The following is a 286322-nucleotide window of genomic DNA, read 5'->3' as shown; positions in this document are numbered from 1 at the left end:
AACTTTACATTGTTATTTCAAAGTAATTTGGGCCAGGCTAATTCATATAATAAGAAAAATATATTTCAGAAGACATCATGATTTTCCTAGCCCTGGTCGATGGCATCTCTTTGTGAAAAGGCAGAAAAATAAACTGTAGCTGAGAAGGAAACATTATAACTAATAATGTTTTTTTTGTCTTTCAGCCTTTTTTTGAATTCCAAACATCAGAGGCGGGTCAATAAGCTTTTGTTCAGCCTGCATTCTCTTGCAGTTCACATCTTCAACGCTAGTTGGAACTAGCCACTTAAATGGTGCCATTCCATGGTGTGTACCATACTTCAGTATTCAGTTTTAAATAAATTCATGTAAAAACAAAAAAAATTGAGTGTCCAATCAGCCTACCATGCATGTTTTTAGAATGTGGGAGGAAACCGGAGTACCCGGAGGAAACCCACGCAGACCCGGGGAGAATATGCAAACTACACGTGGACCGATCTGGACTTGAGCCCAGGACCCCAGAGCTGTGAGGCCGACGCGCTAACCACTCGCCCCACCGGGCCACCCTGATTCCGATCTTCCGATTAAAAAATGAAAGTGAAAGAATTTCACGTTGGCCCTTGCAGCCTTCTAGATTTCTGGAAAAGACCCTCAAAGACACCCCTTATTTACAGTCTTGTATGGTTTTGGAATTTGATGAGAAGATGTTATATCCTAATAGAATTGGACATCATGAAACACAGGAAAGTCATTGCCTTAAATTACAATAAGAGTAAATTGATTGAGTTATGTTACCTCTTTAGTGGAAGACAACCTCAAAGTCTACTGCGTTAAATCCAGTGTATCGCAGTGCTTCTTCATGCCACTAGATGCTGCTGGTAGAAAATACAAAAATAAATACAAAAAAAAAGCAAAAATAATACGTAAGGTGATCTGGACCTTTAGTCCATCTGAGCACCGCTAATGACCAATCGGAGTCATCCATTGAGAAGACATGATGATCTGCATGTGAAAAGTCAAGCATCTTGACTTCTCATTAGCTGCAAGGCATATTGTAGCACATTTGTCAGCTCTCAGTCCGACTGCATTTACAAGCAGATTGCATAGTGATTAGAATGGACAACTGGAAGAATGGTGACATTCTGTCAAATATAATAATTCAATGCTCAAGGCTGTAACCATATAAATTAGATTTGTGTGTACAAGCAAAAGAAAACATGTATAAACAGACACTTTTACAGTAGCTGGATGTTCATCAAGCCACGCAAATTTTAATTCATTCACTTTATTTAATGTGTTCATTGCCTTCCCTGTCACCAAACGTTTCTTTCTCCACCTCCCTGCTATATATTCTCATCCTCTTCTTTCTGCTCCACTATCCACAGCATATCCTTTTTATAAAAAAAAAGGTGAGAAGCCAACCAAAAGGGGCCAGGAATGCTGCTGCTTTCGCTTTGGAGACTGTGGATTTATGACAGCAGAAATGTGAAATAACTCCTTACACTGGCTATGAGTGCACTTAGATGCCTATAATTCCTCTTTAGCTGTCCCGGGGGAAAGGTGAAGACTTTTTAATAACTCCCTCCATTCACCTCCACTCTCATTAGGAGGTCTGGATGAATGAAAGAGGATTGATCTCAGCAGATATATAGAAAAGTGAGGGGGCTGCATTTTTTTTAAAACATCATTCCCTTGAACGAAATGTCCAAGGTTTTTTCCTCCACAACTTGACACATTAAAAAAACGTCAACGGCATCATTAGTTCGAAGAAGACAGAGCATTCCTGTGGGTTAAGAGGAGTTAATCACCTGCCAATCCAACCTCATCAAGTTGCCTCCCTGGATCAAGCACCTTATTATACAATTTTAACCATCCTTCTGTAAATATGGCAGACTCAGAGATGGAGGTCAGAGGTTACATTTAGAGAGAGAGGGGGAGAGAGCAGGAGGGAGAGAGCGAGAGAGAGCGAGAGCGAGAGAGAGAGAGATAGAAAGAGAGAGAGCAGAAGAGAGAGAGAGAGAGCGAGAGAGAGAGAGAGAGAGGGAAAGAGAGAGAGGGAAAGAGAGAGAGAGGGAAAGAGAGAGGGAAAGAGAGAGAGAAAGAGGGAAAGAGAGAGAGAAAGAGGGAAAGAGAGAGAGAGACAGAGGGGGTGAGAGAGAAGAGTGAGAGAAAGAGAGAGAGTGAGAGAGAAAGAAGAGAAAGAGAGAGAGAGAAACAGAGAGGTTAAGAGAGAAGTGAGAGAAACAGAGCTGGGGGTGAGAGAGAAGTTAGAGATAAATAGAGAGAGCGAGCGAGAGAGGGAGAGGGAGAGGGAGAGGGAGAGAGAGAGAGAGAGAGAGAGAGAGAGAGAGAGAGAGAGAGAGAGAGAGAGAGAGAGAGAGAGAGAAAGAGAGAGAGAGAAAGAGAGAGAGAAACAGAGAGGGTAAGAGAAGTGAGAGAAACAGAGCTGGGGGTGAGAGAGAAGTTAGAGATAAATAGAGAGAGAGAGACAGACAGAGATGGGGTGAGAAAGAGTGAGAGAAAGAGAGAGTGAGAGAGAAAGAGTGAGAGAAAGAGTGAGAGAAAGAGTGAGCGAAAGAGTGAGAGAAAGAGTGAGAGAAAGAGAGAGTGAGAAAGAGAGAGTGAGAAAGAGAGAGTGAGAAAGAGAGAAAGAGAGAGAGTGAGAAAGAGAGAAAGAGAGAGAGAGAGTGAGAAAGAGAGAAAGAGAGATCATTGCAGTCAATAAAGTTCCAAATGTGTTTAAAGCAATTAGTATGTCTGGGGAAGAGCACAGTGCATGCTGGATATTAACCTCAACAACCTTCTTTATCTGTTCTATAATTAAATTATCCTCACATGTTTCTCCTCCGACACAAAGACACACAGACCCACACACTCCGATATAAAGTGTGTATGCACTAAGTCCAGTCCTCAATATATAAACACATTTTCCATAGAAAAATATCCACAAAAACTTTGCAATTAAATCACATAATGTGTGATGTCACAATGTGACAATGAAGGTTGTCATGCCAGAATTCCGAAAATCTTGAGCATGTGCAAGGATAATTGTGTTTTGCTTTCATTTAGAGGCCTTTTGTGGAGCATGAATGTCTCCACTTGAGGTTTTCATTGTAATCATTTAAATTTACTACTATAATAAATGAATTAGCACCCTAATTAGAAAATAGACTGCATGTGCTTGCTCAGTCGGTTCAAATATTCATGTAAAAAACAACAACCAATCCAGATACCTGCAATGGTGCTGGCTGCAATGGTGCAAGTCTATAGCGCAGTCAATGCAATAAAAAAAGATAATTATAATAGTAATAACAAAAATAATTTATAATGACCCCCCCATTTTTTTTTACGTGGGCACACCATTGGCTGGTTGGTTGTATTTGGTAAATGCTTGAATTTGCATGACTAGGATACACTAAATTATTACATGCAAAAACAAATAAATGATAAAAAAAATCATCCATTTTAGCTTGTTCATTGAATATGTTTTCCTCTTCAGTCACATGCAATAGCGTTACAATCTCATATCAAATTTGACTCTCCAGCTTCCCCTGGGCCTTTTATTCTCAGTCTCCATGTTGTATATTTAATATGAATTGTTATGTCCAAGTGGCATAACTAATAAGCACTTCAAGGCAATTTAATGCAGTTTAATAGATGTCAAACTAAATGCTCCATGCAAAGCTGTGGAGAAATCTTGACACTACAGAGGCTAATTATTGCTTCTGAAAATGGATAAGCAGCCTCGGATTTTATGCATAAGAGCCTCTTCAGCCCCAGAGTATTTTGGGTCAAAATGGTCAGTGAGTGCATTAGCAGTTGACTCTATTTTGGCGTAATGTTGCTGAAAAGGTTGAAAAAATAAGATCCATGAATGTTTTATTTTGAAGCTGTGCAAAGCTGCAGAGCCACAAAAGTACGTGTTTATATATCTTTTAAAGAAAATTGGCCTTTTATTTCTGCTACCCAATAAAAATCTTGTCAACATTTTTAGCACAAAACAAACCAGCAAAAAAAGTTATGGTCATCTGATGAGCTATTTTTCAACCCACAAGTCCGAAACTGTCAAATTAGGTTGGGTCGTGACTTTAATTAAAACACTAGGAAGCATTTAAGCCCTTTTAATTATTCATACATACCTTTGGGACACTTAACCATGCATCACTACCCAGGAAACACAGTAACACTATATTATGTTATAACCCACAATGACATCCAAGAAATACTGCTGTCTAAGGAGTACCCATTTGCCCCACACTAATTTTTAATGAAAAAGACCACCGAGTAAAGCCAGAGGGAAACTAACTCTAACCAGACTATTTCAACATATTCAAAAGTTGTTATTGAACATTTTGAGAAAGGTTATTCCCTTTTGAGTTTTTTTTAATTTTTTTTAGATTAGTCATCTAAATTAGTGCACATTTTTCCAAATTCAATCTAGCACGATTCGGTCATTGAGTAAGATTTTGAAGATGAACTCATCTCATTTTCTGAACCGCTTTATCCCCACTAGGGCCGCGGGGGGTGCTGGAGCCTATCTCAGCTGACTTTGGGCCAGAGGCGGGGGACACCCTGAATTGGTGGCCAGCCAATCGCAGGGCACAAGAAGTCAAACAACCATTCACGCTCACACTCACAATTTAGAGTGTACGCAGGCCCGGGGAGAACATGCAGACTCCACACAGGTGCACATGACCTGGATTTGAACCAGGTCCCCCACTGTGAGGCCGACGCGCTAACCACTCATCCGCCGGGCCGCCCTTGTAGATGAACTAAAATCATCAAAAATATATTTTTTACATGAATATCTAGAGGTAGATTTTTAACTGAGCACATTCAAGTGAACAAAAACAAACAAACAAACAAACATAAAAACAATGAGCTTACAAACATGTGTAATTGGTGTACATTTTTCTGCCTGTGGACTTACCTTTAATTAACACTTCAATTTCATTAATATATGTAAAAATGAATAAACAGTGTGAGGAAAAACTCAAAATATTGATTTAGCAACAAAAAAAGCAGATGTCTTAGATTGTGCAATATTTTAGAATTTACCTTGCCAGGATGTGACTTTTTACATTTTTATATTACTTATTTATGTTTTTTTACTGGGAAAACGCACTTTGTGGAGTAGCACCACCAATTTCATTAATACGCAGCTGTGTATGATGACAATAAAGGCTTATGATTTGATTTGCACAAAAAGTTCCACCCAACAGCATGGATATTGTTAAAGCAAGAATTGCCTCTATAATTAGAGAATTGTATCTGTATTTTAATAATGTAGTATTATTTTTATTGTAATAATGTATTTTAATTGTGCCACTGTAGTAATATTGTGCCTTTCAATTGAATGCAAAAAAAAGAATCTGTGGTAAAGACAGTTCTGCAACACTAAAGAAGCAGCACAAGAAATGTGCTGTTGAACTTCGAAAAGTGCTGCATCCATTTATTTTCACTTACCGTGTATTCCCGCTATTTCAGTGGTCATGGATCACAGCAGACCAGTGATAACAAACAGAAGAAAAAATAATTTCAAGTAGAAAATGCATGGCCATAGCCCTGGGGAGGAGAAGGACAGCAGTGTTATGGAGGTTGCATTCGTGTGAAATAAACTATTTCGCTCAGAGACAAAATGAGGTCGGGGAATTGGACAGAGCACCGACGCTTCACAGAGATGAAAACACCCTGGACGATGTAAAGACAAACTAGTAAAAACTCCTGAAGTATGACACTGGAAAAAATTGAACAAAAAAACGGTGACCTTTTAGGGAATCCATCAAAGAGATTTCTTGGTGAAGCAGAGGTCGAACACCAGTTTAAACTCCAGTGAAGTAACTTCTCCACTTTGTCTGATGGGAATTGTGCGAAGTCAAACACAGCTGTTCTTCCTTAAGCCCCTGTGTTAGATCAGCAGAGGTCGCAACATTCAAAGTCCACCTCATGCACCCTCCATCATTGGCGCGCACGCAACAACACACACACGCGCATGTTCAAACGGCAGACCAAAGTGGGAGACAGTCATTGTGGAGATGGATAGGGCTGGTAAGTAGGGATGTCATGGCACTTTGATGGAATGAGGCGGAGGAGAATTCATCCTTTGCTTCCTCCAGCTCGTGCCCTCCTGCTGACAGCATCTGGAAATAAGGCTCTCTGTGTCTGAATGTACACAACAACGTGTTTATGGGAGAGGAGCGAAGGGCACATCACTCGCTCACTTCTACCACCGTTGTGTGTGTGCGTGCCTGTGTAGTTGTCTAACTTGCCTTTGTGCCCTCCTCCCTCCCAGTGTTGTACATCTCCTCTGTTCTTGGAATTGGATGAGAGCCCCCCAATCTGGAAGAGGGAAATAGCGATAAGCGGGAGAGAAAGAAATCGGATAGCGGAGGACACATCCTCCCTGTTCAGCTTTATGTTCATTTCAGGTCTGAAATAATATCCCATTCAGTCGAAGGCAAGTAAAATAGTGTTAGAACCCACATGGGAAAGTAACGGGGATTTCTTTAGAATGGAACAGACGATTGCTGTTCATGCCTTTCTTCTTTAATGAGGGCAACCTAATTTAAATGTTAATAGTGTCAGAAAACAGAGAAAAAAGAAGAAAACAGACAATATTCTAACTAGCCTGGTAAACATGGTTTGTAATTTGTGAACATGGTGGATATTGATTTTCCCTAAATTGGACCAAAACAAGTAATATCCTTGTGAACGATTTTTTTTATTGATTGGTTTCCTCCCAGTTTTATGTATGCATACTTTACATCAATTATTGAACGCTCTGAATGTGAACAGTTGTGTATGAGTTCAACTTCTGATTGACAGGTAATTAGTTCCAGAGTGCACCCACTGGATTAGTGGATGATGATCATTATTTCTAAAGAATGCAGTGGAATTAAAAAAAGGAACCCTTTACACACCCTATTCATATACATTGACAGTTCATGATATGTTATTTCAAAACCTTCTCAAACAATGTGACCTATAACATCTAAATATCAATTTTAATTGTGGCTCCAAAATAATTACAGCCTTTGCCTCCTTGTATCTGAAAGGGAAAACTAAGAAGATCTCTGAGATAATTTTTGCATCCTTCCAAGAAAGCATGCTGTTCAATAATCTTTATGTTTAGGTCCACTCTTTAAAGACGATTAAAGAGGCGAAACACTTGCAATTGCCACCATAATTACCCTCTAGTTTTTGGCTTTAACTGTGTATGTATAGGTCAGTGAGCTTACCAAAAAAAAGCTATCTTCCAATAATCATTGCTAAAGATATTCAAATAGAAGAAGCAACAGTTGTATATTTCTTTAAATGATTATTAGTGACTTTCCACAAAACCTTTTTCACTTCTCAAATATAAATGTGTTTTTCTGCGATTTTATACACGACTCGAATTGCTGATCCACACAAAGGGAATTTATGAGTGCTTAAACTCTTTCATACCACGGTATATTACATTTAAAGATGTGTCAACCCCTATTGAATAAAAGGGATCTTTTAGTGTAGCTTGCTTTAGATGACTCCACCAAAATGGCTGTCATCCCTTATACGTCTTTATCATTATTGAGCAAGGCTACCAGCTAGTCATCAAATTGTGCCGAGTAATAAAACCAAGCAGGAATCAAGTCTGGAAAAGATGAACATTTTCTTTGCAATTAATGCATTCAAAAGCCATATATTGACGTGTGTGTTCAAGTAAGTTTTCATCCTGAGCTGACTTTCCCTCTTGATTAAAAATGAATGCAGCCTTGTGCTCTGTGTCACTTGTGCTGCTGCTCGCTCTTATTCACTGCCGGCCCCCACCCCACTAAAGCTTCTCTATTTCCTCCAGGTCACCTCTATATATCACCCCTCAACACGCACACAACCGAAGAGTCAGCGTGTACGTGTGATGTATGCAGTACGTGCTCTGATCTACTCTTCTTTCCCTGCTCTTATCAGCCTTCCCATGACCCATCTACCGTTCCTTTGCCATTCTTTAAAAAAAATCATTTCATCAAAGGCTTGCTCACAGGTAAAACTCACGACGATCTCATTAAGTGTTCCTAAGCGCACACGACTTGAAAGAACAGTTTTTAAACAGACACAAACACACACTCACTCACACATTGGTAAGAGTGGCTGAGGACAAGAAAATCAAAGAGTCGATCCCGGCAGAAGTCTCATGTATAATTCTTAAAACCAAGGCAAGGTTTTTATAGCAATCTAATGATTTGAAGCTGTAGTGAAAGGGCTCAGCAAAAAGCCTGCTGCTACTTTGTGTAAATGTACTGAATGTGAGTGTGGGTCTGTCTCCCCTTTGTCTCTGTCCTGTTAGTAGCTGTATTAACCTGGGGTGTCCCTACTCTCCTGATCAGTGTAACCCCATTAACTCCTATTAAGTCTCATTACCACACTCGTGAGGATTGTTCCTGCTTGCTTTATCTAATTTCTGAAACACCACACTGTGTTTTTCTTCTCATTCAGGATAAACAGCCTTGCTTCTAAAAGGGAACATCTCTGATTTTGTAGGTTCACAATTCAGATGGCGATAGTTAGTTGGGGTAAGATCCAGCATCCCCTGAAACCCTTGTTAGGATAAACTGTTCAGATAATGAATGAATGTTTGCAATTCAACTAAAGGGTACACAAAATAGAGTGAATATGTATATAAGCAGTGGTGGACCGTCAGGGCCTGCAAGGCCATCTCTGCTGGCCTAAAAAATATCTGAATCACAGACTGGTGTTAATTATGTTTTGTTTTATCTGGAGCGAGCTGCACAAGCAAATATATTGTTGTGTTGATTTAATAGCGGTTTTGTCAACCCGAAGGAAGAGAAGAAATGGATTTGTTGCAGATTTACTGTCAAGGCTAAATCGAATAAAAACATATGCCAGAAATACGACAGGACAGGCTTGACTTTCAGCATTAGCTTCGATGGTGATAGAAAAGAAGGAGGAAAGAAAGGAGGATGGATATTGTGTAGTTAAAAATATTTTTTGGTGAGTAAAATATGGCTATATTCCTAAATAATATTTCAATTGTATGAGGTTATTATTGATGCTTTTTTATGTGTCTCAAGTGTAGCTGCAGTATAGGTTTTATAGCCATAAAACAGTTTATGAGGGTTGGATTGATTCCGATAGCTGAAGGCGTCACTAGGAAATTCACGGACCGCCACTGTATATAAGTAGATTTGCTTTAGTTAGGCACACACTAAAGGATTTACACTTTTTATAAAAACACCCTCTGCAAAATGGAGCATCTTCAAAAAGAACACTTGCCCGAAGACAAGTATTTTGAGATGAAAAAAAATGCATTAATAGTTAACCTGATTGTTTTACATCATTAAGATTGTCACTAACAGTTGTTCATATAACTATTAACAATATAGAAACCAACAGACCATCAAACATACATAATCTATTGAAATAAATACCTACAGAAACTCCCTAAACAAATCAGATTTTAAAATGTTATATTAATTGTATTTTGTGCTCCACTTCACAAGGTGATTTGTCTCATCTTTAGTGTACCAATTTACTAATCTAATCTAATCTAACTATGTGACTGGTGGTTTCCCTACAGGTGATTGACAGTATAATTGTGGCAAATAACTCCCTGGAAAGAAGAATTGGAAGCTTCCATTGAAAAGGGGAAGGAGAGAAAAGAGTCCTCTGCAGGAAGAGTGAAAATGTGCAATAAGGTGACAATTTGACACACAGTCTACTCTAATTACAAAAGGTAGCCAAAGAGAGAGAGAGAGAAAAAAACAGCAGCATGTGGGCACACAAATCAATTACTCTATGTCTTGACAAACGCAGTGATCATTTTTATTTCGGCATCTTGTCTTAGAGTGGAAAATTAGGATAATAGGGCACATAATTGGATTTGATGTGATTGATAATTTAAATTAGTTGGAGTTCTCAAAATTAGTTGTTGGCGCAGCACGGTCTTGTAATAGGATGCAATATTTTATACACAATTCCCTTGATAAAGGATAAGGAAAGACTTTAGTTATTAGAGATTTTTATAATTTATATACTATTTATTATCTATACTGACTACCAAAGGATTAATCCGAATCAGATTTACTGTAAACATTATAGATCAACACAACAGAATTAAAAAAAAACATCTTATTTCATTGAATATTTGTATGAGCCCAATGCTTACAATGAGAAAAAGGTAATGCCAGGAAAAACTGTTTCGGGTTATAACTGTCAATTTAAAATTGCACACAACGAAAATTCACACAAAAACACTAAGAATGCAAATAAGAATAAAAACAACAACAACTATCAATGAAACAAATGAAGAAACTGCATGATTCTACATATAATTAATATATAATATGACATAAACTATGAAATAACATCATATAATTAGAATATAAGTACTCATGAAGATATAATATCCTGGTCTCTTTCAAATTGCTTCTCTAACAAAATCAAATTTCAGTTAGATTAGGACGCGTGTCAAAGTGGAATCTTCTCTCATTGCTCCACTTTCACAATTGAATCATGTGTGTGTGTGTGTGTGTGTATGTGTGTGTGTGTGCATGTGTCCGCATGTGTGTGTGTATAGAGGTGTGTTATAAGCATAGATTGGATCTGACCCATTAACTTTATTGCCCACTCATTGAGCTCCAGTGCATTTGGGGTCAGTCCTGAGATTTCACTGTAAAGCCCTTAAACGCATCACGCTGATATACTGCAAAGGATGAGCACAAGCACTTGCACGAGTGAAGGGGAGGGGGGAGGTACATAAATGGGTGAGGTGGGTAATTTGAACAGTAGCGAGCCTCCTTTCTATCAACTGCCGGGAAAGCACAGATTGCAAAACTGTTCCCAAACCTCGTCCAAAGCCAACAAAGTCGACAATATCATCTGCTGCCAAGGCACCAGCTGGACTAGATTTTCTTCTGTAATCCATTTAAAGCACTGAACAAGAAAAGGGCTTTTTTCTCTACCTCCCTGCGTCGACATTTTTAGAACAAACAAATTGAGGGTATAAATACAGGCTCTGTTTTACAAGTTTGATTTGGGTGAAAGTAGATTCTACACATGAAATCCAAATGCAATCTAAATGGCTGGAGGGATGTTCACATACCCACAAGCAACCACCAGATACAGAACGTCAGTCACAGTGCTCTCAAACTGAGATATTATATCTTTGTTTCTCCCTGGTTGGTCACACCTAAGACCCACTTATGCACTGCGATACAAGCAATCTGTTTGCCACATTCTTGATAACACATCCAGAAAATCTGGGGATTAAGAAATAACTCATCTGGAGTTTTGGGGCAACACAACTGAAAATTGATTATTCGTCAATCATTCACATCTGAGAAAACTTTCTAACTCTGGATTTGCTGTTACTTTTACAATTCCCTTTCAGCGAATACAGTTTTCCTGTTTGCATTCCTGAAATTACAGACTTCCTTGTTCTTTTTCACATCAAATCAAACTCTGCTGCAGATTATTTTATTGTAGTGTTTTATTATTTAAACCCTCTGCCCATGCTCTTAGTTGAATAATTGCTACGGTCTGCCATGTATTTGATAGAACATTTATCTGGGAAGTATGTGCCTTGTTAGGCTTCTCATCCTGGGGAACTTTTCATCATTGCACTAACTGCAGCTAGGTATAGCTATTATGCATGCAGTTTTGTCACATACAGTTGCCCTGAAGTGCAAAACAACGGCAAATAAGAAAAAATAAATACAACTGTGAATCATTAAACACAAGTGCTAAAAAGTAAAAACCAAATCAAACAACAGAACACCAGAAAACGACAACTGCAAATCATAAAACTCTGCAAATCATAAAACTCTGCAAATCAGAAACCACAATGACCAATTAAAAAAATCAAATGCAAATGACTAAATATAATCACAAATTAGAAAGTAGTAATATGAAATTAGCTACAAATTAAAATGACCAGATTGTTTCTCTTTTATCTGTAAACTGATTTTCCAATTTCATTAAATTCCTCTAAAATAGTAATTTGCTATACTTTGGAAAAGGTGTTTTTTTTGTGTGTTCCTATTCTTTCACTTCAGAATCTCTAAGTATTATTTTCAATTAAACGTTTGTTAATTTGTATTGGTCAATAAAAAATGTTGGTTTTCATTTCAAAACACTGACCTTTCACATCATTTTCTTTTTCATGTTTACTTTCACGGGCAACTAAATGAGCAGAACTCTCACGCCAGGAGTTTGCTGTCATTTGTGCAAAAAGCTGTGTATAACTTTTTTACCCATATGTTCGTTTAATCAGTCTGTATCAGGTCCAAAATGCAGCGAAAGTCAGGACCTAAAATGTTACTTGATTTGTCCTTGTGTTTAGCTATCTACAGTTATTGTTTCTTTAATTGTTATTTGTCATTGTCTTTTTAATTAATTTTTCCCTTTTTTCGGAATTGTCATTGTGTTTTCCTGATTTGCTGATTTGTTTCGTACTTCAAGGCCACCGTAGTCATAGCATGTTTTCTTTCTCCTATGGATAATCACATTCCGAACCAAATGTCAGATTAAACAGAATTCAATCATTTTGATGACAGTACAATGGTGTGAATCCTACATCATGAGTCTAAGGGAGCTTTTGTTAGCATAGACTTATACCTATGAACAATTTATCGACCCCCACAGCCATTAAAGTCATTCAAAATGATCCCAGCTTCTCACTTTGGTTTTGAATGTCGAAAGACACCCACGCTGTTGTAGGCATTTTGCATTGTTTGGTGGTGAGTTTAATAGGCCTCGAATACAGCAGAGGTTTGAAATTTTGGCCTCTATTGATTATTGAGGTTGACTTTTGGAAACAGAACAATTGTTAGGACACAGTATGAGGAAATAAAACAACTGAGGTGCTTGATTGATATAGAACTTCTACAACAACATTGAAACTTGTTCTTTCTTGGTTCTTCTACTCACTTCACAAGACAATTTTGGAATTAGGGTTACAGTTAGTTTTTTCTTCACTAATATTAGGTATAATGATTTCTTTGTATGGCAGTTTCATTGATAAAATAATGTAGATTTCTTATCCATCAATTAAAAGTACATTATAACCACTAAATCATTGACCATGGATTAAAAATCCTTAGAATCTGACCATTTAAGGCACATGTGTCAAAGTGGCGGCCCGGGGGCCAAATTTGGCCCGCCGCATCGTTTTGTGTGCCCCGGGAAAGTAAATCATGAGTGCCGACTTTCTGTTTTAGGATCAAATTAAAATGAAGAGTATAGATGTATATTAAATTTCCTGATTTTCCCCCTTTCAAATCAATAATTGTAATTTTTTTAATCAATTTGTGTTTTTAGTTCAAAAATCATTTTGTAAAATCTAAAAATATATAAAAAAAAGCTAAAATAAGTATTGTTTTAGATCTATAAAAACTGAATATTCAGGGCTTTTAATCCATTTATTAAAAAAATCTAAATATTATATCTAAAATGGTCCGGCCCACATGAAATCGAGTTGACGTTAACGGGGCCTGCGAACCAACCCGAGTCTGACACCCTTGATTTAAGGCATGATGGGAAGAAAAAGACTACATTTCGAATATTACTTATACATCATAAAATCGTTTCATATATACATATATTATACATCCGTTTTTATAAGAGAAAATAATATCACATTGCTCAAAATCCATTTATCAAATATGATATGTTTTGGCTTTATACAGTTTTTCCTTTTACCCTAAAAAAGAAACTAAGAACAAGTCAATGCTCAAATATATTTAGTACAGACTTCTAGAATAATATTTTTAACAACCTTTCCTTCAAACAGTAATTAGTCTGCTGATTTGCTTTATGTCCACACTAAATTGTTCAGTTACAAACTTTAAAAAAAATCTAACAAAATAAAAAACATTTATTTAATTGATTTCAAATTTGATATTTTAAAACCTGTAAAATCTTTAGCCATGTGTTTCCTGATTAAACTAGACTACTAAACTCAATTTTAAAAGCATATTTTCTCTGGTCTCATGTTGCATGTTGTCAATTCACACTTTCCTCTGGCTGCTTCATTTATTTACGGAATTCACACTTGTCTTTGTCCAGGAAATTGGATGTATAAATAAAACTGCTCTGCCTAATTTTCAATATTGCTGTTCAGGTCGCAGGCTAATTACAGTGCAAGAAAGCACATCCACGATAAATTTAATCCCCTCATAACCAACGCTGTATTTGAGTCACATACACACTAATGTGGGCCTTAGTAAAGCAGTGGAGCGGAGGGAGTAATTACAGTGTAGGACAGGTCATGAGGTCAGCATTTCACCTTAACTGCTGAACACTGGATCATTTTAAACCGTTTGGGAAATAAAATGCTATCAACCCCTTTGCGACTAAGAACAGAATTTATTAGCGGGCAAACATAAAAGTACAGATTAACCAACTAATTAGTGGGCTTGCCTGCAAAGTGTTAATTTGTCATGAGCGACCAATTGTAAGGACTTGCTTGCCCTCTTTTTACAGCATACATATGTTATTGCCTTTGCTTACATTTGTTTAGGTCGTGGTGCTCTTTGGAGATTGTGAAAGAAAAGGAAAATATTATGTCCATACTGTGTTCTGTTTTTTATGTTCGTGGTTAACCACTTTCGGAGTATCCGATATGAGGCAATTAGAAAAAGAACACTGTGATGAAAACAGTTGATAAAAACTCGAAAAAAACAAATGTGGGGAAGTGAAATCTTTTTTTTTCCGCTTGTAATTTCTTGAGTTTCTCAGAAAAGAATTGAAAGCAGACACTCACACACACACAGAACATACGGACATAGTTGTTATGGGTTCAGGACAAAAATGCACCTCCCACCTTTTGGCCCCGAATATCCCAGTTGGGAAAGACTTCACCGTTAGCCCATCCTGTAATGGGAGGGGGCAAAGGCAAATACAAAACCCCCACCAACCAAAATCTGTGAGTCAACAGACCAACGTGGTAGTAGACAACATACAAAGACGCTACTAATAGAGAGGATTTGACTTTTCTCATCCAGAAAAGAAGTACTTTTTGGGATAATTTAGTTTTTTGTTTACCTTGAATCGGAGCTGAATCTCAGGCCAATGGCAAAAGAAGTGAATTTAGTGAACATTTCTCTGCATCCTGTGGGAGGCGGACCAAAGGTCGCTTCGGAGCTGGAACCGTTGTGCATTTTTGGGACGGGCGACATGGGACGCTCATTGGGCCAGCGTCTGCTGCAGACGGGCTACAAGGTCATGTACGGGAGCCGCAGACCTCTCAGTTGTGGCCCTCTGCCTCCTGGAGCTCAGGTAACACATGGCTATGTGGCTGCTGTGAACAGTGAGAAGCAAGTTGTTTAGAAAATGCTATATGCTCTGTCTACCTGGGTTTAAAAAAAGGAAAAAAAACAACCTTATCAACTGATATAAAGGGCACTGATAACAGTGTTTTCATGTCTGTTTCTTCTAGACTTTTTTGTTTCCATAAATCTTCCACCAAAGCAATTTTGTTTACTACCTAAATAAACTAAATATTACTCTTAGTAATTTGGTATTTTATTTATTAAATGGATTTATAAGCAACTTATATCAATGAGAGGGCGGAATAATATTAGCTGACATTTTAACATAGATTTTAGAAGCTCTAGAAACAGTCACATGGCATTTATGCATTGACATATTTTTTTTCTATTGCTACAATCCCTCCCACAAAATATAGAACAACGAAAAATAATGCTAGTCATAATTAAAATATCACCCAATTCATTCAAAAAAAATATTTTGAATGAATGAGTCCACTTTTTGGCTGCCAAGCAGTATGATGCAACACATGTGACTTGTGGAATATTCCAGTAACAAAAATTAACAAATAAATAGTATGAATCAGGGGTAACATGAGTATGTTAAAATAAAACTTACTGAAATGGGTTAAGCGGAAAGGATTTTTACACAAATAAAAAATTGCCATTATATTACAGAAAAATAATTCTCAATCTTTATTAGCTTTCGTTTCCACAAAAAGCTTTTAAATATTGTATCAGACTTTAGAGCGCCCAAGTGAAACACTAATGATTGAATGTGTTACCACATTAAATATGTACCAATGTGTTGTGTCTTGTGTGTGCAATGTAGGTGATGAGTTACGTGGATGCAGCACAGTTGGCGAATGTGGTCTTTGTGTGCATACACAGAGAACATTATGACCTCATAGAGACCCTCATGTCACAACTGACGGGAAAGGTATTGGTCTTCACTAATATATACAATGGGATTTTAAATGTACACCACCATCAGGGCCGGTTTTCGCTATGGGCAATTTGCGCAATCTATTTAGGGGTGCACAAAAGAACCAAAAAAAAGTTTCTTTCAATTCTAGGAACAGTAATCTAGACTATTATGCCTCATTTCCCTGTCAATTTAGTGTCAAAATAGTTTGCATTTGAAACAAGCTTACAGCAATTACAAAAAATATTTTTTTTTACTGTCTGCAAACCCTTTTAGTGTGAATTTACTTGGTACAGTGTTACCTTGAGATACGAGCTTAATTCGTTCCGGGACTGAGCTCGTATGTCGATATTCTCGTAACCTCGAACGAACGTTTCCCATTGAAATGAACTAAAAACAAATTAATTCGTTCCAACCCTCTAAAAAAACACCAAAAACAGGATATTGGATTGGAAAAAATGTTTTATTTGTTCTAATTCGCCATGTATTAACAAAGTAACACATTACTAGTGGTTTAATATTACTAAAATGTGTTTAATAGTACTAAAATTTATACGGATTTCGAAGGGGGGAGAGGGAGAGAGACGGACAGAGAGAGGGGGGAGAGGGGGGGCTTTTTGCATGGCACAGCCCTCATAACGTAACATAAACAAATTCAAATGAACTTGGATTACAATGCAGAAACACTCAAATATAAATTTAATCGAAACTAACACTAAACTTAATTCTAATTTTGTTTGGCATTTTGATACCTTTCTTCTCCCGGATTGGCTCTTTTTGCCCCGCCTCAACACTGACTTTCACATGCAACCTAGATGTTTGCTTTTGTATTCCCTTCAAAATATTCCCAAAATGATGCACACAAATGTCCTCACAATAGGATAATGCACGACCGCTTGCCAACGAGAAGTAGCATAAATAACTCGCAATATCGCCTCGCAATGACTAACGGGGGAAAAAACACTGAAAAAATGCAACGCTCCGCCCAGTGCTCGCAGAAACATTACAAAGAGGGAGTTGCGACCAGAGACATTACACGAGGGAGTTGCGGGAGAGAGACAGTGCCCATGATGTTCTTATGAGCAGCATCTTGCGTCCGCTGTCTGCTCGTATATCGAAATTTGTCTCGTATCTCGAGATAATTATTTGCTCGAAATTTTACTCGTATCTCGAATTGCTCGTATGTCGGGGTGCTCGTATATCGAGGTACCACTGTACTTTGAATGTCTTTTTTTCAAAATAAAAGAATACATGGAAAACATCGTTGTACATCACAGTTCCTAGAATTCGTATGACTCACTTTACTAGTCTATTTTAAAAGCTATCCATCAATTGCCCTCATTCATTTCCTGAACGGCTTGTTGTCATAACAACTCACCACCGGGTCACCTCCATCAATTGTCTCTCTCTCATCTTATTTTCTGAACCGCTTTATCCTCACTAGGGTTGTGGGGGAAGGGGTGGGGGTGCTGGAGCTTATCTCAGCTAAGTTCGGTCCAAAGGCGGGGGACACCCTCAATTGCTGGCCAGCCAATCGCAGGGCACAAGGAGGCAAACAAGCATTCATGCTCACACTCATACTTAGGGGCAATTTAGAGTGAGTTTCAATTTAATTAAATCTTTGAGGAAAACTTGGAAAAACTGGCATCTATTTGATTCTCATTCACACCACTTTTTGTCCTGAGGTGCTGGTGGATGTCAGCAACAACCCTGAGAAGAATATGTACCCGGAGGCCAATGCTGCATATTTGCAGAGGTAGGAGCAACTCATGCATGCGTCTTTAATTTGGCCCAATTTTGACTAAGCAACCACATTTGCTTTCCAGACTACTTCCTGATTCTCATGTGGTAAAAGCCTTTAACACCTTGTCTGCCTGGGGTCTTCAGAATGGACCCGCTGACGCTTGCAGACAGGTACAAACTTCAAAAAGTGTAATACATATATATATTTTTAAAGAGTATCACTGGTTGTTAAAAATAAAATTTCTACCATGAACTGACAAATTGTAATTTTTAATTTTTTGGAATACTTTTGTCAATGTGATTTATTCAGCAATCTGATTGCCATAGCAGAGCTTCAAGTCTTTGGCATGGGCCTTATAAGTTCCCACAGTAGGGTGCTGACCAACAAGTTAAAAATAATGGAAGGATTCTCAGTCCAAATTATAATATTAACTCATTTTGAGGTTCGGATCAAACCAATTCCGAGCGATAGAGCCAAATTTGACGAGCCGTCCTTGTGTCTTTGCTGCGAGAGCCACGTCTGATGTATCCTTGAATCAATTAACTCAAAGTCACTCTTGGATCTAAGTGCCCCAGCACACGTTTTGCTTCATTGCTCTGTACTCCAAAACTGTGCCATATGTGGCTATTTTTCTTTTTTCATTCGGATCCGTATGAACACTCCCACAGGACTGCAAAGCACATATGGGCCTGTGTGTGTGGGTGTTTTTTGGTGTGTTTGGAGCATCGTTGGGCCATTGTTGAGCATTGTAAGCTTTCTTTGACAAAAAGTGATACTTTTTCTTAAGTATGTAGCCATTATTTCATTCATCGCACCTAATGGGCACAATCCTTTACTACAAATTAAACGCTATAAACAGCCAAAAATATTTGTTAAACAGTAAGTCTCAAATTAGTCTCAGCCTGCAGAAGGTCCCCAACTTCTGGACTTCCTGTGTGTGGCTCCAGTGTTTTACCTAGGTCTACAATGTCTTGTGTGTCTTGAAATTTTCCAAATACGGGATGAAATAAAGTTCTAATCTAATCTAATACAAAATGTTTTATCACATAACTAATGATGTCATAAATCTTTAGATTGTCAATAGATTCTACACTATGCGATCTAGACTGGAAAAACCAAATAACTCGTGATGATATGAGAAAATATTTATGATAGTAAAGAAAAAGTTTTACATTTCCTGAATAGTTTTGTATCTCTATTGTGAAGGTAATTATTGGACATCCAAAATTATGAATAGGATTAAATGGAATTACTACATTTTGATTCTGCAACTTCCACCCAGACATATATAGTAAACAATCTTCTTTCTTAATCTTGCAGGTCTATGTTTGTGGAAAGAGTGCAGAGGCAAAACAGGCAGTAGCAGATGTGGCCACCAAGATGGGCCTCACAGTTTTGGACAGAGGGTCTCTATCAGCAGCCCAAGAGCTGGAAGACTTCCCCCTACAGCTGTTCCCCGAGTGGAGGCTGCCTCTGCAAATAGCCGCCAGCCTGACAGCCTTCTTCTTCTTCTACGTGCTCATCAGAGACGTCATTTATGCTTATGTGGATGAGAGCAAAGACATCTCCTTCAGAATCATGGTGTCACTGGCCAACAAGGTGCATAGTTTTATTTTTCATTTTAGATTAGAACTTTATTTCATCCTGAATTCGGGAAATTTCCTTGGTTGCAGTAGCAAGACAGACAGAAGACATTGTAGACCTAGGTAAAAAAAACTGGAGCCATTATTTTTATTAATTAACCTCTAAAAGCATCGCGGCGGCTGTGTGTTTAGTATGTCAGCCTCACAGTTCTGAGGTTGAGGGTTCGATCCTAAGTCGGTCCTCACTGTGTGGAGTTTGCATGTTATCCCCGGCCTTGCATGTTTTTTTTCTCCTGCTACTCCAGTTTCCTGCCACATTCCAAAAACATGCAGGGTAGGCTGGTTGAACACTATAAATTGGCCCTTGGTATGACTGTGAGCGTGAATATTTTTTTCGTTTCCTTGTGCCCTGCGACTGGCTGGCCACCGATTCAGGGTGTCCCCCGCCTGGTGCCGGTAGTTAGTTGGGATAGGCTCCAGCACCCACCACGATCCTTGTGAGGGTAAGGGGTTCAGAAAATGAATGAATGAATGAACAACAAGTAAGCTTCATGTGTAAAACAGCAAATGACACGTAGTTGTGTTCAGGTGTTTCCTATTGTGTCACTCATCATGTTGGCCTTGTGTTACCTGCCTGGTGTAATTGCTGCCTTCCTTCAACTATACAGAGGGACCAAGTACAGGTAAGAGTTCGTAATATGATGGAAGTCCTTTCATAATTTTGTAATACACTTTTAGTTATGGACCATACAGATGCATTTAAACTATAGCATATCATATGGCTCTTTCAGGCGCTTTCCTGATTGGCTAGACCGCTGGATGCTCTGCAGAAAGCAGCTGGGGCTGCTCGCTCTGGCCTTTGCCTTTTTACATGTGCTATACACACTCATCATCCCAATTAGGTGCGTTATGCCAACTGTCCTTTAGAGTTAACACTAACCCTCACATTATTTGTGTAATTTGGTAAATATAGAATGAAAAAAAACAGTATTTAATTTGTACATCTTCTGCAAAATAGTGTTATCCACACTGAAACTACTAAAATACTGAAACCTTCCATACTAGATCATTAGGCTCTACAAGGCATTGACATTCATTGACATTTAGAGCACATGCTGTTTTGCTAGGTTTCTTCAGCCTTTTGGGTAGTAATGTACGATATATAATTTGATTTAAATTAACAGACTAATCTTGTCTAAATTTGGTCCGTGGGAACTACTATTTCTTTTGTTTGGATAAGTCTGTAATATGTCAGTCGTTGAGTCCCAGTCAAACTCTAACACGAAGAAATTACAATAGAAAAAAAAAAAAAAAAGATTTGACTAATTTCCAATTCACTTATCTTCACAAGGGTCGTGGGGATGCTGGAGCCTATCTCAGCCAACTCTGGCCATTAGGCGAGCCTACTGCTTTAGAACACCTTGAATTGGTTGCCCCCTAATCGAAGGGCACAGCAAGACAAACAACAATTCAAAACAAATTACAATTTACTGCATTTTTTTGAAATGTTGGAGAAAACTGGAGTACCCCACCGATACCGAAGAAAACAATCACAGGCCTAGGGAGAACATGCAAACGCCACGTGTATGGCCTGGACCCGAGATTTGAACCTTGCTCTTAAAACTGTCGCACATCGATTCATTTAATTAAACATTTACTGGTAGTTTAATTGTTACTTCAATTTTCCACTTTGATTTTTAAGCTAAACTGTGGAGAATGTGAATCATTTGTTCTTTTTTAAATCTTACAGGTATTATGTGAGATTCAGGATTTCAGACTACACTATAAAACAGGTAAGATATGTTTTTAAAGCCTCGTTGTGTCTTGTGAGAAGCAGAGGGCGATAGTTTGCATTATTGAAAGCCTTTTCTTATGGTTAGGTCAAGGAGAACCAAACTGCAAAGTTTGATACAACTTTAGCCTGGGGATCAGACGCTTACCTCTCTATCGGTATTCTGGGATTTGGCCTTTACGTATTACTGGGAATAACTTCTTTGCCTTCAGTGAGCAACGCTCTCAGCTGGAGAGAATTCAGCTTTGTACAGGTAATCACTTAATGTCTGTGTGTACGCTACATTTGAATATGAGTTAACTTTAAATACAAAGGTCCAGTGTGCAGGGTGAACTGTGTACTGATGGTGCGCAACCATTGAGCAAAATCCAAGTACTCTGTTTACTTTCAACATTGGCAGAGTTAACTGTATGAATGTTTTTTTTTTTTACTCCAAGCTGTTACTTCCCCTAACAGACTTGTCATTATGCGACTGTCTGTGACGGCATGTGTGGTTTTTTGTTTGTGTGTAACAACGTAATAAAATATTGTGTCAGCGAGTACAACGTTAGTTTACTTGGAAGCTTCTCTCATGAAGCAAACACGTCCCATAGGCGAGCTTGTGTCACTTTATTAGACAAACATTGACCTACAAATGAATCCTTTAAAGGGCACCACCAACAATGCTGCATCATTCAAATTCAAATTTAGGGAGGGGAAATTTGTCACCTTTTTCCTTGATTTCCTTACTTATTACTTGCTGGGAATAGGTTAAAGTGTGATTTCAAATTAAATAAATACAAAAAAAACCCAATGCTAAATAAATACAAATGAATAAAAAGAAAAACTATTGACATTGCACTGCAGTTTGCAAGATGTGGAAAATTTTAGAACCTGCTGGTGCTACTAAGATATACTTTCATACTATATTCTTTCATAATATCTTACATGTTTTTATCATGTCTATTATCTTAAAATTTGCCTTATTGTTATTATTATACAACATCCATTATTTTATCGCACTTTTGCCTTTGAGAATGTACTTTTTTCTTACTGGACTTGATGTTTGACACAACTGGGATGTATATGTGGGGGTGGGCTTTACGTAAACATTCCAATGCAACTCGTCTGCTTTATACGATACCTTTGGGAATGGCAATAAAAGTCCCAAAGTCTAGAAAAATATTTGTTTAAATGTCTATATATTATTAGCATTCCTTTGGATTCTCCTCCTTTATTCTGTGTTGTTTTGCCTTTTCCTACTTGGATCAATGCGAAATATAATCCGCCTCCCTAACTAAGTCATTCATAATGTAACTGGGTCATGTAACGCTCATCTTCACATTCCACAACCCTTCACTTTACTCCGGTATGAATTAAAGCCATAGTTTAAATGTTAATGTTATTCCCTAAATGTAGTAATTGAAAAAGCAATAGCTTCTCCTTGGAAACTGGCTTGAATCTACGAGCACATTTTTGCGTTTAGTTCGCCATGCGAGTGTGTCTGCCAATACAAAATCAGAGGTTGAAAGGCCAGTGCTTTACACTGAACCAATGAATGTTTTCCTGTTTGTAATGATTAACTTTCCTCTTTTTCAGTCCAAGCTGGGCTACTTGACGTTGTTGCTCTGCACCATTCACACTTTGCTGTACGGCTGGAATAAGTTTTTGCGGCCCTCCTCGTACAAGTGGTACACACCACCGGGCTTTGTGCTCAGCCTGGTGGTTCCCTCCGTGGTTCTAGTGCTAAAGCTCCTGCTCCTCTTGCCATGCTTGGACCAGAGAGTCACCCGCATTCGACGAGGCTGGGAGAGGGCCAAGTGCCAGGAGGAGAAAACGCTCCTAACATAAAATAAGGAATGGACTTTGCAATTTATTTCATAATGGGGTAGTGCTCCTCCAGTTCTCTGAAATTGATTTTATTTCTTCTTACAGCGTAGTGTTTCATTCTTTAACTGGATGTTTATAAAAGAAATTAGAATTTCATTTTATAGTGCTATTTTTTTAGGTGTCTCTTTCTTCTTAGTCTGGTTTTATTTTTGACTTCCCCTTGATGTTTATTTGTTGTATCTTTTTAAATGCCATTTTAATAATTCATCTCAGTTACCACTGTGATTCTGTATTCACCGAGATTAACATAATTCACCAAAGCAATTTTCAAATATGACACATCCCTGTTTTTGATTCATTACCTATGGGGCTGAATGAGAGCGGTGAAGGATAGGTACGCGTGGTGAACCTTCCTCATTAGGTACCATTTATGCCTGTATCTGATAAATGCCATTTGTCAAGAAAGTGCAGAGAAGACATTAAACTGAATTATATATAAGTTTCTAAAATGACATTGCCCCCAAGATGTTTTTCAGCTTTAAAGAGAATAGAACGAAAGACAGCCTAAGCAACAAAAAGAGGTGAAACTAATTTAATTCAATATAGCTGATGAACTGAGTTGGAAAAGTACCTGTAGTTCTTTTTAGTAGAGAAAACCCACAGGGTTTAGCTTCCAACTATCCAATTTATTATTGATCGATATTTTCTGTGAAAGATGTCCACTACACTACACACAATGGTGTGTGGTAAGCATTTATTTAGTGTTTCAGGAGCTCATCAAATTATGCTGTTATACTTGTTTGCACTGCAAGTCAATGCATTTAAACTTTGAAGATTTTACTTGCTTGTTTATGAGGTGTTCCCATATGAATGGAACTGCTGTAAAATGCACAGACAGGCAGAAATATATACTACATACAAAAATTCATGTATTATATTACTGTGACTCACAGATATCGCACATGTGAACTCGAATAAACTGCCTGAAATGTTGTGTGCGCGTCAGCTTGGTCTCAAGAGTTTATCTCAAGTCTTTCTATAGAAAACATTGGCTCAGACTTCCTTGCTCCTTCTTCTCACTCATTTTTAATCTTTAACATTTCATCCTATCATGGCAAGAAGAGCATTTCAAGTGCCTTAATAGAAGACGACTCAAGGAAATGTTGTATTTCTTGTGAGAGTGGATGATGCCCTTTTCTCAAGAAGCAAAGAAAGGAAGAGGAGTGTTTGAGATCAAACTTTAAAACCTATTCACAGCAGGTGCATGCATTTAGCTCTTACAAGCATGAATGCATTAATAGCATATGTTAGACACTCATACATGCGTACATCTGAGAAGATAGAAACTGAATAGTTTTACAAGTGGAAAATATCAACCAACTAGAAAACTAGAGCAAAAATTAAAATATTGATGCCCTCACAAAGCATAAAATATTCAAACTTAATGTTGAACATTATGCTATTGGGGGAGATTAGTAAATAACACTGAAGAAAGTTGCTTGATAAAGAACCATCCATTTTTCAGTAAGGCAGGCTTTTACAAATTCAGGATAAACAAGAAATTGATTTTTTAACAATTTTGGAGTCCCCTTGTAGGATAACAATTAACATTTACGGTTTTACAATTTGACAAGTAGAATAGTTGTTAATGAAAAAAATCATACCATTTTTTGTTTAAAAACAGTTTTAAGCCAAATGTTAAAAGAAAAGTTTGCCGTTATATTAAGCGTGAGCCACTTAAGGCACAACATACTGCCGGCAGCAGCTTTCTCCTTGAATTGTACAATCTGATAAATACAGTGGGGTAAATAAGTATTTAGTCAACCACCAATTGTGCAGGTTATCCGACTTGAAAAGATCGGAGAGGTCTGTAATTGTCAACATGGGTAAACCTCAACCATGAGAGACAGAATGCAGGGGAAAAAAACAGAAAATCACATTGTTTGATTTTTAAAGAATTTATTTGAAAATCATGGTGGAAAATAAGTATTTGGTCAATACCAAAAGTTCATCTCAATACTTTGTTATGTACCCTTTGGCAACAACAGAGGCCGAACATTTTCTGTACTCTTCACAAGCTTTTCACACACTGTTGCTGGTATTTTGGCCCATTCCTCCATGCAGATCTCCTCTAGAGCAGTGATGTTTTGGGGCTGTCGTTGGGCAACACGGACTTTCAACTCCCTCCACAGATTTTCTATGGGGTTGAGATCTGGAGACTGGCTAGGCCACTCCAGGACCTTGAAATGCTTCTCACGATGCCACTCCTTTGTTGCCCTGGCTGTGTTTGGGATCAACATGCTGAAAGACCCAGCCACGTCTCATCTTCAATGTCCTTGCTGATGCAAGGAGATTTTCACTCAAAATCTCTCGATACATGGCCCCATTCATTCTTTCCGTTACACCAGGGGTCCCCAAACTATTCCAGAAAGGGCCGCAGTGGGTGCAGGTTTACGTTCCAACCTGGAAGAGGAAAACTCTCCACCAATCAGGTATCGTAGAAGTGCAATCAGTGGATTGCAGTCAGGTGCTTCTTTTGTCAGCAGACACCTGATTGGTTAAACGGTTTGTGTTGGATGGGTTGGAACAAAAACCTGCACCCACACCAGCCCTTGAGGACTGGTTTGGAGACCTTTGGGTTACACAGATCAGTCATCCTGGTCCTGTGATTTTTGCTCACCGTTCTTGTTATCATTTTGACGCCACGGGGTGAGATCTTGCATGGAGCCCCAGATCGAGGGAGATTATCAGTGATCTTGTATGTCTTCCATTTTCTAATAATTGCTCCCACAGTTGACTTCTTAACACTAAGCGTTTTACCTGTTGCAGACTCAGTCTTCCCAGCCTGGTGCAGGTCTACAATTTTGTCTCTAGTGTCCTTCGACAGCTCTTTGGTCTTGGCCATAGTGGAGTTTGGAGTGTAAGAGACTGAGGTTGTGGAGAGGTGTCCTTTATACCGATAAAGAGTTAAAACAGATGCTACTAATACAGGCAAAGAGTGGAGACCTCGTTAGAAGAAATTAGACCTCTTTGACAGCCAGAAATCTTGTTTGTTTGTAGGTGACCAAATACTTATTTTCCAGTCTAATATGGAAATAAATTCTTTAAAAATCAAACAATGTGATTTTCTGTTTTTTTCCCCCATGTTCTGTCTCTCATGGTTGAGGTTTATCCATGTTGACGATTACAGGCCCCTCTAACCTTTTCAATTAGGAGAACTTGCACAACTGGTGGTTGACTAAATACTTATTTGCCCCACTATACACTTGAGCCTTGTGTTATTTGAAAACATGTTATTTAATTGTTGAAGACAAGATCGAGGATATTAAAAAAATAGCCTAAAGGTTGTTTTGGTCTATGTCGTTTATTAAACTTTTGTACATTTCACACGAGTCCTTGGTGAATTCCTAATTACAGTACATGATGTGTCTCTTTATCAACAATGCAGCAGTTTATTTACATTTCCTAGCAGGCCATAGATAATCGTGTTATGGGTATCAAAGTTGTCTAGGTGTGTGAAATTTCAACACGAGTGGAAATTATAATATGTAAGCCAGCTTGTTTCACAGTTTCTCTCAGGATTATTAGATTTATCGCTTCCCTGGGCAATATTTGAATCTCGTTTACATCTCAGTGCACACACGCACACATCCACATAAGCGGCACATACGCGCAAAGATGGGATGTTAAAGAGCCTGAAATCAACATCAGTTCTTTGGTAAAGGGAGGATAATGTCGGGGAGAATGCATGAAACATCACAGATTGTGTGAGCAGATAATGTTATTAGATACTAGATAACTAAGTTTTTGTTCTTTTTTAAAAATGAATGTTCTGCCCTTGGGAATATTAAGATCTGATCATGACAGCTGCTGCATTCCTTTCACTTCCCACTTCTGCCTGTATGCTATCTGATTAACCTCCATTCCTTGCCACTCTACACCTGTCCACCAGCTGTCACTGCTTAGCACCCTTCTGTCATTCATCTTCCATACGAAGCATCCTCGTAAGGGTTACGGAGTCTATCCCAGCTAACTTTGGGCGAAAGGCAGACTACACCTCAGACTGGTCGCCAGTCCGCTGTAGGACACACCATACGACCATATCTATTCAGAGGTACTAAGGTAGCATCATTACATGTTGAAACATGTTCATTGGTAAAATGGATGAAGGAATACGATACGATTGTGTGTGGATTCTATCAGTGCATAACCACATAGATATAGTATACATCTAACTGGAATATGTACATTTTGTTTAGAATGTAGTGGATCCTTGGGAACAATTATAGTGAATCATAAACCAACTGTGTGTGAAAGAAAATACAATGAATAAAAATACAAAAAATGGTCTAGTGGAACAGCTTGTCCCTCGGTGCAAGATAAGTTGTGCCTTTGGGGAAAATACACACACTCTCCACTGCAAGCAAAACCTTTCAATCGAGCTTAGCTTCAATTGCTGACTGCCGACATAGAAAGACGGTTGTAATCCCCACGTTGCTAAGCAGAGATCTACTCTGACTTTGAATTCTGTAAAAATGCAAAAAGTACAAATCCTGAGTGCGCTGTTAAACATTCCTTTTAAGGCTATTGAAAAAAATATTTGAAGGTTTTGAAGGAATATTTCGGTGACAAAGACAAAAGAGGACAATGTGAGATAATGTTCACGACTAAATGCTGCTTTCAGGCCTCACCTCTAACGTCTTACAAAGAGCATTTTTTTCTCTAGTTACTAGCTCTCTATGTGTTGGTAAAAACATTCCTAAAACATATTCCTTGCGGAATACTCAAGGGGCGTTTGTTCCTGGATTTATGATTCTCCAAGTAGTAGTACGCTTTAATGTCTTAAACAGATTAAAAATGTTGGGTCTCGAGAGTCACAGTCCAACCATCAAATGACAATTAAATGAGCAACTATTTTTTTTTCCTTTTTCCAACTTGTGGTTGTCGTGAATTTTCAATTTAATGGAGAGTGTCTGGAAAAGGTCCATGAGATGATGAGTTGAAAATAGCTCTTGATGTGCTTCTTGGGTTAAATAATTCAAATTTATTAGGAAAAGCTTTGTGTCAAATATGCAGCTGTTCTACATAAAATGGAAGACATGCAACGAGTGAAAAACTCTGGTTACAAGTGAATATTTTGGCCCACCCAAATTACATTGTACAGATTTGCTCAAAAACATATGCCACCTATACACCTACATGTTTATCATTTGTTGTGTCAATCACTGAAGGCTCCCTTTTTATCAGCGCCTGGAAATCTGTGTCCGTCCAGAGAAAACTATTTCTGAAGGCGATAAAGTCTGGCATTTCTTAATTTGAAGGTCATTCTTATCCCCCTAGCATTCACAGGTCACAATGTTTACCTCACAGAGCCAAACCTGGAATGTTAAATATATTTATGCACAAACCCGAGCAAGCTTTTGGACACCAACTTTCCTTCATTCATAGTCACATACTATGAAACAAATAATTGTACTCATGTGGTTTAGAACATAAGAACAAAATTTTCAGGTAATTCATGTGTCGTTTTTGTCAAAATGATGCAAAACCATAGAAGAATTTACTGCTATCCATTTGTCTGGCCAACTATATTCAGAGGGTATGAACCGATTTGTATACAATTTGCTGGGAATGTGCATCTTGGGCAGAGGGAAAACAACTTCAATATTTTTTAAGTGTTTCCTCTCGAAAAGGCCTTAAAATTAGAAAAATATTTTATAAAACTGACAATTATTTCTTCCTTCTCAGCAACCAGCTTTCATCAAATTGTTCAAATTGGTCTCCATTTATTGAAACTAGCATTTGGTGCAGCTGAGGCGTTGTAACTGAGCAGGGAGGAGGTAGGCTAGTTTAGATAATAACTACTCACAAAACCAAAACAGGCCCGTAGCACAGCTGGAGGACAGAGTGTGAAACATTATAATGCAAAAGCCACATTCACAACAAACGTGGGAAACGGCTCTTAAGGGAAAATGTGAAGAGACAAAAATCAGACCAGTTGGAACGAAAGTATATACTACAAGAGTAAATTCTCGAAACATACATATACACTGCCTCACATTTCAAATCTGTTGTTACATGGCCCTTAGCCTAGTGCTTTTTCTTGCCAATAAATTGAATTGAATTGAATTGAAAATCCTGAATCCCACAAGCACGCATTCATGGGAGGCCCTAACCCTAAACCCGTGACCGGCCGTTTGGTCGCCCAGACCCAAACAACGGGCGACCAAATGTCCGGCGACCAAAAGTCCGGCGACAAAACAAGGTAAAACAACACGGTCTACGCATCAATAAAAGCCAACAATGGCCCTGAGCAGTTTCACTGAGCGGACGTGTGAGTGTAAAAGAGTTTGTATGTCAGTCAAGGTCTTAACAAGTTCTCCAACAAAACACAATAAAAGTACGGGAAATTTGGAGCTTTTCTTTAGCCTAATAATTAATAGGGCATTAAGTATGACTAAATAATAATTCGCAGTTTGTATTTAGGGAATTTGAGCAACAATTTTAAATGGTAATTATCAATACCTTCCGGGCGACCAAACGTCCGGCGACCAAACGGCCGAGTACCCCCTAAACCGGTCCTCAGGAGCCACCGTGGATCCTCGTTTTTGTTCCAACCGATCCAACATAAACAATTTAAAGAATGAGGTTTCTGATTAAACGATACTATGCTGACGATACTTGCAAGATGCCAAATTGGAGGAAAAGTGTCTCTTACTTGGTTGGAATGAAAAGGCCCTTTGTGAAATAGTTTGGAAGACTATACTCTATGTTAAGAGTTGTGAAAGCTTGTTTGCACATAAAGTACTTGGGACCCTAAGAAGTAAATGTGGTACAATAGATGAACAGATTGTTTTTGATTATTGATTGCTAGAGTCTTTACTGTACTAAACAGAAAACACTTAGATTATACTAAACTACTAATGGATTGATTCATATTACCACTACGCACCATAAAGTTTTTACCCCCTGTTTGCGAAACCTACTAGCTTCGAGCACCAATTTAAACTGTGTGAAGTGTGTTTAATCAAACCAGCTGAGGGTGAGCGTTACACTGTGGTGAACGCTTTATTCTAATTTTGTGTGTGCAGTGCCCTTGAGAGGGAGGATGATTTGGGCAATGAGAACGAAGCAGCTTTGGGAATTCTCCACTTGGAGGAAGGAGTGGATGAAAATGATTGCCTCTCTTCATCAAAACAATGGGTGTCGTCAAGGGATATAATTCTATTTTTGACATATTTGGTTGAAAGAGGAACGGGCACTTACAATCTTGCAGAACTCACAAAAATAAATAATAATAACCTCCTCGACTGCCTGCCCCTTTGCCTGAAGTCATCTGGTTTAAAGGCAAAAATACAATCCAACTTGTATAAATGTGGTTGAATAATGTGATTTACTCACCTTGTAGACACCACAATAGCAGTAGAATGAATGAATGAGCAAATCTAATAAACAGTACTCATGAAGAAAGTGGATTTAGGTAAAATGAGTTTATACCTCAGATGAACCCATTGATGGTTACAGGTTTGTGGCCGTAGACTTTTCAGTCGCATTACTTGGGGACCTCTCCCAGCCTTGACGGATGCGTGTAAGAGTTCGATCCACACACGGCAACAAGATGAGCATTTTGAGAACAAGCACAACTGAGGGCACCACTAGACAGAGCATGTAGCCTGGAGGTGTGTACCACTTGTATGTAGATAGCCGCAGGAATTTATTCCAGCCGTAAATGTAACCATGGGCTGTGCAGATTAACAAGGTCAGGTGGCCCAGTTTAGACTGCAAAAATAGAAAGCAGAGGCATTTAATAGAAGTAACAAGGAGAAGATAATTTTGAAAGAAATGTACCTCTGTAAATCCGACCCAATTCACTATTGAATTCAATCCTTTTGACAATTATAAAATAGTAATGGTGAACAGGTTATAGATGTAGACTTTTACGGCCTTCGTAAGAATTGGATTCTCGCTAAAAGCCCAACTCTAAATAAATTAACTAGTTTTATTCAGGATGGGGAAATCCATGCATGCTTTTCTGCAAATAACCTACCGTATTACATCGTGCAAATGTGGCTCATCAGACGTGTTTTTGTCGATTGTTAAAATGACTCTCCTGCTGACTATACATGAATAGAAACTGTCACATTAAGTTTTATGTTGAAAGCATTCTCTTCAAGTAGTTTTGTCCCTGGAGCTGTTACCGAATAATTGTTTTCGGGGCCCAAGTGTTTTCTGTTGTTTGGATATTGTTAATCACTTAGTAGAAAGTATCTTGAACACAATACTCCTCACGGCAAACACACATAATTGTAGTACAGTTGCAATCTCAGATGATAATAAATGATTTTATTTTTAATCACAACTGAGAGCTGCAAAGCCTTTGCGTCGTGAATATTAAAATATGAAGCATTCCCTCCTTGACGACCGTGATCACAACGATAATCTACGCAAATCCACTTCAGTTGTGGCGTCTCTTTCTCTCCTTCTCAAAGGATCAATTATCTTGACCTCCATCACTGAATATCTTTTCTTCAGTCCATCTGCGCATGCGACCTTTTCACACACACACACGCACGCACGCACGCACACTCATGACCTGTATTAGCAAATTTGATCACGTGGGATTATACCTGCTCTCATAATTCAGTTTAATGAATAACTTAACATTTAAAATGCTGAGCTAAAAGCAACCACTCATCCATTGTGTGTGCCCATGTTGGAGAGTTACTTAACCAGTCACGTGGGAATAAGGAGCCCGTGACGACTTTGCTTTTGCAGCACTTTAATAACTCAGATAAAACTTGGAAATAATTACCGATACACTTTATCACAACGGCCCTAAAAAAGAGATTTTGCTGATAGGAGCCGTAGGATAACGACAATGGCATTTTCTGGGGGGAAAACGCTTCCTACTTGTATTTTAAATAGAGATTGTATTGTCTCTTCTCATCAAAGAGGCAAGACAATATCTGACATCTCTGTCTCTTTTTCTGACGCTTGTCACAATTCCAGATTAGATGATTCATTAATTAACAATCATTAAACTGTGACAACACGAACGCCTACTAAACTCTGGACATATTTTACATTTCAGAAATGTTGTCACTTCATGTAAATATATAATCATTGGCCAAGTCAATTGAAAACCCAACTTTTTTCTACATTTTATAAGTAAAAAAGTATTCTTTTTGTTAGATCAGGGGCTAAAATACGTTTAGATTTTTTCCCCACACAGCAGCCCATGGTGAAAAATAATAATAAAAACAGTGTCAACTCTGCATCCCTTTTTTTTACCATAATAGATAAACATGTGTGCTCTGACCTGAATGAAGCTGAACTCTCTCCAGCTGAGCGAGCCTCCCACAGAGGGCAGTGATGTCAGTCCGAGTAGTACATAAAGAAAGAAGCCCAGAATGCCCAGGACATAGAAGGAGTCTGTTCCCCATGCTTCTGTATAATCAAAGTCAAAGGGGGTGGTTTTGTTGTTCTTCATCTGTGGGGAGTGAGAGATGAACGAGGAGAGCTTTAACATTCTTCATGAAAATGCACATATCAGCTTGTACAGTACTGTCAAAACCACTATACTGTACCTCGTCCACCACCCGGGAGATGAGTGCATGTCTGACCGAGTAGCGAATAGGAATAATGAATGTATAGATGGCATGGAGGAAAGCAAATCCCAAAGCAACAAGTCCCATTTGCTTCCTACAAAGCATCCAGCGGTCCAGCCAGTTAGGGAAGCGCCTGGACAAATCAAGTGGCAAGAAGTAATTTCAGGTAATAGACTTTAACGGGCAAGTTGTTATTCCCAAACGATTTGATACAGTACTTATACTTGGTTCCTCTGTAGAGCTGAAAGAAGGCAGCTATCACACCAGGCAGGTAACACAGCGATAACATGACAAGCGACACAATGGGAAACACCTGAAAGATCCGAATCCAAACACAGTGCACAATTCAGCCAATGTCCCAAAATATACATCAAAGATTTTGTAGTTTTACAAAATAAGTTTTGCTCCAACTCAATAACTAACTGGGTCAATAGAAATTCCAGTCCAGTTAAGTCCATCCAATCAGTCGTTCATTTTCAATAACATGGTAGAGGAAAGTAAGAGCCATCTGATTCTGGGTGTAAGTTTGGACTAAAGTATGGCAAAGAAACATTCATATTCATACTATGTGGGAAGCTACAGCCAATAAAGGCAAGCAAACCGCAAAGATTGTACTATCTGTCCATCTTGAAAGACAGGGACTAAAGACGTTCCCTTCCTGTTTGTTCCCCTTTTCTCCACAAAAATTGCATTCTGTGTATGTTTTTTTCAATTTATAAAACAAGATTGCACATGATAGAGGTGTTGTCCATCCCTTTAACATACCTAAGTGAGAATGTTCCGATGCATCTAGGTCATTGTATTCTCAGGAAATTGAATTGATCACACCTAGATAATGTCGTGTTCTCTCGCGTGTAAAAAGTAGAAAAAATGCTTCTCTCACCTTAGTCCAGATAAATTGAATGGGACATTCACTCTTTTTGACATACAACATATTGTTTTGCATCCCATAAAGTAACCATTCATGGTCAGTGTGCCGAATTTAACTTTGGGTTTAGATTAGGGATGGGTGGTATAAAATTTGACCAATCAGACAATATCCTTTCATTCATTTTCTGAACCGCTTTTTCCTCACAACGGTCGTGGAGGGTGCTGGAGGCTATCCCAGCTTATTTCAGGCACACTGAATCTCTGAATCGGTGGCCAGCCAATCGCAGGGCACATGGAGACGGACAACCATTCAAGCTCACACTCAGTCCTAGTGTTAGGAGTAGCCTGCTATTGTTTTTCCCTTCGCCTTATCCCGACTCTCGTTTGTCCCTCATGCCTTGCCGTTGTGTTCACGCAGCTGCCCGTGATTCAAAATTAGTCCCTGATGTGTTTATTTAAACCCCACTGTGTATAATGTCATTGTCGGATCGTCTGCCTAAATTCGCTTACCATGCATCCACGCTACCTTGCTCCTCGATTTCACGTGTTTTCCCTAGTCTGGTTTGCTTTCATGTTTCGTTTCGCAAGTCCTTGTTATTTTGTAAGGTCCCTCCTAAGTTATTAAAGTTTTGGTTATGAGCACCATTTGCCTCGTCCTCACCTGCTTCCCCGCGACTGGGTCCTAATCCCTCCTACCTCGCCTCGACGTCTCCCGTGGACGTAACACCTAGGAGCAATTTAGAGTGTTCAACCAACCTACTCTGCATGTTTTAGGATGTAGGAGGAAACCAGACTACTCCAGAGAACATCCAAACTCCACACATTGGGGATTGAACCCTCGACACCAGGCCCATATATTGATAGTGCGCCTAAATATATTGGAGCATGACTTTTGCTCTACATCTTTCAACTGGCGTTCAAATATTGGCAGTCCAGCTGTAATCAATGTAAGGATATGAGAGTATGTGACCCCAGAAACAAAATAATAAATACACAGACACAAACACACAAAAGAAAAGAAAATGAAATGAATGGTTTGCAAGGTCCTAAATATTTCTGCAATGAAGTGTAAAAATGTCCTTACCTTGTTGGCCAACGAGACCATAATCCTATAAGAGATGTCTTTCTCCTCTTCTACATAAGCGTAGATGACATCCCTGATGAAAAGATAGAAAAAGAAGAAGGCGGTGAGGCCCACGGCAATGCGGAGAGGTAGCCTCCATTCGGGGAACAGCTGAAGGGGGAAGTCTTCCAATTCTTGGGCTGCAGATAGAGCTCCCCTGTCCAAAACTGTGAGGCCCATCTTGGTGGCCACCTCTGCTACTGCCTGTTTTGCCCTTTTACTGTCACCACACAGGCATACCTGGAAAAAGATTTCATAGATAAAATGAATTAGTCATTTTGATATATTAAAAAGAACACTTATCCCACTTCAAGAGCTCTTTGGATTCATGAATAGAAACAATGAATCTTTTCAAAACATCAATCGTTTTCTAGTACTGAACTGACAAGTCACATTAGCCAGCAACGTTAAGTTTTCTATAGTTTAGAGAAAGGGCTATGTTGAATGTATCAGGCAAATTAGTTTTGATGATGATTTTGAACTCAATGATCTAATATTCACACACAATATGTGCATTTAGAAAACATAGCCTTTGATGTTGGAATAAAGGGAATTCTTGTAGATCAGGGGTGTCAAACCAATTCCACACAGGGCCAAGAGGGTCCTGGATTACATTCCAACTAATGCAGAGGAGCCAATACATTTTCTGATTACCCTGGCAGCAGATATTATTGTTGAAAATGTGTTGTCTGCATTGGTTGGAAGAAAAACTTTTTGGAATTGGTTTGACACAATTGTTGTAGATGATCAACATTAGGATACTGCTTAAAGACTGTATATGAACGATTGAAATTAAGTGGAACAAAAATGAGTAAATTGATGTACTACATAATAAAAAGTAATGATATAAAATATTTTCAAAACTAAAAAAATATTCACCTTGTTTGCTGTTTTTCATGACTATCTATATTTCCATGAAACATTTTCAAGAATATCTTTAGGACGGTGTGTTATCGCCTATTGCCAACTTCCTCTTTCCATTTAAATCAAAACATGCATGCAAAAATGGAAAAAAGGGAAAAAAAGATCACTCATCTCTGGGTGCATTCAAAGATGGCTCATTCAGATAATATCGTCTTTCATTGAAAACAACCTCTGCAATGCTAGTGGAGATAGAAATATTTTCATGTTCCACTTTCTTTGCCGTTGTTGTGATAATTAATGGATTTCACTTGCTGAAATTCTACACATGACAATAATACCCTCTAGCCAAATTGTTGGCCTACAGAAATAGCATTTATACGGTGCATCTTCCACCTGATGAAAATCTTCCTGGTGTCAACAAATAGTGTACAGCAGGTGTTCCGCTTAATAGATAATCCACATATTTACGATACCATGCTGTATATTATTATCATACTTGCTGATCTGTGATACGGTAATTAGGATGTTGTTTTAAAGAAATTTTTGAAATGTGTGTGTGTGAGTGCATGTAAGAGAAGGAGAGGCCAGCTTGACTGGCAAGTCAACTGAGCAGTTTTCCCTCCAGGTGTGTAAGTGCCACTGAGCAGCCAGCCATGTCGGCTTACATTACTGCACCATAACAGCAGGGGATAGCCGACAGACTAAGTCTCCATCTGAATGTAAATGTGACACAACCACAAAAAAACAAAAAAAGTGTGCCTGACCAATCTTAGTACTGTTACCAATCTTTATGTATATGTATTGCACTTTGGTCCCAAGTGCATAATAATTAACAATGTACTCTTAAAATGCTCATTTGTCTGTTAAAAGTGTAGAATAGAATGTTTGAAATGTTTCGTAGAGAAAATCGTGGCCATGACTTGATACCTAGCAATAGAGGCCGAGTCGATTCAATTACAGGGAGTTGATATCTGAAGTGATTACTAACCACTGTGCTGTGGCACATAAATGTGCCATGAGCAATCATCAGGTGTGTTGTGGGAAATTATTATGATTATTTATGACATCAGGGGCTGTCAGTCTGTTAGTCTTTAAATTGTGGTGTTACGTTTTAAACTGCTGCTCATGTACTCAAGTCTTTTCTCCAAGTTACAAACTTGGATTTCAGATCCATATGAACACAGTGTCCAAGTTCTTTTTGTTTTTTCCCTCTTCATCCACATTTTTTTTCTTTTCAACGCAAGCAATCAGGTTGCGAAAGCTGATAGCGACCTGGTCTGTCATCCTCTGTATGTGTCATTGTCATTGTTTCTTGGGAAGGTTGTAATGGAATAATGAATCCCCCATTGTGGGATTAATAACAGTGACATTAGTAACAGTGAATTTAAATGGTTGGCTCGGTGAGTCTGTGAGCATGACTAGCATGTCAGGCAGTCTCTTTCTGTGTTGATGTTTTTCAAATCAGCTGCTGGACGTGAGCAAGCTGGCTTACTTGAAAGGCTGCACTACATCATTATGGACCTGTAGTTGGCCAACTCCTTTTGTCCCAATCAAAGTGTCTCCTCTCATTCCCTTTGAAAACAAATCAGCTATGTCGGTGTGGAGTGGGCAGGATGTGACAATGGCTCATGTATATACAACACAAGTTGTTGTTATCCTACTTCGAGACAAAATCCTGAATTGCTCTTTCTCTGCTTCACACATGTTTGCTGTGTTCACTGCCAAAATGTGTTAAACAATGAAATGAAAAATGTGATGATAAATTCAGAACTAGTGTTAAGCCTGCGGCTTTGTCTGTGTGTGTGTGTGTCCGTCTGTGTATATATCATTGTCACCTGCCTACTTAAGCCAGCAGGAACTCTACTACGTTGCTGGATCATCTATCACAGTTAACTGCCAGTTCTTTCTGGCATTCTTTACCCCTGAATTTGCTTATCCGATCATGGATCTCTTGCTTATTCCCAGGATTGTCATTTGCATGTCATCGTAATAAATCATTTGCCATCAAAGGCTGTCTTGATAGTGTTTTGGGGTCCTTTACCGGCACCTGTAACAACTGGAAATTTAATTTAGTCATTTTTGTCTTGAGTACTTGTTAAAATTGGCTCAAAGAGTTGATGAAAAATGAACCAACAATGTGAGATGCATTTAAAATAAGTATTATAACTCACCATTTTCTCAATAACATATGTGACAAGAAGAAACAGTGTGATGGTGTGTACAAAATGTATATTTTTCTCTATATGAGTATGATATTACTTTGCTAGAGTATTACCATACTTTTCATTGTACATGATAATTCCGAATAATAAAATGGTACCGAATACATTGTGGGAGAGTGATTAGCGTGTCAGCCTGACAGTTCTGAGATCGAGGGTTCAATGCCAGGTGTGGACCTTCATGTGTGGGGTTTGCATGTTCTCCCCGGACATGCGTGGGTTTTTCCCAGGTACTCCGGTTTCCTCTCACATGCCAAAATCATACAGTGTAGGCTGGTTGAACATTCTAAATTGTCCCAAGTTATGAGCGTTGAGTGTGATTGGGTGTGCGGCTCATTGACCCCTGCGAATCCGGGGTGTCCTACGCCTGGTGCCAGAAGTCAGCTGGGATAGGCTCCAGCACCACTCGTGACCCTTTTAGCAGTATAGAAAATGAAGGAAAAAATTGTCAATTCATCGAAGGTCTAGTAATGGTAAATTGGGAGATCATTATTCCAGGATTATTCATCTACTTCCATTGGTCCACGTGTAGTGGTTTAGGTATACCGCCGTATCCCTTTTTTTCAAATAAAATACAGCACTGCGGTGGTAGCAGCATGTGAGGGGATATTTGTGGATGTGTATTTTTGTGCATGTGCATTTGTTTTTTTGTGTTAGCAAGGATTTGAGGCAGATTCAGGTTCGGTCTCCAGAGGTTCCCTCTAAATTTGTGTTTCTCTTTGTAGCTGTCAAGTGGAAGCTACAATAAACACTGGTCTTTCGACTTTGTAACATCATAAAATGTGTTGGTTTGTGTGTTTTTACAAGTAGTGCCCTCATTTTTCTCTAGCATTGATATGAAAATATGAAAACATCAATAACAGGAACCAACAAAGACTGAATCAATAAAGACTTGCAACCATCTAGTGCTTTTTCCCTATTGGAGAACAGTATTCTATGTATATATTCATTTTTGCACTTCATGAAAACAGACTACACAGGAACATATTAGCTATTTATGAGTATGTTCTATGATATTTCTTTGTCTTGTGGCTAATGAAATGAATACAATTGACCTTGCAGTGCCTACCCTTTACAAAACCCTAGGTGTGTTCACATGTGGGCATCTCAGTTTAAAAAAAAGAAAAGTTTTTTTTCATTCAGCTCACATTTTTAATGCATTTTTTTTTCTTTACCCACTTACCTGTTTTCCTGTCAAAAGACCCTTCTGTAGAGCCCAGGCAGACAGCGTGTTAAGGCCTTTCACCACAGTTGCTCCAGGGACCAGGCTGGAGAACACAGCAAAGACTTTAGCTGACATTTTTCTACACCCGTCTCAAAAGAAAGGAAGGAAACGGAACTAGAAGATTATGAATGTCACAAATCAATGTCTCCACTTCGACTAAATCGACATTCACCGGGCTTTCTTTTCAAACGAGTTGGTAGTTGTATTTTTGTGGGCTTCAGTGGGCGCTTTTTGATGCCTAGCATTCTAAGTGGGCTTTCAAGACACTTCTACCCTAAATGTATATTTTTGTTTTCTCACAGAAAGAAAACAGATATTCAATACATTAGAAGAGATGATCTATAGAGATGGTTGGAATAAAACAAACGGATAGGCTTAACTGATCAAAGCGCTAATTTATATACAGTTGTGGTCAAAAGTTTACATACACTTGTGAAGAACATAATGTCATGGCTCTCTTGAGTTTCCAGTTATTTCTACAGCTCTGATTTTTCTCTGATAGAGTTGGAACAGATTCTTCTTTGTCAGATCCGTAAAAGAATATGAACGTTCCTACTGTAGTTAACTGTATGCACCAAAAACTCCTTATTTTACAGATCAATCATCAACTGAAAATACATTTCAAAAATAGTAATCCATGGTGACCGCCTGACCAGCCCTGGTAACATTTTCTGAATATCCTTAGGCAAGATACTAAACATTGCTCCTGATAGTGTCATCAGTAAGTGAATGACAAAACTATCAATGCTCTTTAAGTGCCATGTAAGTGGAAACATGCTATACATGTATAAGTCAATTTACCATTTAGACTTAAATGATTTAAGCCACAGGAGAGTCTGTTACCTCTGCAAGTAGGCAGCATTAGGTTCAGGATACATGCCTTTCTTTAGGTTATTACTCAGATCCACCAACACCTGAAAGAAGAATAAATCTTTCTATTTGTATAGTATACGTTACATAACCTTAAGACTGCTATTCTAAGACACAATACAGTTTCATTTATATTGTTTAATTAGCATCCTCCAAGGAGGTAGTGTTGGCAATACACACTTGTTTGATGTGAATGAAAACAAGGCTTAGAATAAATGTGATAAGCTCAGATTTCAATTATTATTCAGTGTGACTAACAACAATATTTGTTTAATAAATACTCCTTACATCTGAAAAGTGTTGGCTTGGCAAAACATTTTCACAAAGCTTTTGAAATGTATCTCATTTTAATTGTAGCTATTTCTGTCGCTGCTGAGTGTACAAAGGATCTAAATTTCTATTGTCAATGAGCAGCATATCCTTCATATTGTTCATGCAAAATCAAAATGTGTCGTATGGTCGTTAAGTCAGCATTAGCGCTTCGGCATCATCATTACAGAACACATCAATTCACCTTTCCTTTCAGATAGGGTGCCAGTGTCTCCATAAATGTATAATGCTCTCTGTGAACACAAATGAAGATGAGTCGAGCTGCCTTGGCTGCCGCCTCATGGCTCATCACCTGCGCACCACAAACATTCACAATGTTAAATCACAGCGTACGTGCACAATCATCCATTCTTGCTGATAGCGACTAAACCCCTCATACACGTCTCACCCGAGATCCTTCAGGCAAAGGGCCACAGCTGTGAGGTCTTCGGCTGCCGTATGCAACCCTGTAGCCGCTCTGCAGCAGGCGCAGGCCTAGGGAACGTCCCAAATCTCCTGTCCCAAAGATGCATAGCTGCTCCTGGCTGGTGGCCATTGCTGCTCCTTTTCGTCCAAGAGGATTCATAGACACGCTCTCTACCTCAGCTTCTTCCATTACACCGCTTGTCACGATCATGTGAAGCACTCTTTGGATTGTACGTGTTCCCTCCTACGTTGTTATATTCTAACACTCTGTAACATGGAGCTGCCTTATCCCCTTTGCCTTGAAGTGAACAGCAACATGTGACAAACACTCTGTAACATGTATCTGCCTTATCCCCTTTGTCTTGAAGTGAACAGCAACATGTGACAACCAAGTCGTGCATTATCCCTCTCTGATAAAGGCTCCATTTGAAGTTGTTTATTACACCCCCATCAACGTCTGCAGTCACGTGTATTGGAATGTGTAGACGACCATGTAACATACCTGTCAACTTGTACGTTTTATACATATTTTACACGTTTTTTTTACCATTTCAAATCATGTACGCCGTACACCGACTATTGTGCGGGGAAAATTTTTTTTTTAAATCGCCAATATTTATGAAAAACGATCTTAACAAGACCGTTTTGGCTAAAATCCAGATAGTCTCGTAGGCTGGTAGCCAACGACGCTACTGTCATCGATCGTTACTATTGTCACGGTATACCAGCAAAAAATATCCTCAATCGTATGTATTTTTTTAGCGGTGCGTACGGCAATATCGATAAAGGATGACATGCGCATGCGTAGATATACGGTTTGTAAGGGGGAATCATAATCATTTCTAAGGGCAGTAATCGGCAGAGGTTGACAGGTATGATGTATTATCTCATGAGGTGTGACTGAACACTCCACCCTACAATCTATACAGTTTTCACCAGAAATGATTTTATTTCTCCAGACTTTAACATCAAATGAGTTGTCATCCTAACGCTAACCTTTTGACTGATCCATTCAAAGGTGTATTTTCACTATCAATATTTCAGGCAATAAAAACATGCAAGAAGTCAGAGAGCAAAACATTTTGACAAGATTTAGATTCACTACTCACTCACTACTATAAATACATACATACTATTGAGTCAAATCTTCACATCATCATCACTGATCTAGTGGGAGCTGTCATTTTGTGCATTACTTCATCTGCAGTGAGCTGAATTAATGTCACAACTACTCTCTTGAATGTTAAAAATGTCAGTTAAACAGCAGACTATCTTGTTTAAAGTCTTTATATCATCATTTTTATACCATTTGAACAACTGAATCTTGTTGAAAGGGTGTCCGAAAGGAACTTTAAAGAAAAAGACCCATAGCTATTAAATATGTGTTGCCAGATGAAGAATTCATCATTCATATGACAAAGATTGAATTTAGTGATAGAAATGATAGTCAAGACGAGATGAAATTATCTTGCGACGAGTCAGAATACAAAATTAAATATGTGGAGGAGGTATTAGGGTATCCTAAAGAGTGAGTAACATCATTTTTGGTCAATAGCTCGCTACCTTTTACCCCTGCATTGAACCCCTATGACTAATAGTCCAATGTGTGTCATTCATTTATTACAGGCTAGTGAGCTGCATCTTTTCTGGTGGTATATATATTTTCCATAATAGAATGTGAGACTCTGCGGCTTGTTGTCCAGTACAGTTTATAAATGAACAAACATTGTTTTCTTGTAATCTGAAATTTACAGTGAACTCTGAAGTTGGTGGGGAGTTTACAGTTTCATCCAAATTTAAAGGTAAGCCCACCTACTTGTGTTGTCTGGATGTTAAAAAAAACTGAATATTGTTTTCATTTTCATGGCAAAAAACTATGTTATTTGTGTCTGTGTGTATGTATGTACTTTGTAGTTGTAAAGTAAGAGCATATTCACATTGTGACACCTGTTATCTACTGTTTACCCTCATATCTATTGCAGCAATAAACCTTTTGATTACTCCGCAAAAATGAAAAAAAGAGTTAGTCTTCAATTATAACTGATTAAAATGTGTACTATGAATCTCATTAAAATGAGCCCTCATTTGGCATTATATCTACTCAACCACAATTTAAATTAAGCATTTACATTATTATAGCTGTAAATGAAACATTTTTTTATATGTATTGGATTTTATCAGACTGTGGTGGGTGGATAGGTTGGTAACTGGTTAGCATGTTGCCTCATTGTTCTCTGATGTTGCTCAATCCTCATTGCTCTGTGGACTGTCCTTTCTTTGCCTGTGTAGGGTTTTTTAAATATAGGTTCAATCAGGTCTGTGATGACTGTACAGTCCAGGCTCTACCCCATCTTCTGCCAATAGACAGCTGGGATAGGCTTAATCAACCTCATGACCCACTTGGGAATAAACTGTAATTCAGCAGTCTCCAAACTTTTTCTGACTGCTGACCGATAAAACTATTTCTATTTTCTCGCAGACCGGTTAATGGGAAGGGCGACAACTTGAGACAAAATTGTGTGGGGGTGGGGTCGGTTCACGAACGAGGTCCACGACGGCAAAAAAAGTCCTAAATATATTAGCAATGATTTATTATTTACAAAAAAACTTTTCTGATTTCAAGTAGGAGGGTGATATTGAAAACCTTAATATTTCTTACGCCGACGGACCAGCCCCACGTGGCTCATGGTTGTGCAACACTGCTGTAATCAACTGTTTTTTTAAACATTGCACTTGTGTTTAATGTGAATATTGCTCAGACTAAAATCAATTTTCCTATCTGGCAAATAGGATTTTTTTTGCTTTCCAGGGCCGCCTTCTTCAATTCCCTAATGCTTCCACTCAAAACTGTGGCATGACTGAGATCTGGGACTGCAGATTCATTATCATTTCAAAACCCACTCTTCTAGGCAAGAAGCTGGGAAAGGAATTTTGCAAATTTAGTACTTGTGTCCCTACGGAGAATGCACTTACTAAGTTGCAACATGACACAAATGCAACAGTGTACAAATGAAGCGTAGCACATATGTAACTGTTTTGTGTGCACATGACCGTGCTTTCCTTGACCGTGTGTGCGGGCGCATGTACGCGTGTCCTAAATTGGGCCGCAAAATTGCAGCCCAATAATGGTGCATTTGCTCCAATTCACTGACAATGTCCTCCTTTCATTCAGACCACAAAGTGAATTTGCATAATAAGGTAAATTAATAGCAGGCGCATAGTACATTACCTGAGGGGCTTTTGTGATGAAGTCCATAACTAAAGCAATAATGTTAACCTGTGAGGGAGATCTCAGCAAAACGGATCATCGTTTAATGTTTAACCTTAAGGCTTTTGTTCGCTTGTAGCACTCTTCACATGGCACTGATAGGAGATCAATTCACTTGACTCATTTATGGATTTTCCTCTGGGCCACCTTCCTTTTCTCCACTTATTCGTCCAGAAAAATTTAATCTATTTATAAATGTTTTTCTGGCAACTATTGCTTTAAATTCACTGAGCAAACACAAATATAGTTGAAAAATGCAATATTTTCTTCTTAAGGATCATATGCAATTCGGAAATTTTTGCACCGTTTACCCTGTCTGACTAGATAGATAAAAAACAGACAGTCTGATAGATGGACGGTTGACAGACAGATAGAATCTCCCACAAGTGGAGAGAGTTTTGGGCCATGTTTCGGTAATTTCATGGGGACGAGCAATTCTGCGCGGTTTATGACGACCTCTGCGGACCAATCAGCAGACTTCTTTGAATTCCCTTTTACAGAGTGCTTGTTGGTGCAGCACATTCTCTACATACGTACAGTTTAAACTCGGATAAATGATAACTTATCCATAAACATGAGTTGGATAAACAGAAGAAACTAGATGGAGGCATGTTGAAATATTTACATTCACTGACAGGTTTTGAATTGTTATTTGGGATGTGGTACAACCTTGTGGAAAGAATTCCTGCTGGGAAAGACATATATGTCAAATGTAACAGTTGTCTTACACTCTAACTACATCTCACAGGCAGTGTCTTTCTGTGGGAAGACAACATCTCACACACAAGAGAGAGTAGGACTGAGCACTCTGGGGAAAAATGGAATACAGAGTTTGATGGAGCCAAAAATCCTGAGAGAAAAAAGCTGAGGTGAAGTGTTTGTTTGCATATGTCAGGTCAGCAGTGACATATCCTACAGGTCTAGGAAGAGACGTAAATGATTATTCTAGTTCTGTCCACAGCTGCTATATGGTTGAGTGGCAGAAAAGATTCTTAGCGTTTAATGTGTTTGAGTTGTGAGCAGCTTAAACCCATATCTCAAGGCCCACCACCAGAAGTAGCTTGACCCCTATCCACCTGATGAGTGTTGTTTGCACAATTGGATAGAAAGAAAAATACAAAATGTAGTAATTATGAAAAAGATAAATGAAGTCTCCTGACTAAAGTCACTCATGACAACAGAGTTTATCCCCATAACTTTTAAATAATTAAAATGGGCATGAACCTGGTTAAAAGGTTCCCCTGCTTGCTACATTTTAATTGCACACATTCTTTTTTAACTGAAGTTTGTTGCTAGGTTAACTTCATAATGCCAATTAAAAAGGCATTTGCTTTTTCTGTTTTCGATTTGCTTCAATAGACAATTTGCTCACTCAAAGAGACTCACACAGTTCCCTGTGGGATATTATAACAATATTCAGATCCATAATGGGACTATAAAGATTATTATGCTGCATTTGTAATATTTTGCAATGCATATTACTTCAGTGAATTAAAGGCCTAATATTGAGGACTGTTTATTTTCCTTTAGACTATTTCTAAACATTTGAATAATAACAACAATAATAATAATATATTGGTAGTCCATCACAGAAAAAAGGCATGTATTGTGACAGTGCGGCAAAAACTAATTTGGCTTTCTGCAAATGCTGTTACGTCATATGAGGTGAAGTAGCAACATCACAATCTATGCAAGATGCAAGACCACAAATGAAACACGAATCAGACTATGGGCGTAGTGGTACGAACCCGTTATTATTATCCTGACTTAGAATGGGAATCAATCGCGGAATGAGACTAAAACCTGGTTAGTGTGAATGCAGTTTATAAACCAAATGTTGGATTCATAAAAAATGTTATCAAATGATGAAGCAAATAGCTTTCAGTCAGTCAATACCTCAGTTCAACTCTGTTTCCAGGCTGATCAAACAGACCTGCTGGCATGTCATTATTTTTCACCAATATGTGGTGCTCATTAGGACATTGTATCTCACAGGGCCATTTTAATGAGATCAAAAACTAGTGACTCGTTATCTTATTTAGCCCGATGCCCTGTAAACTTCATAACGACGTTAACCTATGACCATAGATGTTCTAACCATATAATTTCCTTAATCTCTAAAAATTTGGGCGGCAATTCTCTTTTCCCTCATCCAGCAGAAAGAAATCTCACCTGTGATGAGTCTTGACTTTCTCGTTCCTGTCGCCTTGCACTTCTGTGTCAGCGCTTTCTCCCAGCGTCAGCTCTTTCACTCCGGCGGAGGTACGGCTGAGGAGATGGAGCGAAAAATCCTGTGGGCCCATTCAGCCTTGTAATAGGCTGAAGATTACCCTGCAGCCACAAGGGAAGATGAGCGGTGTGGACACTCGCCATTTGCAAAGCACAGCTGTTTGTCAAGGATATGATTATACAGAATGACATGGATGCATGTGAGATTTTAATCTTTAATCTGTCAGTGCAGCAGCCAAAATGCCTTTTGTACTCTTGTATTCATTCAGGGGTAAAAAAGAATGCCATGAGCTGGAAGTGGGACAAATGAGAGGTGAGCAAACAATCAAGGCCTCCTTCCAGAGGACACCTAAAATTAAACAATTCTCAACTGTTATTTTAAAATATACTGAGAAACAATTCAGAGAATTGGCCCAGTGAACAAGTGTTTAACGCAATGGCCTCACAGTCCTGATATCGGGGATTCAATCCCAGGTTCGGACTTTGTTGTGTGGAGTTTGCGTGTTCTCCCGAGGCTTCCGTAAATGTTCTCTAGGGGCTCTGGTTTCCTCCCCAAACCCAAAACTTGCAGGTTAGGCTGTTTGGACACTCTAAATTGCCTCTAGGTAAGAGTGTGAGCGTGAATTGTTGTCTGTTTACTTGTGCCCCCGATTGGCTGGGCACTGTAACTGGGTGTCTGTCCCCTGCCTTGGAAGTACAGGCGGAAAGCAATTATTGCGGTGCACTAAGTGGTTCGTTCAGAGACATAGGCTTGTTCACCAAATAATAAGCCGATGCTCCACAACACAGAAAAAGATGCCGTGGACTTATAAAAGTCAATTGTAGCTACAAATGATGAGTGACAAAAGTAAAGCTCTCGATAGGTTTACTCAAGGTAAATCTTTATTCAACTCCTCCATGCTTCCCACTTCTGGCAGTTAACATTGTGAGCTCAAGATATGAAAGTTAGCTCTTATGTTGAAGTGGAGAATGGGAGTGTCTGAACTCAAGACATGCTGTGATACGCAGCACGGGTGCTAGAACCAAAATGTATGTGTCTCTCATATGAAAGCCACTCACTTTTTTAAAGACCATTATTTCCCCTATCTTCTATTTTAAATGTCTAGTTTTCTTTCTAGTGACAAACGTCAAGTTACAGGTAACACGTGTTTTTAAATTATACAGCAATTATCCTCACTGGTCATATTCTCACCAGCACTTGTCGTCAAGCATAGCCCCTGTTTAAAAATAAATAAAATACTAAATGTAACGTGGATAGATAGATATATGCATTTTAGTCCTGTAGAGGATTAGGCAAACCAATAAATACACCACTGCACTGACAATTACTGTGCAGTTAGCAACATTTCATATAAAATGCCACTACATTGAACATGCATTATTGGCTCAGTAAATCCAATGTAAGTGTTCTTTTTTGTTGATGCATGGCTCGGAAATTGAACCAGCCAATTGATTGGTGTGAACATTTTTTTTCTTCTTCTTTGGCTATGTTTTATTCACTCCTTGTCCCCAATGACCCAATGTGTAAGTGATTAATAGACATTTTTAAATAATGCACGAGGCCATTTCCCCCATACAAGTTCCATTTCAAAAGGTGACACACCATTAAACATACAGTTGTGGGAATACATACAGATGTAATACATGTGAACGTTCATGTTTTATTACGATAAATTGGGCAGTGATAAGGCCCTCTTGCAGTTAAATTCTTTTCAACATATTGTGTGTGTGTTAATAGTGAACATCCCACATGTGACTCTTTAAAAATCTGCTACTGGATTATTCATAGAATGTTTGCAGGTATCCTTGTGGAATGATCAATCCTCCACTGTGTGCTGCCAGGAAAGGTCACAAATGAGACTTTTTCTCTGTTTTAACTGTGCTTACGTGACATCCTCCATTACTGCAGGATGATTCGACATGGCAGAGGAACATCTCGCAGGTGCAAATTCACTTTGACATTTTCAAAATGGGAGCGCGAGCATGTGTTGGGCGCACTGTTCCCTCTAAGCTGCGCGCGTGCGCAATTGCGCACTACTCTCGTCTTCTCTGCGCAGCAGCAATCATATGGCGCGCAGTAAAAAAAAAAAAAAATCGGATTTTTTTTTTTTTTTTTTTTTTTTTTTTTTTTTTTTTTTACCCCTTTCCACATTATGGCGCCGTTTAAGCGGCAGCCAGTGGCAGTAGCTCTGTCCACTTATGTTTTTCGTGTTTTACAGCATGTTTTACATGAAAAATTAGAGGGAACATTGACATGCACCTGCTTGTGGCAGGTGTGATACTGGTGTGCCCATAGCGAGCAATGATGATGTCGTGACCGGATGATTCGCCTAAAGACGTTTCGCCGACGGACGTTTGACAGACGGACAGGTCGCCGAATGGACGTTCCGCCGAACGTTCATTCGGCGACCTGCCCGTCTGTCAAACGTCCGTCGGCGAAACATCTTTAGGCAAATCATCCGAGTACCGATGATGTCGCTCACACTGGTACTCGGTGCGCTCAGGGAGGTTGACTTTCTGCTCAGACCAACGAAAAATTAGAGGGAACATTGGTTGGGCGTGATCACCTCCCACAGCACATCCCATTTAAATGTCGCAAAATATATGCAGGTGAGCACAAAATACTCACTTAGTTTCAAAACTCTCCCTGGATTTCTTGTGGAAATCCTTGGAGGATTAATGTCGCGAGTGTGTGTGTGTGTGTGTGTGTGTGTGTGTGTGTGCATGCGTGTGTAACGCGATATCCTTAAAAAAATACAGAAAAGGGCTAAATATTGCACACATATGGCAGTCTGTGAACAATAGATGCATACGTTGGGTCCTGTTATAGTGTAAGTATTGTTTGATTATGTATCGTAGGGTTAAGTACTAGATAAAGGTTGTTGCACCGAGTTGTGGAACGAGTGACAACATAGTCTGGGTACAATGTGTCTCAACAGGCCCCATTAGAGAAATGGCTTAAGCAAGTGCGTGTGTGTGTGTGTGTGTCTGTAGGTCGATATCAGAACTGTGTGCTTCTCCATGTATTTAGAGTTATTATATAGAATTATGCTATGCAATATAGAAACTAACCTTGTTGCGGGCACACAAGTGTATTGTGCACTTTAAATTATGCATCCTTTGCACTTTATGAATCTGATTGTAGTCAAGATGTTTGGCTGAGCATGTACGTTTATGACCGAGCATTTTGTCCGACAGTGTGGTAAGGTTAATTGCTATATGACCAAACTTAGAACAGTGACTTCTGACCTGCATGGCCTTGTGATTGCTTTTCAGAAGAGGAAATGCATAATTACTTTGAATACCCTTGCTGATGCCCTTCAACTGTCCTAGAGTGAGCAATCCTCTGCACCAGATGCTGAATTGAATTGAATGCCTTTATATTGTCATTATACAAGTACGAGATTTAAAGCTTCACCATAAAGTGCACAGATAAATACATAGTCATAAAAAGATTTATAAACAATAAAAATGAAGTGAGGTCAAAAAAAAAAGCACATGAGGCAGCTATGGTGTTTTAGTGCAAGTATCAAAGTGCAAGATAAAAGGTAAAAGTCTGAAGATTCCTAATTGATGTGCATCTGGCAGTGTTATGGGATTTTACGTATAGTGTAGTGACAGTACTTAATTGAGTCTAGATTAGGTCCTCAGTACAAAACTCGCACCCCATACCGGCATTGCTATCTTAAAAATAAACAATTTAGAGTCTTCAAATGTCACGACACACATGAAGGCTGCAAGTATAAATGCAACTTACAAACTTGCAAAGAGAAACTTGAGGACTGACTTGAAGCCAGAACCTGCAATTATTAATTAACTGTGCCCACTCTTGCTCCATCACAAGAACACGTTAAATGTAAAAATGAAAGGGCAATGTGTGATGTAAGGGTTGGCAAGTCAGTAGCTTAATGTTCCCTGAAGTGAAGTGAAAATGATGTTTTTGTGTGTATACATAGTGTGTGCGTGTACGTGTCGACGCACTTGACACATTGAATATAAATCCCTCTGGCATTGTCCTGGTCACGTATCCTGCCAGGTTGTTTCAGCGATTCTGAAGAAAGAGCTGGAGGAATGTCAGCGTGTAATTAGTCTATGACTTACTCTGCTTTGAAATGACATTGAATTGTACCTATTGTACCTACTAATTGTACCTTTTGGCACAAATTTCTCTTTTCAAACACATGATCCCTTGGGTCTGCTGCACTGAATAATGCTTCCTATTGCCACAGAATAGGACAATTCAAAACAAATAGCAATTCTCAACTCCCACTCACGCATCTGATAATTGATCCTCTCTTTGTGTGTTGTGTAATTCCTAAAACTACAAAAAGAGAAGCCAATTGCCTTGAGCGCAGAAGGTGCAGCCATCCATCTTCCTTCACTTACGTAAGGTTGGATTTCAGAAGCTACAGCTTCAACAGGGAGGACCAGACTTTCCTTAGCCTTAACCTCTTTGTCCACAAACCAACAGGCATTTCAATGCTGTGTTTTGAGTCATCCCCAGTTTTTATTTCCAGTAGTACATGCTCAGAATACCTCAGGAAGGAGGCACCCAAACAGCTTCCTAATCAGATGCCCAAGCCAACTCATTGGGCTTCTCTCAATCTCCTGATCATCAAACTTCTCACCATACCGCTACGACAAAGCCTAGTCACTTTGCAGAGGAATTTAAATTTTGTTCACTAGGAGCCGAGTTCTTGTTCTTTCAGTCACAACCCAAAGCTCCCGTACTTAGATGGGAGTAGGAACGTATATCGATCAGTAAATCGATAGCTGCACCGATCCGCCTGTTCATCTCATGCTCCAGTCTCCCCTAGCTTAATAAGACTGTGAGATAAATGAACTCTTCCACTTGAGGAAAGATCTCACCCCTGACCTGAAGAGCACACTTCACTCATTTTGGACTGAGGACCTTTGTCTCAGATATGGTGAATTTTATCCCAACCACTTCATACTTGGCTGCAAACCACTCCAGAGAAAGAAAAGAGGGGAAAAACAGGTTAGATGAATGGGATTGTAAAACCTGATACCAGATATACTGTATTTGCACAACAGCTGACTGGACCTTGCCTGGTACATGTTTTTGACTGACCCTTTTTTTCTGCAAAGTTACAGCTGTAAATTGCAACATGGCATCTATGTGCATAATGCATTAGAAACAAATTGGAAAAAAGAGATGTTTTCTAAACACATAAGTATGCTATAAAATATACAGAACACCATATATTATATGCTCAATTGTGTAGTCGGTGCTTTTTATTCATCCTTTTGGAACTCTGTTGTTGTCTTATTGTGCTATATTTTAATACCGTTGTCACATCTTGATGTCTGCTAGTAATTGTAATATGTATATAATAATAATAATAATAATAATAATAATAATAATAATAATAATAATAAAAATAATAATAGGCCCTGTCGTCATCATCAACAACAAAAAGCCTACTTGTCATCACACCCAGAAACTGCGTATGACGAAATTGGTGGTGCTTCTCCATAAGCTGCGTTTACTCGGCAAAAGACCTAAATAAGTGATAGTTACGGACTTGTAATTTGGCATTCTGCTGTTATGGATACAGGTATATGTATCATTCATTCATTTTCCTGAGCCGCTTATCCTCACAAGGGTCGTGCGGGGAGCTAGAGCCTATCCTAACTAACTACAGGCGTCAGGTGACACCGTGGCCAGCCAATCGGATGGCACAAGGAGACGGACAACCATTCACACTCCCACTCATACCTAGTGTTCAACCAGCATTTATGTATATATTAGAGTAGTCATTCTAAATATATATTCCTCTAGTTACATCCATTGTTGTGGTTGGAAGCACCGATCAATGTCAGTGCCAATGACGATTGTGTGAAAGCTGTCATAAACCATCAGTGTCTGAAAATAGACAATTCCCAAAGGGGGGAGAAAGGGGAACTGAGAGAAAGATGCTTGAGTATGCTCACATTTGAGATACAAAACCCTGCAATTCTGGGTCACTGGCAATGATAAATTATAAATCAGAGCTTACAGTAAACAGGCACGCATTCAAAAACTCTAACACACATTTTACACAATGCCTCAAAAATAATGTTAAAGACTTTTGCTATAATGTTGTAAGGTAGAAACATTTGCCAAAAAAAATTCAAGGAGAATTACTTAAAGCTAATTACTTTTTACAAATATGATAAACTTTTCATGGGACCATTAAAGTTCAATTGAGAGCTTTATGTAATTTTACTCTATTAAGCAGAAGCCAAGTTACATTTATTAATCTTCTCTTTAATGACAACAATGCCTTGAAGGGCTTCTCAGTGGACAAAAAAAATGATGGCATTCCTTGATTTCAATGCAAAATCTGAAAAGCTCATTGGGAGAAAAAAAGAAACCTACATGTAGGATTTTCTCTCAAGATGATGTGGTGACAGCAGATGCAGAGTTGGCAACATTTATCATGTAATAATGCTATAGAGTGGTATCTAAAAAACACACAACAGTCCCTAAAATTGGATTCACAGAAGGACCATAATGACGGGGATGCAGATGAGCTTCTCAGGGATGGTTTATGATGGTTTGTGCAAACATTCTTTGGTTATTGAAAGAGATTATTTCAGCAGCTCTATGGGTGGCGTGATCTCAGATGAGCTCGAATGTGAACATCCTGGATATGGAGGTACTCGGGCGGTATGGTTACATGTGGTCTGCGGTTGTGAGGCTGGTTGCATGTACTGCCAAATTCTCCGAAAGTGCTTTGAAGACGGCTTATAAGTAGAGAAATGATGATTTAATACATCAGCTCTGGTAGAAGTACCTGCTGTCAATTTGGCAATTTTCACGATGCCTCAAACTTGTGGCATCTGTGGCATTTTGCCATGTGATAAAACTGAAGATTTCAGATGAGCCTATTATTGTAGCCACACCTGTGCAATAAACATACTATATTATCAGTATCCTGATATGATACGCCTGTGAAGTTGTATGGATTATCTAAGCAAAGGAAAAAATCTAGCTATCACAGATCAAGACAGATTTGTGAAAACTATGAGAGAAATGGCTAATTGTGTATGTGGAAAATGATTTTGTATGTACATCCCACTGTGATTAGTTCCTCATACACTTGTAAATAAATGATGGTTAAGTGCAACATTTGTTGTTAAATACAATGACTAAAATGTATATTAGCATATGAGTTTGTCTTTTTTTCTGCATGAGGCCATTACAAACTCTTGAAAAAAGTAAATGGATATTTTGTCTGTTTATGAAAATGGACAAACTAAGCGATCCTTGTTGACAGCAATGCTTTAGTTTGAAAGGAAACCAGAAGTTTTATGTTGTGTCAGTGCTAAATATCCTTCCTAGCACGAGGGTATTGTGTCAACTTAAAAAAGACTGTCGGCCTGCAATAACATCGTACGTCGTAGCCCATTCTGCAGTTGGTGGAGTTTATCAGATTGATTAGTATGCTTGAGAATGCCTCCGAAATCTTGAACGCAGCCAATCTAGTCATAGCTGCAGGCGGTGGAATCTTGCCTTTAATACTGCTATGGTGTCACGAACGAGATGCAAAGCATTATTAAAGTTTTTTGTGAGATTATAAATTGAGTCAGCATTAGAAGTAATGGGAGTTTCCAAGTGTAAAAGCCTAGAGGGGGCCGAATGGTTGAAGCATTATTGTTCCCTGGTTTTGGACCGAAGGATAACAATGGCTTAAGACTTCAAACTTGACAAAGTAATAGTAAGACATACTAGTACTACAGCAGAGCACCATTACATCTGAGGTTGCAATACCAAGGATTAAAACTAAATCAAACCCTTAATAAGGGCTGGTTCATGTAGTTGTAGTAGCTGTGGAAGAACTGTCATGTATTGTATGAAGAGCCAAGATAAGTGCTTCCAACGGGGAGTTCATTTTAATATTAAAGTCACCAATGATTATTTTACTGTATAACCTGTCTAAGTGATGATTTATATAACATATTCTAAAAATTCATCTCAGATGTTTCAAAAAAAGGACCAGAGGGACATAGGTAGTAACAATATATTGTGTGATGATCCAGCCACCATAAGATCATCATTTATGCTAGGGCCAACAAGCCGACTGGTGAATTCATAAAGTTTGGAAGATGCGCCTCATTACGGGCTTAAAAATGCACTGGGTTTTAACTAAGTCTCTCACAGACCAATTATCATGAACCCTTATAAGCTCACTCCCCAGTAAAACTTCAAATGGAAGTGGTCGGATAAAATGACTCCAAGCTTCCATGAAGTGCCAACATCAATACTTTTTTTCATACTAACAATCTTATCGACTGTAAAAAAATAAGAATAATAACTTGCAAACCCTTGTGGCTCTCCAATCTACGTTTTGGGGGCGAACATAACAACCGCCATGATTCTCAGCCACCACTGTGACAACTGTCATGTTTACCGTCTGTGTTGACAAAACCCATATACAGTGCGTCCTTGGGTTACAACGTCGATATGTTCCTGAGGCGCGGTTTAACACGAATTTCCGAATTTAACCCGGAAGATAATAATGCAACATAAAATACGTACAGCCCTAGACAAAAAGCACCTTGCATTATTATATTACCATTCATTAATTCATTCATTTTCTGAACCGCTTTATCCACACAACGGTCGCAAGGGGTGCTGGAGCCGATCCCAGCTGGTTTCAGGCACGAGGCAGGGGACACACTGAACCGGTGGCTAGCCAATCGCAGGGCACGAGGAGACAGACAACCATTCACGCTCACACTCATACCTAGAGGTAAAATACCTAGTGTCCAATCAGCCTACCATGCATGTTTTTGGAATGCGAGAGGATACCGGAGTACGCGGCGAAAACCCACCCAGGAGAACATGCAAACTCCACATAGGTGGACCAACCTGGATTTGAACCCAGGACCCCAGAGCTGTGAGGCCGAGGCGCTAAACACTCAAGCTGCCGGACCACTCTTATTTTACCATATAATTCAATATAAATCATACAAATGTATATCAAATTGTAGTAATCGTGCTTGCAAAAGTCCCACATGCTGGCCCAAGCCTTTACCTTGATGGGGCATTCGTAATGACAAAACAACATAAGTAGAGATCGGTGTAACGCAGTTTTTTTTTCCCTCCGGTGCTTCCTCCCACATCCCAAATAACATATGGTCAAATGATTGACCATTCTAAATTGTCCATTGGTATTAGTGTTTGCATGAATGATTGTTCGTCAAATTGTGCTGGAAGCCAATTGGTGTCTCCCGAGTACTGCCCAAAATTGGCTGGGAGATGCTCCAGGACCCTCAGGAGTCAGGACCCTTGTGAAGGTACGCAGAAAAGAAAATGAATGAATGAATTTTGAAAGGACAGTTTCTTCGACTTTATCAAAGGATGCTCTCCAGTCAGTTTTTGACGACAGATGGAACAAGTCCATCTCAAACACCCTGACACGCCTCGGCTTTATATTCCTGGCCTGGTGACATATATCCTAACGGAGCCTGTTTTAATCCCTCCTCACTTACCTTGAGCTCACTTCACTTATTCTGGATTCTCCTCTCTCTCTCTGAGAGTCTCCAGCAGATTTTGTCAGCTGGGTCTGTGTGTTTGTGAATGTGCATGTGAGCATGAACAGGGTAAGTGAGAGAGAGACCGACAGGAGCTTGCCTAAATCCCAGGTAAGTGTAAAGCTTTTCTGTGGGAGAATTTCATTTCGTCAACTCTCATCCTGCACACAGAAAATAGGCGGAGGAGTTTCCTAGTTATGAATCCAATAACTGGGTCGTGTATGTTCATGTGCGTATGAGAAAGAGACAAGGAGGCTCACATGGCCTGTTTATGGGAGTGAAGGTTACGGTCCTCCAATAAATTCAAACTGAAGGTTAAAGAAAAAAAGGACAAGGAAAGGCGAGGACAGGTGTGTGCGTTTGTGGATACGTTATAAATGTGTGTCAAGAAGCAAACTTGCTCATGTGCCAATATGAGTCTGTTATGCATAGATATAGACGATAAATGTGACACAGTGCCACCTTGACTTTGCCTTTCACAGATGTGCACAAATACATGCACACACATGAACCACGCTCCCAGAAAGTGCACCTTAATAGTAGGATATAGCACATTGATCTTGAGAGCTGAGGTCAGACCTAAATCATTAAAGGTCACCATGGCGACCAAATTGAATTAAAGCCCTGCTTGATAGTCTAGGTGATGCACATTAAAAAACACACTCCAGCACATGCACATTAATCACACAGAGCGAAGCCATAAAATGCATTCATGTACGTTTCTTATCCAAATAGTAAGAACAGAACTACACATTGAATTAAAGCAAGAAGAGCACAGACTTCCAGAAAGCAGCATGTTAGGAAGCATTTCAGACTGATTAAATTAAAGTGTAGGCTGGTCTGGGTCACTGCACTGGTCTTCTGGCACTATTGTCTGCCGCCTTGACGGAGACACGCACCGTCGGGGTCCGCCTGTGCTTAATTAACTACAAATATGACTCTAGATATAAAAATAGGAGTGCATGTGCCGAGAAAAGAAGCTTGAAAACAGGAGCATTTTTTTTTCCCTCATCTGCATGGCAAATCAAAAGCAACACCAAATCGCTCAATATAGTATTTTTTAATGAGGCATAGAACTGTTAATGTAAGGTCTTCCAAATTAATTAAGGTGCAATGTTTATTTTGGAAGTAAAAGTATTTTTAAGGAGCAAAGGGAGAGTAGATGGAGTCCTTACTCTGACTGTCTACTTTCAAAATATCCTCAGTCAAGAAACAACTCTAAATCCAGACAATCCAAGGTCTCAATCAATGTGTGAATTGTTTGTTATTATGTTGTCAGTCGTGGACACGGTTGACCAAGGATAAACTCCAACTCAAACTTTACCCTGCCACATTGTTCACTAGTGTTTTCTTTCCACCAGACATGGCCATCAACAAAGGAAGTTGTCTCCAATTACTTAACACATGGAATAGGTCAGGATCCAATCTCCTCTTACATAGTCTAGTCCTATTTCTACAAGAAAACCAATGGATACAGGAAAGAAAAAACCTCTTCAAAGGAAGAAATCTCAAAGATAAAGAGGGCTTTCTGGGCCAACCTATGCAGCAGCCAGTTAGTTCAAGATTGAGACAAGGAGTAGACGTTTTTTCTATCTGGGTAGAAAAAAGAAAGAAAAAAGGGTGGAGTAGCTTGGGACAGGGACAAGAGCCATTATCAAGCTCGCCACACACAAGAGTAAGACAAGATGAGCCAAGTTTCGAGTGATGCCAATAGGTTCAAGGCTTTAGCCTTGTCATTGGCTGCAACAAATTTGCATCAAGGCAATAATAACTTGATTTATGATTACTATGTTCATTGTGCATTTACCTTTGATACCTTGGAAAAAAAGTGGAAAGCACATTTTAACCTGCGTTTCTCAACTACCAGGGAGAAAAACGTACTAACAGCTTCTGAACAAATAGTATGCAATTAATTTTTGTTCAGCAAATTGCTCTTAATGACAGCAATCACAATGGTGGTCCGCTCATAACACCACGGTCCCTTGACTCAACAGTTCCAATTACAAGCATATAAATGTGGGCCACTATAAGCACAAAGCATCACCAATAAGGGGGGGTGGTGAGAAAGACAAAGAGAAACAGATTAATTATATAGTAGTAGAGTGCATGGATCCTGATAAGGAAGCGGTGCACACTACAAAATGGTGATCCCTTGGCTGTCTAGACCAGTGGCAGCACAACCCAAGAGATGAGCCAGGACAAACCCTAGTAATCCAAGACCATAAGCTTTTTCATAACGCAAGGTTTTATCTTTAGTCTTAAACAAAGCCTCTGGACTATATCAGGTGGATGTTTCCAGACGAAGGTTTGACATATGACTTCCCATTCTACTTTGAAAATGTTTCATTTTTTATTTTATTTATTTTAGGTCAGGCATTAGACCAGGGGTGGGCAAACTACTCCACAAAGGGCCGCAGTGGGTGCAGGTTTTCATTCCAACCCATAACGAGAACACTTTCACCAATCTGGTGTGCTACAAGTGCAATCAGTGTTTTCAGTCAGGTGCTTCTTTTTTCTGCAGAAATCTTATCGTTTAAAGTGCCTTTGCTGGATCGGTTGCAACAAAAACCTGCACCCACAGCGGCCCTCGAGGACCGGTTTGCCTACCCCTGCACTTTCCTCGTTGACATTGTAAACACAAATTTAAGCAGTAGTCCACTCGATAACAAGTGAATGACAAACACGGCAGCCCATTATTTTCAAAGAATACCCCATGTGTCTTCAAACTAAGCTAATCATCAACTGCAACAGACAAAATAAGCGAGAATATATGTTAAGTTTGTCCTGACTCCTTGGACTATATACTACATTATCTCCTCTTGATCTCTCTCACCCTAGCGTCATACGTATGTGAGCTTCACTGATGTTTGGCTGTTCAGCACAACTTTAATTATGTCCATGACCCTTAAGGCATCACTTAATGTGAATCGTCTCTGAGCGCTGAGGGGGACATAGCCAGGCCAGATAAGGGTTTCCCCAATATGAGCTTTGACCACTGTGATAGCTTCCCCTCCTTTCATCTGCCCGCCTACTTTTCGTGTACGGGGGTGAGTAGGTGGACCCTTTGCCCTCTCTGAACCCACAGTTAATCGCAAACATCAATGCTTTGAAGTACAATAACTATATAGCAGCATACTCTTGAGTGTTCTTTGTTGTTTGACTCAAATTAGCTGAACAAAGTGTATTACCTTGTGTTCAATGGAATGTTCCAAAAGCATCATGAGCGAGAGTCATCTTTTATTCAGTAAGCACTGCCTGAATTCAACTAAATAGTCAGAGTCGCCTTATCAAACCCCCTGTCTGTCATCAAATGCAAGAAAAACATATTCATGTTATTTCTGCCACCCAGCCACAGCAGGGTTTTGATCTGGTTCATAGCATTTTTAATGAGGTTTTACAAAGGCAAACAAGCATGATTAATGCAGGTGGATGGCAACTACAAACAACCATGGGAGAAAGAAGAAGAAAATATGTGTACAGTAAAAACTGAACATACAAACAAGTTTTCAGTTTGAAATAGTAAATGTGTCCACAGGTGTGAATGTGATTGGAAATGCGGCTGTTAATCTATTCCTATCCTACGATTGGCAGGCGACCAATTCGCAATGTGGCTCACTTCACGCTGAAAATCAGTCAGTTAGAAGGAACAACCCGATTAAAATTAGATTTAGCTTGTATATTCTTCATTTTAATGTTACTCTTTACTCTTACATTTCCAAATGTATTTCAATATAAATCGCCATTGTTGTTTCGTTTGCAATGTTGTCTGGGGTGGTGACGTAAATGAAGCTGTACTCATTCAAACGTAGCCTCCCACTTTTTTCTCAATTATTTTGTTTCTGTGAAAGAATTACAAGCTTACTCGGCTCTCATTATTTCTTCTGTAATTGTTAAACAAATGGAAGAGTATCAATCTATGAAAGTATCAACACCTAGGCAGCCTGGTGTTCTCTAATTTTATTCTAGCGACTATTTGTAGTACCTGTTCTTATTGTTCTGCTTTGCCCTCAAAAGGTTGATGGGTAATTTGTTAGAGCACCATTCATGAGAGTAGTGTTGTTCAGTCATGACCTGCCTGTGTGCTTCTTTCAAATAAGAGAGCAGTTTGTTTCAGTTGTATGGGTCACAAGATCAGTAAGGGAAAGTAAATTTTTAAGTCTTCTTTCTTGATTCCACGCATCACTTACCACATCATTTTAAATAACCTTGCACGATGCATTGCTGGTTCACAGTGTTGGAGTACAGAAAAAAAAATTCTACCAAAAAATGGAAGAAAACATTTTATTCTCTAAGTGCAGTTTACTATACATGTTCTTTCTGTCTTTCTTATACATTTTTGGATAGTGCTACTAATTCTGCAGAGCGACTTAGTAGCGTCCAAAAATACAGTAATGGTTTTCATAACGTGTGTCAAGTGAAGTCGCTACAAAAAAACACAGGCTCCGAATAGACCTCAGTGAAGCGTGTGCTGATGGACTCAAATAGTTTTTTTGGCAGTTTTTTTACTCCGTGGTCTCTTAGATTAGCAACGAGTGAGTATTGTAATTAGAAATGCAACAGGGGTGCTTGGCTGTTTAGCTGCGCATGGGAGGCAAGAGGAGATCTACTGGTGGTAAGAGACTCATGTTGAGGATGGAATATGTGCTGTTTCCCTATAAGTGGAAGTAGCAGCGGGTCAACACAACCTCGTTCAACGGGTGTGTTGTCTCAAAGAACAAGTGAAGTGCATACCACCAAGCTTTTTCTTTTGCCAAAGCGACCTGTGGTTTCAGTGATGTTATTTCCCTGAAAAGGCATTTCTGCACAAAACCTGACCAACACATTTAATTAAGGTACTAAGTTAACATTCATTTTCCATACCACTTATCCTTACAAGGTGGTGGTGGAGCCTATACCAGCCAACTATTGGCACCAGGTGGGGGGGACACTCTGAATTGTATTTGTATGTATGCATGTATGCATGCATGTATGTACAATGACAATACACCGTTCAATTCAATTCAATTCAAAGGGCAATTTAGAGTGATCAACTAGACTACCATGCATGTCTGTGGGATGTGGAAGGAAATCAGAGATCCCGGAAAAAAACCTACACAAGCCCATAGATAACATTCAAACTCCATTTAGGAAGGTACGAACCTGGGATTGAAACCTCAATCTCAAAACTGTGAGGCCGCCACGTTAACCACTCCCCCAACGGGCTGCCTAAATTAACATTAAGGGTCAAAATTGGCGATGTATCCACAGAATATGTAAAGCAATGTTCATCCTTTTTCTGTAGCATTTATTAGGATACATACATTATTTACATAGTATACATACATAAATGCATTAAGATCCTAAGTGAGAAGTACATATTGCATAGATGAGTAAGGTATAGCAATGCATGCACCATAGTAACCGCAAGCATGTAAACACTGCAATTTTCGTATCCATGGTGAATTCAGGATGAAATTCACAGTATCTCAGCTGAGATGTTGCAGCAGTCAACGAGAAATATCAACAGCAGAGTTTGAGAATGTATTGTATACAGCAGGGGTCGGGAACCTTTTTGACGAAGAGAGCCACAAACAATTCATATTTTCCAATGTTATTCCTTGTGAGCCATACTACAAATTTAAAAGTCAAAATACATACATGTAAACGAGTGCCTTTTCAATTTTTTTGTAATTTCACCACTTTTAAAGTGGAAAAAAATGAAATTGTTTTTATAAAAGATTCTTATGCTGTTGCTAATCAATGAGGATGCATTCCAGAAGAGTCTACTGCCAAAAAAATGAAGATTAAAGCAGTTCTAGATGTAATATCTCAGTTCTGTCACCAGCGATTTTAATATTTTAGCTCACAGGTTAGCAACGAGCCAGATGCACCTATCAAAAGAGCCACATGTGGCTCCCGAGCCATAGGTTCCCTACCCCTGGTATACAGGAAGACATCGTTGGAAGGATGCCATTTTAAAGCCATGAAAATTTCATGAATTCTTCTTTAAAAGCCATGTTTTAAAGGTTTCATTTTCAAGGAACAAAATATGTACGTTTCTTCCATCACCCATTGTTTTATTGGACGGTGCAAAGGTTTCCATTTCTGTGTTACCCGTTAGTCCATGGGTCTCAAACCGATTTTGCAAAGGGCTGCAGTTCATCATCGTCTTTGTTTCAACCAATCCAGTTAAACCAATGAGGGGTCTTCAAAAAAAGTAGCACCTGGCTGCAATCAACAGATTACATTTGCAAAAGCTGTCCGCTTGTTCGGTTTGAATGAAAACCTGCACCCCCTGCGGCCCTTTGAGGACTGGTTTGAAACCGCTGCTTTAGTTGCATTGATGTAATGTTTACTTGTTCAATTTTACAGAAAAATAAACTCCAATCATCTATGATTTCATGTAAAGTAAATTATGACATGGCTGATAAAGCAGCCAAAATATAAATAGGAAAATTAACAAGCATGCATGTTGATGCCATCGTGAAACACCATTATTTTCCTTCAACTGCAGATACACTGATTACCTTTCATGTAGCATATGAATCATCAAGGAGGGTTGTAGGTATGTATGTTATGAATAGCTTTCAAAGAGCATTAAAAGGGCTTCTTAATGTTCCACACTTCAAGAATTGTATTGGGGTACAACAAGTATCAAAGAATTATTGTTACCTCGCATTGCTTTTTCTTTGTCTTTATGGGTTCTTTTATTTTATTCCAAAAGAAGATCCACTCTCAACACTTGACAAATTTTGTCACAAGAAGAAATACAAGAATATAAACTGATACACTCATACTAAAATTTAATAATGGGATCTGAAAATAACCAGAATACTGAATTATATATTGCTGTTTGAAATGTTTGCGATGAATAGCCAAAAAGAGGCTTCATTGCGGTTTAGAAGGACAAATGACAAGAGTGAATTGCCATTATCAGGTGAGAGATAATAAACAACCAATTGCGGAATTTCTACTCTGGAAGTTAATTATGAGACATAAACCATAATTATTGGGATACTTTGTTAATGACACATTAGACATTCTAAACTGACTTGCAACTGAAGTTAAAGTGTAATAATTGCTTTGCACTGGCTCCCTTAAATTTAACACTTGTATGATTAATACTTTTTTCAATGAACATGCATGAGGTGAATATCTGTTTTTGCATCTGAAAACTGAGAGTAGTTCCCCTATGATTGCATCAATATACCAAAGACCTACCCATTTCATCCAAAAGAAGTTGAAATGCAGTATGGGTCAAACTCCCGCACACTAAATAAATCTGTCAATATTAATGCATAGTGTACAAATATCCACTCACTGTTTATGCCTTTATGCCACCTCTGGTTGTAATGTCAGTGAACATATGCGACAGTTTCTCAAAAGTGAGATTTCTTACCTCTAGCATTGAAAACAAATGAATTGGATTTCTGTATTGCCGTACATGTTATGATCACGCCGAGACGCCGTGGCGCGATCGGGGAGATTCAGACAGAGTAGCGGGGAAGCAGGATAGAACAAGACGGGCTGTTCTCATGACAGTAGCTTAAATGACTCAAACGCTTTAAAAAATAACAAGGGCTTGTATATCCCAAAACGTAACAGAACCGGAGTATGGGGAATAATACCTTGTAGCGATGTATGCTGTGACACGTGGTGTGTCACGCAGGACGACCCGACAATGACTGACCGTTTACGTGGTGCTTAAATACCCACATCAGGAAGTAATCAAGGATTGTTTGCAGCTGCTCTGACCTGACGGCAAGCCAGGAGGGACAAATGAGCCACTCTTGACACTACACATGAAAGGCAAAACACACAACAGGACGTTTTACCATTAAAATCATTCAAGAGCTCAAGTACTCACTTGGAACACTATGTGGTCTTTGGCCATATCTCTTGATCTTGTATGCCACCTGGACATAAAACTAAAACTGAAAATAAAATCCCTCATCTTGTATACTTTTTGTTCTATTTTTTTCCACCTATGCTCATATCAGTCTTTTCCGGTAACCAAATATACCTTCGATAAATTGCGGCACAAGCAATTACATAGAATCCACTGGTAAATTTAACTTCCATTTACATTTAGATTACAGAATATTTCGCTTCTTTACTGCCGCTGTGTGAAACCAATATGTGCACGGCTACGGCCATCCGGTATGGAGACGCACACAACTGTGACATTTTTATATTGCCACCCATGCATTTGTGTGTGTGTCTGTGCAGAGACACACAGAGTGGACAGAGAGCTTGCTGTCTTCAAACAAAAAGCAATAAATCTCAATATTCATACATGGACAGAAGCACACGAGTAATTAATTCTCATTTTTCAGACCGCATTCATATAGCTGATGTTATTTTAGCATCTATAATTTGGCTCGTCCACTGTTGTGCTCATCATTGATAAAATAACTATTGTTGCTGAGGGATAGTTGAATCAATCAATTTAATATTTGAACTGTGACACTCATTAACCACAATCTATAGGATTTTTTTGAGCAAGCTACTCTAAAAAAAATTACCAAGATTGAATTCGGCTTAAAGAAAAGAAAAAAATGTATTTACTTAAAGTAAGTAGAGTAATCTTACAAGTGAATCCGTTATTTTTAAACTCAAAGGAAGACTCAGAAAGTAATGTGACTAGTTTTAAGATGTAATAACACTGCCATGTGCTCTTTAGCCAGCTTGAGTGGACTGATGTTAGGAGTAGGAATGAATGGGCAGTATAATTTAGAAGTTTCCAGTCAAGGTTATCCTCTATGTTTGCCACTCTGTACAAAGTCAAAAGGAATAAGGTCAGGCTTGCTGCAAACCCGAGCTGAACAAGAGCGTTGGGAAATGGATGGATAGACTGATATGAAAACGTGCGGCAAAAACTGCTTGAATTGTGGTGAAATGCATGAGATAAAACCAGAGGCCAAGTGGGATGGTGTCTAGTTATGAAAAAGATTCCACTTTGACTCTTTGGAGGGTATCAGTGACACACATGGATAGTCACCCACACACTATCCCAGCTTGTGGTTCCCAATAGTGAATATGACTCTTAAGCACTATGCCTACGATAGCAATATGCAGCCCAACTGTAATATTTCAGCAGCTTATAAGTAGAGACAAGAAAGGAAGAGAGCCAGAGGCAGCAACTGGGGAAAACAGATACCACCATGGTTTTTGCTTCCTCTCTTTTTCTTTTAGAGTCCCCCACCCACAGAGTCAGACCCCTCACACCCTGCCGCCCTCCTTTTTCTGCATCTATTCTACTGCATCATTTCCAGCAGTAATGAGTGCACCATAAGCAAGGAGAGAGCAATGAAGAGAGGTGGTACTTAAGGGAATTAGGGTGTTTAAAATATAAAGGTTTCCTCTTGTGGATAACCAGGGCAAATATAAACCCACCTTCGATTCATGTTTATTCAAACATGGCCAATTAGTGTTCATCTGTCACCAGTTTTATGGTCTCTGAAGAACATTATTAAAAACTGAAGCGAGCCTTTGCTTTCTTTTTTCATCATTTAGCAACCTTAGATGTATGTGCTAATTCTGTTTGCATTGTTTAGGGTGCACTCGGTCATACCAGTAGTTTTGCACAACACAATTCTTTGTCTCTCGGTAGCGGTTCCAACACCCGTGTGGTGTGGGCCAATGCCATGCTTATGTAAAGATTATAGCTTTAAAAAATATATATTCACTAAATTACTGCATGTAACTGTTTCTTGGTAATAAATGCATACCTGTCAACCTATGCCGATAACTGCCCTTATAAATGATTATTGATTCCCCTTACAAACCCCAAAAAAACCTTACAAACACCGTACGAGTCGTACGGTGTTTGTAAGGTTTTTGGGGGGTTTGTAAGGGGAATCAATAATCATTTATAAGGGCAGTTATCAGCAGAGGTTGACAGGTATGTAAATGTCCAATCCATTTGAAGGGGGAGGCCTCACAGAAGTGAACATTTTGATCATTTGCTACATTATTCCATATTGGTCAATGATATATAGAATAGATTCAATGCCTGCTCGTGATAAACTCGTTTCATTTAACAGCAGAAGGGTGATTGGATGCCACACGTTTGGATGTGAATCACCATCTTGAGACGGGCAGAATGGGAATCTGGCAGCCATCTTGGGTAGTGCGAACTAAATCTCGAAAGATATATTGCACAACATTTGCACATTATTGCTTCTGATTGTTGTTTTTTTCGCCAAAAAGAAAAGAAAAAACATTACACTATGTTCAGTATTGTTTTGCAGTTGTGTAGAGCTCTGCAATAGTTTATCTATGTTAATCAGCGAAAAACACATGAACACTGACTAACTAGTGTGTTGAAATGCAGTAGTACAACATTAAAAACTAAAGTACTTATTGGAAAGTGTGTGTCTGTATGTTTGGGGGGGGCGAGATGTATTTTTATAGTACTCATGTCTATATGGGATTGTGAAAGTCTAATGATGTTTCTTGTGAATGTAACCGTGCCAGATCTGCTGGGTGATATATTGCATTTGTTTTCTCATTTACATTTCCAGTGGACGCATACATGCAGTTGTACACCATTACTTCCTCTATAAACCTTCAAGTAAAGTAGGAAGTTGATTGCATTAATATTTGACTTCAGTCTAACAGCAGAGAAGCTGTATCCTAAAGACATCATTGTATAGAACACCCACCATGAATTGCTGGCATTATAATAATGTAAGAGGGAAGAAAAGGGCTTTTAATTTAATAGTTGCCATTGACTTGATTTTCAAAGAATTTTAATAATTAGAACTTATTATGGAGCATTCCAGCCACATAAAGCAAATGTCCTTTCTTGGAAAACTTTGAAGGCTAATAGTACACCATTGTTGCACTAATGCAATTAAATTAACTTCCTACAATGCCTGCATGTTTTGCTTTGTACTTATAGCACTCATCACACCAGTTTGACAGGAGTTTTAAACCGCTTTCTTAAAACTTTTCATCAAAACATTTCATCCTCTCTCAACAGTTCTATGTTTGGAGCAACTCAAATGGCCTGTCTGTAAGTGAGCCACACCCTTTAGTCTGGGGAGCATGGGCAGACAAATCAAATAATACTTTGTTTTATATGTGTCGTGAAATGGGGCTGTTGGAGAAAGTGTAGTATAGTTGAGTAATTTGCAATTCTTTTGAACCAAGGTTGAACCCAGAGCATAAAGAGAGTCTCAAACAGGTAGAATTGTGGATGTGGCAGGGTATTTGTGAGTGGAGAATCATCAAATTAAAGTTAGATTTCTTTGCTTGGTTAAAATACTTGCCACTAACAAAAGATGGAAACCGTCAATCATGAAGACATTTGATCAACTTTGCCCTCCCGTAATTGTCTTGTCAACCCCTTGGCGGTGTATCTAAATCCTGTGTCTTTGTCCACCGGTGTCGAAGTATTGTTCGTGTTTGAGTGTTGTTCGTGTTTGAGTATAGATTGTGTTTGAGTATTGTTTGTTTCTGTTTGAATATTGCTTGTTTCTGTTTGAGTATTGTTTGTTTGCGTTTGAGTATTGTTCGTGTTTGAGTATTTTTCGTGTCTGATATTGTCCGTGTTTGATATTGTTCGTGTTTGAGTATTGTTCGTGTTTGAGTATTTTTCGTGTTTGAGTATTTTTCGTGTTTGAGTATTTTTTGTGTTTGAGTATTGTTTGTCCGTGTTTATGTATTGTTTGGTTGTGTTTGAATATTGTTTGTGTTTGAGTATTTTTCGTGTTTGAGAATTTTTAGTGTTTGAGTAATGTTTGTTTGTGTTTGAGTATTGTTTGTTTGTGTTTGAGTCTTGTTTATGTTTGAGATACCTCATCTCATCTCATTTTCGGAACCTCTTTGGGCTCATTAGGGTCACGCAGGGTGCTGGAGCCAATCCCAGCTGTCTCCGGGCCAGAAGTGAATCGCTGGCCAGCCGATCGCAGGGCACGAGGAGACGGACAACCATGCATACTTACACCCATACCTAGGGGCAATTTAGAGTGTGCAATCAGCCTATCATGCATGTTTTTGGAATGTGGGAGGAAACCCACGCATCCCCGGCGAGAACATGCAAACTCCACACAGGTGGACCGACCTGGACTTGAACCCAGGACCCCAGAGCTGTGCGGCCGACGCACTAACAACTCACCCCACCGGGCCACCCTGTTTGAGATATTTCATGTTATATTGGTGTGCTGCTTTCCTTTTTTTGTTTTCCCTAGCAAGTTTGTTTTGTTATGTAGCTGTTTGTTATTTTTTTTATACATAACAGAAATGACCTGCTGGGCAGCTGACAATCCTTGTGTAGCTTTTCTTTTCTTTGATTTAGTATTAGCATTTCAGTCAACTATCCGAAAGGAAAGTCTCAGGTCTTAGCGCAGTAAGTGTCAGCTTTGTTTTATTTGAATTTGGGTATTTGGAGAAAATCGTAGCAGCTTGCTTCAAGAATGCTCACAAGACATTTTACTTGGTTAGCATAATGTCATGTCTGCCTATCCTAGATGACTATGGACAAGAGGTAGGGTGAAACCTAAATTGGTCACATAGAGACAATCATATGAAAAATGTTGTTTTGAAAATACAAATATAAAATATTCTAATCTCACCTCTCAAATTTAAACTAATACGTATTTAATCATCTTAGTTTTGAGTTAAGTTGTGTCCTCTAATGCAAGTTATTTCAATTAATAATAATCATTCCATTCACTCACATGATATGTTTCCATTTTAGCTGATTTTTATATTCATGTTGAGGACATGGATAATTTTGAGTGCACTGCGATTTGACAGACAGACTATTGATAGTGTCTGCCATCAGCAGAATAGCCATGAAGAAATTATAAAACGTATGGCATAATACATTTCCTTAACTTCATCTCCAAATGAATGAGACATGAAGAGTGTTTCCCTCTAAACTAGTCACAAAAAATGCAAAAAATAAAAAAAATCAAAGGAATTCAAAAGAGGCCTTAATGAGAGACATGAGAGACACATTAAACATTTATTGTTAACTTTTTTTCCTCAATAACACAAAGTAAAGCTTTGGTGTTATGGTTTCCATTGATCACGCTGTCTTGAAAAAAGTAAAAGTTTGGTTCTTTTATCAGTAGAATGAAAGAAACACTGTGACACGGTGCAAAACAAAAGCTTGAACCGGATTTTTTTTTTTACACAACTCGTCCTCATTTGACGTCCAGATTTGCTGGAGGATATCCCATCTTACATTATGCAAAAGATGAGGTACATTCTGGACGTTCCGCAGCTAATTACAGGGCAGTAAATGATTAAAAAATAATGAGATCAAGAGGACTTAAATCTGATTCCACTGAGATCCATGATGATCATTTTTCAGTATGACATGCTTTCTCGCATGCCCTCCCTCAATAAACATTAGATTGTCAATGTCTGTGTGTCAGAGAGCAGGATGACTCAGTCTAGATGTTTTCTTCATATTTCTTCGTATGATACTTGAGAAGGTGAGGAATCCCCGATGAGTACAAAGACAAAATTGAGAGCCATTGCACACTCACTGGCTGGCAACCTTGCTTTGAATCGCGTATGTGTGGCTGGCTGGGAGGCGATTTTCTGAAGCTATAATGTCAGTTTCAAAGAGCTGACACTTTTGAAAGCCGGCGAATTGGAAAGGGCTTGCCCTGACCTTGAGCACATGATAGAGATCTGGCACAGAAGTACAAGGACTAAAGGCCACTCAGTGTAATAATTTGAGTAAAAGAAACAGCCAAAAAAGTGTTCCCCACAAGTAAGCATCCATCTATTGTTCGATTTTCTTTCAAATATTCCTCATTTTGGTAACAGGTGAGTTTACTTTGGCTATTGAGGTACATCCCAAACTAGTTGCCAGCCAATCAATACGTAGAACAACAACCATTCAATATCAATGGTGTGAACTGAGATTTAAACTTGTAACTTATATATATATATATATATGGAGTTTGCATATTCTCCCTGGGCTTGTGTGGGTGTTCTCTGGGTAATACCGTTTCTTCCCACATCCCAAGAACATACATGGTAGGATGGTTGAGCAGTCTAAAATGCACCCATGTATGAGTGTGAGCGTGAATGGTTGTCCGTCTCTATGTTCCCTGCGCTCAGCAAGCCTTTATAATGGCCAAACGAGTTAAAGTAAAAAAGAAATGTGGTTCTTCTAAGATGGAATGGCTGTTGGAGCAAATAGAAGAACAAGTGGTGAAATTGGGTGAGAACTGTCGAAAACTTTGCCAAGTGTGCGTCTGTGTGTGTTTCAGTGTGTGTGTGTGGTATATGTCATCGTTTGTCTTCAATTTACATGATGGACTATAGATGGAAATGAGCCCTTGGCTGCAATCTTACATATTTACATATGTATGTTCATGAATATGTGCTGTCCCTTATGAAATAAATCAAATCAAAATCAAAAGAAAGTTCTCTGCAAAACATACAGCGAAGCTAAAGTTGTAAGCGAGTTTTCCGATGGAAAAATATTGCACATAAATGGACGCTTGACTATCTCGAGTGACACATTTAGCAGAAAAGTCATTTGAAGCAGAATGAGAAGTGAGAAGGACAGATGTGAAAAATGAGGTCAACTTGAAGTCAGATTTGTGCAGATTCTAGTGTCATTTATTTTGATATTTTATCCACAGATATGAATCATTACATTTTATTAGGACTAGATCATTTATGGCTAGTAGACATATACCTGTCAAGGTACTCAGTGTGCTCAGGGAGGTTGTCTTTCTGCCCAGACAAACGAAAAATTAGAGGGAACATTGCCCGCGACACTCATGAGGATAAGTGGTTGAGAAAATGAATATGTTTGGTATTGTCAACTTTACCAATTTGATTCACCTTTATGTGAAATTGTAGTCTACCTAGCATCTAAATAAAAAAAAACAGCTTTCAAAAGGTACCCTGTGATTGTGATGTAAGAATCAATTTATCTCTAATAGAGTGAAAATTACTGTCCAAATAAAAAAACACTGACTCATCATGCCATAAAGCTAACCAATAAACAAAACTAATTAAATTTTCAATTCACAAAGTCTAACAGACTATCTGACTGGCTGATCCTGTTTCTGCTGATTATTAAAATAAATAATGCCAGTGCCTTCCACCAATATATATGCATATATGTACTGCTGTACTGTATCTTTCTGGCCACAACATCATGCATAGTGGGCCCAGACCTAATGATATTCCAGATAACAGCTGTGTGAAAACATGGTCTTTAGAAGATAATACATTAAAATGAAGATGAGAAGTCCAAAATTAATAACATATTTCTTACTTTATTTTTTTCTGACTTTATGCCCATAGCAGTTTGGTTAATTACTACATAAGAGGTGTACAAAGAGAAAATAATCAACAGTTTTCAGAGCAGTGGTGTAGAGGGTCACTCGCCTGACTTCGGATTCCCGCTGGTGATGGTGTGATTGGGAGTGCGGATGGTCGTTTGTCACTTTGTGTGCCCTATGACTGACTGGAGACCAGTCTAGGGCATAGTCTGCCTTTTGCCTGAAGTCAGCTGGGTTAGGCTCCAGCAGCCCCCACAACCCTCTCGAGGATGCACGATATGGAAGATGAATGAATTAATGAGTTTCCATGAGCATGAACATAACATTCTGAGATCAGCAGCTGCTGTCTCCCTCCTGAGACCTCATAATGTTTTGGTTAAAAATATATACTTGAAAAGTCATATTGTTAAGTCACTAGAGACATGAAATCCCTCCATTTTCCTCCTCTGTTTTTGAGGGATGCAGGGGTTAAAAATGTTTTAGAATATAACTACTAGCTCTCTATATGCTGATATTCATTGTATGAAATTGTAATTTTTCCATCATTATTCAAAGCCATAACAATACTGTAACATAACTCTTAATTGATTCAAACTTTATATTGTTTATGATTTACATGACTTTTTTGTCCTCCCAAAATGTTTTTTTTTTGTAAATACTTATGATTGAGTGATTTGTTCTCGATGTGTCCAAGTGTCACATTTACACAATGAAGTGTATGAGCTGTGTAAGATAAAATGACTGTCTTGGGCGACCCTCTAAAACAGACATGGGCAATTAATTCCACAAAGGGCCACAGTGGGTGCAGGTTTTCGTTCCAACCCATAAGAGGAAACCTTTCCACCAATCTGGTATCTTAGAAGTGCAATCAGGAATGGCAGTCAGGTGCTTCTTGTTTCAGTAGAAATCTAATTAGTTAAACTGTCTCTGCTGGATCGGTTGGAACAAAAACCTGCACCCACAGTGGCCCTCCAGGACCGGAGTGCCCAGGTCTGCTCTAAAATGTGCTCCTTTTAACAAGACCAAAACTAAAGAATGATACAAAAAATTACATTAACTTTTTTTTTTACATTTTAGATGTGTGCCTTTATTAGCTTGGCAGCGCCTCCTTTAATTTCAGCACCCTGTTTGTGAACAGCTCCGTAAAAGCACTCTCACGTTCACTTTTAAGCCCCTCATCTTAAAAACCAGCTTTAATGAATTTATATTATATGACTCATTCAAATTGTAAACAACACACACACACTGACTCGCACAAACTCAAAGCTGTGTGTAAAGTAATATATATACAAACTGAGTAGCATTGCATCCACACATCATGTTGAAACGGGATAACTGAAGAAAAGGGGGAGAGAGAAATAGAGAGAGAGGGAGGGAGAGAGAGAGAGAGTTAGAGCGAGAGAGTTAGAGCGAGAGAGAGTATGTATATTTCTTCCGTGGGAAAGAATTTGATCCACATCAGCCTGTCTTGATCGGTTGAATCTTCGATGGATTTACGCCTCCACCGCCCCGCGCACCTCTGGATTTATTTCATAGCACGGGGACGTCTTAAATCTGGTGCCAATCAATAAAGAGCATCAAGAGGCAGAGCAGAGTGTCACACCTCCTTCTTCAACATTTTTCCGTGCGCGGAGTAGGAGCTGCACAAGTGAACCTACCCGAGAGGAAGAAGGGATGAGGGGCAAAGAGGTGGGGGGTGAGCTCAGAGCCCCCTCCAAAAAAGGCGCGCATTCATTCATCTCAGCCTGACCGAGGACAGCATGCCAAATGCGGCGCACTCCAGAGGCTTAGCTGGGTCCCAAGTATCGAACATGTGTGCCCGGAGTTCTTCTTCCTTACTCTCCATGTGCATGCTTGCGACTGAGTAAGTAGCTGAGTAGGGGGTGGAGGGGGGTTGTGAGGAGCCTAGTCCGTCCTCGTAGGTCTGCGGCCACTTTAAAACACTCTAGGAGGACACACGGAGGCAACACAGAGGTGGCCGTAATGGGCCCCGAGCCCCGAGAGTCCCGCGGGATGGCGTGCGGCGCCTGTTACTACCTGGTGATCAGCTCCACGCATCTCAGCAACGGACACTTTCGACGCGTTAAAGGGGTCTTCAGGGGGCCACTGTGCACCGCAGGAGCTTGCGAGTCACCGGTAGGTACCCACTCTCATCTTTTTAATCTTTATGTACTCAGTTCACTTGGAGCTTTTTGTAAATGCTTTCTCATAGCAAAGTAGTATTAAAGTCTCATTTCCACAGGCAATTCTACATTTAATGACATCGTTGATGAGCGAACCGTCCTCTTTTTATTAGTATTATTGTGCAGGGAATAATAACGAGAATGCCACAGTTGGGTATTCAGGAAGGAAGTCATTGTCTTATAAGATAATCCTTTCCTCCCAAGGCTATGGGAAATAAACAAATGGAATTGCATTAGATAGCTTTCGGGTCGAGATGAGGTGCTATGTTGTAAATTGCACTAATTAGAGTTTTGTTACTAACTAATAGAATGTGTGTTGCATTGTGTGTGTCCGGGAAAAACTCCATATCTTTACACATTTCCATTGGTCTTTTCAACCAACACACATGGTGTCAAACAAGCTGTGTGACTGGGTTCTTCAGTGTGTGTGCATTAAAGCGTGTTTTATAGCATACATTTTTCACTATTTGTTAGCGTGAAAAAAAAGACAGAGTTTTACCTAAAGGAACTTAAAGGAATTTTGTTGCAAAGTTGGCAGAAATGGGCAGCTGGTAAACATCCGTACGTGTTACTCTGTGTTGCTGGAGTCATCACTATTTTGTCATGTTTGGTCCTGGCTCACACTAACAAAGCGGACGTGGGGACTTTGGCAGAGATGCAGAAAAAAGTTGTTCAGAAGACCTGGGAACTTTTTTTTCCAAAGAAGCAGACCATTCTGGGTGAGGGGCATGCCATTGGTGTACTCTCACAACACTTTCCAAAATAGTTCTTTCTTCAGAAAAACACCAAAAATTAGACTATTCTTGTTGTGAATGTTGAACACTAATGATTTGGACCAAGATAATTTAGTGTGAAGAAATACAAAGCAAAACAGCATTACTAATAGAATACTTTTCGCACACAGGCATCGCAGAGTACCTTACATGGATGCTCAAGAATTATAGACCAATAAATGGTGGAAATTAAATGAATCTGTTTCAACACCAAACTCTGGCAATCATACAACCTTTAGGAAGTTTATTGGCAATGTTCAAAGTACCATTTGAACTCTGCTAAATGTGTTATCTGGACTTAACATTATGACCTTCGAATATGCCTTAATGTTGAGTGATCAAGGGAGCTAAAAAATAAAACAAGAAGATTTCCTGCTTACTTTTGGAAGCTGAGCCTCTTCCCATAAGGAGAAAAATGCTCTTGGTAATGCAAGAAGTCAAGCGGTTTAACTTGTTCTATCCTTCATCAATCCTGAAAGTCTTTATTTACCCAAACTAAAACATTTTTTTTTCAGATTTTAAAATGCTTTTATTTTGACATGTGGAAGCTACGATGTCTTCAATATTGCCAACATGGTCCTATTGTGACACTAAAAAGTGACTGTTTTTTAAAGAAGGCAACTGGTGAACATGCCACCACATTATTCTAACATTTCTATTAACTGCGAGATGGATGGAAGATTGGGATTTGGGCTGATAATGACTGCGGAGTTTAGTTAACATAATGTCAGCAAAGACTGACCAAATGTATCCCCATAGTATTTTGTTTTGCTTGTTATATATAATGTATTGGAATTTTGAGAAATTATTACTATTATTAAATTAAGAGGCATCAACTCACATCACCAAAATATTAGACACAGTTCCCAATATAACTAACTTGGTCTTGCATTCTGGCAGCCATTATTTCCCCTAAAATTTGCCATGCTTGACACATGGTTAATCCATCACATTATGAAACATCTTTTTTTACAAACCTACATGTGTCGAAATGTCAACTCTCAAATATCGAAATGTGACACGCTGTATTAACTCTATGTGTCATCTGTCTGCCTTCACCTCTGCAGTCGCTCTTTTGATGTCCCGACCGTCTGTTGTTACGTGCCCTCATCTCTTCCTCCGCTCGCTTCTGTTTTGCACCTCTAACCAATTACGCAACAGCCAATTATATCTTAATCATTTATGAAGGCATATCCATTTATTTTTCTTCATATCTTGGAACATAGAATCAATAAAGTATGTGCTGAAACTACGAAGTGTTGTGCCAGTTGCAGTATCTCTTTAGATATCTGACATACTATAGCAAACCAAGCAAGCAACACAGAGTTAGCAGATTCTAATATCTTTCTGATTGTTTTCATTTTAAACATGTCCAGTTAGCACAATTGCCCAGTGTAATAGTGACCACAATATGCCCATGTGGTTGGCTGGAGTCCAGTCATGAGTGTACCCGTCATCTCACTCAAATTAATTTACGATATGCTCTAGCTCCTCTGAGATAAGGGCTATAAAAAGAAAAAAAAATGGATCACGACATGAATGCAATTTAACTGGATGCATTGTAAGTTCTTATACATGGTAGTAGTATATTATATATAGAGGTCAGGCATACAGTTCAAAGAAGAGGGCTAACAATAATTGAATGTGATGCCGAATCAAAAGAAGAAAATATATATTCTGCATAATATAACAGCACTTAGGCTGATAATTATTATAATCAGAGAATTGCCCAAACACAAATTATTTTCAAACAAGCACGAATTTGCTTCAGCACACTAAAAAGGCTGTCACATGGCATCGACAGGCTTTCTGGTAACCTAAGGGCAAAAGAAAAATTAAATAAAAGAATTAAAAAAATCGTGTCCCCAAGCAACGATTGATACTGGCTCATGCTGCATAGCTATAAATTTTAAAGAAGATTGGCTCATGGGACTTCAAAGTTTGTGATCACGATCTTAAGGAAAAGAACATTAGCAACTACTTGTGTGCTGACTTGACAGGCATTCAGCATGTAACACTGTAATTGATAAACCCTGTGATGGAGTATGGTAGTAGTATCTATACTTTTTTTTTTTTCTTGAGCACGGGTTACAGATGCAATGACTTCGAGATTGTGATTTAACGACAGTGCTGGAATTAATATTGACGTGAATTCAGTGCTATTTCTGAATCATTCCAGCCCTCAAGAACTATTTTATGACTATAAAACCTTTACTGCAGCTACAGCTGCGACACATATAAAAGCATCAATAATAACATCGTACAATTGAAATACTATTTAGGAATGTAGCCATATTTTACTCACCAGAAATCCTTTTTTATCTGTACACAAAATCCATCCTCCTTTCTTTCCTCCTTCTTTTCTATCGCCATCGGAGCTAAAGCTGAAAGTCGAACCTGTCCTGTCCCATTTTTGGCATAAGTTTGTATTCGATTTAGTTCTGCCGACCTTTCTTAATGATGTCCAGCTTTTCTTGAAAAGTCCGTCTTGAAAATAGCTTTGACAGTAAATCTGCAAACAAATCCATTTGGAGTCAAATTCCAGTTGACAAAAGCGCTATTAAATCAACACAAGAATATATTTGCTTGTGCAGCTCGCGACAGATAGTTTGTTAACTCTGATTAATCCACTCTCACTAGCCAATCATAGTTTGTGAAAGCGATGACGTATCACTTCGCCAGTGAAAATGCATTGGTGTCGCCAACTCAAAATCAGTTTGGTAAAAGCAACAGTTTTATCGATGCTTGTTTCATTTAGCAGAGCCTACCGAACTGATTGTGAAGGCCTCAAGGCAGATTTCTGACCCTGGCAACAAATAATGGCTGAAATGTGATTGGTTAGATACTTAAATATGAAAACACGCACCTGGAAGCAGCGCAACCAGGGGAAAAGCAATGAAAGGAAGCTGACAGACAATTTGGAATTATTTAATAAGAATTCATGGACAAAACATAATTAAAATCCGTCTGTGATTCAGATATTTTCAGCAGAGAAGGCCTTGCAGGCCCTGACGGCCCACCACTGCTCTACTGTGTAGAATGCACATTGATTGAATGCTGCAAACATAGTCATTATCACAACACACTTTCCATTGTGGAAGAAAATGTGTTTACAAAGACTGGAAATGCAATGTGAAGTAGTGTTCCTGAATTGACTTTTTTTCTCTCCAAACTAAATAAGATATTCTTTTCCATCTTTTACTTTCATATATAGCTTTTTTGCCATCTGAATCATTTCCTGATTCTGCTGCATTGACGCGTTTGTAATGAATGTTCAAAAGACAACAGTAAAAGACAATATTTATGTATTTAATGTGGACTGTTCCACCTTTGAATTGTAATTGAAGAATGCTGTGCAATAACTTCCTGGCATGAGGATGCTTTACTTAATTTAGTAGGAAGAACAAACAGGATGGATGATTATCACAGAGTAATGAGGCATCAAGCATCTATTTAGTGTGAGGTATCACTTTAGTGTTATGAGGTGGAAGAGGTTTTCACGCAGTGCATTTGGAATTCTATCCAAGCTGTGGCTCGGAGGAGATAAGGACATGTCTCCACTGATGAAGACAAATCTATGTGTGCAAAGCTTTGAAAGTCAGATAAAAGCTGACTAAGAGGAGGTCAGAACAGACAATGAAGGTCAGACAAATATACATGCAGCCACATTTGCCCACATCCGTCTGGACACAACTCAATTTATATCCCTGTCAGAAGGATAAACAGTTCTGTGGTCAAGTTGTTCTGATATAATATCTTGTCTGTTTTCTGAAATATTGGAGCCTCCTTGGCAAGACATTTTCTAGACAAGATGAGACAGGATTGTTTTTCTTACTGGAGAGGACGCAAACAAATTGAGCTAAAATGTTTCTTGTTCAATCCAACAAAAGGTTAGAACATTTTCCTTTGTCCATATTAAATCTTCATTCGGATTTTACCAAGACATTTTGGATTCTTGTATGTTTCCTTTTTGTTCTGAAAGTTTTTTGTTTCATCATAACTGTTCACAGAGCATGCACGAAAACAAGGTCAATTTTAGGAGATACAATAATAGTACTTTTCAATGTTCACTTTAAGGAATATAATTTACATTAGAAATGTGTCAAAGCACCAATGAAATATTGCAAAAAAACATTTCTAGAAGGTTTAAATGATGATGACCTTGTTTCATTTTATTCAGAAAGATCCTTAATTGCTGTGTGTGCCATAGTGCGTGTTATGAATGAAAGCCGGTAGATACAACAGTTTATCATGTGCCTTTTACATCTCGTGAAAGAATAATTAAAAGGGCCACTAGACTCACTCAATGTTATAAATAATAAGTCTTATACTACAGCACCATTCAAAACTCTAGTAGCAGTTATGTTTGGACTATTCGCAGAGTGCACTGTTGTAATATACTTAAAAATATGTTGATGGTTGTTCATCCGTTGGCGACTAATGGGTTTCAAAGTAATGTTTTTGCATGTTTTGGGCATGTGGGAAGAAACCGGAGTAACCAGAGAAAACTCACGCAGCCACAGGAAGAACATGCAAACTCCACACAGAATTTTAAAAAATCCTAAAATCCATCGGAACCCACTCGGGTTTGAACCGCGTGCGGTCGTTTGGTCGCCGGTCTTTTGGTCGCCGTCTTTTGGTCGCCGGTCTTTTGGTCGCCCGGACCCAAACAACGGGCGACCAAAAGACCGGCGACAAAACAAGGTAAAACAACACGGTCTACGCATCAATAAAAGCCAACAATGGCCCTAGGCAGTTTCACTGAGCGGACGTGTGAGTGTATAAGAGTTTGTATGTACATGAGTTGTCCCCTTAGGAAGGGACGTCAGTCAGGGTCTTAACAAGTTCTCCAACAAAACACAATTAAAGTACGGGAAATTTGGAGCTTTTCTTTAGCCTAATAATTAACAGGGCATTAAGTATGACTAAATAATAATTCGAAGTTTGTATTTAGGGAATTTGAGCAACGATTTAAATGGTAATTATCAATAACCTTCCGGGCGACCAAAAGACCGGCGACCAAACGACCGAGTACCGGTTTGAACCCTCAATCTCAGAACTGTGTGACAGATGCACTAACCCAGGGGTCGGGAACCTTTTTGACGAAGAGAGCCATAAACAATTCATATTTTCTAATGTTATTCCTTGAGAGCCATACTCCGAATTTAAAAGTCAAAATACATGTAAATGGGTGTCTTTTATTTTAGTGATTTCACCACTTTTAAAGTGGAAAAAAAGAATACTTTTGACAACATTCTTATGCAGTTGCTAATCAATGAGAGTATGCATTCTAGCAGAGTCTAATGCCAAAAAAAGAAGACTAAAGCAGCACTGGACGTAGTATCTCAGTTCTGTCACCAGCGGGTTCCATATTTTAGCTCACAGGTTAGCGAAGAGCCAGATGCATCCATCGAAAGAGCCACATGTGGCTCCCGAGCCATAGGTTCCCTACCCCTGCACTAACCACTTGCCACTGTGCCTCCTACACACTACCTATTATGATTTTTTTTATCCTGCACTTGACAATGAGAAATATAATCTTAAACTAAAATACAACCTGAATCTATGCCAGCCAATCACAACGCACAAGTTAAAACATATACTACTGAAATAAACCATTTCTGACAAAGAAAAAATAATTTAAAAGAAAAAACATACCTATAATGGAATTCTCTAAACTATTTATACCCTAGTCTACAGGAGATATGACTTCATCAGTCGTTAGTGATTTTGATCTCATGTTTGAAGGTCTCTCTTGGACATCCCTTAACTGTAGTCCTCCTAAGCACTTTTGACCATAAAAGTTAGTAGTGAGTCAGTCTTTAAAAACTCGTTGGCACTTTTAATGCTTTTTATCGAGGACAGGAGGTGAGACCAAATAAATACAATAGGACAGAGGTAGTGTGAATGAATTCATGTGCATGTGCCTTTTAGAGTGCTCCCTCAATAGAATATTATATAGACTTGTGTGTGCATACTAAGCTGAATATCCGCTTTGATGTATATTTAACTGCCGTTGCAGAAAACAGATGAATCGGTGCCTGGTGTCAGAATGAGTGCCAATATTTCAGTTGTGTGTGTGCGGCTGTGAGTGTGCATGCATTTGTGTGCGTATGTGTGTGAACATGCATTTACACCCATGTGATTCCAAGCTGGAGCTTTACAGTGTTTATGGAAATGACATGGTGTTTAAACATGTTCCCCTAACAATTATGTTTTTTTTTTTTGTTGTTAAAAAAATTGCAGAATAAAAATAACTAAAGAAATAAATGAAAACGAACATGCTGTACAGCGTATAGGTTATTACTTTAAGGAGACACTGGCAATTAGATTTGGATGCTTTGCTAAATGCTCGAACCATAAATCTTTGTCATTGTATTGAAATGATATAAAGTTCAAGTCAAAGAGAATACTGGTAACCCTGGAGATATTAATCCTTTGAAATAAAAATATGAGGTAATTGCAAAAGAAATCCCCCATGAAGTGGTATTGATTTTTGAATGTTTGTCTATAAGCAGTAAGAACATATTATTTCGATTAAAACTTTGCAACGGGGGACTGTGAGGTAATTTGAGGTGCTTCAACTGCCTACTACTCTTATTAATTGCAAAACTGAACCAAATCAAACACATTCAGGTGTGCAAATAGATTCACAGCAAATAGGTACGATAACATTGAAACATTAGTAGAACTATGGAATGGGAACTGTGCATTGCGCAAGGGTACCCCAGTGGTAACCCACAAGCAGATTTGTATCCCTCTATCAACTAGTTAGCATTATTGGATTTTTCTCTGGAGAAAGCCTCAAACCCATGACCTTCTGCTCTAAGTGCTGACATATATAATTTCTCCCTCCCCCTGTATGTCTTATTCAGTGGGATATTACGTGTGTCGCATCACACAACTACATTTCCATTTCCATACATACAGTATCAACTTTAGAATGTTTGTTTCGTTTTTTCCTGCTGTACCATACACTAACTACATTCCTACCATTGTGAGACAAAGAACTCTTAACCATGGTCAGTTCAGACGTATACAGTCCAATGTATTATATACGGAAAACAAGCCTGAAGTCAGTTTATAACCAAAGGCTTTGTTTACTGCTGCTGATTTGTATTTAGCACAGTGGCTTTCAGGTAGATAACACTTCAGGGTTAAACCTAAAGAGTTTGCACAAGGTTGAAATGAAATAAAAGCAGGTATTAAGTTGTTTTCTTGAACACTGGAAAGTTCTTTATAGAATCAAGGTCACTAATGGTGGAGTCACTCACAATCACAATGAAACAGACACACACACTTTTACAAGCTAAAAGCTTTAAACATTGGGAGTTAGTATGGCTGAATACTTCAGTATGACTGACCCATTTCTGCTGACCATTGCAAAGTGTTCTTCCTAATCACCACTTATGTCCTCCATCACACTCAATGTGACCATGTGCGTATGCGAGCGTGTGTGAAGGGGAGAAAGGTATAGATAATTGGGACGGATGGGTGAGCTGGGACAAAGTGAAAGCGGAGGAGGGAGCCAATGGGAGGCTCTGCATTGATTTTAACACTCTCTCAAGCTCTTTATTGACATTTCATTTAGCTAATGAATTCATTAGCGTGGCATAGCATAATAACCTCCACTTGATAGCCAGGATGGTTCCCTCGAGGAAATACGTAATGTTTACTTATGGCGCTTCACCGTTTTCTTATCCAAACTCAATCTGAGTTTTCTTTGATTTGATTTTTTTTTGCTTAACTTTTATCTCGTGTGTTTAACTTCTCCATGGTTACAATTGAATTGAATTGATTGGATTGAATAGAGTGCTTTTATTGTCATTATACAAGTATAATGAGATTTAAAGGTTTCATCACAGAGCGCACAAATAACAACAGACAGACAAATAAATAAGTAGTCCAAGTGAGGTCAGCAGAGTGAAGCGGGCTTGTTCCCTCTGAAGTCCAGGTTCCACGGTTTTGGAGGCGTTCAGTACCTAGTTGCACCACTCGCTGAGTCTATGGACGCAACAACAAACAAGCAAAGACATGGAAAATCAATATATAGTAATGATAAATAAATAATCACAAAATAGTAATGATAAATAAATAATCACTAAATAGTCATGATAAATAAATAATCACCAAATAGTAATAGATAAATAAGTGGTCAACATAATAAATAAGTAATATAAGTAGTAGTAATAAGTCTTGATTAAGTCCTAGGTGCAGAACTTAAGTTGAGTATGGAGACAGCTCTTACAAACTTAAAAACCGCAACAACAACAACAAAAAAACGACATTGCAAGGAGAGTTTGTGTTTGTGTTGTTGTGCTGTGGGTGACCCTTGCTTATGTACAAATGTTATTTACTTAATTTACTCATGAATGACTCACTCACATTTATCAATTTGACCTTTCACTGCTGAGCACACACATGCATTGAACTTCAGGACTTGAAAGACCATTTCGAAAGACCATTCAAACCTTTTGATAAATTATTTCTCTTACCACAAAGAGGGCACAGTGCGCTATAAACACTGTTTTTCCCAACCTTTTTTGAGATGTGGCACACTTTTTGCATTGGAAAAATCTCAAGGCACACTACCAGCTAAAAATCTTCTCATTTAAAACTATGTCGTTTATATTAACGATATAAACTTGTCATCAAAGATTTATCACCAGGAATCAAATAATCATAATGTTTACCAATCATTGCAAGAATTTAAACAACAAGTTTGGTAAAACAAGTTTCTGTTCTAAGTTGCATCTTTAAATGTACGTTAAAATGCAGATGGCCTGTTTTTGCCTGATCATCATTTGGAATTGTTCCCTAAAATAATATGTGAGCCGTGTGCAAAAGAGAATATAGTTTATTGTCAGTCTGCGGGGCAAAAAGTTGGAGTTTATAAGAAAAGTAAAGTGAAAAAAAAAGATATAAAAGTTTTATGAGTACTCAAAAGGCACCTTCGCCCCAGGCCGTTAATTTTGGACCCCTTCTTGGTCATTGGACTTTTGCCCTGAAACCCTCCTGTGTTGCTATGAGAGAATATACTTTATTGTTTTATTGCTGTTATTTAGTTTTAATTGCAGAAGAAATTTATCATATGCTTTAAGTCTTGTGTGAATTAATGATGCTGGGAACACAGGGATCATCATAAGGCATTCCATCAACTTGAATGTGTTGAGCACAACACATCTAATCATTTCACAGTAGCAGTAGGCAATAGAATTTTTTCCAAATATATGAACATTTAATCAAAACTGAATTTGCCAGTACCTATATCCTTTTCATGGGCTGTTGTCAAGTGTTCATTATATCTGTAGCACAGTGGATGGCATAGAAGTGCACTTTATGTACTGTAACAGGGGTGTCAATCTCATCTTTGTCGCGATCTAAATCATAATTACGGTGTTCTTCGGGGGCCATTATGTCTGACAACCAATATAAATCTATAATGACTTCATCTTATTACACCAAAAACTAATTGATTGCCAGGGCTCCAGTCTCAATCTTTTCATTAGAAGCACAGTAGCACTTAACTTGAAATGTTAGGGTTGCAAGTAAAAAAGAAATTCAAGAACAATAATGATATCCCCCCAAAAATTAATTTGCTAAATTACTGGCACAACTAGATGGAAAACCTTTTTATTCAATTAATGAATGCATTTTTAATGCATCCTGACAACTTTAGAAGCTGGTTAAACTATTCTGTGTAACGGCTATTTAATTGATTTTAAAAGGATGATAAATAACTTTCAACATCTCAGCATTTTTTTTATTTTAAATTTCAAATGATATATATAGGTATATATATTTATTTTTCATTTAAGAGGGAAACATTAATAATGTTTTAATGACTTTAATTAAGAAATAGTCTAATTCTTGTAAGGTGACTTATATATAAATATGATCACTACTCACTTCAGCCCTCATAGAAATCTCATCTCATTGAAATTGTTGCACTCACAGGGATTTCCAAGCCAGTTCCACAACACTGAAAAAGATTGGAAACATGCACACCTGCACACAGAGCAGATGCCCTACCTCTCAGTTTATACATTAGGTTGGGACAGATGTTTGCTTGTGTGGTCATTAGTGATCGCAGCATCAGATAATTACCTGGAGTCGCACCAGCACATACAAACAAACTCTCTCTTTTGCAATTAACGTGTGTTTGATAATTAAAAGGTGCTTGGAAAGCCATCTGGAAGAGCAGCTCAGAATCAAAGTGATTGACGCACTCAATAACCAAATCAAACAGACACACACACACAAAATCTCAATGTCGTGTATGTGAAATAGAGACACAGTATGTTTTGTACTAATCAGAATGTCTTATGGAGAATTCAGGGGTCACCAACAGATTAAAAGCACCTTGCTTTTTGAATAATGTGAAGACACACACATCTATGAATAAACTAATTGGTTCAAATTAGAGCACCTTCAATTGAATTCCGTCGTAATATACCATTCAAGGTGGGCCAGTGAAGCGAGCGGTTAGCGTGTCAGCCTCACAGCTCTGAGGTCGTGGGTTCAAATCCAGGTCGCGTCCACCTGTGTGGAGTTTGCATGTTCTCTCCGGGCCGGAGTGGGTTTCCTCTGGGTACTCCGGTTTCCTCCCACATTCCAAAAACATGCATGGTAGGCTGATTGAGCACTCTTAATCAATGGTGTCAGACTCGGGTTGGTCCGTGGGCCGCGTTAACGTCAACTTGATTTCACGCGGGCTGGACCATTTTAGATATAATATTTAGATATTATTTTTATAAATGGATTAAAAGAACTAGATTAAAAGCCCTGAATATTATTTTTTTTATAGATCTAAAACAATGTTTATTTTAGCTTTTTTTAAATATATTTTTAGATTTTACAAAATGATTTTTGAACTAAAAACAGAATAAAAATGATTAAAAAAATTACAATTAATGAGGATGAAGCGGTTCAGAAAATAAGATGAGCTATACTATGCATACTCTATACTATTGATCGATGTGAATTGTTTATTTTTAACAAGCATAGAAAGCTCAATGCAGAATATAAACAGAGAATGAATGAGAACTTTTTTGTGCAAAGTAAAAGTTCAAAGAGTCAAAGTGATTAAACAAGGTATAACAACTCTCAATATTAAAGTGATTATTTCTATAAATCTCTTAAGGATCACTTAGACAACATTCGTAGGAAATCCCAATTTCCTATCTCTGTACGCTATTTTTAGAGCAGATCCATGAAGCAGGATGGCGACCATGTCCTTCTTCCAGACATTTCACATTTCTCTATTTCTCTTCTCATTTCTCCAGCAAATTCATTTTTCAGAAGTTCAACCTTTGCCTCTTAGGCGTGTGTGTGCGTATGTGTGTGTGTGTGGGTGTGTGCGTGCGTATGTGTGTGTGTGTGTGTACAGCAAGCCTAGATTTGGAGTTGGTGTGCGTTTTGTGTGATAGAAACGCAATAAATATTGGTGAGGCGTGCTATGGAAAGCAATTTGCTATTCAATAATTTTCATTTTTCCCTAAATGTATTCTTCCCAGATTCATGCCACAAAATGAATATAGTGTATAGGAATGGATTTGGGAATACATTAGCCTCTATGTGTACTTCCGAGAGACTGTGTTCAAGATGTTTGTATATATGAATTTAAATGTAGTCCGAGTGTGCATTTTCACAGCTGACATGCAGCCTATGCTAAGACCAGCCCCGACAAAATAATTATCTGGACTACGGATGATTCACAGAGAGGGGGAGACACTTTGAACCAGGACCCTCTTGTTGAGCACAATCAGACAAAAGACTCCCGGTCTAAAAGAGGCCAAGGGGCTCCCGGTGAATCAAGTAAATTGGGTTTCATCCTTAGTCTGTTCATTGAATCTGATTTTTTTTTCTCACTTGTGCTTGCACACATGTATAGACACACATGGAGTGCAGTTTAAGGAACATAACTGGCTAAAAAAGATGTATGGGCATTTTGCATTTGCAGATCAAAGAGGTTTCTTTGCCTATAAGTCTCACCTCCCTAAAAACTGATGACATAAGATCAAGACTTTCATGTGTATAGCGTTTCTTCGCTATGCACTGAATGGTTTTGCCATGGAGCTTTTGCGCCGCTGGATGTAGCACGACACTAATGTGGGATGCTGTAGTTCAAAAGCACATCGAAAAAGAAGCGGAATAATTTTTCAAAATATGGCATGCATATTCCAAATGCGGCTTATACCCTTAAAATAGTCAGTCCATGAAAAAAAATATCTGAAGGTGTGAGCTGCAGAATGAAAATGGACTACTTTCATTTGTCATGATGGTGCAAAAAGTAAATTCTTCAGGATTTTCTTTTCCCACAATTTGATATTAATTTGAAATACCAATCCAGAATCACTGGTCCCGATGTCGACATGATGTCGTAGAGCAGGGGTGGGCAACCTTTTCCACAAAGCTCCGCAGTGGGTGCGGGTTTTCATTCCAACCCTTAGAGAGGGCACCTTTTCACCAATCTGGTGTCCTACAAGTGCAATCGGAGGATTGCAGTCAGGTGCTTCTTGTTTTCTGCAGAAATCTCATTGGTTAAACTCTCTGTGCTGGATCGGTTGGAACAAAAACCTGCACCCATCGCGGTCCTTGAGGACCGGTTTTCCAACCTCTGCTGTAGAGGCATGTAAACAAAGATACACGGTTCATATCCAGTACATTTGGCAGCTCTGGCTGGAACCTATGGGCCCTCGGTCCTACCACCGAGAAGCTTTTTAACCACTCCAGCCTCAGAGATTTGAAAGCTCACATCAAAGTCAATAGACTTTGCTGCCTCATGGGTAGCCATGTTGGTGAAATTAAGTAAGTCTTGGAATTTGATGGCACACTCACTCAGAGTGTTCTAAATTGAAGTCAGCACTGCCATATTGCCCATAAACACAGTGTTGATGGTGCACTGCTTCCTCCTCCTTAGAGACTTGATGGCTGACCGGGATTTCTTTGAGTCATTCTTCATGGTAACATCAACCCTTATCATTGGAGCTCCTTCGGGCGTACTGTGTGGAACCTGTTTGTCATGATAGACCCTGCCAGGGTCACAGAGTTTAGGGAATTTAGGTCCTTTGATTATAATGCGACACACCCCTATAAGATAAGGTCTTAGAGAGGGGATGTAGAACAATATATACACTTTTAATTGTTGAAATCTGTGGAGGGTCCAAAAGTAAGCAACTTGCAATAATCACTTCCCCAATTTCTTTTAATTGAAAAAAATCACTAATGCTGTATACATTTTTTTTTCCTGTCCATCTACTATGAAACAGATAATGGTACATTTGAGAGTCTTTAAAGGCTGGAAGAGTTTTAATGTGCCACAAGGGAGTTTAGTTTTCTGTTGTGGTTGATAATATTGTTTTGTGTTGTTTAATTCAGAGAATGCAACTGGACAAGAATGGTTTAAAAAGACAGAGAAAGAAAAAAATGGGGGAAAAAAGAGGGAATTGTGATACAAAAAGTTCATGCTGTAAAATATCATTGTACTGGAGGTTAAGAAGGAGGTTGATAGGGTAAGGTAACTCTGCGAGTAATGTTAGTGTTGTATAATTAGTAACTCAGCAGTATTAGGATAAATCTCCAATAAATATTAAAGAGTCGACATCCGAGTTTTAGCTATGTGGTTGCTAATCCTGTTACCAACTGTTTTTAAGCGTTTTTTTGTTGATTGGCACTTTGTCATGCATGTACCCAGTCTAACAAACCTGTATATCATGACATGGCCTATAGTACACTCCTGATGTTGGGTGCATGAAAAGGAATGTTCCCTCATTTTGTCATATTCTCTAGCGGCTCTAATCACTCATTCTGATTGTCACAACCAGCCTTTTACATGAGCTACAATAGAGTCAACAATCCTCTGCAATTATCATGAGCCGTGGCAGGATTTTTTCTTTTGTCTTATTGCAAATTGAAGATGCCAGGCACTCTTCTTAGCTCTAAGCAGAGCTAGTGTTTGCTGTGCACAGGAGGAACAGCAGCTTCAGTGGTCCGCACGTCGCCCCCAGCAAGCAGCCACCAAGACTTGGCTTCCTTCTTCATATGGGCAGGGAGCCTGCTCTTTCTGTCTGTTTGCATATGTCACTCTGGCTCGATTGTGTTTAAATATGTTGCTGCAGTGCACCGGTGCATACTGAGAGGAGTACTCTTGGGATTAGTCATAACACTAAAATGGGAAGGCAGGTGGAGAGGAGACGAATTGAAAGGGAAACCCCACACTTGAGAATAAATGTGTTTGCGCGTGAGTGTCATCATTTCATGGGTATTCATTACTTCCTCCACTTTTCCTCTGCCATCAACCCACAGGCAAGCCATAACCACATACTGGAACTGGAACTGCTTCTCTTTGCTACTTATTTTACATCCCTGACATTTCTCCTCGCTCGCTCTTTTTCTGTGCTTATGTTAGTCAGTTATGCACATGTTTGTGAATGGGATTCATGGATGTGCAAAATCCCACTGTGATCGACAATAAGCAACACTGGCGTCCTGTTCTGAACCAACTTGTCTTATCCTACTTAGTTGTGACAAAAGGTTAATAAGTTGGTAGAGCTAAAAGGAACAACCAATCCCAGTGGCGAAAAGTCCCGAAAAAAGTCAAATTATTCTTTGTGTGTATGCAAAAAAAATGACAGCACGTCATTTATGTAAATGTAAGCCGTTGGCCGAAGAGCAGGCAAATTCCCATGCCTGATGAGTGGCTTAATGATTCATCAGCCTAGCTGAGGCAGGCATCAATAAAGGATGACTGAGTGAGACATGCAGGATTGCTTGCCCCTTGATTAAAGTGTTCCACAACCCAACAGCTCGCTTCTTCCAGCTTCTCACCCGTCGTCTGCGAAAATAAATACGAAAGGGCCATACACAGTCAGCCTTACTTATCCATTAAGTACTTCCCTCGCGAAATATTTCCATATAGCTTAATGTCCTCTCACATACCAGTACTTAATCAGTTCTTACCCACCTCCTGCTCTGTTTTTCTTTTTGTCTTAATCCAATCACTCTGAAAAGAAAAGAAGGATAAAGACGCAGATTGATACAAGGGCAAATATCACAGAGTAAAGAAGAAAGTCACAAGTGATTGCTTTCCCCAGCAAGAGAAACCTCTCTTAAAATGGGGGATGAATACTCCGACAGGAGGGGATTTTTTACAGCTGCTTGTGGGTGTCAAATCTTCAACTATTAGGAGACATAAACCTCTAAACCCAGAGCTACACGGCCATACATACTAATGCAGTCATACACAGTACTGGATAGAAGTTGGGGACTGTAGCGAGATGCAGCAAGAGAGAGAGGGAAAGAAAGAAGGAGGAAAGAGAGAGAGAGAGAGCTGATGAGCGATTCTTGGTGGGATTTTAGTCCTTGAGCCAGCACAAGGTCTTAACTGCTTCAATCTCTGAGCACAGGCTCTAACAAAGTTGGACTGTTGTGCATCGCAGAGCATGTGCAGTGGCTTTGTGAGCGTGTGTGTGTGTCCTATATGAGTGAAAGCACAAGGGAACATTTCTTTTCAGCATTCGCTTCTGTGGTATCATTATCCATCCGCACACACTTTGCAGAATTGCTAAAGGAAAGATTGCTCAGTCTCACGAAACCCACTCGCCACTTTCGTTAAAGCACAAATGGACCCCACGGAGAAAGTTACACACCCCCACACGAACATTAATATCCAGTGAATAGCAAAACTTAATCAATTATTGAGCATGCCATGTTATTGTCTGTCTTCTTATTAGCATTTAATATAAATAGGATTTGTCCATTCATATATGCAAGTGTGGTATTTTACACCTCAAGTACTGTTTCAAGGGGGAGTAAATAACCAAATATAAATGAACCAAGTGTGACACTATGATTAAAAGGCTTCGTAGAAGGGTGTTATAAAAGATGCATGATTCCTCGATACATGAACCTCAGCAACTGTCCTCGGTCACCCTTTTCAAATGAGCTCAGCCCCCTCGCTTCCTTTCCAAAAGTTCCTGAGTTGGCGCGATTTAGCTGAGTGTTAAGAATGTTGCATGTAATCTCTAAATCGCATTAATCTTGTTTTCCAAATCTCCTTTGCCTCCAACACTGATTACCTTCATCTTATTAACTTGTCTTCCTTTTTCATTTCTGTCATCATTCTCAGATGTCAGATTTAAGTCCCAGTTTGATCATGTTAGTAGACATGGAGGCAATTTTCTCTGTGGCTGCCTATCAGCAAAAGAGAGATAGTGTGCGTCAGAGAATACAGATTCACAAATGGAAACTTTTCAAAATATGACATTTGTGCAAATATCAAGAACAAGTCCTTTAATTTCTGTCATTTGCCAAAAAGCTCTTACTGTTTGAGGTGACATTTTACACTTGAGAAATGAAGGACACTGAACAGAAAATTACTGCCAAAACCCATACAAAGAAAAAATAAAGTCAACAAACGGCCACCTTGCAAAATATTGGATATTAAGATGGAGCTGGAACTAAAAAAAAATATTATATAGAAAGATATTGGGTGCTATTTTCGCAAATCAAGCAGCTATGTTCGCACCTAAAAAGCAGCACCTTTTGATTGACTGCAACTATTCTGTGCTTTGGCAGTCCAGATACCTGTTACAAATTGGGGCTGCTCTGATTTGACACCTTTTGTGGTTGTTTTTTTTCCAGGACATGTGAAAGGAGGAAAAAAAATGGATGACTATTTATAAGTCTTTTGTTAGTTTCAACTTGAAAAGTTTACCAGGATTTTGGTCACTGGTCCCAATTCCTAGATCCGCATCCGCAAAAGTGTGCAAAAATACCAAATCTGAGCTAGTTAGCTATCAAAAAGTTTCTACACTTTCAAGTAGAAATTGACTTCTGTGCCTCAGATGAGCTATGGAGGGAGCATCTGGGGAAAAAGGATAGCAGAAACAAACTCCATGCTGAGCATAATTACAGTATACGTATTCTGTCTGAGAGACCAAGAGACAAGCTCACGGCTGCATCCTTTACACTCGCTGTCTTTTGTCTTCCTATAATTGCTTTTATAGTGTTCGCTTTAATATGCTCAAAGAAGAGCAACAAAAAGCAAAAATTGCCTTTCAGAGAAACAAATACGAGTCCCTAAAGAGCGCAGTGAACAAGTGGAGGGAGAAAATGATTAATATACAGTAAAAATCGCAGACCACAGTTTGGGGTATTTTAGGAATTTGAATTCTTGCTTTGCAGAAATAAAAGTGGATACACACTCCCACTTATGAACCATGTCTTCTTTGCATTTCCCACACACAGATTTGGTACATAACACCTGATCAATGATAACCTACACTACATATTGAAGATACCTGTATAAGGGAGATAAAGGGGTTGTTCAGATAGATGGGGAATGGGGGAATAGATCCAAGAAACACAAGAAAGGCTCTTGGGATTTACATTTTGATGGACAGGGAATTAAATGTTTTTGCAAATGAGAGATCTTTTTGGTGAGGGCCATGGGACTTATCAATGATTTATGATTTAGCCTGCAGCCCAGCATTAAAAAAAGAAAAGGATCAATTATTTTCTCCTCGTTCACTCCTGATGAAAAGCACAATTTCGAGACTTTAGAAAGATTCGATATATATATATATATATATATATATATATATATATATATATATATATATATATATACATATATATATATATTTTTATGTGTCGCAGCTCTAGCTGCAGTAGAGGTTTTATGGCCATAAAATAGTTTTTGAGGGTTGGATTGATAGGTTGAAGGCGCTACGAGAAAATGAACCGACCGCCACTGATATATATATATATGGGGTCCTGGGTTCAAATCCAGGTCACGTCCACCGATGTGGAGTTTGCATGCTCTCCCCGGGCCTGCGTGGGTTTCCTTTGGGTACTCCGGTTTCATTTTCACACCGTAGAACTTTTTGAAATATAAATAAATCTTTGATTTAAGGTGAAATGCTTAAGTAATTCAGAAAAATGTATACTTGTCAAATTGAAGGATGTTAGAAAGCAAAGGCTTTTGGAAATGTATAATTAAGGTGTTTGGTAATAGAATACTTACTATTCATCTATGCTTTCGGTAGTTCAGAGGTTTAGTGTGATTTCAATTTTTATTGTAGCTTTGCCAAGCAAAAACAATGGAAAATCCTGCAACATGAAATTCCGTATTCTTGCCAGAGGACTCAGATGAAAAGTTTTGGAAGGCTCACTCGGCTACAAAGGGCACACTGTGCATTAGCAAATATAATATGCTCATAATTTATTTATACAATTTGTTTCATGCATGTATTCCATCTCTAAGGTCAGGAAGAAGCACAGTGTTTTTCTGTAAGTCTGGCAAGAAACAACAAAAGCAAAAAGGAAGAGAAGTGCAAACATAAGACTTGAGTGACATTACAACTTTGGTTAATATAGAGCCATTGAATCAGTTTTTAAAATGAGTCGAGATGTGCTCCTGAGCGACATTTGGATTATTTGTTTATCTATGACAGAAAAAAGAAACTGTCACCGTGAGGTTTTTTTTTTTTTGCTTGTGTACTGTACGGTTTTTGTACAAACAGCCCCAAGAAACGATCTGGCTGAATTTATGCAAGTGGAACATTTATCGCTTTCGCTGAGCTTCAAAATTTTATTTAGTTTCACTACATCTTTCACCTTGGCTGCTGAAACCTGTGAGACAAGGACATAAGCTAGAAATGTATTTTTTTCTATTATTCTTGCCGTGCCAAAATGTATTGTTCTGCACTTGAACAAGAACAGCAATTACCCACCAGCAAAAAAATGACATCCTGTTGCATTGCGTTAGAATTGATTCAATTGCACAGAAATAAGAATCCATAAACACGTCTTGTAAGCCTGTGCTTCTTTATTGTTCCCAACTATTACCATCTCCTATTTTTCATCAATATTTAAAAACATGAGGAAAAACCTCTTTCTGGCATCTAACCATTGCTAAAGTGTTAATATGTAACTGACAGGCATTTGTCTGAGTTCTTGTGAGAGTCTTGTGTATGATCCCTTACACCACATATGTCAAAATGGCGGCCCGGGGGCGAAATCTGGCCCGCCGCATCGTTTTGTGTGGCCCGGGAAAGTAAATCATGAGTGCCAACTTTCTGTTTTAGGATCAAATTAAAATGAAGAGTACAGATGTAAATTCAATTTCATGATTTTCCCCCTTTCAAATCAATAATTGTAATTTTTTAATCATTTTTTTCTGTGTTTTTAGTTGAAAAATCATTTTGTAAAATCTAAAAATATATAAAAAAAGGCTAAAATAAACATTGTCTTAGATCTATAAAAAACTGAATATTCAGGGCTTTTAATTCAGTTCTTTTAATCCATTTATTTAAAAAAATCTAAATATTATATCTAAAATGGTCCGGCCCACATGAAATTGAGTTGATGTTAACGCGGCCCGCGAACCAACCCGAGTCTGATACCCCTGCCTTACACACTGTGGGTGGTACAAAATCCACAACAATAGACATTGGGACACAGAAAACATTACGAAACCTCTATAAGCGATTCAAAGTTTTCCTAAATGCACACATAATGAGGAGTGGGATTTAAGTGCCATACCTACTTTTTCGTTGTAGCATAATGCATAGTTTCCAAGATTTTTTACAAAATAGTCTTGCTGTTGGCAGCACGATGGATGAGTTGTTAGGACAACTGCCTTACATTTCTGAGATAGACAGTTCAATCAGACCTTCCTTTGTGGAGTTTGCATGTCCTCCCCTTCCCACTTCCCAAGAACATAGGTTTAAGCTGATTGAACATTCTAAATTGTTCCTAGGTATAAATCTGAACATGAATGGTTGTTTGTCTCCCTGTGCCCTGCAATTGTCTGGCAACAAATACAAATTAAATTGAAATGTACCTAAAAAAAATTAAAAATTAAATAAGAAAGCCTATTTTACTAAAAAGGTCAACGCAGTTGAACTGTACTGTGGCATTTAACCAACTACTAGTACAAGTAGAACTACTCCCTGAGGCATTACTGAGTAATTTTAGACCCTCACAGTTTGAAATTTTTGCTCTTTGAGTCTAACTTGTTCACCACCCCTGGTCGATATACTATAAAGAGGAATCCTTCATTTGGTCATCCTTCGGGGTGTGCAATAACAATGTAGATTGTGCAATATTTTAGAATTTACCTTGCCAGGATGTGACTTTTTCTATTTTTATTTCTTATTTATGTTTTTCTTTTTACTGGGAAAACGCACTTTGTGGAGTAGCACCACCAATTTCGTTATACGCAGCTGTGTATGATGACAATAAAGGCATTTGATTGACATTTTCTGCCAAATCCAGTTTGTTAAGAGACAAGGTAGTTTAGAACAATATCCCATTGTCCTTGTGTACCAGTTTAGACTGTACAGAATGTCAACCTTTTGGAAACATGTAAAACAGTATCAGACCGAAGCACAGAGACTAGACAAAGACATTTTCAGTTGAGGGCATGCAGATACTCACACATCCGTCAAATAAATAACTAGGGGGTATTGGCCATGGGGGCATAATAAAGGCAGTCGAGGAAGATGCATTAGGGTTGTAAATATCAGCTCATTATCGCTCTGCTGTCTTGTTTGGCACACTGTGTGTGTGCGTGTGACTTTGTCGAATGAAGATCTTTAGGTCATTACAGTAGCAAATGTGTCATTAACTCTATAGGACACCCTCTCCTTAAAAAAAATCAAACCTCTAAATATACATAACAAGTGTCTGACAGAGGCAGATAGAAAATAGAAATAGATTAGGAGAGCAAAGAAATTTGCCAGAGTAAATGGAATTGTTTCTCATCATTGCTGAGTCCAGGCTTGGATGCTAATTATGGATTAAGATAATTAAATGTCTAATTGGACTTGATGAACACATAAATTTCATGCTCAATTGTTACGACAAGACAGACAAGCAATTAAGGAGTTGTCAGAATTAAACAAACGTCATCTAGTATTAATTTACCTTTTGACACAATTTGAAAGCCGCTTGTAAATACAGGGGCTTTTGATGTTATATTGTATTTAAAAAAGCATTTGGGAGAGGAAAAATATGACATCCAGATGAATGAGATCACTGTTACAGTTTAATGACTAATTCTTTCCTTGATTGCCTCCCACATAAACTCTGTTAAGTTAAGCATATCCAGTTAATTTCAAATTACAAAAAAACGCAGGCATTGTAAATTAAAAAGGTCTGAATAATTTCAGGTAAATATACAAGGGGTGATGTTTTATGTTTTTATTCCCCACACTATGCTGTAAATGTTTTTGGATTGAAATACTATTTTATCATTTTATAATTACCCGAATTCTAACACGTTCAGAATCTAATTCGTTTAAGGCCTAATTTTTAAATAGCTTTTTAAAAAGCAAATTTGGTTATTTAAACATGATTTCTTTGAGTTAAGGTTTTTCTTTTTAGTGTCAAATGTGCTTATATGTACAAATAGGTTGGTTTTGTGCTTCAACGGATGCCTGTCAATGGCATAAATCATATTATACATATTTTCCAAATCCTAATTCCAGTCACTTCCCATTAGGTTATAATCCTAAATTTTAGGGCGTTTTATTGTTTTTCACTTGTCCTAAAGGTCATCAGCCTTTCAATCATTTTGAACTACTTCTACCCTTTAATACCGGCTTTGATTTCAACAGACAAATGGCAACTTTCTTATTGGTTGCTATAGTTAAAAAGAATCGGAATTGTCTCTCCCTTGATCAATAATGAATTGACATCCTGCGTAGTGCTTGCATCGTGGTCCTGACATAATAAAAATCAATTTGACAAAGAGAAAAGTTCCAGACTAATAGTTGAAAATTTAATATATTTGCCAAAGATGTTTATCCTTGCAGCTCAGAAGAGGAAAATGTCCCTTCTATCAAACGTCAATTATTAATAATTGAATACAGTTCTTGATTTGGTAAAAAAAAAAACGGCATCATTCTGGAAAATGTAATGGTGCTGTAGTATAGTAATTTTTGCTGAGAAATTCAGATTCAAATTTTGCATGTGGAGGTTTAGCAAGCTTTTGAACCTCTGGCTAGGAGATGTTTTTGGCTAGTATACTAAACGCGTTAAGATATTTGAAATCACATGAATGTCAGTGGAGCATCACAAAAAATGAGAAGAATACAAGCTCAACTTCCAGATGCATTTGATGTTTGACTAAGCAAAAGCAGCACTTTAAACACAATACTAATAACATAATAACTGATAGGACTGTGTACTAATGTGCATGCCCTGTTTCTTAGGACTCTTGCGTATGATATTTTTTAATCAACCTTCGCTTTTGTTAATGTTTAATTTTCAATGTCATTAAATGTTTTGTTTACAAAGGTACTACTGTTATATTAGTTATTTTTTATTATTGTTATGTTTTTTTTCACCTGTGTGACCTGTTCCTGTGATTGCCCATTGAGTTCACCTGTTGTTTCCCCGCCCCTAGTGCATCTGTTTCTTGCCGCCTTTTGTGTGACCCAGGTGTTTCTGATTGTCTCGTCAACCCATGTCTGTCTATTTCAGGGGTGGCCAAGTCTGGTCCTCGAGAGCCCCTATCCAGACTTTTTTCCATGTCTCCTTCCAGCAACACACCTGAATCAAATCAGCGGGATTGGTGTGAAGCTTCTAGACAGCTTGCTGATGAGTTGATCATTTGATTCAGGTGTAGTAGAGGAGAAAGATATGGAAAACAGAGCTTCCACATCAGATTGGACATAATTTTTAAGTAAAACTGTGCTTTTTTACTTTCAGGTTTAACTGCAGTATGTTGACTTCAGCATGTTTCCTATTCTTTAGAAACAAAGTAAAAAATAGTCACAACTAAAGCAGTTTGAAAAAAAAATGCATACATGAATTTATTCCACCATTCTCGATCATTCTTTTGTCACTAGATTTTACTATATTAGAACAGAGAGAATCAGATAAATCCCATGTTGTCACGGATATATTATGCATGTAGAACTTTGTTTCGTATTTTTTTTCCTTTTTTTGTGCAAGTTTGCCCGAGGGCCTAACTTCAGCCCTGATCGCAATTCGTAAAAAGTAGAATTGTGAGAAATCATGGTTTCAGCTTTGCTAATGCTGCCAATGTGCTTTAATGAATCACTAGGGTCGCGGGGGGTGCTGGAGCCCAACCCAGCTGACTTTGGGCCAGATGCTGGGGACACCCTGAATCGGTGGCCAGCCAATCACAGGGCATGAGGAGCCGGACAACCATTCACTCTCACACTCATACCTAGGGGCAATTTAGAGTGTCCAATCAGCCTACCATGCATGTCTTTGGAATGTGGGAGGAAACCAGAGTGCCCAGAGAAAACCCACGCAAGCCCAAAGAGAACATTCAAACTCCACACAGGTGGAGCGACCTGGATTTGAACCCAGGACCCCAGAGCTGTGAGGCCGACGTGCTAACCACTCAAGCTGCCATGTACTTTAATTTCCTCTCAAATTAGTATTCAAGCTGCCACTCACCTTTGTACATGATCACACCCTGAGTCATTAGTTCACTAATAGAGGGTAGAAGAAGAAAACCTTTATTGCAGTCGGACATTTCTGTTTTGCATCTACCACTGGTATTTTTCGGCAAAGGAGAGCGCATACACAAAGGTAATGAAGATGTATGAAGGTGTTGAAAAGGAAGATGCATTCTACATTGCACACACTCAATCTGCTGCACAACCAGAGGTCTCTCGCGGGATCTTTTTCATGAATACATTGTATATCATTAGTTTGCAATGCGCACATAACCGAAAAAGCAGACGGGCCATGTGTAAAACACTTTAAGCGTGACTTTCTTGCTGCAACAGATTAAATTACATCCTTCCACTTTTGCTTGATAAATCCTCCTATTTGTAGCATGGCTGCAGCCAAAAGGAAACATGGCACTTCTCTACCTAAGTGGCGGCGAGCTTGGAAACACATTGAGATCATCCAAGCCCGTGGCCATGAGTTGTGCTTTTTTCCGTCTCCAAATCAGGCTGACAGATGTCTGAGACTGTGCAGGCAGTAGCGTGTGCTAAGTGACGTATTTGCATACATATATCGAGCTGTTGGTGCGTGACAGTAAAGGAGTAATCAGGTTTAGGAGTAGTACAGAAAGTTATGACTTTCAGTGTTCCTTTTTTCATGAACATGCGACCACAGATAATTACGCAATAATACTGGTTCTGCAAACCCAAACAGAGGACAAATACACACATTCAATCCTTTCAATCTCATCACAAAGGCAGCACTTGGAGAAAGGCTGTTCTGGGTGATTGGATCATTTCCCGGTCATGGCTTAAGGTCTGCAAGAAAGATCGATAAAGCACACACACAGACACACACACACACACACACACAAACACACGAACACAATCACACGCATACACACTAGTGTGCAGGATCAATGTAAAGTACTTACCTTTCTGTGGAGAATCCTGTCTGCCTGCTCAGCCACTCGGACTGCCAATGTTCTACAGAATAACTAAGGTAGAGCATGTAGATATTGTGGGGCAAATAGCCATTTTGGTAGAAATATTTGCTAATTTGTGAGAAATTGGACATCTTCTGCCCAACTGTGAGGTAGTAGATCCATTTGGATTTTCTCAACCATCACAAAAAGGATATAATGAAACATAAATCATTATAATGATAATTAAATGTGTGGTAATTCCATGAATCTAAATTATTTTACTTTTATCTTACATCGGGCAAATGTCAATTCATAGTAATTAGAAAATAAGTAAAGAACACAGCAGCCACATATGTGAGCAATACATTTTGGGCATTGTAGGCCACGATATTAATATTTGGTATATAAGTTTAGTCTTCATGGTCCAAAACATGATTTTAAAAGTATGTTAAATTAAATTGAATGCCTTTATTGTCGTTATACAAATACACTTTAAAGCTACAACAGATTTAAAGCTTCACTATAAAGGGCACAAGGTTTAACAAATATTTTCTTAATTTTTCTAATTTTTGTGTTTCCCACATATTTAATACAAAATTGGTATATATTCGATTTTTTTAAGGGTCTTGGGGGTACTATTGGGGTTTGGGTTCGAACGAATTAAAGATTTTACATGTAAAATGTGTCTCTACTTACGAAAAATCCAAGTTACAAAATTACTTCTGGAATCACTGTAAACCAACTTCATAGTTGTTAAGTTATGTTAACTCATTACCTGGCATTTTACTGATCGCTGTTTGCTACAGGAAGAATTTAATAACCTAGCATCTGTCTCTTTCTCATTCTCACTCTCTGGACAATCATAAATGTCCAATTTATTTTAACTGGGAGAATTGGAAATAAACGCTGATTCTTAAATGCTTTTGACGGCAATAGACTTTTTTTTCTACCTGCTGTTGCCTTATTGATTTTATCTTGTGTTTTTAATGTCAATCTGCCCAAAGGACTAAAGATGGAAATTTCCCTTTGCTACAATCTTACATATTTATGTATATATGTTCAGTAATATGTATTGTCTCTTTAGTAAATAAATCAAACTCAAAGTCAACTTAAATCCTTTTGACTGGGAGGCCTTGCAGCGATCGTTTGATGCCACCTTCTCTTAGTCAAAATGGATTAGACATTAGTAACATAAATGTCAGCCAAAGATAAATTAGTGCTCTAAAAAGGGTTAATCAATATAGCCTTACAAAGGGTTCGTTAACCCAGTAATTCCTCAACATTTTCCACAGCTCATTAGTCTGTTATGAAAGAGTTGGTTGAAAAATTATTACAGTTTTTTTTAACTTCAAAATATGCAATTCACTATGACAATCTATGCAGTGGCAGGCAGAACAGCGAACTTCTACTTCTTCCACAGCTAGATAATTAAACTGTTTATTTCAGGACACTTTTTGTGTGGTATTTTTATGTGAGACTTGTTGAATGTCAAATATTTTACCATGCTTCATAAACAGTGTTGCTCAAGGCTTTGTGAGTTGGCGCATTGTCATTGTGAAGCAGAGATCTATTGGTCGTCTGTTTTTATGGTGTCAACAAAGCAAATGCCGCAAGATGTTTTGGAATGCATACAAGTTGATCGACACGCACAGTGAAGACACAAACTCAAGTATGATTATATTTTGGGAATGAAGCAAATCTTTTACCGGAACTTTTCTAACATACCTCATCCAACAATACAGGACCGCTGTCAGGCGCTATGGCAGATTTTGCCATTCACATGAAATAGAACTAACACTAACACTTAAGGCAAAAGATTGATTTAGTCAGGAATAAAGATATTTGAATAAATTTGACTGGTGAACGCTTACCCATTAAAAACTTTTTGGGCGGATACAGAATAAAAATTAATAAGACGCAGAAGTCCATCGCTAGTCAAAAAAGAAGATTTGCTTCTGTGTCTCAATAAATTTTCCAACGAGTGTACATGCAGGTTGAACGAGACAAAAGAAAGTTAATTTTGTCTTTTTTTAAAATTAAAATCACCTTCATATGCACATCAGGGATCATTAGTCTCAATGGTCATAATATAGTAATGTGGTGTTATATAGACTTTCACTGTATGACCCGGCTTTGCTTCATAGAGAAGTTGTTAGATATAAGGAGAAAAGGGCAAATGGGGGCCATAAAAGGGGTGTAACGAGTATTGCAAGAGGATAAAGATGAAAAAAGAAGTATAGAAAGAAGTGACAAGCTCAAATTAAATTCCCATCATGTCAGTGTAGAACAGAATTCAATAGTGTTTATTGGCAGACCCTAGCCTTGGGGAAATTACATTCTGAAGCAGAGCATGGAATGAATACACACACACGAATACCATTCGGACACACAAACACACGTATTCTATACTCTGCACAATCCTGCATCTTTTCAGACGAAGGGAGGAAAAATTCAGTGGCAGATGTGAAAATGTAGACTAGTGATGGGTCCCGTGGGGTCCGCGTGCCATTTGAGGACCGTCTGTACTTGTTCTGCCTACACATCTGTTGTGGATTCTTTTCTTCACCTAAAAACATCAACCGGGACACGCATGCATATTCTCATAAAAAAGTCCAAATTCTACATTATGGATTATCTATACTGCTTTGTTGTTTTTTTCTGTTGTTATTTTCTCTGCAGATTTGACTTTGATTAAAGGAAAGTTGTACTTTCTCTTTCAGGAAGAAATAAAGTAATGACAGTGACAAGGAAAAAAGCGATATAATAGGTTTTCACATTTTTATATTATAATAATATGGTGATAATCTCCGGCTGTGGGAATTCTTATGGTCATGTTATTAAATTCTATATTCTATCCCAATTTACTACCGGCAAAATGAAGACTACAGTAATACATTGTGGATTAGTTGCCAGTCGATCACATGGGACATATACAGAGAATTATTCATATCCATTCACTAAGTCGGAACTCAATTCAAGTCAGGAAAGTGAATCTCAACACCGTCAGACTCACATGGCCTCCCAAAAAATCAGTGCTGTGTTGTAGGAAAACACAACAGTTACGCAATGTTCTTGACATTTGGACGTGTAAAGTTTGAAAAATTTTAATGGGACAAAAAACACAGAGCAAGAATAACCTTTGTGCAAAAGACAGTTGCTCACAGTATTCACGTAGGGAAATCAAGAATTTCTTAGACCTCTGATAATGAGGGAAAAAAAAGAAACAGCTTGCAAGTCAAGCCATTTTGTGACACAAAACAGGTCGATTTAATCACAGGAGCATGGGAAAATAGTTAATACGGATGTCACGTGGAAGGGCAGTCAATCTGGGGTACGTGTGTTTGATTGGATAAAAGAGTATCCTTTAGGATCTAGGTTTGTATAATTGTTTCCCTGGCCCTGGTGTTTTCTTGTTTGCATTTTTTACTATTACCCAGTTAGTTTCACCTGTGTCTGCTTCTTCCAGTTGTGCCTTTGGCCTTCTTCACATAGAGTGCCAAAATCGTATTTTTTTAGATTGAAACTTTTGTAATGTGAACATTCACAAAGCACAGAAATCCGAGACGGATTGCAATCACATACAAGATGTACTTTCATATATCTTGCATTTCATTTGTGGTGCTCAATTAGACAAGGTTCAATGAAATAATCACCTTAATTTGAATTATCAAAAGGAAAAAAAATCAGCTTCATTTTTGTCATGGCCTTTTGATACATCAGAATAAAGAAAATGATAAAAGGTTAATAGAAAGAGCAGCCATTTATTGTATGGTATTATTTATGATAGCTTGTTCAGATGCTCAATTTGGATTTTTCATAACATTTAGAAGTCAAACTTGTCACAAAAGCGCAATGAAAGTGACGCTATCAGATAATGGTGGACTGATAGTCAATGTTCCCTCTAAGCTGCGCGCGTGCGCAATTGCGCACTACTCTCATCTTCTCTGCGCACAGCAAATCATATGGAGCGCACAAAATAAAATCCCTTTTTTTTTTTTTTATATTTATTATTATTTATTTATTTTTAGCTGTGAGACCGACGCGCGAACCACTCATCCGCCAGGCCGCCCATTCATAGATATTAATCATTACATTTTATTATTACTAAATCATTTATGTATAGTAGACATGCACCTGCTTATGGCAGGTGTGATACTGGTGTGTGCCCATAGCGAGCAATGATGATGTTGCTCACACCGGTACTCAGTGTGCTCAGGGAGTTTGTCATTCTGCCCAGACAAACAAAAAATTAGAGGGAACATTGCTGATAGTATACCTTGGTTTTAATGGCTTCAAGTTTGCTTGTACTTGTATCCAAATGCATTTGCCCAACCTCAAGCCTAGTAACAGCAAAGTACTTTAGTGGAACGGCGTTTTATGGCTTTTTGCAGAGCACATGTCGGGGCTATTACCAGCAATGTCTGCTGGATGCAGATTTGCTGTAAATGGCTAACGTTCTGCTCGAAGCCTTTATGTTATAGTCGCTTTATTGTCTCCATTTCTTCTCGCCTATCGTCTTTGTTCTCCCTTGTTCTTTCTGACATTTTGTGTGTGTTCCTTAGGAGTGTGCGGAGCGAGCATTGGGATGCTCTGGGGAGGATCTGAAGTCTCTTTTTTACTGCGAGTTATGTGACAAGAAGTACCTACGCCACCAGGAGTTTGACAACCACATCAACTCCTACGACCACGCACACAAGCAGGTACATGACGGGATGCTGCAGTTTGTGGCTCAAAACTTGCAAATATAGACGGGAATTTCTTATGATCCCTCTGTTGTGGAACTGTTAGAGTCAAAACTGCTTTACATGACAACTTTAAGAAAGACACAATACACTCTTAAAAGCACACATCCCATTCAAATTTCAATCAGCAGACACTAATAAGAAAATGAGAGCAATGAAAAGTAATGAAGGCAATAAATATTTGATATGAACAGAAGGGATAATAGACTCGCAGAGAACCACGTGGCCTTGAGAGGGCATCTTATGAGTTCTGATGTGGAAGCGCGACAATTTCATTGATGAAGGGTGCGCAGTGATGTATATTGATGTGCATTTGAGTGATGACATTTTGCACTGGTGAAGAAGTGGTAGAGGGTCGAAATTGTGTCAATGCTCGGAAAACTTTTATTGCTTGGGATTAAAGTTGAACTTCAGTGTGTAATACAAATTTGCAAGTCTAATTGCTTCTAGTACAGAACGTGTCCACACACAAAGGTCTTCTGGGGGCATTCATGCTTTCCTCAAAGGCAACTATAGCAATACTTGTTAATAAGAAAAGGGGAAGTGTGGTTTATCATAGTGTGAGTAAGAAAAATATAGCCATGTGTATGGAAAATTTCCTTTAAACTGCATAGATTATTCCATAAACAATTACCCTCTAAGTCATTATCAATTAATTATGAATACTGTACTACCATGGTCAACGATGTTCACACTTGGTGATGCAATTCAATGGTTTTATTACTATTGAGAGATAACAGAATAAACAATGTGTAGTCAACCAGACTTGCACTCAAACTCTCCAGACACCATCATGCACTCATACTCCTAATTAGGCCTAAACGATGTCCCATCTGAAGCGCAACAACTGAATCCGGGTCCAGCTAGGATTGGCTCCAGCACCCCCCACGACCCGAATGAGGATAATGCGGTTCAGAAAATGAGATGAGATCACAAAATGAGATGAGATGTAGACTTTAAGTGTTGTCTGTCCAGACAGCCATAACATAACAAAAACATAACTAAATTATTCATCATTTTATTTTCCACTTGTAACTATGCACAAGTGCATATCTACCCGCAGACAAACCTGCACACACTCACACATGCACGCACACACACAGCGACAGCCAGACACACTCGGAAAAAAAACAACGACTCTTAGTCATGACTCAAGTAGGCCTGCATTATTCCTGTTTGGACAAGATGAGGCCAATGGAGCGTTAGGAAAGGCCCAGCAGCAGGTTTTCTCCTTTACTGAGCCTTCATTCCCATTTTTGCTACACAAGCTCTACTTTGGACTAACAAGCTGAAAGTTCTACTGTTAGCACACCCTCCATCAGCTTTTTGTTCCCATGCCAAGTCGTACAATCAACACACAGACACCGTAGCCCCGCACGGGCAATCGCTTCACCAAGCCAGCCTGCCTCCCGCTTCCAAACGCCCACACTGGGCCATGAAATGAACATTAAATAAGACTGTTCCAGCACTGTCATTGTTCTTTGAAAATGAATTGGGGCAACTGCAGGCCAATGTTAATGCTTTGTTTTAGCCAGCGGCAGGCAAAAGAAACAAGCTGTATGAGGCACTGAGCTGACAGTAGCCAGTGGCAGTGGAAGAACACACACACAGGCACGCACGGTGGCATGCGTGCTCACTGCCGAGCAAGCAGACAACAGATGAAATTCCATCTGAAGACAGCTTCCCTGCAGGAGTATTGGCTCGGGAGAATGGAAGCTGATTGCATTTGCGCTGTCTCCTCACCCTTACCATCGATTCAGGGTTAAACATGTCTGCGAAGAGCCCTTATCAGCGTTTACCACTGATGGCTTAAATTGCTCATTACGACAGAAATGCGCTCATTTAAATAAAGAGCAATTAAGCCATCCACATGGACATATCCTTCAAAAAGATGTGAAGCACTAAACAGCCTGAAGCTGTGCACATCTGAAGGAATATCACTTGGTGAGGATTGATTTGACAGCAACGCGGTCAAGACGGACACATTGGCAAAGCACAGGGTGCGCTACATTCGCTTTAAAGGCAAAAGTGCCCATTTTAAAGAGGAAATAGTGCACCTGAAATGTTGTGGCCAACACTAAATATAGTGAGAGTGTTGTCTCTCATTCAGAACATGCAAACTCCACACAGGTGGACCGACGTGGATTTGAACCCAGGTCCCCCGCTGTGAGGCCGACACGTTAACCACTCAGCTGTCGGGCCTCCCGTGAGAGGTTTTTTTTTTCAACAAAAAAAAGCAAGAACCTGATGTTGTCACTTAAACAGAATAGCACATTTTGGATATTCCTTCTGGCTTTCAGCACCATGGACAGCTACAAGCAGGCCTACTCTGAACCCATCCTTTGCCTATCTTCTTCCTTTTTCATTTCCATCCTCTACGGGTCGTTATGTTTGCTCCCTTGGTTTAATCTGCTTAGCATTACTCAGAGAACTGCCTTAAAAGAAATTCAAAGCTTGATAGGGGAAGTCAAATCAAACAAGCATACACCAGGATAGTAGCACAGCAGGTTAACTTGCCCACACAACGGACACCAGTATGATTCAATCAGCGATGTCATAGAAATATTTGATTGACAGTTTGAGAAAAATGAATTGCCCCCCACCAAGTTTTATTTTTTCGTAGACGGGCCAATGCTGTGACATTTTTGTAGCTTAGCACACAAATTTGAATGGAGTTCCGGATCAAGATAATTCTGCAGATTCAAAATCAACTAGTTCCTACTTCTGTTTGTCTAATATGAACATGTTCCATCATTTTTTATGAACCAATCAACAAAAATACTAAGCCCTGGGGTTTTTCCACTTTTGTGAGAGGCATTTATATTCTATTTTTGCAGTATGAGTCATGCACACTCTCACCCAGGGATTTCAAATACTATCATTTAGGCCAGACATGTCCAAAGTCCGGCCCCCGGGCCAATTGCGGCCCGTGGACAAATTTTTACCGGCCCGCGGCCTCTATCATGATTTTTTTTTTTTTTTTATTTTTATTTTTTTATTTTTTTTTATTTTTATTTTTTATCATGAAATCAATAATATGCGGCCCGCCAGCACTGTTGACCACAGTATAAAATACATGTGTACAAAAAGCTATTTTTCATATTTTTCATTTCACCAGAAGATGGCAGTAGCCCTGTGGCCGCACTCTGGCCGCCGTGACCCTTGACCTTGCGTGATCGTTTCAGCCCAGCCCATTTCTAACATGGCGTCTGTAAACAAAAAAAGGAAAGTTGACCGCGAGGGCCGCCGCTTCCAGGACAAGTGGAAATTTGAGTATTTTTTCACTGAAATACGAAACAACTGTGTCTGCCTAATTTGCCAAGAGACTGGCTGTTTTCAAGGAATTCAACATCAAGAGGCACTACCAGACGAAACATGCTAGCTACGACAAGCTAACTGGGAACAAACGCGGTGAAAAAGTGAAGCAACTGGAAGCTGTTTTAACGGCACAGCAAAGCTTTTTCACAAGAGTCCGTGAGTCAAATGAAAATGCCACAAAGGCAAGCTACGAAGTGGCAACGCTGATTGCAAAGCACTGCAAACCTTTCACTGAGGGTGAATTTATTAAAGACTGTGTAATGAAAATGGTTGAGAAAATTTGTCCCGCGAAGAAGCAAGAGTTTGCCAATATTTGCCTGGCTCGTAATACTGTGGTACGGAGAATTGAAGACGTTTCATTAGATATTAAGAGACAGTTAGAGGCAAAAGGAACTGAGTTTGACTTTTTCTCGTTAGCGTGCGATGAAAGCACGGATGCGTCCGACACCGCTCAGTTACTGATCTTTTTAAGAGGAGTGGACAATGACATGAACGTGAGTGAAGAGCTTCTGGACCTCCAGAGTCTGAAGGGCCAAACAAGAGGAACGGATTTATTTGTTTCTGTTTGTTCCACCGTAAAAAAACCATAACGGTCAAATTTCCATGGTTAGTTACTACTACTACATTCAAAGAATGTCAGGCTAAATAGTCGGCCCCCACACATTTTCACCTTACCAAATCTGGCCCTCTTTGCAAAAAGTTTGGACACCCCTGATTTAGGCATTCATTCCCTATTTAGTGGGCATAATTGGTGAGTTACAAGTGTGGTTTAAGGCCATTTATTTTTTTATGCATCATTCTTGTTAGAACACAGTATATTGCCCTGTTCAATGACGTTGTACAAAGTACCCAAATATGGCATCTGTCTTTCTTTTAGTTTTGTCTTCCATTTTGTAAATTCTTAAGCATACCTCAGTTGGCAAGAGGCAAAAAAATATACATTCTTCCTGGAGCAATAATGCATAGTTCCATTATTGAATGATACACTGATAACATTAATGTTTTAGTTTCTGTGATTTAAAAAATAACAACTTAATAATGTGAATTCAATGACTTAAACTTGTTAAGGTCCAAGATGAAACTGTGATATATTAAAGTACTAAGCATGAATTCCTTACATAAGGACAACAGCAATTTGACTTTTGTTCATCTAGTTTTCTAGTAGGGAATCTTGAAAATCTATTTTGAGGTATTTTGTTGAGAATGGGGTGGCACAAAGTGTCCATTGTCTTGCATTGGTTCAAGTGTGTGTATATTTATTAACTTATTTATCACCTATTTATTTATGTCTAAAATGTCTTTTCCTGTGTCTGTATTCTCACCCTCTTGCTACTGTGACAGTGAAATTTCCTGAATATGGGATAAATAAAGTTATCTAGTCTAATCTAATCTAATATCTCAGCAACACAAGATGTGGTGCCTTGGCATTAGTGTCTTCAGTGAGCTGATAGTGTGGCGTTTAGCATCAAATGATAATATAAAAAGACAAGCGCTTGTGTAAGGCTCAGCAGAGATTAACCTGACATCTGTCATCTCTTGCATTAGATCTAGGTGTGAAAGCGGGGGGGGTTTATACTTAAAATAGACCTGATGTTTGAGGGCTTAATCTGATGTGTTCATGCAAGTGCGTGTGATAAATTCTGCCTGATAGGTGGGAATGAGTAGCACAATATAAAAAAAAAAGAATCATAATCATATTGGAGGGTACTGTAAGATGCAGTGTAAATACAATGTGATGTGTAAACAACAAACTGTAAAGGTTAAAGCTACGAGTGGATTTCAGTGCACTGGGAAGCGTGTGACAAAGAGCCTAGAGAGAGATGGGATTGATGTTGATGCACAATGCCGCAGCTATTCCCAAATTCCCGAGTCCCTCCTTAGCCTTTTGCTGCAGACAAACAGACAAAGACGGGCACACTAACATGCACATGAACACACCTGCCAACTGTGGATAAAGGGAGGATTACAGTGTGTCAGAAAAAGACATCGCAAAAGAGCGGCAAGAATCCCTGAGAGAATTGACAAAACTACACTGACAAACATAAATACATGTACACAAAACAAAGCTAATTGTTATCTTTCACAGCACTGACACACATTGAAGGGGTGCGTCTCGAAAACAACATGGTTGCTTTAAATAGATTCAATCACAATGTTTATTTTAATGCATACATTTCACACATTTGTTGCATATAAACACAAATCTATTTGAAACTGCGAGACAGTTCTTTGGAGCTGATTATTGTGAAGGAGTACAAGGTTTAAACACACCTGAAATAAGTTTGCTGAAATGTCATTTTTCATTATATATAAATATTAATTTGTGCGAAGACTAGTCATGTTAATAATTTCTCACATTAATTGGAAAACAAATATAGAGAACACTTTCTAAATACTCTGATGACAACACAATGGTGAGATGCACCTAAATGACCAACTTATTTCACTTATTTGTAGAAATATGTACAAATAGATGGAGTTTTAAATGAACTGAAAATGTCTACTTGGTTTGGAACAAAAAAAACATTTTTGTTCTAAGTACTCAGGTCTATTCTTAAAAGATAGGAGGCAGGGGGCTGTGTCAGAGCCACTAGTCGGGAAAGGTAGCTAAATATCTTCTACTGGCCAACCATCAACAGTGCCCTGTGTAATGGGACATGGCAGTCCTCACCTCCCCATTGCTTCCTTTATTTTTTACTGACAAGCCTCATAGTATCAAAAGAATGTCTCGTCATAAACAGTGGCTGTGGGTGTCCATTTGTTGTGGTTAATCCATTTAGTTGTTTTTCAGTCAAAGATTTGGGTTTTTGGGGGGTTAAAATCAGGGTTAAAAATATCATTTGTTCTTTAAAAGTTCCAAATACTACAAACACTAGACTAATTATAAGATGACACAGTAAAAATGAACAAAGGACTGCGAAAAATCTGAGAGCTATGAGTCTGTAATTGAGTATTCACTAGTTTTGTTTTCTCTAACGCCAAACATTGATCGAAAGATGCTTTTGTCTAGCCTGAATGGAGTTAATGGGGCACATGCTATGAAGAGTAACATCTCCAAATAGTAAGTGCAGTTTAAAGATCAAATGAATAACTTGCTTGCTTCCTGCTAATCTTTATTTGCTGCAGAGGCTGAAGGAACTCAAGCAGAGGGAGTTTGCTCGCAACGTGGCCTCTAAGTCATGGAAGGACCAGCGCAAACAGGAGAAAGCTCTCAGGCGCTTGCACCAGCGAGCACACCTGCAGCAGGAGCACCAGCGGTGAGTGTGTTTAGATGTTTGTGGCCGTGTGTATGTGTAATATAAGATCAAGACTCCACAGAGGTTAGAGTGCGTCACATCCATTCAATGTTTCTTAGATTTGATGGATGCACCCAAACATCTGAGAGCACTCAGTTACCTCGATGAGCCGCATGTAAACTAAATATCACATGAAGATATAGTACTGGCTTTCTTACAAAGGGGTTTTCAGGTTCACCTCAAAAAGAAAAAATGATTATGCAAATAAAATCTGATCTACAACAAGTTGTTTTACTCTAATAAATATTTTCAGAGTTAAATTCAAGATATCACAAGGTAATATGTGCCTTGCATTTTATTTTTAGTAAATCAGACAGGTACGTGAAACCATCGCTCTCAATTTACAATAAAATATGGTTACAAAGTAATACATCTATTGGAGAAGTGCATACTGCTGTTGCTCAATATCAGTAGTTGCATTATTCTGTAATAATTTTAATAAGTTCTTATCTTTAATCGCATACATTGGGAATTATCAAATCATCTAGCTACAAAAAGACAATTTTGATTATATTTTACCAATTAGCAATTTTCCTCCCAATCATGAATTTCTCATTCTAATTCCATGATTGTCAGACACCTACTTTAAAAGTGAAAATAAGTGACTGATATCCTCTCAAAGAAATTGAATGTAAACAAATTGAATATGTTGTATATTAACTATCATTGCAGGGGTCAAGAAAGGACTTATGAGCTACGGAGTGCTGTCAGGCTGGTTAGCTCACAGCAAGAAAGAAGCAAAGAGCACAAAGACGAATTTGAACCCTTCAAACACACACACAGACACACAGCTAAACAACCCGGAAGATCATCATCAAGCCAACAGCGAGAAAATCCATGCTGGCCTCCCTCCCAAACACCACTGGCCACTCCAGCCGAGTCCCCGCTAATCACTCGTCCAGGGTCCGATAAAGGTCTTGCCGCAGTGAATCAGCAGCCTCATGTGAGGTCTCAGCTGCCTCTAGAGGGGCGGGGGCAAGCTGGAGGTAGGCGTGGGGTGTCCTTCTGTTTCTCGCGCAGGGGGCCACGACTGGAGCCATCGGCCTGTGTTTTCTCTGACCAGGAGGAGGAGGAGCGAGAGAGGCGAGAGAAAATGAGAGAACGGATTAAGGGTATTTTGGAAGACACAGAAATGGAAATTGATGGTGTCGTTAAAAGCGATCGTCCAGAGGACGCTAAAATTCGGGATAATGCGAGCGATAATCAGAACACTGATTTAACATGTTCGCCATCACAAGCGGTTAATGGATTGGAACAGACATCAGGAACAAGTGTTGGAGAACAAATTTCTGTTTTGAGTAAAGATGGCTCCACCTGTGTGCGATGGCCTGTCAGTTTGCTGAAGTTCACCAAGTGTGAGCCATGCCTCTCTTATAGTTGCAACCCAAATTGCTCAAGGCGATTTCAAACAACAGAGGAACATGCACAGGAAAAGCGATGTGATCTCATGGATGAATCAAATGCATGTGACCTAGCTATTCTTACACCTGACACTGATTACTGTTTACAAAGAGAAGCAAGCCTCCCACACGAGCTGGGAAAAGATGAGGAAAATCTCAAGGCAGAGGCACACCTGTTTGTTCAGAACAAAAACCTTCCATCATTGGATGGAAGATCAGAAGGGGTGTCACGTATGCCAAGTGTGGAGCATTGTGTGAGATTGCCCTTCTTTCCATTTGACCCCACTCATAGTGACAGCTCTGACAAAACCCCTCTAACTCCACTGGGGGACAGATTAGAAGGCGCAGGGGGGCTTAGCGAGAGGGCCATCTCAGCCTTACCCTGTAAATCAAAAGCTGTCACCAAACTTGGCGCAAGCAGGATATGCATCGACCCGCCCAGGTGTGAGAGCGAGAGTGAGACCGTGCCCAAACATGTTAGTGATCCTCATCCACGAGGAGGCATCTCGTGCAGAAAGTCTAGACACAGCACAAAGAAGCTTAGGCTTGGAAAGGGGAAGAGGGGTGAAAAGAGAAAGCCCTCAAGGCTCAAATCAGTAAGGTGTAAAGTGAGGAGTGTTGTCTCTGCAGTCTCGAATGTGAGTCCCAGGGGAGCAGAAACTGGAGGGACATGGGGGGAGGAAAGAAAAAAATGGGGAAGAGGAGGGATGAGGAGAGATGGAGATGATCCCCAGCCAGTTTACGTCTCGGTCAAGAAGAGGAGTACTCGTAGGAGCCACGGCTTGGCACCCCTGTTCCCGCAAGGCGGGGAGGCAGGGGAACGCAGTCGCACTTTCTCCCACTTTGCAAGACACATTCCTGACACAGAAGAGGAGATATTCCCCCAGAGAACTCACTGCTCCTTAAACTCTTTCTCACCAGGATATAACACAAAGCTGTTTTGGGAATCGGGTCACCATAGCAACCCCAAGAGTTTCATTGACTGCAGTTACCCTGACAACAGCTGTGGTGCCAGCCCGGCGAGAAAAAGAAAATTCCTCTACCGGGACCGGAGATTCATTCACAGTAACAGAGGTAGTTTGAGGCACTATGATGAGACAGACAAAGGGAGGGCAAGAGAGAGGCACATAGATTCCAGAGACAGAAGTTTGCTGTCAGAACAATGGGAGTGGGTTGGGGAGAATGTTAGGCACAATTCAGGATGGAGATGGAGAAACAAACCTTCAGGATGGGACTGTTGGAGTAGATCTAGCCCAAGTCCCAAGGGCAGGGAGATGACATGCAGAAGAACAAGCGATGAAGACGAGGATTGGGACAAGTGGACATTGGGAAGTGGTGACAGCTGGGAAGAAAGAAGGACACCTAGGTCCACCTTAGGCCCCAAAAATGCTATTGACAGCAGATGGAGCCCCAGCTATGCACTTTGTTCTTCAGGGGCAGGACAATGCAACTCCAAGAATATGCCTAGCCCTGATTGGTGGACGAATAAGCGCACGCACAGCTCGCCAAGGAAGTTTCATACATTCGAGTCCAGCAGAAGTTATAGCCCACTCTCTTGTAGCCGGTCCAGTAGGAGTAGTAGCGTTTCTGAGCTCAGTTGGGAGTGGAGCAAGAGCAGCACTTGCTCTGATACGATATGCAAGACGCCCTCATCCGCTACAAAAAAAACAAGTAACTTCACATCTCATTCACCCAACCTTACTTTTACTGCTGGAGAATCTTCCCCAGAGCTCAAGGCACATCATAGTGACAGCAACAGGTCTCAATCAGAAGGCACCAAGCCACAGTTGGACTGTGAAAATAGAACTTCTGCCTCTTTAACCAAAAACACAAGAGAACAATGCAAAACTGATAGGGTACCACAAAAATCAGCCCGGACATTGCTGCTCCCCCTCATAGGGAAGCTTCCAGCAATCCAGAAAAAGGCAAGAAGGAAAAAAGAGAAGTTGGAGAAGATTCCGGACAAGGATGGCGATGGAGAGGTGTGTCAGGAATTGGCAAGTAGACATATTTTGGGCTTGACACAGTCAAACCAAAGCAGTATGAATAATCTGTGTCCAAGAGAGATTAGGACTGATGACAAGGAGACAGGTGGAGAAGCTGCACAACCAATCAGCTTTAGTGCAGAGGAGATGGACAAGTATCGGCTTTTACAGGAACAGGCAAGAGAGCACATGCAAAAACTTCTGGAACAGAACGAAGAGAATAAAGATTTGAACGTGGAGACACACTTCACACCCACCACACAAACAGACTGTTGTGGGACTTCAGAGGAGAACTACACACCGTCCCCATCACTTGAACATCTGCAGAATCCTCACACAATGCAAGGAAGTCACAACCTCCAAGAAAGACTATTAAAGATGAACCCCCACGAGGACTTTTCTCAGCCTGTGGCATTAGGTGTCCCAAACCTCCCGCCCCTTGCACTAACACCCCCTTTGTCTAGCCTCCATCATTTCATTTTACGGCACTCGGCCTTCTCCCCATCTCACTCCTCTGCCTCACTTCCTGCTCCCGAAGTCCCATCAGCTCAGCTCGGCCATTCAGTCAGCCACCCCCACCCTGGCCTTCCTCATTACCTTCACCCTCTGACCGCCCTCTTTCCCTCCATCCTTCTGGCTCACCACAACATCCCTTTCCTGCATCCTCCTCTCCCACCTCCCCCAGTGTCCAGCTTCCACGTAAACCCTCTCACGCCTCTTTCCCCCCTAGGCCTGCAGGCTCCCAACAATCTGCGGCCTTTCATGGACAGAGCATGGCCAGTGAGGTTCCAACAGAAGGCCTTGTGACACTTGCAGAGGCGCTGCTGCCATGTTTATTAATTTTCCATGGCAATAGAGAGCATGCTATTGGAAATGGGGTTTTGTACTGGTCCTTGTATAGAATCAATTCAAGCTTCTCTCCACGTACAGGCAGTGAGCCCCACTATTGACCGTTTTTCAATAGAGAATGTGTTTCTCCATTAATCCCCTGCCATGTAGCTCCCGACAGAGCAACAACTGACTTTGATCATTTGGTTTTCTCCATCATTCGAGCTTATTATAAAGGGAAAGGTACACCTGCTATTCAAAGACAAGCTGTGCTTGGTCATTCATCCTCTTTGTATGTGGCAATCTACCTTTTGAAGTGTAGCCTTCATGCACTGAGAGAGGCACAAGAGAATAGCATAGCTTCCTTTGTCTTGGCTCCATTTCACGCATGGGGTAAAAGTATATGACTTTTAACAATCAAAAATTTGTTGGACTGAAATCTATTCAGACAATCTGTCACAAAAAAGCACTAGTCAAAGTTGTTCAAGAATTTAGTAGCATTTAGTCATGATATCAGGTAAAAAAAGAAAACATGCATATATATATATATATATGGGTCATTTTCACATAATTCAGCAAATAACGGTAAAGATATGGCCCTGGACTTTCCCTTTATGTGTTACAAAGTTATAAAAATTAATTACTACTGCTTTGTTTGCCACATATTATACTACATTTGGCACCAATTTTAAGAGAAATCTATTTGAGACACAAATACATTGAGAGCCAGTTTATGTTGAATTTGTCCACTCCGTTAGATGTCCAGAATCTAGTGTCACAGTTTATAGGAATGAAAAGTCGAGTTATGATTTATTTGTTTGTCTCTATTTAGAATGTGTTGTTTAGATTTGTTTCAATAGTATTTTCACTCAAGTTGTCTTTGAGAAAAATGCAAAAGAATTGCAACTGCAAACAGTTTTACTGATGTACCTTTCATATCAGTTAGTGTGTCTTTACCGTTATCACATGAGAAATACACCAAAAAATTCACAGTAAATACACCAGGTGGCTGGTGTGGGAGAAGTACCAGGATGTTGTCAGCCATATTGTCAACGCCAGCTAAGCAGAAGCCATGAGAATGAAACTAAAACCAAGGTAAGGACCATACCTGTGAAATGTCGTAACAATTCCATGTCTTTACCGATGTCCTAAAAACTTGGTGAACATAATTACTTTGCTTTTTAATGAACTGGGCATGGTGTATGCATGCAGAACACTATCATTTACTGAGTGCCAAGAAATACCATCTACCAATGTCAAAGGCTGAGGTGGAATGTTGTGTCTTTACCGTTAATAAATTTTGTCTTTACCGTTATAACGGGAAAGACGTATCATATAACGGGAAAGACTAAGTAGAAAAGGTGTATACAATAGATATGTAGAGATGAAATACATATTTTTAAATATACAACAGATATGTAGAGATGACGCTAACATGTTATGCTATGTTTATGTGTATACTAATTCCTGCTTTGATTTGTAAAATTTCCAGAACATGAATCCATTTAAGAAAAAAGGCGGTAAGCCACCTGCGAAAAAATCTAATGCTGCAGCGATGCGCAAATGCAGGGAGAAGATTAAAAATGACCCTGGAGCCTATCACAAATATTTAGAGAAAGAAAGGGAACGATATCAGAAAAGAAAGGCACAAGGAAAGATTCCAAATATTCACAAGCTTTCAGAGAGGGAGCAAAGGCAACTGAGAAGAAAATGGAAGCTCAACCAACGAAAGCAAAGGAGCAAGAAATTCCAACAACTGGAAGAGGATCTGCCAAGCACTCCCCCACCTAGCCCAGATGCTGATGAATTTGGTGAACCACAACCAGGACCATCGCAACCATCAACACAAAAGAAAGCTGGCAGGAGAAAGACGCAAGCCCGGGACCGCAAAGCATACAGAACAATTACCAAGAATAATGCTCAGATCAAGCAATATCAAACTGAAATACGGAAATTGAAAAGAAAGATCAGCAGAATGCAGAATGCTCAGCAGTTGAGTGTTAACGTGATCAGCGATTCTCCAGCATCGAAGGCATATTCCCTCCTTTCCAGCGGGAATAACAACAGGATAAGGAAGGAGCTAACATTCTGCTATGCTATCAAAGATGATCTCAAAGCAAAGGTACTAGCCAGCAAAAAGCGACAAAATGAAAGAAAGGCTATACACGCTGCAGTTGTTGGTCCCATTCTACAAAAGTACAAAATTGAATGTTATAAAAGAGTTGTTTGGAACAACAGTCTTACATGACGAAGAAAAGATGTCAGTGCTATTATTCATCAAGCAGCCATTTACTTTAATTTAATCTCACTCCCTATTTATATATGTAACAGCTTAATTCAATCACCTTGTCTCTTGTCAATACTGTACCAATTTGACGTGAATATAATAATATATAATGATTTGTGCTTTCTTTCAGCATGGAGCATCAGTATCTTGTGACAGAGAACATTTGTCACCTGTCCAGATCAGGCCCTTCGCTAATAAGGCAGCACTCTCTGATTATGACAGCCTGGAAGAATCTACTGAAATCTTTCCTATCGAAGATGAAGTCAGTACCACAAATCTGAAGTTAGGTGATTTTGTTCTTGTGAAGTATTGCGGGAAAAAGTCCGTTCAACATTTTGTGGGAAAGATCATTCAAAACTTTGATGAAGATGATGAAGCTCTGGTGCAATTTATGCGTCGCAAGTCCAGTGTTATGAAAAAACCTTTGTTTGTGTATCCTGAAATGGATGACTTGGATGACATACACATAGACAATATTGTTATGAGATTGCCACCTCCTACAACAACAGGAGGAACCTCACGCACTGGAAAGCAGCATGTTTTTGATGTAGACCTAGGGAACTACAACTGTTAAGATTGTGCACTCAAGTATCCTATCATTTGATCATTGCTAACTTTGATTATATTGGCAACTTCTTTATCATTTGTCAGTATTAGCTTAAGATGTTTAGGCTTTAAGACAATTTCATGTTGTTGACAGTAAATCTGTATTTACAATTTCTTCCGTAAGACCGTATATATGTGTTCGAGTTGTATTACAATAAAGTTTACAGATATTAATCAATGTGTATATTTTATTTTTGCAGGGCTTTAAGAAAAAAGAAAAAAAAAAACAAATTTTTTTTATTGAATTTGACTTCAAAGTTTCCCCGGCAGATATCCCAATATAAGGGCTGGGGTACACTGTTACCATCATTTTACTGAAATTGCAACTAAGAGTACTTTATATAATTGCCACTAGTTCTTAATGGCCTTTTCCACACTACTGATACCCACAACAAAACACATAAAGGTCTTAGTTTTTCCCTGACATAGACTGAAGTTTCACCATACTGTCTTTTCCGTTATGCTTGGTCTTTACCGTTTTTGGAATAACGGGAAAGACCAATCCATATTTTTTAAATTTTAATTAATTATGTTTTCATTAAAGTTCCAGCTAAGATATTTCCAGGCAGTGCTAGTGTTGCTAATTAGAGATAATCAGAATGCTTGAATTGCATTTTGTAAATTATTCATTTTCTGAAAGTGTCTTTACCGTTATTTGCTGAATTATGTGAAAATGACCCATATATATATATATATATATATATATATGCTTATACATATACATGCATATGAAAAGGTTGAAAGTGCTTTAAACTATATTTAAACATCAAAGTAATGAATGTGATATCAATTTCAAACTATAAGACAAAAAAAATATTTTACGAAACACATCGCGCTATAGCTGTACTGTATATGTGCAACTGAATTTCTCTAGTGACACCTGTAGATCTGTTTGTCTGCCATTTTTGTACTTTGTAAATATTTTAATGGTTTTGTGTTTGTGTCAGCAAACAGGATTAAAGTTCATCCATATGTCATGGTCTATTTCAGACACTGTGTATGGTTTTGGTGTTTGGGTTTGAATCATCTTCCCAGTATTTATGAATGTTGTTGCAGCACTATTCAGATCTGTGCAAAATTAAAACACATCTTTGGAAAAAAAATAGGCTTAGTACATGTTTTTTTTCTGTGATGATAATGACTGATATGGAGTGAAAGTAGAAGCGTTTGACAAAGCCACAATGTTGATGTATATCTCGGATGTCTTGAGATATAAACTGTGTTTCATTTAACTACTGTATTAAGATGTATTTTGATCTGGCAAATCGATATGGGGGCGGAGCATTGATTGGATTGATTGCCTTCAAAGTGGGCAGATTCTGCCTCCACTAAAAAAATAATACTCATTTTTTAGAAACGAAACCACTAAACAATAAACAACAACAAACACAAATGAGGAGTCTAATTGTTAAAGACACCTCTTAAAATAAAGCATTAAATGCAATGACCCCTAAAACAGTCCTGACAATTCTTACTACGGTTTATAAATATGCAGATTTCCATTTACCTTAAAATAGATTATTCAGGCCTGGTTTTACAAAGCTTCCTTTGCTGTTGGTCCAGAAACAGATGATGCTTACAGTCGATGACCTGATTTAATCCAGGATGCGATGAAGGATGTTAGGTCGAATCTCTCTGATGGAAATCCATTAAGATCCACAAAAAGGAACATTAGGAGGCTGTTGTCGCACAATCTACTGTGTGTGTGTGTGTGTGTGTGTGTGTGTGTGTGTGTGTGTGTGTGTCACAATCACAGAAACCTGGCATTTGAAAATTGAAGTGTAGACAATTTTACATACTATGTACATGTCACCAGGTGGTTTCCTGTCCCGTGGAAATGTTAAGTGTGGTTTTTAATAATATAATTTTGATTATCATAAACAAAACAAAAACAGGATTACAATATATCTTTGTGGTATTATTGGAGAATATAGTGACTCGGAGATTCCCACAATTTTGAGAGATGTGAGCATGGGTATTTGCATTATACTGCAAAAGAATGGCGCTTGCCATAAAACTAGAGTGCAAAGTGAGGGGTTGAACTTTGGGGGCTGGTTATTATAGGCATGTGATGTGGCCAAAATGTGATGTTCCAATGCAGATAATTCAGAACACCTTTCTTCCAGATACAATTCCACACAATAGATAAGAAAGGCTTTATACTTGGTTGTTTAATTTCATGCTCTGTGCTTGGGTAGGCACAGTAGACAATAGAGAATCTTATACAAAAATTTCCAAAATCAATGTTCCTATCAAAGTCTGCCTTTGGTAATTTAGGCACTTTCTTCTCATTGTGACCCTGTGTAATGGGTTTGTGTTTGGATGTGCAAATTTCGGGAGGAAAAATGGATCTCTTTCTTTTTCTCTGAGAGGGGATCAAACGGACTGTGTGAAATATAGAGCAGCAATAATTAGCAGCTGTTACAGCATCAAACCTCCTCATCTCCATCGGCCTTTCACTGACACACTCTGCTTAGTCCTTATCCACGACTTTAATTGCCAGATTTATATATTTTTTCTCCAACATCTTCCAAGAGCAATCACAGCGAAATGATTCAACAGCCAACCTACGTAACGCAGTGTTGACCTCCATTTTATTCTCTAGAGAGAAGTGCCTAAAAGAGGTAAACACGATAAAAGCAAAATTTGAGTCAAGCTTGCTAATAAAGTAAGTGTCATCCACGGTGAAGGAGCTACACTTGATAAAAAAAAGGGAGGGCGGCAAAAAGAACACACAAGAGAGCAACACACTGGTGATATGGGGTAATTAATCACAGCGGTTTCTGTCATTGACTGATTAAATCATTTTCAAAACCTAGAGATCTGCCTGCTTGCGTATTGATGTGTGTGACTTTACACGTCTGTGTGTGTGCACAAGAGTTGATTTATGATATTGCGTGAATGGTTTTCTCTCTCAATCTCTCCTGTGAATTAATGAGGTATAAAAACTAAAGCTGGCACTCACTCAAATATTATGAGAGTTTGCAGTATTGGCAACAGCCATGTGATTGTATTTTGGATACAAAAAGGGGACAAAAAGAAGCCTCGTGGCAACTGAGGCACCTCATCAACCCAAATTACGACGTTGGGAAAAAAAACCTTAGTCTTTCTATGGCTATTTTTGTTTGTGTTCCTCAAAGCCGACTGTTTGATTCAAGCAGGTCAGTGGTGCTGTATTCAGGTCCTCCGGCTGTATTGTGCAGAAGAAAAGGCACAATTACGCTTTGTGCGCTCAAATTCTACAAAATAGATAGACATTATGATGACAACATTCTGAGAATGGTGCTAATGGGCTCCGGAATTTCAAGGAATATTGTGCTTTGGTAGTACATTACTTATCTGTGCATGGGTGAGACACTACACATTTACATTACATTACAAAGGAGGACAAAGCATACAATAATGCACTTTTTTAATACAGCTCTGCCTGTGAGATGACAGTTCATTTACTGCATTCATCTTTCATACCGCCCAGGGTTGTGGGGCCTAACCCAGCTGTCTTTGGGCAAAAGGCAGACTACACCCTAGACTGGTCGCCAGTCAGTCATAGGGTACACAGAGAGACAAACGACAAGCCACAACCCCAATCATACCGCCACCAGCAGGAATTGAGCCCGCCCCTGCCCCCAAGTCAGGCGAGTGAACCACTACACCACGAGGCGGCTGAGATGAAAGTTACTTCCAAAATACAAAACAATAGTGTATCCCAGTGACTTTGGTGTTGTAATAAGAACCAATCAGTCATCGCAAATATGTAACAGAAAAATTAAACACTGGTCTTGCTGCTTTTGCTGCAACACAACACACACAAGATGAGTGGCTCTGGGATAATTAAAACTTTTATACAACAAGCCATAATTCAGAATACAGCACAACATATACTAACAGCATACGCACACAAAATAACAACAACAAAGCTTGCCACTGTGAAGTTAACAATATCTGATGTCTTGATTCTTACTCTGTTGGTTATGTTTAAGTGTATTATTTTGCAGACAGCAAATTGTGTACGTATTTTACTATGGATTTAAGGATTAGTGGATGCTGTGGGCTGGGTGATACACTTAAACCTAGCAGTCACCCAAGGACATGACACTGTCAGCACACTACTTACTCTCATTTGCACACACGTGTGCACACCCACAGTACATGTCCTGTTTGGAGTTGTATCGAGGTGTAATAATAGTAAGAAGCATTGCTTGTTGTTGAAAAAAAAAAATCATGACAAATTCCCTGGTCATGTTATCTCTGAGAGACAGCTGTTCCCACCGAAGATTACAATGTGGATTAACTCACATGCAGGCAAACAAAAACAGCACGCAGTGTCAAAGCAGAAATCCATTAAAAAACATTCCATCTTCAGACAATAGAGAAAAAAATAATGACTTTCCTTAGCGTCAATTTAGAGATGTGATGAGGTCCTGAAATATACAAAGTCTGCTTCCATTCCACAAAAGTTTCATTGGTAACAAATCAGTGCCATATTGGTTGGGGAAAAAGAACAAGATATTTTCCCAATAGGACCACTTTGAGACAAATCCAAATGAAATTTAATGATCACCTTAAGCTCTAGTACTGTGAGGGTAGGAACCCATCAAGTCAATACATCAGCTCCAAGGACTGCAAATCTTTTCTGAGGTCAAACGCACTTCATCCATTCAGCCGGCTAATCCATCGGTACAGGAAATGGTCTCCCAGCACACAAGAAAGGTCACATGATTAATGGCTTCTCACAGCGGTTGTCAGGAAAACCCTTGGGTCACAAACCCATGCCTTCAATTTTATCATTAAAGCACTTTGAATGCACGGTCACGGCCGAAATCTCACAGATGAATGACGTGCACTTCCTGCCCGTCAGTGGTCATCTCACAGAATGGTCCCTTCTCTGCTTAGTGTCTTTTGTCCAACATTTCAAAATACTGTCACTGAAAAGAAGCTGGCTACATCTTTGAAAGGCAGATGCCCTTTGCATTGAGTTGAAGCTTCAAATTGAAGAGTTCAAACAAGAACAGCAGTTCTGCTCCCCTTGAAGGAGACATTATGTATTTATTCGAAAATTGAACAGTTAGCAGGCATCTTTGACATCCTGTTGTCAAAATATGGCAGGGGTCAAGAATTTAGTCTCCGGGCCAAAGTCGGGGGACAACCTCAATCGGTGGCCAGCCAATCGCAGGGCTTTAGAAGACAGACAACCATGCACACTCACATCCATACCTAGGGGCAATTTAGAGTGTCCAATCCGCCTACCATGCATGTTTTTGGAATGTGGGAGGAAACTGGAGTACCCAGGGGAAACCCACGCACATGCAAACTCCACACAGGTCGACCGAACTGGACTTGAACCCAGGATCCCAGGGCTGTGAGGCCGACACGCTAATCGCGCTAACCACTCTCTCCACCGGGCTGCCTTCAACTGTATATGTATTCATTTTTTTGTATGTTTATATCAACATTACAATTTTTATTACTTTCTCCTCGGTCTCAAGAAACCACTTCTAGCAAAACCGGGGGATGGAAATGAGCTGTATTGTATGTTGGGTGTCCTTTCCTTTTGAATGAATGTTCGTCCTTGTGTGGAAAGTGCATTCTCTCCCTCTCCGGGAGTTAAAAAAAAAAACTCCAGTGGTGCTGATGCCGAAGTACAGGTAAGAGAATGGCCAAGGATTTTCAGATTACCCGAGGCTTTGTGCGTACACCATGGCCCACTCACAATAGGTCAGCTCAGAATAACTAGAAAGGGCTGACCAACCATGTTCAGTCACCCCTGGAGTCATTAATCACACAACCCTGTAGATGAGGGCAACACAGACGCTTGCGCACACATGAAAAAAGGCAAGAAACACCAGAGCTCAGTGTAATTATGTAGGCAAATGCTGGATGACAGCCTCGCTGCAGGTAGTCAGTCCTTAAAGACTCCACTATAGCTAGAAACATTATCATTGCAGAAATTACAATATTGTTGCCAAACACCGTGGCACACTACAACACATCACATCACAGGTATTCAGGCATTAGGTGCTGATAAGATGTAGCTTGTATCACACATCTGAGACTCAGATCTGCGTATTTCCTCCCGAGCTTTATTTGACATCTCCTTAGACACAAACATGAACAACTGGAGCGGCACAGTTGAACATTCATATTCCCAAACAGGTTACTCAGCTTGCAGGCCCGAACGCAATCAGGACCAGAATCTCAGATAACGTTCCCTTTTACCGGTTATGAAATCTTCAAAGAGGCTTCACAGGGATGAGTATCTGTGTTTTTGCTTGTGATATGCATATTGCAAAACTCTGAAGCTAACACTTGCAGGTTTTTATCCTAAAATCTCTTGTAAATTTACTCATCCTTCCTTTTTTTACATGCCCCACAAGGGTTACATCTTAACCTTTTCATGCATGAATTTTTTTTCTGAAAAGTTTTCATTACATTCATATGAGAAACAATCTGGAATTTACAGACCAGGGGACAAAATTTTGTGGTCTCTATTTGACGTCCAATTGTAGTGTTATAGTTGCATATCATGTGTTGTTGTGATGAGCAATAAACCTAATCAGCCATTTTAAATAAAATGTATTATTTATTTGAGGGATCCATTTTGGGGAATACATCAATTTTAAGAGTAAGAAACGTTAAAAAAAAAAAGACATTAAATGCAAAAATGCAGATTCAAAAATCTGTAACAAAAATGAAAAAAATTCAGGAATAAAATCTATGAAAAAACTTTAAAAATATATTAAACTCAATTGTTTTAAATTGACAAAAGTATGTTTAATATTTTGCTCTGGGAATATATATATATATATATGTATATATGTATATATGTGTGTGTATATGTGTGTGTGTATGTATGTATGTATGTATGTATATATATATATATATATGTACATATATATATATATATATATATATATATATATATATATATATATATATATATATATATATGTACATATATATATATATATATATATATATATATATATATATATATATATATATATATATATATATATATATATATATAAAATCTTATTCATTTTTGGGCGGCCCGCTGGGGAGAAGTTGGCATGTCGGTCTCACAGTTCTGAGGACCGAGAGTTCGATCCCAGGTGGGTCATCACTGTGGCATTTGCATGCTCTCCTTGGGCTTGTGTGGGTTTTCTCTAGGTACTCCCAATTTCCTCCCAAATCCCCAAAACATACTGGTAGGCACCCCATGACCCTTGTGAGAATAAGCGGTTCGGAAAATGAGTATTCATTTCTTTTTAATATCTTTTGTGACCTCACATAGCCTAACTAGTTGGCAGCCATTGACGGCAATAGACGCTCATTCCAGAGGTGCTCATTCCATCGCTTCCAGCTCCTGTCAGTTAAAATGGATTGGAATAGATGTTTTCTATATCAATTTCCTTCTTTTAACTATCACAACACAAACTCTGTTACCTGGGCTGCCAGTGAATGGGGAACAAATATTACAGAATATTGTAGAAAATAAATGAATTCCCTAATTTATGAAAAGCTTTATGCCATTTTAAAGCCTCAAACAAGATTTGAAAGAGTATACATTGCCACCAGATTTCTTTAGCAGGGATAGAATCAAGAAGACTCGTTGAAAGTATATTAGTAGATATCCTTGAAAATGTTCACGGCTAAAAGCCACCTGTGAAATTTGCTATTATGCTCTTTGTTAGGGAACAGCAAGGTGCACAAAATATGAAAAAGTGAACTAAATGAAAATTAAATGTGGATTTTTTGTTCATCCTTAAATATCACCCAAAACATTTTGTGAGTAGTGCATTTTTCCATGCAATGATTTCTGTCATTTATCAAGTTAAACTGCTGCTGCCTGTCATTCTCTTTTGACAAACTGTGCTTCCCTGAAATGTCGATATATGAAGATATATGTCGGTACTTGGGTAAAAATTGTTTATGATTTGGGGATTTCTGTTCTCAAAATGGGCATTTCAATCGACATTATCATTTTCTGTGAATATTAAAAAATGTCTATAAATGACAAAGGTACATACTGTCTCATCTCATTTTCTGAACTGCTCCTCATTAGGGTCACGGAGGGTGCTGGAGCTTGCTGAATCAGTGGCCAGCCGATCGCAGGGTACAAGGAGACAACCATTCATACTCACCCATACCTAGGGGCAATGTAGAGTGTCCAATCAGCCTACCATGCATGTTTTTGGAATGTGGGAGGAAACCGGATTACCCAGAGGAAACCCACGCAGGCCCGGGGATACATGTAAACTCCACACATGTGGATGTGACCTGGATTTGAACCTAGGACCTCAGAGCTGTGAGGCCGACGCGCTAACCACTCGTCCCACCGGGCCGCCCCGGAACATACTGTGTCACAAAATGGCTTACAAGTCTTTGTTGTTGTGCTTTCTCTAATAACATTACACTTCAAATACTAAACCCAATCTTGTATGGCACTGTGAATAATGAAACTTTTCAAATTTGTTGAAGTGGAAAAGCATGCCAAAAAGCACTTCACACTCAGGAAAATTGAGTTTTTATTTGACTTAACTTCAGTATTTTTGTAAAGGAGAAATTTGTGACCTAAGGAAAGGCACTTATGGGGGAACACTAGCAATTTATGTTTGAATTTTGACATTAACAAGAGTTAGAAAAAAGGGTGCGTGTTCAATGTTCCATAGGCATATCGTTGTCCGCCTCTTCCTCATCACTAGTAGGTTCATAATCTTCATCAACACCCACGTTTGCCTCTACGCCATCCAGTTCTCCTCCTAGCTCACCCAACAGCTGCTCCACATGCTCCAACATGGGTTGGTCATCACAGCATAGCTTGGTGTGCAGCTGCAAAAGAAAAGGGGTCACATGAGCTTCTACTCTAGAAATCAACTTCCTGTAAATATCACATCTGTGAAGAAAAGTTCAGTCATGCAATAGTGGAACATTCTGGCAAATTCAGAAAAAAAAATGCAAAGAAGACTATTGAACATTGAATACACATTGAATATATTTTGTAGCCAATGAGATGTTGCTACTTTTGTATGCACATGGTTTGTTCAGGAACAATGTTCCTGCACTGGCTCTCATTCATTTTCTGCACTGTTTATCCTCACAAGGGTCAGTGGGGAGGCTGGAGCCTATCCCAGCTAAATATGGGCACCAGGCGGGGGACACCCTGAATCGGTGGCCAGACAACCACAGGGGGGCGCACAACCAGTAACGCTCACATTCATACCGCTGGAAAATTTAGAGTGTTCAAATAGCCTACACTGCATGTTTTGGGGATTTGAGAGGAAGCTGGAGTACCTGGAGTAAACCCACACAATTCTGGGGAGAATAGGCAAACTCCACACAGGAAGGTCCAGACTTGGGATCGAACCCTCGATCTCAGAACTGTGAGGCGGACACGCTGACCACTCGGTCACCGGGCCACCGGAAATGGTTCTCATTAGTTGTTGTTTTTATTTTTATTTTTTTTGTTAACATAAAACCTCCATTCTAATTTGTTTGTCTGCAGGCACCACTGAATAAATTCCAGCTCAATGTGAGTGGGAAAAGTTGTCCTCTTGTAAACTTACAGGCAAGCAGTTCGGAGTCTAGTCCCTCTTTTGGCCAAAGTCACTTGGGCTAGTCTAGCACCTCGTTACCATGAATAAGATTAGCAGGGATGGATGAAAGGATGTTGAATGCACCTCACAAGGGAAACAGTAGTTAATATTCTCCTCTGATTTGTCTATGCTGATAGTCTGTGTAATTTCCTTTGGTTTATCTGGCGCCTGTAATCCAAATGTGTGTAAATACAGAGCAATGAAAAAGTATCTGAAGATTTATGAATTTCTTACATTTATGTATGAAATACCCATCAAATGTGATTTGATCTTTTTTTTTAATCACACGGATGAAAACCTGTTTGCTTAAACTAAATTCAATCAAACATTTATAGGTTTTCCTATTTTAAATGATGATAAACTGAACCATAAACCACCAAAATAACACGGTTGACAATGTGTATTCCTCACAAACAGAGACACAATTGTTACCGGGTATGTTTTAGTGTATAGTGTGCAGGCAGGTTTAAGATACTCCTCAGTTATTGGATGCACACTTTTTTATTCATTGCTCTTAAAGTCTCCTTACGAAGAGGGTTCATATACTTATTCTTACCCCCTTTATCATTGCTTCCATGTTTGGGTGGTTTTAGTTAAAAAAAATATCACTTTTTAATCTGTCCCTACTGTACTGTACTAGAAAAAAAGTTAAGTTAATTTCCAAATTACACTAGCACAGTACATTATTAAATCATTATTCTTAGCCCCTTTATCATTGCTTCCATGTTTGGGTGGTTTTAGTTAAAAAAAATATCACTTTTTAATCTGTCCCTACTGTACTGTACTAGAAAAAAAGTTAAGTTAATTTCCAAATTACACTAGCACAGTACATTATTAAATCACAAATTATTTTTGCATTACATTCGGGTATTGAACATATCCTTGCATTGCTAACTATTATAAACACTTTCAGGAATTGAAGATATAAATGTTCTCAGTGAACTCAAACTTTTGACCATCCAGTCCAAGCAATGATCTTATAGCTTATTATGATACATTTTACTTGACTCAAACCTTGATCTTTCGAAATATGCAAGGTAGAGTCCAGTGGTTTAGTCATTTCATTCTATGATCAAGTGCCTGTGTCCCAGAATTGCCGTGCTGTCACACTGGACCACTCAATTTAACAATGCAACATTAAGATGTCAGCAAACAGCCACTTGGAGCTGAGAAAAGGATGCAGCATTGGCATTTTAAGTCTCTAAGTGCTGGTTAGAATGGCTGAATTATCCAAGAGCGACTTCAAGCTGTCAGTATAAGTATATATTCTAATTTTGTATGAAATGAGAAAACGATTTACTAGGCCCTTAAAATTAATAAGACATGCAAATAAATTTTACATTGGGGTGGATGGGCGAATGTGTAGTTGAGAGTGGAGAATGCGGCAAATGTTTGACAGCTGAGTAAATGTGCACACGCACATTACACACAACTTAACATATAAAAAAAATTGTTTGGTGAAATATCGGTCCAACAATTGCCGCAACGCGAGCTGAGTGGTAGCAAAAATCGTGAACATTTTGATAACAGCACGTGTCGTTTTTTCGCTCGCACCATAACTTTCTTGGGTAAAATGATGAAAAGCAAAGAATACAGCGGTGTTAAGCAGAATAAGAAAACCCCAAGAAACAACATGTGAAACATGTTTTATGAGACAAGTAAATGTAAAAAAAATTCTATTACTCAGAGGAATGGATTAAAAACATAAGTTTCGAAAGCCCGTGTAATTATTTACATCATGAATTACAGCTTGAAGCACATATGACCATGCTATGTGCGATCAAATTTTATCTGTCAGTGAAATATTGCGGGCAAAAGCCCCTAAAAAGTTCCCTTCATAGCCAGCAGATTTATCTCTGTAAAATACTCTGGTTCTGTGTAATTACTGAACTCAAAGGGGCTAATAAAACTGCTTCTGCTTCCTCTGCCACTGAGGACAGGAAGCATAGCACGGTAATTCTCAGTCTGCAAATGCAGAGTAAGCAGTAGGTTTGCAGAAATCTACACTAACAACGTCTTAGAAACAAAACTAGGAAGTAGTTTCTGGTATACAAGTGCAGGGTGACGAGGTCAGAAGAAAGGACACGAGTGTGTGTGAGTGTCTTGTGAAGGCAGCGGACTCCAAGCGGCATATTGACATGCACTGTCATGGGAACTAATTTGGAGAGTAACAATGTGCACTTGCAGTGTTTGTGTCTTTAAGAGGATGTTTTCTACACAGGTTACAGCTTTAGGGGGCACAAGAGCAGGATGTAGTGCAAACATGGTCACAAGGTTTGCCTCACTGCCTTCTGTTTAGCCTTCTTAGCACTAAACTAAACAAACCCACTGGTTAAAAAAAAGAAAAAAAAACAATTATCGCTTACAAATGCCAAGAGATGCCGATCCTGTTCACATAAAACTTGCCTCTACTCACAGACACAATAGCCAAATACAGAGAATAATTGTATCATGCAACCTTGCAAGTGTTACTCATATTTTTCACCGGTTGCATAAAGGAAATGACGTGTTAATAGTGGTTGAATATTAATTAAGAAGGAATATAATGTAATATAAATATAAAAATTGTCAGCAGTGGCTCATTTGTCTCTCCTGGCTTGCCGTCAGGTTAGAGCAGTTGCAAACGATCCTTGATTACTTCCTGATGTGGGTACTTAAGCATCAAGGAAGCAGTTAGTCATTGTCGGATCGTCCTGCGTGACACCCTACTTGTTACAGCACACATCGCTACAAGGTACTATTCCCCGAGCTCCCGTTTTATTTCAAGCCCTTGTTGTTTTGTAAACCCCTTTTTGAGTCATTAAAAGTTACTGTCATGAGAACAGCCCGTCTTGTTCCCTCCTGCTTCCCCGCTACTGGGTCCGAATCTACCCGATCGCGTCGCAACGTCTCGGCGCGATCATAACAAAAATAGACATCCCGGCTTCCATCTCTTCAACCTGCTGCTCTCTGGCAGATGCTGCAGGATCATAACAGCCAAGACAGACTAAAGGACAGTTTCTACCCAAGAGCCGTCACCATACTCAACTCGAGTTCTGTACCTAATCAAGACAAAATGTCTTAACTTGTACTTGCACTAAAACTGCATAGGCTGCTAACTACTTCAGTCACTTTTTGTACCCGACTACTTATTTTTGTTGTCTACTTATTTATTGATGAATTATTTTTGCAGTTCATGTTGAAGCTTAAAATGTCATTAGACTTGTATAATAAAGGCATTCATTCATTCATTTAGTCATGTTTTTTTAACCTCACTTCAATTTTATTGCATATAAATATTTTTAGGACTACTTATTAACGTGTGCACTTTATGGTGAAGCTTTGAATGTCATTGTACTTGTATAAATGACAAAGGCTTCTAATTCAAAATAATATAAATGTAAATATACACCCAAGGTCATCTGCATTCAACATTGACAATGCAGCTATTGGACAGAATACTAGAGCTGCGCGTCACCCAAATGATAGTCAATTTAACGACGTGCTCAGCTTAGACTATCATAAACCTTGAATATTATTCTTTGGTTATTATTTCTGATACTCGTTTCTTTTGCTCCATAGAAAAAAAAAAAGCTCCAAAAGCTCAAAAAGGTCTACTGCTGACTTGGATCATTGAGCGATTGAAATAAACCTGAGTTATGATAGCAAATATCCAATTTGATTTGAACAAGCCTCAGGTAGAAACATTCTTGCAATCATTAACAACAACAATTTTGAGTTCTTTGCCAATCAACATTGACAGGACAAAGTTCCTTGCAGCATTTTCAAAGTTACTCTCAATTAGTAATTGAAATGAATCAATTACACAGTAAAGGATACTACATAATAGTTTTAAAAAGGCTGAAGTAATGGCTGATGAAGAAGGTGTAAGGGTGAACACAGACATCTGTTCAGTCCTCCAGTCGCATTATGGGTAGTAAGTCATTACATTTTTCATAATATGCACACAGCTTGATGGATTCCTTCCTACAATTCTTGCTCATGAGATCCCACACATCAAAAAGTAAAGTTTTGACCTCCATTTGCTGTTGTGCCTATCGCATGAACAACCGTCCCCCCCCCCCACACACACAAGTATATCTTCATCTATTCCATTGTCCTCAGTGACTACACAGCAGATCCTACCTGAATCTCCCCTCTGTCTGACTGAGACTTATATTCCATTTCATGACAGGTTTAAGATTGATTTTATGTGAGCCACTATTCAACATCTACACCTTAACTCATTTTCAGCGGCACATCCACACATGCACATTGGCACAGCCATCTCAAATTCAATCAGTGTCTTTCCTCACCACCCATTTCATTGTGGAATTTAAAGTGAGATAAAACAAAACAAAAACATGTTTTCAGAAGGGGAAGGTAGCTACAGTTAAGGGGAATGTGTAACTTCGAGAGAAAGTTTGTATGTGGAATGAAAGTCTGGAAGTATAATTGAATATTGACCTTCAACAATATCTAAACGCCCAGCAGGTCGAAAGAAAAGAAAAATATTTTTGAGACACCAAAAAACTGAGATAAGGGTTGATCATGAGCGGGGTAAAATACAGGGCAAATTATTATTATTATCAGTGCTCTTGTTAACAATTATCATTTTTGTATTATTATTAGTAGTAGTATGAATATTAATATTACTGGTGTTGTTATTGATATCAAGTGCAATCCCATTGTTTAATATATGCTATTATTAATAACCAGTCAAGCCCGATTTCCCACTAGTTTGGACATTGAGGACCCTGCAGCTTGCCAATACAGAGTTACTACTGTTACAACAGAATGTTTTGACGTCACTTAAAATGAGATGTGCAACAGCCAAAAAAAAGTGAATCAATAACTCCAACCACTGGGCTTTCTATACTGGTTAACTTGAAACCTACTTGCAAGCAAAAGTCTGTCTCTCAGTCTAAATAATGAGACCTGAGACAAAAAGATACATATCTAAAAATACAGCTCCGATATCAATACATACATATGCCTGAACTGCAGACTTTCAGGCTTAAGTGAAAGTTTTACCCAATCAAATTAGGTGAATGGTGTAGGATTTCTAAAAAGTGTGTAAATATGCCAGCATTTTTTTAAGTGAGAAATAGTAATGGCACACACTAAAAAGAATCCTCTTGACATTAGTCACAAATGTACAGAGAAACTAAGATGTTGAAAAATGGTGTTGCTACGTCATAATGCATGTTCAATTTGATGGAACAGTTTGTGTCAATTCAATAAATTAGCTATTTATTCATTGAGTAACAGAGGCATTGTACCGTTTCAACAAAACATTAAATTGGCATATTTCCTTAATTACCTTTTTAGCATTGGTCAGATGCAATCTGGCGGCTTCCTTCAGCGATGACCTCTCCTCGTCCTCTTCCTCAAATGTTTTCCCCTCTCCTTCCTGCTGTTCTTTGGCTTTCTCCAACTGTAGGTAGCAGACCCAGCCGGAGAGATACCACACCTAGGAGACAAAGGTGGGCCATAGAATTACAATAGAATCAAATGTTGTCATTGTAAAAGGCACAACAAATTGCAAAAGGTCCACAGTCAGTGGAAAAAAAATGGAATATAACAATAATGTAAAGTACAATATACGACAACAACAGACAGTGCACCAGAATGCTCTCCATTAATTAAAAAAAAAGTACTTTTTTTCTAAATGCCCCAGTGTGTGTACACAGTATTGATGACAATTCTATACAGAGTTTTTCACAGCAGTGCTTAGGATAAAAACGCACTAGATTTGTCCTGGCATCTGCAACTGGTTTGTTATGTGATCTAAGAACAAAGCTGGGTGAGGAAGCATTCAGTTACTATGCTCCTCAATTGTGGAAAAAGTTTCGGAAATATGTTCAAATTGTTAGTGCCTTTACATTTTTTTTTACATATCATATAATTTGAAATGTGAATATTTGCACTAAATGAATGACTACTCTATAGTTTAAAGTCTGTTGAAAGACTAAGATTACAGGTCATTAATTTTCCATCAATTTCATCCTCAAAAGGGTCGCAGGGCTGCTGGAGTCTGGGCATGGGACATCCTGAATTGGTTCCCAGACAATTGCAGAGGAAAATGATATTTAGATTAGATTAAATAACTTTATTCATCCCGTATTCGGGAAATTTCATTGTCACAGTAGCAAGAGGGTGAGAATGCAGACACAGGAAAATACATTTTAGACAAATAAATACGTTAATAAATAAATATATAAATTAATTAATAAATATATAAATAAATCACGCTAATACCTAGGGACAATTTAACGTGTTCAACCAACCTATCATGCATGTTTTTGGAATGTGGGAGGAAACCGGAGTATACTTGGAGAAAAACCATGCAGGCAGAAAGATGTTTTTTTTTCTTCTAATAAGTGTCTGGACCCCCTCTGGACGTACTGATGCTACTTCTGACCCATAGTAATTAAAATGCGTATGGATGTGTGTAAATACTTCAATTTTGAAAACACATCCATTTAAAACTAATGTACTTTCACAGTAATCTGTGAAATGGTCAGCTGCTGCCTTTTATCAATTGACCGAGAACAGTTACTCTATACCCTACCTTTTGTTTTTCCAAAAATTCATTTTTGCATTCACAAGGGGGCACACTTAATATCCACAGTGTAATATCATTTTATTGATGTTTGGATGGCTGTCACTTCTAGAATTGACATATATTGGGGTAAATATTGAATGTCCTGATGGTAGTATTATACGTTTCAAGTTTCAAGTCAATTCAAGTCGATTTTTCCAACATCTCATCAAATTTAGAGAAACACTTTGTTCGGTTTGCCACAGTCATCGAATGTGAGTGGATAAATATTTCTGGGAAAGACTATTTATTACCAATAAAACAAGATTTCAGCACATTCTCTATTCAACTAGATTAGGGTGCACTTAATGGTATTTCACCGGCCTCATTGTTCTTAAATGATGAGCAGCAATGGATGAAGAGCAATTAGTGAACACACATCATGTCCAAGGTCAGTTTGACAAGCCCAGGATGAGCTTTAGCTCTCGGATGCAATGGTCTAGTTTGCTATACAGCCTTCAGCCATCTTTTTTGCATACTTATCAAAGAATCACATAAAATTACAAGTTAGTAATAGTTGATTCTCCCTCCATTTAAATTGGTAAAACTAAATCATTTATCAAATACGAAATACTATCATTATTTTGGACTATAGCCTGAGGTTCATATGCATAATAATTTAACAAGTTTGCCTATCATTAATCTTATTTATTCTCATTCTGATACAATCCACAGGATGTTCTGGCATAATTATCATCATGTAATCACAAACTATTCCTCCACCCACCACATATTTGAAGTTTTACAGTACAATCATGTTTTTGGGATTCATGGCCAACTTTTAATTTTGTCATCTGAATCCTGAAATGTCTCTTCTGACATGTTAAAAAGATGATGGAAACGTTTCTTTTTGTGTACAATTTTAATAGTTACGGATCTTTGTGAGTCTTGATCATTTGGTTTTTAATCCGCTTCGACAGGATTCTATGATTTAATTGGTGTGTAAAAATCAGTCAAAGTGGGCCTTAAGAATGCCTATGCAATATATCCAATGGGAAAACAAATCTTTGAGGTTAGAGGCACAAGTTCTATTTAGTTAGAATGAAGCAAAAGCTGGGAAACTGGAAAAAAATGGTTAATGACACTGAGTTTGTGTCACAACCTTATCTTTCCTATTGGGAAATAGGATTATATCCGGAGTGACTGTGATTACCACTAGAGTCAGCCACAGCAAGGCCTCCAGGGACAATGTGGCAAAAGCAAACAGCTCTATCTTCTTGTAAAAAACCCAAAACAAAACATACATTAATCCCACTCAAGCCCTGCAGAAATTGGACCGATGGACTGATAATAGGATAAACCTGTTGCAGTAAAAAGGCAGCAAGTTCTGTGAAAGAAAATTTCATGTACTCCCTCCACCTTATGAACATAATCAATGCCAATTCTCTATAAACTTGGACCTAAGTTTGTGACTCATGCCAGGTCACACAACACATACTTCGCCTTGCTCATCACACTGAAAATATTGGTTTATTTCATCAAAGGCCAAAGACAGAGGGGCATGGCCCCTCAACCGTTTTGCTAACAAACATATCAGGATGTGCTGTGCTGAATTCAGAATTGCTGCTAAATATGCTTAGAGGGTTGCTACCCCCCGGCAGCCACACTCAGCAGTGCTAGATAAATAGGGCTCGTACTGCTCTCATGATTACAGCAGCAGCAGGATTTCATTTCCAATCAAGGAAACACTTCCTGAGAAAGACTCCCAAAGAAATACTAGCACTGTAAAATGAAATCTTTAAAGTCAAGCATAGTCAATTTTAAAACCTCTGTTGATTTGTTCAAATGTATACAATATCACAAGAGTGACATCTCACAAGCTATTATGCAATCTCTTTCCCATCAAATATTGGTCTGACATCCTGAAAATAAGAATTTTAAGCAACTTTGGTGTATACTTATTAGGGGGGAAAACAGAAAAAAATGAAAAATAAGCCACACTATACGACACCTTATGGATAAGATACTTTACACCACGTGTCAAAGTGGCGGCCCGGGGGCCAAATCTGGCCCGCCGCATCATTTTTCGTGGCCCGGGAAAGTAAATCATGAGTGCTGACTTTCTGTTTTAGGATCAAATTAAAATGAAGAGTATAGATGTATTTTAAATTTCCTGATTTTCCCCCTTTAAATCAATAATTGTAATTTTTAATCCATTTTTTCTGTGTTTTTAGTTCAAAAACCGTTTTGTAAAATCTAAAAATATATTTTAAAAAAGCTAAAATAAACAGTTTTAGAGCTATAAAAACTGAATATTCAGGGATTTTAATTCTGTTCTTTTAATCCATTTATTAAAAAAATCTAAATATTATATCTAAAATGGTCCGGCCCACGTGAAATCAAGTTGACGTTAAAGCGGCCCGCGAACCAACCCGAGTCTGACGCCCCTGCTTTACACCATTTGAAGTTTCCAAAAGTGTTGATTTAAGAATCTCAACCACAAATGAAGACCCCAACCAAGAAAGCTTACCCATTAGGAATATCTACACCCTGAACAATAACCAAAGAGAATTTAAAACAAATAAAATGTCACTTCTGTCAATCAAACGAGTTGTCATTTCATAGTGGAGATGCATCTTAACTCCCATATGGCAGTGGAGTGGGAAGAACAATACGTAGAATCATGAATCAACAACTACTCACCTTTGAAACAGGACTTGTGAGGTATTAAAATAGCTGTTTGTGCTGCTCTGGCTAATGGCTGTTACGAACAATTATAAAGATAATCAGGCTGTTTATGTAACAATAACCAGGTTGGGGGCAACTATTAAACCGCACGCGTGATGTCATCTATTGTACTTGAAAAATAATAGAGGACACAGAGGACATGGTGTATGCATTAGGAAGAGAAAAAAACAATTCGGTACAAACTGACTAAAGACTTTTGACCATTAAAATTGGAGGGCGTGCATTTCTAATTGGCCAACTGCCCACTCGCAGGCAGTGTCACAGCTAAACCTCTACATTAGGTTTTAAAGTTCAGCCCCCTGATGACTGCTCTCAATCTGTCAGCTGAGGCTATATGCATGTATGTGTGCGTGTGCACATGTGTTTGTGGGGGAGGCTAAGCCTGAGGGGGAGTGTGGGAGAGACACCGTTGTGCTCTTTGACACTCAGTGGCGCACCTTCGCTTTCTGCACTGTTCACAGTGGGGATTTCAAATGAAGAGGGAATGCTGGGTCTCTAGTCGTAAACAGAAATATTGTCATTCCTGTCATTCTCCAATTAAAATACATACTGCAGGTGCAAGAAATACATAAATGATATGGAAAGAAGACATTGCCATTGCTCACAAACCAACTCATCACTCAGAATCATCTCAGTTTAGATCCTTACTTATGCATTTGCTGGGTCAAGTTTAGACCTGCTGACTCTTGACACCAATAAAATTTCCCCAAACAATTCAGTATACAATTACAACACGTATTAAAACTGGTTACCAAAAAAAAATAGCATCAATTTGCTATCAGTTCAGACCTAAAAAAAACAAAGAATTTTTGTTTGTTTGTTTGTTTAACACCATCCACTTGTTCCTTAAATAAATGTGATGACATAATTCATGAGTTAAAGAAATGACACCTGTGCTTTTGGGTCAATGGCTTTTGACTGCAAAGATTTTGTTCCCCAACAATGGTTTTTGGACGTATTGCTGAGCCCATTCTCTGATTTTGTTTACAGTGGAATTTTTGGTTCAGCACCGTTCAAGGGCCTGAAGATCACGGGCATCGAGTATGTTTTCTATAGTATGATTTCTTCATATTCTATGAACCTTTTCATCATATTATGTGTATTTAATGTGTGAAAGATTTAAAACATGTCCATCAAGTACTGCATGATAAAAACTCAAAAACGAATCAAAAGAAGCAGATACATCCACAAATCAAATGTAAGTATGATTATAGTTATTCAAAAGAATCAAAAGATTTGAGAACATAGCGCTTCAGTTGTCATGCACCATCATGCAATGAATCATTTGAAAGCATTTTAGGTTTTGAAAAGGTTGCCACGGAAATCCTGTAGTTGCATCACACAGTAGCTAAATTCCGCCATGTGATTTTTTTTCATGTGGGATTATGTAAAAGATCATGCTCATGTGGCTCTACTTACCACTAACCTCAATGTTCACGAACAAGGAAAATAATAAAAGCTATACATTTATATTAAGGATTATTGCTAAATCATTAAAGGGATTGTGATGTATGTAAATATCCTCTTAACATAATGTATATGTATATGTACATGTACATGTATATGTATATATGCTGAATATATTTCAGCAACATGCTTATTTATTTATTAACTTATTTATTACCTATTTATTTACGTCTAAAATTTATTTTCTTGTGTCTGTATTCTCACCCTCTTGCTACTGTGACAATGAAATTTCCCAAATACGGAATGAATACATTTCTCTAATATAATCCAATAATGATGTTGGCCATGGTACAGGTACTGGCCACAACACTTTTAATGGCACTCTTTACACAGGCAAAATTATCTGAAAAAGTGTTATATCAACAGCTGCTTTTAGCCTTTTGTTCTCCATTTTACTATTTTGACTTTACCGCATGTTTGCTTCTAGTTTCTGAGAAGAAAAAAGAAATCTTAACCCTGTCAGAAGGTGCAATGTCGCTGATTTGTTAAGTAAAATTTCTGCCACAATTTATTTATTCTATCATGATTTGACAAACCATTGCCGTCTATTGTAAATTTGGATGTCAATGCTTGTAATTTAAAATTGTACGGCTTTCCTATGTTTCTTTTCCCATTTATGTCTCTCTATTAGTGTGGTTTCCTATATCTGTCATGGGTAAGGGAAGATGCAGTACAAATTTTAATAAATGCTGTTTTATTTAGTACTTTTTTTTGCTTTATGCCGAGGAGTAGCAGCAGACATCCTGTGATAGATGCTTATTTAAAAAAAAAAAAAAATGTTTGTTGTGTTTAATGGTGGGTGCCATTGACGATTAATAAGTTACGTTACTGCCTTGCTGTGGTGGAGTGTTGGCCCGCAATGTCAATAAAATAGACCAGATTACAGACACTGCTTATCCCATGTGTGCGCTATAAGATCTAAGACAACCTCCATAATATAAATCGCCAGCGGTCCCAAAGTAATACTTATCCCGTGAGAATAAAGCTTAAAATCCCCCACACAAAATATTAGGTTGCTATCGGCAGTGTCCATGTTGTACCAATTTTATATACAATATGTATTCACTATTTTAAGACAAAATGATTGAATTTCTCAGAAATAAAACAGCTAAAACGCTTGCCTCCACAGCAATGAAAATAAATATAAGATGGATGCAGTGCACAAAGAGGTCATCTATCCGTGACGTCACTCAGTTGCAACTCTGGCTTTCTGTCTGAAATGGAATTAAAACTATTTTACAAAGGAAATGACTATAGGTTGTAGCTCATTTAAATCCAATCTAACGAATTCAGATAAGTACCCCTGAGGTGTAACTTTAAGAGGGGAGGTTCATGAGTACATTGCAACTTGATTGAAATTTTATATTGATTTTTGTTATTCAAACTTTGCGTAACATACATACATAATTGCTTTATTCTTTTAGAATGACCTGGTATCACAGTCTACAGACTATGATGTACAATAAATCTAATCTATCATCTGTACCGATTATTCTGATGGGGGTTAGCAAGGATTCTACAGCCTATTTCAGCTGATGGGAAGAAGGCTAGGAACACCCTGAATTGTTTGCCAGATCGCAGGGCAAAACTACATTTACAACCGTTCACTATGGAAAATTTATTGCAAGGGTGTCTAAACTATTCCAAAAGGAACTGCAGTGGACGTAGGTTATCACTACAACTGATCAAGAAAAACCTTTTCACAAAACCTCATTGGTTAAAAAGTACTCACAGTGGTCATTGAAGACCAGTTTGGACAACCCTGATTTACAGAGTTCAATTACCCCAGAACTGTGAGGCAGGTAAACCAATAGCAAATTGCTATCATCAAATTTTAATTACAAGCCGTTATCTAAAATATGTTTGGAGTCTCGTTCCAGAGATCCATTTGGCAAGGAGATTGACATTTGAATGTGTACACCTGTCTAAAAAGATGTTTCATCATTTGCTTGCACAACAGATAAAAACAGAAGACAATGCCAACAGCTGACCCATGAAGTGAACTGCAATTTAACTCGGGTTGAAAAAGAATTTAACTACTAAAGCCATTGCTGCCTCTGCCAAAGAAGTAATGGTTCCTCTATGGGTGGGTGGTTTGTCTGTCTGCTTGACTGCAGTCAGCTGGCGGGAATACCCAGAAAACAATAAAGTGAAAAACTGCCGCATGAAAAGTAGTAGCAATAACAATCTGTGTTAAATTCTATCTATTAGACATTACAAAATACAAATGTAAGTTTTGTTGACAGATTCAGATAAATGAGACATGATAAAATTAGTTAATTGAACATATGGGGTAAAATCTTGCCAGGATACGTTCCCAACTCATTTGGAAAAAGAACTGAAAAGAATGGGGATATTTCTTTCTATTTTTGAGAGCATTACTATTACAGATATTGGACGAGATGGCCTATGTGTCACACAATTGCTGTTCTAGTTTAAATAAAATACTTTGCACAAGCCACTTTGAAGATCTGCCTTACTTATATGCAAGTACTGTCGACAGTTCACTATACAGACGCTCCCCTACTTAAAAAACGAGTTAGGTTCCGAGCGATTGTTCATAAGTTGAATTTGTTCATAAGTTGCTCAGTGCTATATTTTGTATTATAATTTATGTTTAAGGCCTATATAAGTATATTGAAGCCTATATAAGTATATTGAAGGTTTATATAAGTGCATTTTTATGTTTAAGGCTTGTATAAGTAACACGCATTGGTTTGTACTGAAAAAAAACATTTAATAAAATGGAGAGAATACATACAGTACTGTATACATACATTAGAGAGGGGGGAGAGAGAGAGAGAGAAACTTACTAGAAACTAGCCGAAAGAAGCTATCTAATGACGATTGCATTTTTCTTTTTTTCATCATAAATGATGCGGTAGCACTGTATGGCATCATTCAATTGATTTGCAAACTTTGTGCAACGTTCAATATTTGGGTCCTGCTGCTCGATCTTTATGTTTATAAATGGTACTGACGGTCGAACGATTCAAGTTGTATTCCCGTGCAACGCGCATCAAGCTTCGTTATTATTGCCACTCATTTCAAATGAAATGGCTTGCCTCTTCCTTGCACCTCCTCAATAGAAACCTTTCGCTTTTCACCAACCATATTGAATAATGGATGCACAAGATATTTAATGATACAAATGAAAAAGGTTCTTTGCGCACTGGAGATACGTTCACGTACTTCCGCACTGCAACAAACTGGGCAGAGGAAGGTAGATGCTGGGTGAGCTGAGCTCTCACAGCGCCAGGCGTCGGTATTAGCGGCGGAAAGAAGCACTACTCGGAAAAAGGCCCGCAATACAAAATCGAACTTACGAACATTTTTCGACATAAACGCAATTTGCAGACATGTTCGTATGTACCGTTGTTCGTAACTCGAATGTTCGTAAGTAGGGGAGCGTCTGTAGCTTGAAGTCTGTGTGCCAAACCCCCCTACTGGCCAATTTATATGTTCCGGGCAAGACAGGCACCAATATTACAAGTGCTGTGCACGCATCCTTTCTAGTTGCTAATTCAGATAAGACGGGCACCAATAAATCAACAATTATTCAGCCCTGGTACAAAAAGAAAAAATACGGCTCTGAGGATATGGTAGATACTGACCCATGGTACATATGTAGCTACTGCAACAAATTTATGCCACACTGCTGTTGATGCATTTGGAACTCCCGTTTCTTTGTGTGAGTGAAGTAAAAAGAAGCCTCAAATGTATGTGAAAATAAATGCGAGAAAAAAGCAGTGAAAAAGAAAACCGGAGTTCCACCACTACATAAATGAACAATCAAGTGATGAAAGAAGTGAAAATAAATCTTGTTGAAAAGAATTTCAAAAATATTTCTTGGAAAAGAAAAATACCATCACAGCCCTCCATATAAAGTTGTACTATTTCTTTCGAGTCTTCTGTATTATTTCCTGACATCATCATAAATGATTCATTTCCTTTATAAAAAAAAAGTCTTACATCAATAAATTCTGTCCAGAAGGCCAACATGTTGTTATTTAAACACACTTTTGTTGGGAGCAAAATACCATGCCTTGAGAAATGTTGCACATAATATGTTACTATGTTATTATGTGATGTGTTTTTTATACAAAGGATTTTCAGATAAAGAGTAAACATAATTAAAAATGGAAATAAAAACTGTCAAGTGGAGAATACGTTTTATGTCAAACAACTATTTCTACAACTTTCATGCCATACAACACACAAGTTGCTTTTGCAGTGAGAGTTGAATAATGTATGATGACCAAATATAAGTTTTACAAATGAGAATGTTGTTATGCTTACAAATAGCCCATTCCTATTTAATTGAACTGCACAGACTTAACTTAATAAATATTTACCTCATTAATACTCATTTAAAGCTTTGCAGAGGCTACTTAATAATGTTAGGGTAGAAATTAGGTAGCTGGGCAAGTACAGCTAAGGTAGTTAGCATTGTATACTATACACCACATGTGTCAAAGTGGCGGCCCGGGGGACAAATCTGGCCCGCCGCATCATTTTGTGTGGCCCGGGAAAGTAAATCATGAGTGCCGACTTTCTGTTTTAAGATCAAATTAAAAAAAAGAGTATAGATGTATATTAAATTTCCTGATTTTCCCCCTTTTAGATCAATAATTGTAATTTTGTAATCATTTTTTTCTGTGTTTTTAGTTCAAAAATCATTTTGTAAAATCTAAAAATATATTTTAAAAAAAAGTTAAAATAAACATTGTTTTAGATCTATAAAAAACTGAATATTCAGGGGTTTTAATCCAGTTCTTTTAATCCATTTATAAAAAAACTATCAAAATATTATATCTAAAATGGTCCGGCCCACATGAAATCAAGTTGACGTTAATGCGGCCCGCGAACCAACCCGAGTCTGAAACCCTTGCTATACACTATCATTTTAAACTCTAAATATTTAATTAAAAATCAGAAAACTATTACTTCAGTCTTGGAAAGAACATCCTTTTTCATTATTTCTTACCTGAACAACCTCATCATCTTCTTCCAGAAGACCCTCTAGTACTTCCACTGCCATCTTAATAAAAAGAAAAGACACAAGATGAGAAGCAATCAGATTAAAAATTGGAAAAGGTTTAGCAATGGAAAAAAAATATCTCAGAAAGTTGCTCCAGCAGAATAGCACAAACACTGTTGAATCTCAAAGGCAGTCAGATCAATCAGAGTAATCCAAGAATCTGATAAGCATCTAGCTAGCCCGCATCCCCAAGCCTGTAGATACATACAAAGATGAGACAAGAGGCACAGCCATCGACAGAAACACACAGCAGTGCTTATTGCACAGTCAATAGGCACTTTAGCTGCTCTCCCTGATAGCCTTTTTAATCTACTTAATGACATTGGAGTCAATCCACTGTTTGTGTTCGCCTGGCTCACCACTCTGATAAATCTAAATGGCAGTGTGAAACCGTCATCCATCATTCTCTCCACTTGTGCGTATTTTTCCAAAACGTTCTTTTTGGGGTCCTCGGGTGGTAGTTTGAGCCATGAAAGGAGTCAAATGTTTGGTGACCTTTTACTGTCGAGAGTCATTGTTTCGGTCAGTTGCTGTGGGAACGTGCTATTACAGAAAACAGACAATAAGCAGGTAGGCTGCGTCTCTTTTGCTCTCTCTTTCTTCCTTTGGGCCATGTGTTCATGCAGTATGTGCACATGTTTTAGGAGCCCTAGGTGATGATTTATTGATTTTTGTCATCGTCGGGTTGGAGGTGACCGTTAGGCAATCACCCGTGATGTAGGGCGAGAAAACACATGTACAACATTGTAGAAACTAGAGGGGAGAAAAAAGGAAAAACAAGTTTTTTTTTATGTCAGTCTTCGTTGCTGGCTAGCCTGTGTATTCCACTGCCCTTCCTCTCACTCTTTGGAGTAGTAGTGTTTTCATTAAGCATGCCTGGCTCTGGAAGCAATATTGAGGTGCGATGCCAGGATACGCAGAGGGAGATGGGCTAATTGAGAATCTTATTAAGAGTGTGCAAGTGCCCATTTTAGTTGAGTTATCGCTGGACTAATTATCGTATGAAAACCAGACATCTTTAATTAAAGACGCTGTAAGGTCATTTTGATGATTTTCTTCGAAATCCATGCAATCTGTTTGAAAAGAAGCGCTGAAAACATAGCATGATGAGAACAAGTGAGTTGTAAATCAATGAGTTACAGGCCAGCCTCCGATTTTTAAATTTTTGTTTTAGGTGGGTTTACAACGCAACCCGTTGTCTCATGAGCTGAAGACCAATGCCATCCATCACTCCTTCAAGCAGAAGAAACAGGGCTTTGCATGTTATTTTATGCAAGTTAATGGGACAATATTCCCTGTCTTTTTCGCCATGACTGATTTTTTTTTTTATTCATTCAAATTTGTCAGTGTTGTCAAGTGCTTACTTTCACTCAATCCGCAATTTGTTCATTATAATTTGTCTTTACAGGACCTAGAATTGATGTCTATTAAAAAATTTCAGGTAGCAATTCAGAAAGTATATGAGATGGCAGCAAAGAACTGTCTGGTTGTGAGGCATCTGTAAAACCCGCATTTTAGAACAACACAATTAGAGCAAACGATATCTCGCAGCTACAATGAGTTGAGCACCGATAACCTCCATCTTTGCCATTTGCCTAGCTTCCTAACTACATTGGTCAACCCTGGGGGTCCGTGATTAAAGATTTAGATCTTCTTAAGATGGCTCACACTGAACAAACAACAAGTGAGAAGATGAATATATCTGTGCCGGTGTGGAAGAGAAAGTGGCCCCTTGCTGAGAAGATGGGGCAAAAGGCTGCACCGTAAAGAACACAAAGCGGTCAGTGAACAGCAGCATCAATATGAATGCACATGCCTCAAATTCACTACTACTACAACAAAGATTGTCCTCTTTATTTCAGCAATTTTACTTGTAAGAAAAAAACAAAAGACCACTAGTTGGGAGGAACTGATTTTGAATCTGGTGGCAAAATGGCTTAACACAACAATTTTACTGCGATGCAGCAGCAGAGAGACAAGAAAGGCACATCACAAGTGAGCCCAAACAATATCTATACACACACACACACACAAACTGTAGTAATCCTTCAGTAAATAAATCCAACAAGGGCAAGTCTTACTCATTGTAAAGTATAATCGCTCAGCCTTGCTACATTTCAGAACCTAAACAATCAATGACAAAGAAGTTTTAAAAAAAAAAGCAACAAGAGGTTAGGAAGAAAATATGCAGAAAGACACCTTAATAGCTATCAGGGGACAACCCACATATATCCAACTGCCTGTACATCTGCCTGGAACGAATCAGTGAGGCCCATGACTATATACAGTATGTGCATGTAGTCAAGTCATGGGACTTAAGCGAGAATTGTAATGTGAAAAGGAAGCACATAAACCCAAAAAAGGGCCAATTTGTATTTTGGTCCGGATAAAAGAATAGGAACTACGAATGCACTCACTCACAGAAGAAATAAAAATCTTTCACAAATCAAAAAAGTCAAAGACGGACAGATTTTAAACAGAGATCAGTAATGGAGATGTTTCACGGAGGTGGCGAATTACTGCAGATGACTCAGGAAATACACATTTTTAAAAAGGCCAAACTATCTGCAAATGGCAAAGTATCATCTTATTTTTACACCTTACTTTGATATATTACATATTCATTCATTTCTTTTGATAAAACCATATTTTCCCTTATTCCAACCTACACATTAGTTTTGGCAGTGTGCAGTGTCAAACTAGAGACATCAAACTAAGAGCCGAACACGACAAGGTCATTTTCCAAACAAAAGTGTTCTTCCAAAATGCACTGTTACCTATTCTTTGACAAACGTATACCAAATATCAAAGAGTTGGCGCTGTTCCATTTGACCAAACCAAAAAAAAAAATGGACAAATGCTCAGTTGCTGGCAATCTACTAAGAGGTTTGCTTTGAATCTAAAAAATGTGTAAAGTACAAGAACAAACCTCTTAGTCTATGGAGAGTGTGTATGTGTGTATTTATATTTAATCAGGATTAGTCTCAGACTGTGAGAAGATGGACAATAATAAAAGATTGTCACTGCCTTAAAGTCATTTTCTGTTACAAGCATCCAAATTGCAGAATAAATGAACAAAAATGATGTGCAGGAGGAGTAAATGAATATAAATGCATACATGCTCGTGCAGCAAATCACTGATGTTATTATTTATGAAGCAGTCACAAGTGTCTGCATCTAGTGACACGGACAGGAGGATGAAGACAAATGACATGTCAAAAACTGTGAATTGAGATGTTGTCATATTGAAGAAACACCTGACAGGCCATTCTCTCCTCCTGCCAAAACCCGCAACAATAACCGTAAACCTCTGAGAATGAGCACAAATTAACCAGTGGATCAGAACGCAAAATAACCAAACAGCGGTTAGCATGATAGAAATCAGAGAAAATGACTTCCAACACTAATAAGTGTGAGTTTCTACACTGAACTGACAAGCATTTAGCTGTAAAAAAAAATGGTAATTGCTTTGGAAAATTGACAGGTGATTAAGCAGGCAAGTGTGCCATAATAAAGATATCATGGCAAAAACTCACACTCCAGTTCATTTATGACTCCACTAAGTGTGAATCAAATGAGAGGGGGTGACTAACATGGCGCCCACGGTCACTAAGGTAGACCATTTTTCACCTGTGAGCCAGGATGAAAAAAAACTCACCAGAAAAGGGACTTTAATTTGCCAGCAATGTTATATAAAAAAGATGTCATTAAAAATATCAACACAAGAGATAGATATTAAGTGTTGTGCATCGGTGCTATTCTGTGACATACCTCATTAAATCATTGTCGATCTTTATTGGGAAATATCATACCTTTAACACGTCTTCACGCGACTGAACATGTTTAATTACATCGTAATAACATGACTAAAAACTATTTGAGGAAATATGTTATTTCATAAATCTGTTTCAAACTGGTAGCCACTCACAATAACATTTAGGAAGTAGCTCTCTATTACAAGGAAAAAAAGTTTGACCTCTACAGCAGTGGTCCCAACCACCTGGGGCCGGTCCGTCAGAGAAATAAATATTAATGTTTTGAATCTTGCCCTCCTGCTTGAAATGAGAAAAGTTGTTTGTATTTTTACTGTGTTTTTTTTCCACAGGGAATAATTAAAATACAAATCAACTGTCATTATTATAAAGGTTGTTCTAACATTACAAATTAGTTCATTCGCAAGTGTTTTAAGAACCACTAAAGTTGCAACAAAGTTCTGTACAAAAATAAAACTTGAACATAATAAAAAAATAACGCAGAGAAAAAACTAAAATAAATCAAAACAATATAATGGGGGGAAATGAATGATTCAAAGAACAAATGAGCAAATAAAGATGAAATAAAATGATAAAAATAGAGAAATTGAATGGTGTAAAATCCAAAGGCATACATTCAAGATATATTAATTCCCAACAAATAAAAACAAGTTTTTGAGACAGAATTTAAAAATAGAGAAGCTGCTGTCTGATGTCAACCCAGAGGGCATTCTATAGTTCTGGAACAGAAACAACAATTTCTGCACCTCCTGAGCTTCTGCTTAGACTTTTACTATTATTGGCAACTGGTCAAATTTAAAGTTTATCTTGAAACCAGAGTACTCATAGAAAACCCACGCAGGCACGAGGAGACCATGCAAACGCCACAAAGGAAGTTTGGAACCCACCGGTGATTGAGACCTTGATTCATACAGTATCTCAGAAATACCACGGGTGATGATTTTTCTTAAGATTTTCCCTTCAAAGTAACACATTTATACTCTCTATTAATATGAATATAGAGGTGAACATTGTGAATCAGTGAATCAGGGGGCAGCTTATACGCGAGAAATTGTAAAATTCAACAATTTTAAGGGTTCGGCTTATATTTAAATCAGCTGTTATGATCTACTTGCTTAGCATTGTGCATTGGGTGCTTGGACACACTGTGGGGCAGTTAATAGCCACTTCCGAATTTTCATCAACTCCATCTACTGAGTATGAGCCAGCTTTTCGTTGTTACGTTCAGATTGACACATTGTAATTGACTGTTTGACCTTGGTGGAGGTCTTTACTCCACTGAATTTTATTCTATTTTTTTTGCTCATGCAGCCCGGTAGCTTTATTAAACACTCCAAATACCTGTCTTGAATTATTGACACAGAACTCTGGAGGTTATAAAGACCTGCCATGACCGTGCCACGTTCGAAACTATTCACTGGAAAGCTAAAATGCTTGGCTGCCCTCACTCCAAGCAATCAAAACAGGGTGACAAAAAAATTAACTACCGTATTTTCACGACTATAAGGCGCACTAAAAAGTCTTAAATTTTCTCCAAAATAGACAGGGCGCCTTATAATCCAGTGTGCTTTATATATGGAAAAAAAAAATGTGTCATTCATTGAGGGCGCGCCTTATAATGCGGTGCGCCTTATAGTCGTGAAAATACGAGAATATAAAATCTAAAAATAAACAATGTTTTAGCAGAGCATTGGTCTCCTTACCTCATATTCCTCGACTTCGATGAGAAGCTTGACTGTGGTAATCCGGGACTCGTATGGCGGGATCAGGTTCTACGGGAGAAGCGAAAAGAGAGAATATTGTACTCCAAAATCTACGCTGAAAATTTACACATCTATGGTTCCCACACAGTGTCTGATAATGGCAGGATCCAATTTCAAGGTACGGGAAATTGTGCAGCTAATCAAAGCAAACATGACAGCAGTCCGAGTTTGGATAAAACTGCTGGAAAAGATAAGGGACATGAAGATGACCCCACTGTGTGATCGTTCTCATCATAACATTTGCTACATTTATGTGTGAAAACTCACACACAGAATTTATTCTACTTTTAATAGTGTCTTTGTCACATTCTATGGAGTCATTATTTTAATTTCCTTCACCCGCAGCCAGATCACACACAATTACCCAGTTTAGCATAACATTGGTTCCACTTAACTTTTATTATCCTTTTGTCATTATCTTCTATTTTTAATCACTACTGGTGTTTGTGCCATTAGCAAAATGCATTGTGAAAATCCTTTTAGTCCAAAGAATTTTATGAACTAAAGTAGAACTTGAGGGGTTTGATTACGACAGAAATGTAAAATCTCACTTTTATGTCATCTTCCGAGATGGAGGAGGCTTCAATCTGTTTCTGGATAGGCAGCCATTGTTGGACACTTTTCAATAGGTATTCTTTGCCTTCCTAAGAAAGCAAAGAAAGCAAAAAGATTAGTGACATTTTGGAACCATCTAACAATTGTTAAATGGGTGTTTAAGAGATACATTCAAGTGCTTGTACTGTTTTTTTGTATTAGATCCAGCTATAGGAAACCTGCACTCTATTACACCTACCGCAATTGCCTAAAGAGAAGATTTGAATCAGCCTAATCAACATAAAAACGTTTCCAAATGACCATATTTGAGTACCAAGTGCTCTATATTAGACTGCATTTTAAACAGGCTTCGAGTTGTGTTTTTAAAAAAAGAATTAATGAATATATGAATGAATAGTTATTGAAATTTAGTTTGAATATCATTTAGTTCCTAAATATATTAAATCTTCTAAACTGCAAAAGTAATCCCAAAGTTCAAAACACCAAAAATTGAGGGCTGATCCAGAGTAAAACAAACTTGTACTATTACATTATTAAATCTAATTCAGAATCTGTATTTGATTTAGGGGATGGAAGTGTGTGTGTGTTTGTGTGTGTGTAAGGTGGTCTCATTGTGCTGGATTCGGGTCAAGGACCCACGCCTCCCTAGTGAGGATAATTGAAATGGAAAATATTAGAAATGCATTTAATTTTGAGCAAAACCCATTCTTACTAATAACAAATAAGAAAAACATAAAAACAGGACATAACAATTTACTGTAGAATCTGTCAACGGAGCTAGCCTGCCCCCTACAGTTTAGAAACTAATGTTTCAGATTCAATTCCACTCAACCTTTTGAAAATCATGATCATGAATGCCACAAATGACATATTATCTGGTTATACATTTAGAACACCTTTTTGAAAGCAAGATTATTTGATACAAATCTTTTAATATTGGTAAACTCTGAATGTAAACTAAATTACATTGCTGCAATTAATAGCCAAAACAATATTTGTGGGAATATTCAACATGTTAAGATGTCACCAGGACCATTCCAATACAGTTCTACTCTCTCTTATTATGTGTAAAATTTGAATGTTAAAAAGAGACCTGTCCGAAAATGGACTGTCTCTGAGTAAAGGTTGTGCAGAGCTTAATTAGGTTTAAATTAAACAGAAATCAGAAGAAAAAAAATCTCACTTCATTTCCAGAGAAAGGTCAGCTTGTGATCTTTTACTTGATATGCAGACAACTCACCCCACCTGGAATTTCCTTTAGAATTATCCAATAGGGGAAGTGAATTTGAGAGTCACTTGCTCAAACCAGCTCGAAGGAGATGACAAATAAATATTAACCATTTAAAATGCATTAGAAGTGCATGCCCTTTTCTACTGAACAGATAAATCATCATCATTTAAACATGACTTCAAATTGAAAGGATATTCCGGGGAATTTACCTCATTATCCCTCTCATTGTTACACAATTATAAGTTTCAAACATCTGCCTAATAATTAGCATTCCCATCCGATGACCTGCTGCGATTGTGCGTGAGTGATAAATTTAAGTGTCCATATGCTGATTGATGGAATATGATTCAATTTGCTGAGAATAATTAACTCAGCATATTCCTGCTTTAATGTGGTAATAATCTATCCCACAAGTGTCTACGTGTGTGTGTGTGTGAGTGTGTGTGTATGAGTGTGTGACCTGACCTGATTTTTTTCTGTACTGAACAAGTAACTGGCCATGAGCTGGAGCCCTTCTGGGTTGTCAGGGTGATACTGCAATGCTCTTTCAATGAACTCTTTGCACTTGTCAGCAGCTCCCTCCTTCATGCTGTACACACATTCGCAAACCTCAGCTCATTAAGCAAAGTAGAGACAAGAAAGGATATTAGAGATGTCCAGATTCAAATAACATTCTCAATTACCAGAGATCTGTTAGGTAAAGCTCAGCAACGGAGCAGTAAGCCATGCTAACATCCTTCGTTGTTGGGAGTTCAGTGTCTGTCTCTGAAGGTGCTGCAGCCTGTTCCTGATTAAATTACAAGATCACCATCGTCTTTAACAACATTTACGAAACAAAAACGCTTTAAAACAAGTGTATAGTATTTTCATTAAATAATAACACCTTTAACATTGAAGAACGCTGGTAGGGTGTCAGTTTTTTAAAGTCCAGGTCTGCCAAAAAGTGCTTAGCGTCACAGTATCAACATGATACACAGTACAACCGAGCGACAAAAACAAAACAATACAATGTGTATGTGTATGAAAGATATATAACCAGATATGTGGACGATGACTAATATGGATTGGGCGATAGACAGTGGCTTGCAAAAAAATAAAATGTTTGACTCGCTTGGGTAGGACAGATTACATCAGTTGTCCTCAGCCTTTCTTACTTTAGGGTATAATTATTACATTTGTAGTGAATATCTACATGTTTATTGATGTTATTCTATTTGTTGTCAATACCTAAAACAAATCCTTTCAACATTAAAAAAGCTAAAAGAAAGTAAAGGATTATTAAAATGAATACTGACAAGAAAATTAAGAAAGAATAATTAAAACATTTGAAAACTCTAGTGGCAAAAAAAAACCTAACAAAATATTTATCATTGCTATTATCATTATTATTAGTAGTAGGAGTAAAAAAAAATCCAATCATTAAAAGTCAGTCAAGGAAGTCAGAGGTTGCTACAGATCGAGCACATGGGGCAGAATTAAGACAATAGAAGATCCATTCAAAGGACACATTAGCTTCAAATGAATGTATTCTGCAAGGGAGTTACACTCGCTAACATATTTTATTCATTTCACGATCTTAATCCTTTTGATTAAGATATTCTAGAATGTGGTTTGTATGTCTTATTTTGTTGCTTTGTAGTTCTTTAATTAAAAAACAAAATCTTGTGTACTCTTAATATTGCATTAATGTTTTGTACAGCTGTATGACAAATTATTTTGTTGCATACAAGCATGCGCTCGCTCAATAGATTATAGTTGCGACTAATTTGATCAGTCGGTCTAATTGACAGCGGAATTTAATGTTAGAATTGTATCTCAATCAGTGTCCACTCACTGTGGTCTTTTGTTTGTCCAATGCAGCGAGAAGGATATGTATTCCTTTGGTGTAGAAATCAACAGCTTCTTGGCCTGTGTGGAGCTGTCCCAGGTACATGTACTTACTGTGCCCTTCATCTGGATTCATCTCCACAGCACGTAAAAAAGCGTGAATCTTATGTCAAGGATGCTTGCTCTAAACACCTGTATAAGGAATGATTAAAAAGAGTAGCCCACTGTAAAGGATATTCCTTTTGCTTTCTCTGTTTCCCCAAGCTCAGAGGAGATGTGTCCTAGTATTTCAAGAGCCCGGAGATTGGTGGACTCCAGGTCGAGGGCACGCTGACAGTAGAGTCCAGCCATCTGAAAATCAAAGCTGTCCATGCATTCTTCAGTCTGTGCAAGAAAAAACGCCGTGATGAGGTTAACATAAAGAAGAGGTGGGCATCAATATCACATTCACTCGTTTATTTTTTATTGATAGAGCATGACTGTGCAGTAACCTTCTCTAGGAGTTGCTCAACAGAGTACTTGGCCGCTGTTTTCTTCTTTGCCTTTTCATGCATCCTCACTTTCATCCTCTCCTGGGGTGTCAAGCCCACAAAATCAGCATCTAAAGTTATGAAATACATAAAGAGCTAGATAGAGTAAGACTGACCATATGATGCATGCATTGATCATATCATGCTTACACGCGACTGACTTACCATTGTTTGTTTGGTTGCCCTTCTTCTTTGGTTTCATTTTCTTTTTGCTTTTAGCCTGCCCTCCCATGTTTTGGAAGAAAATGCTTCTGCTTCAAGAATTTAGATTTTCTCTTAGTGAACTCCCAAAACACATGGCATTCAGAGTTTAAAAAGACTGTACGCATGCGCCAAGTATTTGCTTCCTGACAGCTACGGGGAATCTCGGTAGACATATTTCATTGTCACGCCAAAGCAAACGTCTTGATCGCTATGATAGTATGTTAGTATAAACACAGACATCATTCTATTAATTGTATTTTATTATTGGAATAGTAAATTAAAAGGTAAATGTTGCAGGAATGCAGTGTTGACGGGGAAAATTGCAACCAGGGCGGGTTTCATTTGAATGACAAGCACGAGGACCAATAGGATTGTGTGTTGAGAACGCACCCCTGACGCAATGAGACCTTCCTAGATTTCAACCAATAAGGAAGCACGTTACGTTTACGCACAGGTTTTTCCAAATCAGTAGTAAATACGAATGACAGAGGCGTTGATGTTGATGACATCGCGCAATCAATACGGAAACCCGGCTCGATTTTTTTTTAACTCAGGTAATTGAGTATTTGCGTAATTTTACTATTTAACAACAGTACATTTTTTTTAGCGTTGCACTGCATGGAAATTGAATTGCTAAGCAGTATAGTAGGTTAGCTGACTTGTAATGCTAATGCTAGTTCCGTGTTCATTACCCATTAAATCGAGTCTGAGTTTAAAAATAGCATCATAATGTATCATACGCGTAGTAAATACACAAGCATAACACGAGGTAGTCACGCAATCTTGTCAACTGTCGTCATTTTACATTTTGCTATCCACCCCTTGTAATGATTAGCTGTTAGCTTTCCAGATGAATAATTCTGTCGTCAAGTTTATACAGTTTTTGTTTCGTGCACTCCTCGAGTTTTTAGTAGTATATTATTCTAGTTTATTTGATCATTAAGGCACTCTATGTAGACTCCAGGCTAACGTTTTTGTTTATCATGCTACCTTGCAGCTGATGGGACCACGTTGATGTCATTCCCCGTACCACTCAGCTTCTGGCCTGCCGAGCAGAGAGAACTGCCTTTTTCCACAGGTAGCTTGTGGCCAATGCCACAGGCTCTACCTGCTCACAAAAGTGGACTATCAGGGGGACTGAAGATCTTCCAAGTTGGCTGCAATCAACATCAGTTGCCCTGCAGAGTGAGTGGGTGTGCATCTGCTTGCATCAAAAGTGGTCATGTCAGACTTAAATAAAGAGGTGGTGGATTTAGTATGGGGGAGACCAACAAGCGGAGCAGTTTCAGCTTCCATCTTTCGCAGATGGACACAAGGTAGAATTTTTAGTCTGCTTGATTTCCAATTGAATGCATGTTGTGTCATTGTAGCACTCTTCTTATATACTCCGGCTTGGAGGATTTTTGACTTATATAAAACTATCAACCCTAGGCATGCCGGTGCACTGTGCAGAAAATGTTTATTGGAACTTGTTTAACATTATTTGCATTAGTTTTGGTTCTTTTTTTGGTCAAATACAGGGTTTGTGTTCAGTGAGAGTGAGCACACAGCACTTGAACAGTTTGAAGGGGGGCCATGTGCAGTAATTGTACCTGTACAGGTAGGATCTTTTTTTAAGTCCCTCGATAGGATAACCCTACCTCTCATGTAAGGCATTATTTGTTAAAGCGTATTTGTTTTCTCCTTGCAGGCTTTCCTTTTGAAGACTCTTCTCTTTAACCGGGATACTTTAAACTGGAGACACGTGACTGGTACATCAAAACTCACATCCTTCACATTATTTTTGAATGCTCGTTTAATAATGCGTGATTATGTGTGTCCTTTTTAGAGGAGGAGCAAAAAACACTCCTGTGTTCTGCACTAAGTGAGATCCTGGAATCAGCCTACTCCAACACCTCCACAGGGTTCTGCCTTGTTTCATGGGCTAAGGGACAAGGCCCACATATTCTGACACATACAAAAACACCGAACCTGTCAGAAACACAGGACATGCCGGCCCCAGAGAGCAGCCAAACCCTAGAGGGGCAGCAGCAACCCAGTGAGTTTAAACATCTGTTGGCTTACAAAGTTCTAAGTTTGAATGACACTAAAAACAGAATGCTCACTCCTTCATAGGAATGGGCTCTTTGCACAGACTACTGTGATGTCACGTCCACCAGTGAGTTTACCTTAATATCAGAGGATGTAAGAGGACGCATAAAACGTATTGCCCTGCTCAATATTGCTGCTTTGTGTGCTGGATGATGCTTCACAAAGATGATGTATGTCTATAATTCTCAGTTAGAGCTTCTTTCAACAGCACATTAGGAATATCATTGATTTTTACAAAGTGAAAGACCAAACAGCCTTTTGTCTGTGTTGGAGAGTTTGTGCAAAGAGCCCATCATATGTACTGTGAAAGACTAGTTACCTAGACTGTCATTCATCATAACGGCCAATGTGCCATGCTTTTAAACGCTAGTATGCAGTCCATGTAGTTCCCATTTTTTTTTCATATGACAGGTTTTTGTGATATTTTAAATAAAATAGCAATAAATCCTTTATATAATAAAAGTTACAAAATTGAGGTGTGCTAACACTCTTATACTGTGGCACCTCTACTTACGAAATTAATTGGTTCCAAAACTTCCGTAACTTGGATTTTTCATAAATAGAGCAGCATTTTACTTTGAATTAGCATAATTCGTTACACAAACTTTAATACTAGCCACTATAAACGCTTTAAAAATGCTAAAAGTATACCAATTTTGCATGATGTGTGCGAAAACAACAAAAATATAAGAACATTATTTATTATCTATTAAAATGATGCCACAACACGAAGTGAGCTAATTGGCATGGGTGTTGCTAAAGGAAGTGTACTTCGTGAGTTTAGTTTGGCTGCAGAAAGTGGATCTTTTGATGTTTTGTAACTTGGACAAATTATCCAATATTGGAATAATTAATTTTCATTTCAAAGTGTTTTATAATTAGAAGCATTCATAAGTAGAGGCACCACTCTAATTGGGATATGGCTGTGCTTAGAAATAGCTAATCACATTCAAAATTCAACATTAAATGGGGGTCATCAAATAATTGTTCCTGTTTTATAATGATCATCAGCAATTAACTAGTTTTCACAGTAGTTTTCATTGTAATTCTGGGGAAAAAATAGCCACATCCCAGTGTGTCAACATTGACTTAAAATTTATTATACCCCGTTTTTTTAAGGTGTAGCATCTATTGGTTGCATTAACATTGTAAAAGGTTGTGAATTTTGTCTGTATTTTATCACAAAAACTTGGCATCTCAGTAGGAGTGTGTACACTTGTTATATCTATGTTTTTTTGTCTTCTGTTTAGCTGCTTTGGCTGTTGAAGACCTTGGCTTTGAGCGATTTCACAGTGTTCTTCAGTAAGTGGCAAAATGTTTTCTCTCTAAGATACCTACGTTTATCCTATGGAAGACAAATATATCAGGTCTCACTTGTTGAAAAGATCTGTGACGTTCTTGAAATTATCCAGAATATAGTGCAATTTCCATTGATGTTTTAACTCTTGTTGAAATCAACTGCTTTGGGGAGTCGTGGTTTGTACAAATGTGCCACTGGGCAACCCATTCCCCTAATGCAGAGTGTACAAATGCAGGGATGGATTTGCTTTTATCATGATGACCAGGGAGACCAGCCTGAATCAGAATTGTTATTTTTATATAAACTAATGAGTCCCCATATGAGCAGTAAAAGTATTGATGTTATTTTTATTTGCAAGGATTGTTTTATCCCTGAGCCACCAAATTAATGTGCAGATCTAGTCATGCATGTGCATAAAGCATTGCCAAACATTACATTTTGTGCTTATCAGAATATAGTGGCTAGATCTATGACAAACCGGTCCTCGAGGGCCGCCGTGGGTTCATATTTTTGTTCCAACCAATCCAGATATCTGCAGAAACCAGAAGCACCTGACTGCAATCCACTGATTGCACTTGTAGGACACCAGATTGGTGAAAAGGTTTCCTCTCTATGGGTTGCAATGAAAACCCGCACCCACTGCGGCCCGTTGTGGAATAGTTTGCCCACCCCTGGGCTAGATCCAATGAATGGTACACTCAAATCTAATGATTGTAAAGTTTGTCCCTGCAACATTGACCCGAGATTGCAGGGCATGCTGCGCATGCAGAAACAACCATGCATGTAATTTGTTGAAATCCAATTAAATGTGAAATTCCTTGTTATGTATTTTAAAAATATCTTCAATTGTTTTACCATCTGCAGGAAACAAGTTTTTATGTCTGTGTCAGATCTACAAACTGAGGTGCTATCCCTATTTCACACCTGGGAGGGGTGCTGTGGAGTTTTACTTTTCCTCTACTCTGTCATCCTCACCAAGGTAACATTCTGGAAGCAATAGAAAAGAATATATGTACCAACATTGTGGAGAGTGAATGTCAAATTAACTTTTGGTCTACACAGGGCATTGAGAACATAAGAAATGAGATCCAGGACACAATGGAGCCTCTTATAGATCCAGTGCACGGCCATGGCTGGTACAAGAAAACATTTTATCACAAAAAAATTGATTGGCCATTCCATGGTCAAAATCAAAATGGTACTAAAGACCTTTTTCCCCTCATCATAAGTCTTCTTTGTTTATATATTTTATAGTCAAAGTCTGGTGAATCTTCTTGTAACGGGCCATGCAGTTGCTAATGTCTGGGATGGAGATCGAGAGTGTTCTGGAATGAGTAAGACAACAAATATTTAATATATTTAATGTTATGTGATACGAAGTAACAAACAAAATATTCACAATTTTGAAGGTGCATGGGATCTTGAGTAACATCCCAATAAATAGCGATTAGGAATCTAGTTCTTGTGTGCTGATTGAGAATCATGTACACAAGAGGGCAATAGTTTTAACTTTACGTCAAAGCTGCACAGTTTTGTTTTTTGTCAATGTTTTTTTTCTGTGTCCTCATGTTTAGAGCTACACGGTATTCATAAACAGGCATCAGTTGGCTTCCTCACGCTCATGGAATCACTTCGCTACTGCAAGGTACAGTGATTTGTAAACACACTAGTAAGACAAAATCTATACATACTTCTAAACAAAAATGGGTAAACAAAATTCACTGTTAACATGACAAATAATAGTGAACACAACCTCACTTTTACATTACAGGAGAGCTTACAATTTGGGGGAAAAAAGAAAACACTTGGAAGGCTTTGTACATTTCAAAACAAATGATTCAAACTGCTTCTGCCACCATAACATTTATTGACAATAGATTATATAATGTGTTTAAAAAATATCTTCTATTAGATATGAAAGAAAAATGGCTGTTCATTATTGCCAATATAAGCACTGAAAAGGAAATTAATTTGATAACACGATGCATGCCAGACTGAACCCAAATAAGGCTATAAACGAGCTTGTTTTGTAAAGCTATTAGAGTTATGCTTCATTGAAAAAAAATAAAGTGGAATACTTTGGTTGCTGATATTGCAGAGGTCGAATAGCTTGACTTGGGTTGCTGCTGCGTGAGTTCAGTTCCCACTGAGTCATGAAAAATGCAACTGATTGTTTCGACATATAACCTGTAACAAACAGTCGCCCAGGTTCGTCGCCAGGTCCAATACAGAATTTAAACTGAATAGCTTATTCAACTAAAACTAAATCATAGTACAAAGAAATGGTTTCAATTCAAATTTACGATGCCTGATTTAATATCAATGCAATTCTTCCTTTATGCCAAACTTAGAAAAAAATATTTATTAATAAGAATAACACATCTATTATCATTATTAACACTTTCTCTTTGCATGTTTATTTCAGGTGGGAACCTACATGAAGTCGCCCAAGTTCCCTATTTGGATCATTGGAAGTGAAACTCACCTCTCAGTTTTTTTCACAAAGGCAAGTTCAATACACTGCTATAATTGTCTAAACATATGTCACGCAGTGTTTAATAAAAGCCAGACTCCTTGACAGGTTAGGAAAACCAAAATATGGAATCCACTTAGCAGATTTAATAAAGTGAGGTCAGGTATCAATGCAAGGGGGAATGCAAGTGAGGGAGAAGAAAAAAGTAAGTGTGAGACAGTCGTATTTCCAATGCTGTTTCTTTGCTTTGCACATATTAATTTCTAGCCTGTTACAGTAGTGTGACCTCCACCTCAGTCATAATGACACTCATAAGATAAACACAATACAATTCCACAACCAAGACAAAATTGTGACTATGTCATTCTTGTTACCTGCTGTCCATGTGTAAGATATGTATGCGTTATTGATTGTGGTAATAATTACTTGTGGCCATTCTGACCACAAAGGAATTCTTCTCTGAAGCGGTTCTGATTTTAGTAATACAGGGTTAAAGCCGTGGTTTTTACTGAAGCTCAAACAAGGCTTCATGAGGCACTGCATGTCAATGCCAGTCAAATAAACTTGTCTTCCAAAATTTCAATCAGGAAGCATTTCTTTGCTTAACTAACGGAGGAGGGTTTGTAGTAATAAAAAGGAAGGAATTTCATTTTAGTGATTTACAAAGGAAAGACACTTGAGTTTGTTTTAATGAAAAGGATGAGTTTATATTAGTTTGGACTAGCCCAGAAGAAATGATGAGCAGTGGATGGGAAGAATAATTAGTAATAGGAGCTGAAAACCTTACTAGAAAGGACATATGGTCAAGTATGTATTTTCAGCTTCATGATCCATTTTGTCGATATTTATACTGGTAAAAAGTTCATGTATCCTATTTGCGATGTTTCCATCACATCGTGCTATACGCACATTGCCGATTGCCAGATGTCTGTCACATTTCCACGTTCGATTACATTGAAGCCATCACTCAACATGAACAAAACTCACCCGGTGTGAAAGCCAACATTATACACAACTATTAACAAGGCAAAGGCTGTTTGAAAGACTAGGTCTGGGGTAGAGAACCTAAAGATATTTTAATGGGTGCATAGGACTCTCTTACCTGTGAGCTAAAATGATGAAACGGTTGGTGAGAGTCCCAAACCCACTATTCGGTGTCTAACGTTGGCACATCACTGTGGCGCCGACCCCACCTCTAGTGCCACTTTAATCATATATTTTTGTAAAACTCCCTTACGCATGCTTACTCTCATTGATTAGCAACAACGTAACAATGTTGTTAAAAGAATTCCGAGACGTTTTGTACTAGTAGTGTAGAAATTGCATAAGGACACATTTGAATCTGCACACATGTATTTTCACTTTTAAATTCTGAGCATGGCTCTCAAGGAATAACATTTCAAAATATGAGTTGTTTTTGGCTTTCTTGGTTTTCTTTGGCACTTCCTTCCACCTCACCGGTAATTGGGCAAGTTCATTCATTATCCAAGCTACTTATCATCACAAGGAGTGCTGGAGGAGCCTACCCTAGCCCAAAACGGGCAGTAGGTGTAGTACTCCCTAATTCGCTGCCAGCCAATCGCAGGGCACATCGACAAAAACTACCATATATGCACACACTCATACCTACGAGCATGTTTTTTTTATTTTTATGGGGGGGACACCGGAGTACCCAGAGAAAACCCATGCGGTCATTGGGAGAACTTTCAAACTACACACAATTGACCCTTCAATCTCAGAACAGTGAAGCAGACATGCTAACCACTCCTCTACCATGCTGCCAAGTGGGCAAGTCTGACTGAAATAAATACAGGTAAATACAGTTCCGCATAATGTTTCTTCATTGTCTGTGTTTGATAAAAATCTACAATGCGTTAATTGTGATTCTAAGTCCATTTGCAAAATACTTGGTAATTGTAGTGTTTGTCTCCTCAGATGCCTGCCAGTTTCACCAGAACCTTTAATACTTTAGCTTTTGCCCTCTTTGGTTTTGTGGCAGACCGCTTTATGATTGAGCCAATGGTACTGGGAAAGTTGGTATAGATGACCCTTATGCAGTTGGCATTAGATCAGTTACTGAATTAATTTTCAACACGCTTATTCTTGTTATGGTCGCAGGCCTGCTTAAAGTGCGCCTTCTAATTACCGTCTGATTGACTAGCAGAGATCGGTCCAAGATGTACTTTGTAGTATGCACTAAATCACTTGGGATAGACTGAGGCTTCTACCATCATCCTGAATCGGATAACCACTATAGAAGAAGAATGTCTGGACAGAAAGATTTGTGTCATGTTAGGTTGTTCCTTCCATCCCCCTTATGTCCTTTTTGAATAACAGATCGGCTCACACAAACTTGCAGTACTACCTCATTTGGTGTGGAATCCCATCATACATACTCAGTCAACTGTGTTGCTTCGTATTCGGTGAAAAGGCAATTGGAGTCGGAATCCTCAGATTTCAGATGTGTGGGTCAATGTACATTACATTAACGCAATTCAGCCAGCAATTTCTGTTCCTTATTTAGCAACATAATATATTGCTGTCTTGTGTATTTAACTGTCTGGTTTACTTGAATCAAATCAATTTTCTTTGCCTTTGTTGGGGGGAAAAAAGCTCAAGAATCATAAAAGAGGTCAGAGGCAATCATGTTCATCACAACAGAACACCCATAATAAGGCATTGATTAAAAGCTCAGTTACATGTGTCCATATTGAGTGAATCACGTGTTGATTTACTGATGACCGTACATCTTCATGTATGCTTACAAATTGCCACAGTTCCCCTGGTGTTGGTGACATACATACAGTCACAGTAAAGTATCTTCATTGAGTACAGGGAACATAATCCTGATTAGTGTGTGTCTGTGTGTGTGTATGTGTCAATGACTTCTTGTGAGTGAAAGTGATTCCAAAATTCCCATCTGGATCCATTTGTACTTTTTGAGAATAGACCTAAATATGTGCACATGCATGTTTACCGACATAACTCTCGATGACTTTCTCCATGTTCTGCCATCATGCTCAACCCCTTTGAGCCCAAAACGGCTCTTGACAGTAAATCTGCTTTCGGGTCCTATTTGAAGTGCACTGCAATTTCCCAGGCACCATTGTACCAAATCTGTACCTGCTAATGTGGCTTTTAGTCCCAATATAGACATTCTCACAAAGGGGGAACATCTGATCCCTGCCTCTGATGTGTCAGTTGCTCCTTCTGTCTGCCATTGGGGAGGGGTGTACTCCCCGAAGTTGTCACCAGTGTGTGGCTGTTGCTCTTTAGGCCATCATCTTAATAGCATCAGTGTTTTTTAATCAAATTTACCCACTCAAGAGGACATTCTACCATTGTTAACACGTATACTTGTACGCACGTTTGTGTGTACAAGAGGGAAATGATTTGTAGAATGAAAGAAAGTATGTTTTTGAGATGCCAGGAGGAAAAGAGTCAAGATAGGGGATTAAGATTATCCAATATATTATGTAACTCTTCCAAAGGAATAATTTTACTTTTTGTGTGTTCACCTTTATCTTTGAAATTATTATGGTAGTCACTGCAGATGTTATCTATCCAAGTAAAATATACTTCCACAAACCTATTCACTGCATTGGTCCCATATGGAAATATGGAGTTTGTCCTTCAAGTAAAGTGCTGTGGTCACTCAGGAAAGCATGTGTGTGGGTGACAGTTTTCACTGACTTATGCCCTCCTCGTTAAGTTATGGTGGTTGTTGTATATCATCTTTAAAGAATTTAAAGGTGCTTGTGCATGTCTATGTACAGTAGTCTGGGTTAGTGATTTGTAGCACACGGAAAAGCCTCACTGAAGCTCTGTGTCCTGAGAATACTCTGAATACACGCTGCAAATTTTCTTCAAAGATTTGTACAAGCATACAGAGAAAACATGTGTGGATAACTGGGTTGATGTAAAGTTCTCTATGTTGGTAGAACCACTAAAGGTTTTATTAAAGCTATTCCATCAGAAACAGACAATGAGCATTAGAATCACTTGATAGAGAGTTGTGGGTTCCATGGATGTTAAATAACAATTCTAAAAAAACAACTATAAAAGTAATGGTTTGACATGTCGATAATTTGGCATTCATTGTGGATTTAGTATATCTTATTTCTGGCATTGGATCAATTCTTTAAAAACAATTTTGCATAATTCAGTGGTTGACTGTCAATTTTCCCCAATAAACCTTGATTAAATAGTGTAAGGACTAGCATCCTTATGGGATTATGTTTGACCTAGTAGCCACATACAATAATATGGTTTTAAAAGTGAAGATACAAGGGTCTCTTTAAAATATGCTTTCAGCTGTGGAAGTGAAGGTGATATAGACGCACAAAGTGGCGTATATTAAAAGTCATTAATAGTCTCTGACAGGTTAAACCAAAGGCCATTGTAGAGACCTGAAAGGCTGTGTGTGCACTGCATTAGTTTTGTATCCCACTGTGTAATGTTCTCTGTTACAGAATCTGTCAAAGATGCTGTAGAGGCATTCTATTGTGTCCCTTTGATTTTCTCTTCAGGGAGTCTTGTAACAATTATGACTGTTCTTTAACCAAAACACATGCACCCTTGACCTAAATTGAGAAATATAGTGTCCTAAATCATGTCAGCTAAGATGCATTTGTAATTTTGGATTTGGGTGGAGCAAATCTTTTCAGACTGTCTTGTACCAATCATATTTGGAACATGGCATTCGGCAAGATCTCAGCATTGTCTTGAAACAGATCCCTTTGGACTTGCTCCATGGCGACTAAAAAGCCTCTCAAGTCATACAATAGCTCATTGGGCGGACCGGAGGGAAATTATTCCCGTAGCTTCCTGCATGTGAGGATAAGGGTCGAACAGGGGGAAATAGAGCATGGAAGACAAAGACGAAGTACTCCACATTTTAAAGTACTTTTTAGAGCAGGTAATTTTGACTTATCATTCAAAAGACAAACCCTAGGTTTAAAATGTGGTCTGTAGATTTTTCTTTTCATGCACATGTTCCTCATCATTCAGATCAGTATCAAAACCTTTGTTATTGGCCAAGTATGTTAGAAAGACACATTTGTCTCCACTACGTAAGCCACTCTAGTATTACTACAACAAATGCATTTCAGACATGCGCAATTTAGCCACAAAGTGATAAAAGTAGTGTAAAGATATGACCAAATGTAGAGGAAGAAAAATATTTTTGACTGTCTGACGACAGTATTAGCTAAATATGACATGCTTGATTTTTAGCTTGTGTTTTCTTAACTTTGTTCCTGTGTTGAGCAGTTTGTTGTTGCTCTGTGAAGAGGGTCAAGGGTTTGAGCCAAAAAGTTGGACTGTAGAGAATGGAATGTCTTCCTCAAGGCCACACACACACATTTTTGCCTTGTTGATATTATGTCTTTCTTTAAGTGTCAATTTTACACTATCTGTTTACGGAACTAGAATATTGTTATTCTCTTTTCAAGCAATTAAATGTTTGCGAATGCGTAGTTACTGTGTTTGAGACACAAACACATTCTCGAGTAATGCAATGGCACCAACAAGAGAGGCAAACACATACTCCCTGTGGATTATGTTAGCACCATGTCTCCCAACTCAGCAGCATCTTCCTCAGGCCTCTAATAAAACACAGATCAAAGACAACCAAGCAGACCTGTCATCACAGTCAGTCACGTCATTTTGGCTGCCATTATTTCACCTGGTGAGCCTGTTGTGAGAGCTCATGGACTTTGTAATATTATCTACCTAACAGCCATCATGGTATATTTTTGTTTATCTTGCAAAAAGACAAATTGTGTTAACTTTAAGTCCATAGTTTAGGAACGTTGTTCATATGATAAGTCGTTCACTCCAGTGACTATTATAACAAAAAAAAAAGTTCTCTCATAATGATCGGTCACCTTTCATATGCCTTGTGGTATGGACACGTTTAGGTAATGACAAATCTGCCATGAGATTTATGAAACCTATAATACTAACAAATCAGGCCCAGCTATAGTACGTGTGACAGATCACCGTGTCGACTGCTCTGTTTTCTTTGTATCTGAAGCAAAAGCAGCTGGGAGTCATCGCTGTTCAATCTCCCCCTCTCTCAACCTCCCAAGTGAGCACTGGGAACAGTAATAAGTGGACATTGAAATCTTAGCAGGCTTCCCGGATCAAGGTTTAATAAAGGCCAAGCATAACCTAGATGACCAGGGCTCATTTGCCCTACAACAACATTTTCTGTTAGTGTAGTATTTGTCACTACTTCCTGACTTATAGAGAGGAACCAAAAATAATTTCCCAGTACTTTCTCTGCACACCTCTTGGCAGTTCTTTTATTATCAAAAAGGCCTCCTTTCACTCTAGACTGCCATTTTTCATTTTGAATTATATTAGATTTTTTATTACATGTTATCTTGTTTCCTTTGTCACCATTGAGAATTAGAATATATGAATAAATATTGTAAAAGTGTAGATGATTATGTTTAACATTTCATGTTAATTCAGTTAAAATTATGGACCAAAAAAGTACAATAAAAGATGTTGCAACTTGCCACAAAATTGTGGGATTTGGGGTAGAATTCTCCAAACATGTTTTGCCAATATTTAAAAAATATATATGTTCATGTTTTTCCTTATAAGGATTTAGAGTACCACTCTAGTGTTCTACGTTGTTAATACCCTCTAGAACACGTGTGTCAAAGTGGTGGCCTGGGGGCCAAATTTGGCCCGCCGCATCATTTTGTGCGGCCCGAGAAAGTAAATCATTAGTGCCGACTTTCTGTTTTAGGGTCAAATTCAAATGAAGATTGCAGATGTATATCATGTTTCCTGATTGTCCCTTTTTTAAATTGCTACTTGTAATTGTTTTTAATCCAGTTTTCTCAGTTCAAAAATCATCTTGTATAATCTAAAAAGAATTAAAATATGTTCTGTAATTCCACTTTAATATGGAACAGAATTAAAAAGATTTGGTTTCCTTTTCAAAAGAAAAACAAATGATTAAAAGACGTTTTCCCTTCCTAAGAAAAAACACTCAAATAAACATTGTTTTAGATCTATTAAAAAAACGGAATATTTAGGCCTTTTGAACCAGTTATTTTAATCCCATTTTTAATTGAAAAAAATAAATCTAAATATTAGATCTAAAATGGTCCGGCCTACATGAAATCGAGTTGACATTAATGCGGGCCGCGAACCAACCTGAGTTTGACACCGTTGCTCTAGAACAGGTGTGTCAGACTCGGGTTGTTTCGCGGGCCGCGTTAACGTCAACTCGATTTCATGTGGGCCGGACCATTTTAGATTTTTTTATATAAATGGATTAAAAGAACTGGATAAAAATCCCTGAATATTCAATTTTTTACAGATCTAAAACAATGTTTATTTTAGCTTTTTTATATATATTTTTAGATTTTACAAAATGTTTTTTGAACTGAAAACAGGAAAAAAATGATTAAAAAATTACAATTAAAAGGGGGAAAATCAGGAAATTTAATATACATCTATACTTTTCATTTTAATTTGATCCTAAAACAGAAAGTCAGCACTCATGATTTACTTTACAGGACCACACAAAATGATGCGCCGGGCCAGATTTGGCCCCCGGGCCGCCACTTTGACACATGTGCTCTAGAAAATATCAAAATGATCGACTATCCAAAAATTACAGCTTGGTATTTGACTTGTGCTAATCTTATCTGGGTGAAATTCACCAACAAACAAAGTGCAGGGTTTCTCATGAATCATGTTTATGTGTAGGGCATGATTACCTGATTGTGTGTTTGCAATAAAAACAAGTCAGCTTATCCGAAAATCAGTTAATAGTCTGGCGGACTTCAGTGATTATGTTGGCCACTTGCACTGCCATACACCCACACATGTTCTACCTACATTAACAGTGCACACCCATACATATGCATGTGACTATTTCTACAAGATGTTGCATACATTGCCAGACACAACATCCATTTTTAATACTTTCCAGTTGGAGCCAGTCAAACATTCTTCTTGTCACGGAATGTGATTCATCTCATCATTTGTTACTTCTATTTTCAATGTGCAATGTGTGCCGTCCTGCCTACAGGAGATGTCCCTCGTCGGACCAGAGTGTCCATCAGAGTTGGCGAGGAGAGTCTTCCAGTCATTTGATCCTGAAGGTAATCAATTGCTTCAAGTATTTATTACATAGCATCATACACACGACTAATGAGTGGCCTGGTATAACGACGCTCAATTCCTGTCTATCTGGTGTAAGATGTGAAAACACACCCTTTTGTTCTTCTTTTTTTTTCTTTTAAAAATATTTTCCTCTCCAACTACCAGAACAACTTTTGTCTCACATCTTCACTGTTGTTGTTTAGGTTGGTGAGCTCAGCTCATCGTACAGCTGAGTCAACCGTCCCACTCTTTTCTCCGTGTCACTTCCAGGTTACTGGGGGAAAGGACAAAAGAAGTGATGCAATATTATTTATAGAATAGAGAATTATTTGTATTATATTTTGTATGAATGACAGTTTGCTGCAATTCACAGAAAAATTGATTCTCGATCCATCTCAACTCTCTTCTTACGTTTTTCATATTATGTCAAGCCTTTCTACTATTGAAACAGTGACATCCAGATACTTTGTACTACATTCAGCGCCACGACCGCAGTTGGCGTGGCTAAGGTCTCTTAGGGCCCCAAGCAAGAAATCCCTGAGGCTCCCACTCTACCCGTGCACATTGCAAATATTCGTTCTTTGCACACATAAATGCACAATAAATAAGTAAACAAGGTAGAAGGCCACACCAAAAAAGTTCGCAGGCAATATACATGTAATAAATAATATTTAATATAAATAACATCAAATAAATTAAACTTGCACACTTAAAATTACAACACTTTAGTTTCACTTCTCACAAAACAGATTTGCAATAATATTCAGGTCTGGGGACTGAGATGGCCATTTCAGAACATTGTATTTCCTCTACAAGAATGCCTTAGTAGAATTTGAGCAGTGTTTAGGGATGCTGAGTTGTGGAAGTATGCGGCCCCGGCTCAACTTACGCGCAACAACCTACTTTTGTTTAAGTAATTATTCCACACCTTGTGTAAATACTATAAAAATAATTTCACTTCTCAAATATCAGTGTTTGTCTGCTATATGATATATTTAACTGAAATTGCTGATCAAACAACCAATGATTTACAGAGGAAAATCTTTACAGTGGAGGTTCACCATATGCATATATTCAAGACCATGTACAGTCATACCTTGAAATACGAGCTTAATGCGTTCCGGAATCAAGCTCGTATGTCGATTTATCTCAAGACAAAGAGGTTAATGTATTCCGCCGCGGCTTTCGAGGCGAAATTCCTGCTTCTCCATATGTATTGGCGAGCCAGCTAAGTCACGCCTACACTACTCCTGTTTTTCGATTAAGTCGTGCTTAAAATGGATTGTCACCATAAGCCTTTTCTTCGCACTACCCTCCATTGCACCGGCTTGCTTTGGACCCATTGTGTTTCCCTTAATTCTGCACTAACGCAAAACAACACGGAAAAAATGCAATGTGATCATAGAGATCTTTGCACGAGGGAGATGTGGCGAGACAGTGTGCTGAAATCATAAGCGGCCACTCGTGTCTCGCCCACCTGGCTGTCTCGTATGCTCGTATCTCAAAATTTGTCTCGTATCTCAAGGCAAATATTTGCTCAGAATTTTACTCGTATCTCAAATTCCTTGTATGTTGGGGCACTCGTATGTGAAGGTATTGCTGTAGTATGCATCATAGATAACATCGACACGTGCATTAGCCATGCTTCAGCAAACTTGAGTGCCGCATCAAAGTGCAGTAAATCTGAATGAGTCGGCATGTCTTCACGTGTTGCAAAAGGAAAAACGCTCAAACCCCCACACAGTGCTGCAGATGAGCTCTAGATTTCCATTTTTTGCCCCTAAAACCCCTTGAAACTGCAATTAAATATTTCATTTCAGAAACGATGCCTATGTAATTAGTAGATTTGCAACTTTCTAAAAAATATACTTATTATTATCTGAGTAACTATATTAATATATCCGTAATCAGACTGAGTCTAGCTTTCTCAATGCAACCCCTTAAACTGCACCAATGCCTGGCAGTTTAAAGAAGGGCTTCAAAACCAGAGTGCAGCCAGCTACACATCACTGTCATCAAGACCTAACTTCATACAAAACAAATGATAAGGACATGAAAACTGTGAAACATGCACAGTTTCATCTCAGAATCTCAGAACCTTTTTGACAGAGACAGCCATAAACAATTCATATTTGTCAATGTTAGTCTTTGAGAGTCATACTCAGAATTTAAAAGTAAAAATAATAAATGAATTCTAGTGTTACTAGAATTATTTTAATAACATTGTAACGCTGTTGCTAATAAAAGTATCGACGAGAGTATGCAGGGAGTCTATTGAGGGGGAAAAATATGATTAAAGCACCGCTAAATGTAGTGCCCGCACCACAGTGGTGTACCAATGTGACGTTCCTATTGGTGCATTTGGAATTCATATTGTAACTTTAGCAGAGAGCCATATCCATCCATCCAAAGAGCCATATCCATCCATCCATCCATCCAAAGAGCCATATCCATCCATCCATCCATCCATCCATCCATCCAAAGAGCCATATATGGCTTGCAAGCCATCATTTCCTTACCCTTGATGTATACTGTTGAATTTTTAACACAGCATATTCAGGACTCTTAAGAAAGCAATTTACCCAGGAAACAGGTGACAAAGGAGTCCACAAGTTAGCATTCTAAAGTGAAACTCCTCTTCTGTCACCAAGTCTCATGTTTCATAATTAGGCATTTTCAGCTGCAATGTCCTTTATGTAAGAAACTCCAAAGTCTCATAAACATGCAGGATTGAAGAATTTTAACTGGTACATTTCTTGTAGTTTTAATGTTCCTGATGGAAATTGAATTATTTGTGTGTGGTTTCACTTTGGCGCGCCTCAACTTTCTACATGCCCCTTTAAAATCTAAGCTCAGGGCCTCTGTGTTCCTTGTAAAATATTGTTTGTCAGAAGCCCTGCCCTCCCAGCAGCTATGAAGACACTGTGTCTTCAGAGGGTCTGTGTAGGTTGCTGAATGTTGGAATAGTTGTGCGCACATAACCCTGACACTTAATAAATACTGTTGGCACTTAAACCTCTGGGTGAGGTTGAGTTGTTTGAGGGAATCAGTGAAAACAGATTGGCATCGAAAGAAGGGTCCACAGGCTTACATGTTCAATTTTGAAAGACTTCCTTCCAAATTCTTAAGCCCACCTTCAAAAGCACATGTTAGCATTTAAGCATCTCCTTACAGGTAAAATGATCATGTCCATGGAATGTAGGTTGGAGAAAAAAGCCAAAGTGTATAGCTGTGTATTATTTTGACTCTCATCACATAAGTTAATTCCCATATGGCATGCACCGTCAATGGCTGGTATGGGTGAAGGACTTTTTTTTAGCTACAGCTGTGTCTTGGTCCAACTTGATCATCTGTCTCCCTTTCTTTCTCTCCCTTCAGATAACGGCTTCATCCCAGACTGTCTGCTACAGGAAGTGATGAAAGCCCTTGACCTTGTCTCAGAACCAGAGTAGTAAGTGTTTGTATGTGTTGCGGCTGGTCTTTGCGACTGCTCGCATTAGTGTGTGTGTGGCACCTGTAGCTCTACTAAAGTTCCCACTCCAAAGTCATGGCCAGGCCAGGTCAACGGCCTAGCTCACGTTTCACAACCAGGCTGCTACAAAGTATACAGCTAGAGTCGACTCATAGTAAATGTGCGAGATTTAAAAAAAGAAAAGAAAAAAAATGTCAGAATCCTTGGCTCAGAGAAATAACATTAACGACAGGAAGAAAGCCAGCAAGAGGGGACAACAGTTAAATGCATTGCTTCAAACAGGAGCACGTTTTCCACCAAGGAGCGGTAAGCCCTGCACTGGGACAGGCATAGCCGGGTGTTTTGACCAATGATGTGCTCTGCAGAGCCCCAGATGGCCAACACATCACAGCATATTCGAGCACACCATGGGGGGACTCCTTTGCGTTTTACTTACCACACAACATGAGTATAACAGCCCAAAATACATCATTTCGAATAATGTTCCGTTAGTTGGTTGTGGTGATCTAAAACAACCCATTTTGTACTTTTATTATCACCTGAACTAAGGCATGCTGTTCTTTCCATGCACCTCACATTGTCTTAATTTAGTTTCTCATGAGATGTCCTGCTGACCAAGTGTACAAATAGTGGATATTCTTAATAATCTGACAATTAGGTGCATTAATCTCTTTTCTTTTTTTATTGAACATAAAATGGTTTATTGCCATATATATATTGAACTGCGGCTTGTTAACAATTATCCTTTCTTTGACCCAATCTAAACTCTTGTTGATGTCATTTTCCATTAGTGTGTCCACAAATTTAACATTGCTGATTCAATTCAGTCTCGGTTGCCTTATCTCTCTCTTTCATCAATTGACATTGGATACGGGAATTAAGTAATGTACATGATTTACAATAGTCATAATGTACTATCATATGAACGCCATTTCATAACTGTTTCAATTCCACTTCTTGCAAAAGAAGAAAGAATTGTTAACCGAAATCTTTGGGCAAACAACAAGCGACTAAAGGCTGACTCAGTTTTGTCATATCATAGACGGATGTTATTCCCTTCATAATGAACCAAACATAATTTAATCATTTAAGTCTAAAACTTTAACGTTCTAGTCATGTTTAATTTGACGGCTAGTATACGTTCTGTTTTCATGTCTCTATTGTCAAAAAGCTGCTATATCAAAATCGCATCGGGCCTTTCAAACAAGCTAAATGAATGTTGTGTTTAATTAAGCGTGACTTCCTCGGCCAGCTGCCAGATAAAGGCACAATGTCTTTGCATGGAAACAGATTGACACAAGGCTATAAATCAAAGATGAGAAAACATCAGCTGATTGCATTAGCACACAAGACACAAGCAGGGATGAGACATGAGGAAAAACTGCAGCATGCTTCAAGGAATTGCACGCATTGTCAAAGCGTATCCAGTCCACTTTTAAATGATCACATCATGAATACACACACATTATACTTAACTACACTACACAAGTAGTGGGTGTCCATTCTCTCGCGGCTGCCTTAAAAGGGCAATCGAACCAAGTTGATGGTGTTTTTTTGTTTTTTTTCCATTTGCACCGTTGTAATAATAATAACCCTGATCTAACACGCAGGAATGTCTGGAAAGAGGTATATTTAGTTGCACCACAGTCTTTGCAAAAACATGCTAGCACTCTCCAAAACATGGTTTCACTGGACGCTGACGTGATGTTTCCTTGTATACTTAACTAATTTTTTTCTTCATTTCCTCCAACCTTCATCAGCGTCACTCTGGTCAAGAACAAGTTGGATCCGGAGAATTTGGGCATAATTCTATTGGGCCCATTCCTTTTGGAATTCTTTCCCGATCAGGTACGTCTAGAAAGGTGGACTCACAAATTCCTTCAATCCTTATTTAGTTGTGTTTAATTCAATTAAAAAAACAATCAGTTTAAGGTCACCTTCACATAACCGTCGCTATCCGTGGCCAAGTGCTGTTTTAGGTAATCAAAGGCTTTTGTGCCAAACATTCCTGCGGTGTCTCATGTGAAATCTATGCGTGTGTTCACAGTCGTGGCTAAAGAGTTTAGAGAGGGCTGTTAAGCCTTCCTTTTTTTATGAGACAGAGATAGAGGGACCTGTGTTAAAGTGATCAGGGATTTAGGGATTCACCAGAGGAGCTGGAAAGAAATTATACCACCATTAGCCAAGTGGACGCACAAGGAGACACACATGGGATTGGGTCAAGGGTTTGAATTTCATACAAAAGCATACAAACATGAGAAACTGTACACGTGCTCAGACAAACACCCTATTTGCATTCTACACATTTAAGCGAACTCAGCAAAAGTGTCATTGCGTTCCTGGTTTTGGCTCCTTTGTGGTAATTGGAGTCACACTTTGTTTCGGTACTGTAAAAATACGCTAAAATGTAACAGGCAGGATTGTAGCTTTGCTGCCAGAATTTTGCTGTCAAAAATGTTCCACTTCTGGCCTCAGTTGTGCTATTATGTTCTGTCCAGAAAGTCCAGCATGTTTTTCACTCTTTTTTTCCCCGACCTGTGTTCCAGGATTCAGGAATCCCAGACTCATTTACCGTGTACCACTATAATGGACTCAAACAGTCCAACCAAAATGAGAGGGTAAGGCAGTTATTGTTTCTTCTCTTAAGCCGTCTATCCTTGTTGCATCTCTCCATTCCCTGTCTTCCTTCATGCGCACTCTTGCCACAAAGTTACACTGTCAGCAGTACCTAACCTTCTAGAAAAGAAAAAAACAGTAGCTGTTGCAAGCCCAATAGCTTGTCCACTCATCCAAAAACCCTTGGCCTTTCCTCATGTTCCTCAACGCCATTATGGCAGAAAGGCGTGTGCCACCAGCACGCCGGTGATAGATTGTCACCGGCAAGTTTAGTGGGATGGATGACTGTCTTGTTTCTGTGTAGCACTTCCGAGGCTGCAGACAGTGACAGATAGTGCCCTGATTTTTGAACGGCAGTAGTACAGGCTTTAGTTTATTTTCAAAATGGCTGTTGTTTCAGTTCACAATCATGGAGTTTGTCACTCAGCAGAACTTGATGTTGACCATGCATAAGACTGTGCGGTTGGGAAAATTTAACAGTTTTAATATTTATAGTAGTTCACCTTTCACTACTTTAAATGATCAGTAAATCTTGTGTGGACTTCTTGTCCCGTGTCACAAAAAACCTAATAAAAGAGAAAATCTCACTTTTTTTAATCCCCTAAATGCTTAACCTTTAGATATAGGAAAATGTGTAAAAATGAAAATGATTCTCATGTCATCATGCATAAGTGATCCCCAAAAAATTGTAAGTGCATTTTAATTTTTTTTCAAGTTATCCATTATCAGATGTTTCAAATTACTTAATTATTGATGTAAGATCCCAAAGTTTCACGTTGATATGATTTGTTCCAGACAATAAAATTAATTCTGTATTGCTTCTACTTAGACCTGGGCGATAAAACGATAATGATAATTATTGCCAAATTATTTGGCAACCTACCAGTTAAACTAATTTTACACATTGTACGAAAACATAAACATCAGAGTGTTTTACATCAAATTATTAAAAATGATAGTAAGTTATCTTTTAAGAACTACAAGTCCACATCATTGGGGTTCCTTTGAAGTTTGCAGTGAAATGGAAGTCTGTGTATTTATCTGTGTGCGCATTTCAGGTGGAGTATGCCGAAGGGACCGCTTTGGTGCTAGGGTTTGAAGACCCCATGGTACGGACCGATGACACTCCAGTCAAGCGCTGCCTACAAACCAAGTGGCCCTACATTGAACTTCTGTGGACCACTGAGCGCTCGCCATCACTCAACTAGTCTTGTTTGTATGTGAAACGGACCACTACTGCCTCCAACTTCCATACATGCACACACACAAAGCTGTGCTCCAAGGGGATAGGACCAGGACCACAACCATAAAGACACACAAATGCAGTGCATATCCTCAATATTCATGAATGAGAACTGCACACAAAAGACTTCAACAAACACACTATATGCCTCAGATTCATTCTTTCAGTCAAGATTCAACTTACCTTTAATTGTTAATGTTTTTTGTCCAGCCTGGCTTGCCATTTGTTACACAGAATATTTACCATGTTAAACTTCAGTGTGTCACACAAAGCCACTTGCCAGAGCACAAAAAGAGTTGCTACACAAACTCTACTGTTTTAACGGATGGAAAAACAAGGAATGACCAAAGCCTTCCACATTAGAACACGCCGACTCTGACGCTCAACCGTTTACAATAGTAGGACCAACATAATTACACATTGAACTGCGGAGGTTTATTCAATGTTTTCCAGAATCTGTAAGAATGCACAACAATACTGTACCTCATGCACCACATCAAGAAGTTGGTCAGGCGTTCATGTATTTATTAACACGCTCACAGTTGGGATTATGAAATAAATGCTTTTTTGACTAGCTCCCTATGGTTGAAATATGACGTCCTTCTATGCTCAACATCAGGAAACATAAGGATTTACCGGCCCGCCTGCATCGCTAACTCGCAGAATGTTTTTCTGCCCTGCAGAGGCTCAGAAGCAATATATCACCACATCATCAGGTTAATGAATTTAAAGTGGTACAAATTATCAAATATTATGTTTTCATTTACAACACCTTTATTTGCACATGTGCCTCGTACTGCAAAGTGTAAACGGACTTCAACCCCACATAGTAACAATGGCTTACGCATGACTTTGAAAATACAACAAAGAAAACGGTCAAATGAGTATGCTGCACACAAAAAACAAGTGTCACTTCAAGTGGTGGGATCAAGGCTGATGAGGTTTTAGTTAGAAGTAAATGTTTGTGCATAATTTTTTAAAATGTTTCGATTATATATTTCATGCATTGTTTGAAGTTTGCGTATTGTTCACTACAAATATACATTTTCCTCTCTATATTATAATTTTCCTTATGCGTGAATGTAAATCACTCTTTGCTTGTGCCGTGCTGTGATTGACTGACAAACACTTGAGCATGTGTGACAGCATTGGTACAGGTGTTAATGGATGTGAATGCAGCCCATTGATTTTATGTAGAGTGTAGTAATGTCTTTAATACCTATGTGATAGTTAATCTACAATTTACAAGGAATGGGAGAGGATACTTACGGTTAGTTGCTTTAACCGTTTAATCTCTTCGAAAATATGTTGAAAGAATGGGTTCATAGCCGTCTGACATTAACTGCATCATCAACAAAGCCTTATGTAGGGGTGAACTCGAGCATATAGCTCGGGGAATGTGATTGGCCAGCAAGGCAGCTGTGATTGGCCATCAAGCTGCCCATCACAGAACATTCTCCTTCCCGTAATGAGAATGAGTCATGAGTATTATACAAAATGAAAGGATTGAAGAATGTTTCGTATTAATGCTACTCTGACTACTCAAGCAAATCTGATCAGAGGTTCCATCTAATCTGAGAAATAGCAATTGAAAGCCAGTTTGTTGAAAGTACTCAAGTACAGTGGGGCAAATAAGTATTTAGTCAACCACCAATTGTGCAAGTTCTCCTACTTGAAAAGATTAGAGGGGCCTGTTATTGTCAACATGGGTAAACCTCAACCATGAGCGACAGAATGTGGGGGGGACAGAAAATCACATTGTTTGATTTTTAAAGAATTTATTTGCAAATCATGGTGGAAAATAAGTATTTGGTCAATACCAAAACTTCATCTCAATACTTTATGTACCCTTTGTTGGCAATAATGGATGCCAAAAGTTTTCTGTAACTCTTCACAAGCTTTTCACACACTGTTGCTGGTATTTTAGCCCATTCCTCCATGCAGATCTCCTCTAGAGCAGTGATATTTTGTGGCTGTCGTTGGGCAACACGGACTTTCAACTCCCTCCACAGATTTTCTATGGGGTTGAGATCTGGAAACTGGCTAGGCCACTCCAGGACCTTGAAATGCTTCTCACGAAGCCTCTCCTTTGTTGCCCTGGCTGTGTGTTTGGGATCATTGTCATGCTGATAGACCCAGCCACGTCTCATCTTCAATGTCATTGCTGATGGAAGGAGATTTTCACTCAAAATCTCTCGATACGAGGCCCTATTCATTTTTTTCCTTTACACAGATCAGTCGTCATGGTCCCTTTGCAGAAAAACAGCCTCAAAGTATGATGTTTTCCACCCCATGCTTCACAGTGGATATGGTGTTCTTCGGATGCAATTCAGTATTCTTTCTACTCCAAACACGAGAACCTGTTTCTACCAAAAAGTTTCTGTCTTCCCAGCCTAGTGCAGGTCTACAATTTTGTCTTTGTTCTTGGCCATAGTGGAGTTTGGAGTGTGAGAGACTGAGGTTGTGGACAGGTGTCTTTTATACCGATAATGAGTTAAAACAGATGCTATGAATTTAGGTAACGAGTGGAGACCTGGGTTGGAAAAAGTTAGACCTCTTTGACAGTCAGAAATCGTGCTTGTTTGTAGGTGACCAAATACTAATTTTCCACTCTAATTTAGAAATAAATTCTTTAAAAATCAAACTATGTGATTTTCAGTTTTTTTTCCACACTCTTTCTCTCATGGTGAAGGTTTACCCATGTTTACAACAGGCCTCTCTAATCTTTTCAAGTAGGAGAACCTGCACAATTGGTGGTTGACTAAATGCTTATTTGCCCCACTGTAGGTTTACAGACACTAGTGTGAATAAGAGTAGTTAAAGATTAACATTCAGTTCTTCTACTCAAGTGCTTAGGTACAAGGGTAAACATGTATTTATACTGTCAATTGTGTACAATAGCCTTATTTAGAACAAAAGAAAAAAATCTGTATAATGAATAATTTCCATCTACTATTTAACTTACTCAGTGCTTGCCTTATAAGAACAAATATTACATATTCTGATATTTCTCGCATTGCTTGAACTGTATTGCTATCAAAACAGCTATGCAAGTTTGCAAACTAATAAAGTAAAAAAAAAAATCCAAGTTCAAAATGAACTACAACCACCTGGCTCACCACCTAAATGTCTCATCAGCCCAAATACGTGAAAAGCACAAGTGAAAGGAAAATATGCCATCTATCTGATAATACAGATCACTAAGGGGAACAATAAGTCTACATTTAACGGGTGTAATAAATCATCCCTCTGATGAAAAATTTAAAAATCAGAATCCGAGGATTTATTTGTATACATCTCTAGAATATACCTACAATATTTTAATGTAATCTGTTCATTGAATAACAGAAGAGCAATTTTATTGTTGTGCTCAACAAGAAGAACAAAGTGAGTGGTCTAAAAAAGAAGTTAGATCAGCCAATGATAACTTTCATATTAGACATTATTTGAATACCAGAACCTGTGTTTTTAGGCTGGCAAGATCGTATATTCGCAGCAAATCATTCTTGCAGCTGACTACATAAAACAATTCTCATAAATAAGGCCATAGATGGGGAATGGTATCTTGGACATGTTTGTGATTGTTAATGTTCTTTGGCTCACATTCCTCCATATCGCTACTGTTTTTCAGCCAAAGACCGAAGTTGAGCGGTTGGCTTCACCTCTCTGGTTATATATTTTTTAAGCAAATACGTAGCAGAAAGTGCATACAAGTATTTGTTTTCATAAAAGAAGTACAAGTATAGTCATCAAGATTTAAAAACAATTCTCAATATATGTTTATAGTTATTGAGTCAAATGAGGTACAAATAAAATAATATTTAAACTTTGTCAATTTCCACCACTTCATTAGTAATGTACGGATGTAACCATTAAACATTAACATTAAAAATGTGATAAACTGAATATGATACATTGCCTTTAAACTGCCTAATTGTTAACAAATCAGCTGTCTTCTGTGACCTTCTGAAGAACTTGCTTCGTGTAAATGTTAGATTAACATGATGACATAGAACAGACCTTTCGCATGCATACTTCTTCCATGAAAGATACTTGAAGACGAGGTGAACTATAATTAAATGGTTCAGCAAGTGAGACCTGAAGTGTTGTTTCTCTTTTGAAGGTTTTTTTTTTTGTTTTACTTGACAGACACTAATGCTGTTTCATTCTTCATGCTGCATTTTCAGTCTGCCAGCAAATTCCAATTTGTTATTAATGTGCCTGTAAAGCTCAGTTAAGTAAAACACTGTCCAAAATGGGTTTTCTCAGTCCATTATTACTATCATCGCTAAGGAATTGTTTTGAAATTAGGTTATGCAGTCGAATTACTGTCACATTTTCCAATTTAAGCAAGTCTAACAGCCAGTAATAGAATTTGAGGTCCCTCCCCATTTGCCAGCGAGTTCAATAATGACTACGAACAGAGAATAAAGGATCACTCATGAAACAATTGTGATTTGTTCCGTGTCTATTGATATTCTAGAGTTATTGACAAGGGAAATACAGGATCTTAGATAATATTCTCTGGTCCTTGCAATTAATCAGTTTAGTTTAGTCAGGACGATGTTTATATACAACACAGGCCTGGCTGTTGTTCTGCAATGTTCTGTACATCTATGAAGAAAAGAACAGATATGTTTTTGTTAATATCTCTCAGCCATTAGATTGAGTTGAACTGAAAAATGTCATTCATTCACTCATTCATTTTTTTGAAGTGCTTATCCTCACTCAGGGTCACGGGGGGTGCTGGAGCCTATCCCAGCTGACACCAAACGGGAGACACCCTGAATTGGTGGCTAGCCAATTGCAGTGCACAAGGAGACGGATAACCATTTAGAGCAGGGGTCTCGAACTCAAATTACCTGGGGGCCGCTAGAGGCCAAGTCTGGGTGAGACTGGGCCGCATCAGGATTTCCACAAGAAAAGCACTGATAAAACATTCCAACGTTATCAAATATCTTTATTTTTTTAACAAAAAATAATGAATTAAATAAATTAACTTAAAGATGAATAAAAAATAAATCAATCAGTAATACAAAACCAAATAATACTAATGAGCATACAGTAGATATACACTGGCTGGCTAAGTAGAGAAAATGAATTATTTTTATTCCGTTTCAAATGTCTGTATTAACAGCTCTTTAACCTTTAACTTTCTGAACTTGAATGGAACATTGAACATGAAATATTCTGAACACGGCTTCTCTTGCCTACTCCTTGCTGCTAGAGACCTGGCAGCGCTTCTTCTCACATAGTCACATTTGGCTTGAGGGAGGAAGCAGTGGAGACCCTCAGTAGAGCTTGAAGATGCTCATCAGTAAGTCTGGACCTGTACTTGGACTTATTGAAGTTCAAGGTGGAGAAGAGCTTCTCACACAAGTATGTGCTCCCAAAAAGGCACATGGTCCGCTTGAACCTTCGGGAAAGTTCAGGGAAGCTGGGGGTCAACTCTCTCAAAAATTGCCCAAGCTTGTCTGCTTCTCCACTCACCTCCCTGAACTTGGCTTTGAGTGCAGAGTGGCACTGCAGGTCAATGAGCTCCATTTGAAGCTCAGGAGGGGCATCTTGCACATCAAAGGAGAAGGGGTCCGCAAAAATTTGAAATGTGGCTTTGTGTGTCTTGAAGTCTGCAAATCTGTGATCAAATTCCTCCTGTAGCTTCGAAATGGCCTCAACATACTTCTCACCACTGAATGGTGTGCCTGCATCCACGAGACCCTTGCATGCTGGGAAATGGCAAAGGTTTGTCTGAGAGAGCTGGGCTTTCCATAACACAAGTTTAGTGCAGAATGCTCTCACGTTGTCATAGGCAGCACTGACAAGTTGCCCCTGGCCTTGTAGCTTCTTGTTCAGTACATTAAGCTCATGTGTGATATCAACAAGAAAAGCCAAGTCCATGAGCCATTTGGGATCACTTAGCACAGGATCAATCAACTCACAAATGGCGTAGCTAGCTTTGACTGCTGCATTACTGTCTTTGGTAGCCTTCTTGAAGAGATCCTGTTGCCTCAGAAGACGTGTTTTAAGACTGGCAACCTGGTTGGCTCTCTCATCTCCCTGGTATTTTTCGTACTCCTCAGCATGTCTCGTAGTACAATTACGTTTCAAATTGTATTCCTTGTGCACCGCAACTTTTTCAGTGTAAATGAGACACGTCGGGGTGCCCCTGTGTTCAACAAAGAAATATTGCACTCCCCACTTTTCTTGAAACTGTCTGTGCTCATCACCGACCTTTCTCTTCACGGCAGGCTTTGAAAGAGACATCTCTGGGGCTCTGTAATATGTTTTTCCACTTGGAATGAGTCTCGGGTTGATCTTTCACATTCAGTCGCGCGGGTTTGTGGCGCATGTGCACTTTCGCTCTCCGTTTCAATCGCGGAGATGGCTACAGACACTGACACAGGCTGGATCACGGATCATAGCGCCTCATTCAGTTCTATGCTGAGAGCAGCGGAGGAGTGTGCGCGCCGAGCGGAGTGATCGGCCTCACGGCTTCTCCTCCGCCCAGCTGATTGGAGGAATGAATGAGTGAGTGAGCGAGGCACTGGACAGCCCGGCCGATGTCCCGCCCTCCAGAGCCGTATACCTCACCGTGATTGGTTCATTCAGCTCCGAACCAAAGTTCCCTCTAATTTTTTGTTGGTCTGAGCAGAAAGACAATCTCCCTGAGCGCACTGAGTACCAGTGTGAGCGACATCATCGGTACTCGGATGATTCGCCTAAAGACGTTTCGCCGACGGACGTTTGACAGACGGGCAGGTCGCCGAATGGACGTTTCACCGAACGTTCATTCGGCCGAACGGAGGTTTCGCCGAAACGGGATTCGAACGCTCGCCCCGCCGGATCGTGTGTGTACAAGTTTTTCAACCTCGGCCCGCGGGCCATATACGGCCCGTTAGGATTTTTAATCCGGCCCGCCGCCGGTGTTGTCCAAATTATAGTAAAAATCAATGTTCGTCTACCATCAATGGCAGTCCGGGAGTAAGCACCCTTGGGCAGGCAGATGTAGCAGAACCGAGCCGTAAAATGACAGCAATCGGGTCAAATCCATCCTAAAACAGCATTTAATGATTAAATACAAATACTGGATGATATCGCGATGGAGGCAAAAAAACGTCTATAGACGTCCATTCGCCAAACGGCTCAAAATGCTCTCAAATTCGGTCAAATCCAGCTGAAAACAGCGTTTAATGATTAAATACAAATACTAGTATTTGTATTTAATCATTAAACTAACAAATACTAGTAGGCGAATCATCCGGTCACGACATCATCATTGCTTGCTATCGGCACACCAGTATCACACCTGCCACAAGCAGGTGCATGTCAATGTTCCCTCTAATTTTTCATGTAAAACATGCTGTAAAACAAGAAAAACATGAGTGGACAGAGCTACTGCCACTGGCTGCCACTTAAACGGCGCCATCATGGGGAAAGGGGTATAAAAAAAAAAAAATTAAAAAAAAATAAAAATAAAATAAAATTAAAAAAAAAAAAAAAAAATCGGTCTTTCATATTAAGACGGGGGCCGCAAATTATCGTCCCGCGGGCCGCAGTTGGCCCGCGGGCCGCAAGTTTGAGACCCCTGATTTAGAGTATTCAACCCGCCTATCTTGCATGTTTTTGGAATGTGAGAGGAAACTGGAGTACCTGGAGAAAACCCACGCAGGCCTGGGGAGAACATGCAAACTCCACACAGGAGGACCAACCTGGATTCAAACCCTGGACCCCAGAAATGTGAGGCAGACGCGCTAACCACTCATCCGCCGGGTCACCTGAGAAATTTACTGTTGCAAATTTGTGGATAAAATTATGCTGCTAAACATTTTTTTAATTTGAAAACTAGACCCGGGACCCCGAACCCAATGGATCCAAACCCCCGAGAAACTCTGTCATATTCTATTTACTTTATTAACCTATTAGCGTCTTCAATTTTCATTCCAATTTACCACTAATTGCACAGGTTTTTTTTTTATTTTTTATTTTTTTGTCTTTTTGTCCTCTTATTGGTTATTCTTTATTGTTCATGCTCTTAAAACGATGGCTGTATATTCCCGTTGCGGAAAACGCACCATAAAAGGAATGATGACGTACGGTTTGCGCCCTCACTTGTGGTTTGCGCCTGTTCTAATGACCACGTGTGTGTGAGTAGGGGGTATAGTTTGGCGCAGGGGCTGGGGTAAGATTGTGTTGCATACTGTGGCTGTCCCGTCCCCGAGCTGTATTCTCGCTGCTGGTTTAGAAGAGGTCAGAAGATCCGGGGGAGGAGCGCGGTTTACCAGACGCACTCGAACCGGCGTTTGAGACTACCTCACCTGCACACTGCGGGAACTCCATTCGGGGACTGGAAGGAGAAGGATGGAGCCTTCCTGGGACATGAGAATGTTCGTATTCCGGGTTTTCTTCCTCTTCTGGTGCGCGCCAAGTGGAGTGTGGAGTTTCAACTTTTACGCACAGCATCCCACGGTGTTCCGTGGACCGACTGGGAGTTATTTTGGTTATTCCGTGGACTTCTACCAGGCCACCGCCGACAACAACTTGTGAGTGGCAAATTTGTTATTAATGCATATAACTGCATTAAATCCGTTGGTGCATTGCAAAAAATGCAAGGAGGAGGGATAATATTTAACTGATTGATGTACTATTGATTAATATTGTTTATGATAATGGTTGAAGACTTTTGATTTGTTTCCTGTAGCTAATTGGTTCGTAAATACTATTTACAGATTAGATTTTTGAGATTATGTTGTGGCCAAGGGGAAATCCATGTGCTGTATTGCTTTTTTTCCCCTGTGTAATTTAAAAAATCATGGTTAAATATCTATATGCACGTTTAATCTTTTATTATGAAGTTTGCATTTGCTATCAAATCAATCAAATCAAATCAAAAGTCTTTATTGTCATCATACACAGCTGCGTTTAACGAAATTGGTGGTGCTACTCCACAAAGTGCGTTTCCCAGTAAAAACATAAATAAGTAAAGATAATATAAAAAATAAAAACAAAAATAAAAAAAATGAAATAATTAAATTAATTAAAATAAATAAATAAATTAATTAAAATACATAAACAAAAAAATAATAACAAAATTAAAATTAATGTCACCACTGCTCAAAGCATTTCGAAATCTTGGTAAACTACAATATTAAACATACAATCAAACCTCTTGTTTTCAATTTGACCTTAGTTTTTGCACAAACGTGCCCAGAAGGTACAGAACTGTTAAGTACATGCTTTTGCATTTTAAAACAATGTATTATTTTCATGTATATTGTATTAGACAACTATATAATGGTCAATGCATAACCCATGTCTTTCTTGGGTTATCACCCGAATGAAACTTTCATGCCTGATTTTCCTGTCTTTTCTTGCATTAGTTGTAAGAAGGATGTGCATTTGTGTCTCAGGTTCAGTGTGTTGGTAGGTGCTCCCAAAGCCAACACCTCCCAGCCTGGCATTGTGGAGGCCGGGTCCGTCTACCACTGCCCCTGGCCAGGCCTTCCTGACAGCTGCACGCAAATACCCTTTGACAACGCCAGTAAGTTCCGTCCCCTATTTTGCTCTAAACGGAGAGCTGTCTTTAAGAAATATCTCGGTTGCATGAAAGAGAGCCATGCATATCATTTTTTAAGCTAAAGATGACAGCACTTGTTGTAAGGGGAACCAAAGAGTTAATTATTTTTGAGCTGGCACGTGGTTGTTTGCATGGAAAAACAAGAGCGATAAGACATATGGCTTTTATCAAAATGATGGCTAGTGGCAAGACTGAATGGTTTGAGACGCAATGTACCCAATCACCCTGTGCTTCATCTCTAACGTTGTATGAGGCAGGAGTCGGTAAAAATCCAGAACAAGTGAGAACACAAGAAAGGAGGGGGTTGTAAAGGAGGAGGGGTTCTTTGTATGCACATGGGATTTTGGTTCCCTTTTGGAAGAAAGAAGGGACTGGGCAAGGTCTGCTTTTCATTACATCTTGAAAATGTACCCTGTCTCCTTTCCCCTCCACTTGTCTCTACTTTCCTCCATCAATCCACCCCCCTCTTGTTCTTTCTTTGAGATGACTTAACATCTTCAAAATCTCAGGGCAAATATAACTTTTTATGCCTACTCTACAGGAAATGGTTTTGAATCAGCATCTGAGCAGCATCAAATCTATAAAGGCTCTGTAAAGAAAAGTTATGTTCCTGCATTTCCAAATAAAAAGATTGCATGTGTACTCTAAACACAGTACTATGCCAAAGTCAATGGCCACCACAAGCTTTTATGTTTTAATGACCTTTTTACTGCAGTCGTTTTGAGTTAGTAAAACTGTAGAACACACTGCCCTTTAGTTCATTAGTATATGAACCAGGGAGTACTTTATTTATCTTTCTATCTTCTCTTTATGCTTTCCTTGAGAAACTCTTACCCAACCTTACCTTACCTAGCCTGCCTTTTTTCAGTATAAGGACTGCAATAACATGATGTTATATATATTTTTATGTAATGCCATTGAAGCCTTTAAACCAGGGGTGTCAGACTCTGGTTGGTTCGCGGGCCGCTTTAACGTCAACTTGATTTCAGGTGGGCCTGACCATTTTAGATATAATATTTAGATTTTTTTAAATAAATGAATTAAAAGAACTGGATAAAAAGCCCTGAATATTCAGTTTTTTTATAGATCTAAAACAATGTTTATTTTAGCTTTTTTAAATATATTTTTAGATTTTACTAAATGATTTTTGAACTAAAAACACAGAAAAATGGATTTAAAAATTACAATTATTGATTTAAAAAGGGGAAAATCAGGAAATTTAATATACATCTATACTCTTCATTTTAATTTGATCCTAAAACAAAAAGTCGGCACTCATGATTTACTTTCTCAGGCCACACAAAATGATGCGGCGGGCCAGATTTGGCCCCTGGGCCGCCACTTTGACACGTGCTTTAAACCATCAGCCAAAAATGCATAAAGGCCTACGGTAGAGTTTGGGAGAGTCCTATAGTCTGAAAATCATGGTAGTTAACACTGAATAACTATGCCTGCCTATTGTGCTGCATCAAACTTTGCGTCAATTGTTTCAGGACAGTGAATTATGGCGGCGCTGTGGTTACGGCATGAGCAAGACAATTCTGAGGTCCAGAATTTTTGGCTCTAGCCTTCTTTTGGACTGCCTGAGTTTTTTTTTTCATGCATGTGTTTTTCTCTGGGTATTCCAAATGTCTCACACGTTGGTGAAGACTTACAGTATACTTTCCATAGGTGTATAGGTGAGTGTAACTCAGTGTGTATGTGCCAGCCTAGCAACCATTCTATCCCCTGCTTATCTTTCAAAATCATATAGGACATGTTTCTACTCACCATAATAAGAAAGTGTGTTTTAAAATGGATGCTTCAAAACACCATCAATCATTACCAAAGTTCGTGAAAATCAAGTTTTTGTTACTTTTGGGTTAATTTTGCAAAGATATAATTTCTAGAGTTAAGTGTTTCAGGGTTAAAGACAGGTTCTTGCGACAGTGTAATAAGTCAGGAACAGCAAGTGTCTCCTTGCAGGTATGCAGTAATCTAAATACCAGTGCTTGTATCTATTCATGAAATACTTGTTGAGGGACGATGAAGCCCATGTTGGATATTTCTAGAGTTACAGGAAGCCCAGTAATACCTGTGAAGTTTTGAAAACTAGACTGGGAAAGAAACACTCTTGTACACAATAACTAAGGCAAGAGCAGCAAACATCTGTGTACCTTATGTGTGTGTTTTGCTGGTTATTATCCACATGTCAACTTTGTATGCACCTGATTAAGTGCATGAACCTGCGTGTTCATGAGAGCAATGACAAAAGCCAGTCTTGTTGTCTCATGTCAGCATCATGGAGGAGGCAAGATGAAAACTGGTTAATGGGATAGTACCATATGGACAACGATAATGTGATAGTAATTCTTCTACAAGATAAAGAAGAGTGCGTCTTGAGCCTTTTTGTGTGTCTTATCTTGGTGGGTGTTAGAATTAAATGTTCTCTTTTTTAGTGGAACTGGCGTCACTCATGTTCGCCTGACTTCCATGCAGGCAAACACGGGGTCTGTCCACACTCAGTGATATTGTGAATGTCAATCGGCCTCTCTATGTGTCTGGTAATTGATTGCCATCCAAGTCAGTGTGTAGTCTGTCTTTTAACAGTCTTCATCTCCCTGTGGCCATCAGCTGCAAGGCGATACAGAATATTGATAGTCTCAGTAACTGTGTGAATGGGAGTCTGAATGGTTTATTTTGCTCTACATGTGGTCTGTGATTCACTGGGGACCAATCCAGGGTGTAGTCTGGTTTCTGGGATAGGCCGCAGCCCCCGCGCTTTTCTGAACAGCATATGCAGTGTAGAAATTGGATAGATGGAGGGATGTCAAAGGCTTCAGTTTGAGTTAATTAATTGTGTTCTGAACCACCTAAAATGTGTTAATGTTCACCAGGAAACAGTGTTTTTTTTTTTTTAAATTATCATCCAGTCAGTCAAGGTATTTTGAATCTCGCCATCCATTCACGAGTTCAAAACAATGACCGGCCGTGCTCATGCATAGTGTGAGTTTGAGTGAACATGTGGTAAAGGTAAGTCTTTAACGCAGATGGGGGGTACACATTCCTAAAGAAACGCAGCTGCAATAATGCTGGAAAATATCCACAAACACGTACACACCATATTACCAATGCTAAAACAATTTAGTTTAGTCTGCGGAGAGACGCTTGTGTGTTTTTGTCTGTAAGGTGTTGTTATATTTTATGAGAACACGTTTAGCTCTTTAAAATTAAAATAATCCACTGACATCCTGACAAATGTCTGTGGAGCAAATGTTGTTTGGTGTTTATTTATTGGTATGTTTTATAGTGTATTTTATCATTGACAAATGCTTTCCATCCTCTCAGAGTCAAACAATTAATCCATTGTGCCAAACATCACGGCATCTTTTGCTGTCATCAATTAATGGAGGCTATGCATCTTTGCTCATTTTTCTCTACAGATAACCGCATGTTAAAGGTCAATGGTAGCAGAGAAAATCTAGAGTTTAAGTCCCACCAATGGTTTGGAGCATCTGTAAGGACACACAAAGGCAACGTGGTGGTAAGTAGCCATTGGAAAATCAAATAAAATGTTTATTACTGGTGAAAAATGAAAAGCAGTTTAGCAGCTCCACATTTACATCTAGCATGGTAGATATCTGCATCTGTAAAATTAAACAAAGAGGCATAAGCTGCATTTTAAATATCTCTGTGACAGATAATGAAATAAATGACTACACTACTATTGTGGTGGAAACATTATGGCAAATATTGTTTTTATACTGTATATGCTGCCAATTCAAATTCAATGAAAAAACTGATCTCAGGTGGTAATATTTTTACTTTGCATGTTTCATGGAAATTAATAAAAGATGAGATATATTCTATCATAAACATACTGCAATGATACTTATTACACATTCAATGTTTTGATCTTTTTTTTAGAAAAATATTGCCATAAAAAAGATATGGGAAAAATAACAACTGAATATGATAGTCTGGTCTGTTCCCCTTTGAAAAAACTAAACTTGTGATGTATTGTGCAGGCATGTGCTCCTCTCTACCACTGGCGCACGGTGAAAATAAGCGGGGAGATGGATCCCGTGGGTACATGCTATGTGGCTGTCCAAAACTTCAGTGCCTACGCAGAATACTCGCCGTGTCGGACCAGTGAGTCACTCTACTACGCCGCCTCCACTTCCTATCCACCTCACCTTTCCCTTTATTTCACATATCCATTTATGGCCATGATATCAGGTATACTTGCAAGGATAAATGCAACAGCTAGTTTTAGTCATTCATTCATCTTCCTTTCCGCTTATTCTCACAAGGGTTGCGGGGGTTGCTGGAGCCTATCCCAGCAAACTTGGGCAATGGGCGGGAGACACCCTAAATTGGTTGCCAGCCAATCGCAGAACACAATTTAACCAAGCACCAGTCACGCTCACAATCACACCGCCACCGAGTGGGAATCGAACCCAGACTGCGCCCACCAAAGTCCGGCGGGAGAACCACTGCACCATAGAGTGGCGACAGCTACTTTTACATAGAAAATAATGTTGATTTTTGTTGGACATCATCCTAAGATTACATTTGATGGTCCATAGGCTTAAGTCCACCTACCTGCGACCTTGGAATTATTTTACAATACCATATAGTAGTTGTTCATCAGTTTTTTTCTTCTAAATCCAAAAGAATCTGTCTGTGGCTTGTGGCTCTGAATCTTATTTATATCAACGTTATAATACAGTAAGGTTATAGGTCTATGTGTTAATTAAAAACTAGTTCGTTTTTCTTTTTTAAAAATGATTATTATGATTAAAGGTTTTGCAAGCTACTGTAACATTAGACAAAGTGAACATTAATATAGAGATTAATACAACTAAATTAATACAGCCAAAACTAAATTGTAGATTGGCAGTGATACTACAACTTTGCACCAAGATATATATCTAAATAAGATAAGCGTTGCAGGCATTAATTGGAATTTAATTTTTTCCAATAGAGAAAATACATTCATAATACAAGCATATTCACATTCATAGGTCGTGGAACGGATTGTGCTTGTATCACGAGGGTCCGCTGTATATGGTTTATCCCTCAAGTGACTGAAAACCAGACTACAGTATGTATATTAGGTACATTGGCAAACCTCTCAGAAAATGATTAAAATGCTCTTCACTTGATGTGTGCAATCACCACAGTTTTTCTGGATCTCATTAAATTGTGCACAAGTACCTGATTGTGTCCACCAAACCAGTTAATTTTATTAAGGCATGCTCTCCCTTCTAGTTGCACTCTGACACCAACTGTGCTCCTGAAAAATAGAGTTGCTACCTTACATCTCACATTCAAATCCTTTTACGACTGATAATATATCCATGCCTTTTTTCCGTCATCTCCATGGGGCTTGTAGGGACTTTCCTCCTTTACTCCTTAATTCATATGCGCTCACATCGAAGTCACTCCTTCCCCTTCCGTTCGCGGTGATATGAGCATGATAAAGAAGGATGGAGGCTATCAGGTGGCACATCATAAACAGCAGATCAAATGCAGCCTTTAGTGTCCGACTCTGCAAACAAATCCCTTACTGTTCACACTCAGATATACACCAGCAGCCTACATTTATCAGACAAAAACGCGTTTTTCACACACTATTTCTGTGTATGTACCATTTCAAACAAAGCCCCTTTTAACACAGTGAACCATGCAGCTCTCTAGAGGGACATAAAACGGTGCTGTATTTCCTATCATATGTCTCATTCCTGCGACTCCACTAACACCGAATGTTCAACCTCCCTACATCCCATAAATCAAGCTGTGTTTATATGCACGTGCGTTGTTACATATCATCAAGCATCACCTTGGGGTGCCTCCAACGTGGGGAACAATGCATCCTTTTTTATTTCCACGCGCTGTTTAGCGGTATAATTCAAATCAAAACAGTCCTTGACCATATTGTTTTCTCTTTCCTATTTCCTATTAAACTGTTTCATCTGAAAGAGGTAATATACCCCCAAGTCTGAAGAGCTTTTAGCTTCAGAAACAAACATATCCTCTGATTGAAACTAATGACATGTTGCCTTTTTATACTCAATGGTGCGTGTCTGTTTTTTCTTTTTTTTCTCTCTCAGATGACCCAGACCCAGAGGGACAGGGCTTCTGCCAGGCTGGCTTCAGTGTGGATTTCACTAAGGTAAAGATGAGAACAACACTAGCACATTATTGGCAAAGTCGCCCCCAGAAGCATCGAGAACATCCCTTCTTAAAGTTGCAAACTGAGACCTCCCTTTTGAGATTTATAGCGAAAGATGGGGACCCTGTTTATCCCATTGGGAGCCTCGCATCCCAGTGCGCCTCTTAACACAATAGACTAAATACACACGTGCATTCTTTCACTGTAAAGTCAGGGAAACCTTTAACCTTCATCTCATGGTCCGACGTAACCCTCCTGTACAGGAAGCCCTCACTCTGCGAAAGTTGTCAAAATATTTGACAGCAGGAATCAAACACACAAGCATACGATGAGCACACTGGACCTCATTTGTTGTTACACAAATAGTCACGTGCACACAAGTTCCTGTCACATGACTGACCGCAAGTAATTGTATTTATTCCAGGAAGGAAGGTTGGTGGTAGGAGGCCCTGGAAGCTTTTACTGGCAAGGTAAATGCAGGATCACACTCTACATGTACTAAACTGATGTGAGGGTAACTTCTGAATCCAAATCATTTCAACCAAACATCCATCCAGAAAGTCCCCCAAAAATGACTGGAATGTAAACAGAAAAATTTAATGAAGGCCTGATGTGCACCTCTAATCTATGAACTAGTTGCCAGTCAATCACAAGGCACATATAGAAAGATAACTTGTTACAATCATATTCACATCTAGAGACTATTCAGAATCTTTCATTAATGTAACTTGCATGTTTTTCCAAATATGAGTGGGACCCCTGAAACCAAAATGCACACAAAGACTGACGCCAACAGCAAACCTTCAAACTTTGAGGCAGACGTTGTTTGGCGATTGACCAAACCTTTCAAGAAAAATATATGATTAAAATCATCAAAAAGTCTGAAATCATGTAAAAAAAATTGTTTTAATGTTTTAATTCTAGATAGTAATATACATAATGAAAAAAATATACAGTCCTGGATCAAATTAAATTTCCATCTTAAGGCACTGCTGTACAACCAGAATCTGCCATGTTTTTCATATTCTGTGACTGGAGCAATTAAAATTGTAATTTTGTGAAACGAAATGTGGAGAAATTCAATTGTTAGTATATGTTAGTTAAACATGCAGGGAAATAAATGTTTTTAAAAGGGTTTTACCAAGGAACAGATAATTTAATTTAAAAAAAAGGTCAATCAGCAATCCCAAAATGGATTATGTTCATTCTCAAAGGTTCCATTGCATATAGACAGAATTCATATACGGGTCTCTGATGAGTTTAGCAGTCTTATGACTGCAGTTTACTCCCACACACACAGACACACAATGGGAAAAAAAGAAGAGTCTTTATTTTTCACCAATTCTGGCAATTTCAGCCAGATAAGCATTGTCATTGAAAAATATAGTATTTTCTTTCTTTAAGAGTCCCCTTCCCCTTACCAATTACACTTCAAGTATATCACAGTGACAGGAAGTGAGTGTTTGGGCTCCATAAGGATCTGTTCTGGGTGGTAATGGAGTGAGGAGGGACGGCAGCTCAGTTCCATGATAAAGTTTTCAGGTTGAGGAGGGTCAGAGAGAAAAGGTGACGGCTGGGATAGCAGGTCATTAAGGAGATGACAGTAACATGTTGCAGAAGGCAGCGAAAGAGATGTAAGGTGAGGGGCAAGGGTTAAGGATTTAGACATCCCAGATGCAGCTCTTGCACGATGGATTGCTTTCAGAATGTGGACACCAAGGAGAATGCTGAAATGTCATATAGTTGGAGTTCAATCATATTTGTAAGAGTATTGCCATTACTCCAGGTAGTCTCTCCAGGGTCATCTATATTATCCTAAATAAGAGAAATCACTGTTCTACAGATGCTCATTTATCTCCAATTTCCTTAAAGTCCTCGTTCTATCACAGGACCGTCACATAGCATATTCGCAAGAATTGCTACATACTCGGCACAAATTGTCACCCTGGTAGATTGCCACATACATCATTTCGTGGGATCGGTCCGTTTGTGTTGTGATGAAATCGCCAACTTTTTCTAGCTCGGTTCCTCAATATTCTAATGTTTAAAAGAAAAGAAATCGCCCATGCAAGTATAAACAAGCCTTGGGTGTCATTTGGGGAATGTCCTATTTATTCAAGTTGGTACAGATGCAAGATAGAAAATTGCACACGTTTTGGTGAAAGTTTAATGATTTAATGGTGATCCAAAAGCTAAAAAAAAAATCACATCACTCATATTTCTGTTGCTTTCATTATCCAGCTGTCAAATTCTGTTTGATATATGTCACAAGGCAATGAGACTTTACAAATGGGAAACATTCCATTTTTGGTAAGTACTGAGACAGTGTTTCTGTTCTGGCTTATCACAACAAAATGTTGATTTTTTTCCCCCAAAAACTAAAAACAATGAAACTTATTTATCTATGTTTGCTTTCCTGCGCCAAGGGAATAATTCTGTCTGACTCAAATGGCAATACCCAATTTATGAGGTGCAGAGTTCTAAGTTGGAACACTTTACTCATATATAGACAGCACTTTTTCATTCTTGTGTGGGTGTATGATTTAAAAAGGAACAAAAAAGACAACATGAATTCTCATAATAAAACGAGACGTGAAAGAAAAACCTGTTGCTTGTTTTACACTTCATTTGTTTATTAGTAGGCCTAGGGTACTTCCTGTTTCATAGAATGACAAGTGAAGAAATACGTGGCATGCCATTTTTGTTTTAGTCTGGCCGTTTGTTGTTTTCTACCTAAAACTGGGTTAGTTAAAACAATGCACTTGTATATACTCTTAACAAACCCTAAAAGACACACAGCTCTTTAGAACCCATCCAAAAATGTTTGTAGGGTTTTTGTTTGTCAGCTTTTTTTAATAATGAATGTTGCAGCATATAAAAGCCACAATAGACTAATGGACTCTCCCTTTGGTGCATTTGTCTGACTGCCTCCAGTTAAAATACTTCCTCTTCATGTTTATAAAAGCACTTCGCCTGGATTTTATGGACTCTTATATGAAACAATCCTCATTAGCAGCGGAGCCATTACACGCATACTCGTAGACACTTTAATATGTACACTTTTGCAATATCTAATACAAGACTTGGACAAAAATATCTAGAACCACAGCATCCAGTTATGTTTGACACTAATTGTAAATGACTTAATTCAAGATTTAATTTAGTTTTAATTCAAATTTATTTTAGTTACACAGCGTCTTGATGTCATTAAGAAGATTTCTGTAAATGTACATATGTATATGTCCATATTTCGTGCGTGACTTTTATTGTGAAGATCACAAACTTAAAAGAAGCACCTGACGTGTGAACCGTGGAGGACTTTGTTAGTGTTTTAGTATACATTTTTGCACCTGCAAAAGCGACACAATATCTCATGATGGTTGGATGTTTTTACAAACAGACAGAATACAATTAAACGAACTGAATACCATCACATCAGTTAAGACTGGACCATCTTTTGGCTGGTATGCTACACTGAAAGAGGCATCACCATGTTTATTGTTGTGAATGTAGTTTGCAGTAGTGTAAGAATTTTGCGAATTGTACTTAAACTATTTTTTATAAACACCTGTCATTATGATGCAGTGCATTCCACGCCAGTCCAACCACTGTAATACGCACATTCTGAAGTTGTGCCTAATGTTGTGACCAATGAGTGTATGGTCTCCCCATTGTTTCCATATACCATGTCATTAGTCAAGGTTAATGGTGAGTTTAATGTGTTGATATGTTATTTTGGGAGATAGTCAGTCCAAGTAGGCAATGTGAAGTTACCAGGAAGGTTAAGCAGTGGCCATTTCCTCTGCCTGAGTCCAAGCACACGCACCATGCGCATTAAAAAGGATTTATGGGTGCTTGAGTACGGCAGTAGATAAAATGCTTTGTTTGTTTGACCTACTGCTCAAAAGCAGAGCAAAGGTGTTGTTTGCGTCTCTGCGAATATGGATAAATCATAAGTCCTCACTGTGGAAGAAGACAGATGTTTTCTTGCAAGTTTTAAGTAACATTATAAACATATTTCCTGTTTTTTGCTCGAGCAATGATGGATTTTACATTCCCTGGGGGAGCATTCCGATGTATCGTTAGCTCTATGCACACAATGCTTCTAACGATGATGCGTGTGCCTAAATAGATGTGACATTCTCACTCTGCTTATTTGCCTGTTCTGTGTATCTCTGTCTGTTTCCAGGTCAGGTGATGACAGCAGGCGTAGCTGAGATACTGAATGGGTACTCAATGAAGGCCGTTTTAAGACGAGTTCCAGGAGAGAAACACACCGCTGCTGCTGAAGACACACACGATGACAGTTATCTCGGTAATCCACAAACTCTGTCTTTTTAGGATTGTGGAGTCATCTTCAAAATCAAAGTGTGTTTCTCAGGACCAACATTTGATACTAGGTTAAAGATTCAGACTTGGTTATCATCTTATCTGATGAGGTGGCAAATATCCATTACAAAGAATTTCCTCTTACACTTAGCAGTAATTGCAGAGATTTAGTAGAGAATTTTCTGTTGCTAAAATACTAACATTTCTGGTGTAGCTTTGACCTGGAAGAAAGGTCATCAGGTTATCGCCAATCCTCCCTGTCGCTGTCAACTCTTAACAACAACACTCTCCCGTTGTCAGGTCAGCAATGACTGGCCATGTCACTTCTCTCTCTCACCATGTTTACGGAAGCTCTTGCGTTCAAGCAAACATGAGGTTCTTTCTGACGCCTACGAATGGCGGGTTTTCTCCAATGACTTCTCAGTTCAACCTTTGTCACTAGATTCCACACTTATTGAGATGGGAATTTTCCACTTCTGATTAAGAGCGTCATAAGCCATGTCGTTCATCCCTTGTTCCAGAAATCTTTAACAAGTTGCTCTTATTTAGCCTTTTGCTTCTTCACAGCCTTTTTCCCTTGACTGTGTAAACTGCACTGGGATAATTTTATTCCCCTCTGGAGACTACACGATGATGTCATTGCCAGGCCAGGGTTGCGGATATAATGCCTTCTGGAAATTGGTGTTTCCTTCTACCTATTTCCTATCACCGAGGTGACTTTTGGAGATTCTTGGATGTGGATGCAAAGTCAACAGTAAAAGCTTTAGCTTTTCATGTTTGTTTCTTGGCCTTACTTGCTGGAGGATGCCTTGACCGCAATAATCACTGTCTCTCCAATTGTGTCTGTGCAGTCTTAAAAGCAAAAGATCATTGCCCCTTTCTCAGCACACAATCTGGACAATGTGTTCTGCGTTGTGCACAACATCTGTATATAGACTGGAGTGGTAAGGTCTAAGTTCGGAGTAGAAAGAATATGAGAATGAGTGACACATTTTCATGGTCACCCTTCTAAAGAACCTCAAGGTTTCAAACTTAATCGTGGCTCTCGTCTACTGATGAACCTTTGCTAGATATGTACTCTACAAAACCATGCATTGGGTCCAACCTGTTATTTTAGCAACTCGTGAAAAATTGGTGGCATTGTAGCTTACTATGCACACTTTCAAACGGAGGAACATATGATGACCTAGTCAATGTACGTGATCAAAATTGGCCAGTCATTTCCACATCTATATCCTCGACCATATGTATAACAGGTAGAGTCGATTGCAAAGCCTTGGTTAACAATTGTTCTCACTTGTTTAATTTTCTTTGCATTTGGCAAGTTTACTCCAAATACATCATATAGGCCTACTTATCTTTCTCTTCACACATTGATCTCTATGTGTTGTTATTTCCTCGTGTACACTGATTTTGTCTTTCATTCTATTTTATTCTGTTAGGTATCGTTACAAACAGTGATTGCCATTTTCCATAATTTAACTATCTGACATCACTGCAATTTCGTCTGATTGGCTAAAATAGTTGTAACACAATGTGTTATAGTGCATGTGCCATTTGCTTTGGCGTGTTCTTGACAACCTCCAAAAGTGTTTTCATGTGGACAAAAATACTCAAACAGTTTTGTTTCCCCCAGAGTGAAGCAAAAGTGTTCTTGTTCTCTACCTCTGCAATGCTAATAATAGTAAATAGTTTGGCCTGACTGTTTTCAACAAAAAATGGAAAACAATGTCTCTACAAACATTCCTCTTACATTGCAAGAGTGGGCGAGAGTAAATTTCATCAAATTTATAGTAGTTCTCAAAAAAGTACATTAATAATAATACTTATGGCAGTGGAGATGGATAACTTATACCAGTCATACCATGATTGCTGAATTATTTATAGTTTGATTTTGTTAATGTTTTTACAAATGTCACCAGCATGGGTTAATGTGCAAATATCTGTCCCTTTAGGGTACTCTGTGGCGACGGGGGAATTTACTGGAGATTCGGAACAAGGTGAGAAAATGATAAACATATGCAGCACCAATAACCACAGGTTGTCTCCTTTGCCCCCCGTGCATGCTTAAATCTGTGATATGTGATCGGGTGACCCAAAGAGACCGAGTGCACAGCTGGGTGACAATGTGCGGCTCTGAACTCCCAGGCAATAATGAGAACTGTCTCTGAATGTCTGGGTCGTGACCCTGAGGGAACACGTCTTTGGGAATTACTGATAACGGGATTTCCTGCGCTCCACTTTGACTGATTAGAATGATTAGTGGCAGACCTGTGAATGTTTAGGGTTTCATCCTGGACTTCCTAATGAGCCTACGCTGGATAAATTTAGTAGAATTTAATGCAAAAATAAAATGGGTATTTCAGTGTATTTTTTTTCCATTTATCATTGTATTTATTGATATATATCACATATTTGATAAAACCCGTTGCAATGTGTTGAGAAAAGAAAGGTGTTTCCATTTTATTAAGTACACTACACAGAATTGTTTTTTAAATAGTTACATTACTCAGTACTACTCCATATTAACCAAGAGTTACTATTGCTAAAAACGATTTTAAATTTTGTAGAATTGTTACTTCATTTTCAGTCTACGTTACTCCAAGTACTATTGGCTCCAATTGTCTTGCCTATCTCCTGCAGTCTGTCTGCTAATGATTTTTTTCCAAAGAGCTGAATTTTAAACACTCAATTCAAAGACCCTCCGGCACAACACATGTCAGAGAGTCTTTATAGTTACACAAGCCTTTGGATGCAAATGTTGTGGTGCGAAGCTCACTGTGGTCTCGGTCACAGAGTCTTCTTCACAAGCATGAAGTGGTCGTAACTTTAAAGTTCCGATGGCAAGTTGTGCTTCATGGTCGGGTAGTTATAAGAAATAGCTAGAGGGCAGAAGAGTAAATGGTGTCTATGGTCACTCTTAAGACATAAATTACACTGCAGTTATTATTCACTAGAACAGCCGATCATTCAGTGTGTTCTTGGCGCTTCTCTTTTCACAGTTGTTGTACTGTTTAAAGTTTAAAGCCTTTGACAAACCTTTGTCAAGCCCAGTCTTTGAATCTAAGTCCTTTCCACATGTGCACTAATTCAAGTCTGTTTTGGAATTTTTCAGAGCTCCTGGCCGGAGTGCCAAGAGGAGCACAAAACTTTGGATATGTGAGTATCGATACAGGAATGTCAAAAGTGGTGTGTTTTTGCACGGATTTTAGAGGTAATCATACAAAAAGTTGAGGACCATTGTGATCAAAGTGGCGTTAGGGAATTTGACTGACCTCTGAACTCGTGTAAGCCCCTCAGCGAGAAAAAAAGTCCCAATCCTCCAATGATAATTTTTTAGGGGGTCAATTAAAGAGGAAAGACATTCAAAGAGCCTCATCATTCCACTGTTAAATGTGTAATTGTGTAAATTTAGTAATAAATGACCTTAATCTGTTACCAGAGGAATATTACAGCGATATAGATTCCATTTCAATATACCATGACTAATTCATAAAATTATTCACTGTCATTTTTGAGTGCATTGGCAGATTGTGGCAAATTTTGCAGACACCACAACAATAGGAGCTGATTTCCATCATAAATTCCCCAGTATCGAACTCATGAAAAACACACTGAGTGCACAAAAAGGTTAGGGGCCACAAATACATGACTCACCCTGGCGCCTGCAACCCACTGATTTGACTGTGTGAGAAGCAAATAAGAAACCATTTCCAGACTTCACCACAGTCATTTCAGCCTGTTACACGGCTTCCTCGTCCCTCTCCACCGCCACCACGGCTATCACGACAACAGCAAAGGGAGGAATCTGTCTTTTCGTCGAGGATGTGGAACAATATATCGACTGGTCGATGCCTGTGGTTCACCGCTTTCAGACCTGGGACTTGAACTCGTCAAGCATCGTCATGTTCGCAAAGCTGGCACTTCAATGTGGAAAGAAGCTCCAGACGGGCCATGAAGAAACTTGAGTCTTACAGAACCAGACAGACCCTTTTGACTCGATTAGAACCTCTATGTTGGGCTGTGTTTTTAACTTTAGAGCTCTCTTATGGGAACTTGTCCCCAGGGCTGAGTATGTCGATCTTCCCTAATGACATATGGCTTCCGCTGCATGTGGAGGGCGCTGACCCCACGTCACCCCGCTAACCCGCTTTCATGCAAACACAAGTTCCCTCGCCTTAACCTGCAACCACAGTGCACCCAGAGTACACACACACTATGCAATACCGTTTGAGGTCTGGGAGAAAATGCTGCATCAGTATATTGAGTGCAATAGGGGAAGCAGGTTGGTTGTTTTCATATCCTATACAATTATCCCCCTGGGACCAGTTATCATTTAACGCTATAAATCTGATATTTGTATTTAACTTTATCTCCTTTTCTGTTTGTAAATCATTCCTGGTTGAGTGTGTCTTTGCAACATCTGTGATTGGGTCAAGCAGTATCCATCCGTGTGTGTACGTTTGCGTGTTTGTGTGTGTGTGTGTGTGTGTGTGTGTGTGTGTGTGTGTGTGTGTGTGTGTGTGTGTGTGAGAAGCCCCCGGCTGTCTCCATGTGGTTGTTATTTTAGGTCTTATGAAGGAATTCTCAGCCTCCCCCCTCCATCTCTCCTCACAAGTAGGGTTACTTTTGGGGGGAAGGAGAGCGTGAGAAGGGGGGGTCAAGGTGAACCTAGAACTTGGTCATGGGGGAGGGCAGGGACAAAAAGGAAGACATAATAACCTTTTTATTGTTGTTTTATTGCATTGTTTTGTGTGTTTCGTTTACTCTGAGATCTCAATGAAATCTGCCGAGTCCTCACAAGGGTGTTTTTTACTTCTGTAGGTGGTGATGATCAATTCATCCAATCTGACGTTCATTCTGAATTTCACCGGAGAACAGGTAGAAGCATCAGCACATTTTTGTCATTCCTAACGCAACAAGCTATGGATATATAGGAAATGATTTTTTTTGCAATAATAATAATCGCAGGTGTCCTGGTCACATAATTTAGGATTGAGTTTGAGGAGCTGCCTATATCAAGTCCGAATCCAAAACCTCAACGATGTGATAAGGAGACTAGTAAAAGCACATTCCATTATCACAATCCCTATGTCAACATTCATTCATTCATCTTCCATGCCGCGCATCCTCACAAGTGTCGTGGGGGGTGCTGTAGCCTATCCCAGCTGACTTCAGGGCAGAGGCGGGGGGCACCCTGAATTGGTGGCCAGCCGATCGCAAGGCACTAACAGACGGATAATCATTTGCACTCACACTCATACCTATAGGCAATTTAGAGTGTCCAATCAGCCTACAATGCATGTTTTTGGAATGTGGGAGAAACCGGAGTACCCGGAGAAAACCCACGCAGGCCCGGGGAGAACATGCAAACTCCACACTAGTGGACCAACCTGGATTTGAACCCAGGACCCCAGAGCTGTAAGGCCGACGTGTTAACCACTCAAGCCGCCGGGCCGCCACCCTTGGGAAAATCTTCAATTATAATTTAATTAAAATATCAGATGTTGTTTATGACTATAATGTGTAATACTCAATTCTCCTTCCTTCAGATGGCCTCATATTTTGGCTACTCAGTGGCTGTAACTGACCTAAACGGCGATGGGTAAGTGGAGTAGTTGTCTTAGTTGCTAGAATTGCATGTAACGTAAATATTATAACTAATCTTCACATTCTGCTTTCAGGACGGATGATGTCTTAGTCGGAGCCCCCCTCTTTATGGAGCGGGAGATGGAAAGCAAACCCAAAGAGGTTGGCAGGGTCTACCTGTACTTACAGAAGGCCCCACTCAACTTCTCAAAAGCTGTCGCCCTCACCGGTACGCACACCTTCGGGCGCTTCGGCACGGCCATAGCGCCTCTGGGAGACGTCAACAACGATGGATACAACGGTGAGCGGTGGGAAAAAAGCATGGGAAAGAAAAGATACAAAGGAAATTAGCATGGATAAAATTTATCTGAGTAACACAAACAAATGTGAGAGGAAAAATAACTCCCCCCTCCTCTTCACAATCTTTGGCTCGAGGCTGATTTTAGAAGAGAAGTGGCAGATGATAACAAAAATGTGACCTTATTATTGTTGTTTTATTACATCAATATAAAGATTTTCATGTGAATGAATAGCCAATTTCCTCCCTAGGGTTAGCATTCATGAAAGCTTGTTTGTAAGATTTGAACTGCAGAGAAAATATAAACCACCTCATCCAATGAAGCCTGTTCTCACCAGAATTTCAGAGTTTGTATAAAACTAATGTGTTGATATTCGAAGAAAACTGCAGAATTTAAGGATTATAGAAAGAAATTAAGTTTTAATCAGAAGATTTCCTGAGCGTAAAATATAGAAACATTCTAAAGGTAACAATGGATTTTTTAAGGAAATATTTACATCAAAAGTCTAGTTATGAATGCATCAGGTCTGAATCGATAATGTTACGAGGTTTTCATTCTACAAATTAATGACATTTAGAAAAAAATAAACTTTCCGAGATATGTTATGCTCTGGTGCAAATGTTTGAGAAAATACCGTAGTTAAAAAAAAGACCAAATATTTTTAGTTCAGTTTGAACATACATTAAATATGTTACATAAATTGCAATCAATATTAAGGGCAAGAATAAATCCATTGCATCACAATTAGAAATTGTTGCTTTGCTCCACCTGTTGCTCACTTATTTCACTACCACGCACTAATTCTCATATTTTTCGCTTCACGCTTGAACTCTTTAGTTTTGACACTATCAAGATTAAACTAAAAGTCTGCACAGGTTCATATTTAGAATGTCTGTCTTTGTTAGGAATTGCAACAATAAACAGACAGTAGGTCCCCTCCTCTCAAACTCCATCCATTGTTTCGGTTTTAAGGGCTTTACAAAGCTCGGGAATTGATGTTTACAGTTTCAGAGTCTTTCAAAGATTTAAATAGGTGTGAAATGAATTGTGACCCTTCCTGTTTGCCAATTTTGGACAACTGTTTTAGGTAAATCCAATGACAGACAGACATCTTTTTCAGCATTTCCTATACATGCTGGCCTATGTTTGGTCTCTGACAAAGGAAATAGCATCAAAAACTCAAACGTGAACGCACCCTGTCCATTCAGGAAGTCGTACGATGAAAGGTTGTCTGCGTGAACATGTTTCCGCCAGTGATGTCCAAGGTCAAAGTCTGAGCAAGTTATTTTTAACTCTTCAGATGTGCCCTGAGATAGAAATCATCTGGTTGTGAGTTTCTGTCCTGGAGCCCAAAGTAAATTTCTTTTCTGTGAGTTTGTTTTATTCTCACATTGATTGGGCCTAACACACATGCACACCATCCTAGAGCTCCACTATCCACAGTGCTGAGGTCTTCTCGAGAAAGCAATGCACATATGGCTTTTTTCGTACAACATCCATCCAAGTGATTTATGATTTATACATTCACGGATGCATGAACTTGCGTTTCACCCCGTTAAACTATCAGATCAATATTCGGTCAAACAATAGCAAGGCTTTCACTGAAACATAAATCACATTAAGCTGTCTGTCAGGATGTGACAGGTTCCCAAGGGGCGCAGAGGAGCTCTTAGTGACATGCGTGAAATTGTTTTTAACCTAATGAGTGCACGCCATTGTCTGCGTGATTTCGTTATTCCGCATGACCTCACAATTATCGTGGCGACATGGCCATCAAGGTCGTCAATGCATGTCTAAAGCATACCTGTGCCCCCACTTTTTCCATCTTCATGTAATCACTGACAGATGTTGTCACAGTGTTTGTAAATTGCTCTTTGAAAGAGAAACATCCAGGTTTGTACTCATCCTCATGTTTTGTTTGGTATCAGCTGTTTTAAACCAGTGGACCGCAGCTGAGTTGACTATCTGTGGAACTTTGTTTTTATTTGTAATAAATCAAACGGATCCAAATAATGCCTATGACATTGGATGGGATAACTTTTTTCATCCTGGATTCGGGAAATTTCATTGTCACGGTAGCAAAAGGGTGAGAATGCAGATATAGGAAAATACATTTTAGACATAAATAGATAGGTAATAAATAAGTTAATAAATAAATATATACACGCACATAGAGAAATAAATAAATAAATATGCGTGTTGCTGAATTATATGTATACATATACATACAGATATATAAATATACATACATACACAGATGTACATGTATACATACGGTTGGTCTTAACATTCAGCCATTTGTTTTGTTAAAGAGTTCGGCTTTTTTTTCCATTAAAAAAAGAATTAGAGCACAAGTATAAATAATTATGTTTAATAGCCATGCCCTAGTTGAGGTCAAAATTTTAAACTCTTTGTTCACAGTTTTTGAGTTTACAAAAAGTGACAACTCATGTAAAATCTAGTTTTTGGTAGCTACTTGTCTTAAAATTGAACATATCTCTCTCCAAACAATGTTCATGAGGTGACAACTATGCACATGTGATTGAGTAATAATATTTTAAGGCACCAATATTCGCAAATCACTCACTGTGTATACCCGACATAACTCTATATACTGTATATACTGTATATACACATGTATGCATTTATTTGCTCATGTGGAACTACTTGGTTAGACAAACTTAGGCTCGGTGGGGGCAGAGACAAACAGGATGTCTCAAGCTGTTTATGCACTAAAAGAGAAAGGCGTCCTCTTAAGTAGGTTTGCCCAAATATAAAACAATATTAACTGTATATACGTTTTTTTCTGTTAAGTAAGGTGCTAATGTTTTCTGGTGAAATATAGTATAAGTTTGGTTTTGCACATCTTTGGCCATCTGCTGCAGTTGGAACTAATAGTTCAACCTTTTATGGAAATGTGCTTACGTGCTGTCCTGCCAAGAATTAGATGAGAAGATTAGCGGTGCTCTTACTTTTATCCTGAAAATATGGAAAGAGAACCGAGAGACTTTTTGCGAATCTTGAAGTCAGAAATTGTTAACCCCACTTTCTTAAAATTTGAAACCATGCATTTTTCTTATTACGCTCTAGGCTTCCATTTGTATTATTACTAAGCATTGGAGGCAAAGTGGTTCAGAATGAGGTGAAATAAGTTGGAGCGCAGGCAGTGGTAAAGAGAAAATGAGAATGTGTTGCGGAAAAAACAATAACTTCCTGCACATGGCAGAAAAGGAAGTCACTTCTTGCAGTCTTTATACTGAGTTAATTAAGCGTTTTGTATTTTCCTGTTTCCATGAGAACAACATGAACAAATGATAGACTTTGGTTAGACTAATTTGGGTTTCCTGAAAGAGATTTTTGGGGGCGCGAGGTTTCCGTCGAACACCAGCGGTGTATATGTTTTCAGTGAGTAATAAGTTTATGCACAATTATTCCTTTAATGGACCTAATATTTCTCACTCACCTTTTCCATACCCTCACAAGGGTCTCAGGGGACGCTGGAGCTAATTCCAGCCAACTATGAGCAGCAGGTGGGGGACACCTAGGGCACAAAGAGACTGATTACGATTTATCAGTTTATTAAATCCACAAAGTTAAAAAAAAAATTCAATAAAGTGAGAAGCTTCAGGTTTGTATACATTTGCCAGATGTGTAATTCAAAACACCTGCAAAAGGGACCTCTGCCTTTAAAAAGTCAGTCTTGGGTTAGCTGAGAAGAGTTAACACTTGCATAGGGAAGACTGCTGATCTCATACGTAACTTTTTGAGTGTGTATGCCTATATATGTATTAACATGTAAGTTTGTAAAATAAAGATATAAAATAAATTTAAAGTATTCAAATATAAACTTCATGCAGATCACGGGCTTAAACCGTTGATGTCAGAGCTGTGAGCAGATGTGCGAACCACACTTCCTCTGCTCCACCTTTTTTTACAAAATGAATATTTAAATTTTTCTCAGCCCTAATATAAACGTAAAAAAATAATAAATGAAAAATAACAATAGGTAATCCAATGGAAATGATTTGAAAAGATGCTGAAGTTTTCTGATTTCGTCACAGGGGCAGGTAGACACTGGAATATTTCCCCCCGCTTTGCTCTCAAGGGTACCAGAAACCATGCTGATGTCTAAACCATATGCATTTGTGTCATCTTTCAGACGTGGCAGTGGGATGTCCATTTGCTGGGGAGGATCGGGGAGGACGTGTATTGGTCTTTAATGGCCAGAAAGATGTGGTGACTCGGGGCCTGACACTGAGCCAAGAACTGAAAGCGGCTTCTGCGCCCACCACCACGCTGCCTGGTTATGGTTTCTCCCTGCGAGGCGGCCAGGACCTGGACCGCAACCAATACCCAGGTAAGGACTCAATGAGTCAGTCCTGGTCTTTGTGCTGCCTGTGTTTGTTTCATCAAAATTCCACTTTAAGGTTGCAAATCTTTCAAATTCTTCCTTGCTTTCCAGCTGCTCTTATTACATCCTCCCTCCTCTTCATTCCTGACCTCCACTTTTCATCAGTCCGCCTTTTGCTGTGTACTCCTTTGCTGTCTCCCTCGGGTCGCTCTGCTAAAGTCATCATTTAAAAAGAGGGCTGCCAATGAGCTATGCCAATGAATTGGATACTTTTTATGGAGAGTTTACCTAACAGTTTAGAGTTGGATGGGTGGATGGGTGGGTGGGTTGGTTTGTAGATGGCTTATTTAGGATGGACGGATGGAATGCTGGATGGATGGGTGGATGGTTGTGTGATCTCATTCCTTTTCTCTAGTTGAACCTGCCTCATTTTAGCCATTTGTTCAATCTCATTCTATCGTTTTCGATTTAACGCTTTATTTTTTATGACATCAACTCTGCTTTCCTCCCATCAAATATTGCATTTTGCAAATAAGGTTTCTCCATTAAAGTAAATGCTGTTTGTTTACATTGGGAAATATCTTTTTTCACTGTAAAGCAGTTTATATACACAGTTGCTTACATCTGGGTGAACACAGGCCATCACAAACAAAACAGAGCTGTAAAAGCTCATTTTCTGCTCAATCTGCTCTTTGGACAATTTCACAATTACTTGAACTTTCCCATTTTTATGTGCATGTGGCGACAATGGTGGCAATTTCTTCATTTTTCAATCTAGGTACACGCCTAAATGCACATATGTTGACAAGCGTGACTTGTGATTTGTTTCATTAGTGGTATAGGGAGTGTGTTTCCGGGCTCCTGGTTAAAGTGAAACATTGTGTAACTGCCAATTAGAAGCCCTGCAATTAGAAACACAGTGCAATAAATGCAAATACAAGGGTAACAGGTTGAATCGCTGGTGCAGGAGGAAGTTGGTTGGGGTTTTGGGTGGCAAAGTCATAGTCTGACTCCAACACAAACACATGCAACAATTAAGCACACAAATGTATAGCGCACGGCCTGTGTCGCCTGTCATTAAGAACTCAGTTGATGGAATAGAGGCTCACACATGTGGGTCGTTTGTTGGCCAGTAAAGTCACACTGTTCAAAGGAGGAACGTTTTTTGATCTGTGTTATAAGGCGTGTGGGTCACCATTAACGTTCTGTGTTATTACTCACAGACACAGGACAGGATTATAATCAAGCTTTGAGACACTTTTAGTTCCAATTTAGAGTGGTTTTGTATATGTACTATCTTTGGGTTTGAGAGACTGCGTTCGTAAGCTTTAGGTGTTGAGGTTAAAAATAGTAAATGGTTGGCAATAGCCATGTTAATACGACCTAGGAGCAAAATATAATGTAAAATAACGAAGTAGTTTCATCCCCACAGTTTCTGCACATTCAATTTGAAATGACATGTAATGCTAATTTTATCAAGATGAAGTATTGAACAATTTTTCTACCAATCAACAATTTTTGTTTCAACATTTTTTGAAAAATTAAACAAATGTAAATTCATAAAGACTAGTCCCCTTGATTGATCCTTTTCACATTACTAAGAGCTTGATGACCAAAATTGACAGAAAAATATAGAAAAAAAACACTTTTTTAAGCAGACTTTTGGCATTAATGACAGAGGTTGCAAATGACTTCTACAACTATGCAAGTAGGTTTCAAAATCAATCCAAATACACAGGCAGAATTGTCAACAGCTAATTGATCTAAAAGTTTACCTAGCAATAAATCATGCATGGTCTGTGGATATTTGCTCATAGTAAAAAAATCGATACAAAAGAGTACTCTGTGTGTAAAGACACACAAACAATATTGCATTAAAGGTTTTGGAGGCCTGGCAGGAAGACTGAGATTAGACTTGGGTTCAATCACAGGAACACATTCCAATTCTCTATGGATTTTTTTAGGTGCTGCGCAGAGGTGAAAGGTGTAAAATAGACAACATATGCCTGCCAACCATGTCATGAGTGCCATGTCAGTGTTCAATGTGTGTGGTGCTGTCAGGTGGTTACATTTGTCATCAAGTCCCAAATATTGCAAGCCTCTCTCAACTAGCAAAAATAGTGCAGATTGGAGAAATGCTCCAGAAATAATATTTGTCAGCTCTTCATTGCCGTATTAAGTTCCAAATCATATGGAAAAACAATATCCCAATGCACTTGCGCAAATAAGGCACGGAATATCTTACAATCCCGCACAGACACCCAAGAAAGAAAAAATCCACAGCATCTTCGCTGAAACCACCTTCTTTTCCTCCGAGGGTCGTTGACTTTTGACTTTGCCTCATCGCTGCTCTGGTCCCCTGCAGTCTCGCCGGCAGTGGGCGCGTCCTGCCAGTGACAGCTTGACAGTCTGTCTAAACTTTAACTGAAGGTCATGTTTTCTTAGCAATAGATGGACACCATCAGCTCGAGAGGCTGACTTACCAGGGCCGTTAAACACATACATGCTCCCTAACTGTCTACTTGCAGAAAGGATTGACATATAAAGGAAAGTACGCTGTTATTTTATTGTTAGTCTCCCACTTAACCCTCATCAAAAATGGTTTTAGGGAAAGATGTCTGCCAATTGCAAAGAAGGAGTTTCTTGCTTCCAGAGCTCAAAAACAGCCAGAGGGACCAAGAATTTGGAAGCAAGGTGGTTTCATCCGTCACACCATCTGGTGAAAGCTCACCTTGCTTCTGATGGCTTTCACAGATTGCAGCCTATTAACGGCCGAGTACATGAGACTCTACCCCCTCCCCCATTTTTTTTACATGTCCCCTAACCCGGCCCCTCCTTTGCACACCTTTCAAGTGCCCCACAAAAGCCACATCTCGGGGTCCTTTCTTGTCACAACCACATATAGCGCCACCCAGCACCATGGGAGACGTTTCCAACTATGCAGTGGTTTGAACCAAAGGCAGAAACAGATGTGGCCCACTCGAGTTTAGTTAGCCTCATTTTAAAAATGCAAGAAGGGGGACTCCCATGACAAAGGACAAGGACATGAGTAGACTGTATTGCCCTTTGCATTGGTTATATTGTGAAAAGGCCTTAAAACTGTTAGACACGCAAAAACAAAATTCTCGACACTGTTTACAGACTATAGTCAAGGCAATCTTCAAATTAACATAGGTATCAGATTGTTATGGGATCAGTATCGGGAAAGAGTAATTTAGAATATCTGATTTGATTTATTTAATAAGGGACAGCACATTTTAATGAACATTACCACGCGCTCACACTCATACCAAGGGGCAATTCAGTGTTCAACCAGCCAACCATGTTTTTGGGATGTGGGAGGAAACCGGAGAACCTGGACAAAACCCACACAAGCCCGGGAAGAACATGCCCTTACCCACAGAAAGGTCCGGACCTCGGATCAAGCGCTCGATCTCAGAACTGTCGGGCTGACGCATTAACCATTCGTCCACTGGGCCGCCATGAATGTAAATATGAGCAATTTTTTTAGGGTGTCTGAATTCAGTCTGGGCTGAGTCATGACTAAAAGTGAGAATAGAATGACACCCGCGCCGTCAGCCGTGCCCTTGTGCATGTGCATTAAACACAAGGACTGTTTGTTGATTAAGATTTTTGAAAGCTTCAAATTAATCCCTTCTGTGGCTCTCTTTGAAATGCTTCCATGTTCTCTGCTTTCCCCTGCAGATTTGATTGTGGGGTCCTTTGGTGCTGGGGAGGTGTCTGTGTACAGGTATTGCAAGATTCATTCTTGGTTTATTGAATTCAGGGTTTACATAATAAATACAAGGAAAGTTTCATGACATCTGGATATATGTTTTGGTCATAGAGCGCAAGCTGTTGTGTCTGTGGATGCGGGAATGATCCTGACTCCCAGGATACTGAATCCTGATGACAGACAGTGTCGGCTGCCCCTCAGCAATACCATGGTGACCTGGTAAGACCTATGTTCCAAGCTCGCATTTAGAAGGGCAATATAGAGTTTTCAGCTAACTAATTACACATGTTCATTAAATGTGGGAGGAAACAGGGAACCCACACAACTTTGAAGATGTCACGTAAACTCGTCTCTTGTTGAGATTTAACCCTGGGATCTCACGACTGTGTGGCAGACATGCAAACCACTATTCTTATCTTATGTTATATATCGTCATCAGTTTTTCCATTTTTGTGGAAAATTGTGGGTAGAGTAAAGAACCACAATGTAGTCTGTATGAAGTTGTAACTTTAATGTGTTTTAAATGATCAACACTGCTGAAAAAAATGTTTGCAGTCGGTACTGCTGACATAAACACTTTTTAGGCAAAACAAAAAACAATATTAGCTCTTTGTGGTCTTCATATGTTTTTCTTTGTTTGGCTGCAACCATTTGAGGTTGAAAAGGAATAGTTGAGTGTTCCCAGCAGTCTTAAATATGGCATATCTTCTTTATTAATCTATGATGATACTCAACAGCCTTCTTACACTGAGGTTAACATGACTGGAACTCTATGTACATACGTGGAATGTACATATAGTATTATTTAATTGCCAAATGTCCCACAGTTAGCGTAGTTCTATGAATCATATCAATATGAGCACGCGTACTGCAAGCATGAGCTCCATGATTGTTAACTTTCGTATTTTATCATGTTACCTCACCCAGACAGTTTTGTCCAGTGATTGAACGATGTTTGCACATGTGTAGAATTGTTGTCAATTCCTGCAATTAACCGCAACAAAATAGAACAAACTAAATGTATTTTGGTCCGGACCAGAGAAAGCGAACTATGGCCTTTCCTGTTGTGAATGCGCCTTTAGAATGTCTTGCTAAGAAAGTAAAATGAACTACATATGCTTAAAGAAAGGCCAATTTCATTTTTTTAAATCAAATGTTTTATTCTTTTTTTTAAATGACTGCGCCTTAGCGACACACACAGCTAATTGGAACTCCAGTGGTTGTAATGAATCCCGAATGTGGCTGGAATCGTGCTGTCTAAACAGAACCATAACGCACTGTGTAACACATTTACAACCCCAGCACAGGATTACGCACTCAAGGACAAATTCTGAACCTCAATTTTAACATATCTGCCATCAGGAAAGATCGAATGAATACCCAAACAATATTTTATACAACCTTTATTGAGGCAATTAATTTGAAACTTTATATCTTTTTTTAGGTATATATTGTTTTCCCCATGTGATCATTTTGGTTAGTTGAGTGAGACCCGAGCATAAAATGTCCCGCTGATTCGACTACATCTAGCATAGATCCGAACATATTAAGGCAGGAATTGGGACTGTTTAGACAAGAAAAGTGTGCTGGGCTCGCTGCCATGTTGGTTCAATGGTGTGTGAGTGTTGGCGGCAGCTGAGGCGGGACCAGAGATTTGAGACTGATTGACAAAAAGCACTAAACTGTGGAGCTGCGTCATAATAATACACACTTAATTCAAATAAACAGGCACAAAGTTGGTTTGGAGGCATGGAATCAGATATGCCATGACATATACACAGCCACACAATCAAACAGCAGCAGATGAAATTAAAATCACGAATTGGAGAAACGCCCTCGGGTCAAGAGGTGAACGAATGATCATGTGTTTGTGTGTAGTTGTAACAATAGGCACAAATATGACACACATTGAAAATTTTCCCAGGCAAGGGGATCTCAGCCAATCAACAAAGGAAAATATTGGGCATTATGTAAGGATTGTTTGTGTATGTTAATTGTTTTCCTACATCGGATAAAGATAACAATACCATAAAACTCTTGGTAACTCCTCATTCCGTCGTTATTATTAGATTATTCTTGGGATTCATAGGTAAACTCGTCAAGCTTCAGCAGAAGAACCAATATGAGAACCACTGTAGCACCCTCTCTGCTATCTACCAATTGATTGAAAGCAAATCAGATCTTATTTTTGCATGTGTTACAACTTACAACACATGCACAGTCAATCACATTTATATGCACAGCATCTCTTTCTTTGGGGTTTACTTTTTTTAAAGCAAAAGGTTCATTCCGAGTGAGTTTATATTCTCAATTGTTGTGTGACATAAGGATTCATTGCCAAAATACTACAGTGGTACCTCGTCATACGACCGTTCGTCACACAATATTCTCGTCTTACGACGGAAATTTCGATCGAATAATTCGCCCGTCATGCGATCAAAATTTCGTGATGCGACCAAGCCTTTTTTGCATATCTTGGGAGTTGCGAGCCGGTCTTTATGAGCAGCGGAGCGATCGCTAAAATGTACTACAAGACTATTTCTCGTTGGCAAGTGGTCGTGGGTTATCCTATTGTGAGGACATTTGTGTGAATCATTTTCGGAATATTTTGAAGGGAATACGTAGTACAACAGCAAACAGCCCATCGATTGCGAACGTGAGGGTGGAGGCGTGGCAAACCGCCAAGCCGGAAAACGAAGGTAACAAAAGATTACAACAAAATTAGAATTCAGTTTTGCGTAAAGTTACATTAAAAGTATGTTTGAGTGTCTGTATATATTAATCCAAGTTCATTTAAATTTGTTTGTTATATATTATTTGTTATATATATATATATATATATATATATATATATATATATATATATATATATATATATATATATATTTGCCTATTGGGTTATATAATTATATTATGTGAACATGTACAGTACTCATAACTTAAGCAAACATGCTTGTGCTTCTGTTCTGCATTAATTCTCGTCGTGGGAGTTTACGGTAAATGTCTGTTTAAATCAGAGATACATGCAACATTTGGTATTGATATTTATTTACAGCACATTGTAATAAGACCAAGCTATTGATGCTCTCATAAATATGATTTTTCCCCCCAGTAGTCTGTGGTCCCACCACTAAAAGTACTGATACTTATCCAACTTTTTTGAATGTGTGAACAATGCATTCCAGTTTATTTTTTATGAATTTTGAGACGAATGATCCAATCCATTGTTGTTGTTTAGATTTTTTTTCCGCTTCCAAGCATGCATTCCTAGGGACTATGACTGGCTGTTATTTACCGTTCTTCTAAAAGAAAAACAGATGGAGGCCAGGCTGTAACTATTGGTCACAGCATTAAAAAGAAAAAAGAAAGAAATGCTCATCTATTGTCTTAGAGGTGGAGATGGGCCATGTATGACAATGGATTGAGGCTGAAGCTGTGGTGTAAAATGTTTTGAATGTTCTCACTCATCAAATGTGGCTGGGGGGCTACAGTAAGCATGTCTAATAATAACAATGTGTTTTGGTCGTAAAGTGCACATGCATTTTTGGAACAGTTCCATCTACTTGGTTGTCATGAATAAGAAAGCGCCAAGGCTATGTTATATGTGGAGTATACCACACGTACACACATGCACAGACACACACACCAATTGTTATAATCACTCTCACACATAAAACACATGTAACACTCAAAATACTAACTGGTCAGAAAAAAATATTTGAATTTGACTCAAAGGGGGGCATTTTTTAAAGGTTTGTATTTTACTATGTGCACTTAAGTATCTGCATCATAAATATTTATTATATTCGGGGAAACCCAATCTCTAGCTCAATATATACAATGAACTCATTAGAATGAAGCGGAACAAGTCAAAAAGTGCCATGTGGTGCTTAATTTTAACTCAGTAACTTTTCCAAAGCTGCTTAGATTGTGAGACATTAACAGTTCCCCATTTTGGACTCACTTAACTCTTACCTTGATTTAAGGAGGTGATAAGGAAATGTGGAACAGTTGCCTGGGCTCCCATATCTGTTTGTTTAAAGAAAACTCTCTAAGGAATAAAATACCCCAATAAATTCCCTGGATTAAATCCCTTAGGTTGTCTGCATTTAACACTATACGCCACATTAACTCTACATCACTTATCTTGCAGCCTGAAGGTGGATGTGTGTGCAGAAGTGAGTGGAGTGGCAATCCCAAACTCTGTGGGTAAGAAAGTTTTAGATCAATCACAATGTTTAGCTATGCTGTGTGGGACATAGACTCAGTATTTTTAATAATATGTATATACTAGAGATGTCCCATATCCAATCACGTGATCGGAAATCAGGTCCGTTCGTGGCATTTTCAGATGATTCAAATATAAAAGATCAAGAAGGTTTTTAAATGATTTTTTTTAACAATTAATGGCTACAGACAAAAAAAAGAATTCTATATATACTATATATTGCCACTAGTGAAACAAACTTTGCAGAACAATGAGAAAATGTCCAGCGACTATTTAAAAATCAAGAGAATCACAATCAAGAGAGCTCATATTATCAAATTGGCACTATTTCTCATATAAATTAAGATGCGGGACATTGCACTCTACACTCTACTACTATTGAAAGCCAATATACCTTTGACCATAATAGTCTAATTTTATGAGGGATACCTGTGTAACATATTTCCTAAATTTGTGTCCATCACTTTTTCTCAGATCTTAGAGCCGAATTGCATTTGGATTGGTTTAAAGGTGTCCGAGGCGGTGTGAAGCGAGTCCTGTTCTTGGACACGCAGCAATCTCAGACCACTGGTCTCTTAACGTTGGGCCACGACCATCCACAGGCTTGCTTAAAGTACACCATTTACCTGAAAGTGAGCAAATTAGACAAAAAGCACACTGTCCTCACAAGTAGACCACTTTGGCAGTTCATCTTTCTTTACAGGAGGAAGATGAGTTCCGGGATAAATTGACTCCCATCTCATTGGCTCTGAACTACAGCTTGGCTCCTCCCCCTCAGAGCCAGCTGCTTCCACCAGTGCTAAACTACTACAGCAGCACTTACCTCCAAGAGCAGGTGAGCATGAATGCAAAAAAAAAAGTTGGGAAAGTGGTTCTGACCTTTCTGCTTGGAGTTTGCATTTTCCTCCATGCTCATGTGGGTTTTCTTCAGGTATCCGACTTCTTTCCACATTCCAAAACAAGACTCTAAATTGCATGGGTGTGACTGTGAGTGTGAATTGCGATTGTCTATGTGCCAACAAGTCCACAGTGTACCTCAAAAATCAGCTTGGATAACTCAATATATGTACATGCATGGACATTTTTGATGTATTTGGTGATATCTAATGTAGCCTTTACATTTACTCATGACGACCCCGCCTTTTCCTCTCAGGCTTACATTCTGCTGGACTGTGGTGACGACAATGTTTGCATCCCGGATCTCCAGCTTTCTGCGAGCATGTAAGAACTCAACCAACAAACACAAAACAAATCAGAAGATACACAGAAAATACATACTGTATTGACAAAGGCTTACATTAGAGTTGTCCATTGTTCTCTTTACCATGTGGAGATTGTAATGTGGGTCCGTCTCTCGGCCAGCCTTCTCTCTGTAGTGATTCCAGATGCATGCCTTCCCCATGGCAACATTGTACATACATCCTGTCATCCACTACTGACTGACATATACAGTATATGCACATAAGCTGAGGTCAGAAGCAGTCGATTCGACAAATGCTTGAATCGCACATGCAACCTATTTTTAAAAGTAGCTGGCAGGTACACAGGTATTTTTAACTCGTATATTGCCAGCAAGTTGCAATTGCAAGTTATTAGTATGTGTTGAGGTAGTTAATAAAAGAGGGAAATTGATATTGAAAACATCCATTAACTCCACTGTAGCAAATAAAGAGTATAGATATTATTGTTAAACTGTTGGGTAGCCCAATATATGCATGAGGAAAAAGCTTTTTAATACTGTAACAAAATATCCTAACTGTGGTATTTTCCATCTCTGATTAATAGTTGACATAGATGCATGCTGTTTTAATTTTCTTACAACTGTCAAACTCAGTTGGGAGAGGGACATTGCAAATTAGTTCTGATCCAAAGTCTACGTTTTGTGCAAGTTCAGAGACAAGGGCGGTTTCATTTTCAAACATTTGGATTGGATTGGATTGGATAACTTTATTCATCCCGTATTCGGGAAATTTCGTTGTCACAGTAGCAAGGGGGTGAGGATGCAGAAATAGGAAAGGCATTTTAGACATAAATAGATAGGTAATAAGTGGGTTAATAAATAAATACATGAATAAATATATAAATAAATAAGCGTGTTGCTGAAATATATATATATAAATATATATATATATATATATATATATATATATATACATACATATATACGCACACATACATACATATAGATGTACTTGCATGCATACGGTAGGTCTTAACACAGCCATTTTTTTGTTAAAGAGCCTGACATTTGCAACATTTTTTTCATTACACAGGTTGCTAATGCTTTGGCCTTATTGGTTTATCAATTTCCGCATCACTACTGCATACATGACTTTTAAAAAAGAATCAAAATCCGCTTCCACAGGGACCACTCTGAGCTGGTGATTGGAGACGATAATTTGATCATGTTGACCGTCAGTGCAGCAAACAGAGGAGAAGGATCCTACGAGACAGAGCTCCACGTGGTGATCCCATCAGAGGCTGACTACATTGGCGTGGAGAGGAGACTCGAGGTGATATAGATCACAGACCTGCCACACACGCGGTGTTAGTGTTATTTCAACAAGCTGGAGCCAGCAGGGTGACCTCGAGTTTGTCCCAGTCTCAAACTAAAGACACTCTTATACAAAAGTAATTGAAATGCCTTATTACTTATTAAAAATGCTTACAAAACATATAGAAACACCCCATAATAATTCTAACATTCCCTCCTTTTACTATATGTTTGTTATTCATTTTATGACAAATTCAAAATGAGAGGGATATCACCGTTGGCTGTTTTAATTTTACCCGCTTAGGCTCTACTCGTTCGGCAGGTCTGAAAAGCAGAACACAAGATCATTTTCGTCCAATCCATCCTCGTAATTACCATGCTCCTGGAATTCACTGTTAGTGTCAGCACTTCAGTAGGAGATATAATTCATGCAATTTGGAATTTGTAGGGGCAATCGCAGTGGTTATAAGTCGGCTCATCAAAGATCTTAAGCAGGGAATAATACAACACCCACATAATGTCAAAATCGTAGCAAAAAGGGCTACCACAAATTAGGCCAAATCATTATTAGTGAGGCCACAAATCTGTCAGCGGACATTATTCTACTCCAGGATGCTTTTTCATCTTGCGGTTTAGGGTCTGCAGGCCATCGTTGGCCCTGGTGTGGGACCCAGTGGGGGGCGTGTTGTTGAGTGCAACATTTTCAAACGTTGCATACGCCCCCTGCTCCTTCAAGAAGCATTTCAACCGCTGCACGATCCTGGAACGCCGTCAGACTAGTGGCTGCCAGTTGTTCCTTTATCGCCACAAATCCCTGTTCAGTATAATTTCCAAGTTTTTGGACATTGTAATGCAGGTAATTTATCCAATCAACATTTTTGTTTGGAGTAATTAAAAGAAAAATATACTCCCAACCTGCTGCGATCTGATTAGCCAACTTATACTCATCATCAATGTATGTCGGATCACCCTCTCTCCATGCGACGCCGTCGCGAGGGCCCGCCATCATACCGGATTTCTGTGCGGCCAATTGTATCTCCTCTACTGTAGATGGAAAAACAAGTGAAAGATGTTGAAAGATGTTTTTCCTTTTTTAATTAAATGTTGGAATAATGATTCAAACCTTTTAAATCATTATTAGTAATATTTAATTAAAAAAGGAAAAACATCTTTCAACAAACTCTGCTTACAACTTGCAAGGAGATGCAATGTGGCGTCGTCTTAGCCCCCAGTGCATTCTGACGAGCTGCATACTCTTCGGTACATTTAGCGGCACATAACCAAAACATTCAAAGGTAATCTGATTTAAACAATTGCCATTGAAAGAAAAACACCTGCGTAAGAATTTGCAGTATGAGCATAATAATTTCTTTATAAGGTAAACTGCCGGTGTCCCAGACAAAACAATTTATGAGTCCTTCGTAGATCTCCCAGTAAACAGTCCTTGGAGGGTGAGGTGTTATTTCAACAAGCTGGAGCCAGCAGGGTGACCTCGAGTTTGTCCCAGTCTCAAACTAAAGACACTCTTATACAAAAGTAATTGAAATGCCTTATTACTTATTAAAAATGCTTACAAAACATATAGAAACACCCCATAATAATTCTAACACACGCGCTGACAAATCAAGACGTATACAACATGACGCATATACGTACATGCAGTCCAGTGCGATGTCACTTCCGGTTGTTTCTTGAAAATCTTTGCTGGGGTTGATTAAGCAGGACTATTAGCAGTTTACATGTAACTGGCAGAGGCACAGAAAGCTTCCTTTTATGATGCCCACGGTGCATTAGCGGGCCCTGGAAATCCACTGGGTCAATTGCCGCGCGTGTGGGGGTTGGGGCATGTACTAATGAGATTGTTATGGGGCTACGTGATGGATGGTTTCCTAACTGTCAGAGCATTCATCACTCTCAACCACTTCTACTCGCAACAATGTTTCCCATTTTTGATGCTGCCTTCCATCCTGGCTTGTTCTCCAACTTCACTGATAACAAAAAATAACTTCTGCAAATACACAAACTTTCACTTTGCTTATTTTTTAGCCCCTTTTCAAAATTTACTCAGTTTAATACACTACCAAGACAACATGTTTAATGCCCCAAAACTCCAGTGTTGAACTGTCATTGGGGTTTTTTGTTTGTTTATTTAGAGTTTTGCCTGCAACAAATTCCCCAAAAGGTTTGAAATGTGAGGAATGATTTAAAAACACCTGCTTACAACAGTGTCTGGTGGTCAAGTGTAAATTGATAAACATGATACTAGTATATATATGGTTAGTATAAAATGAGCTTCCCCAAAATGCATAGTTGTTCATGCAAGTATGGGTTGAGGTTCACTAATTTATGAACAAGTCCATTGGAATAAGGGAAAAAGTTTTCAAAAATAAATAAATAAACAGTTGTTTAAAAAAAATGCGTCAATGGCAGGCAGAGTTAATATGGCAGCAACTTCCTTGTCCCTTCAGTGTCTTGAGGAGCGAGGAACATTGAGTCATTCGGAAACCCGGAAAAGAGAAAATCGATCAAACAAAACTAAAAACACAAACCTAAATGCATCCTCTTATTTGTGGCCGAGACAGAACCCCATACACGTCACCCAATGTTGAGCAATTTTGACAACTCAAAAATGAATCATTAATCTCACTTTTTGTATATTATTTTCCTTTTCAACACATCTTCTCCAAACCCCTTCCTTCAGGCTCTGTCTCGGTTGAACTGTGAATACAAGATGGTTAATGACTCGAGGATGGTGGTGTGTGACCTGGGCAATCCAATGGTGGCCCAAACTGAGGTGAGTGATTTCACACTGCAAATCCATCAACATTTTTCATTTCCCCCCATTAAAAACCAGCCCTGGAATTCTTCAACCTTAACACATACTGATTGATTGTTTCCAATCATTACCAATCATCTCCTTGACCCTCATTTCATTACACACAATTCCCCTCGCCTTGACTCTATTCACGCGCCAACGGAGGGTGCTGCATACTTGAAGGATTCACTTACCTCTTGATGACTGACACATGCAGGAAGCTGAAGCTTTGTAAAGTAACAGATCGTCGTTTCCTGGGATGAATATATAGATCTTATGTCACTTGTCACATTAGTGTGTGTGTCAAGCGTATATGATCTTAGCAAAAAGGTGTCAGTGTTTAAAGTGACAACCAGCATTGTTATAAATCAATTAAGTGGTCAATGTTGGTCATGTTACACTGCTTGAGGAATGCATTGCGAGACACACAAAATTGTATATGTGTGGGCAGTGTTCCCTCTAAGCTGCGCGCGTGCGCAATTGCGCACTACTCTCGTCTTCTCTGCGCAGCAGCAATCATATGGCGCGCAGTAAAAAAAAAAAAAATCGGATTTTTTTTTTTTTTTTTTTTTTTTTTTTTTATTTTTTTTTTTTTTTTTTTTTTTTTTTTACCCCTTTCCCCATGATGGCGCCGTTTAAGCGGTAGCCAGTGGCAGTAGCTCTGTCCACTTATGTTTTTCGTGTTTTACAGCATGTTTGACATGAAAAATTAGAGGGAACATTGACATGCACCTGCTTGTGGCAGGTGTGATACTGGTGTGCCCATAGCGAGCAATGATGATGTCGTGACCGGATGATTCGCCTAAAGACGTTTCGCCGACGGACGTTTGACAGACGGACAGGTCGCCGAATGGACGTTCCGTTCGGCGACCTGCCCGTCTGTCAAACGTCCGTCGGCGAAACGTCTTTAGGCGAATCATCCGAGTACCGATGATGTCGCTCACACTGGTACTCGGTGCGCTCAGGGAGGTTGACTTTCTGCTCAGACCAACGAAAAATTAGAGGGAACATTGTGTGTGGGGGTGTCCCAGTCGTCCAGATGAGAGTTATTAACTCTCCCCATGCCCTCTGTGGATGCTTAGGAATCCACAGGCTTGTGCGGAATATTTTTGCACGCACCCCCATGCAGATGTTGGGTATAGTATTTGGCCTATAAAGAGCTGTCATCTCTGAAGTTGAGTCATTCCTTGTACTTGGGGTCACAGATGTAGCACATCCCCTTGAAGGGCGAGTCTGTAATAACGTGATGGAACACAAATGTAATGACACAGTAGACCTAATTATTAAAATTCCTTTGTGCCATACTTTGACAGGAGCACTGAGCTCACCTTCATAATTTAATGTTGTCCAAAACAAAAGTCAGTGGATGTAGTTTAATACAGAACAAAAAAAATTATGCTTGTATTCATGCCATTTGAGTGTGCATTTTTATGTTGTGCGATGAATCTGCTTCGAGTTTAATCATTTTGGAATGATAATGAAATGTCTTTATCAGCTAAAAAGTATTGTTCTTGGTGTTAGTTTTTGTTGGAAAACAAATACATACCGTATTTTAAGAGGCTTTAAAATCATTTTCTAATATTTTAAACAGTTTTATGCATAAGATAGGTCAATATATGGGGTGTTGTCCTGGTTGATAATATCTGTGTAGATTTGTATTAAATTGCAGTCATTCGTGTTGACAAGTGAACTGTTCTGTAAAAGGTAGATTTTGAAATTGGTCACGGTCTGATGTCACACAGTGCTTTATAATGCAAGTGATTGGCCGCTGGGTTCAAGTTCAGGTCAGTCCATCTGTGTAGAGTTTGCATGTTCTCCTGCGTGGGTTTCCTCCGGGTACTCCGGTTTCCTCCCACATTCCAAAAACATGCATGGTAGGCTGATTGGACACTCTAAATTGCCCTTGTTTGTGAGTGTGCATGGTTGTTTGTCTCCTTGTGCCCTGCGATCGGCTGGCCACCGATTCAAGATGTCCCCCTCCTCTGGCCCGGAGTCAGCTGGGATAGGCTCTAGCACCCCCTGCAACCCTAATGAGGATAAAGTGGTTCAGAAAATGAGATGAGATGCGAAGAATGTATAGCATTATTTGATGCTTTGCCCAAGGACTGACTTGGATTGATTGTCATTTAACGTGTAGATCAACTTAGTGTAGTGTAGGTGCTGCTGTGCAATGTACAATCAGTAATAAATATGGCGAAATGTGTTGTACAAGATGCTCTTTATTATATTCCAATAGCTCTCGAATAATGTTATAATAATACACTTAATGTATTATCGGTCAAACAATTTTCTACCTCAACCTAACACTGTGACACAGTGTCTCATTAATGGTGTAATGTTGTATAAATTTTCTTTACAATATGTAGATCACCAATATAATTTGCCTCAGGCATCATTCTGATAAAAATATGGAACATGAAAATATGAAAGCTATGATGTGGATTAGCTACATTTTGAGGAATATTTTGGCATTTTGCATTTCTAAATATTTTTTGAGCATTGACATGAACAACATGTCGTTTTAAGGCTAATTAAAAAAGCTTTCTGTGGATGTTTTTCATCCGCTGAATTACGTAGGTCCATGCTGCCAACAGATGCTTGAGTCGAAAGGAAAAAATAGCAACTTTAAAGATGAACTGCCCCTTTCAAATCAGACCTCTGTGACGTCTTCACTTTGACCGACCCGTGCCCATTTGCCCTCTTTGGATCTTCACCGCCTGGTTCTTCTCTTCCAGCCTTACTAATGCGTTCCATATAGATGGCCTCCCATCTCCACGGCCCCACGGGGCTGATTTTTGAAGCCTGCTTGCTGTCATTTTCACAAGCGTATGTCAGGCCTGATGTCCAGTGCAAGACTCGCGTGCGTGCATGTACAACACTGTTGTGTAGTTTTGTGATGACCGCATTCTACCATGTGTTTTGGGTTAGAGGACATGGTGCTGATTTACGAACATTTTAATGTGAGTCTTGTCATCACTACAAACTGGATCTTCTACTCATATAATTGCACAAAATGAGCTGGTTAATTGGGTCTTTCCTGTCTCATTAATGGACACTAGGGTACCATGAGTCCCTTAGAAATGAACACATTTGACATCTTTTGTCTTAATTCTCCTAAAGTTTTTTTGTTTTTGTTCTCCACAGCTGTCTGTTGGTTTGCGGTTTTCAGTCCAAAGGCTCGAAGATGCAGGACCAAAGATTAGCTTCGACTTACAGATCCACAGGTGACCCATTTTGAAAACTATCCCATTAGAGGTACCGTATTTTGCCGTTTTATATACCCGGGTATATTGAATGATTTTTGCTTTTTTGAGCCTCCCGTTTGTGCGCCATTTAATATACCGCGGCCGTTTAATATATATTATATATTAAACAGCAACTCGGCTTTTTTGGCAAGATTTGTATGGTGTTCATGGGGGCATAATTATAGATACTTAAGTTCATTAAAATTCCAAGTCAGACTTTATTCAGCTGTAAGTAGTTTTAACCTGAGCAGTAAGTAGTTTTAGTCTGCAAAACGTTGATGCACCCCGTCACGGCATAAAGAGTGCGTAGTGGATTGTACCTTCCCGTTTGTGCGCCATTTAATATACCCCTGCCGTTTAATATACCCGGGTATGTTAAATGGGGGGAATATAATAAACAGCAAAATATGGTAGATTAAAACTCAGGCGTGGACTTTGAAATATTAATTACGAGCTGTTTGGGACTGAGCTCAAATATATTGTAACGTTTCAATGTTCAATGTGTTTGGCTTTTGTGTCAATTGATGTCCTCTTTTATTACATGCACACTTTTCACTATTGCACAGGTGCATGTCAGAGAATGTCAATAGTTCAATCATTAACAAACAATGACAGAGTAAATTTATCATCCAAGACATTCCTGTCACTTGCGTTAGACCTCAGTTTCACAACATGGAGAGGGTGCTGTGTTTTATTCCCTTGACACCCACTGTGAATCTTCACCCCCACCCACCCACATTCCCCCTCCAATACAGCTCCAACAAAGACAACCCTGAAAGCAACCCAGTCAGCCTGAATCTGGCCATCGTTGCTAAAGCTCAAATTGATTTACGAGGGTGAGTCCTGGTATTTTTTTTCATCTCTGACATAAATATGATCTGCTTTTATGTTTTGGGATTGTGGAACATTTTTTGTCTTCTTTTGTTTTTGCTCTGCCACAATAAAATGTGCGTGATTAAATTTTAAAAAATTACATCAACTATAATCATGTGCACATGGGTTAATTGTGTGCCCTCGGCATGCACAGTGATACGCATACAAATATGCAGACACAAAAAGTATTTTTCGTCTGTTGTAATGGAAAAATGTAATAGTAATAAGAGTTGTCAGCTGCCATCAAGCATCATTCAAAGGTTCCAGTTCGTGTTGTCAAAAGTGGTTGCCATGCAAAAAACAAAAATAGTTTTTCTTTTCTTTTTTAACATGAATGCAAGGCAGTTAGATTTAAACCATTAGACCAAGGGTGTCATACTCAGGTTGGTTCGCGGGCCGCTTTAACGTCAACTTGATTTCACGTGGGCCGGACCATTTTAGATATGATATTTAGATTTATTTTTTAATAAATGGATTAAAAGAACTGGATTAAAATCCCTGAACATTCAGTTTTTAATAGATCTAAAACAATGTTTATTTTAGCTTTTTTTATATATATTTTTTTAGATTTTACAAAATGATTTTTGAACTAAAAACACAGAAAAAAATGGATTAAAAAATTACAATTGTTGATTTAAAAGGGAAAATCAGGAAATTTAATATACATCTATACTCTTCATTTGAATTTGATCCTAAAACAGAAAGTCGGCACTCATGATTTACTTTCCCGGGCCACACAAAATGATGCGGTGGGCCAGATTTGGCCCCCGGGCCGCCACTTTGACACCTGTGCATTAGACCATCAGTGACACTTAATCAATGGTGACTGATATTTGTGAAAAAGTTACATTACTATGCGTACCTGCCAGGTTAAAGTATGTGTACTGTCTCACCAAGTTTCGTTCAGATCGCATACATGTTAAACATTTTGGCAACATTTTAAATGTAACATGGAAGATGCTATTTAACATATGCTGAGCTGTTTATACTTCTGTCAAATAAGTTTCAATCAAGGTGTAATTTGCAGTGTTTATATGAGCTCCAAATAGCTGTTTCATGAAAATCCAGAATTCCTTCTGATTGAAAAAGAACTGAACGTAAACAATTCAGGTACTGGTTAGATTTTTCTTTGGGGGGGGGGTTTCGTTCTCACAAAACCCCTGACGAGATTTTTCCTCCCAGTTTTAACAAGCATTGCAGGGTTTGTAAATAAATTATTTTGACATGGAAGTATCATCCACCTTGTAACAAACGATGGTATCAAGTAAACATTTTGCACTTGATTGTAGCGTTTGAGCACTTTCAGGGGACACGACTATGTCTGAAACTTGACGGGCTGGCTTTACTTCTCCCCATTCGGGAGCCTTATCAAATCTATTTTTAATTTTATTTTAATCATGCAAATTTGGCTGACTTGTTAACAACACTCTTTTCTTTGACACAACCAAATAATTTATATTTTAAATAATTCATTCCTGTTGACTATACACTTTCTGTGTCTCCATTCGACAAATTACATGTATTTTCTGTGGTTATCAGATGATCATTTTTGCTATCACCAGTAACTTTCTGGGCTGATTGAAATGAAATAAAAAAAAAAGAATAATACACATTGTAAAAACATTTAAAAACCTGCATTTTAAAGGTTGAACTACTCTGGAACAAAGCTGAAACCAATATTACGCTCCAATGGGCGAACCTAATCTAATAAGATCTTTTCTCCATTGTCGCCACAGGGTGTCTCACCCCTCTCAGGTGGTGTTACCATTTCCACGCTGGGAACCCAAAGAGAAGCCTGTCAAGGAAGATGATGTGGGTCCACAGGTCACGCACATCTATGAGGTAACCTGCACTCACTCAGTCTGCAATAAGAGTGGAACGTACAATCTTAAGTAAAAAAAAATGACAGAAAAAAAAATGAATTAAAACAATATGTGACGTGCAATTACTGTTATGGGGACAAGTAGATTAGAAAGGCGAGCATGATGGTTCAAACTAGCATAATTACAGGAAAAACAAGGTCAAAATGAGGTAGATATAGAAGGAGGGGGTATGGCAGACAAACTGGCGACATTTTACAATGCTTGTGTGTGTCTGTGAGTGTGTGTGTGTGTGTGTGTGTGTGTGTGTGTCCATGTGCTATACATGTGATGTCTTTGGGTCTTAAAGGGGCCACTGCTTCATTGAACTAGAGTGCTGCAGTGTCTGGCCTTTCCTGCAGCTGATAATGATTTTTCATCGGCGGTACTTTTTTTCCCGCTTGGCAGCTGCTTCTACTTAAGGAGGACATTTTGTTTCCTTTTTTTGGGGGGGTGGTACTGGGTTTGGGGGAGCGGTGGGGTCATTGCACCCTAATTCCTGCCCCGCAGCACCAAGATCATGTCCTGTTTGGATGACTTGCCTCACTGTTAATGACCGCGAGTGTTTCTATGAGAGAATGTGTGAGTGAATGGGAAGGTGGCTTTTTTTGAATTGATGGTTCGTTTAAGCTCCCAATTTACTCCTCTGCATCTCGTGCCAAACTAGAGTTGAAGTTGTAGATGAGTCTTGTCTCTGTGTCCAATCCCCAATGAGGAAAGGCCTATTAGTGTTGCAGCCCTGGAGCCAGAAACCCAGGTGGCCAGTGTCATCACGCCACAGTTATGATAACCCAATTATAGCATATAGTCACTTGAGGCCCAGAGCAATAAAACTGCTCACTTCTCGACCACTTCTTACATCTCCAGCTCCATAACGCCGGTCCCAGTAGTATTGGGGAAGCCGAGGTTGAGGTCGGCTGGCCTTCCCGCTTCCGTGATGAGAACCTGCTGTATGCAATGGAGATTAAAACTGATGGACCAATAAGCTGTCGGACGAATAGCAGCCTCAACCCACTCGGACTTCAGGTAAGAAAAAGTATGGACATGAGTATAGAAATATAGAAACTATTGAATATCAAAATATTCAGTGTATTATACTGTACCAATCTGGTGTTTAACGAAAACTGTATTTGAACTTTGAAGTACTGTTGCTTCATAATTCTCCAATAATAATTAAACATTATTGCTTAAATTTCATGTTGCCAAAAGCTCAAGAAATGCTATACTATGCATACATTTGTGCCATAAGATAAGAGTTTCCAGTAGTTCATTCCGTGAATACAATTTAATTAATGTATCACACATTTAATGCTTTCTAGTGAAGCAAAAATGCAACAAATATCTGATCCAAGCAAATTAAATTTTTTAAAAGTTACTTGTTTTTCAAGAAATGCACTTGAATTATGAAAACATAAAGCAAAAACCAGTTAGAACTGACACTACAATGAGGCCTTGCCTGATATATAAAAATTACTTGATCAAATCCAGCAATCACGCAACCATGAGCCGCAATTGGCCCCTGTGCCACAAGTTTGAAATCCTTGCATTATATAACTATAAATAAAACATTGCTAATAAATAGCAATGCATTGAAAGGATTTATATAATTAAACATTATGGAAGGTAAATGCCTCAAACTATTGGCAAAACATGAATACAATCAACCCACTATGCACTGCTACGAGATGGTTATCTCGCCATCTATTGCTTTAGGATTTTCACCCAGTAGTTTAGAAAATGTCCAACCAGGTGTTCTGTCTGCTCTGTGTCTTCTGTGCCAGCTGGCTCTTAGAGAGTATTTTGCTTGTTAGCAGAAATTACACCTGAAGTATTTTCCAATGCAAAGTGATAGCATCTGCAGTGCAAGCCGCAAAGAAAATGTGCACAATTAAGTTTGCACGTGAAGAATAATGGACATGAACCGAGATGGGAACAGTGCGTGTGAGACTTCATTGGCATTGTCAAAAATTGATTTTAGCTTGGCCGAGTGGTTAGCGCGTCGGCCTCACTGTCCTAGGGTCGAGGGATCGATCCTAGGTCGCTTCTCACTTTGTGGAGTTTGCATGTTTGCCTCGGGCTTGTGTGGGTTTTCTCCCGGTACTCCAGTTTCCTCCCAAATCCCAAAAACATGCAGGCTGGTTGAACACTAAATTGTCCCCTATGAGTGTGAGCGTAAATGGTTGGTCGTCTTCTTGTGCCCTGCAATTTCAGGGTATCCCCTGCCTGGTGTTCGTAGTTAGCTAGGATATGCTACAACAGGGGTGTCAAACTCGGGTTGGTTCGCGGGCCGCATTAACGTCAACGCCATTTCATTTGGGCCAGACCTTTTTTTTATAAATTGATTAAAAGCCCTGAATATTCAGTTTTTTATAGATCTAAAACAATGTTCATTTTAACTTTTTTTATATGTTTTTAGATTTTACAAAATGATCTTTGAACTAAAAACACAGAAAAAATGGATTAAAAAAATATTTATTATTGATTTAAAAGGGGGGAAATCAGGAAATTTAATATACATCTATACTCTTCATTTTAATTTGATCCTAAAACAGAAAGTCGGCACTCATGATTTACTTTCCCGGGCCACACAAAATGATGCAGCGGGCCAGATTTGACCCACGGGCCGCCACTTTGACACATGTGGGCTACAACATCCCCACCCCCGCAACCCTTGTGAGGATAAGCGGTTCAGAAAGTGGATTGTTTTTTAGCTTAGTTAAATAATTTTTAGCCACAGTAAGCAGGACCTTCTATAAATCCTCTGTAGATTTCAAACCTTCAAGATACACCAGAACTTTTGGGATTCTTGAGGAACACCAGCACCCCCCTTCGCCGGCACAAGCGGTCCACCAGCACCGCCCACGGTCACGACGGTAAAACACTGGTAAGAAACACTCAACATGGTGCAACTTAGCCAGAATGTTGATCAAAATGCTCCTGAGGAATTCACAGGTGTGTCTTCCACAGAACTGTACAAATATCTCCTGCCTGATAATCAAATGTATTGTGGGCCATCTGGATCGCGGCCAGAGTGCTGTCATTAAGGTCCGGTCGAGAATGTGGGCACATACCTTCCTACAGGTCAGTGTCTGGTTCCACATCTTTGCTCCATTAACCCTTTGTTTATCTGCTAGGACTAGCTTAGCTGCGTAACTAAACTAGAAAGGTTGAAGTAACATCCGTGACCTTTGCCATGCAACTCGTAAACGTGTCAGCTCACCCTTTGCCTTGATTGTTGGTCAAATAACTTGCATATTTGTCATGCAGCGACGTAACGACCCCTACATTCTCAACTCCTCTGTGTCCTTCACGGTCCTGGCCATGCCTTATCGGGTCCAGCCCCCCACACTACCTCATCGTACCATCTCGGTAAGAAGGAAGATTTTGATTACCTTTAAATCTTATTTTGAAACTATAGGATCAGGCCATTTTGTGTGGAGTTTGCCTATTCCCGAAGGGTCAGACTACACACGACAAATATAGATTATGTTGTTTACCTGATTACATGGGGATGGTTGTCTGTCTGTTTTATGGCTAGTAATCAGTTTGTAACACGCCTCTGCAAACAAATTAAACATATTTTAATTTGACGCCACAAGTCTGAAAACTCGTGTTTCACCGATACGATTTTTTGGCTTCCCATACCAATTCTGACACTGGTACCAATAATGTACCGATACCAGCGGGAACAAATCTATTAATATTAAACTACTGCTTACTCAATTCTGTAATATTATCTGTATGAAATGGTTTGGTTAGACACTGCTTAACTCATTGTCTGCCATTGATAATTGAATGAATTTGCTGCTCCGACTTCAAATGTATTCTACAAGTGATGAACTCATTTGAATATACAGTAGAAAGATGATTGGACGTCTATCGTCATAGAGGGAAGGGCAAACAAGTGCGCATTTTTTACAGCGGTGTGCATAGCTGGCAGCCATTCTAGGTCGCGCGACCAGCAGTTGGGAACTAAATCTCGGACATATTGGCCAGCATTGCCACATTATTTTCTAGTACTCGTCGATACCGATGAAATCATTTTGGTGCCATATCTGTTGGTGCAACTTTTCTGAAAACTGCTTCTCTAATGAAAGATCTATTTACTCTATTATCATATTCTACAGTTTTCATGCAATTCAACGTGAAGCATTAAAGTCTTTACAGGAATAAAGGGAAAAAAATCCTCCCCCTTTTAATCACTTATTGGCCTTCAAAGCAGATCAAGTATTTTCAGAGTAACATGAAACATAATGTTGCCACCAACAGAAATACAGTGATACAGTACATCCCTCAGTCAATGCAACAGTGAGACAGACAGGCTCACCACCCGTCCACCCCAGTGCCTCAAACGCACAATTGAAATAAATCAACGCACCTCTAACCTTTCAAAGTTCAATTGAAAACTTGTTTTTTTGGCAGGAAGAAAAATGGCTCCATAATTCAGAATTTGTATGAAACGCCAGCACAGCGGTAGTAGTTATTACATCTGGCTCACAGTTATGCGTTTTGGGGTCTCAAATAACAAATCCAGCTTTTTTTGTTTGAGGACAGCAACATTGTTGCAACCTGATGTCCGTATATCAGACAGTAATCCATCACATTATCTATATACATACCGTATTTTCACGACGATACGGCGCATCGTATTTTTAGCCGCAGTGTCAATAACGAGAGCTATTTCTGTATTTACACACACAAAGGACGCACCGTTTTTATAGACGCAGCCAGGCATGGCAAAACATACACCAGCTTAAACATACACGCTACACTCACACGCTAAAAACACGTTTTTAAAAAAGCAACGGAAGCAAAACTGAGTTTGGTTGTACTTTATTTAGCCATTTTACAATGTACTCACGTCATCTTCACCCACAAATCCATCAAAGCCCTCATTTTCTGTGTCCGAATTGAACAATTGTCCAAATGAGTCATCGAAAACGCTGAGTTTTATACATTCGTCCAGGCGGCCACAATCCATTCGCAAATAGTAGCTAGCTAGTAGCTAGCATAACTTTTCCAACGCTGCTTTCCATGCTTCGTAAAGCTGTGTTGATGTTGATGTATACAGGCCACAATCCATTGGGTGAATTGACAAAAGAACTACATATCCCAGCAGTGACTGCGCAGTACTTTTTCTACGGGGAAAATAGTAGAGTCGGGGGCTGCTTGCCGTAGTTGTGAGAGCTGTAGAGGATGGTGTACCCTATCGACTGATTTATTTTATTTTATCGTGATAACAATTTTAGTATTGGTCCATATATATAAATGATTGTGTTGAATGTGTCCCTTGTAGATGGGCACACCAGTGTTATGGGGGACACCAGAAGTTTCCTTTGCCGTTCCACTGTGGGTCATCATCTTAGCAATACTGCTGGGGCTGCTGGTGCTCGCCGTGCTGACGCTTGCCATGTGGAAGGTTCTGATTTAAGACTTTTCCCAACACGGTCAGTATCACATGACAATCACAATGCTAAAAGATGGTTAATTTTGTGCTTCAGTGTGGTTTCTTTGACCGGGCAAGGCCACCGGCCGGTGACAACATCTCTGACCAAGAGCAGCTGACTTCGTATCAAACGGGGGATGCCTAAAAGAAACACGGAACAGATCCTATGAAGGAGAGACATTGGGTTTAAGAGGAACGTGCACCTTCTAATGAAAACAAATCCCAACTGAGATCTGGACTTGTTGGACCTTGTGCCTCTTGTGGACGGACGAACTGGCCTGTGAGTGGTGGCTGGCTGCAGTTTCCATCAGGAGAGGACCAAAGATGCTCAGCTCAAATCGAAGCACACTTCAGTGAAATGTGTTTTGGGGATTGTTTGTCTGTGGTGAATAAGAGCCACAAAACAACTATGTGGGCGAAAAGAAATGTTCCATGCATTACACCAGGGGTGGCCAAGTCCAGTCCTCGAGAGCCCCTATCCAGTCTTTTTTCCATGTCTCCCTCCACCAACACATCTGAATCAAATAATCGGGATCGGTATGAAGCTTCTGGACAGCTTTCTGATGAGTTGATCATTTGATTCAGGTGTGGTAGAGGAGGGAGATGTGGGGCTCTCAAGGACTCGACTTGGCCATCCCTGTTTGACACAAACTTGGGTTAAATTGGGATGAGAGAGGCTTAATCCATTCTTATGTTAATGTGATTTTAAACACTCCCTGGCACAATATTAGGTACAACTGCACAATGTATTCTACGTAATGAGTACTGTAAACCCCTGCTCATTCAGGAGGCCCAGGGGAACAAGATTTAAAAAAACATAATATAGTATAATTAGGCAGCCCGGTGGAACGAGTGGTCAGCGCGTCGGCCGCCGTCAAAGCTCTGGGGTCCTGGGTTCAAATCCAGGTCACGTCCATCTGTGAGGAGTTTGCATGTTCTCCCCAGGCCTGCGTGGGTTTCCTCTGGGTACTCTAGTTTCCTCCCACGTTCCAAAAAAATGCATGGTAGGCTATGAGTGTGAGCGTAAAATCCGTTTCCTTGTTCAATTTATCCAATTTAGGGTGTCTCCCGCAAATACGTCTCCTTGTTCAATTTATCCAATTTAGGTTGTCCCCCGCCTGCTGCCGATTTCTGGCTGCCATAGACACCAGAAATCCCCCCGGCCTTTGTAAGGATTAGCGGTACAGAAAATGAATAACTGAATAATTATAATTTCAGTAAAGTATAATTGGCCATATTGATACTTTAAACACGATGTATATACGGCTTGCACATAAATTGGGGGGGAAATTAGGCATGCACGTATGAGACATTCGCAACATTTGCAACATATTACCATTCCACCATTTGTTAATAGTTGACTTGGACAGGTTCATGCTCATACATAACCTGATTGTGGACAATCTTTTCCCTTTTAAATTAAAAAAAACAGTAGGAAGACGTTTTTTTTTTATTATAAAGAGAGCACTTGTATTGGATGTTATTAGATTGTGCAGGTGAGCCTAATATTGTGACTGATCCATGTTTGTGTTGATGTGTGTGCAGGCACTGAAAATACATTACAGAACAAGACATTGGCCTAAGCCAATGTCTTGTTCTGTATTATGTCACACACAAACAAACATTAACATGAGGGCACAAAGAAAATGTGTATTTATGAATGTACGTGCAATATTTTGACATTGCGTGATACTGAAGATTGTTTACACTGGCATTATTTTATCAGAGCTTAATGTGTATATGTATATACTGTAAGTGATTTGGGAGTACGATTTTAGTTTTGAAATTCAACAAGAACAGTTCTCCAGACAGGTTTGTGTAACACCAAATAATATGAGATGCAAATAAGTTATATATTAAAAGAAAATATCTTTTAAGGTTTCACTTTCAAGTAACATTCTGCCTCATTAACTGAAGATTTTTACTTTTATTTTTTATATTGGACCTCAACTGTAACTCCTGCAAAAAACAATACAACAACTTAACATGCTAAAACTTTTTTTTAAGTTGGATATTTTTTTACAGTCTTGAGTGCCATGCAAAGTGTCATACACTGTAATCAGCACCCAAAATAGAATAGAATAGCATTGTCTCTATCCAATGAGTAAATATTCATTTAAATGCGCAACTTCTGCTGGAATATGAAGAGCAGGTAAAAATATCCAGACAGTGAAAAAAAGTATTCACTGTGATAATCTAATCTTCTCTGTCCTTTTTGTGTCCTATTTGTTTTCTAATTATTATCCAGTTGACCTCCACAACCTTATGGATAAACAGCTTTTCACTCCGACACTTCAGAGGAAGAACTATTGCTCCCCTTGGCGGTAAGAAGAATGAATTGCACACCATAAAACGAGGATGAACAATGATTTTTTTGCATCCAATGACATTGGTCAATATCAAAATATAGTTACAGAAGGCCAGTGTGTTTATGGGATTATAGTCTTAAACACATATATTATTATGAGCCATGATAACATTATAAGAATCAAATTACATGTGGTATTTCCTTTATATTTCTTTAAATACGTAATTGAGGCAAATTTGACCAAAATGCTTGTTTGAAAACTAACAACGAACCAGGCAGAAAATACATGATTTTACACAGGAATTTAAATAACTGTTTAGCGAATAGACGTAATCTTCAGTATTATTTTCAACAACAGACAAAGGTAAAAAGAGAAAAAATCCTGCCTCTGGCCCAAAGTGAGCTGGGATACACATACGCATATAAAATCTAAATGTAATCCCTGCGTGCACCTTACAAACTAAGGAGAGTGATTTTAAATGTGTAATGAAGAAAGTGTTCGCCTGTCCTGTAAATCTGTAAACTTCATACATGAAACATACATACACATACAATACATACTGAAAATTTATGGAGTTGCTGCTGTTTTCAGTCTGTTTTAGTGATGCGGCTTGTCTTCTACTCTGATGGAAAGAGTGCGCCCCTTAGCGGATAATCCATGAATTGCAGCGAATTAAAAATATTAATTCTATGTCTTTTATGCATTTTTTCCACTTTCAAATTATCCTGCGGGCCTGATCGAACCTCCCTGGGGGCCGGTTCCGGCCCGCGGGCCGTATGTTTGACACCCCTGCTTTAGCCAAATGAATCCCAATTGAAAAAGCATATCCAAGTATGTAACCTTAGAAGTCAAAAACAAACACTGAAGTGCATGTCACCGCAATGTTCATAATGTGCAATATTGTATCTTAAAGTATTAAAGCCCAACCAAAAAGTATTTACAGTACGTTATTATGAAAACAATGTATTTGTTTTGAAGTATTAATGCCCAACCTAAAAGTATTTGCAGCCCCAGCCCCCTGACTAATGCACTCTATGATGAAAACGATGTCTTTTTTTGTGTCTATGTGTAATAGGCGTGGCCGAGGGGTGGCTGACGTCAGAGTTCAAAAGACCGCCGAAAAATGGCGGATGAGCCGGAGGCTGGTCGCGTTGGACTGCTGAGCGGCTCAGAATTGACGATTTCCCGAAGAAAGACCCGACAAACTTCTTCCAGGACAATGCAGCGCGTTCGGTACTTTGTCTTTTGGGGATTTCGTAGCCCCAGTTCTCATTTCAAGAGTGCTTTTTGACGGGAACGTGCTTCATTGGCGTGATGTAGCCCCGACGTGGATGCAAACACAAATGTTTGCTAGTAAGTTGGCTACATTGCTTCACCTATTGCTCTTAATGTTTAAAAAGAAACCCTTCCATTGTGTGTTTCAGTCCCTCAACGAGGACAGACTGCTGGGAAACATCAAGAATGTGGCCATAACGGCCAAAAAGGAGCAGTTTGTCGGCAAAGTGAGTCTTTTTTTAATAGCTTCTAATTCCTCTACCCGTGTAATTGGATTGGATAACTTTATTATTCCCGTATTCGGGAAATTTTGTTGTCACAGTAATGTTTAGATATCAGCGACCAGTGTTCACGGCTTTCCTAAATTAGCTTGTTTAGCATCATGATACACTCCAATTTTGAATGAAGACACTTTAACTGGGTTGGCGTTGATTTTTAATAGCAAGATCCTGTGTGGGTAACTCACACTCACACTAGTGCCATCAAGTGGAGGTGTAAGGAATAAACAGTACACTTCTAGAATACGTATATACCTTTACCCTTCCCTTTCCTAAAGGAAGACTTCAGGGCTTGGACCTTTTGATTTTTAATTGTGGTTTTGACAAAACCTAAGCGAGACATTCATTCAACCGTAGCGCAGGGGTCATTTTTGACTCGTTTAAACAACCATTTTTCCTCCGTCTAAGAGCTTTGTGAGACGTTTTTTTTTTGATTGAATGGGAGTCATTTGTGCATCAAAATGGTTAAATAAGCAATGACATAATCATGCTGTGGTGTTTTGCAGAGGTTTAAAGCCACGGAGATGGTGGAAGCTGTCCAAATCTACAAGACCAAAGAAGTCGTGTATGATGTAAGACCTGTTTTTCAGGTTATTTGATGTATTATTTTCATGTCTACTAAAAATACTCTATTTTGCTTCTCTTCAAGGTCCACTCAAGTTTACCAAATCAACGCTAAAGAAAGGTGACTTTGGAGCGTGGCACAGCCTTTGACACCCCCTATCCAGTATGTTTTCCATATCCCCCACCACATCTGAAAAGAGAGATGGGTCCTTCTGATGTAGGTAAAACCTAACTTAGTGTTTTTTTGGTCAAATTTTTGACCTAACTGGCCCCAGTCTATTTTTTTTTAATGTTGGACTTAGTCTATTGTGCCATGACCCCCTTTGTTCTCTCCAGTGTCAATAAGAGCTTCATCAATGGAGGGAAACACCACCTCATCTTTAAATGCTGGAAGACCTATGTGAACTTCTCAATAACCCAATTTTGTGAAAAAATAAAATCCTTGAAATATACACATGTAGTGTTCTTCATAAAACTAGCAAAGGAATGCAAGCAACATGAAATTTTATTCAAAGAAATGCATTTGCACACTTAGGATCACATTAATTGTTGTAGCTGGTGTTCTCCACCTGTAGAGAAAAACATTTAGAATAAACACCAAAAAAAAAAAGACCATTGAGGGTCTTGGGTCTTTTTTCTCCAAGTGTTATAACAAAGACAAATGACACTCAAATCTCTTTTATTGCCATTTCTGATTGAAAAAAAAAAGAGATCCTCCTCGCCTTAGGGATTGGGACTTCACCTATAAAATAAGAGGGGGGTTAGTAAATTGCAACTAGTCAATAAAATAATGTGAGATTGGAATGTTTTGACTTGGATACTCTACAATATATTAACCTCAGTTAAGAGACGATGCATCATCTTTAAGTGGGCAACCTGGGAAGAAATAAAATAATAATAAAAAATTAAGTGAAACATGACACATAACTTCACACAGTCGAGGACACTGTATGCGTTGCCGCAGCACACTGCTAGAGAGATGCGCTGTAACAGCCATTGACACTCGCGTGGCTCGTTTGAAACAGCCACGAGCCGGGAACCTACCTCTAACAGAAACTTCAAAGTGGAGATAACCTGGTCCTCCAGGGTCTGGACATCACCATGGACCTGGTGCATGCAAAAAAATAGAGCAAAAGTTATCATATACAGAGACTGGAGATTCAACAGATGTGTTTAGGTGTTTTTTTTGGTCATTAGTATTACCTTGATACCTTGGACCAGTCTACTCTCCCCTCAAGGGTGTGCATGGTTCTGGACACACGGGAATAGCTGCATCTTGATTGAACCAAGCTATTTGGGAAGTGCAAACAATTATTACAGGAAAGAGAAATCTTCAAGTAAATGATCAAGATAAAGAATGAAAATAAGTTAGTGAATGCTCGGTACTAATTTCCCCTTTCCAGACAAAGCGATTCAATATACAGACTGATGTAAAAAGCTAGGAGAAAGTCGGCTTGACAATTTTTGTATAAATGATTTTTGTTTTAAAACAGAATTACAAATTGGAAAAGGGCGTTTAGCAATCGCAGTGAAAACTATCATTACATTCAACACACCTTCACCTGGCAAACTGACCGTTGATATCTCGGCTTTGTTTGATAAAATGAAGTCTTCCCCCACGACTCAATAATGGAGAGAATACGGACAAAATACTTTTGAAGTCAAATGTCGTGAGGCTAATGCTAAGCTAGCTAGTGACGTGCCAAGGAGCCCATACTTCAAATGTCGACGGTGTGTTCGACCTGGCAATAAACTAACAGATTTGTTGGCGTTTTGGCTCAATTGATTCCTAAAAAAAATCTCCCAGTAGGGTGTTAAAAATGCACATAGGCCAGTAAATTGCTCTAGTCTAGGGCTTACCTCGTCTGGGTGCTAGTCGTTCGACCGACGGCATGGAAATGGCTGCCAAAGGGGCGCGATGCTGCGCAGGTGCATAATTTAAGCACCTGCGTCACCAATGGGCGTAACCACGACCATAGGAGGTGATTTGTCCTCCCGACTCAATGACCATGTTTGGAAGATGACGTACTATAGTCGCCATTTTTGTAGTCTTGATGCTGTAAAAGAGTGTGTTCGGTTTTTTTTTTATATAAAAAGCCTTACTTTGCATGGTCATTTAAAAAAAATAAAAAGCCTTACTATACATGGTCATTTTTTAAAGAAAAAAAGCCTTACTATACATGGTCATTTTTTACAAATTAAAAAGCCTTACTATACTATGTCGTTTTTTTAAAAGAAAAAAAGCCTTACTATTTACACTATGTCGTTTTTTAGGAAAAAAAGCCTTACTATATGATGTCGTTTTTTAAGAAAAAAAGCCTTACTATAGTATGTCGTTTTTTAAAGAAAAAAAGCCTCGCAACAGCATCCCCGGTAGCAACTCTATCACAGGCGCTGTTGGAGGGGATGCGAACACAGATGCTACAAGCTAAAAGGAGCCGCTAGCCAGCGCCCCCGAAGCTCCCATGAGCAGCGGTGCGATCGCTGATAAGACTGCTGCTCGTTGGCAAGTGGTTGTATTGTGGGGGTGGTAAGTTGTGCAGACCACAGTACAACTCCAGCAGGCTGACTGCAGAGGTGATCTGACCACGCTGGAGTTGCGGCAGGCCGGTGGTGTAGGACGAAATCATGCCCGGACGGAGCGGGGTCACAAGCTGGTTGCCGTATGCTGTACAGAAATAGAACTACGCTGAAAGCAAAAGTACTGAAGAGATAGTTTGTCGGATCGTTCACCTGTGCCTGAAATAGGACGAAAACTCGAGTGGGAAGAAGGTGGATCGGTGGAATCCAGACCTTCTACGATGTGCCCGCCAATGGTAGTGCCATAGTTGCCCCCCACCGCACCTGCTCCGACGGGCTCCATCTCCGTCTCCGCTGTTGAGCTTGGTGACGGGTTGTGAAGTGCCTGAAAAGCCCACTCGACGTTCACGATAAAAGAATTTTGCAGCATCCGCTTCTTTTTAGCACAAAGTTTCTCATGTTAACAACACCCTATGCCATAGGGTGTCAAACTCATTTCGCATCGTGGGCCACATACGGCCTAGGGAGATGTCAAGTGGGCCGGACCATTAAAATTATACCATGCTCTGGTATAAATAACCCAAATATCATGTATTTCCTTTGTTTGGGTGTAAATAAGCACAAGAACATTAGGAAAATATTGAAATTGAATGAACTATCCTTTTACAAAACATTTCATGAAACACCTCATATTTCCTTAGACAAATGTGCAATTGACTTTTATCATTCACAAATATGCATTGCAACTGATCCCACTGATTGTACAAAGGCACAAAACTTTAATTGGTACTGAAAAATATAGTAATGCACTTTAAAATTAAATGAGACTTTTAAAGAAAGGAATTTTTAAACCACTTACACATACGCATATAAAATCTAAATGTAATCCCTGCGTGCACCTTACAAACTAAGGAGAGTTATTTTAAATCTGTAATGAAGAAAGTGTTCGCCTGTCCTGTAAATCTGTAAACTTCATACATGAAACATACATACACATACAATACATACTGAAAATTTATGGAGTTGCTGCTGTTTTCAGTCTGTCTTCAGTGATGCGGCTTGTCTTCTACTCTGATGGAAAGAGTGCGCCCCTTAGCGGATAATCCATGAATTGCAGCGAATTAAAAATATTAATTCCATGTCTTTTATGCATTTTTTCCACTTTCAAATTATCCTGCGGGCCTGATCGAACCTCCTTGGGGCCGGTTCCGGCCCGCGGGCCGTATGTTTGAAACCCCTGCTCTACACCATGAAGCGGCCACACTTTACTTTGTCATTATTGGAAAGTCTTGACCACACATATATAGAAATAATTAAGGGAAAATGTTTCCCAACTGGGATTCGAACCCCAGCCTCCCACATGGCAGTCAGGTGAACGAACCTCTAGGCCATGAAGTGGCCACACTTCACTTTGTCATTATTGGAAGGTCTTGACTAAAAATATATAGAAACAACTAAGGGAAAATGTTTCCCAACTGGGATTCAAACCCCAGCCTCCCACATGGCAGTCAGGTGAACAAACCTCTACGCCATGAAGCGGCCAGACTTTACTTTGTCATTATTGGAAAGTCTTGACCACACATATATAGAAATAATTAAGGGAAAATGTTTTCCGACCAGGATTCGAACCCCAGCCTCCCACATGGCAGTCAGGTGAACGGACCTCTAGGCCATGAAGTGGCCACACTGTACTTTGTCATTATTGGAAAGTCTTGACCACACATATATAGAAATAATTAAGGGAAAATGTTTTCTGACCGGGATTCGAACCCCAGCTGCCCACATGGCAGTCAGGTGAACGAACCTCTACGCCATGAAATGGCCACACTGTACTCTGTCATTATTGGAAAGTCTTGACTACACACGGTTGTTTTTATTTAAGGGAAAAATTATTACCGAATGGGATTTGAACCCTGTCTGCCCACATGGCAGGCAGGTGAGCGAACCTCTAAACCATAAAGTCTGACCCTGGCAACAAATAATGGCTGAAATGTGATTGGTTAAATGCTTCAATATGAAAACACATCTGGAAGCAGTGCAACCAGGGGGAAAGCAATGAAAGGAAGCTAACAGACAATTTGGAATTATTTCATAAGTATTGATGGACAAAATATAATATATGATTCAGATATTTCTTAGGCCAGCAGAGAAGGCCGTGAAGACCCTGACGGCACACCACTGGGTAAAAGTATATATTCTAAGTGTACTGTTTATTCCTTACCCCTCCACTGATGGCACTTGCGAGTTATCCACACAGGTTCTTGCTATTAAAAGTTAGTGTGTTTTCATTCAAAATTAGAATGTGTGATAATGAAAAACAAGCTAATTGAACATCGCCTTGAATACTGAACGCTGAGATTTAACTATTACACTGATAGAGAAAATAGAAACTATTTAAAAAATGACTCACTTTGCTGACAAACATTCTCGTTATGGCGTCGACAAGCTACTCCTTTTTTGGCCACATTCTTGATGTTTCCCAGCAGTCTGTGCTCGTTGAAGAACTGAAACACACAATGGAATGATTTCTTTTGAAACAAAGAGCTAGAGGTAACGCAATGTAGCCAATTTCTTTGCAAACATTTTTCGGTCTCCAACCACGTGGGGTTAAAGCACGCGAGGAAAGCATGATCCCGTCAAAAATCCCTCTTAAAATGAGAACTGGGGCTTCCAAATCCCAAAATGACAACATACCGAATGCGCTGCATTGTCCTGTAAGAGCTTCATCAGGTATTTCTTCGGTAAATCGTCACTTCTGAGCTGCTCTGCAGTCCACGGCCATACTGTCTTCTGGCTCATCCGCCATTTTGAAGAATGGCGGCGGCTATTTGAACTCTGACCTTAGTCATGCATATTAAGAATAGACACAAAAATACATTGTTTTCATGATAATGTGTATTTAAATCTTCAGCCATTGTGGGCTGACAAAAGCGCTATTAAATCAACACAACAACATATTTGCTTGTGCAGCTCGCTACAGATAGTTTGTTAGCTCTGGCTAGTCCACTCTATCACTAGCCAATCATAGTTTGTGAAAGCGATGACGTATCCCTACGCCTGCGAGAAGGCCTTGGTGTCGCCAAATTGAAATCTGATTGGTTAAAACAACAGTTTTATCCATGCCTATTTTATGCTGCAGGGCCCGCAGAACTGATTGTGAAGCACTCCTGGTAGATTTCTGACCCTGGCAAAAAATAATGGCTGAAATGTGATTGGATAAATGCTTAAATATAAAAAGACATCTGGAAGCAGCGCAACCGTGTCTCGCCAAGTTTTCCCGTCACGACAGAAAAAGTGTTTCGGGGAGCACCTGGTAACTCGCTGGCGGAAATTCATCCGAAAATTACGTTTGTAAATTACGTGAAAGGCGTCCTACCTTACGACCAATCTGCCATGTGCTGTGTTTAGGGACATCATGTAAAATAAGGATTCATACATCAACTCTGTTTTGTCCCGCAACTGGCCCTGTCACAGAATTGTTTTACAAAGTCAGTGTGCAGAGGTTTTGGAAAAAAGTGCTCAAAATGGGTGTGTTGAACTGGTGCAAACACGCAAAATCCTTTAGGGTAAATTTCTGTAAATACGCAATTATGTAAATTGGATATTTAATTGTTTTGTATCTCTATTTTTCAACATTTTGGAAGACTGCATGTCCAAGTGCATGTCAACAGTATAACACGTGACAAGCTATTGTAGCCCCAAAGTTACAACAGAATACCCTTTTCCGAGTGTATGGCTTTGTATTTAATGTGCAACATTTCAAATTTTGCAGCATTTTTTTTTCATGTTTCAACACATTTTATTGATTCATCTCTGCTGCGAGGCCATTTTAGATTAGGGTCTGCAGGGGGGAAAACAATTCAGGTGTAGACCTTCAACACGGTCTGAACTCAGACTGCTTTCAACTTGCGATTTCTGAAACATGACATCCTCTTGGATTTAGTGCAGCTTTAGAAGCATTTTTATCAAACCATACTGCAAGGTAGTGGGGTAACACAATACACAATATAAAGATAGTATTCTATACAATATTGGTAAGTTTAGCCACCAAACGTAACCATCTTAGAATGCAAAGTGAAGAGAAACGAAACCCGTAGTCTGTTGACAAAATTGGAGTAGTAGCGTTATACATTGAGGTGAACAATGTCATATTTTGCAAGGACAACAGTCAGTGGGCAGTGTTTAGCCTGAGCAGAACACAAACAGAACAGTCAGATTTTGTTTTTAAGATTACAGGAAATAACAGGAGTTAGAAAAGTACAATGGCTATCAAGGTGAACGGTATCATCATGTATTATATTTTACACTGTGCAAGCTTGTCAACTCTTGGAGGAGGGCAAATTTGAAGATGTTGTCACATTCATGATTGAAGCAATAACAGGACCACCTTGATGGCTGCGTAAATGGAATGATTGAAGAAAAGACGCCGTGGCACGTACAGTACATAGGCTACGTAAGGGTTATATCTATAGACACACTGTACACATTCTAAGATACAATTTACTGTACAAATCAACATTAGCTGGCTTTCAGTGACTTTCTTTCTCTAAATAGTAGCTCTATCCATCATCAAAAATAAAGGTGAGATAGTTTATCCAAAGGTCGTTTACATTCCCTGCCCCCTATATCATCATTTTACATGGTGGACATGATGAAAAACAGTCATTTGATTATCCTCATCAAGTATCTTCACCCTACACCAGTTGGATGCTTTACCAAAGTGCTGCTGCTCAGAATGTACACTCATCCACATACATGTTCCCTCTCTGTCACACATACATGCATACAGACGCACACACCTTTCCTGAGTATGAACTGTAGCGTTTTGGCTCGAGTTTTAAAATGAAATATACCGGTAGAAAAAAGCCATAGGCCACGCAGGCGCTGATGTGGCAGGTATGTACTTGAAGATAAAATCTTCATTGAGGAAAAGAGGTTTAATTCTGTCATCACCCTTCCTGGTTATTAAACCAAGCCAACCTTTTCTATTTATGTGGCTAAAAATATGATCATCTGATTCATCATATATCATCTGCTCCACTGGGATTTCTCTCTGGATTTCAACTTCTTTAACAGAGAGCATTGTGCTTTTGTTTTCGCCACGCTTTCTACTCATTCATTTTTTCCAAAACACATACAGTTGGCCATCAGAATTCAGTTTGGCAATTGAATTATACTCAAAATTTGATCTAGAACTTCGAGGAATATATGGTCCAAAGGTCCAACATTTCATCATTTGAAATGGGGGGGGAAAAGGCCCAGCGCGACAAAGTGCTATTCTTGTTGGGAACATTTGTAATCTGAACAAATTAAAAGTTTGACATCTTCCTCTTTATGCCTATTTTCCACTGCAAAGTACTTAGCTGATTTGTGAGGTAATAAAACATAGGTGATCTAAACTACTGCGAGCCACTCATTTCTTAAGTGCTTATTTATTGCCCTTCACTAGAAAGTATATTATATGGGGTGGGGGGGTGGATATTGTAACAAACAAACTATTCAAAAATTAAATGACCAAGGACATATGTTCTCATTTGAAAGAATTTGGAGTTCACCACATTTTCCCAGTGTCCTGTACTACATTTTCATGTACTTATCTAAGGATTATTACACAGTAGGGACGTCACCGCTGTATGCCAATGTTGTTGTCAAGGAGGAACTGTCAGATTATCAGGACATTAATATCAGTGGTTCTATCATGAAGAAACAGTCACAAGTTGCCCTGACACTATAAACAGAGCAAACACGGCAAGATGGCCAACATTGAAGTGATAAACTATGTTGGTAGGTTTCATAATGTATTTTCTGAAACCTGCGACTCTTTCTTCCTCTACTTGCATTTCACTGTCTCAATTTTTGCTAAACTTAGTCTTTCGTGTATGCTTTCTTACTATAGTCGATGGTGAATATTAGACACTGTTGTTCAGTTGTGGTTTAAGCATTCAGTTTCCCAGTAGTAATATTTCCGAGGTGAAAAACCACACGAGGCTAAGCACATACTATGCAGTGGAACTGTGGCATTAGATCCGGAAAGTAGTGAGCAGTCAGCTAACGAGCTATAGGATCACTGAGCAGCGGGGAAAATGAAAGAAAATATTTCCTAAGAGCAATGAGTCGAATTTGACCCGACATCTCGACCCCAAATGTTGGTTGAGGTTTCTTCTTGTCTGTGGCATGTGTATTAAGACAAGTGTTTGCTATTGGCTTGCCATCTTCATTTCAGTGTAATCTGCTCAAAATGTTTCGGAAATAGGGGTACAGCGGGTGTCCAATCTCGCCAACTATAACCAACGCGCCTCTTGGACTCCAAGGTGCTCTCAAGTTGTAAAAGTCAAGCATCAGTTGTACAAAAGATAATACCCTTTGAGGTACTAACCCATGTACAAGCCATGGTCCTCTTAAAGGTAGTGATGCACTTTTTGAGTGTACATTGGTACTATAAATATATTCCAATTTGTAGTATCCTGATTGTTTTGATAAAAATGCTACATGCAGCCAGGTCTGAAAACACTTCTCTTTAGGCTGCCTGATTCCTCTAGAAATTGAACTACCATAGGAATGTGTGATTATGAAACTGCTGTGACACACATGTTGCAAACACATCTGTATCAAATTACCGCACATTGTACTCATTGCTGTTGGAATAAACAATGTACCCATGACTCCATAAGTCAGTGTCAAAGACAAAAAGCTGTGGTGTACAATACATTCATACTTGACCCCTGTGTACACCCTGTGCCTGAATGTTAAGGAACGGACAAACGTATAATCTGTGGCAGCACACACACTCGGTGGTATGAAAGACTGCATGATTGTATTAAAAAAGCGGATAGATGTGTGAGGTTGCAAATATCTTTGCCATAATTATTGCCAAATTAATACTATCATGAAATTGATCTATGACTCTCAAAATGAACTACCACTCATAACGTAACTCACAAACATGATGGCTTGCCTTCTACACATGAACATCTGTATTCTGTGCTCGTTCATGTTTGTCGTCCAGGTTGCAAATACGGCTATGAATGATGTAAGAACTGAAATCCAGCTCACGATGGATGACACACTAATAGACATCTTTCCAGCACTCAAACTTAACATTCACACTGCTCTCATTTTTGCTTACAGCATTGATTGCACTGATTACACAGTGTGTGCCCTCCCACACACACTGTAGTTTGTTGAAGGTGTCTGAACCTTTAGCAGAAATAAAAATGGTGATAATTTGTAAACTCTTCTATTTTTATAGTAGTCTGAATAAAGAGAAAACAGAGTGGATAAACACAGTACAAACATGTTTTCTTAAAAGCGCTCCGTCGACGGTCTAGAGTTTGATCAAGCATTTCTCTCTGCCGCTGCTCGAGTGACCCTCTATGCTGATTTTTACCTCCTGGGAGATGATGGAGGGTTTGAGCAGAGTCAACGGAGGTTCCCCCTCCACTTTTTCAGTCTGGTCCCGCTCTGGAGCGGACCAACGTCTCTTGCGAACGGTGGTTCTGTCTGGATCTCTGGCCTGTATTTTGCAGAGTGTGGGCATATCGGTTTTCTGGGATCTTTGCCTTATACCTGCAGTTCCAGAGATTGTCAGTGCAGGTTCTCCAGCAGAGGTCCCCTCCACTGATCCCGAATTTAGTCCCATTTCTGTGAGTAATTGCCGTCCTGACGCAGATCCGACTATCCTTTCGACACCAGAAGCCTTCATGAGAAGACCGCTGTTAATGCCTGTCGTGTTCCGCCTTGGACTGTTGTTGACAGCGGAATCTGTGTTGTTTCCTGGGTCAGAGAGTCTTGTGCTCTTCAGCCTTGCCCCCAAGGCCTGGCCGTCTGGTAGAGAACCATTCCTTAGACCTCGGAGGGTCAAAGACACACAAACATCACCTACGCACAGCTTGGCGCATGACAGCTCAAAGAGCTGGGTGGTTCGGTCAGGACAGCAGGAGGACCACCCCTGTCCGAATACGAAGAAGGGATATTCCACAAGAACTTCCACACACACCTGTAGGAAGACATATTTGTATCTTTGAGTATTCTAAAACTGAATGTTTAGCTGAGGATATGAATGAGAGATTGTATAACATGAAAATACCTATAGTATGTATTCCCGGGTAATATATTTTTACGAAGTGAAAAGAAAAGCAATTATTTCGTAACATTTCACATTCGCAAATACTCGCACGTCAAACAAATATGTAATGGTAAAAAAAATCTTACTGTTTAGTGTGTTTACTGCCAATTAATACAAAATACATTACAAGTGTGTGTTCAACTATTTCAATTGTGAAGACTGCAGTCTGTCTTGCCTAAAATGAATATCACAATGTGACTAGACAACTTATTTAGTATGTTGACTACTACTTATCTATTTATTTATCTTATTTATTGATTCTTGATTATTATTAGTTTGTGCGTTCAATAATTTCAATTGTGAAGACTGCAAAGTCTGTCTTGCCTAAAAGGAAAATCACAATGTGACTACAGTATTTATTTAGTATGTTGACTACTACTTATCTATTTATTTATTTGATTTATTGATTCTTAAGTATTATTATTATCTATTGATTATTTATCTGTTCATTTGTACTCTTATTTATTGATTATTTATTTTCTAGTTATTGTTATTATTTATTTATCTGTTTGTTGTTGTTATTTGTACATCTGTTCATTTGTACTCTTATTTATTGATTATTTATTTTCTAGTTATTGTTATTATTTATTTATCTGTTTGTTGTTGTTATTTGTACATCTGTTCATTTGTACTCTTATTTATTGATTATTTATTTTCTAGTTATTGTTATTATTTATTTATCTGTTTGTTGTTGTTATTTGTACATCTGTTCATTTGTACTCTTATTTATTGATTATTTATTTTCTAGTTATTGTTATTATTTATTTATCTGTTTGTTGTTGTTATTTGTACATCTGTTCATTTGTACTCTTATTTATTGATTATTTATTTTCTAGTTATTGTTATTATTTATTTATCTGTTTGTTGTTGTTATTTGTACATCTGTTCATTTGTACTCTTATTTATTGATTATTTATTTTCTAGTTATTGTAATTATTTATCTGTTTGTTGTTGTTATTTTGCACTATTGTGGTGGGGCTTTAAATCTTATTATACTTGTATCATGAAAATAAAAGCATTCAATTCAATCCAATTCCTATTCAATTCAATTACTATTCAATCCAATTCCTATTCAATTCAATTCCTATTCAATTCAATTCCCATTCAATTCAAATCAATTCCTATTCAATTCAATTCCTATTCAATTCAAAACACATATAGCTAATCAGCAATAAAAAGATATTCATCTCACCTGGGCTTTAAGCTCCCCGACCGAAAACTGTATGACCACGGCGTTAGGACTCTGGCCGTTATCGATTCGTTCGACAGTGCTGGAGTCGATCTTCAGCTCATTGCTGATCTCTGCGCTCTGAATGAAGTCCTCGGTTTTGAGGTCCTCCACACGCTTCAGCTCTCCATCAGCGAGCTGGATTATTGAGCCTCGCATAAAGAAAGGGGGGAGTGCCACAGGAGGGGAGGGCGGGGTGATTGTGGAAGAAGCTTGAATGGAAGTAGGGACTGGAGGATTGACGGGGAAGGTGACTGGAGCTGGGACTGGAACATTGACAGGAGCTGGGACTGGAGAAGGTGCTGCCATTGCAGCAGGTGCTGGGTTTGAAGGCAAGGATGGGATTGCTGGAGGTGGAGCTACAGCAACGGGAACTTGATTTACATCTGGGCCTATTGACTCACATTTGGACAGGGCAGTGGCAAGATATGCATGAGGCATTGCGGTGGATATTTGAGGCGTCGTGGTGGCGGTCATGGAACAGATAGCTCGGCTGGTCTCCATTTCTGTGCTGTTGTTTGCACCGCTGACTGGGATGAGCAGGGATTGACCGCCTGGAATGACGAGATGCTGTGGTAGCGCAGCGTGGTAGCTAACTGCGTGCTGGTTAGCACTAGTGATATAGCCAATGATGGGCGCTTGTGTAGAAGAATAAAGACTGGCAGGCAGCTCCTCAGGGGGAAGAGTTGTCTGAATGACTGTATGGGGTGTGACGGACTTCATGACATCTGATGACGAGAGGGAGGAGAAGGAGGAAGATCTCGATATGGGTTTCCCCAAACAGATGCCTCCCTTTTCAGTCTGAACTAAAGAAATTTTATTTGAATTATGTTCCTGATCAGCGCTGTGATTTGGCTGGGCCACGAGTACTAAAGAGGTCTGAAGTCCTGATGAGTTCTGGCCATAGTCTGCTGGCACGAGGATGTGTCGTGCCTCATAGCTCTGAACTTGCGGATGGTTTGTTGGTTGCGTGGGAGCATTAAACTGTTTGACCACTTGCTCACCGTTCAGCACAGTCTTCGTATGCACCTCTGGTTTCTTGATGGCAGATCCATCTGCGTACTGAACGACCAGCTGGGAGGGAGCGAGTGTGAGCGTTTGAGGGAGGACAGCAGTATGTGGATGAAGCTGCAGGTGGGCTCCAGGTGTCGACATGGCAGCACCACTGACTGTCAGAGGAGTTCTGCTATCGAGATGGATGTACTGGCTGGTGACTTGAGGAGAGCTAGGTAGGGAGACAGGAGCAAGCTCTGTGGGAGAGAGGCCGATTTGGAACTGCTGTTCCCCTTTGGTGCCAGGCGAGATCAGAGCGGTGGTGTAACCGTCGAGGTGAGGGCGATGTCCCATTGGGCTGGTATTGGTGGGGACTACATGAGAGGAGATATAGCTAGCATAGGGCCCAGAGCTTATGAATTGAACATTGGGTCCGAGCTGAGCAAACTGGATAGTTCCTGATGGCTGAGGAATAGCTGTGGGATAAACCGCTGGTAGCGAAGAAAACGGCACTGCCGATAGGGTAGCAGCTGAGGTGGGAATGGCAGGAGGAGAGGATATGGAGGTTGACGTAATGGAACATTGTGGGCTTTCGGAGTCTCTGGATCGACATCGTTCACTGGCCACACTTGCCAACCATGCTAGGTTCTCCGTGTGGAGAACAGGATTATTATGGACAACAGGAGTAGTTGATGAAGCCACTGCGACTGGCCTCTGTTCCAGCGCAAGGATTTCCCGCTTTTTGGGTGGCAGGCATCCATTACTTCGCTCCTGATTTGATTTCATTGTGCAAGGCTGGTTTAATTTGTCTCAGTTGGCACTTCTGTTGTTTTCAGAGACTCACTTGCTCTCAATGGTAATGTCTTCTCTCTGCCAGGATGTGAAATCTCTACTGGTGGTCACTTGCATACAGTGCCAGATCTCAATCCGGACGAGGTGGAATCAGTATAGCTCACAAAATGAGCTACATAGATTTTATGCGGAATCATCTCTGATTGATCCACTTCTTCCACGATGATGGTGGGAATCTAATGATAGAGATACAAAAAAAATGGTAAGTACATATTACATTTAGTTACTGAGATGGTCAATTTGTCGTGAATGGTATTTTCTCACTTGTCGTACTCTGCCAGCTCAGTAAATACAGTTTATCTTCACTAAACATGCAAAGCAGAAAAAAGATCTGAATTTTTGTAACACATCTTTCAAAGCTTGAAAAACTTATGCAACTAAATAAACATTAAGTCCAGGCTGCATTTTGCACACTACAGTGGTACCTCGAGATACGAGCTTAATTCGTTCCGGGACTGAGCTCGTATGTCGATATTCTCGTAACTCGAACAAACGTTTCCCATTGAAATGAACTAAAAACAAATTAATTTGTTCCAACCCTCTGAAAAAACACCAAAAACAGGATATTGGATTGGATTTTTTTTTGTATTTCTTCTAATCGCCATCTATTAACAAAGTAACACATAATTAGTGGTTTAATATTACTAAAATGTGTTTAATAGTACTAAAATTATACAGATTTCGAAGGGGGAAGAGAGAGAGAGACGGACAGAGAGAGGGGGGCGAAAAGAATGCAACGCTCCGCCCAGTGGTCGTAGATATCTGTTATACACGAAAGAGATGCGGCAAAAAAGACAGTGTACTAAAATCATAAACAGCCTCTCATGTCTTGACCACCTGGCTTTCTCGTATCTTGAAATTTGTCTCGTATCTAGAGATATTTATTTGCTCAAAATTTTACTCATATCTCAAAATGCTCATATGTCGGGGTGCTTGTATGTCGGGGTGCTCGTATGTCGAGGTACCACCCACCGTATTTGCCTTTCTTAACTATTTTTGTAATGTATTGCAGGGGTTGCTCACAATTTAATGGAGAGCTATATGCACCCATCAAAAGAGCCACATGTGGCTCCCGAGCCATAGGTTCCCTAGCCCTGATCTATTGGGTGCACACCCTTTGCAATTTTATGGGAACATGGTAGTTATTCAATATTTATATAATTGATATTCTTTCTCTCTCGGAAGACATATGTATGTGGCAATCAATATTTTATATCTATTTAGTAATTCTTCCAGTGGGCTGCCAGTTTTTAAAAGACCAGACATCACATTGACCTACTTCAATAGTGTGCCTGTTTTCCAATTTGTAATTGTGTTGTGCCAATTTTCGCCACTAGATGGTATAAATACTAAGAGTGCTGAAATTATTATTTACACAATGGATTCGCAATGTTGGAATGGATTTAGATTTTTCCATGAGAGGATATTTCTTAAATCATTTTCCGTACCGCTTATCCTCAAAAGGGTTGAGGGGGTGCTGGGGCCCATCCTTGTAGAGATAGGGGGAACACGATGCACATTTTAATGGTAGATTGAGATTTTCTGAACAATAGTGTGTCAGTGGATGTTATGTAGACTGTGTGATGAATTACTCTCGTCTTTGTCGAAGCATTACAACACAGTCTAAGATAGAAGTTCAAAATGAAAAGATAACAATACTCTGTAACAACCTCAGAACAGTTTCTTTTGTATTTTCCAATTTAATCGGCGGGGAAAATAAATAAAATATTCACCTCCAGACAGATTGAGTCAACAGATACATCACAGTAATGAAAAAACTGAAATTTAATTGTGGAGGCTTTTGCTAAATACGACCATTATTTATCAATGACAAGTTTTCTTTTACAGCAGTACATCACCGGGAGATATAGTTACCTAAAATGTTGTATCTACCAATGTCAACAAGGCCAGCACAGAGACATGGTCAATATTTAACTGCAGGATAAATTGAGTTATTCTTTAGTGGTATAGTCTAGATCTGTGCATGGACACGAAACACAAAACCTTGTTACATTTGTTTACTATAAATGATCAAACTTTCAAAAACAATGCAACAAGTTTGCATTTCTGGCTCTTTCTATTGTGTTTGTGTTTTGTACATTGGAACTGCTAAAGCTGTTTATCCGTGTGGAAAAAATGGTCGAGTTCTTATTTGCTGAGCTTTTGAAACCGTTTTTTAGTTGTAAGTATAGGATATTAAAAGCTCTGTAACAAGAGTTTAAAAAGAAGACAGCATAAAAACAACAAAAACTTCAACTTATAACCTGAATAAATGTAGTGTTGATGCTTTGAATGTGTGTCAGTTTGCTTCCACTGCATTTTCTTTGTTTATCACCAACCCCTGTGGAGGCGGGTCCTTTTATTTGAATAACCTTCATAAAAAATCCAACAAAAGTTACCAGAGTTACCAGAATGTACACTGAGGTCTCACATGATGGTAAACATAACGGCAGTTCAAATTTCAGAAGCTTACAATTGGAAATTCCCATCCAAATGTTTCACTTTCCTTTCCTAGATATTCTGTTTTTGTACGCACGCTTATCTGTGGGTCAATGTTAAATTGCTCTCTAGCTAGAGCACATGTGTCAAAGTGGCGGCCCGGGGGCCAAATCTGGCCCGCCGCATCATTTTGTGTGGCCCGGGAAAGTAAATCATGAGTGCCGACTTTCTGTTTTAGGATCCAATTAAAATGAAGAGTATAGATGTATATTAAATTTCCTGATTTTCCCCTTTTTAAAATCAATGATTGTAATTTTTTAATCATTTTTTCTGTGTTTTTAGTTCAAAAATTATTTTGTAAAATCTAAAAATATATTTTTAAAAAGCTAAAATAAACATTATTTTAGATCTATAAAATACTGAATATTCAGGGCTTTTAATCCAGTTATTTTAATCCATTTATAAAAAATAAAAAAAATCTAAATATTATATCAAAATGGTCCGGCTCACGTGAAATCAAGTTGACATTAAAGCGGCCCGCGAATCAACCCGAGTCTGACACCCTTGAGCTAGAGGCTCCACAAAAATTGAGTGTATCACACACACTCTCTCACACACACACACATACTCACCGTCTGTACGTGCCCACAAACACGCCATACCATTTAAAGAAGCTGCTCTTTCTTCATATTACATAGAAGGTTCAACACACCAGTCCAACAAAAAAAGTGTCTTACATAATATGTATGAAATAATAATTAATAAGGAGTAAACCATGGTTCATTTCTGTTTGGATGAGGATTGCAGGATTGCCTTTTGCCAAAGCACCAACAAGAAAATAAAATGAGCAATGCATGTGACCTTATAGATCCATTTGATAACAGAAGAACAAAGGGAAAGAGTGGGGGGCGATGAAGTGCAGCAATGTAGGATGACAGATAGAGTAATAGGAATTGTAAAAGAGCGGGGAGAGGATTCGGAATAGGGAAGAGGGAGTGAGAATAGGGTAAGAAAGACAGTGCCGCTCCTCCTGACCCACATTGAACAGAGCCTGCAGCATCAACCCCCGCCTAGTGCCGTCACTGTACATATAAACACACTCACCTTACACACCACTCTATGGCAACAGCCCCACCTCAGAAACACCTGTAATTACATCAGCACCAAAGCACAATTGCGCAAGCATGCGAAAAAAAGCACCAAGACACCAAAACGATACTTATCCTGACATTAGATAGAACAGATAGAAAGGTGTTTTCCCCCTGGATCATTAATACAATGCTCACTATGCACTTGGCCACACAAAGATCCTCTTTTGATCTTCCAACCAACCTATTGTTGGACTACTAATAATATAAGAAAACATATGCCCCTGTGCAATACTATTAAGAACGTCACAACGACTCAAGACCACATGAACGCGCCAGATGCAATGCCGGACTGTCCCTTCTAGTATGAGGACAAGTGTGATACAGGGATGACATCAGTTAAGGAGGGGCGGAGGCAGAAATTCGACATTCTCATATGCTGAGATGGAGTGATCTTCCCCGACAAAAACCTGCGCAACCACAAATAGTACGTAAAGCTGTGGGTGACTCCAAGTGATGGGCAGCGACATGTCCTCTCTTACGCAGCAGTACTACACCCTCCAATCCCCAGCTTCATAGCAATAGCATCCCTCTGCAGCAGGAGGAGACAAGGAAGCAATGATATTGTAACCCGGGTGGCCCGATTTAGTAAAAACGTCTCCCACAGAACAAACCACAGCAAAAATGACCCTGCAATGACATTAGTGTAGTAGTCACTCATGCTGATATCCACATCTCACCTGCTAGACCAGACATTGACAGCCCTGTGCAGCAAAGGCTATATTTAGAAAACAAAAACATCATCATTATCAATCTAAGCATGCATGTAACAGCGGGGTGGTGGGGGGAATTACCGAGATAGACATGCATGTGGGATTCGCTGCATATAAATAGAACCTTGCCATAATCCAGAGCACGATGCACAAAGCAGATCGATACAATGCAGCGTTCTCAATATCCAAAAGAGCCATTTTCCTGCCCCCCTCCCTTTTTTCCTGTGTAAAAACTAACGTCTGCTCGTGCGACTGTCTCTTTAAGAGGCGGACCAGGCCAAAAGAACAGACACTGGGCTCAGCCTGCTTGTCTTCACAATGACTCCGGAGTTCTGCATCAGTGCCGGAACACACACAAAACACACACTCGATCGCGCTGACATGCACATCCCCAAACATCTGCGGATTCCACATTTCTACTCTTACTGTTTTTCTCTTGTAGCACACTAAAAAAACTACTATTCCACAAATCTTGCTTAGAGAAAAGCCTCCTCCTCCTCCTCCCACCCTTTGGTTAGAGTACTAAGAATAGCTTAGCAGTACCTCCACACACGCCGCTTGCAGAACATGTGCAATTGTCGGACTCGATCCCAGTTCCTCGAAGCGTCTTCTGCCGGCTCAAGCCCGTTTCACGAGGACGCCTTTTAAGAGTTGCCCCTCCGTTGCCCTTGCAATCGGCCTGATGGCAGAGGAGGTCTCCCCCCCTCCGCCGGCCCCCCCTTTCCTGTGAAAAAGCCCACGCCAGGTCTTGCGTGCGAGGCTTCTCCAACGTGTGTTATGCAAGGCCACCAGACCGCCAGCTCCCTCTCTGCCTTTCTCCCCCCCTTTCTCCCTCCTCTTTCTCCCTGCCTCCCTCCCTCAGTATATACTCCAATTGACACAGCTCCTCCCCCTCGCCAGCCCCATCAGCCATCAGGTATTCATTCAAAAAAAATACACACACACACACACACTAGTACTTGGCTTGGTGCCTAGACTACACTCACACAGGGAGGGAGAGTGTCAGTGTGCAACAGACAGAGGAAGGCGGAGTCAAATTTAAAGAGTCAAGAGATGGTTTGCAAGGACAGACAAGGATGTGCAGGAAAAATGAGAACTCATACCTGTCAACGTTTTCCCGTATTTTCTACGTTTTTGGATCATTTCAAATTGCTTACGCCAGGGGTAGCCAAGTCCGGTCCTCGAGAGCCCCTATCCAGTCTGTTTTCCATTTCTCTCTCTTCTACCACACCTGAATCAAATGATCGACTCATCAGCAAGCTGTCCAGAAGCTTCATACCGATCCTGATTATTTGATTCAGGTGTGTTGGTGGAGGGAGACATGGAAAACAGACTGGAAAGGGCAGGGATGTGCAAACCGGTCCCAGGGGGACGCTGTGGGTGCAGGTTTTTGTTCCAACCGATCCAGCACAGTTGCAAAATGAGATTTCTGCAGAAAACAAGAAGCACCAGACTGCAATCCACTGATTGTACTGGTAGGACACCAGATTGGTGAAAAGGTGTCCTCTTTATGGGTTGAAATGAAAACCAGCACCCACTGCGGCCATGTTCTCCCTAGGCCTGTGTGGGTTTTCTCCGGGTACTCCTGTTTCCTCCCACATTCCAAAAGCATGCATGGTAGGCTGGTTAGACAATCTAAATTGCCCCTAGGTATGAGTGTGAGCGTGAATGGTTGTCCGTCTCCTCGTGCCCTGCGATTGGCTGGCCACCAATTCAGGGTGTCCCCCACCTTTTTAGCTAGGTCTATAATGTCTTGTGTGTCTTGTGTCTGTCTTGCTACTGCAACCAATAAATTTTCCGAATACGGGATGAAATAAAGTTCTAATCGAATCGAATCTAACCTCTAGCCCGAAGTCAACTGGAATAGGCTCGGGCACCCCCCACGACCCTAGTGAGGATAAAACTGTTCCGAAAATGAATGAATGAATACTCATGGAGGGACACTGACACATATGCATGCACAGAGGATTAAATTGGAGAGTGTGGTCGCAAAGCCCCTTTAATGCTCTGCCCTTGTTCATTTTCATATGCATTTCTCCTCTCAAGGCAAATCTCTATATAATCTGCCCCGCAATGATTGAATTGAGCCTCCTTTCAACTGGAAAATGACTCAGAGTACCCAAGAAGCAGTCCTCCCCTTTCTTTGTCCCCAGAGATATTTCCCCACCGTTCACAGAAGAACTCGCAGTACACCAAAATGGACAAATAAACACTCACACACGGTCACTTGGCCCTCTTTGGTCCACTTTCCACTGCTGGGCAGAGGGCAGAGAGAAACCGGGCCAGCAGACGGGCATTCTAGTGCCAGAACAGACTGTTATCTGCTCTTCTGCAGGCCCCACATGTACAGTGGCCCCTCCAAATTGAACACGCTGGGGGGCAAGGAGGAAGAAAATCCAACAAAATCATACACTTATACACAGACTAATACTGTAGTGTACCTTGTGAGGTCTTTTGATCAGATAGGAACGGTCACCATGCTTTTTCAGGACAACAAGTTGTTGTTTTGCCAAATTTTCATTATGAACAAAGGTTTGGGCTTGTTTTGACTCAGTTGTTCAAAATCAAAGAAATACAAATAATTTGGGGGAAATGTGTGAGAAAAAAAAACTATTTAAAACGACGTTGCCCAATGTAAAAGAGCAAGAAAATTAGGGACTACTTCAAAAGGAAGCAGAGTGGGTGGGACTCTGAGGTGGGCTCAAAGTGTTCAGTGACATGGTGAGTGACACTTTTTTATGCTATGAATGTGAGTCAGATTACTACATAACATTTTTTTATCATGACTCATTTTTTATTTTATTATAATGTTAAAGAAGAAGCAAAATATAGAAGGTGAGGTGAAGGTAACAAAAAACAAGAGGCCATTCCAGCAATGAATGTCATGCTTACAGTCATGGTTGAGTCTACTGTAAAGATTGATAGCATTGTCAGTCAGTTTGATGTAATATTTTTTCACTATCATATGCATTTCTAAAACAATTCCAACTCCTACGGCAAACTTGTGCAAATCTTATATCTATTGAACCATGCATGAAAGCAATTTCAGTCAATGTTGTACAGTCAATTGTCATCAGCAAAATAATAGTAACAGCAGTCATGAATATCAAGCTGTTAGTTAGAGTTTTATACTGTTTTAAGAAGTCACTATACTGCTTTATCCTTACAATCCAGCAGTATCTAACACCCACATAAACTACACCAGGGGTGTCAGACTCGGGTTGGTTCGCCTGGCCGCTTTAACGTCAACTTGAATTCTTGTGGGCCGGACCATTTTAGATATAATATTTAGATTTTTTTTTATAAATGGATTAAAAGAACCGGATTAAAAGCCCTGAATATTCAGTTTTTATAGATTTAATTAATGTTTATTTTAGCTTTTTTTATTATTTTTTTATATTTTACAAAATGATTTTTGAACTAAAAACAGAAAAAAATGATTAAAAAATTACAATTATTGATTTAAAAGGGACAAAATCAGGAAATTTAATATACATCTATACTCTTCATTTTAATTTGATCCTAAAACAGAAAGTCGGCACCAATGATTTACTTTCCCGGGCCACACAAAATGATGCGGCGGGCCAGATTTGGCCCCCGGGCCACCACTTTGACACATGTGCACTACACTCTCCAATGCACTGTAATTCGTACTTTAGGCAACAGCAATACACTGCAGAAAATCTCCAGTGGTTTCTATCTTTTGCTAAATCTAATACTATAGATTGTGATCTTAACCTGCTCAAAATTCCAAGTTAGCTTTGGGTATAACCTTTCAACAGGAAAAATATGTATATATTAAAAACCTTGAGTCTAGAGAAAGTGTTCAAGCAGGTTACCTTGAAAAGCTGTTGGTGTCCAAAGTAAATGGAATCCAGCTATCATCACTGGCCTTTGACTGCTCGGTTTCCTCAACACACCGTTGCTGTGAGATCGTCCTCTAAGTGTGTTAGTAGACATGTCCTGACATGTTGCAATTCCCAAACACAAGGGACAGACAACATGATGCACACAGCTAGAAGCAACTCCAAAACTGCTCAATGAAAAAAAATTGAACTCTAGCTGAATGATTATTAATTTGGCAAACTTAAAACTTATAAATAAGGCATTTGACGCTCAGATTCTGCATTCACTTGTTGCATTGCAAAAAAAAAGCTAAGAAATAGATGCGTGGAAGCCTGCTAAATATTCTTACAACTATTAACTAGGGTGTGTTGAAATTTGCATGACGTAAGCGCCGTGTTCAATTTAGTTTGTTTACTTCGCATAAATGACATTATTGGAGGGGTGGAAAAGGAAATTCCAGCGTACTTTTTTGTTAACAAGTAAAACTTTTATCTTTATTATAGGGTACCACGTTGTAATAGTGGTTAAAAAAGTTTTAACTAACTATTTTGAGGTTTTGAATTGGAAAGTTGTACGTTTTTAAGTGCATGCTGTAATTTAACGCCATCCTACATTCCTAAAAAAATGAATGTTTGATTGTTTTTCATAATGTTTGCCTTTCACGGCATCATTCTGTACATGAAATAGCTAGTCTAGAAATATATAAAGCTTTTTTTAAAACTTAGAAGTCAACCACTGTGTGTACTGTAGCCACTGTATGTGCTATTGTATTTTGTCCTACCACAGAAGGCAGGAGGGTGGGGAGGGGGCACCCTGGGGAAATCCTTTGCATTAGTAAAATAGAAAATGTAGAACAGAGTGGGTGGCAGCATTATAGGAGCATGTGTTAGCAGAGTGGGTGGTAAACCAGCTTGGCGAGGTTCTGTCTGAGAGCAGACCTTCCTCAGGCTGTGGCAGGGCTCAGGTTCAGAAGTAGCAGCACCAACGCTCCAACGCTATGTGGGGAGAATGTGAAAATGTGCTTGCTGCCATGGCAACAAGACCGCTCCACAGTCTCTCGTCCACATAAAGATAGACGGCTACAAACGTGTCCACAGTTCAGTGGCAGGGAGTATGACAGGCTGAAAGAGCCTAGTGAGCGATTATGATCAGTTAATGGCCACAGTATAAGATCAAGCAATTCACATGGAGGACGACCTCATTATAGCTTCTTGGAAATATTACTGCACATTTTATCCCTTTCTGTACTTTCCCTCAGGGTAAGAAGATGGGGACGGTTAGTAGCTCTACGAATTAAAGTAAAAGCTTGCACAGTTCTGATTACACTTTAAATTTATAGCTTCACAATCTTATAATAATGATCTATAACATTGCAGTGGTGTTGTGTCCTTAGATCACCTACTCTCTGCCAATCAGAATATTCTCATGAAAAAAAGGCATTAATATTTGGATTTCCTTATATGAATTGTAAATAATTTCCAGTAAAATCCTATTTTAACACCCAGTGCTACTTTGCATTTATACTGTAGTTTAGTCAATATCTTGACTTCTTTGGAGTCGGAATATTCCGGTTAACTTTACTTCAAAGTTGAGATAGGCTCCAGTACCCCCTGAGAGCCTTGTAATTCGGAAAATACAAGTTTGGAAATACATAAACCCTAAAATGCAGTTTCTAAAATCATTCCTTACTGCGGTTTTGAATTTGTTTAATGCTACTGTTTGTAAATGCTGAAAAAAGGTTGTTAAAAAGGCATTTAAGCATATTTGAATCACTTTGAAAGCTGTAGGCCTTTCGTTTTACATTCCAGGAAATGGTTGTGGACAAATGTGCGTAACACTGGCTATTCATTGTGTTGTTTTATATCTGGAAACTAGTTCGGAAATTCTTTTTTATTTTAGGCTCTGGGTGTTTTTTAGTCGTACGCGCACAGAGTGAGTCATGGTTGCAGTTTCTGTTCAAAATGACAACAGGAGAACAACCAAGACAGACACACAATGATTAGTACTTTAAAAAAAATAAGATTCTTCAAAGTTTGTGGCTTTTTGACAATATTTTTCAACATTGACAACAACAAAACACAATTAGTTTCCTTTGTAGATGCTGAAAGTGAACTGGGTTTCCTTTTGGCTGAGTCCAAGTGCCAAGCCTCCTTTTCATTTAGCTCAAAATAGAAAGCCAGTGCTTACGCATGTCTCCACAACATAGTTTAGGCGGTGCTCGGGCAAGAGTGATTTGTGGGGGTGGAGTAATAGAATCACGGAGAACCAAGAGTATCTGGAAAATGCCAACAGCATGCGTAAATCATTAACTTCATCCGCATGTCAACAGCCGAGGCAACTCCCACTTAGAGTAAAGCCAATGCTACATTCAAAGCTTGTAACCTATTGATTTACATGCCTCGTCATGTGATCTGACAGCCTGTGTTCATATGAGGAACCCAACCATCACTTAAATGACCTCCGTGACCCCACTGAAAGCCACTATTCTAACTACAGCATCACTACTGCATTATAACAGCAGAGGGCACTGGAAAAATAAAATAGAACTCTACAATACTTTATATAATGGATTCCCATCCTGTGACATTTTTATATACTAAAAGTCTGGTAAAAATGTATAGAAAAGATATGTACTATTATTGTTTTCAAAATTAAATGTGCAATAAAATTGACACATCATTTGAAATCATTAGAAGTATAAAAAGAATGATGCAATAGATACTGAAAGTGGAACATATTTTTCCATGTTGCTAGGTAATTTAATTCCAAAAATGTGCATCACACCAAGCAACACTGTCAATACAGAGAGAGGAAAAAAATAATAATAATAACTGCACTGTGGTTGTAAAGTGACTCTTGTGGTTTTAAAAAAATCAACATTACACCACATTTACAAGAAATAAAAGCAGATTAGGTCCAATGGTTATTTAATACATTGCAAGGGAACCTCATGATTGAACACACTCACCGTGAGTTTTGTGCTTGCCTCGTATCTATTTTTGTAACTGCAGCAGAGTCTGGTGCGCCTCTGAAAATGTGCTTTATTCATGTCATGATAACACTTATTTATTCACTAGCCTAGAAATGAGCTCATTCATAATAGATTGGAAAAGGCAGTACATTAAAAATGTGCATGGCTCCTATCGATTCTAGTACAATGACATAGCACTTAATTCATAAGTATTTATACATAGTGCTATGTTCTGTATATAATATGGCTATATTGTGTAATAACTTAACGGTAAGGGATAGATTTGTAAAATGAAGTTTATGATTATTCCAGCCATCTACTGATGATATAAGCGTTGTGATGTTATTAATCTAATCTGCAAACACAAGGTCCATTCCCATAACAGTTAAATAAATGATTGCGTAGGTAATGGGAAATGATGACATTTGGTTAACCCATGGAAAGATTTATAGTACAAAGTTCGATCGTAAATTGGAAAAACAAATCTGTACTTTATCAGAAATGGCCCTCTTGTACATTCTCACTCTGGCTGGATGAGAGCCACATGTCAATGTGCAAATTATTATTGATAGATTATACCATCGTATGTGGAGGCATGAGGGGTGTTGTCTGCACACTATCTTTTGTTTTTTGTTTTTGTTTTTGCTCCTTAAAGCACTAGTTTTAACAGCCGTATGAAAAAAATGGCTGCCTTTTTAGAAGAGAACAAACAGGATGTGTTGTTTCTATTGTCGCCTCTGTGCTTTACAATTGATCAATGACTCATGATTGTACACTAGAGGGAGCCAAATTCCCAAGGAAGCCATTTAAGTTTTATACGCTCAGTACACAACATACATTGCTTCAAAGGGTTAAAAGTTAGACTTTGATATGAATATTGCCAAATTTAAATTTTATATATATATATATATAGTATATATATATTAGATTATATATATACAAGTATTATTTACTTCAAAATAATCATTTATGTGAAATGAATTGACATGAGAGCAATGTTGGAATAACACACTAAAATGTTTTTGATTGCATAAGCAAATATGTTTGCTAAAGACAAGCCAAAGCCCAAAACGAATGCTTAAAATTCAAAAGCAGCCAAAATATAGGGCACGGGATTAAAATTCAATACTTTATTACAGTTTAATAACATTTTGTGGCAATCTATCTTGCATCTGCAGAGCCAGATATATCAGATATTCAAGAAAAAAGCAACTATTTAAATCATGCAGTTAAGAAGGGGTCATTTGGACAAAATCACACTAATTTCTTGGAGCTGTATCTAAGCTGTTTCACATGACGAGTGGGATTTTTCTTTTGTACAAAAAGCAAAGTAAAAAGACCTGACCAACAGGCTTTAGTTGAAACCTCTATAGTCAAACATCCTTGAGGTCATCAACTTTAGTGATAAAATTCTTCAGTAATGACCTCAGTGTACTTGATGAGATCTCCATTCTGTGAGCATCACATTTTGTTTCATTTTTTATGACTTAAATCACTTTTGGTTGACTCACAGATATCATTTAAGTTGCATCGAGTAAATAGACTCGCATTTAAACCAGTAAGACTCATTCATGTTCCACTCAAAACGAGGGGAAGGTTTATTTTAAAGGGACACACCATTTGAAGTGAGGATTAATAAATTATTTGATTGGTTAAAAAAAAATGAGTGTTGTTAATAACCCCAGCAAATCTGAATTAATAACAATGTATGTATTTTAATAAGGCCAGAAAAAGTGGTAGTAAATAAAGGTGGCATTACCCTAACCTTTATTTAGGGCCGCCTCCCAAAAAATCCTGGCCGTTATGAAAAAGATTAAACACTCAATTGTTATTAGTCTGTCCACGTTTTCAACACTCACTGCATCTTAAAGCATTTTAATGTTATTTGAATCTCATTATACTTGTATATAATGACAATAAAAGCATTCAATTTAATTCAAAAAACAAACAAAATGACTGGAGTGTCCCTTAGGAATGGCTACCTTTTTTAACCTGTTTAAATTTACTGCACATGATACCTTTCTTTGTCAACAAAACTTGAATTGCATTAACACTTGGATCATCATTGAGAATTTTAAAATGCTTCTGATAATATTTGCCTGCAGAGATTAAGATATAATCATAGAAAAGATTGCTATCTTGAAGTTTTGACTGTGTATCAATTGTACCATCATATAGCATGTTAAACATTTCCCTACGATATGCTACTTATTTCTCTTGAATTTATCTGGATCACCAGAAAATGACAAGGTGAGAGAATTCAACCTTTCAATACACTGAGAAAATAAACAGTACTTGAGCATCTGAAAAACTGAGCACAGTCAAAAAGCTCAACATTTCAAACTATTATTACACAGATACAGAATGATAAGTGTATTAATTAACAGAGTCAAAAAAACACGTTAAGCCCTGATTTCCAGCAGTATAATAAAAAGAGGCAATTGTTTGTTTGTTTGTTTTTTAACAAAAAAAGCAGACGTCATTATCCCCTCACACTTATAAAGAGTGGCATGAATTTGGCACAGACACCCATGCAGCCGTTTGGTCACACATGAACCAAACGCAGGTTGTGGCACACCGATCCTTAAGAACCTTTCTGGCCTCATGAACTAGCTCTGGTGCACATGAGCCGGACTTAAGTTCTGCACAGATTTAGTTTCAAATTTTTTGATGCGGTGCGTTCCGCAGGCGGTCATGCTTAACGTCTGGGTCATCTGACCCTGGAGCGTTTGACAACAATTGTGCCAGCGACCATGTCATACACAGTCCTGTTGTGTTGGAAGAACAGAAGGGTCACAAAAGCCGGGAAGAAGAAAGCTATTGAAAAGTTCTTGCTCAGGGCTCGAACAGTTGATCTGCCAGGAAAGACAGAAAGAGAACATCCTAAGAGAGCAGGACAGCCATCAAATGAATACCCTTAATTCCCTTTAGAAAGTTCGAATTAACATCCTAAAGTAGTGCCTCGCTACTTTTAAAAGGCCCCATGTTCATGTCTTTTACTACACTAATTAAGTTAGTTTTCTCCTCACTCCAAAGGAGTTTCTTATTCTCTTTCAACTTTACTCACACAGAAATAACTATACTTCGCGCATTCAAAAGATTCCTTGTGAAGTGAGCATGCGTAGAATGCTCCTTTCAAAAGGGCTATCCCAATACAGTAAATACCTCGACATACGAGTGTCCCGACATACAAGCAATTTGAGATACGAGTAAAATTTCGGCCAAATATTTATTTTGAGATATGAGACAAATTTTGATATACGAGCATACAGTGGACGCGAGAGACTGCACATAAAAACATCATGGGCACTGTCTCTCTCCCCGCAACTCCCTCGTGCAATGTCTCTACGAGCACTGGGCGGAGCGTTGCATTTTTTTCAGTGTTTTTTTCCTCGTTAGTCAGTGCGAATGGCGGAGCTTGTTCGCTAATACGAGAGGAGTACTACTTCCCGGGCAAGTTGGCAAGTGGCCGTGCGTTAACTGTTGTGAGGACATTTGTGTGCATCATTTTGGGAATATTTTGAAGGGAAGACAAAAGCAAACCCTCGATAGGTTGCATCTGAAAGTCAGGGTGGAGGCGGGGCAAATAGAGCCAACCCGGGAGAAGAAAGGTATAAAAATTTAAAATAAAATTAGAATTACGTTTAGTGTAAGGTTAGATTACACTTATTTTGTGTCTGCATCGTAATCCAAGTTAATTTAAATTTGTTTACGTTATCTTACGAGCGCGTTGCCGTGCAAAAAAGTCCCCCCTATCTGTTCCTCCCTCTCTCTCCCCTCTGCAAAATCCGTCTAATTTTAGTACTATTAAAAACATTTTAGTACTATTAAACCACTAGTTATTTGTTACTTTGTTAATAGATGGCGAATTAGAACAAATTAAAAAAAAATCCAATCCAATATCCTGTTTTTGGTGTTTTTTCAGAGGGTTGAAATGAATTAATTTGTTTTTAGTTCATTTCTATGGGAAACGTTCGTTTGAGTTACGAGTAAATCTACATGCAAGCCCAGTCCCGGAATGAATTAAGCCCGTATCGCGAGGTACCACTGTAGATGCTTTTAAAAAAACAATTAAAATTCATTTTAGCGTTAACCTGCCGAGTGATTTTTTTATAAATGAAACTATGATTAAGCATTGACTGTGTGTAAACATAACCACTGTTTACTGTCAATCTAACCAATATAGAATTGCATGTCCATCGACAACAATCACATTACTTTGCACAACATTTGTGGCTGTTTTTTCTCCAGTGATTGATAATTAAGAGCTCAGGATAACGAACAAGAAAATGCTCGTTAATGCTTGACGTTTTAATGGCGGCACACACTTTCGTGTCCGCCCACTTCCTGAGAATAAGTAACGCTCCTTCATCAGAGTGACTTCAACTCTCTGCAGTTAATGAACTTTTTACCTCTTGCTTTTATATATAGTAACTGTCCTCTGAGTCAGCAATGAGCTGTGTGATGATGAGACCACCATTTGCAAAAATTATCATTGCTAAGGACAATGACTTTGTCATGGAAAACTTAACACTTAAATGCTCCAATCTATATAACCTCAGTGGTGTCAAATTTATGGCCCGTGACCCAGAACCGGTCTGCCACCAGGTTCCATCTGGCCCGCAAAGGCTGTTTTATCCGTCTATCTTATTCATGTTTTTATTTTGATACAAATGACGTAAACCGAAACGCCCTGGAATTTCAGTGAGCGAGTCATAAACGGGTGCACTTAGCTGAAATAATAAAATATATTTTCTTCCATTTCTGCAGTAAGCAACATGGTGTGCTCCTACAAAAGTAATACTTGCATGTATCATGTCATAATATTGTTTGTTTGGTCGTTTTGTTTGCAAATGTTTAGTCAAAAACAAATGTTTGACATTACAGGTAATTACTCAAATATGGGGGATTTTAAAATCCTTATCACAGACAATACATTTGTTGAACTTACGCAGACAGAGATACATCAGTGGCCGGCACAACGAGGACGCGGTTGGGCTGAACCAGAACAGATGTGTCGCATGTCACAACTCGGAGTCCAATGAGGAATTTTCCTGGAGTGGCCCCTCCTGCTCCCCATATACATACAATCTGCAAGGAAATGTTAGTGATGAAGTAACTTGCATCTCAAGAGGAAAAAAGTACTAATCACTCGTGTTGTTACATCTACATTGGACAAGTAAATGTATGAGAACTAGTGATCGGCTGATACTTGGCAATTTGGCGTATATCGGTATGGGCCTTTTTTGTTCGTTAAATCAATGTTGTTGTTGCGACTGCTATGCTTCCCTTTATTGATATATTATGTATTATTTAATTTTACATTCAATAACATATACATATATACACATAAATATGTACACACATAAACACATATGTATGTATGTATATATATATATATATATATACATACACATATATACATATACACATACATATATACATATACATGCATATATGTAGATGTGTATGAGCATCCTGGCAGCCCTCCTGGGATAGTAGAATATTATTTTACTTTTTTTACTGTTATTTTTGTTTCATTAAGAGACTGTTTCATTACTAGTTTGGTTCATAGCATTCCAGAACCAATGGGGGGAATATTTCATTGTTCTCCAAAGCAAAAGCAGATGTTAGCAACTGTATTTCTTTTCATTGCAGAGTTAATCAGTCTGCTTTATGTACTTATAATTCATTTATAATGAATAATTAATTTATGTATTTATAAATAATCAAATATTTAGCTTGACAAGTCGAAATAAGAGCTTTTGGACAATTTTAGTTATAAACTGTCTCTAAAAGATGAGTTGGTTACCTAAAATGCTGTTGATTATTTGGATCGAATAATGGATGATTATTTGTTTCACTCCTTCACTGCCACTGACAGTGACAGACATCAAATCCATTTCAAGTGTGATGGCTTGCTTTGAGTGATCATGTTTCATTCACATTGTTCAATCGCTCCCAGCCCCCCATCAAATTGGACTAGATGTCTGTCAGCATTTGACGCAAATGCCTTTAGAGTTAATGACAGGAAAGGGAAACTACTAAGAATCAAACATCAGCCAACTAATCAAAATGGATCGTTTTTTTGAATGAAACAGGTAACACAATTGTCATGGATCCTTACTTCATAAAAACACACTAAAATTGGGTACACAAGAGCAACCAGCATCATTTTCTGTAGCTCCTCCATCGATGTTTCCTCGTCTATTTCATCGACGATAAAATGCATGGCAAACTTGGACACATCTCTAAAAGAAAGAAAAGCAAGAATATTTGTATGACAGACCAGCGTCACACAACAGCCTTGCCACAGCAGTTGCTTACTTGATTCCACTCAGATGCATAATACTGATGATAATAGACGCTTTGATGAAAAACAGAATGAAGAAGTCCACAATTTCGGCTAGGAGCCTTTGGAGAGGTGAGGGGATTGTGTATTCTCGACCTGGTGAGGGGATGAGAACTCTGGGTCAAACTAAATTAACACAGAAATGTAGCCCTGATATCTAGAAATGCTATCGCACGAAACTCAAGTTTGACATGGTAAAGTTTAGTGCAGTGGTGCGAATAAGTTAGACACAAAGAGCAAAAATTTGAAACAGTGAGAGCCTAAGAGCCACACCTTACGTTCATTTTCTGAACCACTTTATCCTCACAAGGGTCACGTGGGGGGGGGGGGGTGCTGGAGACTATCCCATCTGACTCCAGGCATGAGGTGGGGGACACCCTGAATGGGTGGCCAGCCAATCACACACACCCATACCTAGGGGTAATTTAGAGTGCCCAACCAGCCTACCAAGCATGTTTTTGGAATATGGGAGGAAAACAGAGGACCAGGAGAAAACCCACAAAAGGCCCAAGGAGAACATGCAAACGCCACACAGGTGGACCGACTTGGATTTGAACCCAGGACCCAAGAACTGTGAGGCCAACACGCTAACCACTCAGCTCCCATCTGCCAATTAGTATTTTATCATTTGTTTTTGATGGGCCCTGATGAATTTGAGTGTGTTTTAAGAGAGATTAAAAATAAGAAACATGAAACGAGGCAAAGAGTCAGAGTACATACAAAATATGATAAGAAGCAAGGAGCCGCATGCAGCTCGAGAGCCGCGTGTTCACCACCCCTGGTTTAGTGTAATGACATGTTTAAATGCATGCAAGTTTATCCTGGTTTTACCTGGCCTCCGTGCATTTCCATTCTCGTGTGGCAACTGCTGCGGCTGAGTCTGGACTGCAGCCCCGCCCGCGGCTTCACCTCCTCGACTACTCGAAGAGCCTGAGGGGGTCGCATTATGTGTCAGCGGAAAACCGACGTATTGGGCATTGGAATCGAGACGTGCCGTTGACGGTCCGTTGACCGATTGTAGAATACAAGGATAGGACATGGCTGCTGACGCCGCCAGCCAGCTCTGCCAAGTCACATAGCCGGTGGAGTACTGGCACATCCACGCTTGCAATTTCTCGCAATACTCAGCGGTAGTGCAGCTTTCGGGTACATCTTTCCCATTTTTGCGTTGGGCTTTTCGCGGTGAATCTTCTGCCGTGCGCGGTTTAAGTCCATTAGTGGTAGCTTTATACTTATCGGGGTCCATGTTTGTGTTTTCCCCGTCCGCCATGTTGGACAAGGTTGACGCAAGGCTTTACGTCATCGCTGGATATTCAAAGCAACCCACAGGGGAGTTCTTTTTATTACCATTTGTTTTTACTTGGCTTTCACCGAGTTACAAATTTAAACATGGTGTAAAATATATATTTTTATAAATTTTGCTTGACATACGATCAATAGTTTTGACGAAATCAATGCTGGTTTACAACGAAATAAGTACATATTCCGTTCGTCCCCTTTTGGATAAAATATGGTACGGTCCAAATTCACCTACGACTCTGCTGTCAGATACAGAAATGGGGCGGGGGCATAGACAAATACATTTGCCCGTTTACCTAATTCTATTTTTTATTGTATAGCTTTACAATTTGTTTAAATATTTATCAGATTATTATTCATTTATTTTTAAATGTTTCAAAAATGCAAAAAAGGTTTTTGATCAGGTTATATTATGCTTTTATTTTATTAAACTACTACTAGACTATCTGATCAAAAAGTTGCTAAGCAAGTGGTGAAACACATCCCATCCTTTCCTTTCTTTAAAAAATCTTCAGAGGCACGTCTTTTCCCTAATTATCCTACCCACATGTCCAAATAACCCACCCACCTGTGGAATACAGAAAACATTTTCAAAAGTGTGACAAACAGTCTATAGTGCTATTGTCCTTTTGCAAACATTCATTGCCTTATCCCTTATCTTCACAAGCATCAAATTTAATCTTCAAGTCTTTCTGTATAAATATTAGTTTACAGTAATCATGGATGGCAAATGAATTAATAAAAGCAGCATTTTACAAAGAGGCTTGTTAGTTCCCAGCCAACAAGTGCATGCAATCCAGCACAAGAGCCCACTACCCCAAAGACCCTTAATTAGGACAAGGACACATGCTTTACTTCCTGTCTGTAGATCAAAAACAAAAGTCTTAGTAAATATGGTGTCAAAGTCTTGACACCAACAAGGGATTTGGCCAAAAGAGGTTATTAATCTTTTCTTGTTTGAACAAAAAGAAAACTGCCGAGAATAAAAACCTGCAAGTTTGGTTTTCAGTTGCCCCAGTCATCCAAGGTGACTTAGTGAATGACAAAATCCTCTCCCAGTCTGAAGTCTTTCGGTAAACTACTAGGGGATTATTTCCCAACCATTGTGCCGTGAGCAATGGTCAGGTGTGCCGTGGAAATTGCAAGAAATCAGTGTAATAAGAGAAAATTGAATATAACAGACTAAAATGAATTATTACAAGGTTAAGATCAATACACAAACAGATTACACAATTACAAGATTCAAATTACGAGTCATTTTGTTGCTTATTTTTTTCTCCAACCAGAAGTTGGTTGGTTTCTAGGGCAACAACCTTCGCCAACGTATAATCAGTGTGAGCCCAATTTTTAGCGCAATATTTGGAGAAAAGTCATAATATTACATTACTTGTTTTTGCATCACTCGAATTGGAAGTTGTTCAGAATCCACAGACACCAGCTTTTGGTGACATTAGGAATCATTGGCGCTTTGTGATTCCTGCTGATAAACTTTGAGAATGACTATTGTTAATATAGAAGTCATGGCTTTAAAAAGATTTTCAAAATGGGTGTCCTTTGAGATTCATGCAACGCAAAGTGTGCCACAGCTCAAAAAGGTTGGGAAACACTGCATTAGGGTAATTAAGTTGGTTGTTCAACCCCAAATTCCAATTAAGCGCCATTCCATAAATACCAAGTTTTAGACAATTCATATGGTTGACATGACATTTGCTGATACATCTGATCTAGTCAATTATTTGCACCTAATTGAAGCAATTTCACCAATCAACTACATTTTTGCACAGAAGCGCAGTAACCTTTTACCATGTATGCAAAATTTAGAAATGAGTACACATGACCTCTGAATGAAACAAAGACTTAAGAGTTACAACTCCAATTTTATTGCAATTTTTTTGTCCTTTATCATACATCACATTTGTCAAGATTTAAGCTTCCCTCTCGTAGGTCCTCAGTGCAACAACATCACCCATGATGCATTTCTGCAGAGAATTACATATTTAAGCATTAAAAAAGGTTGCACACTTTAAAACAAAAAACAACTTACAGCTGTTAGCTTGCCATCCTGAATTTCTCTTTCTAGTGTGGTAGACTTTCCATCCCATGCTTGCTTCTGCACCAGTTTGCCATTCTCCAACGTAATAATGGTCTGCAGACCACATTCTCTTTCAATACTTGCAAAAGGACTCGCCCATTTATTTATTATTGTTTTTTTAACAAACCTTGGCCTGTCGGTCATCTGCCGTGGACTCATCGAACTCCTCGTTGAGTTTGAACTTTATTTCTTTAGTCTTGAAAGTGCTCTCAGACCTCATTGTGACGAGGCCTGCATCATCCACGCTGAACACAAGGTTGGGTTTAACCACATTGCCCATTTGGCGTGTGGCAAAGCCAACACCTCCATTCCATAAAAAAATAAATGGCTTCAATTAGCACCTCTTCACAACAATATTAATGCATAGTTTATCCTTACCAAGAGCCTTCATGTATTCATCAAAGTTGTCACTGGCAGTCAGTTTCCAGGTTCCAACAAATTGCTCTACCATGGCGATGTTTGTAGTTGACTTTGTGAGTCCGAAATGCAGAATGCAGCACTCCCTTTCTGTGTAGGATGTAGATAGGACAGAGGACAGATTGACACACTGAGAAAATGTCATTTTTGAAGTCCCGTGAGCCTGTGGTTGATGCGAAGCCGGCCAATCCGGAGCAGGCGTTGCCGTTGCCATGTGGACAATGGGATTAAGGGGCTTGTCTTAAAATTAAATTCTGGTGCGTGGGCCTAAAGAGGACAAAGCCTTCCTCTGTTTGGAATTCTTTTGATTGACAAATGCATTCAGTTTGATTTAGCACTAAAAAAACATTTTTTATGGTTATGAAATGTTAATTCTATAAACCTACTTGCCAACTGTCATTTTTTTGTGTTTTTTATATCTATTTTTTCAATATGGGTATGTTAGGTACTGTATGTGTAATGGAAACGGCAAGTTTTGTTTTAGAAAATACTAATAAATAAAATAATGAAATGCTGAAAAGCTTTACTCTCTCACTTTAAATGAAAATTCTGATAATTCAAAATGCTTTATTTGGAGAAAGTTACAAATAGTCAAACATTTTGATGGGAGAAAATCGTAGTATATTGAGATGACACTATACTGCAAATGAAAGTTCATAGTCATTAAATATTATAGTACTTACCCTTGACTTAATAAGCTTTCAAATCACTCCTTTGGTGCATCTTTGCATGCCTTTTTTCCCACATTACTCTTGGCTGACTCAATGCCACTCCTACCGCAAACATTCAAACAGTTGCCTTTTTTTAATGCTCATCCATCATTATCACATTCCAAATGTTTCTCAAGAGGTAGTGACTTGAGACAATGCTACATCCTTTCGTGCGAAAGTTGTATTATTTTAGGTAAATAAGAAATAAAATTAAAATAAGTTTATGTTTCTTTCAGCTTCTCTTTCTGTGAGTGCTCAATTTTTCCACTGGGTGGCGATAGGAAAACGTGTGTCAGTCCATTGCAAAAGCAAGAAGTGCAGATAAAAAAACACTAAAAAAAGATGGTGTGATTGTGTTCTCGCTTGCGCTTTTTTGGTTAAAATTTAATGTGACCCATTTCACAAAACTCCTTATCACATGATCACATTGCCTCTTATTATAATGCGATTTTTTAAATGTTCTCATGTTGCAGTAGATTGAGTACATAGCCATTATTTAATGTTTATTGTACTGCCATGTTTAGGCCAATTTAAAACATATTTCATCTTTTTTTTGGGGTCGGAACTCGAGATTTTTAATCATTATCCATCATCATATCCTGATTATGTCGTATTTCAAATCATACTAGCTGTTGCTGTGGAGCTGTATTGTCATTAATATGTTTAAATATTTATAAATTTAAATTTTAAATAAATTTAAATATGGAACAACACATGCTGGTGGCCGGATGAGTGGTTAGCGCATCGGCCTCACAGTGGGGGTCCTGGGTTCAAATCCAGGTCGGCCCACCTGTGTGAAGGTTGGATGTTCTACTGCGTGGGTTTTCTCCAGGTACTCCGGTTTCCTCCCACATTCCAAAGACATGCATGGTAGGCTGGTTGGACACTCTAAATTGCCCCTTGGTATGAGTGTGAGTGTGAATGGTTGTTTGTCTCCTTGTGCCCTGCGATTGGGTGGCCACCAATTCAGGTTGTGCCCCGCCTTGTGTCCGAAGGCAACTGGGATTAGCTCCAGAAAAAAATGGAATTAAAGGCAAAGTGAATGAGAAATTTTTAATAGTTGACATGGGTACAGTTTCTATCTTTTGAAGTGATGCAACACACCTTTTCAAGCACTTTAGGGAATTGATTTGTTCAGTCAAACTTGAGGTGGTCGTCACGTCTAAGAATAGTGTCAATTAGAGGTATCATGGAAATTGCGCCCACATACTTCAATATTACATTTTGTGGTCTTGTAAAGCAGGAAATGTCAATTTCTGTCAACTGACAGCCACTACTTACGTCAAGGGTGTCAGACTCCGGTTGGTTCGCGGGCCGCGTTAACGTCAACTCAATTTTATGTGGGCCGGACCATTTTAGATAAACTTAGATAGACTTTTTATAAATGGATTAAAAGAACTGGATTAAAAGCCCTGAATATTCAGTTTTTTTATAGATCTAAAACAATGTTTATTTTAGCTTTTTTTTAATATATTTTTAGATTTTACAAAATGATTTTTGAACTAAAAATACAGAAAAAAATGATTAAAAAATTACAATTATTGATTTAAAAGGGGGAAAATCAGGAAATTTAATATGCATCTATACTCTTCATTTTAATTTGATCCTAAAACGGAAAGTCGGTACTCATGATTTACTTTCCCGGGCCACACAAAGTGATGCGGCGGGCCAGATTTGGCCCCCAGGCCGCCACTTTGACACATGTGACTTACGTCATAATCATAGCGACTGGGCTTGGCCGATGTGACGGAATGTGGATGGAGTTCTTCATCTGCATACTTACAGATGCCTCCCAATGAACATGAACACTGTCTGGCAGTCGCAGAGAAGTCCCTTCCTACGAGTTTTCATCAACACTTCAAGCCCCATTGATGGCAGAACAGAGGCTACGGACAAAAGCTGTATGTACTGTACAAACAGCGCTCTGAGCGGCAGCACACTGACTCATTCTTTAGTGTGTGTGAGAACGGAGGGGGACCCCTTTCAGCTCTTTTGTGTCGGTGTCTGTCAACAGTGTAGTTGCAGGCCGAGCCCATTGTGGCGGCCAGCGTTTCGTATTGACACAAGGCCTCGCTCAGCTTGTTCCCAGGGTCCAACCTGAGGACTCATGAATAATGTAGAGAGGATCACCCAGGCCAAAGGGGAATTGAAAAGTTGCCCTCGCCTTCTCCTAGATTTAAACTGCCTCTTTTACACGCCAACAGGTACAAGGATGGCAATAGTGCTGATCACTAACTTGAATATTTGTCTTGCACAGAAATAGCCCTGAAAAAGTTGACGCCTCAATGAACAAATCTACTTTTGATGGGCCGGGCATACTGGAAAAGGCTAGTCATTATTATTATCATTGTTTTTCTAGCTTTTCAGGTAACCAGGAAAAGTTTTACCATCTTGATCTTACATTGCAGGTTACCAGGACCAACATTTTTTGTGCATGAATTACTCGCGTGGCAAGTGCTGATTAGAATGCTTATTTCCGTCATAAAGTACTGAGTCATCTCTCCACAGTCACTTTCAACTGTACTCAGTTGAGCGCATACCTCCACCCATGCTAAACAACCTATTGTTAGAATGACCTATTACGATGTGCATGCAAAAATCGACGCCACTCTTGTGGGTCTAGCACCATCTGATGGATCCAGTTGGTCACTCAGCCGTGAGCCCTTAATGCAAGTGGACTGTCGTGGTTCAACGTGAGATCCATTCTCATATATACAACCCTTTATTTGTATGTATCTTCTTCTGAGTGTAATTGATTCTTTTTTGCTAAAGAAGATAGTATATTTTTATTTATCTTCTTTGATATTCTAGTTAGTGTTCAGTAATGCACTTCAGGTCAAATTCAAAGTTTTTAGCTCAACTCATGTTTCAGCAATGGTGGACAGTCAGGGCCTGCAAGGCCTTCTCTGCTGGCCTAAAAAAATATCTGAATCACAAGACTGATGTTAATTATGTTTTGTCCATGAATACTTATTAAATAATTCCAAATTGTCTGTCAGCTTCCTTTCATTGCTTTTCCCCTGGTTGCGCTGCTTCTAGATGTGTGTTTTCATATTTAAGCATCTAACCAATCACATTTCAGCCATTTGTTGCCAGGGTCAGAAATCTGCTTTGAGGCCTTCACAATCAGTTCTGCAGGCTCTGCTGCATAAAACAAGCGTCGATAAAACTGTTGCTTTAACTAATCAGATTTCGAGTTAGCGACACCAAACCGGAGTGAGCGAGCCAGAGCCAAATAAGGAGGAAAGAAAGGAGGAGGGATTTTGTGTACAAATAAAACTGATTTTTAGTAAATAAAATACTATGACTATATTCCTAAATAATATTTCAATCGTATGAGATTAGTATTGATGCTTTTTTTAATGTGTCGCAGCTGTAGCTGCAGTAAAGGTTTTATAGCCATACAATATTTTTGGGGGGTTGGATTGATGCATACATAGCACTGAAGGCGTCGAATTGAAATTCGCAGCCCGCCCCTGTGTTTCAGTATTAACCTTTTACAAGGCTCAATATTAACATTTGGTCCACAAACGTGATGTTCACATACATTGTAGTTATGGAATTGTAGTTATAAATATAGTTTTTTAAAATTGTATTTCTTTAATAATGAATCATTATCGTATTTTATATTAGTTTTTACATTTTTATGAATAAATAAGAAAAGTCATAGAGAAAACGAATGAATAAATAAATTAATAAAGTCATAGAGAAAACGAATGAATAAATAAATTAATAAAATGTTACTAAAAATAATGATAAAATGCAAACAGAAATGCGGCGGACAGGCGGATTGAGTGGTTAGTGCGTCAGCCTCACAGCTTTGGTGTCGTGGGTTCAAATCCAGGTTGGTCCACCAGTGTGGAGTTTGCATGTTCTCCCTGGGCCTGCATGGGTTTTCTTCGGGTGCTCCAGTTTCCTCCCACATTTCAAAAACATGCGTAGTAAACTGATTGGACACTCTAAATTGCCCCTAGGTATGAATGTGAGAGTGAATGGCTGTCCGTCTCCTCCTTGTGTCCTGCGATCAGATGGCCACCGATTAAGGGTGTCTCCTGAAGTCAGCTGGGATAGGCTCTGGCCCCCCCTGCAACCCTAGTGAGGATAAAGCGGTTCAGAAAATGAATGAAAAAAAATAACAGAAATGCACTCTAGTTATGGTCCCCAATAACACTTCATAGTAGAATTTGTTGTTTTTAAATGTCATAGTCTCTTATTCATTTCTTGCCACACAGCGATATACGTACGTTCAATTCACTTAAACTGATTGGTAAACTTATGTTTCTGTGCCACTAACAGTTCTGGACATCCAATCCACTTTGCCTGGAAGAACTGGCAATGATCACTAGCTATCATTCACTGCCAGCCTCCACCAGTCCAAACGTATTGGGTGTCTTTCCCCGTCAATGGTACCCAAAGAGGTAAATGAGGACCCCATAAAGGGTTTGGGTACAGTACATTAGTGACATGAAAGGGAAAAGCCAGAGTTCCACCAACAGGGGACAATCCTTCAAGTCTAGCAACCTAAGCCATCTGCTTAAAGGCTCATACGATCTGAGTAGTGTAGTGTAGTTCCTTGCTTTTTATGACCACTACATGAGGGGAGAACGGACCCCGTGTGGGTGCCGTGTGTGCGTGGGTAGGCGCGTGAGACTGACAGAGGTCAGAGTGGTGCCTCTTGCATGTGCGCTTTGAGCTTTTTCATGCACCCAGCTTTGATCTCTTCCTTTATCCTTCCACGCTCCCCGCCGCCTCCGGCGGCTGGTTCGAGGCACACCGACTGCAGGGCAGGAGTAGAGTAAAGGTGGGGGTGAGGGGTGGGTGCGATGAGGAGGGGATTTTTTTTCCCGCTTTCCACAGAGAAACTTCTTGTTCCGTCAATAAAGTGAGAGACACAAGGACCCCTTCCCAAGGGGCAATGCCACCGGGCGCAGATTGCAGTGGGCGGGATGGATGGGGCGGTTCTAAGAGGATGCACTTACTGTACAACTCTCTGATTCTCTTTTATGTGCTCTTAGATCCCCCACCAGTGGGCTGGAATTCTTGTGTGAAAAACAACCGCCACAGTGCTTAAAGGGTGGCCTCGTGACCTCTACATGGGAAAGTACAGAGTTCAGCTGCTAGTTATAATAAAGCCTGTCAGACTCATGACAATCCCTAGATCACGCCAGTTTCAGTCTCTTAGCATGGCAACGTTATTTCCTGCTAGCCCATTTAATACAGCATGGTGATTCTTTTTTTTTTAACTGGCTAAGCTTTTTTGTCAATCAGCCAAGTTGTCATGTGAATACATACGCCAGAAAGCATCCTTTATCTTCCCGGAGCATTATAATCCTTAGACACATGCTGCCCCCACACCCCCACCTGCTGAGCTCAGACTAGAAAACACAGATGCGAAGGCACAGAGTAAAACCCCTAATTGAAGATTAATTGAATAGCGGGGGCACTTACCTTTGTTTAGACATGTGGTAAGTGTTAGGCCGTGACAAGCAACTCGGCCATCTGAGCAGATGACTGCATTTAATATTTCATGACTCACTTTCAAAGGGTGGGTGTATGGTGGGATACGGGGGACTCATAGGGGGGGTTTGTCCTTATTACCGCCCTGTGGAGTAATCAGTGCGTGCTCAAGTTGATGACAGTGATCGTGCATTTCGGTGACACCCCTCGGTGTACTGGCGAGTGTTGTCTAACCCTTCCTGTCCGATGCAATCATCTGCGAGTGCTAATCAATGGAACAAGTGTAACGTTCAAATGTGTTTAATTTTTAACAAAAGACAATCCAAAAGTGAGGGACAACTGTTGTCGGAAAGATTTCTTCCACTCGTCGTTCACTTTCGCTGACCAGAGAAAACCCAAATCTTAAATGGCCTTTAAAAAATTCAAAAAAATGATGAAACCCTGGTCTACTTTTATATTTGGCTCGGATGGAAAAAATGAATTTCTAAATTATTTGTTCCAGGTTCGAACTCTTGTGGCCAAGGTAACAAGTTTTATGGAAGAGTTTTATTTCATTATTACATTTTGTGATGTGAAGCCCTTGCACGAGCTCGACATTCTAATTTTTATTTTGGTTATGTCCAGTGGCTTGTTGTTAAGCAAATCTCCCTTGGAATGATGTTGAGGTTATTAATGAAGAAGGATGGCGAACAGGTGATTATCATGTGCAGACACTCAAATGCAGTGGTCCCCAAACTATTCCAGAAAGGGCCGCAGTGGGTGTGGGTTTTCGTTCCAGCTTGAAAGAAGAAACCTTTCCACCAATCTGGTATCCTAAAAGTGCAATTAGTCAGGTGCTTCTTTTTTTAGCAGAAACCTCATTGGTTAAACTGTTTGCGTTGGATCGGTTGGAACAAAAACCTGCACCCACCACAGCCCTCGAGGACCGGTTTGGAGACCTCTGCTCAAATGGATAATGGACATCAGATAAGAGCACATGTGTCAAAGTGGCGGCCCGGGGGCCAAATCTGGCCCGCCGCATCATTTTGTGTGGCCCGGGAAAGTAAATCATGAGTGCCGACTTTCTGTTTTAGGATCAAATTAAAATGAAGAGTATAGATGTATATTACATTTCTTGATTTTCCCCCTTTTAAATCAATAATTGTAATTTTTTAATCATTTTTTCTGTGTTTTTAGTTCAAAAATCATTTTGTAAAATCTAAAAATATATTTAAAAAAAAGCTAAAATAAACATTGTTTTAGATCTATAAAAAAACTGAATATTCAGGGATTTTAATCCATTTATTTTAAAAAAATCTAAATATTATATCTAAAATGGTCCGGCCCACATGAAATCGAGTTGACGTTAACGCGGCCCGCGAACCAACCCGAGTCTGACACCCCTGTATAAGAGCAAATAGAATAGAAATGACAATGGAGTGAAGGTCGGGGGCCTTTGGGCAATTGGGCTGAAGAGAGAGAAGGAGTAAAAGGAGGCTGTGCTAACGGGTTTGCTGCAGCTCCCGAGCAGTTTGACTGCAGCAGAGAGTAATGGGGCTGGCAGGGCGGAATCAATTACTGGCCACAACAGATTTTCCCACAGGATCGGAGCTTGGGAAAGCAGTGCTTTACTGCAATGCAGACAGCTGGCACTGAGAATCCACTGGGAAGAGAGCCTGGTCGCAAAGAAATGTTTTCATACCAACTTGTAACTCACCAGTTGGCAGTTTTTTTTTCTATTGCCCTATGAAATACTGATTACTATCGTGAATAGTTGTTATCTCATTTATCATCAACTGTCCCATTTGGCCCAAAAGTAAAATGGAGGATCACTCATTTTTTCCGGCCTTCGCACATGGGCTGTTCTAAAAACGATTTCACACAGAGGAGGGGTTCATAGTTCTCATTGCTGGGGATTGTGATCTGAAGATACATTTCAATTAAGGCTCCAATATCCCCCCGACACACACACCAAGTTCTCTACACACGCACAAGTCTATTATCATGCAAACAATGTTTTTCCTGCAGCGACACAATGTGTGGCCTTAAAACTAGCCGGCTCCATGGTCCTGCTTTCTGTGCGGTGGGACATCACGTGCTGTCTCCTGTTGCGCTTATTTGGAAAGCAGCCTTGTGATCTGCCATCTCTTCTTTGTGGACTTGCTAAGTTAAGTGTTAATGGGGAGCATGCTTGTAAACGCCATGGGGACAGTCATTGTGATGGACTACTGAAGGAGTGTGCGCGATTGTGCTGCAAAATAAAACAACTTTTGAGCGGTTACGACTTAGTAAAAATCCATCGGGCATAGAAGACTTTTCACATCAATTATGGCTATACTGCAAAAGCTAATGACAATAATCTATAATGGGTGAAAATCCTTTATAGGGCAAGTGACTAGCATTATTGGGAATTTCCACATTCCCAATGTAAAAATATATTATAATTGTTTATTTACATACATTCATTCATTTTCAACACAGCATATCCTTATGAGGGGTGCTAGAGCCTATCCCAGCGGACTACCGTATTTTCACGACTATAAGGCGCACATAAAAGTCTTAAATTTTCTCCAAAATAGACAGGGCGCCTTATAATCCAGTGCGCTTTATATATGGACCAATACTAAAATTGTTATCACGATAAAATAAAATAAATCAGTCGATAGGGTACACCATCCTCTACGGCTCTCACAACTACGGCAAGCAGCCTCCGACTCTACTATTTTCCCCGTAGAAAAAGTACTGCGCAGTGACTGCTGGGATATGTAGTTCTTTTGTCAATACACCCAATGAATTGTGGCCTGTATACATCGACATCAACACAGCTTGACAAAGCATGGAAAGCAGCGTTGGAAAATGTATGCTAGCTACTATTTGCGAATGGATTGTGGCCTGTATACATCGACATCAACACAGTTTGAGAAAGCATGGAAAGCAGCATTGGAAAAAGTTACGCTAGCTACTAGCTAGCTACTATTTGCGAATGGATTGTGGCTGCCTGGACGAACGTATACAACTCAGAAAATTAGGACTTTGATGGATTTGTGGGTGATGATGACGTGAGTACTTTGTAAAATGGCTAAATAAAGTACAACCAAACTCAGTTTTGCTTCTGTTGCCTTTTTAAAAACGTGTTTTAGCGTGTGGGTGTAGCGTGTATGTTTAAGCTGGTGTATGTTTTGCCATGCCTGACTGCGTCTATAAAAACGTTGCGTCCTTTGTGTGTGTAAAATACAGAAATCGCATTCGTTATTGACACTGCGGCTAAAAATACGATGCGCCGTATAGTCGTGAAAATACGGCACTATATCCTCAACTGGTCGCCCGTCAGTCGTAGGGTACACAAAGAGACAGAAGGCCTCCTCTACGAAGCATGATAATTGGGATAAGGATGTGATGTTGGTGTGCTGCGCCATTTTTCATTCTGTCACACAAACAATTCGACTTTGTTTTCGTCTGTCCACAGAACAATTTGCTTGAGTTCTGTGTAAATCAAAGCGCTCTTTAGTGACAGACAGCAACAGCTCCCTTCTTGCAGTTGTCCCATGAACCCCATTTTTGTTTAACATTTTATCCATGGTAGATTTGTCAAGAGAGTTGTTCGCATGTGCCCATGATTTCTATAATGCTTTTCTAAACCTATGGGGTTCTTTTTTTGCTCCATTCTGCATTCTGCTCAGTTCTATTGCTGTCATTATTAGACCAACAACAGTGCTAAACTTTTTCTAGTTATAGACCAGGGGTGTCAGACTCAGGTTGGATCGCGGGCCGCGTTAACGTCAACTCGATTTCATGTGGGCCGGACCATTTCAGATAAACTTAGATGGACTTTTTATAAATGGATTAAAAGAACTGGATTAAAAGACCTGAATATTCAGTTTTTATAGATCTAAAGCAATGTTTATTTTAGCTTTTTTTAAAATATATTTTTAGATTTTACAAAAGGATTTTTGAACTAAAAACACATAAAAAATGATTAAAAATGTACAATTATTGATGTAAAAGGGGGGAAATCAGGAAATTTTATAAGCATATATACTCTTCATTTCAATTTGATCCTAAAACAGAAAGTCGGCACTCATGATTTACTTTCCCGGGCCACACAAAATGATGCGGCGGGCCAGATTTGGCCCCTGGGCCGCCACTTTGAAACGTGTTATAGACAGTTTTTGTAATTGGTGACAAGTGAACATCATGACTTTTAGAGGTACTTTTGTAACTTTTATTTTGAGCTTTTTAACATGTTCGCAGTTCTAAATGGTATTTTTTTCCTGGAAGTTTTTTCAATTATGCATTGTAAACATAAGCCAAAGCTTTTTGACAGGAGACAATGTGTTTCTAGTGGCCAGAGCAGCTTCATGCCACACCTCCTTTCTTGTCCGTTTCATTGGACTCCAAGTGGAATCACACCTGACTGATTCCCTTTTGGAGAAGTTGTCGTCTCGAGCTTTACTGACATTTTCCTTCCATGCCCTCTGTTGTTCCAAAAGAATCTATTTATTCTTGGTATGTAGCTGAAGATATTTTACTTCTACCGAAATTTAAAGAATTCCAAAGGATTTACATCCTATTCTTTCCTGCTGTAAATACATGTTTGAGTCGTGATAATATACCCACTAAAAGCCTCCATGGCTAGAATAGATCCCTCTTGATCGTCATAGGGTTTTTCCCTGCTGCGACGATGAAGTGCATTAAAGTGGGCACGCCAGTGCAAAGACCCTGTCCACATGCTGGGTATCACGTCCAACTTTTTCCATGTTATGCTTTTGCCTTCTCTCCGTGATGTGCGAGCAGTCATAGCCTACAATAAAGAGCTTAAACCTGTTAGCTACTGCATATCTATTTCTTGTGGCGAACTGCACGGTAAAAAGTAAACCCACATTCTCCTCCTTTTTTGTTGGCGGCATAGTGGGTTAGCATTGCTGTCTTCCAATCAGTTGTCATGGGTTTTCTGGAATTCCCCCTTTGAAGAAACACGTGTCTCCATTTGTTACATGGAAGCAATCATGGTGTACTTTTCAAACACTTGCTTTGCTATGGTTTCCATTGACAATCTTCTAAAAAGCTGAATTGACCCATTTTTTTATTCAATTACTGAATCCTGTGAGAGGCTGGGTGGCCAACCATTACATTCTGAATAACACAAACCCTTTAACAGCTTTGTGGTACAATGGAATGGTTTTGGTTGCCAATCTGCTCACAATTGAACATGTGCGTTTTCTTATTTTTCATAGTCAGTACACAACAACTTCCACCTTGAGATCCATTTTCAAATGTTTGCATATACAGCCTGCAAAATGGTGTCGTGGATGTTGAAATTAAAGCTGTTCTATCTGGAAAAGTGTCCCCTGGGGAATTGACGTTGCGTTTTGAAAACATTTGAATCCATGCCCAACTGCTATGGTGCCCGATGCGGACACAATTTTCATCCACAGCTATTTTCAATGTTTACATGAAAACAACAATGTCTCATTTTTCCAAAACATCCACTATGAAGTCTGATTTCCGATGTTTGCGTTTCCAGTAATGAAAACGGTTCAGCTCGGCCCTGTTTTCTTTCAGTCCCGCAAACACCTCCTTGTGGTCACCAGCATTGTTTGGTTTAAACATTCCAACCAATGTACAAGTGGTCATCCAAATCAGTATAGGATGGTTTGGTTTGATTGTTTATGTTGTGTGAGTAACTCAAAACTTTGTTATGGGCGCCCGACGTTGAGATCCCGGTGTCATTTGAACAATATGAGAAGGTGTCCTGAGAGGAGAAGAAAAAAACCAACACGATTTTGTGAAGAAAACAAAGAAACAAGGAAGTCAACACATCTTACCTATCCAAAAAGCACAATGAGAACTGATGCCAACAAAGGCAGGAAAGTAAAGAATGAGAAGTGGGGGTGGGAGTGGGGGTGACCCGCTGTAGGAACGGGTCTCAAGCCTGGTCTTTTCCCTGCCCAATATAGAGACTGGGTGCTGGCTGGAACCAGAGGGGGCAGCCAGGAAACTGTGCTTCATAGGATAACATTGTTGTATGGAAGCCGTCTGGGAGACATTTCCCTTTGTGGGACGAGCTATTTACAACCAGCATGGGTGGCATTTGCTTTTTCTTGCATAATGCGCCGTAGCTCACGGCTATCCGTATGAGAATCCCACACCTTTTGTGCGTGCGGCTTCATTGAGTCGGTCAAGCAGCACACACACTTTAGCAGTTGTTGAATGACAGGTATAAGATATCAGCATTACACGCACACAGGATGCAGGCACGGCTGCGAGCGCCGCTGCTGCCGACAGCCTCAACGGTTGACATAGTAAATCAATCCTGATGGGAGGGCGGGTAGCACGGAGGCCAAGGAGGGGGTGGGCGAAGGGTGGGGGGGTGCCCGCGGTGGGACTCTGCCGGGCCACTGTCAGACACGCTCAGCCACTCGGCCGGCCGGGGAGAGGGGGACTGTCGACGGGTGGGAGAACACTCGCCGGGAAGCGCTCACACGGAGATTGAGTTACCACGGAATTAGATCAGGGCTGTGGGAAACAGCACCTCCTAAACACACTCGCACACTCACGACCGCACACACACACAAACACACGCAGACGCACCGGCACACACTTGGGCCGCGCTCTTTGCACACTATAAAGGGTCACCAAGGGAAACCTGAGGGGAGATGGAGGAAGGCAGCTGGGCACACGCCAGTTTCAAACAAATGCTCGCTTATACCTCTTAGTTTCCCCGCTCGCTTTGAGGAGAAGTTTCTCGCCACCGAGTTCACCCGCGGTCAACAGACGCCGCTTGCCTTCTTCGGGGAGGGGGAAAAAAACTGAATAGATTATCACCCAAGTCAAGTGGAGACCGGGAAAATGTTTGGATGCGACGAGGTGAAATGTCAAGGATTCTGCAGGGAAAATCCTAATTATGTTTAATGGGCCAAAGGAATGTCAGCACTAATGTGAAGGACCTTGACAGTCAGGTGTGAGGAGAGTGGTTTGTGTCTGCATAATGGATACCACATGTCCATTGGAGCTGATAGTGCTTTGGTACAATAATAGCATCAAAAACAATACCAAAGTCATCCCAAATATACGCAACACAACCCCACTCCGGAAAAGTCAGTGAAGGGAGCTGTTGATGGTTTTGACTGGGTTAAGGGCAAGGAGAGGGCAGACACTAATGGAGCTAAACCTGTCCCATTACTGTCTGACATTTTAGGGTGAGTGGGGAGGGTTTGCTTTCATATATGGACACCTGGCTGTACAGGAAGTGGAAATAGAGGACTAGTATATGGTTGAAGCATTGTAGCTGCTTGTGATCGAATTTCGCGTTCATCCTAAAAAGGGTTGATGGGATCAAAACTGCATTGATTTGATCATTGATAAAAGAGCATTTGCTAGACAAGTCTTGTGAAGAAAAGTATTACAACACATGGCAATTGAACTCAAATTCAGTACGAATTGGGTTGTTATGTTCCGAGTTGTATCAAATGATCAGATCTGAACCCTTCCTATAAGTGCCTTAAAGGGAAATGGTATTTTTGCTTACATGCTAATCAATAATTACACCAGACATGCCTGCTCCTATTCCATTAGTACATATGAAAATAAAAATAATAAAACCATTTAAATTACATGGATGTGCCATACCATCAATCAACATGTGAGGGAATACATAAGGCACATGTGTCAAAGTGGTGGCCCGGGGGCCAAATCTGGCCCGCCGCATCATTTTGTGTGGCCCGGAAAAGTAAATCATGAGTGCCGACTTTCTGTTTTAGGATCAAATTAAAATGAAGAGTATAGATGTATATTAAATTTCCTGATTTTCCCCCTTTTAAATCAATAATTGTATTTTTTTAATCATTTTTTTCTGTGTTTTTAGTTCAAAAATCATTTTGTAAAATCTAAAAATATATTTTAAAAAAAAGCTCAAATAAACATTGTTTTAGATCTATAAAAAAACTGAATATTCAGGGCTTTTAATCCAGTTCTTTTAATCCATTTATTAAAAAAAATCTAAATATTATATCTAAAATGATCCGGCCCACATGAAATCAAGTTGACGTTAAAGCCGGCCGCGAACCAACCCGAGTCTGACACCCTTGACATAAGGTAATGAAATATAAAAAATGCCTGAACCTTATTTCAGTTAGAAATGTGGCTGCTTTCTCATATCGAAAGCCTTTGGGTTCAGGTTCTATTTCCTCCTTTTTACCAAACAGATGCCCTTCAGTCATTTGTAAAACATGTTATCACAGAGTTGGAAGCACAAAATGTTCCAAAATAACCGAAATGTAGAAAAAATGAGTTGATTAAGCTCATGATGGTTTCACTCACTATTGTGAAGTGAAGAAAAACGATATAAAAGGTACAGGTAGTCCTGTTTTTTTAGGGAAAGTATATGCTGACAGGTGGGAGACGGTGTTAACGTTCACCCCCCACTTCAAGCACTACGTCAACAGGTCGAATGAACCTCGCACATTGTATCTGTCACCGCCCCAACCTGGCTGACATCTTAGCAACAGCGTGCCGGCCGGCCGGCTCGCAGTTGCTCTCGCTCGTCTGCACTTGTCTGGAAAACAACTGACCTGGTGGACGGAGCGGAGAAACAGCTGCTCCTCTACAAGCTACTGCAATGGAAGACAGCGGGAGGGTCACCGCCACCCCCCTTCATCACCCCTCACCACCCCACTGATGGCCTTACCAGACATGTCAATGCGGGATTAAGCGCTGACATTGTCTTCGGCGTTCAACGCAACAGAAGGGGAAATGGAATTTTGACTTTTCAATCATAGCGCTAGGATTTGTTATTTTGCCAGTCTGCATTTAAGCAGCTTTGACATTTTATTAAAAATAATGTTCCTCATCAGACAGGAAATTTGAAGAAAAAATGGCAAGGCAGTGACCTCACAGTTTTGAAGTTAGGAGTCTGAATCTTACGTCATGGTAGCTGAATTGAAGTGCCTATTTAGGCATGAATGGGGGTCTAAATATACTCATCTGAGATCTTAGTTGGGGGATTCATTTATTCATTTTCAACACTTTGTCAGGGTCGGTGCTGGAGCCTTTCCCAGGTGACTTTGACTTCGGAGAGACAGCCATTCACACTCACAATCACTCTGCCACGGAGTGGGAATCAATCCCAAGCCTAAATTAGGCAAGTTAACCACTTCTTTATGAGTTGGAGTGTATTGTTTTATTTAAACCTGGAGAAAGCCATATGGTAAACGCGAGTCAACCACAATGTCCGATATTAAGACTTCTCTGCGAGTTTGTTTGGAAAAAAAAACCCAGTAAAAGTACTTTTTTTAATGTGCATAGAAGTTCAAAATGTTGCTTAAAAACATTTTTTGTCATGTTGGCTGTACCAGAGACCCTAAATCAGGGGTGGCAAACAAATTAGACACAAAGACCAAAAAATTTAGACAGTGACAGTCATGGGCCACACCAGCATAAAAAATGCAATCTGTCAAATTATATTTTGAATACAATTTATTCTTTGTTTTTAATGGGCCAAGGTGAATTTGAGTGTGTTTTAAGAGAGAATAAAAATAAGAGAAACATGAAACGAGGCAAAGAGCCACAGTATGTACAACATATGATAAGAAACAAAGATTTATTTTGGCCGGGAGCCGCATGCAGCTCGAGAGCCATATATTCGCCACACCTGCCCTAAATTGTCTGGAGGTGTGAATGTTTTAGTAAATGGTTATTGGTCTGCGATGACATCGGCTGGCAACCAAAACTTTTGAGCCAAGATTCAACCCACCTACGACAGGAATGATGATGTAAAAGAATTAGGCAAAGTCCCGGTGCAATTTATGTACTGGCATAGCAGTAAAGTGGTAAGCGCTTTTGCCTCAATAAGGGGAAATCCCTGGATCAACAATTGGCCTTAACTCTACTGGTTGCAGTTTGCATTGCTTTATGGTTGTGTGTATTTTGTACTTTAAATCAAGACAGTTATATGTCAATGAGTGCTGTAAGTTTTTCATTGTTTGGAATGTATGTGTGGTTGTTCATCTGTGATCCCTGTGATTGACGGGCAACCATTTCAGAGTTTCACCCGACTCTGTCCAAAAATCGGTTAGGATAAGTTCTACCTGGTACTCGGACGTTTCGTCGAAGTCGTTTGGTCCCCGGACGTTTGGTCGACCGGACGTTTGGTAGAACGGACGTTTGGTCGCCGGGTTGTTACTGTTGAAACCAGCTCTCAAAATTATCATGAGAGAGAGAGTGAGTTTAATATCCAAATATCTAATATCAAAATATCAACAGTAAACTCTCTGTCATAATTTGACAGCGAGCGAACCCGGCGACCAAACGTCCGTTCTACCAAACATCTGTTCTACCAAACGCCCGTTCTACCAAATATCCATTCTACCAAACGTCCGGTTGACCAAACATCCGGTCGACGAAACGTCCGGTCAACCAAACGTCCGGGGACCAAACGTCTTTCGGCGAAACGTCCGGTCACGATTCTGTGACACTAATAAGGATGGGCACTATAAAACGTATAGATTGATCATATCAAAATCCACTGGCTAGGCCAAATTAACAAGTCTACTATTGACCCTTTTAAGTACTTCATGAACTGAAATGACAATGGATTGATTCTTTGTTTGGGAAATACATGTTTTTATTGGCACATTGGAATGACAGCATGTTTTATCTCTTCCAAAAGTATGAAATACATCCTTAACAAAAGTTGCCCTGGCAAAAGAAGTCCTGTTTGAATGTGTTTCCAACACTGTAGCTCTCGTGTATGGAAACTAAGGGGCCTGATGACGCAATTCAGGTCAAAACCCCGGTACTGCCTACATATACACTTTTATGTATAAACATTAACTCCACGTGTATCAGTTACACTTTAGTACAGAGATGTAGAAAGCTACTGTGTTTTATATAGTGTGCCCTTTGACCCCGGCAGATTAGCGGGGTCAAAATGTTCTCACCTTCAGTAGACCACCCGTGTCCCCGAGCAGCGGCGGATGACTGACACGCTTTCATAGGTCGACAGTGAACACGAGTCAGTATGTATGTTTGTTCATGTCGCTCATAAGCAAAACCTCCGTTCACACTCGCGTGAAGCTTGAGCCTCTAAAAACATTTCTCCTCCTCGTTCCCAGCCGGGAGCTGGCCAACACGCTCTGATTTGTGGATGAATGATTCCCTGGGAAGCTCGGTCAGTTGACCTGTTTGCAGTTTCCTAGGAGAGCCCGGCAACGCCGCCTCGCTAACGTTGGGCCTCCCGACCGATTCAGAGCCGTGGCAGAATCACACAGCTGACGGCAAACAAAGAACAACACACTCTGCTAATAGGCCGTGTGTCCTGCACAACAGCAAAGAGGCCTACCACTGACTCCCCCCACCCCAAAACGATCAGCAGGCCAAAGAGGGCTTCAAGCCAGGGGGAACTGTCAGTGGGAAGCTCAATCTTTCCGCAGGGAATTTTTTGAGCATGATTAATTCATTTAACAGCAGTCTAGTTGTCTAGTATTTGGGTGATCTCATTTAGTTATGTGAGAGAGTCATAAATATGGGGACAGCTCAGGAACATTCTATACTGTTGCGGATCACGACTACAACCATAAATGGAATTGAATTTGATCAATATTGTATTTTATTTCATCGTATTGTGCCATTGGTCATAATATTGTGACTGGTCGCTGTATAATACTGCAAACTGCTGAAGAGTGTGGGGGAACAGGGCCCTATAAGAAACAACAAACTAGTTATAGCCAAGACACAAGTGTCAGGCTACCAAACATGGTCAATTTTATTTTCTATCTTAATTTAAAATGAATTTAAAACAAACAAAACTCTTAAAGTTGCAGAATTCAAAGTAGATTACCAACTCCACAACACAAATCAATCTACACAGAACCATGATGCTCTTGACATTTTTGATGCTGTACACCTGACACTTGTTTTGGTGGAATAAAGTGAAATAAATTATAATAATTTTAATGACAATAAAAATCTGTGAGTACAAAAATAAGTCATTTATTCATTTTCCATTCCACTTCTTCTCACATGGGTCAGAGGAAATATAACAATAATAAAGTACAACTTTATTTCTTCTGCCACTATGCCTCAAAGTATTTCTCTAACTCAAACAACAAAAATTTTAAACAGTGAGAGTCATGGAGCCACACGTCACGCCAGAAGCACCATAAAAAAAATCCAATCTTCCAAATTCATCTCATCTCATTTTCTGAACCACTTTATCCTCACCAGGGTCGCGGGGGGTGCTGGAGCCTATCCCAGGTGACTTCAGGCCAGAGGCAGGGGACACCCTGAATTGGTGTCCAGCCAATCGCAGGGCACAAAAAGACAAACAACCATTCACGCTCATACTCATACCTCGGGGCAATTCAGTGTCCAATCAAACTACCATGCATGTCTTTGGAATTTGGGAGGAAAACAGAGTACCCGGAGAAAACCCACACAGGCCCAGAGAGAACATGCCAACTCCACACAGGTGGACCAACCTGGATTTGAAACCAGGTCTCC

General features: G+C 39.2%; 10 protein-coding genes and 2 long non-coding RNA genes across 34 annotated transcripts in view; 6 read left to right on the top strand and 6 right to left on the bottom strand.

Moving 5' to 3' along the window:
• The window catches only part of LOC144073406 (uncharacterized), a 3108-nt gene extending 1772 nt beyond the window's left edge, over nt 1–1336 (bottom strand). The window contains exons 1-2 of the long non-coding RNA XR_013300071.1: nt 919–1336; nt 775–851 (exon numbers count right to left, since the gene is read on the bottom strand). This is a non-coding gene — a long non-coding RNA (uncharacterized LOC144073406). The remainder of the gene's footprint in view (nt 1–774; nt 852–918) is intronic.
• Nucleotides 1337–4654: 3318 nt separating this feature from the next.
• Nucleotides 4655–46153, bottom strand: LOC144072783 (metalloreductase STEAP4-like). Of its 13 annotated transcripts, XR_013299936.1 has the most exons (14): nt 40590–44161; nt 40386–40493; nt 39845–39915; nt 38960–39044; nt 34655–34933; nt 32919–33013; nt 32680–32833; nt 32412–32582; nt 30590–30871; nt 15016–15271; nt 6249–6318; nt 5989–6119; nt 5446–5882; nt 4655–4751 (listed from the first exon to the last, which is right to left on the bottom strand). XR_013299936.1 is itself a non-coding variant. In XM_077598082.1 (10 exons), the coding sequence occupies exons 1-9, from the start codon at nt 40815–40817 to the stop codon at nt 30611–30613; spliced, it is 1452 nt and encodes a 483-aa protein (XP_077454208.1). In that variant the 5' UTR covers nt 40818–44161; the 3' UTR covers nt 15015–15271; nt 30590–30610. The 13 variants fall into 13 exon arrangements, 3 of the variants coding, with proteins under 3 accessions (XP_077454208.1, XP_077454209.1, XP_077454210.1); XR_013299935.1 differs by having other exon boundaries at nt 5446–5544; nt 5747–6318; XR_013299934.1 differs by having other exon boundaries at nt 5966–6318.
• Nucleotides 14900–24086, top strand: LOC144072784 (metalloreductase STEAP4-like). The gene is made up of 10 exons (XM_077598085.1): nt 14900–15249; nt 16072–16179; nt 17850–17920; nt 17991–18078; nt 19229–19507; nt 20080–20174; nt 20283–20393; nt 21242–21284; nt 21372–21536; nt 22862–24086. The coding sequence occupies exons 1-10, from the start codon at nt 15043–15045 to the stop codon at nt 23111–23113; spliced, it is 1419 nt and encodes a 472-aa protein (XP_077454211.1). The 5' UTR covers nt 14900–15042; the 3' UTR covers nt 23114–24086.
• A 26074-nt stretch (nt 46154–72227) lies between the features above and the next one.
• On the top strand, nt 72228–114303 carry znf804b (zinc finger protein 804B). The gene is made up of 4 exons (XM_077598080.1): nt 72228–73030; nt 102777–102914; nt 109401–109531; nt 110243–114303. Exons 1-4 carry the CDS (start codon nt 72878–72880, stop codon nt 113760–113762), a joined length of 3942 nt encoding a protein of 1313 aa, XP_077454206.1. The 5' UTR covers nt 72228–72877; the 3' UTR covers nt 113763–114303.
• A 293-nt stretch (nt 114304–114596) lies between these two features.
• Nucleotides 114597–116850, top strand: LOC144072781 (uncharacterized). The gene is made up of 3 exons (XM_077598079.1): nt 114597–114878; nt 115276–115905; nt 116201–116850. Exons 2-3 carry the CDS (start codon nt 115279–115281, stop codon nt 116642–116644), a joined length of 1071 nt encoding a protein of 356 aa, XP_077454205.1. The 5' UTR covers nt 114597–114878; nt 115276–115278; the 3' UTR covers nt 116645–116850.
• An 8399-nt stretch (nt 116851–125249) lies between these two features.
• LOC144072586 (uncharacterized) lies at nt 125250–152100 on the bottom strand. Its single transcript, XM_077597701.1, has 11 exons — nt 151896–152100; nt 151692–151801; nt 151438–151584; nt 151208–151357; nt 150057–150160; nt 149839–149962; nt 148139–148231; nt 147528–147596; nt 141998–142051; nt 131575–131724; nt 125250–125508 (listed from the first exon to the last, which is right to left on the bottom strand). The coding sequence occupies exons 1-11, from the start codon at nt 151960–151962 to the stop codon at nt 125335–125337; spliced, it is 1242 nt and encodes a 413-aa protein (XP_077453827.1). The 5' UTR covers nt 151963–152100; the 3' UTR covers nt 125250–125334.
• A 287-nt stretch (nt 152101–152387) lies between these two features.
• On the top strand, nt 152388–174234 carry mindy3 (MINDY lysine 48 deubiquitinase 3). Of its 2 annotated transcripts, XM_077597699.1 has the most exons (16): nt 152388–152488; nt 152932–153250; nt 153455–153534; nt 153625–153685; nt 153763–153972; nt 155276–155327; nt 156190–156304; nt 156388–156461; nt 156580–156659; nt 156900–156970; nt 157751–157831; nt 165858–165930; nt 169310–169382; nt 171164–171251; nt 171950–172021; nt 173078–174234. In XM_077597699.1, exons 2-16 carry the CDS (start codon nt 153157–153159, stop codon nt 173225–173227), a joined length of 1374 nt encoding a protein of 457 aa, XP_077453825.1. In that variant the 5' UTR covers nt 152388–152488; nt 152932–153156; the 3' UTR covers nt 173228–174234. The 2 variants fall into 2 exon arrangements, with proteins under 2 accessions (XP_077453825.1, XP_077453826.1); XM_077597700.1 differs by lacking the exons at nt 152388–152488; nt 152932–153250; nt 153455–153534; nt 153625–153685; nt 153763–153972 and adding an exon at nt 154050–154092.
• A 7176-nt stretch (nt 174235–181410) lies between these two features.
• itga8 (integrin, alpha 8) lies at nt 181411–230152 on the top strand. Its single transcript, XM_077597697.1, has 30 exons — nt 181411–181802; nt 182670–182800; nt 186259–186359; nt 186844–186967; nt 188932–188993; nt 189418–189463; nt 193183–193308; nt 195278–195322; nt 196438–196481; nt 198147–198203; nt 198875–198927; nt 199007–199212; nt 203370–203567; nt 207267–207312; nt 207409–207516; nt 211451–211506; nt 212000–212157; nt 212229–212360; nt 212679–212746; nt 213891–214038; nt 216721–216813; nt 219979–220058; nt 220835–220915; nt 222689–222794; nt 223679–223837; nt 225579–225695; nt 225779–225892; nt 226079–226180; nt 228108–228230; nt 228313–230152. The coding sequence occupies exons 1-30, from the start codon at nt 181621–181623 to the stop codon at nt 228400–228402; spliced, it is 3156 nt and encodes a 1051-aa protein (XP_077453823.1). The 5' UTR covers nt 181411–181620; the 3' UTR covers nt 228403–230152.
• A 1525-nt stretch (nt 230153–231677) lies between these two features.
• On the top strand, nt 231678–233135 carry LOC144072926 (uncharacterized). The gene is made up of 5 exons (XR_013299966.1): nt 231678–231799; nt 231991–232068; nt 232626–232691; nt 232769–232900; nt 233020–233135. It is a non-coding gene; the product is annotated as an uncharacterized LOC144072926 (long non-coding RNA).
• Nucleotides 233136–233170: 35 nt separating this feature from the next.
• LOC144072925 (ataxin-1-like) lies at nt 233171–251518 on the bottom strand. Of its 10 annotated transcripts, none has more exons than XM_077598328.1 (10): nt 251245–251518; nt 244521–246577; nt 237898–243199; nt 237614–237707; nt 236212–236274; nt 234544–235588; nt 233887–233973; nt 233728–233790; nt 233521–233559; nt 233171–233425 (listed from the first exon to the last, which is right to left on the bottom strand). In XM_077598328.1, the coding sequence occupies exons 2-3, from the start codon at nt 246333–246335 to the stop codon at nt 242528–242530; spliced, it is 2487 nt and encodes an 828-aa protein (XP_077454454.1). In that variant the 5' UTR covers nt 246336–246577; nt 251245–251518; the 3' UTR covers nt 233171–233425; nt 233521–233559; nt 233728–233790; nt 233887–233973; nt 234544–235588; nt 236212–236274; nt 237614–237707; nt 237898–242527. The 10 variants fall into 10 exon arrangements, with proteins under 10 accessions (XP_077454454.1, XP_077454463.1, XP_077454460.1 ...); XM_077598337.1 differs by lacking the exon at nt 236212–236274 and having other exon boundaries at nt 233171–233252; nt 233406–233425; nt 233510–233559; XM_077598334.1 differs by lacking the exon at nt 236212–236274 and having other exon boundaries at nt 233171–233252; nt 233406–233425.
• Nucleotides 251519–258633: 7115 nt separating this feature from the next.
• Nucleotides 258634–265182, bottom strand: fam8a1b (family with sequence similarity 8 member A1b). Its single transcript, XM_077599511.1, has 5 exons — nt 264702–265182; nt 263846–263966; nt 263646–263769; nt 262470–262609; nt 258634–260373 (listed from the first exon to the last, which is right to left on the bottom strand). The coding sequence occupies exons 1-5, from the start codon at nt 265138–265140 to the stop codon at nt 260229–260231; spliced, it is 969 nt and encodes a 322-aa protein (XP_077455637.1). The 5' UTR covers nt 265141–265182; the 3' UTR covers nt 258634–260228.
• Nucleotides 265183–267026: 1844 nt separating this feature from the next.
• Nucleotides 267027–267810, bottom strand: fabp4b (fatty acid binding protein 4b). Its single transcript, XM_077599447.1, has 4 exons — nt 267640–267810; nt 267389–267564; nt 267214–267315; nt 267027–267148 (listed from the first exon to the last, which is right to left on the bottom strand). Exons 1-4 carry the CDS (start codon nt 267710–267712, stop codon nt 267095–267097), a joined length of 405 nt encoding a protein of 134 aa, XP_077455573.1. The 5' UTR covers nt 267713–267810; the 3' UTR covers nt 267027–267094.
• Between the last annotated feature and the right edge of the window lie 18512 nt (nt 267811–286322).

Source organism: Stigmatopora argus, chromosome 4 (assembly GCF_051989625.1).
Source record: "Stigmatopora argus isolate UIUO_Sarg chromosome 4, RoL_Sarg_1.0, whole genome shotgun sequence".
NCBI classification, from domain to species: domain Eukaryota; kingdom Metazoa; phylum Chordata; class Actinopteri; order Syngnathiformes; family Syngnathidae; genus Stigmatopora; species Stigmatopora argus.
Note: the sequence above shows the minus strand (reverse complement) of the source record. Positions and strands in the feature narration are given on the sequence as shown.

Excerpts from the sequence above, each read along its gene's own strand:
- fam8a1b (XM_077599511.1), bottom strand. The coding sequence starts at position 265,140 with ATGGCGGACGGGGAAAACACAAACATGGACCCCGATAAGTATAAAGCT. Across the intron at positions 263,770-263,845 it reads ATGCATCTGAGTGGAATCAA|AGATGTGTCCAAGTTTGCCA; the intron begins GTAAGCAACTGC and ends TCTTTCTTTTAG. Across the intron at positions 262,610-263,645 it reads TTTTAGTGTGTTTTTATGAA|ATTGTATGTATATGGGGAGC; the intron begins GTAAGGATCCAT and ends ATTTCCTTGCAG.
- itga8 (XM_077597697.1), top strand. The coding sequence starts at position 181,621 with ATGGAGCCTTCCTGGGACATGAGAATGTTCGTATTCCGGGTTTTCTTC. Across the intron at positions 193,309-195,277 it reads ACACGATGACAGTTATCTCG|GGTACTCTGTGGCGACGGGG; the intron begins GTAATCCACAAA and ends CTGTCCCTTTAG. Across the intron at positions 203,568-207,266 it reads GGACCGCAACCAATACCCAG|ATTTGATTGTGGGGTCCTTT; the intron begins GTAAGGACTCAA and ends TTTCCCCTGCAG.
- LOC144072925 (XM_077598328.1), bottom strand. The coding sequence starts at position 246,335 with ATGAAATCAAATCAGGAGCGAAGTAATGGATGCCTGCCACCCAAAAAG. Across the intron at positions 243,200-244,520 it reads TCGGGGAGCTTAAAGCCCAG|GTGTGTGTGGAAGTTCTTGT; the intron begins GTGAGATGAATA and ends GTCTTCCTACAG.
- znf804b (XM_077598080.1), top strand. The coding sequence starts at position 72,878 with ATGGGCCCCGAGCCCCGAGAGTCCCGCGGGATGGCGTGCGGCGCCTGT. Across the intron at positions 73,031-102,776 it reads CAGGAGCTTGCGAGTCACCG|GAGTGTGCGGAGCGAGCATT; the intron begins GTAGGTACCCAC and ends TGTGTTCCTTAG. Across the intron at positions 102,915-109,400 it reads ACGACCACGCACACAAGCAG|AGGCTGAAGGAACTCAAGCA; the intron begins GTACATGACGGG and ends TATTTGCTGCAG.
- LOC144072784 (XM_077598085.1), top strand. The coding sequence starts at position 15,043 with ATGGCAAAAGAAGTGAATTTAGTGAACATTTCTCTGCATCCTGTGGGA. Across the intron at positions 17,921-17,990 it reads AATGCTGCATATTTGCAGAG|ACTACTTCCTGATTCTCATG; the intron begins GTAGGAGCAACT and ends TTTGCTTTCCAG. Across the intron at positions 18,079-19,228 it reads CCGCTGACGCTTGCAGACAG|GTCTATGTTTGTGGAAAGAG; the intron begins GTACAAACTTCA and ends TTAATCTTGCAG.
- fabp4b (XM_077599447.1), bottom strand. The coding sequence starts at position 267,712 with ATGGTAGAGCAATTTGTTGGAACCTGGAAACTGACTGCCAGTGACAAC. Across the intron at positions 267,565-267,639 it reads TGAATACATGAAGGCTCTTG|GTGTTGGCTTTGCCACACGC; the intron begins GTAAGGATAAAC and ends TATGGAATGGAG. Across the intron at positions 267,316-267,388 it reads CAGATGACCGACAGGCCAAG|ACCATTATTACGTTGGAGAA; the intron begins GTTTGTTAAAAA and ends TGTGGTCTGCAG.
- mindy3 (XM_077597699.1), top strand. The coding sequence starts at position 153,157 with ATGTCAGACTTAAATAAAGAGGTGGTGGATTTAGTATGGGGGAGACCA. Across the intron at positions 153,973-155,275 it reads AGAGGGGCAGCAGCAACCCA|CTGCTTTGGCTGTTGAAGAC; the intron begins GTGAGTTTAAAC and ends TCTTCTGTTTAG. Across the intron at positions 172,022-173,077 it reads AGTCCAACCAAAATGAGAGG|GTGGAGTATGCCGAAGGGAC; the intron begins GTAAGGCAGTTA and ends TGCGCATTTCAG.
- LOC144072586 (XM_077597701.1), bottom strand. The coding sequence starts at position 151,962 with ATGGGAGGGCAGGCTAAAAGCAAAAAGAAAATGAAACCAAAGAAGAAG. Across the intron at positions 151,585-151,691 it reads TTGAGCAACTCCTAGAGAAG|ACTGAAGAATGCATGGACAG; the intron begins GTTACTGCACAG and ends TTTCTTGCACAG. Across the intron at positions 150,161-151,207 it reads TGGACAAACAAAAGACCACA|GAACAGGCTGCAGCACCTTC; the intron begins GTGAGTGGACAC and ends TAATTTAATCAG.
- LOC144072781 (XM_077598079.1), top strand. The coding sequence starts at position 115,279 with ATGAATCCATTTAAGAAAAAAGGCGGTAAGCCACCTGCGAAAAAATCT. Across the intron at positions 115,906-116,200 it reads AAGATGATCTCAAAGCAAAG|CATGGAGCATCAGTATCTTG; the intron begins GTACTAGCCAGC and ends GCTTTCTTTCAG.
- LOC144072783 (XM_077598082.1), bottom strand. The coding sequence starts at position 40,817 with ATGATCGTGACAAGCGGTGTAATGGAAGAAGCTGAGGTAGAGAGCGTG. Across the intron at positions 39,045-39,844 it reads AATGCTGCCTACTTGCAGAG|CCTGGTCCCTGGAGCAACTG; the intron begins GTAACAGACTCT and ends TGTGTTCTCCAG. Across the intron at positions 30,872-32,411 it reads GAGAGTTCAGCTTCATTCAG|TCTAAACTGGGCCACCTGAC; the intron begins GTCAGAGCACAC and ends CTATTTTTGCAG.